This window comes from Microplitis demolitor, chromosome 1, assembly GCF_026212275.2.
Source record: "Microplitis demolitor isolate Queensland-Clemson2020A chromosome 1, iyMicDemo2.1a, whole genome shotgun sequence".
Classification (NCBI taxonomy): Eukaryota; Metazoa; Arthropoda; class Insecta; order Hymenoptera; family Braconidae; genus Microplitis; species Microplitis demolitor.
Window position 1 is genome coordinate 19,301,655 of NC_068545.1, and position 288,358 is coordinate 19,590,012.

The 288,358-nt window shown below is 28.8% G+C and overlaps 20 protein-coding genes and 1 long non-coding RNA gene across 40 annotated transcripts in view; 12 read left to right on the forward strand and 9 right to left on the reverse strand.

The window, feature by feature from the left end:
* Window positions 1–14,458: 14,458 nt before the first annotated feature.
* LOC103573395 (lachesin) lies at window positions 14,459–18,826 on the forward strand. The gene is made up of 7 exons (XM_008552471.3): window positions 14,459–14,721; window positions 14,908–14,961; window positions 15,082–15,320; window positions 15,409–15,665; window positions 17,685–18,088; window positions 18,301–18,418; window positions 18,614–18,826. Exons 2-7 carry the CDS (start codon window positions 14,919–14,921, stop codon window positions 18,633–18,635), a joined length of 1,083 nt encoding a protein of 360 aa, XP_008550693.1. The 5' UTR covers window positions 14,459–14,721; window positions 14,908–14,918; the 3' UTR covers window positions 18,636–18,826.
* A 984-nt stretch (window positions 18,827–19,810) lies between these two features.
* LOC103573394 (uncharacterized) lies at window positions 19,811–22,135 on the reverse strand. The gene is made up of 5 exons (XM_008552470.2): window positions 21,821–22,135; window positions 21,467–21,724; window positions 20,447–20,684; window positions 20,195–20,376; window positions 19,811–20,118 (listed from the first exon to the last, which is right to left on the reverse strand). The coding sequence occupies exons 1-5, from the start codon at window positions 21,962–21,964 to the stop codon at window positions 19,912–19,914; spliced, it is 1,029 nt and encodes a 342-aa protein (XP_008550692.1). The 5' UTR covers window positions 21,965–22,135; the 3' UTR covers window positions 19,811–19,911.
* Window positions 22,136–24,835: 2,700 nt separating this feature from the next.
* On the forward strand, window positions 24,836–25,862 carry LOC103573393 (SWI/SNF-related matrix-associated actin-dependent regulator of chromatin subfamily A containing DEAD/H box 1 homolog). The gene is made up of 5 exons (XM_053740822.1): window positions 24,836–25,038; window positions 25,157–25,370; window positions 25,430–25,441; window positions 25,501–25,622; window positions 25,700–25,862. The coding sequence occupies exons 1-5, from the start codon at window positions 24,836–24,838 to the stop codon at window positions 25,860–25,862; spliced, it is 714 nt and encodes a 237-aa protein (XP_053596797.1).
* A 4,825-nt stretch (window positions 25,863–30,687) lies between these two features.
* LOC106694251 (uncharacterized) lies at window positions 30,688–32,852 on the forward strand. Its single transcript, XM_014445002.2, has 2 exons — window positions 30,688–30,991; window positions 32,257–32,852. The coding sequence occupies exons 1-2, from the start codon at window positions 30,693–30,695 to the stop codon at window positions 32,780–32,782; spliced, it is 825 nt and encodes a 274-aa protein (XP_014300488.1). The 5' UTR covers window positions 30,688–30,692; the 3' UTR covers window positions 32,783–32,852.
* A 919-nt stretch (window positions 32,853–33,771) lies between these two features.
* Window positions 33,772–36,832, reverse strand: LOC103573392 (uncharacterized). The gene is made up of 7 exons (XM_008552469.2): window positions 36,625–36,832; window positions 36,380–36,520; window positions 36,190–36,307; window positions 34,693–34,854; window positions 34,401–34,634; window positions 34,011–34,315; window positions 33,772–33,933 (listed from the first exon to the last, which is right to left on the reverse strand). Coding segments are annotated over exons 1-7 (1,056 nt in total). The 5' UTR covers window positions 36,627–36,832; the 3' UTR covers window positions 33,772–33,839.
* Window positions 36,833–40,909: 4,077 nt separating this feature from the next.
* LOC103573390 (pleckstrin homology domain-containing family G member 5) lies at window positions 40,910–92,544 on the forward strand. 5 transcript variants are annotated; one of them, XM_053739112.1, is made up of 22 exons: window positions 47,767–47,963; window positions 48,895–49,358; window positions 50,199–50,557; window positions 54,054–54,132; window positions 57,390–57,483; window positions 59,574–59,700; window positions 77,270–77,530; window positions 79,745–79,848; window positions 82,773–82,912; window positions 84,670–84,746; window positions 85,761–86,058; window positions 86,416–86,564; window positions 86,656–86,967; window positions 87,480–87,629; window positions 88,008–88,268; window positions 88,423–88,674; window positions 88,811–89,025; window positions 90,075–90,248; window positions 90,312–90,517; window positions 90,631–90,868; window positions 90,967–91,172; window positions 91,905–92,544. In XM_053739112.1, the coding sequence occupies exons 2-21, from the start codon at window positions 49,187–49,189 to the stop codon at window positions 90,983–90,985; spliced, it is 3,687 nt and encodes a 1,228-aa protein (XP_053595087.1). In that variant the 5' UTR covers window positions 47,767–47,963; window positions 48,895–49,186; the 3' UTR covers window positions 90,986–91,172; window positions 91,905–92,544. The 5 variants fall into 5 exon arrangements, with proteins under 5 accessions (XP_008550689.1, XP_053595087.1, XP_008550687.1 ...); XM_008552465.3 differs by lacking the exon at window positions 47,767–47,963 and adding an exon at window positions 48,508–48,719; XM_053739114.1 differs by lacking the exon at window positions 47,767–47,963 and adding an exon at window positions 48,648–48,719 and having other exon boundaries at window positions 49,185–49,358.
* LOC103573391 (leucine-zipper-like transcriptional regulator 1) lies at window positions 90,759–97,431 on the reverse strand. Its single transcript, XM_008552468.2, has 4 exons — window positions 97,097–97,431; window positions 94,069–96,193; window positions 93,821–93,998; window positions 90,759–90,849 (listed from the first exon to the last, which is right to left on the reverse strand). The coding sequence occupies exons 1-3, from the start codon at window positions 97,201–97,203 to the stop codon at window positions 93,882–93,884; spliced, it is 2,349 nt and encodes a 782-aa protein (XP_008550690.1). The 5' UTR covers window positions 97,204–97,431; the 3' UTR covers window positions 90,759–90,849; window positions 93,821–93,881.
* Window positions 97,432–97,940: 509 nt separating this feature from the next.
* Window positions 97,941–104,425, forward strand: LOC103573389 (tyrosine-protein phosphatase corkscrew). 5 transcript variants are annotated; one of them, XM_008552461.3, is made up of 12 exons: window positions 97,941–98,020; window positions 98,173–98,209; window positions 98,927–99,049; window positions 100,273–100,630; window positions 100,694–100,806; window positions 100,872–101,143; window positions 101,213–101,292; window positions 101,831–102,013; window positions 102,099–102,275; window positions 102,917–103,133; window positions 103,213–103,364; window positions 103,738–104,425. In XM_008552461.3, exons 2-12 carry the CDS (start codon window positions 98,196–98,198, stop codon window positions 103,903–103,905), a joined length of 1,857 nt encoding a protein of 618 aa, XP_008550683.1. In that variant the 5' UTR covers window positions 97,941–98,020; window positions 98,173–98,195; the 3' UTR covers window positions 103,906–104,425. The 5 variants fall into 5 exon arrangements, with proteins under 5 accessions (XP_008550683.1, XP_008550684.1, XP_053595098.1 ...); XM_008552462.3 differs by lacking the exon at window positions 97,941–98,020 and having other exon boundaries at window positions 98,107–98,209; window positions 100,276–100,630; XM_053739123.1 differs by lacking the exon at window positions 97,941–98,020 and having other exon boundaries at window positions 98,927–99,044.
* A 2,468-nt stretch (window positions 104,426–106,893) lies between these two features.
* On the reverse strand, window positions 106,894–110,256 carry LOC103573388 (SAP domain-containing ribonucleoprotein). The gene is made up of 7 exons (XM_008552460.3): window positions 109,984–110,256; window positions 109,789–109,885; window positions 109,640–109,701; window positions 108,535–108,771; window positions 108,123–108,254; window positions 107,963–108,034; window positions 106,894–107,061 (listed from the first exon to the last, which is right to left on the reverse strand). The coding sequence occupies exons 1-7, from the start codon at window positions 110,032–110,034 to the stop codon at window positions 106,954–106,956; spliced, it is 759 nt and encodes a 252-aa protein (XP_008550682.1). The 5' UTR covers window positions 110,035–110,256; the 3' UTR covers window positions 106,894–106,953.
* Window positions 110,257–110,935: 679 nt separating this feature from the next.
* LOC103573386 (FAST kinase domain-containing protein 5, mitochondrial) lies at window positions 110,936–114,147 on the forward strand. Its single transcript, XM_008552459.3, has 6 exons — window positions 110,936–112,262; window positions 112,395–112,556; window positions 112,626–112,775; window positions 113,137–113,365; window positions 113,450–113,833; window positions 113,914–114,147. The coding sequence occupies exons 1-6, from the start codon at window positions 111,199–111,201 to the stop codon at window positions 114,019–114,021; spliced, it is 2,097 nt and encodes a 698-aa protein (XP_008550681.1). The 5' UTR covers window positions 110,936–111,198; the 3' UTR covers window positions 114,022–114,147.
* Window positions 114,148–114,295: 148 nt separating this feature from the next.
* LOC103573385 (mitochondrial ornithine transporter 1) lies at window positions 114,296–115,860 on the reverse strand. Its single transcript, XM_008552458.3, has 5 exons — window positions 115,554–115,860; window positions 115,128–115,364; window positions 114,910–115,064; window positions 114,543–114,815; window positions 114,296–114,479 (listed from the first exon to the last, which is right to left on the reverse strand). The coding sequence occupies exons 1-5, from the start codon at window positions 115,636–115,638 to the stop codon at window positions 114,303–114,305; spliced, it is 927 nt and encodes a 308-aa protein (XP_008550680.1). The 5' UTR covers window positions 115,639–115,860; the 3' UTR covers window positions 114,296–114,302.
* An 879-nt stretch (window positions 115,861–116,739) lies between these two features.
* On the forward strand, window positions 116,740–130,492 carry LOC103573383 (uncharacterized). Its single transcript, XM_053740827.1, has 14 exons — window positions 116,740–117,244; window positions 117,986–118,219; window positions 118,287–118,942; window positions 119,015–121,439; window positions 126,334–126,527; window positions 126,629–126,807; window positions 127,330–127,673; window positions 127,753–127,963; window positions 128,055–128,231; window positions 128,316–128,493; window positions 128,579–128,760; window positions 128,834–129,275; window positions 129,339–129,449; window positions 129,539–130,492. Exons 2-14 carry the CDS (start codon window positions 118,005–118,007, stop codon window positions 129,823–129,825), a joined length of 5,601 nt encoding a protein of 1,866 aa, XP_053596802.1. The 5' UTR covers window positions 116,740–117,244; window positions 117,986–118,004; the 3' UTR covers window positions 129,826–130,492.
* Window positions 130,493–132,712: 2,220 nt separating this feature from the next.
* Window positions 132,713–140,478, reverse strand: LOC103573379 (glycogen debranching enzyme). Of its 4 annotated transcripts, none has more exons than XM_008552449.3 (5): window positions 140,396–140,478; window positions 139,725–139,802; window positions 137,926–138,049; window positions 137,211–137,400; window positions 132,713–137,136 (listed from the first exon to the last, which is right to left on the reverse strand). In XM_008552449.3, the coding sequence occupies exons 3-5, from the start codon at window positions 138,032–138,034 to the stop codon at window positions 132,714–132,716; spliced, it is 4,722 nt and encodes a 1,573-aa protein (XP_008550671.1). In that variant the 5' UTR covers window positions 138,035–138,049; window positions 139,725–139,802; window positions 140,396–140,478; the 3' UTR covers window position 132,713. The 4 variants fall into 4 exon arrangements, with proteins under 4 accessions (XP_008550671.1, XP_008550670.1, XP_008550672.1 ...); XM_008552448.3 differs by lacking the exons at window positions 139,725–139,802; window positions 140,396–140,478 and adding exons at window positions 138,527–138,659; window positions 139,632–139,670; XM_008552450.3 differs by lacking the exons at window positions 139,725–139,802; window positions 140,396–140,478 and adding an exon at window positions 139,632–139,716.
* LOC103580354 (proteasome adapter and scaffold protein ECM29) lies at window positions 139,730–146,396 on the forward strand. 2 transcript variants are annotated; one of them, XM_053742656.1, is made up of 5 exons: window positions 139,730–140,246; window positions 140,358–140,489; window positions 140,729–140,976; window positions 141,061–141,179; window positions 141,267–146,396. In XM_053742656.1, the coding sequence occupies exons 2-5, from the start codon at window positions 140,465–140,467 to the stop codon at window positions 146,341–146,343; spliced, it is 5,469 nt and encodes a 1,822-aa protein (XP_053598631.1). In that variant the 5' UTR covers window positions 139,730–140,246; window positions 140,358–140,464; the 3' UTR covers window positions 146,344–146,396. The 2 variants fall into 2 exon arrangements, with proteins under 2 accessions (XP_053598631.1, XP_008560300.1); XM_008562078.3 differs by having other exon boundaries at window positions 139,730–140,489.
* Window positions 146,397–146,497: 101 nt separating this feature from the next.
* On the reverse strand, window positions 146,498–148,850 carry LOC103573401 (protein penguin). The gene is made up of 2 exons (XM_008552477.2): window positions 148,654–148,850; window positions 146,498–148,565 (listed from the first exon to the last, which is right to left on the reverse strand). The coding sequence occupies exon 2, from the start codon at window positions 148,559–148,561 to the stop codon at window positions 146,702–146,704; it is 1,860 nt and encodes a 619-aa protein (XP_008550699.2). The 5' UTR covers window positions 148,562–148,565; window positions 148,654–148,850; the 3' UTR covers window positions 146,498–146,701.
* Window positions 148,851–152,887: 4,037 nt separating this feature from the next.
* On the forward strand, window positions 152,888–165,322 carry LOC103573378 (forkhead box protein D3-B). 2 transcript variants are annotated; one of them, XM_008552445.2, is made up of 9 exons: window positions 152,888–153,096; window positions 154,233–154,693; window positions 155,602–155,722; window positions 162,251–162,892; window positions 162,967–163,174; window positions 163,869–163,917; window positions 164,003–164,078; window positions 164,151–164,315; window positions 164,697–165,322. In XM_008552445.2, exons 2-9 carry the CDS (start codon window positions 154,631–154,633, stop codon window positions 164,858–164,860), a joined length of 1,488 nt encoding a protein of 495 aa, XP_008550667.1. In that variant the 5' UTR covers window positions 152,888–153,096; window positions 154,233–154,630; the 3' UTR covers window positions 164,861–165,322. The 2 variants fall into 2 exon arrangements, with proteins under 2 accessions (XP_008550667.1, XP_008550668.1); XM_008552446.2 differs by having other exon boundaries at window positions 164,181–164,315.
* Window positions 165,323–169,659: 4,337 nt separating this feature from the next.
* On the reverse strand, window positions 169,660–176,034 carry LOC103573377 (coatomer subunit beta'). The gene is made up of 6 exons (XM_008552444.3): window positions 175,782–176,034; window positions 175,099–175,450; window positions 173,924–174,862; window positions 172,689–173,863; window positions 171,871–172,131; window positions 169,660–170,042 (listed from the first exon to the last, which is right to left on the reverse strand). The coding sequence occupies exons 1-6, from the start codon at window positions 175,782–175,784 to the stop codon at window positions 170,004–170,006; spliced, it is 2,769 nt and encodes a 922-aa protein (XP_008550666.1). The 5' UTR covers window positions 175,785–176,034; the 3' UTR covers window positions 169,660–170,003.
* A 7,180-nt stretch (window positions 176,035–183,214) lies between these two features.
* LOC103573376 (aquaporin AQPAe.a) lies at window positions 183,215–191,378 on the forward strand. 2 transcript variants are annotated; one of them, XM_008552441.3, is made up of 6 exons: window positions 183,215–183,456; window positions 184,484–184,652; window positions 188,834–189,021; window positions 189,460–189,603; window positions 189,698–190,135; window positions 190,217–191,378. In XM_008552441.3, exons 1-6 carry the CDS (start codon window positions 183,403–183,405, stop codon window positions 190,220–190,222), a joined length of 999 nt encoding a protein of 332 aa, XP_008550663.1. In that variant the 5' UTR covers window positions 183,215–183,402; the 3' UTR covers window positions 190,223–191,378. The 2 variants fall into 2 exon arrangements, with proteins under 2 accessions (XP_008550663.1, XP_008550665.1); XM_008552443.3 differs by lacking the exon at window positions 183,215–183,456 and adding an exon at window positions 183,998–184,199 and having other exon boundaries at window positions 190,217–191,377.
* Window positions 191,379–192,353: 975 nt separating this feature from the next.
* Window positions 192,354–198,294, forward strand: LOC103573374 (aquaporin AQPcic). Its single transcript, XM_008552440.2, has 5 exons — window positions 192,354–192,542; window positions 195,650–195,837; window positions 196,313–196,456; window positions 196,736–197,197; window positions 197,654–198,294. The coding sequence occupies exons 1-5, from the start codon at window positions 192,518–192,520 to the stop codon at window positions 197,660–197,662; spliced, it is 828 nt and encodes a 275-aa protein (XP_008550662.1). The 5' UTR covers window positions 192,354–192,517; the 3' UTR covers window positions 197,663–198,294.
* On the reverse strand, window positions 197,119–201,789 carry LOC103573375 (uncharacterized). The gene is made up of 3 exons (XR_549161.1): window positions 201,435–201,789; window positions 197,284–197,512; window positions 197,119–197,208 (listed from the first exon to the last, which is right to left on the reverse strand). It is a non-coding gene; the product is annotated as an uncharacterized LOC103573375 (long non-coding RNA).
* A 458-nt stretch (window positions 201,790–202,247) lies between these two features.
* Window positions 202,248–288,358, forward strand: part of LOC103573372 (alpha-mannosidase 2) — an 88,402-nt gene continuing 2,291 nt past the window's right edge. The window contains exons 1-9 of one of the 6 annotated variants that reach the window (XM_053739636.1): window positions 202,248–203,262; window positions 203,338–203,422; window positions 219,196–219,277; window positions 237,228–237,915; window positions 238,741–239,235; window positions 260,644–260,736; window positions 268,551–268,723; window positions 271,076–271,209; window positions 285,822–288,358. The exon at window positions 285,822–288,358 is cut by the window's right edge and continues 2,291 nt beyond it. In XM_053739636.1, the coding sequence (XP_053595611.1) occupies window positions 238,936–239,235; window positions 260,644–260,736; window positions 268,551–268,723; window positions 271,076–271,209; window positions 285,822–288,358 (3,237 nt within the window). In that variant the 5' untranslated portion in view covers window positions 202,248–203,262; window positions 203,338–203,422; window positions 219,196–219,277; window positions 237,228–237,915; window positions 238,741–238,935. Of the gene's footprint in view, window positions 203,423–219,195; window positions 219,282–235,641; window positions 235,857–235,915; window positions 235,942–237,227; window positions 237,916–238,740; window positions 239,236–260,643; window positions 260,737–268,550; window positions 268,724–271,075; window positions 271,210–285,821 lie in introns of those variants that run through there. The other 5 variants (XM_008552437.2, XM_053739628.1, XM_053739630.1 and 2 more) reach the window with 5 other exon arrangements.

The following is a 288,358-nucleotide window of genomic DNA, read 5'->3' on the forward strand; positions in this document are numbered from 1 at the left end:
GGAGGAAAATTTCTTAGCTCAATTTTAAAAATTTAGTGGCCGTTTGAATTTTCTCATTTAAATGATACGTGAAAACTTTTTTTTATTAAAAATGCGATAACGTTTGAACCACTCGAGATTAAAATTTTATTTTATCATATTTTTTTAGGGCATTAAATTCTCTAAGAAAAAGTTGTTTGAGTGGTATTTTTATGCCTAATAATTTTTGTTGCGGTGACTTACAGGTCATGAAAATCTGAAATTTATTTTTATACAAAAAGGTGTAATTTTATATTAAATTTACAAAATAATTAAAATTTTAACTCTTTATCAATATTTTTCGAAGACATAATTTTATTAAAAATATAATAAAATCATTTTTAAGCCATAAATTCCATAGGTTGGTTTTTTGAATCACTCTAATATACACATTCTTATCATGACTAGTATAATACACTGTAAAAAATTTTCGAAGTAAACGCGAAATTAAATCCAGAGTGAATGACTATTTTGCACATCTCAATTACGAAGCAATGAGGTATGTTCTGCTAACGCTTACTCATTTCCGGCTGATTCACTCACGTAAAAATCATATTCACTTATTCAAATATTTTCTACTAGAACAAAACTCGTATTATTTGAAAGATAATTTATTAACGAATAAAACGAACACAATTTTGAGTCATTTTTTAAAAAAATGATTGAAAAAAAGAATGTAAAAAGAACCTGTGATGTCCGTCAGTGTGTATACGGATGTCTGTAAACACAATAACTTAAAAAATACACAACCGGTTAATCTGTTTTGCTTTTTATAACACTTGAATTCTTATATAGAATTCCATTTGCGAGTGCAGATTTAAATAAACTTAAAATCACTCTGCTGAACAGACAAATTCCCCATTTACTCCGTAAGCGGAGTGACAATTTTAAAAACTCCGTATTTCTGGGTGACGAAATTAACTCAGATTGAAATAAAATCCGTATCCACTCCCGGTTTTTTTACAGTGTACTGTCTTTTTCATTTAACAGTCTTTAAATATATAAATAATTTAACGTAATAATAATAACAACTTTGGCAACACTGAGAAAGACAGATAGAGAGAGAAATAGAGAATATTATCAATAAAAATTTGATTATGTCCTTTCCCAAGCACTTGAAGCATCATTCCTTCTCTGATGCTCATTATCATTACTGTTATTATTATTATTATTATTATTATTATTATTGTTATTAATATTATTATTGGTTATATCGATATGTGCATCAAAATTATCACTGAGTTTACTAAATCTTCGTGTCCAAGGACCGTATTTAACGCCATGTCGGCCAACTGCACCGGCATCTCTCAGTACATTTAGTAAATCATCTTCATCTTCCTTACCCTTGACACCTTTTTCGTACTTAGCTTCTTGAGCTAGTAATCTTTCGCGAGACAATTGTGTCGTTACAGCACTTGGTGTCTCTGGTATAATATAGCTCATAACGCCCGTCAATGAAAATACCTTTTTCATAATTAAATTCAAGTAAATATTGTTATGTTTACTAGTATTAATAAATAATTACTAATTATTATACTTACAAAATGCTCGAAGACAACAACAAACGCAAGTCGTGCTGCAAATACATGCCAATACTGTGGACTAAGACCATATGGATCTGTTTTATGATCTGGTCCATTTCTATAACCACGGTATTGGCATTTAGGAGGCGGTGATGTTATTGAAGGATTTATCATGTCTTCGCGAAAGTCTGAGGTATTGAATTCTGATAATGAACTGTCAATGTAACCAACGAGATCATTTGTTGGTGAGTAAACAAATGCATAAACACATCTTGGAATAAAATCTGACGTGTAAGCAATAACGAAAGCATTTGAAACAACCGCCGCGTATGTTAAACCCTTGAGAATTCCATACCAAGCACCGATATCTTCGACCCTTTCAGCAAGAGGTCTTCGAGCTTCTTTGACCATTTTATAAGCATCTAGTCTTATTTCTCCGATGTTATTTAGTAAGGCGAATAATGGTGCCAATGGAAAAGCCGCAACGAATAGTGTTACAAAACCATACTGAATAACTGTTATAAATTCAAATATTTTAATATATTTCTTTGTTAAATTAAAAATTTTAAATTTTTTAAGGGGATTTTCAGACAATTCCCGCCCTATCCATTCTTAAAAAAATATTTATTGACCTTAAACTGTCATAAAGTAACTTACTCATTTCGAGATATTCGTCGAATAGTGCTAACTTTCCAGGATCCTGAAGCTGATAATCTTGTTCCCAAGATGTATATGGTCTTTCGTGATCCTTTGTTCTAGCAACGTGAGTTCGTTTACGCCACCAATTAACCAACTTAGGTGATAATATTTCCATAAAATTATTAAACAATTGTTTTCCAATCATTATTATGGCTAATTGAATACACAACTCAGAAAGACAGCCAGCTGGATCACAAACATCCGTTTTAATACGGAAAAATGCTGAAGAACGTGCATCTGCATCACCTGGGTGGACGTAAAATCTTCCCTATTGATAAATAAATATTATTTTTATCTATTTATATTGAAAATAGTTTTATAATAAAAAAAATTCAAGTTACCTTGAAGAAAGCAATGTAGATAAGTGATGAATAAAAATTAACGAATTCAAATATAAATATTTTGAAAGTAAAACTGTCCTCATACTCGGTTTGGGTTCTTGGGTTTTCCATATTAACCATCCATTTAGCTAAACGTTGATAAACTCGGGTTAAAAGCATAATCATTATCAAGTTAAGAACTGCGGCGGTTGTTGATGAAAAAATTTTAGCATGTTTACTGATAAATGAATCACCGCCGCCATAAAATACCGCAACTAATGATACTCGATAAATTATTGTACCAAGAACAGCACCGAGAACCACGCAAATCTGAAATTTATCCATTAATAATAAAGCAGTCATTATCTACTATGCTTAAGCAAAATTTGCTCTCGATATTGTTTAAATAATCGATCGTAATTATGGGACGTACTAATTATGCTCGTTTCTATTTCTAGAGTGATTTTTAATGAAGATTTTTGTGCAACTACTGCATTGTACACTATAGAAGACTTTCAAAAGTATTTTGTAATATTTTGTACCAGATAATTGTTAAAATCTTTGAATTATTATTCTTGACCAAGATTTAATTTTTTTGCTTTAAGTATTTGGTAAAATACTCTGCCTAGGTTGCATAATATCATTGCTATTACGAGAATATAGATTTAATGATAAAATAATTATTTTGATTACCATAAAAAATACAAGTGATCCAGTAACCATATTTTTCCAGACTCGAGACAGAAGAGGCATATAAGGTTCCCGTTCTCGGGTAACTGGATTTATTCTAAATGTTTTAACGGTTGTTTCAAATTCAGGCCTTGGATCTTCATCACCATCGGCATTTTGCAAATCCCATTCCCAAACAATAACTGCCTGCCGACGTTTCCAAAGCTCGAGAAAACTTGTTGCTATATAAAAAATAAATTTATAATTATATTTATATTAATTATAAATACATGTATAGACAAAAATTTAATTTATAATAAATATATGTAATAATAATAATAATAATAATAATCACCCCAAAATGACATAAATATAGCGAAGAAAACAGTAGAAGGATTATCGAATAGATATGTAAGCTTAGAGAATTTACAAGAGTCACCTAATCTCCGATAGGCACAAGCTCTATCACATAACGGGCATAATGTTATATTTCCAGCTATATTAGGATCACATATTTCGTTGCTAGGTACATTATCAGGTCCCTGCATACTTAGAAGCCCATAAATAAAACAAAGTAATCCTACAATTGCTGGTAAATATAGAGCACGTGTATAAAAACCCAGCCAGGCGAAATATAGTGCGACTTTTTCCCCAAAATATCGTCGAATAAGCCACAAAGGTTGCTTCTTATACCTGTTATATTATTATAATTATATATTATATTTACTTATTTGTTTTTGACATTTAAAATAATTTTTATTCGCATATTGAATTGTTTAGTGAGATAATTGTCTGCCTTGAACTTGTTTGATATTTATTAACGCGTCGATGGATATATTGATTGCACGTGTTAATAATTCGCAAAGCATTATTTTATATGTCAAAATATATTATAGATATGTTGTAAATAGTTTTGATATCTGCACTGAAAGTTTTAATTCCTGCTTTATTTCGCGGAAAAAAAGTTCACGGAAAAACTATTTTTTTTTTTTAAATGGTGTAGTGCGATAGTAAAGCCGACTAGGAGTTTTAAATCCTAGTCCGGCTTTACGATAATATTTCAAACAAGAATGATTTCTTATAATTTTCTTTCGTGAAAATACAAATTTTAAAAATTAACAGAGGCAAAAATTTAAACTTTCAGGCGCAGGTGTGGTGAAAAATAGTACAGACACCATGAAAGAAGATAGTATGTTTCTATTCGTGTATTTGCCACTCTAGTGTATCCTGTCGAAATAAACTAATGCGATTTAGCGGGTAAAAAATCATCAGTTTTATTCATAGCACAGAAAACATGAATAGTTTCCCATAACAGAAAACCGATCTTTTGTGTGTTCTAAGGTCAAAAATAAAAACTTTCTGCGGAAGTATTTACTGTGAAAAATCATATTTTATTCTATTGAATCAAATTGACTATCGAATAAATGCGCTATTGGTCTCAAATTAATGTTTTATTTCACGATACTGAAGTTAACCGACGTCTAATAATTTTAAAATGATAAATTCTAAAAAAAAAAATATTTTTAAAAATCGCATCTGTAGTTTTTTTAAATTTCTACATTTGTTGATAAAAATCCGAAAATTCTTAATTGTCTACTGACTGCTAAATCATTTTAATTCAACTGTTTCAGACATTTAAATTCAAATTTTCAATGCAGGTTAATTTTGATAAACCTTAAGTATGACACGGATAAATCACGAGTTCAATCTTTTTCTGATACGTCGTAGTCGGAAAGCATTTTTTTTTATCCCTTGTCATACACTATTAAACTCTTTGTTATTAATAACTTATACAATAAAATTATATATAAATTTTTACCATTGAGAGGGTCTGGCCCAAATAAGATACAGAAGATGACGATCAAGAGGTACACCGTCAGGTCCAGGACTATCGTAAGGTCCTTCGTGAAGACAAAAACAATCCAAATAAGTTCCATCGGCAATTATCCTTTTTATGCCGGCTTTTTCGTGTACGTCATCGTATCGCGTCCGAGACAATATTTGCATTACTATCAAAGATCTTTGCGCTGGTGTGTATGATGATTCTCGATCTTTCACTAGAAATCTTTTATTTTTTATAATTTATTTAAGTAAATTTAAAACTTAATTATAAATAATAAATCAATTAAAGTCAAAGTTAAAAATAAAACGTAATAATTTTGTCTTATATACGGGCTTGTTAGTCTCATATAGTTATGATTTAATAATCCGAGGTGAATTGATCGAGTAAAACATAATTATGTTAGATATATATATATATATATATATATATATTGAGAGGGCGTAAAGGTCAATGTGAAAACACTTGTGATGTACTCAGCATTTATTGAGTAAACAGAAAAAAAAATAGTGAAAATTAATGATTTATTATTTTCCATACCTTTCTTCACGTGAATCCGAGTCTTGACCAGTATAAAAACTTGGCTCTTCTGGATAAAGTTTAGTATCCCATGAGTGAATTCTTTTGAATAAATTCAAACAATTTCCCATTTTTTCCCAAAACTTTTTTTTACTTTTTTTACCATCGTCACCCTTAAAAAAAAAAATTAATTTTTTAAAATTAAGAAACAAATAATTTATTGATCTAAGAAAATTTTTTTTCTCGCACTGTAAAAAATTGCAGAGTAAACGCCGTTTAAATGCGAAGTGAATACGGAGCAAATGACTGTTTATTTATTCAATCTCCTCGGAATGAAATTTACTTCCAAGGGGATTTTATTTTAATATCAAAACTTCGAATCGGAGTGAATTCGGATTTAAATAAAATCCGTTATCTCTCCAAATTTACTCCTGATTTTTTACAGTGCAGTGCATGGTATTATAAAAAAAATTATCATCATAAATTACCCATGCCTTTACTGAAATAGTAATTAATCTTTTAGTGATAAGTTTTAAATTCATAACCTCCGCATATTGAATTTTAATTTTCCACGGAATATGAAGTTTAAGAAAAAATGTTTTTCCATCAAATGAATTTTCTTTAGGTTCTAATTCCATTTGTAAACCTTCTTTTAATAAATTTTCCTGAAAAACTCGACGTTGCTCGCGTTTCTTTGCTTCTATTTCTGTGATTACACCCTCAGTTTCTTCCTGATATACCAATACCATATCAATACGCCTTCGACCATCCCTGTGAACAGAAACGTATTTCCGTATAATTGAATAAGTTTACACAACTACGTCATTGTTTTATGTATATATGTATATCTATAATCAGATATATCCATATGTGGGTTTTAACACTGATATACACTACTTACAATGTTATGTCATACGTGTAAAGTCAATAATCATGTCGCGATTAATATTTAAAAGACTACATGCAAAATATGGCTGTTTTTTTTTTAGATTACCTTCATTATTATGCCCTTGTTTTTATTATTCGTTGAGAATGAATAACTTTACGTCTATGACTCTATATTATAACAATATCATACGTCATATATATTTTGTACATATACATTGTTTTTATTATTATGATTATATAAAGTAAGTTTGAAACAAATCGTATTTGTTTAGTAATTTTTTTTTGCCGTTATATTTAAATGTTCTTTAAAAAGATTTCATTGTCGTCTATTTAAACATGTTCTATCAATAATCATAATTATATTATAGTTGTTATAAAAATAAACATTATCAGAGTGAATGAACGTTAAATTACTCCATGACGCGGAAAAATTTTAATTATTTATTAATGTGTTACTACATTTAGAAAGAGCTCAAAATAGACTTAATTTAGCACCTCGTGGTGTCAAAATTAAATTTGGCGATGTTAAAATACCGATGGTAAATCGGAGTAAGAAAAAAATTTCACGTATAGAAATTAGAAAAAAAAATGTATTACATATCGAATTTCTAAAATTAGAAAATTGTCTAACTCCATTTCAGAAAATCCTCCATTTATGCAAAAAAAAAAGGAAGTTAAAAATTTTTTTTCATCTAAATATCAATTTCATATCTAGTATATGTATAGTATTTTCATTTCATCACTTATGAAAAATAATCAGTTAGACACTTTGCTTATTTAATGAATATTTTCTGGAGGAAATTTAAATTTTGATATGTACTTATTTAAATAATTATTTATATTATACATAATTTATTTCAAATTACACAATGTAACACCCACCATCTCAATCACCAATAATTAAATTAATTAATTTGTAAAATTTTAAGGAAACACTTGGTTTTATTTATAAAAATATTTAAAAATAAATTGTTTGTTGAATAATTTATAATCTTTATGAAAAAAAGTTGAGAAAAAATGAATAACTTACCGAAAAAAAAGAGTTTCTGGATCGGGTTCGTTATCATTGGATCCTCCAGCGGCACCGTTTTGTAAATTTGAATGTTTTGCCGCTTGTTCATCATCAAATGGACCATCTTCGAGAGTCGGTGTAACGGCTAATGAATTTACTTCTGACATTGCTGGTGTTAATTTTGGTCCTGTAATTTTATTAAGAAAAACGTCAATCAAATAATTGTGTGCAAAAAAGTTCGATAATTTTTCGCTTTTCGGGAAAAATATAAAATGAAAAAAATAGTCATTTTTTATTAATGGTTACTCTTCAACTAATTCAAATGTTTTCGCGCCATCAGAAGATTTGTTAGGATTAATATTTTATAAGCGTTTCAAATTAATCAGTTTTTCTTCAGTCCATTAAATGAATAAAGAAATTTCAATTTTTAGTTACTCTCAATGTCATTGGAATTAAATTTTGAAATGAATTTTTGGTCAGTAATAAAAGATGTTTATTAATTCGTCGCAACGGTGGTTAACAAACTAACCACCTCATGCCTTGAAGCTTTACATGATAGAATATTTTTTCTACTGCAGCCCTAACCATTTAATAAATATGTAATAGTTTTGTTTGTAGAGTTGTATATGGAAAAGTGGGTGTGAGAATTAAAACAGTATAAAAATAGAAAAAAAAATTATCTCTTCTCAGGTTGCCACGATCCTAACTTGAAGAGTTAAAATTTCAAGTTAATTTCATTCTAAAATCAATCAAATCAGTAATTTACACTTTTTATTTTGTTCTTGTTTATTTATTAAATATATTTTTTATAATTACTAAGCATATATAGGGGAGTGAAAGACAAAACGAAGTACTTTAGGAAATAGTAAGTTTTTAAGAACTCAAATATGTTGAATATTTTTAACACAATTATTGAATGTAAAGATAGAAAAAAAATTTTTAATAGTTTTTTATCATAAAACAAAAGTCATTGATATTTTTCGAGTGAGTTTCGATTTTTGTAAAAGTTTTAACAAAAAAAAAATTTGAAATAATGCTCAATTACATTTATACAAAATGGGAGTATTTAAAAAACAAACTTTTTTTATAAAATTTTGAAGGTGCCCCACTTTGTCCCTCTTTCCGTTAGACTTGTCTCAACTCATTGACATTTTACAAAAAATTACTGCTCAATTAATTTCTACTAATGTACCACAGAAAAAAATTTTTTTTAAAATTTTATTGGTTGAATTAAAAAATTTGTTTAAAAGTTCATTTAAAAAATCAATTAATTATAAAAGTATCGTATAACTAAATATTGTTTACACACATCACATACACTTTGATATAATTTTTAAAAAAATCAAATTTAATTTCTCAAATCGAAATATCAACACCAATGTAAAAAATGATTTTTAACAGTAAAATTTAAACGATATCAAGAAATTTATTTGCGGTAAAAAATTCATTATTTTTATATCGATACAATACTATGTTAGTTTCTATTTCATTGATTTATTTTTTTTTTACATTAATATTTTTATTAGCATCCCCAATCTCCATGGCTCTATTCAAGTTCGCAAGACCAACTAAACTTCTATTGAACCAAATATAATTTCTGACACACTGACATTTATAGATAGTTATTGTTATATAATAATAATATATAGAAGTGGACATATAACTCTCAAATAAGTAATATCAGCTAAAGTTGGAAGTAATCGATTGCTACAAAATCTATATTTATAAATTCTGAAAAAGATGTAATTTTAAAAGTGTCCTTTTTTTATTAATTTTTTAATCAATAAATATTTAAAAAGTGTATACTAGATGTATCTTTTAGTATTAAACCGTCGATTTAATTGAAATTGATTGATCTATTCATAAATAAAAAATAAAAGCAAGCAAGTAAGGTGGAAAAAAAAATAATTTAGGGAGGAAATAGTAGCAATAAAGTAAAAGATCGCGTGACAGTTATCCATTACTGGAATTATGTGCAAAAAATGATGTCACAATAATGATATACAGATAGAAAAGAATATTAATAATGTGTGTGTACTACACATAAATATACACAACAAGATATAACTTTTTATTGTCACTAAATAAAAATGCTGACCGCTTATATTTATAACAGCACGTGGTTTAATAAAATTTTTTTGCTTAATCACGATTAGAAAAAAAATATAGTATCTTTTTAAAATTTACAATTTTTTAAAAGTAATTTTTATGGAATATTAAAGATCTTTTGTACAATCAACGTGACAAAATATTTACATAAATAAAAATTTTAGTGAAAAATAAAAAAACTCACCAAAAGCATCACGAACAGTAAGATCAGAAGACATCGGATAGACAGCAGCTGCAGAGGCTTTTTTATTTCTCGGACTGGTAACTTTTATGTCAACATTTATTCTATGATCATCGTTTTTCCCAGGCTTGTAAGAAATATTTCTTCCTCTGAAAGAACACTTTTCTCCATCACCATCATCTGTTATAACTGTTGTGTCAGCTTCCGGCATCGTTATATTTTTCAAATGTTTAAGAATACTTTCACTTATTGACGAGTGTCGCCGAAATACTGGCGAGTTTTGCGGCGTTGAGGTAAGAGATACGTCCGGAGTACCAATCGAACGAACAAGATCACTGAGCTGTGATTTTGACGGACTCGGTTCACCAATTTGGGCTGCCAATGAGTTGTTACGACTTGGTCTGCGACTATGAGTGTCCTGGAAAAAATATAATTACATTTATAATTTTTTTTGATAGGTAAAAGACCTAGTACCCGATCAGGGAATTAGTACCCGATCACTTTATATATTTGGATATATAAATACATGAGTGATTAGGTATGAATTCCCTGATCGGGTACTGGGTCTCTTACTTTGCTTTTAGGAAAAGAAGAAAAAAGTAAATTTAAAATACCAGAGTTTCGTCTTGGAGGATGACGGTGTCAGCCATCGGATTGACAACCTCCGGAAACGTAAAAGTAGTTGACGAGTTGCATGTGAGGTAGCTCGGACTGCACCCAGCAAGATCACTGAGTGGAGGAGGAAATGGTAGGAGAGCTTTACTTGCCACGACAAGTTGCATTTGTCGGACGTTGTCCTCCCTACTCACTACATCGTTCTCGTCATCCAAGCCCTCGTCCTCGTCGCGGGTATTAATCGACATCGATCAATGATATTTAAACAGAATAAAAAAAATAATAATAAACTAATGGTAAATGTCTGTACGGCTCTGTTTCCTCGATTAGATTATTAATACTGAGATCGATATGTATGACCGCTGGGAAAATTGTTTTCCACGGCCTTGGCACCACTGACTTTAATGCTACTACCGTTATTACACTTTATTATTTTTTCAAAAATATTTATCCTCAATTTAATCATTTTTTTTTTTTATTCAATTTATAATAATAAATTTTATTAATTAATCACTGGCAGTTTCTCACGCCGGTAACATAAAAAATAAAATGAGATTTTAATCAGTTAAAAAGAACAAATAATTATTTTATTGACACTAAATTATTACCTTGAACTCAATTACAAAAATTTAAACATAATTTATTATTCGTTTTTTAGTGTTATCATAAATCACTTGAAGTCAATTTAATTTGAAGTAAAGAAGAAAAATTTTAAAAATTAAATTTTATTTTTAAACTCACGAGATATTTTCGTATTTTATTGATAGTGATTAAAAATAACAAATCGATATTGAAGATAGTGGGTGGATAGATAAATTAACGAGTAAAGACATTTTTATAGCAAGTGATATACCAATTGACGTTATGTAGAAACGGTATAAACGGCAAGTAAACCGACGACTAACTATAACGCACCGAGCAAACTATTAGCAAGAAGACATAACAGTTAACGGGGGTTGTTCCGGTTGTTCATGCGTCCACGTGCGTTCTCGTCGATATTTAACGACTAGACTACTGGTTGGACTGGCCCTTGCAAACACTACTAGTGATTCGATTCATTACTTTCACATACGTCCATATACTGCCTATAATAGAATAGACAATAACCAACATATAATACAGCTCAGTACTTGTTAGCCGGGTAGACTGGGGACACTGGGACACGCAACTGATCGTGACCCGTCCATGGAATTCTGCATTACCCTGCTTTTAATTATTAAATAATTTCATTTTATTTATCATTTTTTCTACCCACACAGAAACAAAGGATTTCTTCGCCCAAAAATCTTTTGCATTATAATTAAAAACAAAAATTTTCTTCGGGCGAGTAAAAATTTTTATTTTTATTTCATGGTGCAAAATATTTAATGCACCATTAGTAGTTCTATTAATTTGCTCTGTAGCCGTACTGCAAAATTTTAAATGCTTATATAGAAAAAAAATTCTTTACTAAAAATAAATTTTTTTGACTCAAGACAACTTTTTTTTGTGATAAGAATAAAATATATTTGATGTAATTGCTATGGTTACATTGAAGGAAACATTATAAAAATATTTTTATTAGCTATCTTATTTTTAATATCAAGATTATTTATTTATTAATAAACTAGTTAATGTAATGAGTATCAACGCGAATATGAATAATAAATAGTTTTTTTTTTTTCTATTTTCTGTTCATTAATTCGCGTGATTCCATTGCAACGACACTGACAATGATAAATTGCAGTTTTAAAGATGATTTAAGTACTAAGAGCTTGCAGTTTCATTAGACTCGATATGTCTACAATTACATTCATGAATTTAAATTTGATGACAGAGATGCTATTGATCTTAATAACTAATTAGTTATTAAGAATTGTTAAATGTAATTACGTTATTAACATTTGTTGTTCTCCGACAAAGAATAATATAATTACTTAGATTATAATTGCCAGATAGAGTAACGGTGGTATAAATAAATATATTTATGTTATGTAAACTAATGAAATAGAAAATAAAGCCATTCTATTATGTAGGTCCAACAATTTATTACTATATTTTTTTCTGTACATGTTTATTTATTGCACAATAAATTAATAACCCCTTGACATGGCCAAAAAATTATTATTTGTCTATCTGAGCCATATCGTTTTTATTCAGCAGTTTAAAAAAATGTTTAAAAACAATTAATTATACTCGTTCCAGTGATTATACTATCATTATTATTAGTAGTAATAATATTTTATAAATATTATCAGTATTAAAAATATAAAATTCACAAAAATTTGTGGCCTTAGTATAATTTATAATAATTTAATATTTAATATATAATTTTAATTTTGATAAACTATAAGTATTTCTCATCTAATACAGTTATGATTATAGTTTTATTAAATTTCTCGAAATTACTCTGAAAAATGTGTTTATGATTACCCTGATCAAGAAATCTAATTTGAAATAATTCTAGCGTTCAAATTATTTAAAGTAATTCTGAATTGTCCGAAGAACCAGAAATTGCGATATTATTTTCTAATTCAATTTAATTTTAAATGATTCGAGAGTTTAAATCATTTCAAATAATTTCAAATTATAAAATAATATTTTGTTACTTTTTAATTAAGTATGGTTTGAAATGATTCGTTCAAAAATTTATACTCGAAAGAAAAATAATTCAGACAACTTGGAATAATTCAAAATAATTAAAAGTTACGTAATCTCACATCATTCCAAATCAGATTTTTTAATCAGGGTACGCCAATTTTTTGCTATAAGATTAAAAAACTATAATTTTTTTTTATTTTCAATTTTTGCCTTGAAGTTTTCAAAACTATAACTGCATAATTTTTTTCGATACTATTCCAGTTTCTGCTTAAAGTTTAAAAAACTCAGTACTGTTCTTCTACAGAAGATTCTTAAATGACAAAATATTTGACTTTCAATACTAATATAGAGTTCTTTTGACTTTAAACCATGTATTCTGAATTTTTCAGAGAAAATAAGATTTTTAAAGTCTTATTCTTAGTTTTAAAAGAATATTCTCATTCTTATAACCCTGATTAAAAGAAACAATTCGAAACAATTTGAAATGTTAAATGCCCATAAGAAGGGTGATTCAAAGTATTCAAAAGCATTAAAAAGTATTTAAAATTTTGTTTTTCTAATCGTATTCAAGTATCTGCGTGTTTGTATTCTTCCGAGTAAATATTTGTTTAATCATAGTAAAAATATACTCCAACCAAGTAATATTTTCTTGATTTAAGAATTTTTATACTTACTTTAAGAAAATATTCTTGGCTGGAGTAAATTTTTACTAAGATTAAACAAATAATTTTCTCGGGAGGATACAAACACGTAGATACTTGAACACATGATGCTGAAATTAGCCGACGTCTATTAAATTTTAAATTTTTAAAAAATTGATAAATTAAGAAAAAACAAGAATTTTAAAAAAATGCACCTATAGTTTTTTAAATTTTCTAGATGTGCATATTTTTAGTTTTTTTTTTTTTTTTTTTTTTTTTTTTTTTTTTTTTTTTTTTCAAATTAAGTCGTTGAAAACAAAATTTGAAAGTTTTTAATTGTCGGCTACCTTCAGGATCATTTGAATACAGTACTTTTTTTTCAGTGTAAGGGCGCAGTGTCACTGTCCATAAGAAGGGCGATTCAAAAGTATTCAAAGCATTCAAAAGCTTAAAAAAGTATTTAAAATTTTTTTTCTAGTAGTTTCAAATCATATCTTTTAATAAGGTAAGATAAATATTTTCACAAGGGCGGTATATTTGTATTTTATTTAAGATTAAATTTTTTCTCCAGTTCTAATTTTGGGTATTCAAATAATTCATATTTTTCATCAGTTTTAAATACTAATAATAACAACAATAATAATAATAATAATCAACCGGTCAGCGGATGCGCCACGACAAGCAGAAAGTAAATTTTAAATCAATATATATTTAAAAGAACTTGAAAAACAATATGTAGTAATAAAAAAACAATACTTTTAGTTTTTTAGTCACTCATTTGACTTAACTGCTGCATGGTTTACAAAAGTATATAAGTATGTGAGTATGTACAATACTGAGTGTTTGTTTAGGGCTCGATAGTAGTAGTGGCAACCGGTGGCGTCATAACTACTCGATGAGTCGCCATATTTGTTGTAAGCAAGCGATTACTCTTGGCCGCATCAACATAAATTGAAACTCTCACTCATATCAACCGCTATATATATACATTTATACATATACACTAAAGAGTTGTAAGAGTGAGTAAGCGTGAGTACAACTGAGTTGTCGTCGGACACCTGTGAGTGCCTGTGAACAATTATTTAAACTATATTTTTTTAAAATAAGGTAATAATAAAATTTAACTATTTAAATCAAGCTAGCATTACAAGTTTTGTCTATATCGTGGTGATCAATACTTGAGTCTTGTTTACAAACTTAAATTTCTTAAAAAACAATTCGATTCTATAAATTATATTAAAAAATTGTTATTATGTATACATGTAATTTAAATTTACTCTGATACATTTCCAGGGCGTGTCACGATGAAGTTTATAATATTAATTGCTACTGTATTTATACAAACAAGTAAGTATTTCAATTATTATTTTATTTCATTTTATTTATTTAATATGTGAATATTTTATTTCATGACTAAGTTTAAGATGACATTCAAAGTACAAATAATTATATGTTCAAATTTTTTAGTAACTTGTCAAAGGGCTCCGACGATATCATATATATCACAGGAACAAATAAAAGATATTGGCGGTACTGCAGAATTACAATGTTCTGTTCAATATGGTCAAGATTATCCAGTTTTGTGGGTTAAAATTGATAAACAGTCGAACGACCAAACTCCACTTTCTTCTAAGACGTCACTTATCATTCGTGACAGTAGATTTGCTCTCAGATACGACACAGCAACTTCTACATATACTCTTCAAGTATGTAGTAAATTTAACAATTCTATTTAAATTTTAAATATTTAACAATTTATTTATGTATAAATAAATAAATGTATTTTTTTTTCAGGTGAAAGACATTCAAGAGACTGACGCTGGGCATTATGAGTGCCAAGTACTTATATCTCTAAATAATCGAATTCGTGCAGGTGTTGAACTTCAAGTTCGTCGTGCTCCATTTATTAGTGACAATTCAACACGTGCTGTAGTTGTCAGTGAGGGTGAACCTGTCCAACTTGAGTGCTATGCCGGTGGTTTTCCTACTCCTAGAATTTATTGGCGTAGAGAAAATAATGCCATTTTACCCACAGGCGGTTCTGTTTATCGGTATGGTTATCATATTTTTTTTCCTCTATACTTGTCAATTTTATTTAAAAATAATTTTAATTGAGTGATAACTGTATTGATAGCCAGGCTTTCTGATCAGGAAGCTAGTGTACATTAGTTACGACCAACTTGACGACAACTTTAAACTTTTGTAACTGTTGACTGCAAGTTGTCACCAACTTTCTGGGAAAATTGAAGGCAACTGTGTCAACTAATGTAATCCCAACTTTTGTCATCAACTTTCTCAGAAAGTTGACATCAACTTATGGAAAGGCCAACTTAGTGACAAGTTGCTGTAGTAGGTTGTCGCCAACTTGCTGTCAACTTGACTATCAGGGTGCAAACTATTTTTTATTCAATTTGACTCACTCATAAAAGCTGAAAATTTCGTTTTCTTTAAAAAAATTTTCCTTTTCGCCCTCGAGTAAACAAATGAAACTGTCCTTGTTGCACTTGTAAAATAAATGGAGGCTTTGTCCATTTTTTCTCGCAATCAAATGAAAACTTTCGATAAATTAGACCCAGAATCGCTTGATTATACAGTAGATATATGTCTTATAATTAGAGATTCAAGTTAAAAAAAAACGGGAAAAATTATCGGAAACTCCTCTGAAGACAGTACAATTTTATAATACTTATTTTTTAAATCTATCAAGTATATAATTAATATTAATTAAATTGTAATTTATTTTAATGCATGAAAAATTTTGGTCAATTGATTTATCAGTCAGAACAGGTAGTCTAGTCTTATATTCTGTAAATAGATGGTTGCCAGGGCAATACGACTGCCCAATTTCACAACTCAGCAAGAGCTAAATCTTTTTTTATTTAAAATTTTTAAACTCTGACGTCTTACACATCACTCGATACTTTTTGTTTTTTTATTATAATATCAAACTAACATATTTTTTAAATTAAAAACTTGTTTTTTTTTTTAACAATATTTTCATGTTTTGTATTTATGAGGAATTAAAAATAAAGAAAGAATTGACTTTTACTGGGTTTGAAAGTCAGACGAATACGTATTGATGCATCAACGTGATAATAATGTCAATACGAAAAAATCTCAATGACGAACTTGATTTTAAAAATAGTATCTTTAAATTTGGTAATTATTATTTTCGGCAGAGAAAACTTGCTGGCTTACAAACTAATAAAAACTAATAACTTTAAATGTTGAGTATTAATTGACATAATTATTAAAAAAGTTTATTTCGAATACAGAAAGATATATTTTTGTTTGTAATTTTATTTTCTTAATTTATGAAAAAATTAACAGTCAACAGTAATATAGTTTAAAAATTTATAAGTGAAACAAACTTTACTTCGAAAAATATGTACATATTTATAATATCCTAGATAGCCACGATTGCTCAGCTCAAGTTTGCTTTCATTTTACCGTCAAATATTAGTCGTAGATTTCAGGAAAAAATTAACCGAGCCGATTTCCTTTCAAATTGACATCAAATATACACCAACTGTTGCTCAGTTTTATAACTACAATATGAGCGCAACATATATTGAAAATTGACAGAAAGTTCACTGCAAATTTAGCTCTTCAATTTTACTACCAATTTGCCGTCCAGTTCCCTCCACAGATTTCAGTCAATTTGAATTTTCAAGTTGACGGCAATTTGCTGTCAAAGTGGCTATTGGGTATACAGTCACTTAATTAAAAATTTTTTTATCGCATGTGCTATTCTTCCAGCAAACAAAGGCAAAAATTTAAACTAAGGTTTAAATCTAGTGAAAAATAGTATACACCCCACAGAGGAAGGTAGGATGTCCCAATCAGCGAGTTAGAATCCCCTGCTTTCCTCCCTTGGCGTGTAATATACTATAGTTTAAATAGAATTAAAATTTTATACACTATTTGTTATAGTATTGAATTGGAACATTAAATCTTGTTTATTTTAAAAATTATAAACAGATTTGACTCAATTATAATTATTATTTTAAGTGTTAAGTATTAAACAAGACTAATAAATTAAAAATAATATTTTATTGTTTGGTGTACAGAGGAAATATATTAAAAATAGCATCAGTACGTAAAGAAGACCGTGGAACATATTATTGCGTTGCCGATAACTCAGTTGGACGAGGAGCAAGACGAAATATCAATGTCGAAGTTGAATTCGCTCCAGTAATAACAGCACCTCGACCACGTTTGGGTCAAGCATTGCAGTTCGACATAGATTTGGAGTGTCATGTTGAAGGATATCCAGTTCCTGCAATAACTTGGATATACAATGATGTAGAATTGTCAAATAATCAGCACTACACTATATCCCATTTTGCTACAGCCGATGAGTATACCGATTCTACACTTCGTATAATTACTGTTGAGAAGAGGCAGTATGGAGATTATATTTGTCGTGCTTTCAATAAACTTGGTACTGCTGAAAGTAAAATAAATCTTTATGGTAAGATTTTATAATTATTGTTGTTATTATGCTATAAAGATATTTTATATTTCAAATTATACTTGCCTGTATTCGTTTATATATTATTCACAAGTATATTTTATCGATAATTGTAGTTTATATTGGTGCTGGCTTTGTGTAAATTTTTAAATATTCTTTTATTAATTTAGTAGTAAGCATGTTATTAGATTTTTGTTAATTTATCTCCACAGAAACAATTATTCCGGTATGTCCACCTGCTTGTGGTCAAGCCAAATACGGAGCTGGTGCTATTCCAGTTTCATCTGGACCTCTCATAGCTTTTGTGTTGATAATCGCTGCCTTGTACAAGTAAGTATTATTATTTATGTCTTTTTTTTTTTTGCTACTCAGCATCTTTACTATAAAGCGAAATTATTTTGAGCTGATTAATTTCCATAAATGTCTTTTGCATACTCCCAAAATTTAATTACATATTAATTTCTAGCTTAGTAATAAAAAAAAATAACGATAATAATAAATAAATTTTATTTAATTCTGTTTCAGAAACATCAATGCCAAATATTAATTTTCCCGGGTTACTTTCGTCGACGGGACATAGAAATTTTTTATCCAAGTGGCTTCTAGCAATTTTCGGAATAACAATATTACAAAAGGTTTAAAGTTTAACGAGTTTTCTCGACGTTTTTATATAAAAAAAAAATATTTTCCCTGACGATTTAGATATTTAAATACTCGACAACATCGAAATTTTTTTTTTAAAATTATTCTAATTTAAATAGATCTGAAGATTTTCTCTCTAATAATAATTATAATGAAAAATAATTAAAATATGTAGAAAGTTGTGATCTGATCTCGTAAATTATAAAATTTTGAGAGATCTATTTTAGTGAAAACAATCATGTAACGTAAATATGTTTGCACTAGACAGTTGATATTTTATTACTATAAAACTAGTGATTTGTCATGAGGAACAAAAAAAATACTTAGCTCAATAAGTAATAGTAGTCTTAAATTACCTAAGAAATAATAATAAAAAAATAAGAAATGTTAATAATTATAAATGGCTCCGAAGACAGCGCAACAAATCTCTATAGATTTTTATATAAATTTTGTACTTTTAATACTGATGATAATATATAGTATCATTATTACCACTAATAATGATAAGAAACAATTAAAAAAATAATAATAATAATCACTGCCACAAGTATGATAAATTTTTACTAAGAACTTTTTTTAAAACTATTCAGTATTCACTTTTTTATATCTTATCGTTTTTAATAAATAAATAAAAACGATAAGATTGAGATTAATAAACAATCATTTACTTGTCGTGTCAAGGGGTCATTAATTTATCATGCAGTAGAATGAACTTATGTACTATAATTAACGGAATCGATTACAGACGTTATTAAATACTTTATTTTAAATTTATATTAATTTATTACGTCTTTTATCGTTTGCCGTGCACAGATACCTGTACCACTCACAATGTAGTAATGATTTTTAAAAATATATTATTAGATTATTATTATTATTATTTACACGTGCTAATTATATCCAAGCACGTTTGAAACATATCGGCAGCACAATTTTAATAATTAAAAAAAAATGAATATCTATAATTAGATATTTATAATTTTACTTAAATTTTTTTACAATTGTTGGGATTTTTAATATAAAAAACAGGAAGATAAAAAAAAATCACGACAATCAATTATTGACAAACTTTTATAGAAATATACTAGTAATTTTTTATTTTATTTTGTATAACATTTTTGTACCTTAATTAAAAATAAATTCTTTGATGTAATATTAATTAATACATAATTTATTTCTAATTATTGGCATTTAAATACAGCTTTACTGACTTCACCTTTACGAAGTGCGTCAAGGGCTTCTTTGTACTCGGATAATTTGTAAATCTTAATTCCTAGTTTATTGTAATCGAGATAATTACTGGCCATTGCTTGGACTAGTGCCAATCCTTTGGTAAAAGTGAATGGGTTAATCATTACTCCTTTGATAGTTAACTCATTCATATAAACCTAGAGTGTAATTTAAAATATTTGTATATGTACATATTTATTAGGCATAGATTAAGCAAACAATAGTTTTACTAACTTTAAACGGATTGATAGACATCGTCGCATCAGGATTCGCTACTCCGAAAACACAAAGACATCCACCGCGACGCAGAAGTGGTACGACAGCTTCCATAGCAGCTGCAGAGCCACTGCAGTCGATTGCCAGATCGAAATTTTCATTTTTCAAACCCTCCAAATCGTTAACATGGTAACCCAGATCTAAGTATTGACATATATGATATAATGTTAGGTAAGAATATAAATTTAAAAAATTTTTACTAATGCTTACTAAGTTTTTCGAACATTTGTTGTCTTTTTATTTGCCGCTCAGCAACGGTAACAGTCTTCCTCAGACCATTTATATGCAGAACGCAAGCCCAGAGTAATCCGATGATTCCCGCTCCAATAACAATTACTTTTTTGCCAATATTTACAGGGCTTATTAAATCCCAGCCATGAGCTATGCATGACAGTGGCTCAGTAAGAGCAGCCTGAGGCATTTCTACTCCTTCTGGCACTAAGTATACCTTCATAAATAACAATAATTAATTATCACGTTATTAATTTAATAATAGTAATTACGAGCAACCTGCAGTTATTTTGTAGCTGCCCGAGTATTACTGCCAAATTTATTAAATATGATTTGAATTTAATTGTTTATTAAAATCTCTAGTTTAAAATTAGTTCTATAATCTTTTGTTTATTTTTATTATCATTGAAATTCAGTAAGACAAATCTAATCATTAACTTATTGATTCGATGATTGTATCATGGGAATTAAAAAAAATCTACACAATAAAATTTTTTTTTATTAGTCGTCTATTGTATTTTTTTTCACTGATACCACTGATTTCTTATTTTTCCTTAATTATATATTTTTATAATAGTCACCGAAAAAATACCTACTTAAAAAACTTAAAACAAGTGACGACAAAAAGTAAATCACAAATAGTGGTAAAAAACCCATCTAAACGACTGTTTAATTGACATGAGACAGGAAAAACAACACAAATTTTTTCTGTCTCTGGAACCAACATTGGTATGTCGTATTCATATGAAAAAAGATGACTTTGAGACAAAAAAAAATTTGTCTTGTCCTTTTAAAAGACATCTTAAAGTTGATTCTGTGCTATTTGGGTGGCAATAAACTAGAATTGAAACTGAAAAGGCTCAAATTCAACCTAAGATCTTTTCAACGATATCAAATTTAATAACATCAACTAATTCTATCATAAAGATATGGCTGGAACAAAATTTTCCTTATTTTTTTTTTTTTAATAATATAGATAATGATGATTTGATAACTTACCTGATTATCTGGTACAAGTACATGAGTTGCCCATCCACCGTCTCGGAAAATTCCGATTGTGTTATTAATTCCACCATTCTCACAAAAATGGTATCGCCCAATACGACAATTATTGCACTTATTGCAGCCACTGTTGGGGTCTACTGCTACCCGCTGACCAATTTTAAATCCCGTGACTTCCTTGCCTATACTTTCAATAGTCCCGGAGAATTCATGCCCAAGAGTGAGTGGTCCATCATTTTTAGCGGGAAATGATCCCTAAATAAATTAAATTTAAGTAGATTATTAACTGGATCAATACTTAAAATTTGACAGGTATTATATTATGACTAGATTTAGTAATATGAACCTTACATCCAATATATGAAGATCAGTACCACATATTCCTGAGTAAGCGACTCTGATTAAAATTTCATTGCCCTTTGCTCTTGGAATAACACATGTTTCTAGAGTCAATTGCTTTTTTTTTGGGTCGAAACTCAAATATTCCATTTCCATAATTATTGTTTTATATTTATATGCGTTTGTACTTGGTATTATCGCGCACTCCCGACTGCGACTGATGCACAAATGTTTGCAGCGAAGTGCATTTGCACATTTATATAGATATATATAAATATATAGATATATAGAGCAGTCATAAATTACAGTAAAAATTTATCTCAATGCTGAGTGCGTACATAAGTAAATTGATGTTGATTCGCCAACTAATATAATGCTTTAGTAAATAGATAAAATCTCCATATTACATAATATAAAATAGAATAATGATAATAATAATAAACAACATAAATTTTTATTATTTTACAAATGTGTAAATATATACGTCACAGCTCTTATTAAAGTATAAAATTATTATTATTATTTTTGTTGTTGTTGTTGTTGTTGTACGATTAAAATAAAAAAATAATTTTTTTTTTGTACAGGATAAGAATAATTGTATTACATATATATATTGATCAAAAATTTTTCCGTTAATCAAATTTGATTCCTCTTATTTTCAGAAATGGATTCAATTAATAAAAAAATAATTATTTACTCATCTAACAGTAAAGCCACTCTGAAAATTTTGAAAAAGTCTACAAAATGCCACAAACGGCAACTCGGTAACTTAAAATACGGCTGAGTATTAGAGAATTGAAAAAAAAGTTCGATTCCCTATGCGTTTTAAATGGAAAAATTTAAAAATCAAAACAAAAGTAGAAGATCAAGGGCTAAAAATTTTAGGGAATTTTTTTTTTTATATATACATGAATATTTTGCCGTGAGAGTAAAAAAAATGTTCGTTTACGAATTACCCTAATATATATAGATTACCAATAATATATATACATGTATGTATTTATAAAAAATAAAGTTTTATAAATATAAGTAATGATGATTAAATATACATGCATTAATAGATTATGTATGCAAAAGTACATTTATATCTTATCATGTATGATAGCTTCACACACTGGTAAAATTAAATTTAAATATAAATAAAAAGCATTTGTATTCTTTTAAATAAACTTAGAATTCATGTGATTTGATCCATTATTTGAAAAAATGGCGAGTATTGAAAATTGTGGTCGTTTTTTAGAGCCGTATTTTAAAAATTTCAAATTGTCGGTATAACCGTATTCTTATTTATTAATTATATTTTTTCCATTACGTGTTCGAATTATAAATTGATAAAAAAATAATTGCAATATTAATTATTTCTCACAAAGTGATAGCTCATATCTGAGCACAAAATATTAATTTAATTTTTAATTAGATTTTTATCATTATAAAATACGTAATTTATTCATTTTCAAAAATCATCCTGCTTGCGTACTGATGGAAATTTTTAGAATTACATAAAACCCATTTTGTAATTAATCCAATGAACTTTAATAGATGGAGATGTATTCAGATATTATGAAATCATAGTAATAAAAATTGTTTTTTAATTTTTGTAAACACACGTAAAGAAATATCTATACTTTGAAAAGTTTTATATCGTAATGAAATAGAGCGCGCCTAAAAGTTAATACTAATTATTGACACAAATAAATTTTAGTAAAATTAGTGAATTCTAATTTTGAAATTTCGCACCAAGTTGGCGCTACTGCGCGTCGTTGTTTCAACGACCGCAATTAAGTTAGCGTGGAAATTTAATAAAATTTATCGAACCAACTATCAAAAAATTGCTCCTCAAATGCTCTATCCAGATCCGTAATTGCTCCAGTCATAAAATTAATATTTAATTAATTATCATCAATTAAAAATACAAAACTAATTTTGTATATAGCTCGATTAATAAATATTTTTTAAAATAGTTATTGCCGTCATTAAATAGCTCCCTTTTTTTCTATCGAAAACATTGATTTATTTAGCGAAATATTTAAATTTAATACTAATAAATTGAAATCTTAATTACAATGCAAATTAATTAAACTGTGACGTCACAGGTCATAGTGGGGGCAGCCCAGGAGTGGGGGAAGTTATGTACATGAGTACAAACATAAGTCGCTAGGAATTTTTACATGAGTGTCGAGCCTAAACAAATGGTCTTACAGAATACAAATATAAACAAATAAATACAAATATTTAAATAAATAAATATATGTATATGTTAATACGTATAAATTGTTATTTATTAAATAATAAAATTAGTATCGATTAATAATTTATAATTATTAAAATCAATAACAATAATACCAACAAAGTTCCATTGGTTTTCTACAATGGATAATTGAAGTATTGCTATTGAAAGAGGTTAGTTTTTAATTTTCATAATTATTTTCTAATTGAACGTATTACTATTATTTGCGGTTATTATAAAAAAAAATGGTAAACTTGAATAATGGAGTAAAATATAAAAAGGTTATTACTGAAGTTTATAAAACCATATTTGCTTATATATACTCTAGGTTACTCAGGTATGCTTAATAACCATGCAAATAATAAATACATATTTAAATCAAGGAATTATTTAAATTTGTTATACTATTCAGTTGTCTTTAATTGTGTTTTTTTTTTCGAACAGGTGAATAATCTGCAATAAAGGAAAAAAAATATATATATAGATATATATATATATATATACATGAAAGAAAAGAAAAATACAGCAAAACCCATTGTACTAGGGTATACAGTTGATGCCGTTTTTACTCTTAAACTCGAGCTCTAGGTATCCAATGTAATTGTGTATATAACGATTGATCGTATTTATATAGAGTTTGCTATTAACTTTTAAATCTACTAGGCAATTGTCTCATCGCACGACATTATAACGTGTTAGTAAAGTACAAAATTATATTAAAAGTATCTAGCACTTACAGTATATACTTATACATATATACTTATACAGTATATACTTATATATATACACATTATCTACTCATGCAAAAATGTATTTTCACGAGCGTCAGTGCATCATTATTTGTCAAGACTGCCAAGACCAAGTTTGCTGGTGCCATGTCCGATTTAAATACAAATAATAATAATAATAATAATAATCAGGACGCTATTAGTCCAACTTTATCCAACAATCTCCGAAGATGTAGCTTTCAAAAGAAATCTTTTGATAAATTAAAAATGTGTCAGTATTTTTTTTTTTTGCTTTGAGCTTCAAACAGGTTGGTTAAATTTTTTGTTTATTATTAAATGATAAAAATCAGCTGATATGAGTATTGTTAATAACTGTTATTTTGTCGTTTAAAGAGCTGATTCAGATAGCAATCAAGCGAGTCCAGACATTCAAGTTCGTCAGAAGGCGGTAAATCGCATTAAAAATAGTGACAGTGATGCCGGTCCACCTGCCAAATCTTATGATAATAAACAGTTGGATTCTGACAGTATGGATAATGATGAAACTAGTGACAAAGATGAAAAGTTAGCGTACCTAATTAACTTACATCAAGATCGTTACACTGATGTTTATATAAATTTTATTTTTTTAAATATTTTATTTATATTATTTATTTATTTAAATAGATTATTCAACAAGTATTAAGTAGCGTTAATTAAGATTTAGATAAAGCTAAAGCTAAATTAAGTGCTTACAGGAAAAAAAAAATAATTCATCAAAATCAAATAAAACTAAACGTCGAAAACGTCGTGATATGGATGAGGAAGATGGTGACGTTGATTTTGATGAAAAAACTTACAAAGGCAAAGTATTTGATAGGTAATTTATTAAATAAATATCTCTGATGTTAATATAACGAATATTTTTAGTTTTTTAATAAATAAATCAATTTTTAGTGATGATGATTCAGATGTTGAAATTTCAAACAAATTAACTGGTGACAAAAAAGCAGTATCAGATGTTATGCAGACTGCGTTGTTGTCTGAGCTACTGCTGATGCATCAGTGCTCGCAGAAAAAGGCCGAAGCGATAATAACCGCTCGGCCATTCGATGACTGAAGGGATCTGGTGGATAAGTTCCAGCACAACAGAAATCTTGACACGGAGTTACTTAATTAAGCTCATGTACTACTGGCGACTCGTAACGTAGTGAAGGCACTTATGAAAAAGTGTCTGCGACTATCGGTAAATATGGAGAAAGCTGTCGCAGCTGGTGCTTCGATGGTTAAGGAGCAAACTAAAAGTTTTAATCCAGAGTTTAAGTTGATGGCTTATCAAATGGTCAGTCTTAATTGGCTCGCTGTACTCCATTCGCATAATGTCAATGGTATTCTTGCTGATAAAATGGGCCTCGAAGGGACTAGTCACATCATCATTGTCCCAAGGTCAACAATGAGTAATTATTGAGACACTAGTACTTAATTATTGCACGAGGACTCAGTGCAATTGAATTTAGAGGGAAAACGAAATAAAAAAAAAAATTATTGCATTAAATTTTGATTAGGAACTTTTCGAAAATAATGATTAATTGAGGTCTCAGGCCAATTAAATTTAAAGAGTTAAGAGAAGAAAGAAAAAGCTTGTAATTAAGATTTTTTCCGAACTACTAATTATTTATGGTGTAGAGCCTCAGGCCAATTAAATTTGAAGTGTAAAACGAATAGATAAAAATGAATTCTAATTTAAGTGGAAATTTTTTTCCATCAATTATTAATTATTGATTGAGGCCTCAGATCAGTCGAATTTTAAATGTGAAAAGAATAAAAAAAAAAATATTGAAATTTGTATATAATTTAAATTTTTCCGGAAATATTAATTAATTATGGTGTAGAGCCTCAAACTAATTAAATTTAAAGTGTGGAACGTATGGACTAAAAATAATAGCCATCTAATTTAATTACAACTTTTTTTGTATCAATAATTAATTATTGATTGAGGCCTGAGACCAATTAAATTTAAAATGTGAAGAGGATAAAAAAAAGTGTTGTAATTTTATTGTAATTTAAATTTTTACGGAATAATTAATTAATTATTTATTAAGGCCTGAGACCAATTAAATTTAAAATGTGAAGAGGATAAAAAAAAAAGTCTTGTAATTTATTTATTTGTGATAATTAGTTTACTTTTACCAAGATCAGAAGTGCAACCATTTTTAATTAACAAATTCTGTTTTTTTATCTTTTTTTTATTTTTTTCTTTATCAGCTGCATTCTGGTGTAACTCTTGTACTTCAGGACATGCATTGAGATATTTTCCTCGTTTTGTAGCTTGATTTGAAATGACTGAAGAGCTCATTTGTCGTTTATTCGATTCTTTTTTTTCAATAACTCGAAAACTAACAAGCTTTTCATAAGGCATAATTAAATAACTGCTGTCGGAAGTTTTTGTAATCGAAAAATTTAAAGAAGTATTGTTAGTGAAATTTATTTTGTCAGGAGTAGAATGGAATAGAGGAGAACTCAAGTCATTCACATCGGAGTAAGCACAGTTTGAGTTTTTGTTTGAATTTTGGCAAGTATTACTATTTTTCGGAACAGTTTAATATAGAGTTACCGATATCGTCATTTATAATCACTTTTTGAAGTGAATTCTTGTTTTCTTCGTTATCATCAAGGTCACACTTCTTCAAATCATCCTCGGATTGTTCACATTCCATAATCTGCACTTCACTAGAATCATCAACAATCACCTGGTTCTTCCAATTTTCGAGGAAGTTTAATACACATGGATCTGTTGTTTTATTTATTTTACCCAAGTCAGTTTTTTTTCCGTTAGTTTCTCATGGTTGTAAGCACTTTTGGCTTCTATCATTCGAGTATTAATACTTTTTGTGTGTTCTGCTAAAAAACATCAGCTCGATTTGGTTGATGATCTGCTAAAACATTATTTTTTACAAAGCTAAAATAATTTTCCGATCTTGACGAAGTCGCCACGTCATGTTTGGATCCATAATATTTTAACATTCTATTTGTCCATGACGGAAATTTTTGAAATAATAATTTTAAATCTTTTTTGATCCCGGGTAAATAATAAATATTGCCATCATCAAAATGAATGGACCCATCAAGAGTACTACAGTGTACTTTTTTAAAAAGATCTTCTATATAATTTGTCAAATCTTCATTAATTGGTACTTTATTTTCAGGTTCAGGTTTCTTATCATCTTCATGGTAAGATAGATGTTTTTCACATGAGGTTTTATTTTCACAAGTCGTACTGAGTTTAACTTCACTGTAATTAATTGTTGTTTCATCAAATTTAAACGATTTAATTCTTTTTATTATCCATTCAATGTCATTCTTACAACCAGTTTCATTACTACTTATGTTTATTAGAACTTTCATCGTTTTTTCAATGTCTTCAAAAGATTCTAATGTACTCATAAAACCAATCGCTCTTAAGTAAAAATCTTTGATGTGATATTTACAGTTTGTAAAACATTTCAAACGCGATACCCAATGGATTAAGTGAGCGATATCTATACGAAGATACGGTCGGCTTACATGTTCAACTTTGCCAATTAGAACCTGATAACATTTTGATAGGTACTCTTTATAGGTTTCATTATTATATGCCATGCATATCGCATTTTGTAATGCTTTTGACATATCAGTGACAATTTCTAATGGTTCGTGAGCTTTTGATGCAATCCAGTTTTTTATCCAATACTCGATTGTTGTTGTGTCGTGTCTCTCCGACAGCATTTGACAAACCGGCACAATCAACGATCCAATATGAGTTACGACTTGGTATAAAAATATTGGACCGCAATAACTATTGTCAGTATAGGAAATTTTGCGAACTACACTTCCTGTTGCATCAATTGACACAACAGGATTCAAAGCGAGAATCTCATTAAACACACTAACTTGCTCGGGAGTCCAGTACATGACAAAAAATTTACTAAATCCAACTTGTCGAATTACAGAACTAAGTTCTGGACTGTTATGCTTCAGGTTTTGAATCGAATACCATAAATCACCTTCGATTCCAAGACGTTTTTTTTAGCTTCATGCCGAATTTGATTCAAAACACCTATTTTTGGAATTATTGGAGCAGGTTGATCGCCATATTCCTGGAATTTTTTAATTAAATTGCTTTTAAATGCTTCACTTTTTGTAGACTCCATAGCTTTGCCATACTTTTCCCGAAGATCTCCAGAAATATGCCTTTTTTTAGCGTGGGGAACGTTTTTTGTATCTTGAGTATAAATGATTATTGACACATCATGGTCATTATCAAACGTGAACTTGATTTCACCATAAAATCCCACCTTACATATTTTTTCTGTACAATAACCGTTAATTTTTATAATAAATGTATTGTTAACATCATCACTATCTAATTTATGAATATTGTGAGTTTTAAAATTGTAGGCACATGGTAATTTTTGTTGTACATAAACTAACTCCGCAATAATATGTCCCCAACCAGAACGCAAAGCGTAGTATTTTTGCTTATTTTTATCTATTTTTTCAATTGGTTTAATTTTTAACCACTGATCACTGGTGAACAAAATAGCGAAACTAATCAATTTTGTTTTAGTCGGGTGTTTTGTTTGTGGATGAACGCTGAAATCATTATCAAAATTAGTACATTCTTCTGATTCAGCAGTTGTCGTAAAAATATTTTCATCTTCATCAAAATCAATATTTTCTTTTATTCTATTTGGAAAATTTAAATTCCGTGCTGCTAGATAAGACGCCTGATGATCGTATCTATTTTGAAAGATGTCAAAATACAGTGCAATTGGAGTTTTTAAATATTTCCAAGATTTCTGTCTCCAAATTTGACAAATATATTTCCAAATAGGATCGGCTTTCGGTTTTAATTTTCTATTTTTTAAAAAAATATCAAATTGTACTTATCTATTTAAAACCTCATTAGAAGAAACGGCAGCCCAAGACGTCATTTTAACTTTCGACTGTAATAAGTCAAAATTAATTATTAATTCAATAAATTATTATATATATTTAATCATATACTTACATATTTAATCATATAATTGTACAATAATAGGTTATACAGGATTAATTTATTTTTTTGCTTAAAAAATCGGCCATAATGTATACGCTGTTAACAATTTTATTGTCTTTTGTTTTTAAGTCTACAAATCATCAGAGTAAAAAACTTACAATCCTGAAGTTGGCAGACAATTAATAAATAATAAATAAATTAATAAATCCGTAAAAATCTAAATTATAAATAAATTACAATACTTTTTTTTATCCTCTTCACGTTTTAAATTTAATTGGTCTCAGGACTTAATAAATAAATATTTAATTATTCCGTATAAATTATAAGTTATTTCCAAGTTCCTGATCAAAATCATCTGGCATCGTCTGGTGGGAAATAGCAGTTAAGTGACGTTTTTTAGCTGCAATACACTTAGAGCAATTTAATTCAAATCTCCAGGTGTATTAGGGCACCCTTCTGCATATTATTTCCCCACCAAGGTTTGTTCAAACACTCAAGTGTTTTTTTTAAATTTTTTAAATATTTTTCTATAATATTCTGCCGCCATTTTGTTTTGACGTACGATTTTTAGTTTTCTGTAATATTTAATAATATATTTTTCAAATATTTAAATTTACCGCGCAAGTAATAAGAATAATTAATAAGGGAGAAACTACTATCTGAGAATACTTTTATAATTTGCTATTGTGCTGTTTTCTTTTTAAATCACCCGCCAATTCTCATAATTACGTCACCGTGATCAAATTATCGGTCCGCAAATATGTCTGGCTCGGTAATGATGCAGCATGTGAACATAACCTCGTATTACTTCACAACACAACGTTTAAGAAAGATAAAGAAATTTTCTGTACATATATTTTTGTTTACAATTTTTTTCTTTTTCCTTAATTTAAAACTAAACCATTTAATGAAATGAGTCACATAATAGTAATAAGAGAGTATAAACCAGGGGATGAATTAAATTGTCATGATATGATGAAAAAAAATATAATGTCATCATTAAACACAGCATTTCTCGCAAATGTTTTTAAAGAATTGACATTTCAATTGATGATATTGTCTGCCGCAATAATGTTCATATTTTTTGGACTGCCATTTACATTTTGTCTTCTGGTTATTCCATTAATTATAATTATTACATATGCAACGACTTATCTTGGATTTACGATGATAACTGCTGAAATAAATCAAGAATTAACTAAAATATCAAGGTAACTATCAGCTGTTTATTAATGTACCTGTAAAAAATATCCAAAAAAAAAATATTAGAATACGCGAAATCAAATGATACTGAAGTCAATGAATAATTAATAATTTTCTGATTTTTTTTTTTTCAGTAAATTAATTAGAAAAAAATAAAAACTAATGAGTGTGAATGTAGCTGACAAATGGTAATTTTTAATTTTTTATGATGAATGAATAGAATGTAATTAGAGTAAAAATAAAAAAATGCGTGTTTAGACAAGTGAAAAATCTGTATGCGCATTTTTTTAAATTTCATTATTTTAATTAATTCATTTCTTTGTTTCAAGTTTATAAATTGTCTCATGTCTGCTACATTCATGAGCAATTTTTAAATTTTGAAATAAGTAATTTAAACTTGAATTTCATAAAATTTTTAAAAAATGCGCATTTATAGAATTTGAAAATCAGTATGTGCATTTTTTTAATTTTTATATTTTGAATTGTTTAATTCGTAATTTAAAATTTATCTCTTATCTGCTACATTCATACTCATGCTACATTCACACGCATGAAAAATAAAATATCTACAAGTAGAAAATTTTAAAAACTAGGTGTAATTTTTTTTTTTTGTTTTTTTTTTTTATAATTTATCGTTTTGAAAAAAATTCAAAAATTATTCAGTATCATAAAATTAATAGAATGGAAAAAATTTTATTTGAAATGAAGTTCAATTATTTTTTCCGAAAAATATCTAAGTACAGATAAACAGAGCAAGAAATTTACTGATATTTTTTTTTTTTAATTTATCAATAAAAAGTACATGACTCCATTTGACTTCTCACTAAAAAATTAAACACTAAAAATACTAAAATTCAAAAGTATTTAAAATTTTATGATTCTGAAATTAGCCGATGTCTAATAATTTTTGAATTTTTTTAAAAACGATAAATAAAAAAAAAAAAAATCGAAAATTGTTGATTGTCTGCTACAGGATCATAAAAATTTGAATAAAATATCTAAAAAAAAATTTTTAATTCAAGTAGAAAATACTTGGAAAAAAAAATGTCTTTCAAATATTTTACAAGTCTGTTCATCAGAAAATAATAATAATAATAATAATAATAATAATAATAATAATAATAATAATAATAATAATAATAATAATAATAATAATAATAATAATAATAATAATAATAATAATAATAATAATAATAATAATAATAATAATAATAATAATAATAATAATAATAATAAATATCATTAATTGCTTTTTTTTTTAATTTATGTGTAGACTTTACATGTCAAATGCATTCTCGTGTTTTTGGGTAGCAGAAGCATTTCAGCCTTTCACGATGACTCGTAATCCAGCTGAAATTAATTACACAGTAATGACAGAGAAACAGTTCCGTGATTCAAATATTGATGTATCATCACAATATAAAAAAATCGTAGGTACTATTGGATTATTAAAAAGTCATAGGAGCGAAAAAGGTGCATGGATAAAAAGGTTGTGCGTTGATAAAAATTATCGGCGCAAAGGAGTAGGTTCTTATTTACTCACAACGGCGGTTAAATTTGCAATTGACCAAGGATACAGCTGTGTCGATCTCGTTTTTTCTGAATACACAGACGGTTGTCGTGAATTGTGTTTCAAAAAAGGTTTTGAATTGAAACAAATGTATCATAAATCAATTATTGGACCAATTGTTAATGTTCTTCAATATGAATTGACATATCAAATTAAACCACTTGATGATTATTATAATAATCAGTATAGTAGTTATAACATTTATAACTCAAAGCAACATTTTCTATAGACTGATTATTCATTAAGATATATAAGGATTAAAATTAATAATTCATATTTTTATACTGAATTTTTTATACTCTGTGAATAATAATATTTAATTCATGTAATATTATTATTATTGATCACAATAACAAACTTGTGTTTAAATAAAAATAATTTTAAAATGTAAATGATTTTTTTATCGAGTCAGAGAGAAGTTGACCCAAAAACATTTAAAACGTGAGAAATGTATATTGATATCCACAGTCCAAGTGTCTTTTGTTAATTTTTTTTTTCTGCAAACTATCTATCAATTAACTTCATTTAATTTTTTGTTACTTACGATAATATGTTTCAAATATTTGTCTTTCAAAAAATTATCAAGTGTTTTATTTTTTTGTTCTATTAAAAGTTATCAATTTTTTTTTCTTTTGATCAAATTTTATAATTGGCACTCATTTTAAATTTTTTTATTGAAAGTTATAATTTTAATTAAATTGCTACGGCTTTTCGTGTGAAATTTATTTTCTTTAATTAAATTTGGAAATCAGTTATAGAAATATCAGGCATATCGGTTATATTATATTAAATTCACTGTTCAAGTAAAATATGGGTACAAAAATATACGGATGTAAAAAAAATTTTTGAAAAAGCGTTGACTATTCTACACTTCAAAGCATGATACAACGATGAACTTTTTTTGAACGTTTTTTTAAACTTTTAAAATTTTTAAAACAAATTAATATCCTTATGTTTAAAATATCTTAAAAAAAAAAAAAAATAGTTCAAAAATAGTTCAAAATCAGCTTTTTTTCAACGTATTTTGCACTGAAAAAATATACGAAACCTTGCACTTTTAATGAAGAGTCAAAAAAAATTTACAAAAGAGTTTAAAAACGTTAATTTATAGTATTAAGTTAAATAATTTTTTTCTTTGTATTTTATGAAGTTTAAAAAAAGTTTGATTTTGTGCCGGGTTTTGAAGTTTAAAATAGTCAACGATTTTTTTTACACGGGTATCTCAATAATATATTCTTCAACAATTTATTTAAATATACAAACTTAATAACATGATAGTTTTCTTATTAGTTATCATTTTTTTTTAATTTATCCATAGCAATCTTGTAAGCCTCTATTTCTTTGCCTTCCCAATGTGAGTCTTTGATCTTCGAAAAAAAACTAAAAATAAAATTTTTTTTTATCAATATTTAAAAGCTTTGATACAAAAAAAAAATAAGATTAGAATCATTACATACTTTGCCTGTATATTTTCTAGTAATTGTTTTTCTTTATCACTGATACCATTATTAGCGACGTCAATATTTACTTTCAAATGTTTCATGTTTTGTATCCCGATAAGATTAGTCGTAATATCATTACACTGCATCGAATACCAAATGGCTAATCGCGTAAGATCTGCATCGTTACTTTTACAATATTTAGCTGCTTCTGAGCATTGATTTTTAATTTCATCACTAGCTGGATGCCATTCTGGTGGTCCTTCATTAGTAAGAAGTCTCATGCCGACTGCCGAAGCATTAATTACTCCAATATTGTGTTCCTTTAATAAATATATTTACATAATTTAATTATATTTGCGATCGGTGGGATCAATTTGTAGGGATCACTTGTCGGGGGTCAGTTACCTTAAAAAATGGAAGATACTCCAACAAAGTTTGATCGAAAAGTGTATATCTGGAATAAGTTAATACACAAGCAATATTAATATTGCTTTTTAAAATGCATTCTTTTAAAACGGAAATAGGATATCCTGTAATTCCTATGTGTCGAGCTTTTCCTAATGACACTTGTCTTGATAATTCAGGAAGTGTTTGCGTTATTATAATATCCATTGAAGGCGCAAATTCAATATCATGAACCTATTTGTTAAATAATTAATTAATAAAGTATTATAAAATTATTTAAATGATAACGTACTTGTATTACATCGATGTAATCGACTTGGAGACGTTCAAGACTATTTCTAATACTCTCCCGAGTTTTTCCAATTGAAAAATCAAACATATTTTCATAATCCAATTCATATCTGCCTACTTTCGTAGCAATATAATAAGCTTGTCGTGGAATTCCTTGCAAGGCCTATTAATTATAAATATTAATAATATCTATTGATGTATCACATCATTTTTTTTTATCATATATTTGGAAATTTTCATAGCTGTTAGTATATGTTGTATTTTAAATTAATAAATATATAATAATTTTGAACTGAAACTATAACTTTATATAAATTTTTATCAAAATTTTAAATAAGATAAAAGATCTAGTACTTGATTATTCCATGTATTTGTATATCTATATTTAGTAATATTTAGTAAATATAGATATATAAATACGTGAGTGATCGGGTACTGGGTTTCTTACCTTAGATGACAAAGGTAAATTTATAATTTGGTATACTTAAATTTATAAGTATCTTATTTTTATTGGTGTAAATTGGTGTAAAAAAAAATTATAGGGAAGATTGAGCTACGATTGCCTGTTTCGAAATTTGGAAAGAAAAAAAATTTTAATTTGTCAAATATTCTTTTGTTAGGATTTTAAATGCGAAACTAGAGTATTCGAAGTAAATTGAGACATCGAAAAAATAAATTTTTTGGAAAATAATTCTCACACAGAATAAAAGGATTTTTTGGCGCGATAATTTTTTTGTATTATAAATTGAAAACAAAAATTTTCTTGGGAAAAAAAAAATTTTTGACTCGAAAAATTTCTTCTTACTCTGAGAAAATTTGTTCTCGTACTAAGAAATTTTTTTTTTTTTTTTCAATTACAAGTACGAAAAATTTCTTCAAGTAAAAATTTTTTGCACCTAGAAATTTTTATTTTATGTTGAAGTGGGCCGTCGTGCTCTAAAAAAAAAAAAAAGTTTATTGACATTACTATAAAATGTCCTCAAATTTATGGAAAATAGATGAAAAAAATTTGCTTCCGGTGTTTACAAGTCAAAAAGAAATAATTACTCGCTTAGGTAAATAATTGTACCCTGATCTTCTCTAAATTATTTTGCATTAATTAGTAAATAATATTTTCTTATTCATTATCAATAAAAGTAATAAAATTAATAAATTAAGAATTTGAAATTTTTACAAATTTAAGAAAAAAATCAGTATTTGGGATAATGATTTTGAATTTCACTGTTTTATTTAATTGATCTATATTTTCAATTAATGAAGTTTTGCTAATTAGTTATGAATTTATATCTAAAACGGCTTTGTTTTAAATTTATAAATATATAACAGTAATTATGGATAATATATTTCACTTTTTACTATTTTATATTTATATTAATTTTCAATATTCGGTTTTTTCCGTGACGAGGCTTAATTACAAAGTAATTATTAAATTTTTCAATAATCGGAAACAGATATTAAAATAAAGAATCTTACTAATTAGTCAAAACTTTTTTTTCACCTTTCCAATAGTTATTTCCGAGCGACCTTGACCGTACCAGTAGCTCGTATCAATATAATTAATTCCTTGACGAATCGCCTGTCTGATTGTTTCAATAGCTTCGTCTTCGTCATAAATTCTACAGTGCAATTAATAATTTTCCTAGTATTTTTCATTACAACAAATAAGTATTTAAAAAAAAAAAGTTTACCCATAATGACAACCAAGTGGGCCTCCACCAAAAGATAATTTACTAACAAGTAAACCAGTTTTCCCTAAAATTGAATATTTCATCGATTTTACTGCCTCCAAATCGTGAAAACCCTCGACATAAGTAGGCGGAAGATTTGTCCTAAAATAATAATTATTTATTTTAATCATCATTAATACTAATTTACTAAAAAATAAATACTCAAAACAATTAAAACAAACAAAATTCAAAAATCGATCTCATACATTATATTAATCACTGATAATTTATAAACGAACGGATTAAATTCCAGTTTTAATTATTAATAGACTAATAATGTTGGGTTTAATTCAAAGGCAACTGATTAATTTATCAGTGATAACGCTAGCTTTTAATATACAAAGATAATAATACAAATATATAGAAAAATATTATATTATCAATATTATCACGCAATATTCCCGTATTAATTTTCATTTCCTGCTGATGCTAGACAATAAAAGATAACGTTTATTTTTTTTTTTACCGCTTATTGATAAATTCTGTACCAGCCAATGATAACGCAAAGTACTAAACGTTCATCAAATGTCAAAATAATTTACAAAACTTAATAAATATATTTTTTAAATATTTATTATTTATATATATTTATTTTTTTTATAATGTTATGTTACAATCTAAATCTCATGAGGCTTGGGTTTATAATTTGTAACAATTGATTTTCATATTATATAGTTTATGAATACATATATAGTGTATATACACATATATATAATATATATATATAGTAGCAATTTCTACTGCCGCGTTAATTCCCAATGGATTAGATAGACGCAATGCCAACGCAAGCTGTTTCCTATCCTATGATTGAATATATGTCTGCTTGATTTATATATATCATACCTATGCCATTATTCAGCATGTACCCTTCACAAATCCTCTGCAGAGACTCGGTAAAAATTTTATAAAATAAAAAAAACATTATCCACACTAAAATTCAAGTTATTTATGATCAATGAGACATATCCATTATGAACGTACTTGAGCTTCCGTTTTTTTTTTCATATCAGGGAAAAAGTTATACAGATATTTGAGTACTTTCATGGATCAAAAATATATCTTTCGAACATTACATGCACATTTAGATAATAAAAAACAAAGTTGGTGTCGCAAGTAGTTTTATAAGATGTACATGCCTTTAAAGTTTAAACTGTTCCATCAGTTATGTTTGACTTGATCATAAATTTACATAAGTATTTTTATAGAGATAGAAATTACAGTGGCAGCGATAGGAAAGTATTTTAAAAACCAGTTACAGTTACGGTGTTTAAGAAAAGCGCATAGTTGATGATGTAATTTAATTTACTTAGAGAAAAGTCTGACTTTAGTGTGCAGTATCTACTAATAACAGGGCATATAAAATTAAAATAATTCAATTAAGTTAAATAAATCGTGACTTGAATATTGTTGCACATAATTTTAATGAATAATGTAACGATTCAAATCAATATTATATTTTTTTTTACAAGATTAATTGAAATAATTTACGTAAGTGTGCCAGGTATTTTTTAAAATGAAATTTAAAAAAAAATAAATACTTGAAAATATTTTAATAACATTTCTGTGCTTGAAAAAACCGATGGGCTAAAAATTCTTGGATTTGAATTGCAAATTTATTAACCGAGTCAAAGATTTCTTGCTTCGTTGTTACAGTAATGATGAGTTTGGTAAAAAAACAAAAACTTACCTTTGAATACTATTATTTTTACTGAGAATAATTTTTTAAAATTCGGTATTTTATCGCGCTGAGAAAAATCATTAAAATTTTTTTGAAAGTTTCTTGACGGAACTTAATAAAAATTCAGCAGCTTTTTTAAAACTAAAATAAAAAAAAACTTTTAATATTGGAATTATTTTTTAATAATCGATAGCAAAATAAACTTAAGATTGTAACTTTAATTCAAAGTAAACTTTTTTATTATTAAACGATTTAATTTTTTTTTTTATGAACCCAGTCGTTGGTAATAAAAGTGCTGTTATTTACTGGGGATTTAATGATCAAGAAAATTCAATCCTTTATTTATTTTCTTTTCCATTTGATTCATTATTTTCAACTTCATTTTATCGTGATAAAAATCATCGATTATTATTCGGGAAAAATATTTATAAATTTATTAATTATTAATTACATTTATAAAAAATTTATTTGAATTCTACCGTTATCTCGTTAATTATTAAACAACTTTAACCAAAAATTCTGCGAGTTTTAGCATTGAAGCGTTTTATTAGTATAACACATCAACTATAATGATTAACTACTCTAAGACACGCAACACTAGTTTTGCAATTGCATTTATACCAGTTAGCAATTAATCAGGGTTCTTCTGATCGTTAACCGGAACTTGAATCTACATTTACCAAGAGTTTCCGCTCTGTAATAGTCCACTAAAATAGCTTACCAATAAATTCTTAAACAATTACAAGACAAAATATATATGTAATTATATCAATCTATACACTGTAAAAAATTAGCGGTAAACGCGGGGTAAATCCAGAGTGATTGCGAACCGGATGACTGTTTAGTTATTTATTTTACTCCGAAGGGGAGTATTTTAATATTTCAACTCCGAATGCTGTTTTAAGTAAAATTCAAACCGTTTCGGAATCACTTCGCTGAAAAGACATACTTCTCGTTTACTCCGTATACGGAATGTTTTTTTTTGGAAAAACTCTGAGTGACGCAGTAGATTTGAATTTACATAAAAATCCGAATTCACTCCCGATTTTTTTTAAATTCCGAAATTCCGAGTGAATTCGGATTGAATTAAAATCTGTAATCACTCTAAATTTACTCCGAATTTTTTAGTGTATATATTGGGGCGGTGGAGGGGGGGGGACAAAACGGGGTACTTAAGGAAATACCAAGTTTTCGAACTCAAATACACTGATTTTTTTTTTTAATGTTATTCGAAGTAAATAGAAAAAATTTTCAGTTACTGTTAAAAAAAAAAATTTATCATTTTTGCGGACAAAATGGGGTACCCCCTAGAAAAGGTAAAACAAAAAAAATTCTGGATTTAAAATGAATTTGATCAAGTTAAACTTTTTTGCAAGTAATTTACATAGAGAAAAATTATATTTTGCATGATTATTGGATACAAAAGAAGAAAAAAACAAATCTTTAATAGTTTTCATCATAAAACAAAAGACATTAATATTTTTCAACTGACAATTGATTTTTGAAAAAGTTTAACAAAAAAATTCAAAATAACGCTCAATTATATTTACAAAACGAGGTTCTAATTAGCAAAGTGTCTAACTGATTATTTTTCGTAGGTGATTGTGTGCAATTTTCAGATACTAATAGTCAGAGAAAAAATCATTTGAGTAACCTTGATAAAAATACTATACATATACTAGATATAGAATTGATTTTTAGATGAAAAAAAATTTTCAAATTTTTTTTTTCGCATAAATGGAAGATTTTTAGAAATGGAGTTAGATCATTTGCTAATTATAAAGTCGAAAAGTGATTTTGGAATTTTCAAAAACTATTTAAAATATAAAATTTTTATTTTACAAAATTTTGGTGGGTACCCCGTTTTGCCTACCCTATCCCTTTTTTCCCCCTTCCCCTATTTCGTGGCATTAAAATAATACTTAATAACTAATTCTCATCATCTTCTTTAAGACTATTTTATTTAAAATTTTTTTTTTACAAACATTTATTATCACGAATGTAATACATTTTATTCTTCTCACGTATTTTACCCATTATTTTTTAGGACTTTAAGGCACTTACGGCGCATGTAGATCACAAACTCTTGCGCTTCACTCACAGTACTCGTCTCTTCTCATTACAACGTATACTATTCCAAGTTCCAGGACGAGTTGCGTTAAAAAAAAAACTAGCCAGTAAAAAGTTATACTGATTAGTTGTATGAAATGAAATTCTCACCAAGGTTGCATTTGTTAATAAAACTAGTGACCTTTTAAACTCTTTCAATCAGTCTAAATACAGTTGTTGTTGTTGTTGTTGTTGTTGTTGTTGTCGTCATTGTAATAATTGATAAAGTTATAGTTTCATAAATGTAACATACGCAGATAAAAATTCTGTCTTAAGGGTATAATGACATATTTACCGCATAGTCACATGGCTTTTACTGACAACCTTACAATTACTTTCCCTCGTGTATCATTCAATTCCAATATTACTCTAGGGACGATATATATACATAACACTTATAAGCTTATAACTTGTTATTAACTTGACGATTGATGCTTACTTAAGTATATATATATATATGTTTTTTTTTTTATTGCTCCTATAATTATTATGATCGACCGCATGTAAATAAATAAAAATAACAATAATTCAACGTGATTTATGCACTTTTTTAGGTTTACGGCCCTTGTAAAAGTACGAAAGTGCAACGTCACCGGGACATTTGAAAGTTATTTCCGGTGGGAATCAAAGTCGATGTTTGACACTCGAAGGATAGTCAAGGATAGAGCTTGCGGGGATGATTGTGAATATGTCTGTATAGAAGCAACGTCACTGGTATGACTGTATACAATACAAGTGGACGAAACTCCCGAGACCAGTAGTTGGAAATGAAAACAGACAACAGCCAAGGGTAAGTTAAATATATACATATATAGAACATACATATGTATACTTTACATAGATTGTCTATAGACACTTACAATAGAAATAGATATAGGGAGGTATAGTAAGGGAGGCTTTGGCGCGGTTGAGGGTTCAAGAGATTACTTGGTAGTGGGGGTAAAACGTTCCACCCCGTGTCAGGTACTCTGGCCACGCGGTCCTCCGCAGTAGTCAGTTCTATTGAAAACATCCGATCCCTAACGCGTACTTTCTCTGTTTACAAATTACTTTTTATAATATTATTATATTTATTTATCTATTTATTCATAAATATTTTTAAATTATTCAAGATTTATTTAAATTTGTGATTTAAAATAAATTTCGCGCCAAATAATTTATTACATGAGGTATGAAAAATTTTAATTAAATATTGTTGTTAATTAGTATAATTAGTTTTTTATTTCTGATGAAAAAAAATTCATGAGCAATGAATTTTGAATAATGAATTTATTAATTTTTAAAATAAATAAATATCCGAATTAATAATTTAATTGTTTGATAATAAATTGACGTGGTAATTAAACTAAATTTCGTATTAGTAATCAATACGCTTTATGTGATAATATTAATTAGCCGTCGAAGACTTCCGGCCAGAAGGAATTAATTGAGCCTCAAGAGTGAGATAATAGTTAGCTCGTTTAAATTTAATGAGAATTTCAATAAAATAGTATTTAATCTCTCTCACAGTTTTACTTTAATAACTCAAAAGACTGAAAGTAAAAAATAAAAGAATAAGTCATCGAACTTTTTTAAAACTTTTTATATTATTTTTTTCTTATGGGTGATTTAAGTTCATTGATTGGAAATATATAACCATTTACTGTAAGAGTTAATCATTTTCTTCGTGACCATTTTTTACTACAGTAATAAGATTACTTCTTTATATGTACCATTATCTTTTTATGTCTTATGAAAGAGGTGAGAAAAAAAGCGTGTGTATGAGATATAAAAAAAAATAACAGAAATAAAAGTCTTATAGAGAATAAAATGTGACGCGAAATAATGCGGTAGGGTGCGAAAGCTCCTACGAGTTGTTTCAGCAACGTCAAGTTCTTTAACATCATCTCATTTATTTTATTGTAATTTTTCAAGTCCTCCGAAGTATATACAGTAAAAAATATCAGTATTGGTAATAGTATTGGAAATAAGATAGCGTAAAAACTACTTCACCATTTATTTTCGTTTATTCACCCTCTCGATAAGCCATCATACTGTTTTTAAAGAAATTTGTTTGCATGCCACCATATAGTTATTTATTAACTCGGCTTTATATTTTAATATAGAAAAAGATAAAAGTAAAAAAAAAATTCATAGCTAATTTTATTTATACAAAAATTTATATTTAACAATAATAATAGTAATTACCGTTGACGAATTATCGTGACAATTTATCTAAATGTCGTGACCATCAGCTCTTGACCTTTGACCGTATCGTAAGTGCGCAAGTAGACGCAAATTTTTAAATTTGTTTTCTATTTTTAACGTTACCTCAACGCCCCTATCATAATAATTCTCCAACATATTATTATGATTAACATTATTGATGTTACTGTTTTCTTTTTTTTTAATTTTAAATATAATATCGTGGGCGTATATTGACTATTCACGATTTTTTTAGTAACTTATGTACAAATATATGTCTTTATACGTCTTGAGTAGACGTAGTTGTAAATCAAATACAAGTTATAAAATAAGGACAAACTGTAGATCTTAATTTGGCATAAGGCCAAATGTGGTCTTTAACTATATGTTTGTAGTGATATTATAATAATAATAACAATAATAATAGTTATTATTATTATTATTGTTGTTGTTGTATAGTTCATATACTATGATATAGAATTTCCTGCCGCAACTTTCGCCAAGTATACAAGTATATATATAGTAAACTTTATCAGTTTAAGCCTCATCGCTTCCGCATAATCCTATCATTCAGCTAATTCCACTCTGCATCGTAAACAATTGACGATGCTTTTTTCTTATCACGTACTACTGCTATTAGAGAAAAGTTTTATAGTATTTAAAGGTGTTTAATGTATACTATTGATTTTTATTTTAAACTGATGTATTTTTTTTAACTCCTCGCTGTGTAAATTAAAAATGTTCAAAAAAAGAGGTTATTTTTCGGTCCGATTTTCGAAAATAGATTTTTCATCAGATCTCAATGTTTTGAGACCCTAGGAAGTTATTTTAACTATTTTTGGATGGACGTGTATGTTTGTAAATTAATTTTTGTCGTAGGATGTCTTCGGAACAAATTGATCGATTTGAAATTAGTTGGCAACAAGAGAAAGAGCTCATCAAGACAAATCTGATTAGATTTTGAAGTCGATCAGTGAGTAGTTTACGAGTTATATGAAAAAAAAAAAAAAAATTAGAAAATTTGTTTTTCGAGATTTTGTTCACGTAACGTAAACTGCTTGATTTGCTTTGAAATTTAATCAAAGCTAAGTCTCAAAAAGTATTTTTGATTGCTGCAATGCACGTGAAAATCGGTCGATTTGTTACAAGGATATTGTTGGATACACTGTAAAAAATTTTCGGAGTAGATTTTTTATTTATTTAGTTCCCTCGGAGTGGATTTCACTCCGAAGGAGAGTTTCGGAAAGTATTAAATATAAAAAAAATTACTAATACATAGTGAGCTTAGGTCTTTGATATTTTGACATTTATATTGAGTACGGAAATAATTACGAGCTCCCTTTCCATACTCACGCAAAATGATTTTTAAAAATTATAACCAGCTGATAATCAAATTTTAACGAATATAATTCCACTGAGCCACAAACTGTCGTATGATTTACACCAACCATACCATGAGATAACATTTCATATTGTACCGAAATATGAAATATTTCCATAAAAACTATGTCGCTATAGCTATTCAATAATTTAATATTTTCACTATGTATCATATATATGAAATTATAATTTAGTGAGTTACTAAAACATTTTATAAATTAAAAACATAATATTTTAAGTTTAATTATTAATATCTGAATGAATTATTTATTTAAATAATTATGTTTCTAATTAACAGCTGTTTCTATTAAGTATAAATTTATTTAAGTATCAAAACTCCAGACCAGAGTGAATTCGGATTGAAATAACCTCCGTATTCACTCCCAATCTTGTACAGTATAAAAGTTATTTTTTTCAGCGAAATGGATTGTTTTCGGGTCCGAAAGATTTTTTAATAAAGAACTCAAAAATTCAAAAATACTTTGAGCTCGGAAACAGCGGGAAGATTCGAGGCTGGCTCTTAGGGTCAAAGCCGTTCTTTAGATTTTTTTTAATTAAAAAAAATTGAAAATGAAAACAAGATTGTATAGAGTCATACTGAGACATGAGACACAAACACTTTATTATTTTTTATACAATATATGATATTGTACTGATATATGACATATTGCATGGTGTCTTTGTTATATATTTTTAATCGCATGAATATTTGAAACATGTTTCAAAAAATATTTAAAATGTTAACGTACATACAAATACCGGAACAAGAATAGAACATTGAAAAATATGAAACAAATATATCATCTCCTGTAAGGCATTTGCTTTTCTCTTGAAATCTTATTCTTTTGAGTAAATATGTATATCAAATATAGTAAACTATACAAATATATATTTCAGATATTTTTATAATATAGAATATGTACATAGAAAAAAGAGGACAAGAATATTATTTACTCTAAAGTTATTCAACAAAAAAAATTAATTACAAAACCAAGTTTTTAAAAATATAAATTTATAAAAAATACTCTTTTACGAAAAAATCAATTTTTATAAAGTTCTTGACTTTACTGAAATTTTATGCCGAACATTTAAAACTTTTACCATTATACGAGATAATACTTATCGTTTACTACAACTTTTTTTTTTATTATTTTTTTTTTTTCCATCAAATTGATTTTTTTTTCCTCACAACATTAATTACTTATGTTTACTGTCACTGTCTAAGACGTATAAAAGTTATCGTCAATTTAAAAAAAAAAAGCATAAAAAAAAGTAACAAATGATTGCTTCGGTATCGCAAAAAAATTTTAAACAATTTTCGTACATTAATTAGAGTCTAATGCTTTGTGTTTCAAGACGTCTTCGCGTGACTTTAAAATCATTATAGCCGTCTGTTGCTATTTATAACTGTTTAATGACATCTTACCACGTAAAAATATAAAAAAAAAAACTGGGAAATAATAACAGTAACAATAATGATAATAATAGGTAACAGTTTTTAAGACTAAAGTACATAATAAAATATACCGAAAGGTAACATTTATCGAATTTTAAAATTTTCTCGACAGTAATTACATATTTATCCGATAGAATAATATAACAACATTGAACAATTAGCAGGATTATTAGGGAATAAAATTTTCTCTGAAACTATTGACTTGGAAATTGGCATATATATTTCTTGTTTAACGTAGACACTCTCTAAGAACTCATTTTATGAAACTCCTATTAAAAATAGACTTTTGAACATTTTACCTAACCCTTTCATTTGCTATCTACCAAACGCGATTGCTATGACCAGATGACGTAACAACCGTCGCCATAGATCGCGACCAAGATCTCCGAAACTATAGATCTCATTAACTTGAAATTTGGTATATAAATTTCTTTCGCGACGTAGGCGCGCACTCAGAACAGATTTTACGGCCACAATCTTAAGTCGGTAAGAAAGCAATACTCGCTTATACAAAAAGTTTGTTTTTCTTAAACACTCCTAAATAACTTTTGTATATATAATTAAGCATTATTTTGAATTTTTTTTTGTTAAAACTTTTTCAATAATCGAAAGTGTCAGTCGAAAAATATTAATGACTTTTGTTTTATGATAAAAGCTACTAAATTTTTTTTCTTCCTTTACATCCAATAATTATCTGGAAATTTTTTCTATTCACTTTGAATATCATTTAAAAAAAAATATATATATATTTAATTATTTCCACAAGTACTCCATTTTGCTTCTCTCTCCCCTATATATATATTTTACAAAACTCGGACTTATGATTAGAATTTCCATATTATATACACGGCTAAAATTATATAGATATATATAAAGTGATATTAAAGTTATCTAGTCTATACTGACTTGGTAGTTTCATTTAAAAGTGGATTAATTTAAAATAAGTCTAATGAATGTATATGAATATAAATATAAGAATGCATAAATGCATTAATTTTTATTCATTCCTTTTAATATCATTATCTAGCAATATATATGACTTAATTTTTTTTGGAGACATCTACCCACCTAACTGCTTCCTACATATCCCAGTACTGCCGAAGAAAAGAAACCAGAGAAAAGCATATAACAGAGAACAATAGGCGTGAGTCGGCTAAATAGAAGGGTCACGATTATTTATGAACAGCTCATGCGGAAGATCCGCCTTCGCTAATATCCTTCTTCCTGGCTTATTTATTTCTCTATTTACCTTATTTTAGTTCTCTTTAGTTTAACAAAGAAAAAAAACACTGTACATAATTTGAATATATATAAAATGTGCGTCGCTTGTGTGAGATTAAAAAAAAATTTTTTTTTTTCATTTATAAAGATAGTCCCTCACGTCGGCAATTAATTTAAATGATTACTTTTAATTATGGCGGAATATTTTATTTCCATATGGCTATAATTTAAATACAAAAAAAATTTTATCTACAAAATTAACGGCTCTTAAATGTTAGGTCGATGCACTAAATGCAATAATATAAAGTAGTTGTGTTCTACTTACTTGTGGGAATCATTGATTTTCTTACGTATAGCAATAGTTAAGTATAATTATATTTAGGGTAGTTTTACTGAGGTAATAAAAAAATAATAAATTTTTAAAATACCTTTTTACTAACAACATTTTTTTATTAACATTTCTAATTAATATTATATAGGATATATATGTACATTTAATGATATACACATCTGCCATAAGATATATTTAAATTTACTATAATAATTATATACATAGGGTTGGGGGGGGGAATGTGGTACACCCAAAATTTTATATTTTAAACGGTTTTTAAACATTCCAAAATCACTTTTGTAAATATAATTAAACGTTATTTTGAATTTTTTTTGTTAAACTTTTTAAAAAATCAATTGTCAGTTGAAAAATATTAATGACTTTTGTTTTATGATACAAACTATTAAAAATTTGTTTTTTTTTTCTTTTGTATCCAATAATCATGTAAAATATAATTTTTTTTCATATAAATTACTTGCAAAAAAGTTTAACTTAAAGTCATTTAAAATCCAAAAATTTTTTTTTACCTTTTTTAGGGGGTACCCCATTTTACCCGCAAAAATGAAAAAATTTTTTTTAACAGTAACTGAAAATTTTTGCCATTTACTTTGAATATCATTAAAAAAAAAGATTCAGTGGGAGTTCTCGAAAATTTGGTATTTCCTTAAGTACTCCCCCCCCCTCCCATATATATATTATATAGATCACTCATCAATAACGTTAAATAAATGCACGCGTGTTTCTTATCGTTATCCGATTTAATGATGTTATAAAATAAGTGAGTGAGAAAGTGTATATACATATATAGACTATAAGTTGTGTATTAGTCGAATGAGATAAAGAATAAGAAATGGTAGTTGTATTTGAAAATATATGTGTATATATATGTATACTATAGTAATATTAATAGTGTTAGTGACGTTCCCTTACTCAACTTAAATTTCGTCTCCTTCCATTGGATTATTTCATATCGCCATCAAGTGCTTATCCACGCGGTTACCTATCTTTGATTTCTTGCTTAGTCGAACTTTAATTGTGCACACAGACACTAGATTAAAATTTTAAATTTATTACCTTTTTTTTTTTTTTGTTTTTCAAAGTATTATTCCGATTTTTATTAAATAGTTACTCGTGAATATTGATTGTGAATAAAATAAAATTATTTTCAAGTGCTAAAATAATAATAGTAATAATAATAATAATTATAAAAACGATTATGTGATATTACTTAACGGATTTAAAATTTAAATCGTTAAAAAAGTTTTTTGCTAGACGATGACGATGATGACGACGACGTTGCACCTGGAGCGATAAAAAATTAACCGATAACGCGCGCTATCTTGGCATTTTAACTCGTCCCTGAATTAAAGATATAGTTTTTTGTCTGTTGTTTATTCAAGTTACGAAATATTACGTTCAGTATTTTTATTAAAACTCAAATTATTTTATTAAATATTAAAATATATGACAAGGATAGAAATTGATTTATAATTAAGTACTTTTATCGTTTACGTTAATAAATTATACAAAAGTCGTTTAATGAGTCAAAAAAAGTTAATTAATTATTTAAATAATCATGACAATACGTAATTAATTTAAAATTAAATTAACGAAACAATAATAATACAAATGATTTATTCATTACTCATAAAATATATATATATATATATATATATATATACATATATATCTATATATTATTCACAATAGGAAAGAAGTTATTGATACACCCATGCATATACATAATTAACAGTATTGCATATATTTAAAATAGATATGAAAAAAATTAGATATATTTATTTTTAAAAAATACTTTGCTGATAATATTAATTCGTCTATTTGTGATATCAGATTATTTTACAAGTAAAGTAGGTAAACTCTCATACATAATAATAAATTCCAATGTAATTACGTGACGAAAATAAAAACTCTTAACACTTGGGTAAATATTTAGATAAATGTATTGTAAAAAAAATTTTATTATTATAAATAATTCAAAGTTAAAAATTATATTATTCTTGTTGTTATTATTTGTATTTAAAATATTATTATATATTTTTAAAAATTAAATGAGTTTGATATAAATGAATGTAGTTGTTTTTGAATTGACAATCTAGATTCAATAGTGTGTCAGAGTTGAGTACGTATGACTAATTAATAACGACAACAACAAGAACCATGTATTAATCCATTTTATATGCATAGAAGTATATATATAATATATATAATCCCACTTACATTTTACAAGTATAATATATCTGCACATCGTGTAGTTGTGTGTGATTGTGATATGCGTGTATATCAAAGTTTGATAACGATATTTTTGATTGTCATGCTGTCAATTTACTAAAAGTGCAGTGAAGTGTTTTATATTTATATATATAATAGTTCGTGACAATTATTTTAGAGATGACTTTGAAAAAAGATGGGGATAAAAAAAAAACTAATAAAAAAATAAATAAATCAAATAAAAAAAGTAAAGTGTATCCGACAATCAATGAAACGACAAAAGAACAAAACAAAAATTCAACTGGTGATAAAAGTGATGATCCTAATTCTGTAAATTTTAAAAATAAATTTGGTATGTCATCAAATATTATTTATACTTATATATATATACAGACAAAAAGGATTACTTGTCACAAGAAATTTTGCATTATGAATTTAAAAAAAAAAAATTTTTTTAGAAATGGAGAAATTTTGCATCAAGAAAATATTTTCATGCTCTATAGATATGTTTGTTTTAAATTCATAATGTCAAAAATTTTTTGCACCAAGAAATCCTTTTTTTCTGAGTATAAAGTAAAACCTAGTACCCGATCAGGAAACTAATACTCAATTATTCCATGTATTTGTATATCTATATTTAGTAAATTTTACTAAATATAGATATATAAGTACATGAGTGAGCGGGTTCTCTGATTAGGTACTGGGTCTCTTACCTTAGATGAAAAATAAAAAAAAAGATTAAAGTAAGAGACCCAGTACCCGATCAGGGAACTAGTACCTGATCACTCATGTATTTGTATATCTATATTTATTAAAGTTTAGGGAATATATAGATATATAAATTCACGAGTAATCGGGTACTAGTTCCTTGATCGGATACTAGGTCTTTTATGTACCTGAAGATCGGAACGTTTTTCACGCAAAGAAAAAAAATGGAAAGTGAAAAAATCTACTGGGTCACTAGATTTCTTGAATGTTTCGTATATAGATGTTGGTATATGAGCCAAAAATCTTGAGCCAGCTCTAACCAGAACTATCCCTTAAGCAGTTAAATTTCAAAAAATTTTCATTTTCGTTGCATGAAAAACGTTTCGATCTTCAGATACATGATCTTTTATATATTTACCTTGTATATATAATACAATATCTGATGATTGATGATAATTTTGTTGTATAAAAATGTTGGTTTTAGATGAGGGTGAAAGCGCTGGTAATAGTAAGCTTGACCGTAAACCGTCTCTAAGACGTAAATTAGGAGCTTTTATTCGTGGGAGCGCTGACTTACCATCTGTGATTAACCGTAGCTTTCAGCCGATACGTAGAAGTTTTAGTTTCAACAAAGACTTACATCGTGCTTACGAAAATCAACATCATCATGAGTATGGCAGGACACGTAATGCCCAGTGGTACAACAGTTTGTGTTCTTTGGCGGAAGTTGATTCGAAGGATGAAGGAGGACAATGTATCGCTAAGAAAAATATTTATAGTAATGACTTTGCTGATTTTGAAAAATGTCAGGTTTCAAGGACTCATAGTTTTTTGGATAATTCTGTAAGAATAACAATTTTAAAAAATCATTTTTTTATTTTTTAAATTAATGCGTAAAATATACTTACACAGAAAAAAATAATTTATTTGCTGGAAAAAAAAATCTGAAAATTGTTAATTGCCTGCTAGCTTCAGGATCATAAATTTTCTTAGGACTAGAAAAAATTTCTCACCGTAAGAAATTTTTTTTCGCCCCAAAAAATTTCCTCTTGTCTTGAAAAATTTTTTTTAAGCTAAGAAATCTTTTTTTTCTGTGTAAATATACAGTTATTGTCAAATAGATGAAAGATGAAAATTTTAAGGAAGAAATATATAAATATAAAAAAGTTACAATCTCTTAGAAAATATAAACGTGCACTCATGCATAGGTGGCTGCTGAATTATAAAAGCTTTTAGAAATTCTTTGAAATTTTCGTTACTCATGTACATTTATACAAATATATATCTATGTGTGTACAGATATATCATTGTGTGAGTGTATATCGTCAGTTTTTTTTCTAGTTTTACCACAAGATTCACGGGTCTAGTGGCATTGTATGTATCCAGACCCCAAGCCCGGCTCGTTATTCACGCCGCAGTTCCTTTTTCTTTTTATTTCTCACTACAATAAATTTACAGTCTACCCTGTTTAGTAAGGTGAAATAAAATATATACATACACAACATAACCCCGGACTGTTAATTATCTAAAGAGCTGTTGAATTGTGATTGTTAAACCGCAGTAAAATATACAAATTTTTTTTTTTTCGGTATTCTGACGGATTATTGCCTATAATTAAAAATAAATATTGAAATTTTTATTCACGATCAAGTGAGCCCACGAGCCTTTAATTAGTTTAATAAGTTTACTTGCCAATGCTGGTTTACCACAAGTTTTCTACTAGCCATTTTTTTTTTTATTACGTTAAGTCGATTCGGGTTTGTAACCGAAAAAAAAATAAAATTCTATAACTTGTGAATATATATTTAACATAGGTCAACGTTATTTAGTTTTTTATACTTATATAAATAATGGAACATATTCGTAAGAATTTTATTTATTTATTTATTTAGTAGTTTTTATAGAAATCTTTAATAGTTAAAAATTTCTACATATTGACATTTGTCTTCATGACGAAATTTTTGAAAAATTTCGCTACTTCCGGACTCAGCTCGGCGAGCTGACGATTAGTTTAGAAATTTCTATAAAATTTATCTAAAAGCTATTTAAATAAGCTTCAATTTTCATGACTATAGATATGCTTAGACCTAAGAAATTATTTATATTACCACTTATTAAATGAAATTAAATTTGCTATTGCATTCGTTTTTGATGATATTTAAAAAAACTTTTTTGTGGCTTTTCCAATACCTCCAATTCATGGCTATACACCTTTTACATATATATATCATGAAATCTACTTTCATATCCGCTGCCGAATTGCCATTTTTTAAACTGTCTCAATAAACTAAATTAATCATTTATATTGATTTTATACATAAATAAACAAATAAAAAAACACCTTTATATATTTATATATATTTATATACATATATTAGTAAATATAAACCGCCATGTAGTTACGTCAATCAAATTGATATTGATATCAAAAGATCTAAAAGGATATTTCGTAAAAGTTGTAGATGATATCAATAAGATTAATGATAAAATGGTTTTGACAGTAAATGTACGTATCAAATAATAAATTAATGTACTGCCCGTGATATATATTATTGATAATAATTTATTAAATAATAATATTCTTCTTTTCCGCATAATTGATAAAATAGTCATACTCTAACTGTAGAAAAAAAAAAAAAAATAATAAAAATTTATGAAATAATGCTTTTGATAAAATCCTCTGTTTAATAATAACTATTACGATAAGAGTAAAGTTGTAGGTTGTTTTAATATATAAATTCTTAGATACTAAAAGTACTTAAGGGTTGTAAAAAGGTAGGAACGGATTTATTGGAAAACTTTGTATCGATACCCTCTGGGTTCCTGGTATGAGATGGTGGTATGGTGAGGTGCAGAATAGTTGTTTCTGTAAAAGCCGATAATAGTAACTACATGCCTCTATCATGTATTTGCAATACAGCGGCATAGTAGTTAAATTGCGGTAACCAAGTTGCAAGCAAAAGCATCCTGTCTTCTGTCATGCTATCTCTCTAGTACTTAATATTTATGACTACTGTGTTATTGTTTTCTAAGGATTTAATTGCTTTTCCAATTATTTATTACTATAATAACAACATTTCTATAAGTCGATTCATTTATTTATTATCATAGTATCTATTTTCTTTTTATTTTTGTTACTTCGAATGACTAATAGACCTCTATTTTAAAAAATTTTCCAACTGAACGTGGGTTTAATACGGAGTGAATGCAAAGTGGATGATTTGTAATTTTTTTACTTCCCTCAGAGTAGAATTCACTCCGAAGGAAAGTTTATTTTAACATTGAAACGCGAGATTAAATACATGGAAAAAAAGATTTTTGCTGGCTGCTGACAATTAATTAACCTTAGGATGAAAAACGATTTCAGATTGCGTTTGGTGTCAGCCTCCGCCTACGGCTCGTGCAGCCAACCACTCTGGACTGAAATCGTTTTGTTTCACCCCTTGTCACACAATTTACTATTACTGACCCCAAGAAAACGTTGACTTGCGCCAAGAATTTTTTTTCCGTGTATGGATTAGAATAAAATCCACATCACTCTGGTGAAAAAAAAAATTCCCTATTTACGCCGTATGCGGAGTGATTTTTTTTTTAATCTTGGGAACTTTGAGTCCCAGAGTGATTCGAATTGAAATAAAATCCATATTCACTCCCGATTTTTTACAGTGTATGCTTTATTATTCTTTATTGAATTTCCTTTTGTGATATATAACAAAAGCTTTAAATTAAAAAAAAAGAAATATATGAAACATTGATATCTACTAATAACGAAACCTTTGATGTAGTCGTCAATAAAAGTGAACTCTATACTGTATTAAATGTACATATGTAATATTTCATTGAAGTAGAACTCAATGTGACAATCTAAAAGATGGCTTTCCAAAATAAAAGTTAACTTTGTTTTTCGGTTAAATTGTACTATATGAGTATGTATGTAATTTGGACAAATAAAATTACGAGTAGGTCGAAAATAAGATAAAAAAAAAATATCTTACTAAAGTAGTTGCAACGAAAAGATCGAAAAGTTTTTGACGCTAACACACTTTATGAATCTCCAGTGGTAACTTTTTACCATATAATTTATGTCTACTTTTATATTATTATTTTTTTAACATAAAATAAAGTTTGAGTTGTAAAAATATATTATTGCATTAATAAACGAATAATGAAATTCTCCTTTTTTAAAATACTTATTAAAAAAACTTTTAAACTAGCTTTCATCTAATTATGAAAATCCATTTATACTAAAAAAAAAAAATTTTTTTTTTAAATTTTTATTAAAAGTTTTCTTGTAACTTTAAAAATAGCAATCGTAAATAAACTTTTTTTTTGTTTCCAGACTGTTACCAGAAGAAGACAAAAAACTAGCGAGCAATTTACTTACGGGCGACACAGTGATTACTATGATTCTGCTATTGGTAAATATATGTTATGATAATTTATTTAGAGTCTAATTTGTTTAATTTATGAAAATTTAAATAATAATTAGTTTATATTTAAGTAAGACCAGAATAGCTCGTTAATTGTTCCTCGACAGGGGTGGTTTTTTTCCTCTAGCGTAAAAGCTTCAATGGCACCCTTCCCTGCTCTCTTATGTCAACCGCTATATTTTTAAGTATGATATAAAAGAGAATAATTAGCTGACAAGTTGATTAATATAAATCACGACTCATAAATCGGTGGTAAAATTCAAACAAATTTTAAAGAAAGCTTCTCATTAAAATATTTAAAATAAAAAAAAAAAATCCTTTATCCCCATGAAAAAAATTTATAAAAAAAAATATAAAAATAATATTTTTAACAGCTAACTCGTGGCCGATTTTCATATATATTTTATATATATTAAGTGTAATTTAAAATACATGTATGAAAATATTTATTTTTATTATATTTAATTTTTTTATATCATACCGATATATTTTTTATACTTTTATATATAAATATTAAATATATTTTTTTCATATTTTCATACTTGTATTTTTTATATATTCTAAGATGTATTTTAAATTATATTTGGAATATATAAAATGTATACGAAAATCGGCCAAAAGTTAACTATTAAATATATATATATATATATATATATATATTTATATATTTTAACATGTTCTTTTTATAAATTTTTTTCACGGATGTTTATCATACAATTAAAAGAATTTCGTATGTCCATTTCAACCTTAAATTTTAAAAAGTATAGATTTTACAGGTATGCAAGTGACATGAGGGTCGGTATATGTAAATAGGGCAAACGAGATAGTTTTTTTTTATTCAAGCAGCTTTTATTTGGCCACCAGCAAAATAAATTCGATTATTAACCGACTTTCGAAAACCTTCAACATTCAATTCCTTGATTGACTTGATGTCGTGCTGTGAATGATGACTCATTTCAACTATATTTTTTGTGTTATAAATGAATATATATGAGGAAAAATTGCATTTTTATTTTATTTATAAACTTCGGTTAAAAATAGCCCAAATTATTTGTCTTCATACCGGCTCTATACGATAATCACAGTCATATATTTTAATAACTTTTTTTTTCATTGATGACATAAATTTTGGACGTTCATGTTTATGTAAAAATAACCATTAGAAGATTTTTGTCAATATGTAGGGTAGTTATTTTTGACAAAAAACAAAAACAATCCATATATTTTCGTAAATAATGTTTTTTTTTCGGGTTTTAATAAGAGTTTCCCCTATAATATAACCGACTCAATTATCCGCGAAGATAAACTGTAGTATTCAAAAGGTTGTCATATCATGAAAATAACAAATAACCTGCCCAAGCATCATAAATAATGAAAAATAACTTGCAAGTTTTATCACTGAAATGTGATTATAAAAGACCATGTAATCGATATTTTTAATTTAGAAAATGAATAGCTAAAAAATGATCGTAATGATAAGGAATTTATATTCAACAGAATAAGAAAAATTTAAAAGTAAATATAAATATATAAAAATAATAAATCGTCTTTTTTTTATCCAGAGATTATCCTTATTAGGGGTTGAAGCTAATCTATCATATGGGGATATAGGCGTCGTTTGACAAGATTATTGCAGACAAAAATTAATTACACATAAATATATTCTTTTGATTTTGGAATAAATAAACACTGTAAAAAATTGGGGGTGAATTTTAATTTTACTAGAATCCTAATTGACTCCGTCACTCGGAGTTCCGGAGTTTAAAAAAAAATTCAATCTGCATGCGGAGTAAAAAGGGAGTTTTTTTTCAGCTGAATAATTTACAAGTAGTTTGAATGTTATTTGAATCTGCATTTACTCCATACAGGAGTAAATTTCACTCCGAGGGGGTTAAATAAATAAACAGTTATGCTTCACTACTTTGTATTTACTCCAAGTTACTCCGCTAATTTTTTGCAGTGAGATAAGAGTCAAATGGATTTAAAAAAATTTTTTTTTCAAGTATTAGGAGACGGTAAAACATAATGGGGTCAATCGGATCATTTAAAGTTAAAAAAAAAAATCTTCAATCATATCATTAATTCTCGAAATTTAAATTTTAATAGTTTAATGGAAATCGCTGTTCAAATAATTACTCAACATTAATTCCGCCTAAATATTTTCCTCTTAATAAATTTACTTTTCAGAAAAAATAAGTAGAAAATACCAAAAAAAATTACTTTGGTCGGAATTCTTTCTTATGCGTCTTATTTTGCCTCATTTTCTCGTATTGACACAGCAATGATACTTTTTCAGTTGATTGATTACTCAAAGCACTTAACATCAAAAGATTTTTTTTTCTTATTATTTTATTCAATTCGATAAAGTAAATCAAATAATGTTAATAAATTATTTATTTCATTATTCGCTAATAATTTTAAGACCATTCTCAGACAGAGTCCCTCACTTTTTAAATATAGGCAATGACTTTCAACTGTCATAACCGTATTAAAATTTTATTAATTAATTTATAAAATATTAAAATTTTAATTGAAAAAAAGACAACGTAGTAGTAATTTCGCCAAGATATAGAATTTTAAAAAAATTACTCTCAGTTGTTATTAATTAGGCGCGAAACGAAATTTGGTAAGTGAATTTTTGCCTGAAAAATTTGAAAATTCGAATTATAAAATTGACATGAAGATTTTACTGGAATTTATTTTACAAATTTCGTTTAACTCCCAATTGATGTCAACTGAAAATTATTTTCTTTTTGAATCTGTACCTCTGTGAAATTACTACTATGTTGTCTTTTTTTTCAAACAAGGTTTAAATTGTTTTTTAATCATTTGATAAAATTTAGATACGCTTATGACAATTAAAAGTCATTGAAAATTTAAAAAAAGTGAGGGACTTTCAGAGAATGCTCTTAATTTTTTCACTTAAGAAATTTCATGTTAGTTTAGAATTTACTAAATTTCTCTTTTTATCTATTGGTTAAATGCTCTTAGTGCCATGTGCCAGTATCTGCTGTCAAACTATTAAGTTACAGAAACTACGAAATATCGATTTAAGTAATTAAATTATCGCCGCTAGGTGGTCAAGACTTAACTTCACAACTATCTGGAAATCAATATAAGAGACCATAAACACGATAAAATAAATTTTTTAAATTACTCATAAATATCTACAATAAATAGATTGTTAAAAATAAAACCAATAAAAACCAGCAATACACTTAAAAAAATAAATAATTACTTTTCAGATTTAAGTAAGCCGCCTTTTGAAGCGTGTAGTTTACCAGTTTTAACGAATTTGTTTAAAGAAAAAGATGAAGTGGAAGTGGAACCAATGCGAGTGTAAGTTTAACATTTTATATCTTATCAATAAATTACCGTTGCAAGGCCATTTAATGTAGTGTAATAAAATAAATCTTATCAATCTATATATCGGTAACTGTGCACGGAACATACACAAATAAACAGTTATACTTTTATTAAATAATCAGAAATCAATAAACTTTATCTTAATGAGCTGAAAAAAACCGATAAAAAAATTTTTTATTTCATACAATATAAATTTTAAAAAACTTTTCACCGCTAATTTAACCGCTCAGTAATAAATTTAAATAATCTGAAATACAGTTAAAAATTAATTAAATATTTTTTAATTAAAAAAAATAACTGGGCTTAATTATATCGGAAAAATAAAAGAGAAAAATGTTGATTTGTAAAAATATTATTTATCAGTTATTATTGTATTTATTTTTTATAGAGATCTGTGAATTGTTTTCGAATCAAATTGAATTGAATATTTATGTATATATTCGAAATTTGAATCGAATAATTTAAATTTTTGAATAATCCGGTAAAATCGTAATTTTCGAATTATTTGTAACTTTTAAAATAATTCAAAATTTCAAATTATTCGAAACTATTCTTAACCGCTCGAATTATTCGATTCGACTCGAGAAAACTCGGAGCAGCTATCAAATATCAAAATTTTATTTATGGAGAGCTTAGTTTTTTGGAGTTACCAAAAATAATTATTTTGTAAATTCATATCTGAGCTCTACTTATCGCTGACAAAAATTTGAATCATTGAAAAAAATATTACAATTCTAAGTTGTTCAAAAAAAAAAAGTTTGGAATTATTCGTACACTTTCAAATAATTCGAAAACTAACGAATAATGCAGAGTTTTGCAAATGTCAAAAATTTACGGATAATCCGTAATTCGTAAGTTCGAACTATTCGCATACTCTTAATTTTTTATTTACTTACTCGTATAAAAGTAAAACAAAAAAAGTTTAGTAAAATTTGATTGACTTTCTACATAACAAGTAATAAATTAAACTGATAGCCGCGAGAAATCTTTTTGTAAATGTGAAGTAAACCACAATTCACTCATCTTTCTTTTAAAGTATGATATATATATATATATAGAACAAGTAGCATGGTGACATTCTTATTATTAAGTGCTGCTCGTGACACAACCCTTAAGCTTTTTGTGCATTATAATAACTTAGTCTCGTCAAATAACTTTTTACATTCATTGTTCCGTTGTTTAACTTTTAAACTCATCTTTTCTTTAAAATTAATTTACAATACATAGACGGTGCATTGTATAATTGTCATCTCTAAAAAATAGTTTTCCTAAAGATTTCTTGATTGAGTGTCACATAATTTTTCACGAGGATAATTTTGTTGATGCTATGCATGTTTTTTTATATTTTTGATAAAAAAATTTTTTACTAAGTTTAACTTTTACTTTTTTTTGTTTATTTTTTAACAATAAAATAGTTATTGGTATTAAAATTCCAACATACTTTTCGATTACTGTAAATTTTATTAAAATAATTCATATTGTTACAAAAAATTTAAAGTGAACTTCAAAATTTGAAAGAATACTGCATTATAAGTTAAGTATTTTTGGAAATTAAAAAAACAATTCAAGAGTAAAAAACTTTTCATTGGAATACTTCTTAGGCACATTTTTTTAATTTTTCAGCAAAAATAATTAAAAAAACTATGGACAGTATTCGACTTTTATTTTAACTTTTCACGAACGAGGTCAGGTTCAAAACTTTGTATGCTTTTGAATTTTTTCAAATTTCAAAAAATGATTAAAAATTTTGAATTGTTTAAAATTCAGAAGTTCACTGACATGAACCTGTGTAAGATATTTTTTTAAACAAACTCTGCCAAGATCATATTTTAAATAAAATAAACACTAACAACTTTATCGTTTTTCTAAAAATTTAAAATACATATTTTTGGAACCTACCAAATAAATTATTATAAAATTCAGTTTAATTTTGAAGCTCTCTACAAACAAATATAATTTTTGTCAGGGTTCACTTCACCTCAGTCGGTTCTATAATTATGACACTATTGTGCATAGTTAATAGCATATATGTAATTAAATATAGATACGCACGTAATTAACAGTTGCAGGAGAGAAAGTAGTCGAGGTTGGAACGCATGGGGAATATTAAGATCGAGTGCGCGAAATTCGTTGCTGCGGCTCAACACCTCTAGCTCTACCCTCGGATTCAAGGAACCTCCAGATTACTCGGTAAGTTTATTTATTATTATTCATTTATGTTAATAATTTTCACGTTTATACAGAATGCACAATGTTTCATATTTATAACATTCTACACTCTATTCAATGAATAGAGTATCTGTTACTTTCAAAATTTATATATAAAACGAGCATTTTCTCTTCAGATTACTATCTTTGTTATAATATGTATCTGCGTACAGACCATCTATATTATTATATATATATATATATATATATATATAGTTATATGAATGATTCAGTATTTCTGTCTATGCTTTACTTCACTTTGTACATTTATACAGTAAAGCAAGTATACGCCCAAGATAAAATAAACTGAGGATATAAAATTATTAAAATGAATTCAAGTGAATACAGTAATATTATTTCCGAGATACTACGAATTATTATTTTCGAATAAACAATTTTCAAAATTTACTTTTCCATTATTATAAATTCCGTTGTTCTTTTATTAAATACTTGTCAGAGTAATAATTGCATACTCAAGGATAACTTTTTTTTTTTTTTAAGATGATTCATATCTTTATATTAAATTGTTTTATTTATTTATTTATTAACGTCAACATGATTTATTATTATTTTTTTATTTACAAATAACGTATAATTTATCAAATATCTTGTAGTTATGAAAATTATTAATAATGATGATGTGATTGAGAAAAAAAATATTTTATAAAATTTATGAAAGATTTATAACATGTAAAGTAGCGTATACGTCATTGATTTCTTCTGTGTAACCCCACGTGCTAGGTCTATTCTCTCTATACAAACATTTCAAACCAATCGATCCGTCAAGCTATCAATTATCATGTCTACGGGTATTGATCAGGAAATCCATGAAAAGACTTAAATATTAGTGTGTGCTGTTTATATAAAGATATATATAATATACCACCAAAAAATATTTATGATAAAAAAACCGATTATGTCAATTTCATTGTGTTGAACACACATACATTTTATATTTATGTCCCATGAAAATGTTAACCGGTAATTTTGGTGACAAGACTATACCAGGAATAAAATTCATATAATTTTTTATTAACATAAAAAATGTTATTTAAAAATTTATTTATTGTCTACATAAATTTTTAACTTTCATAAATTTATAGCGATTATTTTTATCGCATTAACCCGACGGATATAGGTACATATATATCTAGGGATGTTTACAGTACATCTATATATCATAAATATAATACCAAAGACGAATTATTTTAGAATCCAATTGGTAAATCTACTGAGCCGCAGCAAAGGAGCCGTTCATTCTCTAATTTCCGTTTTACCCCCGATTATTTCCTTCGTTTAATCTCCGTTGGGAAACGGTTACGATGGAAATATATATTTTTTATATTTTACCTCTCATTTTTTCTGTTGATGGAATTATAGTGATAAGCTTCTTTTTCATTTCATTTTTTAAAAAAACAATTACTAGAATGCAAAAACATTTTTTCTACACCAATTATATTTTTCTTTTTTTTTTTTTTTAACATAAATTTTATTTTTTAATTTAAATTTTATTTTTTAATAAAATGACATAAATTAATAACATATTTATTATTTTGACATTAATATATTAAAAACGGTACACAATGAAAAAAGGATTTCTCGGCGCAAGAAATTATTTGGATTACAAATTGACGTCAAAAATTTTTCTTAGCTCAAGAATTTGTTCTCACCTCAAGAAAATTTTTATTTACATTTTATATAAATAAATATAAATTTATTTAAGTATCAAAACTCCAGACCGGAGTGAATGCGGATTGAAATAAAATCCGTATTCACTCCCGATTTTTTTCAGAGTAAAAATAAAATAGGTACACTATATTTACAAATTTTTTAAAATTTTTCATAACTCATGCCCATTACTTATATTTTACATTTGAGAAATATTAATTTATCCATTCAGAAAAAAAACTAACAAACTCCATCTGTTACCGTAAAAATTAATAATTTAACATTTGGTGTATCATAAATTAACCTTACAGTAATAATATTCAAAAATATTCATATTAAGTAAATTATTAATTATACAAACATCTGACAAAATGTTTTAATAAAGTAAAAACATAATAATAACACTCATATATATTTGATCAGAGTAAAAAATTTACCAAACAATATGAAGCTCGGTATTTATTAAAAATTAAATCAGCAGCCAGCTAATACATTGACTTACTCTACTTAATTTGAAATTTAATCAACATTCTCCTCATTGTTTTGGACGTAAACGTTTATTTATTACAAACCATTAAGTAAATAATTATCATAGTACTCGTTTCGTTTTATCTTTTATTTATAAATGAGTTATGGAAATTAAATAAAAACTTAAATAAAAGTATGGCAGGGTAAAGGGGTACATGCGCGCGCTTAACCCTCACTGGTTATATCCTCTAGGGGTTGATGTCGGAATAAAATGAGACTTCGTCCAGTTCGTTGCGCGACGGTAAACTCGAAGGAACCGTATCGAAAATAAATTCAAAATAATAAAATAAAAACAAAAGTTTTTAATATAAATTCAATTTAAATAATATGACAAATTAAATTAAGTGATTGACTGCTAAATTAGGTCGCTTTATATTTTATTTTAATCGAGTGAATACAAAAATTTTAGTAACGAAATGTTACTATATACTATATAAGTTTTTCATAGGGCTTGAAAGGATAGAAAACAAATCCAATTGACTTGCCGATATTTTTTTATTGTGTCAATAAATTTTTATCTGAAAATTTTTTTCTCTATGATTTCCCGTTTTTATTTTAGTCTCTTATTCTTATTGTCAATAAAAATCATCACTTGGTAAGATATTAATTTATTCATAAATTAAATTTTTTTTTTTTTTTTTCATTTAAATAGTTTGGTCATAAATTTAATAATTTTATGTAAACACTTAAATGTATTGCAAACGGAATAAAATAAATATCGAGTCCAATTGCAATGTTGATTTAATATATTGAAAATAAATTCAAATAATTACGAATATCAATGAAATATTTTAAATTAAATAATCAATGAAAACAAAAAAATTAAATAATAGATTACAAGTTTATGAGTTAAAGTTCAAAGTACAGAATAAAAAAAGAATAGAAGTAGCTTATAAATTAGTAGATATCGTACTTGAGTATATATATTCTCATATTGGATCGAAATCGCCGCGTTTAGTTACTAAGTTATAGCTATGAATATATATCACTGTATGTGCATAGATATGACGTTTATATAATTCGCAAAGATAAACAAGATCTGCAAAAGTGTTAGAGGAGTAAATTTACAATATTGGAGCTATATTTACTCGTTATTATATCAAAGTCAGCTGATTATTAAAGTAAAAATAGGTGGCGAAGTGAAATAGTACTTTGGAGTTTTGACAGACGCGTATAACATTTATATTGATGTAGAAATTGCCACGATTGCGGATATACACAAACACAAACACGCTTGGCCGAGTTTAATATCGGTATATATATATGTAAATATATGTATATGAGGTTAAGAGGCAATGGGTATATCGTAACAATGCGCTCGAATGCACCTAATGCAAGCACGTTTTCCGGTTTGGCGGGAAGCTGACACCTAACTTCTGGCACCAACTGTTACGGACCGTTGCGTTTCCAACGTGATGCACGACATCTCGACAAGAAATTAATTCAATACATGAATTCAACTGTAATTAAATAATCCGTGAATTAACATTTTTTTTTAATTTTAAATCATACATGGTAAGAAATATTTTCCGGGCATCACTATGCTAGTATGGGCGTGAACGCTGTAGTATATGGTATCGAAGATCTTTATACATTGTAAAATTTCATGCATAGATGATTCGACCATTTCGGGATTAGTAACATTGCACTCAGAAAATTAAGTAACTGTGTTTATTACGCTAAATTTTTAATTCCAATCATCTAGAATGATTGGAATTAAAAATTTTCAATAAAAAAATAGTTATTGTTATAATTTTTTTAAATAGAATTAATAATTATTGGATGATAACTTCGATAAAATAAATTTCGTACCAGTTACTATCAGGATAATAACAATTATAATTTATGATGGCAACTGTTACCATCTGGATTATAAATATAACTATTTAGAACGATAATAATAATTAACTCTATGAAACATACAGGATTGTAAAAATTATCATAAATATGGTGAATATTACAATCTAGATGATTTATACAATCATCTACACTGAAAAAAAAATGTGATTACCGTAACCATCTGAAGTATTGCTAATAGTAGACAGTTGTCATAACAAAATGTATCTTTGATTTGGCAATACTAGTTTGCTGCATTGACTATCTTCAATTTTAAATAAAAGTATTGTCAATTTAACCATATTCTTAGGTTATGTTCCCCATACTTGGTATTGCTGTCCTAATGAATCCCATAGATTGCTATCATAGCAATCCAAATTGTTAATATAGCAATCCGGATTGTAAATATACTAATACGTATTGTTAATATAGCAATACGTATTGCCGTATTAATCATCTATATAGATAGTTGATTTAACAAAACATTGTTTGAGTACAATAGCAATATAGCCTTTACGCAAATAAAGTATTGCTACATTAACAATCCACGATTTTCCAAACTTTACATGGTTACCATAACCTAACGATATTGTTATTATTGTCATCTCACCGAGAGAATGCACCTCGGGTGTCGTCGGTTTTTACTCCCACCCTAGATGTTTTATATGCTAAATGTTCTCCTACTTTTCTGTGCGCATGCGCAGTTCATAAATGTTTGGTAGTGGGGGCAATTTCCGAGGTTTATTCTCTTACTGGGACTACAATACAGTAATATTTTTTTTTCAGTATATATAATATTTACTACTATCTGATTGATGGTAGAAATTTTTACCATAACTAGATAGTAACTCGTATTATTTAATTTCTGAGTGTGGCGATAGTTGTCGCGGACGCTGCAATGTCAGTATGGCCGTCAGGCCGTATCCACAATGCTTTTGGCCCTTCTGGCAGATAAACCTAGTCTAACTACATCTATATAGCTTTGGCGGTAATACGATAGTATACATTGATCGACACGCCAAAAATAATGGCGGGAAAAACTAGTAGCATTGTACCCTCAGCATTGTAGTATGGGTCTCAAGGCCATTCTGTTTCTGTGCCAGCTATGCATACGTGTGAGCAATGCAATATCTCCGGTACTATACAGTATAGTAAATAACGCCATACTTCTGGGACTCGTTACAATACTGTCTTGGAATATTTCACATACTATTTTAGTATGTCTCGAGACCATACCAGCATGGTGTTGAAAGCCATGCATTTCTTACCGTGTTTATTTAACCGAGCGAAACAAATTACATCTAATCAATTACACTGTTTTTTTAAAAATCGTTTCTCATCGTTAGTAGCGTAGGTGACGAAGAATTTATCTCCGGAGAAATGAGAAATGTGATGATTTCTTTTCTTTTTTTTTTGTTTATACTTTGTCGAGTGTGACACGTACATCCGTCTACAAGTCCTGTACTTGTTTTATCTTTTGCTTTTTTTTTGTTTTAAAAAAAAAGCTTGCGTCATGGGAATTATATAATTTTAAACGAAAGTCATCTGACTTTTCCATTTGCTTTATTCATCGTAGCTTGCACATATTCCACACTGTGTGTACAGACTCGAATCAGCAATATTATAAGGACAATTTTACATTTTGTGAAATAAAATTGAAATGCTTTAAAGCCATTTGAGAGAAAATGTTGTTAGTCATCGTAGTGTTCTTACTTGAATACAAATTGCATTTTAAGAAATGTTAAGAAAGTAGTAAAGAATAAGAACAACTGTAGTTCTCAGTTGCCAGTTTTAAAAAAAATTTTCTTTTATTTTTATTTAAAATTATTTACTCTTTGTAAAAGATAAAATATATATTGATATAGTTAATCAGCTAGCGAGTACCGCGTAAAATTAAATTGGATGTAAATTGGGAAATGAAATAGCGTAGAAAGAATAATCGAATGTTCAATTGTCGAGTTTTACGTGCAATGTAATCTAGAAAAGAGGAGCGAAACAATCGATACCGAGCGAGCGTCGCTACCCTTAAGTCAAGGCCAACAAAAGCTATACTTGTCGATAATAATACACTAAAAATCTCAGTACGATCTTGTGTGATGACGGCATTAGTTTATTGTTGTTTCATGTAATTCTGATTGTGTTTAATTTCACGAGGTTACTACACAGTAACATGTTTGCTGCTGTTGTTATTATTATTTTACGTCTGAGTTGTGATAGGTGGACACGGTAATTCTCTTAACTCATGTCAGATGACTATTGTCGTCGTCAGTCCACCCGAGCACATCTAACTGGAACTGCTGGGTCCTTGATTGCACTCGACTAATCCGACAACTGCATCTGTCTCTCAACTCACTAATTTAATCTCTAATTTACAACTAAATATTTTCTCATTAAAACTCAATGCAATCACAAGTTTAAATCATTTTTTATATTAATTTTATATATCTTTGTAATTTATTTTATTATAACTTGATTCTGTCTGCTTAAATTAATGACCAAATTATTTTTAATGGAAAAAAAATTTTATATTTTAAATATTTATATTGCTTTTACAAGATGAAATGAATAAACGAAAAATATAATCAAGTCTGTGGCTACCACGTCTTTCTGACTTATCCTGCATAAGCTTTAGGAAGTCAACTTCTTGGGTAGGATACCGATTAAGCAACAAGACCGATAGTGGAGGGTTCGAGGCTGATCGATCTTCCTCGACAACAGTACGGTTGGCATAACAAATTCAATGCCCTCAAAACATCGACTGTTCTGTTGATCTTAAAAGAAAAAAATAAAAGGTATTTTTACATACAAAAGTACAGAAAAAATCTGTAGACATCATAATGTCGTTGTCCTGAGTCCAATTTAATTATCTCAATTCGACTGTCTGGTCACAAAAAATGACAGTCAGTTTATTCAACTCGTTTTTTTATCGCTACACTGTAATACTTGAGTTTCGTCAACTAATGAATAATAAAAACACATCAATCGTTAAAGAATAAATGACTTAGGTCATCATCGCTAAACTTGAAAAAATAAAGATTCTAAATAAAATAAAAGTTCAATTGAAATCAAGAAAAAATCAAAGAATGTATTCAAGTGCAATAAATTACTGAATACAAAAACAGTAATTGGTTTGACAAAAATTTCAATAACCAGATACAAAGTAGACAAAAATACAGAAGCCGGATAGTGGAAACGCCAAAGAAATCGTTATGCAAAAACGGGCCCAGACCACAGCGCAGCGTATTGCGCAGTCTTATACGCAGGTTAAGTAGTGGTAGTGGGGGTAGTGGCAAAGTCAGTCGTGCTGAAGACTCCAGATCATACAGTTCCACAGTGTCCGTCTCCGGGAGTAGCGGTAGTTCAGGAGGCCGCGGTAATCATAGCCGTCGTGCCAGTAGAGACGCTAGTCCTACTAGCAATTTAGCACCGGTTATTAGCAGTGATGTTAATGCAGCTGTTGCTGTTAATACTACACTCGGACATCCTGTCACCCCTCCTTATGCCTGCCAAGATTGGCGAAGGCTAGTTGGCAGCATACGACGTAAAGTCCGACGTAAAACACCATCCAGCAGTCCAAGTATCATTGACTCTCATGCTCACCATAATGATACCAAGAATCAAGATGATTTTCTCAAAGCAACCATGAGGATTTTTTTAGTCGTATCACCGCCTATGGCACGTGTCCAGGTGAGACATTTCCGAGTATAAATAAATTCTTACTCAATAATACTTTTTAATTGTATCCTTGAAAAATTTTATAGTATGTTCGTTCTACCCATGTTTTATAGTTTTTACTTGATCTTTTGCTTATTACATTCTTGACCTACCTTTTTTATCCAATCATGCGGCTGAGGTTGCCTTACTATACGTTGCTGCATTTGCGTGACAATTGGAGTGGCTCAATTGCTGTTAGCACTTTTTTACTCGTACTCACCACCCACTTTAGTGTACAATTTCAGCTAGAGTACGTTGAATCTATGTTTTCAATTGTTACATAGTTTTTTGAAGAGAGATTTTTTTTATTTTTTATAATTCTATTTTACTGTAAAAAAATGACGTTTTCATTATAAAATGAAATAAGATTATAATTATACTTAAATAGAGTTCGGGTTATCCCTTTAAGTCTGTTGAGAATAGTATTATTTATTACTCCGAGGTTTATAATTACTTTAGATAATTTATCTTCATAGTCACTTATTTTCTTGAGTACGAATGTACATAAAGGAACACTCGGAAGACAGATGATTTTACCAAAGACGCCCATCTTGGCGCCAGGCAAACGAACGATTATCTCTTTCTCTTTTGCGTTTGAGATTTCTAGATAACTATTCTAATTAAATAACTCGTCAGTTTTCTCACGAACTTAAACAATTAAGGTAATTACGTAATCAATAATAATTATTGAAAAGAGATTTACTTTTTTCATTGGCGATAATAAAAAAAAAATTCATTGAGTATATTCATACGCGACCTAAATGAAAGGTTATTAATTGATAATTGGAACCTATGAAGTTATCGAGCGATTAATTATTTATTTCAAGTAATAAATAATGTTTTTGAATTAACCGCGATATATTGCGATGATATTTGTATGCATATTTTATCAAAATCCATGATCACAGATGTTTCATAATCAGAGGTTTAAATCAACCTGTAGTCAGACGATTTATTTATTAAAGTCAACTTTGCATTATCATAAACTCTCGTTTTTTTTTTTTTACTTTTAAAATTTTGTCATGAATTTGTTCTTTAAATTTAATAACACGTAAATAATTGACAATTTGTCAATTTTAAAAAGGCCAAAATAAATAGCAACGAGTAGTTACAAAGTTACAAAGACACTTATTGACAAGTTGATGTTTTCAACTTTACGATTTTTTTTTCTTTCCCTTCGTAATAACAGTCTTTTAGTATAAGGGAAAACTTTATGATCCACATCTTTTTTATTAGTATTTTCAATAACTATATCTTTCTATCCCTCTTTAGTTAACTTTCATTATTAAAATATAAATTCATCAAAAAAACTTTTTGCTCTGATCATATCTCCCAAAATTAATTATTTCTGACTCTAAATATACAACTATAGTGATTATTATTATTATTATTATTATTATTATTATTATTATTATTATTATCATTATTACTATTAGATGACTTAATAAAATTAAAAGCAAACATATCGTGTGTAAAACGAGCAGTTTACACTTATTTATATGTTATTTTAACATGTGGTATGTGTTGAAAAAGCTACACACGTACATTTTAAAATTAAAAAATTTTCCAAGAATTCTTTTGTGATGGTCGAGATTATTTTTAACATATTTTATATGTTGATTTTACAAAAATATATAAAAAGTGTTACTTTCGTATGAAATAATATTTTTTGTGTTAAAAGATCATTCAATTGCGACAGTTCAAATAAGATAAATACTGTGTGTTAAATCGACACACATTATGTTAAAAATTCAACACTCAAAATTTTAACACATGCTTTTTTTACACTTTGACGATTTATTTTTTTATTGTGTTGTAAAGTAGTGTAGAGCTGAGAGAAGAGCGTAGTTTTAAAAGTCACCACTAGGTCGCGCATGAGCACACAGACTATTTCTTCTCAGACACTTGTCATCCACTTTTAGCCAGCCGTTAAAAAGTACCGTGAATCCGTAATAAATCTCATGAGGTTTTCTTTTTAAATGTTTTCCTAAAATAAATAGAAATAAATCTACATGTTAATTCTTCAAGAACTTATAAAATAATGTTTGCAAAAATACAGTAAAGTAAAAGTTAATGCGAGTCAAGTATTACGGACAGTAAACGCAAAAAAATAATTATAATCAATGTAAATATACAGTTGATGACAACAAATAGATCAATAAAAATATTATGAAAGGCAAAAAACAGTGATTCCGTTGCAATTTGGTCACTCCTTTGATTGCTACTTTCGCTGTTTTGTAGAATCATGATTAACTTTTCCAACAGTCGCTTTGGGATCTCACAAATCTTCAAAGCATTGTTGACCGTGATTAAAATAGCCCTTGTCTCTGTCCCTTAAATGCCGGCCTTTGGGGCAAAACACTTAATAGGCGTAATAGTACTGACCGCAACCGGAAGTGCGGACTCATGTAGTCTTACTACATCTATGTATACTGTTGGATATGTGATTCTGTTCTCCATGGTCGAGTGATTAGTGTGCATTCCCTCGAATATGGATTGGCAGTCAAGCGTGGGTTTCGAACCCCATTGATTGTCAAAATAATTTTTCACAAGTATGAGGTCTTGTGGTTCTTTAAGGTTCAGTAACAATTAATTACTTATGTACCCACGCTCATGTATGTTCTTATGTTAAATGTTGAGATTTTTACATGTCAATAATTTCCCCTGATGATATTTTTATTTTATTCTCTCTTACCCTCTTCTTTATCACTTTTTTCTCTCGGTCCCGTAAACAATTTAACTTTTGACCTCTTTATAATCCTTTGATCGACGTAAAAAAAATTTCTTTATTCTAGACTTATTATTATTCTTCTGATGTCGTTAATCATAAGCCGTGCATCTAGTTCGTTGATTTTTGCTTCATTAATGCACAGCGGAAACCAAATATAATCTACGATAAAAAAAAAGCAGAATAAATTTCTTTCAAATATAAGATTCTTCATGAAAAAAATGCGTTTTACATTTTTTTTTAATCAAATTATAAATACATTTATCGTAGTGTTAAAAATTAAATTTGTTTTTCTCTGCAAATATATTCAAATTTATTTTATGATAAATTAAATATTTCGACTCCGAATTCAAAATGAAAATAAAAAAAAACTTTTTCCTCTACAATAAAATGTTTATAACGATAAGTTTTTTCATGTTTTTCTTTTCTCCTCATATATATATTTGTGCAGAGTTTGTCAATACTCTATATATTCTTACATATGCAGAATACGAAATTTTCTATAAATGTATAAATAAAAAAATGTCTTATCAGAGAGTAGAATTTTGAAATTGACATTAATAAATTTTTTTCTATTTAATTAAAAAATACATATGACTTTTTTTGCCGTTATCGATGATGTTAATTTGAAGATATTGAAATATTTTCAATTAATAAAAAAGAATGTATGTTCATTCGCTCAGATATACTTTAATAAAAATCTATAATTAAAAGTGTGATGAAAAAACGAAACGATTTAATATCACATTGAACTGCAGATTTTCATTTAAATTTCGCTAGAATCACAATTTTAAACCAAAGTACTATTTTATATGCAGTAAATCTTCTTAACGTCAACTTTTCTAGTATACTCTTTCTTTTAATATTAGAAGCGCGACCTCGTCAATTGACTCATCAAATTCCATCCCAGATTATATTGGATTATCAAACTATTATAGCAAAGAAAAAAAAATTATTAACGTTTTTCTTTTTTTTTCTGATTCTACCAACAGTCAGTAAAAAAATATTTTAAAAAATGATGAGCATATAAAAAATATTGAAAGTTATCATTTATCATATATCTTAAAATTAAAAAGTTCTCTTTACTATCACGTTTTCATGTCGATGAGTGTAATATCTTGTACGTTCACTGAAAGTTGTCTTATTTTTTAATCATTTTCTTCCATCCCTATTTTTTATTTTTATCTGAACATACCTTCCTCTCTAGTAGTTTCCAATAGTAGTGTGACCTGGTAAAGTGTCTTTAGAAGTTGGTTTTAAAGTGTAAAAAAATAAAAAGTCAAATAAATGTAGGATTCACTTGTCTGACAGTGACAATGTAATACGAGAAAATATTTCCTCGTAAATTCACATTGTTGTAGTTTTTTTTATTTCGTTGATGGTTATACAAGAGTGTATCGTATGGTATATATAGTTCTTTTTTTAGTTGACGAGTGATAAAGTATACAGCTTGAGATAAAAAAAAAATTAAATTGGTCATTATCTCGACCTACTTTTACTCCATTGATTATACTTGTGAATTTTCTTTGGATTTTTTTTTATCATTTTCGACATCTGTACTTGTGCCATAATATACATCTCATTTAATGCCATTATTTTTATTTATTATTTTTTTTTTTTCCATCGAGAACGTCTATCGTTCGTGATGCCACGAGAGTTTTGCAATAACTTAAACTCTATCTCAGAGATATTACTTTCATATGTCTCATATGCGGAAGTTTGTAACGAGCACTTCCACGAGCCTTATGTTCTTTTTTTTTTTATACCCATATCATGAAGTGGAAAACCTTCAAAAGATAGCTTAGAAATTGCTCATGTGGTTTGAGAGCGTGAGATTTTATGAAAAGTATAATAGGAAGAAGGAAATCTCACTAATAAATGTCCCATTAACTCAAGAAAAAACACATATTATGTACTTAATGATGATGACAATCTAACATAAAGGATCCCGGGGGAAAATAACACACCATCTTTGGGACAAAAAAAATTTTTTTTGTTTGAAAATGCTTAGCTATGATTCGTTTTTAATAAGGATGGATCACAATTAATAATAACTAGAGCAATTTAGCTACTTACAACTTTTTAGAAAAAAAAATGTTTTTTTTCTGTGGTTGTTAGCTGAATTGTTTCATTCAGAACTGGAAATAACTGAATTTAAAATAAAATGAGCTATGATTGTAAAGAAAAATTTTTGCTTGAAATTTTTAATTGGCCGCCTTGTTTAGATTAATTAACTGTCTCATATTTTTCAACAAACCGAAGCTAATGATTTTCAGGCGTACAAAAAATATTTTTACTCATGCAGGATAAGTCCTACAGAAAGCTGCTACAGAATTTTCCTGTTGCAGCAACAATTCTTTATTTTCTGTGTACATAAAATTTCTTTCCGTACATTTATTCATTTGAGTCCTTGAATATATACTTTTCTTTTTTTATTCAAGCCTTTATATTTACAACAAATTAACGTTTAATTAGTGTTTAAGAAAAATCATAATACTAAAAAATGTATTGTTTTGCGTGGGGGGATTTGCCTCTGGACTCAATATTACCTAATATTGTACCACTCACTCATCTACTCCATCGTCTTATCATCGCATTCGTAAAAAAAATAGTATCTATACTACTCATGCGGTATTGTCGATTGCCCACAAGAACAGATAAGTGCAATTCAACCGCTTTCATAGGCAATTACCAACTTACCGCAATACGTGGAGAGAAATTACGATAATAATAACAATATATTATGGAAATAATTCCCATATCGTATTGTAACATATGAATACAACAATTTGGTCATTACCATAATATGATATTAACCATGACCACAATCTTATGGTAACGTTTATCATAATATTATGGGAATATTTCAAATATATAATGGGAACGGTTACCATAATATATATAATAGGGTTTATTCTCATATGCGCTTAGAAACCGTTACAATATGGTTATAAGATTTATTCCTATTTGCTTTTCCCAAAAAGTACACTGTGAAAAATTTCCAACAAATTTTACTATGGGTGCATTGTAACACCGGACCATAAGAAAACTGGCACAAAATTAACAAGTGTCCCATATTAAACAGTATGCGCAGACGACACGATTGGGACCTATGAGCATACGTTTATTATGGGACGCTTGTAAATTTTGTACCAGTTTTCTTATGGTCCGGGGTTACAATGCACCCATAGTAAAATTTAATGGGAATTTTTCACAGTGTATGATTGAAGGATTTCTTAGTATTTAAAAAGATTTCTTAGTATTTTTTCATTAATTAAAACACAAAATTTTAAATCGTCCAAAATTGGAACAATGGTCAAAAATAGTACATCTACTTTTTCTTATGAAAATTATCAATTATGACTAATAAAAAATGAATGAAATAATTGATTCTCTGCAGAGAAAGTTATACACATTCTCGTAGTCTTTGAACTCAAAGAAATTATTTCTAAATTTAAACAAGCTCTTGAACCTCAGAAGTATTTCTTATTTTTAATTCTACTGAAAAATCAATATACGACTGTCACTTTAAGAGAAATATTTTTATCACATATTTTGCTTGAATTTATCGGATTAATAAAGTGACTAATTAAATAACACTAATGACAGTTGATTGATGTAATTGAAAACCTTATTAACCTGAAAAAAATTTTAAATAAATTGTTCAGCTAGTTTTAAAATTACTGTAGAAAATTATAAGATGTAGAGAAAAAATTATACTCTAAACTTTTATTATTTACGTAACTCACCGCCTACCAAGTTGATCGGGCTTAAAATTTAATCAAACCTAAGTCTTGATGAACCCTTTCGTGAAGTTCATCAAGATTTAGATCTTATTAAATCTTAAGGCTGATCTAACTAGTAATTGCTAAGTTTTTAAACTAATAAAGTTGTAAATAAAGATTTTTTATTAATTTTATAACTAATTAACCAATTTATCTAAAATTATAATGATCCTGAAGTTAACCGATAATTCAAAATTTTCGGATTTTTTTTTCAACAATTCAATTTGAAAAAAAAAAAAAAAACTAATCTAAAAATATACACAGGTAGAAAATCTAAAAAACTATAGGTGACATTTTTTAAAATATTTTTTTTTTTCAATTTATCGTTTTTAAAAAAATCCAAAAATTATTAAACGTCAGCTAACCAGTATCATCAAAATTTAATCATATTAGCATTAACGACATTTTTTATTCAAAGATTTTTAGTTTTTGAGCAAATGATTAAAACTATATTCTTGATAATAAAGTTATTTTTATAATAATCATTTCATAAAAAATTACGTTTAAAAATAATTTATTTTCAATGGCAATTAAAATATAATTTTTAATTAAAATTGTAAGTGCTATCAAGACTGTTAATTTCGTGTACACTGGAAAGAAATCACGTATAAAAATTGCTCATACATTTTGTTAGTGAAGTATACTATCGATAAGTGATAATTAAAATTTTAATGAATAAAAAATGGTAATTCTGATAAAGTGGAAAATTGAAAAAAATAAGCAAATAAATTTTTTTTATTTTCTATTTCAAAAATATTAATAATTATATATGTAAATTTGTAAGCTAACACATACATATTCTGAACACAATATTTGAATCTTATAACAGAGAGAGAAAGACAGAAAAGAATAGATTTTATTTATTCTTATATATATGGGGAGACTTATATGGTTCTATATATCGAAAAATATATAAAGTTGAATACATGGTACATATATCGTGCGATATAATGATGAATTATAAATGTATTCTTATTTGTTTCCATATATAAATAACATTTATGTTTGAATATATTGAAGTTATACGAAAATATATGAAATCATATAAGAGAAAATATATATAAAAATATAATAAAATCGCCCAAAATCTGTATATAGTTCTATATAAGATTTCATATATTGTCACATATATATTTATATCGGTAATATATATTTTTTAATATATGTTTACCATACATGATATTTTCATGCGGGATAAAATATTTAGTTTACAACCCACACACCAATCCATTTAATTCTTTGAGACTTTTTAAAAATTCGGAATGATTACAGATTTTATTTAAATCCAAATTTACTTCATCACTTTTGAATTCCGGAGTTTTAAAAAATCACTCTAAATACGGGGTCCATAAGGACTTGGTTTTTCCAGCGGTGATTTCGGAGTAATCTGAATTTTTCTAAAAGTGAATTTCCCTCCGACAGAGTTTCAATATTAAAACAAAATCCCCTTCGGAGTGGATTTTACTTCAGGTGGAACAAATAAATACACAGTCACGCACTCCGGATTTAATCCGCGTTCACTCCGCCAATTTTTTACAGAGTATTTAGTAACAAGGGATGAATGCAGGCCAGGGTGAAGTTTTTGTCTGAGCTCAAGGCGAGGGCTGACATCATCCGTGCCTACATGTTTTATCCTCTACCACGCATTCTTTTTCCATAACATCTGCTGCAAACTTTAAGTCCAATAATTGAGGTCAGTTTAAACAAGTTAATGTAAGCTCAATAGTAAGGGAACTATTTACGTATATTTGAATAGCGAATCACAATTAAAATTTTTTTTTACTTATAAATAACAGTTATCAATCATTTGACATTTAAAATCTAAATTATACTTAAAAAGTCTGCAATTTGTACCAAACACTTTACATGCCGATAAGATTTAAATAACTATGCGTTTAACTTCAGCATGGTGAAATGAAAATTGCTTTCATCATGAAAGCATACGTCAGTTTGTTACAGCCGGCCCAGAAAATAAAATTTTTCATGGCCACTGAAAATTCGGTTTAATTGCCTCCAATAGAAGTTAATAAAAAGAATACCCAGCGTATTTTAATCCACTAAAATCCATTATTTTCTTGGCGCTCCCGTTTCGCGCCCGTTCTTTCCCGCCCTATATATTCTGCAATCAAAATTTCTATATTATCTGCTGTTATATAATAATAAATAAACAAGTATTTATAATTTGAAGTTTATTATATAATTACACTTGCTCACATGATGCTAAACAATTTGTAATTATACTACCCACCTTGTATCGTACAACATCTATATTTACCCTGTTAGCCTCAACACGCTTCGACAAGGAGAGATGTATGATAGACATGACTGGTAGCGAGGTTGTACCCGCAATTCTACTCTATGCGTATACTAGATAAATTTTATTTTATACATAAGCATAACACACACCCTGAAACATATATTTTATATGTATACATTATACATATAAGCCAAAGTAAAAGCAGTATATGAAATCGAGTGGAGGCGCAAGGCCGTACGATAAATAAGAACCTGACCACAAAATTCAGTTTCAATTCAATACACGATCAAACATACTCGATCAAATAAAGAGATACAATCCAAAAGTTTAATTCTACTAACCCACAAATATTGACTTATTCCCTTATGGGAATAAAAAGATAAAACTTTTGTTTTTTTCTTCCACGACCCTTATTATTCCCAATCTTATTATTTCTTTTACTTTTTTTGTTTTTTTATTTAGTTAAAAACATTTTTCTTTGGAAAAAAAAAATGTATTGGATTATACTCTACTATATACTTTAGTACATTAATAACTGCTGTATGAAATTACAGTAATTTTATAAAGTAATTAATAAAGTGTGAGTAATATTTCGCACCTGCAAAAGCTAACTAGTTGAGTAATTGACAAAAATGAGTGCTGACCATGCAGTTTGAATGCTGCTGATGTACGCGTGGTTTTAGTTGACACTAATCGATCGTCCATGGATAAGGATCGTAGGAGTGTTCTGGTAACGATCGATCTTATGCCCACATGCGGCTCTCTGACCCACTTCTCTTTGGCTTACCCTTACTATTATTATTATTATTATTATATATATATGCATACTCTATATTAACATAGCAGCGTACTGATATAAGGAAGGCAATAAATTTAAGCCTTTTCGAGCTGAAAAATAGCTATTACATACACAAGATTCCAGATGATCCATAAAATAAATACACATTTAAATCTTGAAGACCATAAAGATCGATATCTGTCACATCAGCAGTAGAATTTATTATGACTTAATAAATTTTATATTTTTATAAATAGGTACGCTCAAGATCTTTGAGCCAACTTGACATGCTGGATACTGGAGAACACAGTAATATGTCAGGTGGGACGACAACGCAGCATCAGTCACATCAACTGACAACATCACATCACCATCGCTACCAAAATCCACCTGTGCCGCCGCTACTTTTTTCACCAAATCCCACTACAGACAGTAATCCACGATTTTTGGTGCCGAGTTTAACATCGACAGACACTTCCACGTCCAATCGCGCTCGTCATAAACTATCACGTTCCCAGGTACTCGAAATTTTATTTATTTATACTGTTGGAAATATTTAATTTAAATTTTTTTTAAATTTCTTCAAGTTATCGACAAGTCAAAATCAGTCTGAAATATGTCGTATAAATATGATAATAAATATACTTATTTATATGCTTCATTTTAACATTACTTTGAATTTACGCGCGTCATGAATTAAATATAATTTAAATCACTATCTGTTTTATTTTCTTTCGATTACTTTTTTTTTAATCGTCTATAAATCAATTAAGTTTCAATAATATAAATTTTATATGTAGTAGAACTTCCAAAATCATAAATATTCATAAAAAATTATTTTTCGTCGATTATTTTTTAAATACTTAAAATTTCACGTCAAAGTTTTAATAAAATAACGAGTATTAAGAACTAGTTCAAATTTTTTAAAAATATTCTTTTATTTTTTCAAATTTTCGAATTTTATTTTAACAAAATATTTTGATTATATTTTCATTCAAAGTCACAATTCAATTTTTGTAATTATATGGATAGAAAAAAAAAAAAACAAAAAACTGGAACCATTTGAAGAAATTATTTAAGAATTATGGTTTCAAATAACAGTTTGAGGATTTTATTGAATATTTAGTTGAAAGTACATCTGAAATTGTAAAACTTACCACTCGAAATCACGTTTAATAAAATTATTATTTGAAATTGTAATTTTTAAAATGTTACCAGTTTTCTATTCCGCGTCACGATGTGAAATAGTAATTTTTTTTTCCATGTACGTGAGAAATTATTGTATATAAGGTAAAAGACCCAGTACCCGATCAGGGAACTAGCACCCGATTACTCATGTATTTGAATATTTATATTTACTAAATTTTATTGAATATAAATATACAAATACATGGAGTCAACGGGTACTCGATCCTTTATCTTATATAAAATTAATAATTTTCAACAACTATCCTTGAAAAAAAAAAAAAAAAAAAAAAAAAATGAAGTCTGCAAAATTGCTTTACTTTGACATGTTGAGAGTAATGCACTTCCTCAAACACTTTGCGTTATAAGGCGAGCAATTAAGTGTACACAGAAGAAATGATTTTTCAGCACAAAAAATTTTACTCGCAGCAAGAAAATTTTTTCGCCCCAAAAAATTTTAGTTTTCCTTTCATCTGAAAAATTTTACTCGTGTTGAAAAATCCTTTTTTTCCATGTATGCTTAATGATTAATTTTTCACGTCAATAGTTAATGGGAGGTATTTACAGCTGGTTAAAAATATATTTTAGTATCTACGCTTGTGATTTATTATAGTTATTATTATTATTATTATTATTTGCATTACTCTGTTAGTCGAGTATTGGTTTTGAAATAAAAGTCACTGTAGTACGTATTACACAGAGTGAACGGAGATAAAACTATTGAGTTGTTAAATATGTCAGTGTTGAAAATAATGCATAAAGCTCAATAATAGCATTACTATTATATCTATATCTATATCTATATCCGCATAAATATCCATGTGTGTAGAATATAACAGTAGCAAGAACGCAATAAATGCAGAATGTCGTTTCGAGCTAACATGCGGAATCTACACCAACGGCAGGATATACAGCATGCAAGTTTAGCATACCAGAATACCATCAACGAGTTTCATTCTCACGAATATCGAATTTAATTTATTTTTTATTCACATTTTATACGCTATTGTAAAATTACAGAATTGAGTTACTGATGGAAATCAATTAACTGGAATTTATACAGCAGTATGCCTATTGGAAATGTATCATCAACTATCAATTTCACAATGGCTTTGATAATAAAGGATTTAAATACTTTTTATTAGTTTATCTTATCTCTTAATATTCTATTTGTTTGTATTTATAAAAGTAATGTCAATTTAAGTAATAGTTAAACTTTAAATTTTATTAGATACTTAAGTGATTTTAGTGGGAAATTTATGTCACGAATGAAAATGCAATTAAGGCCTGAAATTGGCTGTAATACTGATTTAGGTTTCGCTAAACGTAGGCTCCTTCACCGGGTAATTAATGAAAAAGTTCGGTTTAACGTCACCGCAGTTTAAATTATACGATGAAAACTTTGTTCAAAAGACCGCATACGAGACAATAATAGTTATAATGATAATAATAATAATTATAATAATAATAATCATAATGACAGTAATATCAGAAACTTTATGAAAGTATGAATTTAATTCAAACGAATGTTTAATTATTTGATCTAGGTTTCTAGCAGTGAGTACTTTAGTGTAAGCTTTGAAGTAACTGACGACACCAGTTCTCTTGAGCGTGAGGAATTTTTACCTGCTTCAAAAGGAACATATTTAGCGTAAGTAAGCTTTGTTAACTTAAGTGATAACTTGACTCCGTACGATTTTTTTTTATCAGTTTAAAAATCTCATAAAGTTTTTAACATTCAAAAGTTAAATGAGTTTATTAAAAAAATTTAATTAAAAATAAAAATTGTTTGATATTTTCACGTAGTCAATTGGTTGATTATTTTTTTCAGATTATAACACAGAGCGGGATAATTGGATTTTATGAATTTCCAGTTAACCCATAATTATTTTTAAATAATTCTAATTTTTTTAATTTCCGGATTTCGACGAGATATCCCGAAATAATTTTTGTACTGATTTTATTTTCCGTCCGTCGCGCTATGAGAAAATCCCCGCTTTTTTTTTTTTAATGATAAATTTTGAAAAATTAATCATTACTTTCCTATATCGATTGAGCAATTCGGGTATTAATGTCTTACTAATCGATATAAAAAGTTTATATAATTTTGGTTGCTTTATTTTTTTTTAAATTTACGTTAATGTGCGACTGATCTTGTAAAATTTGATTTTTTTTTGTTCAACAATTGAATTCAAAATAAAAAAACTAAAAATATGTACATGTAGAAAATCAAAAAAACTATAGGTGCAATTTTCTAAACTGTTATCTCTTTTTAAATTTAACGTTTTTAGAAAAACTCAAAAAATATTCGACGTCAGCTAATTTCAGTATCATACATAATTTCATTTTACTTATATAAGACAAATCCATAATGAATTGAAAAATTCTTAATTCAAAAATTTTTCTCAGGCAATAAACAGTACCATGATATATTTTTTTTAAATGTTAAAATTTGTATCCTCGATTCAGACCGGATGTTCTGTTTTGCTCCAAATTTCATAATAAACTTGAAATATAGACAAAATTATTGAATTTTTTTTTCTTTTCAATAAATTTTCGAGTTACTCTGTCATACATCGAGTACCCAATAGTTTCGCACTCTGTTTTTCTATATTTATTTAAATATACCACAATAAATATCATATACTAAATCATTTTGAAGTGTCTCATTTTTATTTATTCGTTTTTTTTTCACTATTGTAAATCAATTTTATAATGTATGAAAAAAATTTTATCGATTTGTGTTATCTCTCTATTTTTATTTTCACTCTCAGTAAATCTCTGTTAGAGGCTTAAATAGTAACGAATGTAACTAGACTCCATGATTGATGTTATCCTGATTCCCGTGGGAATGAACACCGTCCATTTGTGTCTGACGTAAAGAGTGATACGTTGGTTTTGAACCGTTGAATTTATCATAATTATTACACGTCAGGGTTTCAAAAATATATCGACCATTAAATATAAAATGTTGTTGTCACCATTTACCATGTAGACCATCTATTTATATCTTAATTTATTTATAAATTTATCCATTCATTTACACTTAATTTATTTAACATTACCGTAAAAGAATTATTATCTCAGTCATGACATCTCAATTATATTTTTAATATACATTCGTTATAATTTATTCATCAGTTAATATGTCATGACTTAATGTATTTGTTAATTTTACAATAGTCAACAACACGTTGGTATAAATATCTATATATAAATATTTACAGGCTGATTAGTGCATGAACAAAGGAGATGTAGTACAATAATAAATTGCAAGTCACATCATTCCGAATGAACAACGTGCGGTGGTCTCTCAACTTCCGTCATACGTTCATATCTAATTTATAATTATATATAGAGCCACTTTATTCATTATTTTTGGATATGATTTTCATTTTCATTTTATAGTATTTACTTTAACTATTTTCTATATAAATATCTTCATATTTTGCACAGCTTAAACGCAAAAGCGGGGTGAGCCTTGCGATCGAAATTATTTTTAATTTCCCGCTAAGAAAATTTGAAATTCCAAACAAAAGGAAGTTATTGATTAATAATTAATTAATAATTTAAATAATAATAGAATCAAAGTAATAATAAAAAAATAAAATATTAATAAATACCATAAACGATTGAGTTGTATATTTTTGAACTTCCAATATTTTTTTTGAATATTATCTCCATTTTCATTTCATATCAATTTTGTAGTATTTACTTTAGCTACTTTCTATACAAATATCTTTATATTTTTTTAAATTTGTTATCGTGATTTTTAGGTTCCATTGAAATTTATTTCAATAAGTTCAATGTCGCATAATGAAAAGATATCTACTATAATTTAAATGCATTCAAGTATAGGCTATAAATAAAAATAATCGATTTTTATTTTCCACAATATACTAATAATAATAAATAAAAGAATCTAATACGTAACAGCCTATGTCTCCATCATTAATTTTTTGTCTCATTTGTAACGACGGGACAAAATTTTAAAAAAATTTTTTCATTTTTCTTAACAGTCTCGCGTACAACTTTGTACAGTAAATAATTACTACGCTCATATTTTTGCTTTAATAATACTAAAATTAATTTTATAAATAAAATTTTATTAAAAAGTAAAAAATTAATAAATGTTTTTAAAAAAATTTTCATATCACTGACCGAAAAAAATTTATTGCCGTTTTATAATGCTATAAAAATAAAAAGAAAAGTTATATTCGTTTCTATTGGATTATTTTTATCTTGAACACTTTCTGCAATATGATTACTACTACGTATATACACGAATATATATGGATATTGAGGGTCGTGCTATGAGGGTGAACGTACTTTCCCACGTGTGTGTTGTCTCGTAGGATTTATTATCTTATCCCCTTAAGATTGTCCATAACTCCTCGTCTAATTGCTCTCACCGTATTCCACATAATAATATTATCTTATAAAATACAAACTATAATTAAAAATTTATTTTTCTAATGTAAAAAAAAATATTAATAATTAAAGTAAATCTTCAATATCAAAATTTACTTAAAATGTCTACATTCTATATAATTTTTTTTTCTTTTCTTATTTCAGAGAAATTCTTGGCGCAGCTTGCGATCGTCGTGGCATTGATCTGGCCCGTGTGGACGTATTTCTTGATGCTTTTTCTACACCTCTGCCAATTCACACAACCGAAACATCGTGCTTAGGTGGTAGACACTTACGAGTCACTAGTAAGTATTATTATTATTATTTTTATTAAAAAAAAAATGTATATGATATATAATATTAATAACAATAATCGTCTTGAGTAAACACAGCAGTAAAAGCTTCGCTTATGTTTTGTAATCGTGTCGCATTACATTATATACTTGTACTACTTATTTTTCTTTGCACTTAATCACCAATCAATATAAATGCAATTATATCATACATATATATAAAATTATTCTTGATTGTCTATTCTCATAAATATTTATTGTATTGTCTTTACACTTGATGTATGCAGCATGGTATTAATTAATTATATATATGTTAGGGGTATATTACATATAGATTATTATTCGCTGGCGTAGCAACATATCAGAATATTTTTAGTGAAAAATATTGAAAAACGTGACAAGTGAGAATTGTCCTGTCAGCATACAACAAAAGAGAATAAAGTAGAGGGCAACAGAGAAGGGTAAGCTCTATCTGTATCGTGAGAGGCTTGAGCAGGACTCACGTTGAATATTCTAAGAGGGTGAAAGGACTTTTGGGTATAGTGAGTGAAACATCGGTATGCTTTTGTGCTTTAGTTCTATCTTGCTCTTACTCCTCTCCTCTATTATCTATGTTTATTTCCCTTACCCTTTACTAACACTTTACTTTAGCTTTCAATGACGCACGATACCGAATATACATTGCGCAATGATTATATACATTATGTATGTATACGTATTCATCAGAATACGGGCATGATAAATGGTAATCTATTTGTATACATGGTAGTACCGTATTTATGATAAATCAAAACCTAACAACTAATAATGATGGCAATGATCCACTGTAAAAAGTTTTTTTGATTTTCAAAAATAATTATCATGAAACCATTTAAAAAAAAAAGTATGTGGTAGGCAGGATAACTCATGATTGTTTCATCTGAAATCAAAAAACCAAAAAAATTTCTTTAGTACGTAAGTTTATCTTGGATTTGAACGAAGGAATAAACAAAACATTCATTTTTGAATTTTTAGTAAAGGTGCAATCAAAATACTTTGATTTTTCCCACAAATTGCTCCTTTTGTTTAATTAAAAAATAAGTAGTTATTGAAAAAAAATCCTTCGTTCAAATCCAAGGTAAACTTATGTACTAAAGATATCTTTTTGGTTTTTTGATTTCAAATGAAGCAGTCATGAGTTATCCTGCCTGCAGCATGGAGACTTTTTTTTAGGTGACTCGGCTCTCCCCACTACCACTGGCACATTTTTCAATATTTATTTATAAAAATTTAGCAAAATATTCTTGGAAAATAGCTTAATAATGTCATAAATTTTAAAAATGTTAATGAAGAACGTACTCTGAAAAAAAAAAATCACGAAAATATCCTCTTTTTTTGTATCTCAGACCCTTTTTCCCCCTTAATCAAAATATTGAGTTGGGTTTTAATTCAAAAAAGTTAAAAAATACAGCTCTAACTTTTTTATTCAAAACCTTAATTAGTTTAACATAATTGCAAGTTTATTAAAGTCTTGCTATGAAATTTCTCGTGTTTAAGAACCAATTAAAATTATCGTTTTTCAAATAATTATCAGTTTTAAAATTGATATTATTTGAAAGTAATTGAATTATTGACAATAAAGAACAATTTTCGAAACGAAATAAAATAAAATACATCGTGATTTTAATTTGAAAATTAAAAGTTATGTAAAATTAATCATATTTATTCTATGTATATATTTTTGCCTAGTATTTTATTATATTTTTATCTAAATTGTATTTATTTTACAGCCAAAGACGAGAAAACAGCATTGCCACGTACAGGGAACCAAAAAAGTAATCAAAATGTTTCGTTACGTAAAACTGGAGTAAGTTTGTTATTAAATTCATATATATAGAAATATATTATAGTATAAACAAATAAATACGCTGAGATAGATAGTTAATTTTCATACGTTCATAAGGGTATACACTGAGGTCGAAATCAGGTGTTGAGCTTTTAAGAGACTTAGTGATGTATTGAATGGGAAATCTCATGAAAGGTTCATTTTAATGAATTAATTTACATATGAGAAGAGTTTAAACAAAGCCGTGTTGTTTAATCTGATTTAATTAAATTTATCTTAATTGTTCATAAAATATTTATACATTGTTTTATTCAACTATTTCAGCGTATTATGAATAATCTTATATATATAAATATATGTTAAGGTGATTCGTTTTGAACAAATTTTTTTTTTCACTCAATTTTAAAGTTTCACCCCGGTTTTTTTTTTTGATTCTCTAATGCTCAATCGCATTTCAAGGTATCAGATTGCCATTTGCGACATTTTGTAGGTAATTTAACATTCTTTTAAAGTTTCCATAGTAGTTTTACTGTAACTGTAATTGTTTTTTCTGTATTTAGTTGAAAAGTGACTAAACAATGAAATTTACAATAAAAATGCAAAAAACAATTTTGTAGGAAATTTTATTTTCCACAAAAAAGATCCTTTTAGTCAAGTGGCTCAAGTTCTTCGTTCGCCTGATGGAGGAATTTTATTAATTTCATAAATAAAATACTTGCCAAAAATTCTACTGAACGCCTTTTAATTTTCATTTTCATTTTGTATTTTTACTGTAAATTTCGTTGTTTATTCAATATGAACTAAAAACCCAAGTTATCATTTGAGATATGACTTTCAGAACCAATACAGAAAAAATCAAAATAAAAGAACTCAGATTTAAGATTAAGGGCCAAAAATTTTAGATAATTTTTTTCTGGACATATCAATATTTTGTTGTGGAAGTGAAAAAAAAAATATTCGTTCAAAACGAATCATCCTAATACATATATATGTATATATATAAAATGTAAAAAATTTCGACTTATTTTATTTCAGAGCTATCGTGGTCGTGGCGGTCGTTTTTTTAGTATATCAACGGAAGACTCGAGTATGGATTCAGAGATGATACCTGGAGGTATGCTGACAACTGGGAAAACTACATCTAGTAGTAGTTCTATATCTAGTGGTGCGGCGGGTCTTAAAGCCAGTAAGCAACGTTGGAGCGGTTTCTTTACAAATACAAAAGGAACGAAAATGGAATTGCTTGTGGAGCAGCTTAATAGCTATACGAAATTCGGTGTACCGCGTTTACCAGAAATTCAGCTACCTTACGATCTCATTGCAAATGAACAAGGTCTAGAAAACTAAATTTAACATATATATTTATACCCTTTTTTTTATTTTTATTCAACGCTTCATTCCACTACACAAAGTTAAGTCCAATAGGAGGACTCCTCAGTCAAAAGTGAATCGATCCGTGTCTCCCGAGTATTTCTTATATATACACCGGCGATATAACTTTTTTTTCTTCCTTTTAGTTTTATATAAAACATACTCTCCTATTTGACTCTGAATAATGCCCAAGTTCTACGACAAATTTATTTACCGTTTGATTAAAAAATTTTAATAATCCCAGCAAAAAATATAATGCTTTTATATCCTTGTTTTTTCTGTTATTGTATGTAATTTAATTTAATTATTTTACAAACAGAACTTCTTTATTCACTGGAGGAAGATTGGCGTGATATTGTCGAGAGTTGGGATTGCTTGACTGAGAAACAGCAGCAGCAACAAACGGCACTTTGGGAGTTGGCTCAAACAGAATTGGCTTATATAAAGACTCTTAAAGTCGTCACGGATGTAAGTTACATCATTTATTTATAATAAAGTATACAATATTAATACCTCATAAATATTTCCACTAGTTTTTTATGTCTTTTTATGTTCACAGCTTTTTATGGCTTGTCTTTGTAGTCTTCAAGCTTCAAATATTCTAATTGAAGTAGACCGTACGAAGCTATTTAGTAATATTCCAGATATTTATACGGCAAATCGTTACTTTTGGAGTGAACATGTATTGAGAATGATAAATGCTACACGGACGACTGGTAATCCGCTTGACCCGGGTCATCTTCTTCAAGGTTTTGAAATGTTTCAGCAAACTTTTGCGCCATATACAAGATACTGCTCAGAACAAAGTAAATGTCAGCAGTACTGTCGCGATCGGCTTAATGACAACGAATTATTCACGGCCTATTTAGTTGTAAGTATTTTTATTTTTTTCATAGTAATCTAATAATAATTTTAATTGTTGATAATAATTAGTACACTGAAAAAAATCAGAAGTGAATTCGGAGTTATTACGGATTTTATTTCAGTCCGAATTCACTCCGTCACTCGGAGTTCCAGAGTTTAAAAAAAAAACTCTGTATATGGAGTCAATAAAGAGTTCATTTTTCCAGCGGAGTGATTTTAGGGTGATCTGGATTTTATTGAAGTCCGTATTCACTCTGATTCGTAGTTTAATAAATACACAGCCATTCGCTCTGCTTTCACTCTGGATTTAATCCGCGTTCACTCCGCAAATTTTTTACAGTTTGTCATTGTTTTCAGGCATAAAAAATACTTTCTTGTATTATAGCACAAATATTATTTTTTTTTTTTGAATCAAAAAAATAGTATTTGGATTGAAAATTACTGATATTAAATAATACTAATTATCATCATTGTTACATTATTACAAATGTAAATAATAATTTTTTAAAATAATTTTAGTGGTGTGAAACTCAAAAAGACTGCAATCGTTTGAGACTCTTAGATATTTTGGTAAAACCAATGCAGCGATTAACTAAATACTCACTACTTCTTAAAGCCGTATTGAAAAATACTGAAGATGAGGAACAACGCTCTGAATTGACTTTAATGGTAAAATTTATTTAATTGTATTACTGTTTAGAATCGCGCCTTAATTTAAAATTTGAATTTTTCATCGATCAAAAAAATTTTTTTTAAATTCTATTTTCTACAGAATTTAATAAAAAAAAATTTAACAGTAGTCTAAAAAAATCGGATATATATTTTTAACCAAAACATCAAAAATTATATTTTTTAAATTAATTTTCAAAAAACGATGGGCGCGTAGTCTCGATTGCGCCGAAAAATAGAATAGATTGAAAAGAAAAATTTATGAAAACTCAAGTTTTTGGTTTTTACGTTTAAAAAAATAAATGACGCCATGGTTCTAAGCTATTACCTGTTTTATTTACAATAACAATTTACAATTAATAATATAATTATATGCAGATTAAATACGTTGATAACTTTGTTGCTTCGGTAAATGCCGCGTTGCGGAGATCCGAAGAAACAGCTCGATTAGCAAGTGCATCAACTCGTCTAGATTGTTATGACGTAGTGGAAACTCGAGACGAAGAGCTTGAAAAATTAGTTAAATTGTACAGTAATCTTGATATTACATCTGCGCTAATGCCTGGCTGTCCAAAAGATTCACTGAGGACACTATTACGCGAAGGCGACTTTAAATTACGAGACTCAGCAACGAGTAAAGTAAGACAACTTTAATTTAATTGTATATAAACCTTATTTTCAGCAATTTAATTATTTTTAATTACAAATTTAATTATTATTATTTCCATTTAAAAACTTTATCGTTTAATTAATTTACTAAATCGTTTTTTTATTTTATCTTATTTTATATTAGACAGAAATTCACGCTTTTCTTATGACTGATATGCTACTGCTGTGTAAATCTTCAACCAAAAAAACATCCAGTAGCGGTAGTTCTGGAGGTGCTGCTGGAAATTTGAAGATAATAAGACAACCTTACGTTGTTGATCGTTTACGTATTCATGAACTAAAGGAATCTTCTAGTTTTGGTCTAGTCTATTTGAATGAATACGGAGTTGCTACTGCAGCATTCATTTTATCTGCAAGTGAACCGAAACTTGCTAAGGTGAATTATTTATTTTTTCATTTAATTTCACAATGATAATCATGTATAGAAATAAAATATAATTTATTTAATTGAACGAATTATAATTAACAATACACTTAATAACGAACTGTTTACATTACATGAAATGCAATAGTCGTGGATAGAATCTCTGCGTAAATCTCAACAGCAGTTTGCAATAATGAAGATTCCACCACTCGGCGAAATTCCGCCCACGGCAACAGTGAGCAGACAAGCAAGCACGTATTTGGGAGACGGTGATTTTGAATTGGAAGACAATGATATGCTACCAAGAACACCTCGGGGTAGTAGTCGAGCTTCTCGCGTCAGCAGTTTAGCACACAGTCATAGGTAAAATAAAAAAATATATAAATCATCTTCCATTTCTATACAATATTTTTCATATATATTTTTTTCTTTTTTTTTTGTTTTTGCACATCTCAAGCGCGAACGCGCTGGTGCCTTACGATCGAAATTATTTTTTCGACTAATTCACTGACTTGAAATCATCTCTACACTTTTTTTATTAATCTAAAATGGGATAAATTGTATGATAGTACAAAGATAATTTATTGAGAAATAATTTAAACCCGATATTGAGTCGATTCATGATACTGAATTTAGCCGACGTTTAATAATTTTTGAATTTTTTCAAAACGATAAATTACAGAAAAAAATTGTGTTTTGAATCGTAGGTATATGGACTAAAGAAACCGTTTAATGTTCGATTATATCAGTGTATGACATTTCGTCTAGTTATTTAGACTATATCAACAATAATTATAATTAATGTCACAAAAATACTATACGATGCTTTGTTATCCTCTGATTCCTTAGAAACTAACCTTAGTATTTAACAGAACATGCCAACTTTTTTTTTTATTTATAAAAAAAATATTTATAATAATTGCACCTATAGTTATTTTAATTTTCTTTTTTTTTTTTTTTGAAATTAATTATATGAAAAAATAAATTCAAAAATTGTTAATTGTCTACTAACTTCTTTTTTTTTAGTAGCTTTATACCTTTTGTTGCAACATCCCTGTCGAAAACCTCTACGTTAATCCTTTTTGTTTAATTGTAATTAACAAAACAAACTTAAAACTGGTAATTCATGACAAATTTAGCTGCCATTTTTTGTTTTTATTATTATTATTTTTTCTTTTTTTTCTCCACCAAGTACTGGCAGCAGCACTAGTATGACAGTAGGATTAAAAAATAAAAAGCGACATCTAAGAAAAAAGGCGTAATAATTAAAAAAAATTTTAAATAAAAATTAAGCTGAAAGAAAAAACTAAAAATAAAATATTAATAACTATCATGAGCGATTGAGATGTGCACTCTTGTATTTTCCAAATTTTTTTTCTCATATTATTGTTAATGTTTGGTTAAATTTACAGCGGAAGTATAGAGATGGAAGGCGTCTCTCCAGGTGGAAGTAGCTTTCTACCGAGTTACAATCAAAGTAGAAATGTCAGCGTTGATACCAATGAACCACCACACGGATCGAGTATTTCATCAGAAGAAGGTACTGAACTTGGTCTTAGTCTCAATCATAGGCCTCTTCAAATCAGGTAAATATTTAAATAAAAATTTTAACAATATTTAAATATTTAAAATAAATATAATAATTGTAGACGATCATTGTTGAGCAAATCACCAACTCCTAATACCTTAAGCGTTCAAGTACCTGCATACTCATGTCTTGGTCAATCTTTACCTAATTTAACGCTTGCAACATCACCACAAACTTCAACAGTTTCACCAACACCACCTAATTCACTTTTAATAGTTCCGCAAATTACCAAGAGCAAGGACACACTACTATCTCCAGGACATAGAGGTTCAGTTTTATTATTATTATTATTTTTTATTTTTATATGATATAACAATTAACATAAAAAATTTGTTTTTCTTATAAATTTATAAATAAAAATAATTTATTTTGTGTCATAGGTATTTCTTATCCACCTCCATCACCACCACGTGGAGCACTAAGACGAGCATTTGCAATTCCTCAATCACGAAATCCTCCTTTAATAAAAACGAGGCACGTAAATGCGTCAGTAGCCTCGGCGTCTGTACAATCGACCGTAAGTTTTGATACCGAGGCGATTGAAGAAAGACGTAGAAGGCTGGAATCAACTCAACGTACACCCTCATTTACTGGTGGTTCTGTTAAAGAAGAGAAAAGGTTCATTTAATTTATTATTACAACTTAATGACAGTATACGTTTTTTTTTTCTTTTTTTATAAATATAGCTCATGTTTATTTATTTTATTTTATTGTAGAAGTGAAGAAAATCGATGAAGTGTCTTTATCCTTTGAGAGGATATTGCTATTTTATAGTCGAGCGTGTTTGAAAGGGCAAAAAGCTCATTCATCAGACGTCTTGACGGTTTTGGAATACTGCATTCTACATGTAAAAGCTATTGTTTACATTGTAACAGCAGTATTTTTTTTTCCACCCTTGATTAAATTGTTTTTGTACACACATGTAAGTATAAAACAATTACAATTATATTTTTTCATGATACCAGCATTGAAACTTAGTTTCAGTGTCTCTACAGCCAGTCGAAACCAGCAAATTCCAGTCCAATGCAGCTATAATATATATATAATATATATAATATATTGAGCACCGAGTCTGTATTGAGTCTGTATTGAGTCTGTATTTTCTATGGAAGCTTTAGTCAAGGCGTCTATAATCACGCTAGCACATGAAAATGATAGAAAATGATTATTTTTCTCAATATTGAGCACCGAGTCTGTATTGAGTCTGTATTGAGTCTGTATTTTCTATGGAAGCTTTAGTCAAGGCGTCTATAATCACGCTAGCACATAAAAATGAAAGACAATGATTATTTTTTCCAATATCGAACCCCAAGTCTGCCTAATTATAAATTACAAATCGATTAATGATTGCGCTAATAGTTGATTACACTATTGGCCTTATATTAACTTGTTTCCGACTGGTTGTTGACATTGAAACTTTAAGTTCCAATGCAGTTAATTGTTAAAAATCTAGTGTATAACTCAGGATGAAACACAATTTCAGACCGCGGGTGATGTCAGCCAACTTCACCCTGGTCTGAAATCGTTTTGTTTCATCCCTTGTCACACAATATACTATTGTAATTATGATTCCGTAATGTCATAATTTATAAATTAAAAAATAGTTATATATTAATGAAAAATGTAGGTTTAAAAATAATTTTGTTATTTTCAGATAGGGGCCACTTGAAATCAACGTAAATTATGAAGTTTATAATGATGACCATACAGATTATTATTATTATGAATTGTTAATATAAAAATATATACATTTATATATGTTAAGCATTTAAATTTACATATTCATCAAAAAAAAATTTTTTGTTTTGTTTAATGTTGCAGTGCAACTTACGCGCGTGCGCGCTTGTCTGTGAATGTAAATTGTGATTAATATCATAAATTATTAACTTTTTTTTTCTAGATATCTAAGCAAAAAAACGGGCCTACTAGATTGTAATTAATAGTTAAAAAAAAATAACTAATAAATAAATGCTTTAAGAAAGTCTGTAGACTAACTTAAATATATAATTAAATAAATATGAAAATTGTATAATTAGAAGTGATATTTTGACTTTTAGAAAAATGTAAAATACAATTGTTTCGTAAATTTTATAAAATACGAACAATGTATTGTATTAATTAGACAAAAAAATATACAAAACAAATGATTCTTAAAGCTGTACATATTTAGTAGTAATATTTTGATTATTAGTATGTACTAATTAATCTACAAAATCGGATCAAAAATACTTATTATTTGTTTATTTTCTTTGTCAAATACTTAAATTATCGACGTACATATTTAATATATTATCAATAATTATTTGTGATTAATAGACTGAAAAAAAAAAAAAAAAAAAACTATTATTTAAATTAATATGTCAATACAAATTAGGGATGACGTTGTATTTTGTAGCGTATTTTATGCTCTAATTATTATTTTTTTTTCTTTTTTCATTATTCAGATAAGATTATTTCTATTGTATTATTATTATTATTATTATTATTATTATTATTATTATTATTATTATTATTATTGTTATTATTATTATTATTATTATACATAAGAAACATTATGATTTTGATCGCTATTGTTACGTTGCTTGCATCAAGCTACAATTTATAATAATATTAAAAATAAATATCAATAAAACACAATAAGGCCTAATTATACTATTAAGAATAATTATAATTAATAAAAAAAATATTAATAAATAATTCATTATTTATAAATGATTTTTTTTTCTTTACTCGACAACCTTGCACGTGTACGTTCTCTACTCAACAAATTCATCAGTGAACTTTAAATTACTTCTATTATTATTTTAGATTTAGCGTAATCAGGAAATACCGTAATAAGATTCGCAATATTTTTTTTTAAATCGCAGAAAATCTTCAAATCGTCGGCGTACAAAATAAATTATGAGCTGAGTTTATCACCAATGTCATCTATGAAGATATTAAAGAGGATAGGGCCTAAATGGGACCTTGTGGTACACAGAGGAAACCGCTTATTCATTGCTAATTACTAGCAATAAATTATTGATGTTTATTAATTTAGTGCTGACTTGGAATTGTTGGCTTCTTTTTTTTCGATTACAGTTACGATTCATGTACAGGAAAGACTTTGTATTGATATGTAATTAGTATTTTATCATCACTAATTCCCTGAAAAATGAGCGGAGCTCTTGATATATTTTCTGTATTTATATTCAAATTATCTGTATTGTCAAATGTATTGATAGTCATAATGACTTTAATGTATTCATAACTACGTAAATTTAATTGATTTAGATAATCAATGTTGTTATTTAGTAGTTCATAAGGGAAATACAGATGCAAAGCTATCAAAAATAAAATGTTCATAGTTTGATAACAATGTTTGATTTGTTGATACTTATTTTTAGGAACTATTCTACTATTTGCTGGAATGTACTACTTTCCTTTCTAGAAGTTTTTGATAAAAATGAATAATAAAAAAAAATCCTTAAAGACGGATAGCAATAAATAAACATGTTTTACATTGTTTAAATATCTTATGTTATTAATTTATTATTAGAAAGTACAATTATCTATTATATTTATACTTACATGGAAGAAATATCGTACATTTTTCATCATTTATGCGTAACTTAATAATTATCACAGCCTGTCAACAATCACTAGTCATATCTTGACAAGAAGATTCAGTTCCTTCATCTGCTAGAGCATCGAAAATATCAAGAAGTAATTCACGGCTTATTTGTCGAACTCTCGGCAATCGTGCGACCTAAAAAAAATTATAAAACAATATTAACACGAATTATTTCTGAATTAATAGTAATAATTAATATCGTTACCTTACTAAAATTATGAACTATAATATTAAGCGCGTATTTTTTCATATCACTAGCTTGCATTCTATCTGCAGCTTCCAAAATAGGTATAACATTGTCAACAGTGACATTCATTTCTAAGTTTTGTTTGCAAAATGCTTGCAATCGATTGTTCGTAAATCCATAAAATACTGGAGCAGTAAAAAGATAGAGTGAGTCTTCTGGAGGCATTGAAACATCAGCGTAATAAATATATCTCATTAAGGATACAAAGGATTCTGTTGAAGGTATCATTTCACCGATTTGTATATTAACAGTATTATTTTTAGGCATAAAGGAACGAAACATTCCTTCAAAATAACTGCAACGTGCTGCTAAAATGGCTTTATGAGCTGGATAAGGATCTCCACGCAGCATTAAAGTGATATCACAAAATTCTTTACCACTGTCTTTCAAAAATTTTTCCATATCCTGTTCGAGTGTCGTACCAGTGCCCAGTTCATACTGTTTCGAATACACTCGTGTTGTTTGTGGTACCTGCCTGCGTCGTATAATTTCTACCATCAACGGCTGGTCTAGTGTCTCAAACTCGTGGCTCATGACAATTTGATTGTAATTACTGTCTTTGACAACAAAACTCAAACAAAATTCTTTTATAAAATATAATTTAAGATGAGCCGCATTGTGCAATGCCTCTAAAACATTTGTATGATTAATTGTCGCTTCAAGATAATGAACACACAGCTGCTCCAACCGCTTCATATTAAATTGAAATGCAAGTCGGTATACGTCCATCATAAGTAAAACAATTCTATTACTTGTTTGTTGTTGTTGCTGTTCAGACTGTTGTTGCTGATCTCTTATACTTTTTGTTGGATCAATATGATCTGTATAAATATAATTTAAAACCATTTCAAAAGCCTCGGGTACTGCGTCTTCGAGTTTAACTTCCAATAATGATACTACTGATGACGACGATGATGATGTTGATGATTCTTTTGCTGCAGTATTTTTATCATCTTTATCTTTTACTTCCGTAGTTTTTGCTGCAGCTACAGTTTTTTTTCTTGCCTCTCGAATTTTCGCGCTCAAAAATTGTGAACGTGCCGCTACCATAGCAATGTGAGCTGGTATTTTTTTTTCCATATTGTCTTTACCGACAATAAATTCAACGTCACAAAATTGTCTTAAGCTTAATAGTCTACCAAAGTCATCGTGTAAAGTACATTTTGGATAAGATGAAAATTGGAAGCGATAAGTTTCACCAGAACGTACATTATTGTCAACAGTACCACCAAATATGAACATGGCTTCACCAATAACAGCAGCAGCATGAAATAATCTGCCAGATGGTATTTCACTGTCACTTGATGGAATGACAATACTCCAAGCTTGTGTATCTAAATCATAACAATGAAGATCATTTGGAAGTGTTTGATCAGCAGCACCACCAAATACATACAAGTGACGGTCAAAACTGACCATTGTATGACCGTAGCGTCTTGCTGGTGGTGGTGGTGTACCACGTAATATATGTTCTGTAGATATACGCGTCCATTTTTTTTCTCTAAAGTGAAATTTAAATAGACTATTTGTTATTTTAGCACCACTTTGACCACTGAATACAAACATCGATTCGCGTGCAACTGCAACTGGAAAATTACAGCATGTTGGTGGACAATCACCAGACTGTACAACTTGTTCCCAAGTTCTTAATTCACCGGGTAGTAGTGATATTGTCCACATATCATTTAAACGCGCATTTCCATCGTAGCCAGCAAATATCCATAATTTGTTGTCATAAACAGCAGCACCGTGTGCGGATCTTGCTACTGGAGTTTTACCAATGAATTTCCACTCAGTCCATTGGCCGGTTTGAAATTTGTATTCAAACAAATCATTTTTATTTGTTAAGTTTGAATTTGAGTGAATGTCACCAGTGTAACCACCGAATACGAACATTGATGAGTCATGGACTACTGCCGAGTGATGATATCTGGGTGCTGGAGGATTTCCAGTTACGACAGCACGTCCCCAAGATTTTTCCTTCACATCAAAACGTAATAAATCATTTAACATTCTTTTGCCATTGTCACCACCAAATACGTAAATTGCATCTTTGTACGCAGCTACTGTATGTTTACTGCGTCTATAAAAAATAATAAATTTGTTAATTAATTAAATTATGAGTGTGAATGTAACTGACAAGTAGGAATTTTTGAAATTTTCGAATAAATAAATAAAATGTAAGTAAAATACAAATAAAAAATGCGCATTTAGATAAATGAAAAATCGGTACGCGCATTTTTTTTTAATTTCATTATTTTTATTTATTTAAAATTTATAAATTGTCTGATATCTGCTACATTTAATGATACTAAAATTAGCCGACGTTTAATAGTTTTTGAATTTTTTAAAAAATGATAAATTATAAAAAAAAAATATTCGAAAAAATTGTACTTGTAGTTTTTTTAATTTTCTGCATATTTTTAGTTTTTTTTTTTTTGTATTTTAATTGTTGAAAAAAAATCCGAAAATTGTTAATTGTCTGCTAACTTCAAGATCATTAGATTCGCACTCATTAAAATTGATGTTAATTAATAAAAAAATATAATTATTGATGGTCCTAAAGTAAACAGATGATTAACAATTGTAAGATTTTCTTTTCAACAAATCAATTACAAAAAAAAATTAAAAATATGTACTTGTAAAAAAATTTAAAAGCTATAGATGCAATTTTTAAAAATATTTTTTTAAATTTGTCTGATTCTGCTTCATATGAATGTAGCAGACGATTGTCAATTTTTTAAATTTTAAAATAAATGATTAAATTGTAAGTAGAGTAAAAATAAAAAAATGGACCTTTAGATAAATGCAAAATCTATATGCGCATTTTTTGAAATGTCATTATTTTAACTAATTAATTTATTTATTTCAAATTTACAAATTGTCTCATGTCTGCTACATTGACACTCATTGTTTATTGTTTATCGTTTTAAAAAAAATCAAAAAATTGTTAGCAGTCTGCTAACTTTAGGTGTCATAATTGTACCTTGCTCCAACAAATTCATCACATTCAGGCATACGTTGCCAACGATGAACAGTTTCAAAAGGTCCAAAATCTAGTGTCAAACATTCAGCAGTCATAGTGTTATCCATATTATTTATTATCACTTAATTAATTAACCCAACAGCTATTTATTCTAATACCCATGTATTTACAATTATTTATTTATTTATGAGTAATAATTGCTTGTAAAAATCTGCACATGTTTATAAATTCATCTGCCACTTTAATTAATAATAATAAAGTATAAAAACGAGTAATTAAAAATTTTAATAGCAGCTAAAAAATAATTTGCTCCATTATCAAACGAAAACATCAACACCCACACATCAACAATAGAATCGATAAGGTAGAAAACATATGAGTGTGAATGTAGCAGACATCAGAGAAATTTACAATTATAATATAAATAAAAAGAGTAAATAATTAATGAAATTTAAATAAAATGCGCATTTAAAAAATTTTGAAATTAATAATTGCATTTTTTAAAAATTTGATTTTTTAAATTATTCATTTTATTTATTTTTATATTTGAAATTGTGATGTCTGCTACATTCATTCTCATTTTAATTATTTTTGGAAATAGACAAGTAACGCTATCAGTTGAGATAAAATATAAATTAATAGTTATCAGAATCAAAATCCAGATTATCATTCATATCTCAATATATTTTTATAATCAATGGTTTTAGTTGACCATTTCTCTTATTCTCAATCTGTCGTTTAGTTGAGTTTGAGTGAAATTTTTTAGCAGCATTTTCATTGCCGCTTGTACATACAGAATTAAATAAATTATTTTATATTATTTTTTAATTTATAATTAAATAATTTATTATTTAAATATTTAAAAAATGTTTATTCAGCGGCGCGGATTTTATCATAAAACTAAATAATTAAATATTTTATCTTGTAATTAAATTAAATTTTAAATTTATAATAATTAATATATACATATACATATATTCATATATATATATATATATATATATATATATATATATATATATATATATATAAAGCAAAAAATCTCTGATGAGATATTACAAATTATTGATTGCCAGGTGGTCGTAATTATAATCACGACATGGCATCTCGCAGGTGAGAAAAGTTTATCTTCTTTTTTAAAAAAAAATATTGTAATACTACTAAGTCATTAGTATTAATAAATAAGTCGATTAATAAACTAATAATAATAATAATAAATAAATAAATGTATGATAATTATTATTATCATAAATAATATCATCACAGACAGCGAATAATTAGGCAAGGTGCTGATAATCATCGCTGAGATTAGTCATTAACGGTAAGTTATGCGCTCTTATGTGAACAAAATCATTTCATCGCACTCATTAATTTATCATATAATAGTTATTATATATATAAATATATTTGCATAAAAAGATCTAATTATTTTGAGAGCTTAAGTGCGACAATAACATACTTGTTAATTATAATTTTTTGATAGTTATTATTATTATTATTGTTTTATGTTGAGTATGTGAGGCTTAAAAAAAATTACATATACATATATATGAATATCTAGTCTGATTTATAGAATATCAATAGCATCGAATGAATATCACTTGTCAATATGTACAGTAAAATTCACATGTCCCACATGAGAATGAGAGTACAGGGCGCGGCAGACAGCGAGCTTTTGTCGTTTATTTTAAATGTGATAGTTATTTAATAATTACATTGCTTCGAGTTTATTAATATTATTATTATTATTTGTTTTGTTTATTTAAACTACTTTATTTATTTTTTTATTTACTGACAGGTTATTTAGATTTAATATTTTGAATTTTGCAGATGGTTTCATCCCAACATATCAGGATTAGAGGCCGAACGTTTATTGATGGAACGAGGCTATGACAGTTCATTTCTTGCACGTCCAAGTTCTTCTAATCCTGGTGATTTTACTCTTTCAGTAAGGTAGTTTACATATAAATTAGTATATATATATATATATTTGGAGTATTAGGGTATTCTGACAGTGCTCCACTTTTTAAAAATATGCAATAATTTTCAACTGTTATAATTGTATTTAAATTTTATGAGTTTAAATGCAGCAGCATACGGCAATTCTTGATTACATATAAAAAAATTAAATAATTAAAATAATAAAATTTATAAAAATACATGTACTGAAGTTTGAATTCTTTAAACATGCATTTTTTGTTTTTATTTTATAAACATTTAAATTTATTTCAAAATTTTGGAAATTGTTAGATGTCCGCTAACTTTTACTATCATTTAAAGTCCATTAATTAATTTTTAAGAAAGTGAAGCATTAATTGAAAAAAAAGATTGGTGTTAAAATGAAATAAAACCGGTGTTAAATCGGTGTAAAAACAAAATTTACGTATAGAAATTAGAAAAAAAAATATAAAAATTTAATGAAAATTATCTGCAAGAAATTTCAATTATGCTATGTACTTATTTAAATAATTATTTATGTTATACTTAATTTATTTAAAAATTACACAATTTTACGCTCACCACTTCAATCACCAATAATTTAATTAATAAAAACACTGTGTTAACTGTAGAGATCGAGTAAGTCAAAATATTCACAAAGTAAATTATTTAAACATCGAGGAATTTTTTTCACACCGCTAAAGAATATTTAAACCAGCAGTGGTGTTATTTTAACATCGTTTAAGGTGTTAAAATTTAACACCGGAAATTTTAACACCTACACCGCTTGGATTGGCCCGGTTGTTTTTTACCATGTAGTCGCAATTTCACTAAAATACAGAATTTAAAAATAATTACTTAGTTGCTATCAATTAAAAGTCAAACGAAATTTGTTGATTGAATTTAAGCCTAAAAAATTTGAAAATTCTAATTATAAAATTGACATAAAAATTTTACTGAGATTTATTTTCCAAATTTCGTTTTACTACCAATTGATGTCAACTGTAAGTATTTTTTTTAAATTCTGTATCTGAGGAAAATTCCATTTTTTAATTAATGCTTCAACTTTTTTTTTAATTAATTTATAAAATTTTGATACGTTTATGACAGTTGAAAATCATTAAAAATCTTAAAAAAGTGGGGAGCACTGTCTGCGAATGGCCTTCACTATTAATTTACTTAATTACACTTATTGTAGATAGCGATAACTTATAACAATATTATATTATTTAAAATAGAAGGAATAGCGAAGTAACTCACATTAAAATTCAAAATACTGGTGACTTTTACGATTTGTATGGTGGTGAAAAATTTGCAACCCTGTCAGAACTCGTGCAGTATTATATGGAAAATGGGGGACAGTTGCGTGAAAAAAATGGTGAAGTTATTGAATTAAAGTATCCACTGAATTGTGCTGATCCTACGACAGAGAGGTGGTTTCACGGACACTTGTCAGCTAAAGAAGCTGAGAGGTTGATGCTCGAACGGGGTAAAAATGGATCTTTTTTGGTGCGAGAGTCTCAAAGTAAACCGGGTGATTTTGTATTGTCTGTACGTACGGACGATCGCGTTACACATGTTATGATTCGTTATCAGGTAATTTTAAATATAAACAAAAATATTTATTGGTAAAATATAATGTTTTAAATTCTTTTATAGGATAATAAATATGATGTTGGTGGTGGTGAAAAATTTGATAGTTTAAGCGACCTTATTGAGCATTATAAACGCAATCCAATGGTTGAAACAAGTGGCAGTGTAGTACATTTACGGTAAGATTATAAATTATTATTAAATTTAAAATAAAGAAGATTAAATAAATTATAAATAATTTTAGACAACCATTTAATGCAACTCGTATTAATGCCAGTGGCATTGAAAGTCGAGTAAGACAATTACACAAAGAAAATGGTTCGTCAAATGGTTGGACGAGCTGGAATGGCGCACCAGGAAGTGATGAATCTGGATCGGGACGTGGTAAAGGTAAAGCTGGTTTCTGGGAAGAATTCGAATCTCTTCAGCAACTTGAATGCCGCCATTTATTCTCACGCAAGGAAGGATTGAGGCCGGAGAATCGTGCAAAAAATCGTTATAAAAATATTTTACCTTGTAAGATATTTTATTTAATTATTTAATTTTGTGTTTATATATTATAGTTACAATAAACTTTTTTTTTAGTCGATCACACGAGAGTGAAACTTAAAGATGTAGATCCCAATGTTCCTGGGGCAGATTATATTAACGCTAATTACATTAAGGTAAATAATTTATTTATTTATATTGTACGCCAATCGGCTATATACATCTGGTTACATATTGTAGTTATAAATATAAGGAAAACTATGATTTGAAAATAGAATCATAATTAAATTTAGACGTTTTTTTTTTTCTGAGGAAAGAAAAAACTTGATTAATTACTGAGAAGATTTTTAATATTTGAGTGAAAAACTGGAAGAGATCTATCAAAAAAATTCATGTTTAAATTGAACTCGTTTACTTGGTTAGCTATTTTATTAGGAACTGCAATTTTTTAAATGTTCGTTTTTTCTAAATTTATAACAGATTCTAATTGATTGGACACAAAACCTTTGGATCTCCTTTTCATGTACTTCCATTTGACTTCCTGCTGATCCTTTATTTTTACTCCTCACAATCGACTAGTTGCTCAAACTTTTTTATATCGAAGCAGTTTTCGTTAATTGTCTTTCCCCTCAGTGTCTGGGTTATTTTATGTGGCATAAATATATTTGTAATAAAAATAAATGTGATAAATTTAAGTGAATAAATTTATTGCAGAATGAAGAAAGAGAGGGTTCGGGGACCGGTACTGTGGCCAGTAATGACTCTTTAGCATTTAATAAATGTTATATTGCAACTCAAGGTTGTCTTCCTAATACAATTCAAGACTTTTGGCATATGGTTTATCAAGAGAATACTCAAGTTATTGTAATGACCACTAAAGAAATGGAACGGGGAAAGGTATCGAAACTTGTTAAATAATTTAATAAATAAAATATTTATCACATCATTATGTTTTATTTATTTGTACATTTTTTATTTATAGAACAAGTGTGCTAGATACTGGCCGGAAGAAGGTGAAGCTGCTGAATACGGTAATGAATGGAAAGTTCGTGCGCTCGCACGTACATCAACAGCTGATTATACGCTGCGTGAATTTCTTTTACAAGGAAACAAACCTAATTTCTCAGAGCCTAGGAGAATTTATCATTATCATTTTCAGGTGAAAAATAATTAAGTATTTTTCAGTAATTCAATTATAAATAATTTAAAATTAAATTATTAATATTCAGCTAGTTGAGTTAGTTCCGAAATACCATTGGTTCGAAAGTTTATACATATACGATATACCGCGCCGTTCTCCCACGATAGCGATCACAAGTTTACATCGATCTTAATGAAACTTCACATACTTATTCTTTAGTTAAAGAGCTCATTTCAGTTCGAAGATGAGCTAAATCAGACAGAAAGTTTAGAAGTTATGTTCATTTAAAGTTTCTTGATATTTCAATAAAAAAGACTTGTTGATTTATCGTCATATAGCTTCTAAAATTTCAAAGATAATCTATTTCGGGTGATTGCATTTTAAAGTACATTTAATTAGCTTTGATTAGTGCTATAGTACTTATTTTTAAATTAACTTTGATGAGTTTCAAAATTTTTTAAGAAATAGAAGATAAACTTTCGGCTTGGGCAGGCAGTTATACACGCGGGTTGAAATGCCCTACTTTCCTTCCTTGGTGTGTAATATACTATACCTTGAAATACATAAAAAATGTCGAGAAAAGAATCTTTTTAATTCAATCTTATCTTAAAACTTTAAAATCGCCTTTTTATTATTATAATTAACTATTTTATTTACAGGCATGGCCTGATCATGGTGTACCTTCGGACCCAGGTTGTGTACTAAATTTTCTTCATGATGTTAACGCACGACAAGATTCAATTGCAGCCTCGCTTAGCTCAAATGGCCAAACACCAGCACATGTTGGTCCTATTCTCGTTCATTGTAGCGCGGGAATCGGACGAACTGGTACATTTATCGTCATTGATATGATTTTAGATCAAATTAAACAACACGGTATAGTTGATAAATAGTAGTACTCATTATATTAATGCAGTAATTATATTAGTAATAATTTATTAAATTTTCTTCGTAGGCTTGGACTGTGAAATAGATATTCAGCGTACAATTCAACGAGTTAGATCTCAACGATCTGGAATGGTACAAACAGAAGCGCAGTATAAATTTGTTTATCTCGCTGTACTGCATTATATTGAGACTGCAACACAAAGGAGACAAGCAGAACAGGTTCATTATTCTTTTATATATGCATTTTTAATTTGATTCGATACAAATAATTCGTAAATTTTAACTATTTGCACACCCCTACAATTTTTTTTATTAATTTTACCTTTGAGACTAAAAAAAATTTTAAATGTAAAATATAAGTTTCGAAAAAGTAAAGAAAAAAATTTTAAATACTTAAATTTTGAAATAAAAATTTCTTGCTATTAAAAAAAATCTGCTCAGGTGATACCTCTTGATATAAATATTTAGAAAAAATTTCTCTATTTAAAGAAAATTTTAAAATTTTTTACCAATTCTCAAATGACTTCACTGCGGATCATTCTACTATAATATTATACATATTTATTAACATTTAAATATTTATTTATTTTAGAAATCTCTTCAATTTGGCCGTGAGTACACGAATATACGTTATAAGAGTGAAACAAATTCCTTAAGCACAAGTTTAAATGAAAATTCAGCGTTTGTTCAAACACCGACCTTAGCAACGACAAATAATTTCACACTTCCATCTCCTGTCACCAGTCTAAGACCTAAGTAGTTGTTAGTTAATATATTTGCAATTTATTTATATAAATATTAATACACAAAAAAACAACAACAGGCTCTGATGATTATGGTAATGGTAATAATTGTACATCCACGTTCAAATTATTTAGTTTTTTTTTCTCTATAATGCAATCTTAAGCCTAGAATTATTAGTCATTAGATAAATATAGATTGGAATTTGTTCAAAACAAAATAATAAACAAATAAAATATTTATTTTTATTTTTTTTTATAAAATATATTAATGCATCAATTTACAACAATTGATTTGCATTTAATAAAATATATTACTATATAATATTCGGGTTATTTAAAAGTTTATCATTGTTATTACAATGTTGCATAGCTTTCTACATATTGTAAAATTTATTTAAAATATTTGCAGAAGCCTGTTATCAATTAAATGCGACACAATAATTATTAATATTAATATATAATAGTATGCACCAGAGTGCAATTTTAAAAAAATTAATTTAGTGATTCGAATTTTATTAAAAAGAAAAAAAAATGCTAATTATAATTAAATTGTGATTTAAAATATAATTAAATAATATTTCGGTCCATGGATATGTGCAAATGCTGATGGGAATTGTAAAAGTGATGAGAATGTTTTAATTTTTTTCTTATTTTTATTAATATTATTTTTTTTTTGTCATAATAATTAAGATTAAAATAAAACACATGACAATTTATTAAATAACTGAAAGACTTATGTGCTATGAAAACACAAATCACGCTTCGTATATATTTATATATATTTTTAGTTATAAGATTTCGTTAAAGCGTACGCTATAGAAACAATAACAATATTAATAATTATTAAGTTAGAGTCTGATTTAATATTAAAAACGCATTGTCTTTTTCACATTTTTTTTCTAACTTATAATCAAGATTCGTTAGCTAAAAAAAGTAAATTATATTTAAACATTTTCTGTGATAATTATTAATCAATTAATAATTCCAAAAACAATTTGAAAATAAATATTATTTTATTTTTTTTTTAAACCCATTAAGCCTGGGGTTATTTTTGAAATTTATTGTCAGTATTTTACTAATTGATTTTTAAATATCTTGGAAAAAAAAGAAAAAAAAAATAACGAGTCTTAAGGGTATTCTCAGATAGTGCTCCCACTTTTTAAAAATATGACTTCCAACTGTCATAACCGTATTCAAATTTGATTAATTAAGAGCATTCTTAGACAGTGCCCCCACTTTTTTTTTTTATTTTTAATGACTCAATTGTGATTATTGTATCAAAATTTTATTGATTAATTAAAAGAAAAATTAAAGCAAAAAGGACAATTTAAAAAAAAATTACTTTCAGTTGACGTCAATTGGGAGTTAAACGAAATTTGGAAAATAAATTTCAGTTAAATCTTCACATCAATTTTATAATTCGAGTTTTCAAATTTTTTAAGCTGAAATTTATTCAACAAATTTTGTTAAACTCCTAATTGATAACAACTGTAAGTAATTTTTCAAAAATTCTATATTCCAGAGAAATTGTCCTTTTTTTAATGAATGCTTTAATTTTTTTTAATTAATTAATACAATTGTGATACGCTTCTGACAATTGAGTCATCAAAAATTTTTAAAAAGGGGAGGGGGGGACACTGTTAGAAAATGTCCTTAATTATGAAAAAATTAAAACCTTAATTGAAAAAGGACAATTTTGCTAAGATATAGAATTTTTAAAAAATTACTTACAGTTGTCATCAATTAGGAGTTAAGTAAGATTGGAAAATAAATTCCAGCTTAAAAAATTGAAAAATTTTAATTGTGAAATTGAAATGAAGATTTTACTAAAATTTATTTTCCAAATTTCGTTTCTCCCAATTGATATCGACTGTAAGTAATTTTTTTTTTTAATTAATTTCAGTGAAATTGTCCTTTTTTTCAATTGATAAAATTTTGATACACTCAGACAATTGAGTAATTGAAAATTTTCCAAAACTGGGGAGACTATCTGAGAATGCCCTTAAAAAAAAAATTCTGTTATTTGATTTAAAATAAAATGAATTTATATAAATATTTTTATTGATTGTAATACTTTAAACGTTACAGTTTAATTTAAAACAATACGACATTATTATATTTTATTTTTCAACAATAATTTCGGCACAAGTGTGAAAAAATATTTAAGATTCCCATACGACACCTAAAGTTCAAATGTATCTTTCGGTGAAAATAAATTATAAATTTTTTCAAACTGCCTCTATATTATATTAAATTTATATTAACGTGAGATAATAATTAAAAAGAAAAATGAAATGTCGAAAAAAAAGAGGGAAAAGAAAAAATTTCTGTGTTATTTTTGTTTGGTAGAAAAAAAAAATTTTTTGTATCCTATTTCAAGACAAGCGAAATTGTGATAATGTCTTGAATTAGATTTTTTATAATATAAAGCTTTAAGTTAAATAATAACAAATTATGTCAACAATTATAATTAATTAATTAATTAAAAAAAATTTGCTTTTTATTTTTGTGGCAATTTATTTTTTAAATTAGACCAATTGCTACTTGTTTTTAATAGTTATTATTAAATATATAATATTTGTCGTTTTGTATTTTTTTTTTTTAACAATTCATTTTTATTTATTTTGATTTTTAAAATACTTATTAATTTGTTTCATACATTGTAATTAGAGATCTTAAAATCAAATGAGACATTTTTATAATTGGGTAAAAAAAAATTAAAATGTCATCATTTGATTTAAGCTCTTCGATTATATGTAATCCTGATCATATCTAGATCAATAAAAAAAAACCCTGTCATTATTGTAATGAGTTATATTATTTTGAATCCTTTTATAAAAATTTTTTTAAAAAAAAGTTTGTAGTCATTTGATTTTGCAATAATAAATTCATTAGAGTTAAATTTAAAAAATGAAATAAACTCAGGCTGCTTTTCAGTTCGTTCAACTTTAATAACGAATACTATTTAATAAAAAAAAATAATAAAATAAAATTAATGAAACATCCAAGGGTAAATATGAACTTTAAATAATAGGTTTTGATAAAGGCATATACAATAAATGATATCATTTGACATATTTAACTCTATTAACAAAAGTTGGTTTCTTAATTGGTAGTGGTTGAACTTCACCGAATCTTGCTTTGCGTTTTTCTATTTTTTCCAACAATTCAACCTAAAAATAAAAGTATTATTTTTTATTCTTGTTTAATTTGTCTATCAAATTATACCGGACATCAAAAAACTTTTTTAAATAAATTATGTAACAAAAAAAAAATTCTTTCTAATTATGCATAGGATAAAATACCTAGTACCCGATCAGGGAACTAGTACTCGACCACTCCATGTATTTTTATACATATATTTAGTAAATATTGATATACAAATACATGAGTAATAAGGGATTAGTTCTGTAATCGGATACTGGATCTCTTATCTTACAGAAATTTTAAAAATACTTTCGTATACATTTTATAAATTTTTTCTCTATTAGATATTAATTTTTATTTAAGAGCATTCTCAGACAGTGCCTTCCATTTTTTAAAAATATTCAATGACAAGATGTCATAAGAGTATTAAAATTTTGTTAATTAATTTCAAAAAAATTAAAACATTAATTGAAAAAAGGAAAATGCAGTTGCAATTTCGCCGAGATAGAATTTTAAAAAAATTACTGACAGTTGTAATCAATTAGGAATTAAACGAAATTTGGTAAATAAATTTTACCCTACCAAATTTGGCATTTTAAATTATAAAGTTGACATGATTTTATTGAAATTTATTTTCCAAATTTTGTTCCTCCTAATTGATGTCAATTTCGTAACTCTTAATTGATGTCAATTGTAAATAATTTTTTTAAAAATCTGTCTTGGCAAAATTGTAACTGCGTTGCCTTTTTTTCACTTAATGCTTTAAATTTTTTTCAATTAATTATCAAAATTATAATACGGTCATTTACAATTGAAAATCATTGAATATTTTAAAAAGTGGGGACACTGTCTGAGAATGGCCTTAAAGATAAGAAAATTGTCAGTTATCTGATAAGTATGTCATTTTATCAAGAAATAATAAATTACCTTTTCCACAACGTTTGAAACGTTGGTACCAAATCTTTCAGCGCGTTTTTTCAACGTTTCAACTGACGTTTCCTATAAAATAACAATAATTTAATATAAGTAATTGCATTAATAAATTAAATTATGAAATAGAATTAATTATCATAGTATTATTACTTACAACAGGTATTTTAATAGACGCCGCAGATTTATTATTTTGATTATTAATGCTATTAAATCTAGCAGATCTAGCTTCTTTTTTTGCTGATTCTGATAGTGGGACACCAAATTTCTTAGCTCTCATTTCCAATCGCTAAAAAATAAAATAAATTTAAAAAAAAAAAAAAAATAAAAAGTATTGTACTGCCAGCTCTATTGTTTTGAAATACGTAATCATGAAATGACTAACAATTCTCTGTATTTATGAATACTGTAGATAAGCTCCAGTTACGATAATATCAATGAAAAATATTTTCCTTACACTATTACGTATTCATGCACAATTAAAATGTCATCGTTATGTTGATGTATTTAAAAAATTAGCCAATTACTTGCACGAATAGTAATTATTAAAAATATAATTATTGTTTTACCTCTTTTATTCCGACTTCCGATAATTTAATTACACGCTTCTGAGGTTCAATTGTTTCAGCAGGTTTCGGTGCTTCTTCAGTACTCGGTTTATCAACTTTTATTTCTTCAATAACTGAATTACGATTTAGAACTATTTTTTTAGCAGACACTGGATTATTATCTGTGGATAGTTTTCGTTTTTCACCAACTTCTTGAGAATCTGGTTTCTCTGGTGACAATTCTTCTATTTCTTCATCCTTTAATAAATAAATTAATTATATAAATAAATGACTATCATGGTGACCACAGATTTTTGAAACTGAAATTCCCAGACTTTTCCAGGTTTTCCAGTAAAATAATCAACAAATTCCCTGACCATATGTAGTAATATTAAATCATTGGAAATATTTATTCAATTAAAAATAAAACGGTGTAAGTCAGTTCAATAAATGATCAATCATTGTCGTTAAGTGAAATTTTATTTTGTCATTTGTCAACGATTATAGGTTTTTTTTTTATTTATTAAATGAATAATTTTTTATTTTAAATCTATGTTTTTATATAACTTACTCTTTAATAAAATATAAATAAACTTTTCATTTTCACTAGAATAAAATACATAAATAAGAACGTTTTATAGAATATTAATAAAATATTAATCAAGTACGCGAATAATAAATATAATGAAACTTATTAGTTCAATACTTATGTATACTTTTAATGTTTTTGGTTTTTTAACTTGTCAATATGCATGTTAATAGTTTGAAGATCCTGACGATTGATTTCTACTGAGACTTTTTTTCTAACAGCCTTTTTAATTCTGACTGCTTCATTTTTTCGCTTTTGGAATCAATTTCTGCTAATTTTGTTTCAAGATGTTATTCAAATCGCATTCGCGCCGCGCCACTTTTTGAACAATTTTGATAAAAAAAAAAATTTATCAGATTTTTTCAGTCAAAAAAAAAGAAAGTAAAAATTTTCCCAGCTTTGTAACGAAATTCCCTGACTTTTTCCTGATTTTTCCTGTATATTTATAATTCCCTGACATTTCCAGGTTTTCCAAGTTTTCCAGAAATGTCGCCAGCATGATTATAATATTTATTTACTTATTTTATTATTACATACCCCAAGTACAGCATCTTCATCTAAAATTTCTTCCGTCGTCTCGTCCAGTGATAGTGCACTATCTTAAATAATAAATAATTTTTTAATCAATATTTTTATCTCTCATAACAGCCACGTGTTTAAATTAGCAAAAAAAATAGTCAACATACCGCCATGAATAGCAAGTTGAAGCCTCTCAACAAGTTCATTTTTATTTCCCGTTGTAGGTAGACCTCTTTGTTTCAATTCTACTTTTAAATCTGCGACCTTAATTAACAATAATTTTTATTTTAAATAAATAAAATAATTTAACTTAATATAGACTTATATTTTATTTGCAAATATTTAAATTTTAAAATTCTTACTTTCATTTTTGAAAGTTCGCTCAGTCCTTTTTCATACGACGAATCAGCCATTATGTTTTTTTAAAATATATCTTTTATAATATTTTATGAATATTTATATAATTATAATAGTAATGTTACTAAGTTTAAATAATTAATTTCAACAATTAACTGTATTTAAATAGTCGTGTATGATAAAAATAATAATGCAATCTGCAATGCGTGGTCTAACTTTGTTTCCAATAACGACGCAAACCAAATAACAAATAACCAACCACACGATCGATTCCTTAAAACTTTGATCATAAAAATATTTTAGAGGAAATTATAAAATGATTATTATTGTTGTAATTACTACTTTTACACCCTAGCGACACGTGCACTTGGTATTTTAAATTATAATTACTTGTGAGTTCTGTCGAGAATTTATCTATCGAGTGAGTAAAAAAAAATTCATTATCCTGAAGTTAGCAGATGATTGACAATTTTTGAATTTTCTTTTCAATAATTCATTTACAAGAAAAGAAAAACAAAATATATGCACATTTAGAAAATTTAAAAAACTGTAAGTGCAATTTTTTTAATTTTTTTTTTTAATTCATCATTTTGAAAAAAATTCAAAAAGTAGCAGACAATTTTTTTTTTTCAACTGATCAATTACAAAAAAAGATAAAAACTAAAAAAATGCATGTAGAAAATTTAAAAGGCTATAGGTGTAATTTTAAAAAAATATTTTTTTCTCTTTAAATTTGTTGTTTTTAAAAAAATTCAAAAATTATTAGACGCCGACCCAAGTAGCACAGAGTCAACTTTAAGAAGTCATAAAGATGTCTTTTAAAAGGACAAGACAAATTTTTTTTCGTCTCAGACTCAGAGTCATCTTTTTATTAAATTTCAATTTGGAAATTTCGCGCCAAGTTGGCGCTACTACGTGGGGTGCATAGGCACCCACAATCGCTTTTCATTTTACGCGCGTAATTTCAAATTTTGCATAATAATTCCCTGCTTATTATCATGAAAATATTAATAATAATAATCATAAAGTTATAATATAATAATCAAATGCAACAATAAAAAATAATGACAAGTTGGTTGAATTTAAAAAAGTAAACAAAACTAAAACCGTAGCTACGTTCACTCATCACTTATGTTCAGCCATGTGATGATCGCAACAGTTTTTAATTTTACTTGTTATTAATACTTAAATAAATTTTTTCCATCTAAAGTCAATTAATCATGTTTTCAAAAAATTTTAAGACTTTAGTAAGCATACACGAACAATTATCACGTTTAAGATTTCACTCTGCGGCAATAACTCGGCAAGTTAACCTCAAAGCAGTGTCTAACAAACAATCAAAAGTAACAATAAGTTTAAATAAAAAGAATGTATTAACACCAATAGTATATCAGTCGAAAAAATATTCAAATTTATCATCACAGTGTAATGAGAGTACCAACGAGCATGACAGTGATGAAGATGAAGCTTACGGAACTGACAAAAGCGAGCGAACCCTCAGGATGACTGAAAATTTATATGCATATACAGTTTTAAAGAATTCTGGTAGAATGGATAATATAATAGTACCTTCATTAATACCAGAGGAAGATGTACCTGAGGATGTGGTAGAAAAAATAATTAAAAAGAACCACGAGGACAGTAGCCCAGCAGAAGTGCTCGAGGATTTCCGGCTCCTGAGTTACCATCGTGGTAAACTTCGAGAAGGTGTTCTGAGTCCTGAAAAACACTCGAATATTTTGAATACACTTAAAAAATATCTCGCTGATTTCAGTGACGATCAACTGTGGAATTTATTTCGCTATATTGAATTATGGTATCCAATGGAACGATCAACCAAGGAACCATTGCTGACTGAGCTGGAAAAAGCGATGGACCAGGAGTGTCTTTTGCGGTCGAATGTTTGGAGTGTTGATGATTTATTGAAAACCTGCGATCTCTGGTACCATTTACGCTGTGCTCGACAATCTCACTTTGTTAGCAAGTGTGTAAAAAGACTAGGAAAAAAACCTGGTAAACTGAAAGCTGAAAATTATTTATATTACATGTTTTTACTTAATATTGCAAGAAAACTGGAAATAAATATGTATGAATTGGAGTATCGTCTTGAAAAATTTATTGATAAATTCGAGGGTAATGAATTAGGAATTGTTGCGATGGGCTTCTTTAAAACACGCACGCCTATTAGAAATCCTAATCTACTGGATAAAATGATTGATACCAGTGTTAAAGATATTTACAAAATGGGAGAAATTTCGATTGCTGCTGTTATGAAAATCACAAGGTATTTTTTTTTTTTTTTTATTAAAGTAAACTCTGTATAGAAAAGAATTATCCTGATAGGGAGCTGGCAATCAGATATTTTACCCTACTCATTAATAAGGAATTTTAAGTATAATAATTATTTTTTTTTCAGATTGAGCATGGGCTTAAATACACTAGGACGATTTAAAAAATTGTTGCATGCTTTTCAACCAAGAATAAAAGATATTTCTGTTGGTTGTCTTGTTCATGCAGCTCATGCAGCTGCTACTGTTTTAGTTTACGAACATGAGATTATCGATGAAATTATAGACAGGTGATTAATCATATTAATTTAAATAGTTATTGATAAAAAATACTAACTAACTATATTTGTTGAAAATAGTTTCATACCACATTTATCTGCTGCAAGAATTAAAGATTTAGAGAGAATGCTATTTTCTCTATTGATTTTTAATTACCCAAAAGAATCTCCGCATTATAATTTAATTATTGAACAACTCAAGAACTTAAGACGCACAAGTGAACTTAAAAAGTATCTTATATTTTTTTATTACAAATATTATAAAGGGTAAAAGTGCCATTTGTGGCCACTGCTCCATTTTTGGACATTTAATACTTTATTTTAATAAACAACAGAGTTCAAAAAGTTTCCATTATAGTTTACTGTAAAAAATTTCCGGAGTAATGACTCCGAATTCATTCCCAACTTTTTGCAGTGTAGTGTAATGGAAGTATTTCTAAATATATTTCAAAAATTAATCATGTCATTGCGTATTCTAAAAATTTTTATATTTTAATTTTTCAAGTGTCCAGAACTGGTCCTAAGGTGGCCAAAAAACGGTACCTTACTCTAATATCGATAAATCATTAACCAAATATTTTCTGTTAAATAGATTCCCCCATAGTTTGACAGTATCGTTGATGTATTTATCACAAGCAGGTGTATATCCACTTGAATTAGTTTCAAAAGTACTGAGCCCTACATTTTTGAAAGAAGTTTATAATAATAATTCATTTAGAATCGGTCGTGAGTGTTTAATTATAAATGAAGGACTCAAAATTGAAGTGCCAGATTACAAAGGTCCATTTTTACCTGAAAAAGTTACAAAATATTTGACTTTGGTAATTATAATCTATTATAAATTTCATTGTTAAAGTTTCGCTTTTTTAAAATGTTTATAATAACAATAATAATTTTAAATCTAGAGATACAGTGCGTCGATACTAGACGTCGAAGATCCAACGGAAAAAGTTCAGTCATACCAAAAATTTATTTTTGAATTCGTGAGTCTTCTAAAGGAAGTTATTGGCTCAAAAGACTTCCTCATAGAGCAAATGTTACCCCACTTTCGAAGAGCTGATATCGTAATGTGCATCGACGAAAAAAATAATATCATATCACCAGCTTCATATTTTCCAAATTCCGGAGTAGGCACCATAAAATACGCGCCAAAAGAGCCAGTTGGTTCCACATGGTTGGTTATTGTTCTCGCCTCAAGCAATCACACTTTCCGCAACACCATTGAACCATGCGGAACAATGCAAGCCAAGTTAAGACAACTCAGAAAAATTGGCTACACTCCAATAATGGTAATTATTTAAATATTAATTGTTATTTACTTAAATAAGTCAACAGCTAAAATTTATATCCGTATTTTTATTATTTTCAGGTACCTCATAATACGTGGCACAGTAAATTGAAGTCATTAGATGCGAAGAAAAATTATATAAGAGAGTTTTTATTACAACATGGTATTAACAATATATCAACATCATAAATTAATGTCTAAATAACGCATGTATAAATGTATTATCATCTTAAAACCTTAATCTTTGACTTGATGAAATAGATAGTGATAATGTTTTTGTAATAATAATTATCTATAAATGCTAGGAAGACATTGTATTGTTAGAATCTTTGTTTTTATATATAATAGAGGTACTTGTTTTTTTTTTTTATTTCTTATTTTAAGTAGAGTTATTTGATTCCTTTTTTTTTATTTTAATAAAAATAAATAAAACAAAAAATAGCAGTAACTAGGTACATAAAGTCTTAGTGTTAATCGAGAAGTGAATGTAATGTTTTTTTTGTGTATTCGTATGTTACAAAAAGAGTTGCAGTTGCTGGTACTGTCCGTACAAGAGTTGGTTTCAGGCCGTTGTAAAGCGCTGATATTCCTTCATTCCGCGCTATTTCTTTCATTATAGCTAAAGCTGGTTCATTTAAATTTTGTACCTAAAAAAAATTAATTCAAGTATTTAATTGATTTCCATGAGTTTTATCACCAGCAAAACTTACTTGAATACGACTTTTAACAACGTCAGCAGGAAAAATGACGAGCCAAAGCACTGACCCACCAACGGCGCCTGCAACCATCGTCTTTAGAGCACCGATTTCATCGCGACTCTGTCCTGGTTTAGCTAAAAATCCTCTCGTGAGTTCATAGCTACCGAAAAAAAAAAAGTAACCGGGCATTTCTCTTGCTATTGTTGATGAAAGTCCTCGGAATAGTCCCAATATTCCATTTTCATTTAGAATTGATTTAGTTAATGTCCAAGGCCCAATGTGACGCTTAAAATAATTTTTAAAAAATAATCAATGAGACTACTGTATAAAATTTTCATTTTCTTGTTTACTTAATAGTTATAATTTAATTAAAACTTACTGTGACAATACCCTGCTGTGATTGAACTTCTCTCATAGCTTGTAGTCGACATTTAACGAGCTCAGTTGGACACAGTGTTAAAGAAGAAAAAAATGCAGCGAAAAAACCAGCACAGGCATTATCAAACGAATTCAAACTTTTGATATCTGGTTTTCCTGCAATTATAATTGAATAAAATAAAAAATGACCATTTACTCAATCAATAATCATTACTATACCAGTAAGTCGTGCTATAGCCGTCTGGCAACCGCCATAAGCAGCAAATAATACTGAATTTTCAGCAACATTTGCCACAATTGCTGGAACTGTTCCTGCATACAATCCTCTGGCAAGACCATCAGCTTTGAATGTCTTTGTGAAACAATCGACCATGCCCTTATACATATCAGGAAATGTTTGCATTTTAACTTTGACAGTATCCAGAGGCTGCCCTACATAAACCAGGGCAATTCCACCTGTAAAAAGTAATTTTTTTTTCATTATATTATTATCTAATAAGTAAAAACAATTATTAATCTTATGATAAAATGATAACATCTATTGGAAAACTGATAAAGAATTTAGCTATCACTACATATTCAAGTATCGAGATAATTTAAGACATTAAATTATAAATTTATATAAATATATAATTTAAATATTACCCAAAGACCCGGCAGTAAAATCAATGAATCCTGTTTTAAGGTGTTGAAATTTGTTTGTTTGAAATCCAAGCGGTTCTAAAGCCATTTTTTACAGTAATTACTATTTAATAATTTAATATATAAATTTATTGGCTTATATTTAAATAATTTGAACTTGGTTATAAGAAACTGAGCTCTGATTACTAAATGATCAACTATCTATTGTCCAGGCTGAATCTCCAGATTACATCAGAACACATGGACACATGGTACACATACCCCCACCATCAGTTACTTTCACATCATCGTGGATCATCGTAATACGACACAAAGTTCCTAGATTATAATTAATTATTAATACTTGTTTTTATTATTAACAGTACATTAAACAATAAAACAATTTTTTTTAATTTGCACTCAGCGCATGTGCATTAAGTAAATCGCTTATTTAAAATGAAAATATTTTTTTAACAAATTGTAAATATAAATATTTATCTCTAATTCTTATTAATTAAATTACTTCACATTCAAATAATTAAAATGTAAGAAAAAAATTATTTCAGTAATTAAAAGTAAAATATTTATTAATGTTATTAATTAATGAGTGTGAATGTAGCTGACAGTTGAAAATTTATAAATTTTTGAATAAATAAATAAAATGTAAGTAGAATAAAAATTTACAAATACGCACTTAGATAAATGAAAAATCAGTACGCGCTTTTTTTAAATTTATTAATTAAAGGTTTTTAAATATGGAAAATTAAAAATTGTGACAGTCGTGTGTTAACTTAATGGACTTGCAGTAATGAGTGTAAATGTAAATGACAGGTAGCAATTTTTTGAATTTTGAAACAAATACAAGGTAAGTATATTAAAAACTAAAAAATGCGTATTTAAATATTTAAACAAATACGCGTACTTTTTAAATTTAATTATTTATTAAAAATTTATAAATTGTCTCATGTCTGCTACATTCACTTATCTTGCAGTACTGATTTTTTTATATGAATACAAAAAAAATTGTCAAAATTTAAATTTGGCGCGAATTTATCTAAGAATCAAAAATCGTTACCAAGCAACCGTTTTACTGGCGAGACGCTCTCTGATTGTCATGGCAACGCAGTTTGTCCACCACAGAGGATTTAAAAAAAAAACTAACGGGACAAAACTTCCTATGAAACAATTTCATTGAATAACCATCATAAAATAAATCAGCGACATAATTAGTGTTGATAGATAAAATAAAAATTTTGTGTCGTAATGAATAAATAAATAAAAAAATGAAAACACAAACGTAAAATAATGTCAATACCTAAATGAATGTTAAAAAATAAAATAATAATAAAGTATAATTATAATCTTTAAAGTAAAAAAAACTCCCCAGATTGGCATGCTCGTGAGAAAAGTAGGCATGACGTACGCGATTTCGTGTAGTTCCCAACCGTTCATTATTCAACAATTAATTTTAAAATATATTTAATAATCTGACATATAATTGGATTTTAATAAATACCCATTATTGTTTTTTAAATAATAAATAAAACATTTGATTTATCATCTGTTTGTAAAAGTTGCTGATGATAAATCGAGTGAGTGAGTGTTGCGGTCAACCTGCCATGATAGATCGGAACGCGTCCTCCTAGCGCTCCAAAAAAGCTAAGATATTAAACGACGAAATGTGGGAGCTCCTCTTCGAGGAGCGGCACTTTACGGTACGTATAAGTGTCTATAAATTTCGGGGTTTATTAATTTTACCTCTTTACCAGGAGACCATTTCGAAGTGACTAAATAACGAAACATTATTGAGGTTTCAATGACCGAATCTAACAAGCTCGCCAGCAGCCATTAAGCATTTCAAGGCATGGTCGCCAGATTATTTCGTGTCAGAGATGTCAAAATTAGCAAACCCATAAAACGTTAACGCACTTGACATTTATCAGACTATTTATCATCAAATAATATTTATTTAGCTCTGATACTTATTAGCACACTAATTACGTACACTTTTGATAGAGACTTTTTTTTTAATAATTATTTTCTTTTTTCTACCATTGACATTCAGAAGTCTTTAGTTGGATTAATTTTGACGTAAAATAATCAGACACTGCTGGCAATAAAAGACTTAAAATAAATAATTACGCTGTTGTCTTAATTGAATTGATAAATAAATAATTAAATTGTTTCTTTTTTTTCTGTAGTTAAGTGAATCAGATGTTATTCAAATTTATTATGTATTGAGCACGATGGAGCATTGTTTATATCAATGCAATCGTATATTTACATTGATCAGTAATTACACAATCGGGTGTGAGTGTGAATTTAATGAATAGAAGTTCTGAAGTTTTTAAATAAAACTAATGAATGAGAATTGACGTAATTAATAATAATTAGTTAGTTGTTATGATGGTAATATGGGGCATTGTTTTAATATTTTATTGTAATTATTTTTATAGTGAGTGTAAAGGTTGCAGAATGGTGGTAGATAGTTTGTCAGTTCAGGGGTCAGCTGCAGCGCGGAAGCAGGAGAGGAGATTGGGAGGGTCGGTAGGCAACAAGATGCAACCAAACGGAGTCAGCGGTGGGACTGGTGGCATGACGCCTAAGGAACTCTGTGACAATGACGACCTTGCAACCTCTCTCGTGCTGGACCCTTACTTGGGTTTCGTTACCCATAAAATGAACATCAGGTAAAATAATTTTTAAAAAAATAATCACCCATTTACGATAATAATTATAATTATTTTTAAAATTCAGGTACAGACCATTGAAAGCTAACAAAGACGAGCTTCGGAAAGTGATAACAGATTTTATCCAGACCCAGAATTATGAAAAAACATACAAGAAATTAATGGGCAGTGATTGGGGAGCCAGATTACCGCATGCTAAATCAAAACAGCAGCAACTTAATCTCCAGAAACATGTTTACCGTTACCTGAGAATCTTTGATAAAGACTCTGGGTTCGCTATCGAGCCGTGCTACAGGTACTCACTCGAGGGCCAGAAGGGTGCCAAGATATGCGCGACACGCAAGTGGCTAAAGCATGACAAGATACCTTGTCTCGTTGGCTGCATTGCTGAGTTGAGCGAAAAAGAGGAGGCTGCACTGCTACATCCGGGAAAAAATGATTTCTCAGTAATGTTCAGTTGTCGTAAAAATTGCGCTCAGCTGTGGCTCGGACCTGCTGCTTACATAAACCACGATTGCCGTGCCAATTGTAAATTTGTAGCCACTGGAAGAGACACTGCGTGCGTAAAAGTACTGCGTGACATTGAAATCGGTGAAGAAATCACTTGCTTTTACGGCGAGGATTTTTTCGGTGACGGCAATTCTTATTGCGAGTGTGAAACTTGCGAGAGACGCGGTACTGGCGCCTTTACCCGTCAGAAACCCGGTGACGAATTATCTACAGGTAATTTTTTATTTATATTATTAATTATTAATTTACTCACTAAGTAAAAAAAAAAAAAAATTATCATTGCAGGATACCGACTCAGAGAAACAGACAATCGTATAAATCGTACGAAACATCGTCAGCAACCTATCGGATCTTCAAAACACCAAGCGGACGGTGCGCTAACGGAAAAAAATGCCGTGCTTGTTGGTAATGCAGCTGTAGCGCCACAGTCTCTTAGTATGAAAGAGTTACGTCGTAAAGGATTAACTAAATATGACGCGGAGCTGCTTATCGCCCAAGGCTGCCGTTTTTCAGATATAACACAACAACAACCGACTATCCCTGAAGACACAACTAACACCCAGTCGTCACAAGCTCAGAGACCTCATCCGTCCTCAATAATTGGTCCTGGAACGCGGACTTTGCGTAATAAACAACAGTCCATAAAAAATGAGAGCAGTAATAACAACAACAATAATAATAATAATAACAACAATGTAGCTGTTAACAATGGACAGAGTTTGCGAGCGTCGAGGCTGCAAAAGAGAACGGCGACAAAGAGAAACCGTGCAAGTGTTGATGAGCGTTCAATTCATCATACTGGTGGTAATAAAAATACTGGCGAGTATGATGGTGCGATTGATTGTTTTGCTGAAGAGTCTAAAGAAAATCCACCGGGTTCTGTTAATAATAATTTGAATAATGACAATACTAAGATACGTACTTGCTCAGTCTTAACTAAAGCTTCAAATAATGAAACCGATGAATTTAATGAAAACGCAGTACCTTCGAGTAAAATTGATAATAATTCTAGTGAGAAAACGTATAATAATGTCCAAGATCTTCCAGCTGCAATAGCAGAGTCAAATAAAACCAATTTAATTGATTCTGGTGCTGCTGAACAAGATAAAGATTCAAAATTATTACGTACTAATAATTTAGAGCAGACAACTACTGCGTCATCAACAACAGAACGTTGGCGCAACAATCATAGTTCATTTACAGGCGTAACAAGACGACGCAAGTCGCTCCTCCAGTCGTCAACAGACTCCCGTGATATTGAGCACAGAAAATCACCAGCTCACGGTGAAACTCCACGCAAAACAAATTACAGTGAGGGTGAAGGTCAAACGGAGAGATACCTTGAGATAGATGCTAAGACAGCGCCCGCGGAGAGTGAGTTTACCGATCGGCAATTCAATTCCACTATGCATGTTTCCAAGAACTCGAATTGTAGCTCTAGTTCTAGTTCTAGAGCTACGAAGGCTGCCGACGAAATGAGTCGAGCATGCGTAGAAGAGCACACGAGATTCGGGGATAATATTATAGCAGCTGATGATAAACTTTCTAAAAAAGAAGCAAAAAATGACGATGTACGTGAATTTGACTCTGGCTACAGCGAAGGAAGTCAATCAAATAAATCCGATGAAGATTTTAATAAATGGAAAGATGAATCTGAGGGTAAAAAATCTGAAGACGCCCGTAGTTTGACACTAAAGAGACCATTCGTTGAGTCTTGTTCATCTTCATCTTCATCCTCTTTTTCTTCTTCAGCTTCTTCGGCGTCTTCGGTAACTGCAGAAAAAGCTAGCCCGCGATCGCGGAGGAAAAATAAACGTGGCAGCAGATCTGGAGGTGTAAAAACACGCAAAGCTAAAGACCCAGCAAACTTGACGGACAAGGAACATATTAAAAAAATAAGGAGCGACAAAGTGACGAGGGCTAATGGCAGATTGACCAGAAGTTCACGAAGAGACTGTCTTAAAGAACAGACCTGTGAGCCCGCAGTAGTGGGTGCGGATGACGACTCGGGTATTCAAGGTGACATCTATGAATTCAATGATAACGAAAATAATATCGGTGACACTATCGATATTATTAGACGTAACAAAACGGCGGAATCTCGTGGGATTGAAAATTCAAATATTAAATTAAATGAATCAGTAAAGAGCAATGAATTTTGTGGTAAAAATGAACCACCTGTTTTAATGCGCGAAGAACCTTGGCCAGCTAAACAATCAGCTTTAACAAATGTCATCGTCAATGATAATAATATTAATAATAATAATAATAACAATAATAATACTAATAATAATAATCCAAGTGAACATCAGAATTCAGTGGAATCTCATTCAAAAGAAACGACAAATCATTCACGTAAACAATCAGTACCTGAATGTCAATGGCAAAGCGAAACACTTTATCGCGAGTGTCCAACGACACCAGAACGACCCGGTGGTAGATTAAAATTAACCTTGCGGATGAAACGGTCACCGATACTTGATGATCTAGTAGAGTCGGGTACCAGTCTCAGTGAGGACAGCTTTGAACCTGAGTACGAAGTCCTGAGAGTCGAGGGTGTCGAGGGATCAGTTAAGCGTAAAAAGAAACACAAGACCCGTGATCGCGAGAGGCGGCACAAGAGACGCGAGTTAAATCTCGACCCACCACCACCTCCGCCAATGAAGAGACTGCGACTGATTTTTGGCAATGAAACTCATACTATTGACCTGCCACACTCTTAACAATCATATTAAATTAAATCACCTCGTGATTTATTAATTCATTCATTATTATTATTAACATTATTATTATTTTTATCATTACTATTATTGATTTATTTTGAATAATGGCAAGTGATTGGCAAGAGTTTTTTCCCACAGCTCGACATTCATTTAAATGAATAAGATAAATAAATTCTACACAGAGTTTATTTAATTTAATTTAAAAAAAAAAAAAATTTACTCATATTATGTATAATATAATAATATAGTATTAATGTCAGACAATTAGTTAAAATGAATAGTTAGCACTAGTATTAATGACCCCGCATTAAATTAATTAAATAAACGATGCGAGGTAATAAATGTTATGCAATAATTGTAAATAGCACTCGTATTAATTTGAAATAATAATGAGTGTATGCAAGAAGAAAAAAAACATAACGTGCGTTGTGTTAAAAAACATAAAAAAAAAAAGTTTAAAAAATTGGTAATTTAAAAAAAGGCTAATGATCTCTTAGTCAAAAGATTAAAATTAATATACTTGGATTTGTGCACGTTTGATGTTGCTATACATCAATTTTATAATCACAGCATTTATTATTATTTTATTTAATTATAAATATAAATAGTTTGTTATTTTATAATTTAAACGTAAAAGTTATTAATTAATGATTATTTTTAATGCTTGCGTGCATAAAATCCAAATGTTAATGTGTCAATTTCACAATACAGTATAAAATATTATTATTATTTTAACTTGCTGCACTATCACGATGCAATTATTTAATTAAATTTATGAAAAAATATGTGGAAAATTAATTAAATAATTTATCGAAAAAAAAAAAAATAAATAAATAACACACAATTTATCTTCGTTTATTTACATTACGATTGTTAATAAAAATAATTAACGAATTATACTCGCGTAAGATTTTATTTTAAGATAAATTTAAATAACAAGGTAATAATAAAACTATTAAATACATTTAATAATTAATTCTTTTGCCCATGCAGTAGATTTTAATTAATTAATCATATTAACGTATAAATAATAAATAATTATATATATAAATAAATTCGGTGGCGAGCGATGTAAAAAGGTCCTTAGAATTTAAATGCTATTATTATTATTATTGTTATTATTATTATTATTATTATTATTATTATTATTATTATTATTATTATTATTATTATTATTATTATTATTATTAGAATAGTTCATTTTTTTTAGGAGTTTAAGATGAAAAATCATTGTTCGCTTTTGCTCCTTAAACAAAATTTATTATTATTATTATTATTATTATTATTATTATTATTATTATTAAAATTAAATTATAAAAAAAAATACAACGTTTTTGTGATATAAACTGTACCGCGTAATGTTATTTCAAAATTAAAATTAAATCCGAAATAATAAAATCACTTTTGAACAAAATTTATGATCAAATATTAGTTATAATAATGATCATCAATGATTGATGATTAATGACTTTTAAATAAAATTAAATAAAAATAAATAAATGAATTAAAATTAAGTGGATTAAATGACTAAAAAAAGTCTTTTTTTAATTTTTAATTAGAATTATTTTGTTATTTTTATTTTTTTTTTATCATGTCATGAACAGTTATTTATATTTTATATTTTATTTTTAACGAAAGTGATTTATATAAATGGTAAATAATAAAACATGACAAGATTGTTATTTGCGATATTTTTTTGTTGATAATTTAAAAGATATAAATTGATAATATTTTTTTTTTTGAGTATGGGCATGATCGGAAGAATTTAAAAGTTTAAATAAAATTGAATTTAAAAAATAACAGTTATTTAAATTTCATGAATTTTAAATAATAAAAAGTGCAGCACAATCGCGCTTATTATTAATTTATCAATTAACTAAGTAATTGTTTAATGAGAAAAAAAAAAATTAAAAACATAAACGGTAGATTTTTTCTGTCACTGCCATTAGTAAATTTTTTAATTGTACTCTTATAATATTCATTCACACTTAGTACATTGTAACATCGTTAATTAATTTAATAACTATAAATAATAATTGCAGTTACTATTATTATGATAATTAATAAAAATTATTAATTAATGAATTTTGAACTGTAAAAAAAATATTGCAAGCTAGTTCTTGTTATTCATCACGAAATAAATTAATTGTCGGCTATTTGCAGTCATTTTATCAATTAAAAAAAGAAAAAAAAAACTTTGTGAATAATTATAAAACTTTTCTTTTTTTAAATTATACATTATATTTTATTTTTTATTTATCGGGAATGATATATTATCGTGTGTTGTAATTACGATAATTATTATAACAATTGTATGATATCATATATATTGTGCTAAATGGCATAAATGGAGAATGATACAAGGGAAATGATTAAGTAAGAAAAAAAAAGAAAAAAAAATGAGATACAGAGAAGGAGAATACATTGTCATTATTATTTTTTATCAACTAGAATAATCACAATAAATGAAACTTAATTAACGTAATCATTCTGTAAATGTACTTAATTTATTTATTTGGACCTTTGTGATTTTATTTAAAATTTTCGGTATTTCATTAAATAGCTTTTGCGATCTGACGTTGACTAATGATAATAATTAATTAATACTAATAATAATTAATTCGTTTCGTTCCAAGCATCTAAGACTTTAGCATCAGACAAATTTACACAAATAATTAATAAAATTGAACATTTATTAAAATGCATGTATTTGTAATAGTTTGTAGTGATTTGGTAATTAGAAACATTAAAATTGCAATTAACTGAAGTTTCGAACGATCATTGAATGAAATTGTATTGATAATAAACAGGGGTTCTGATTTTTTTCGCACTCGCACCCAAGTGGACGACCGGTTTCATCTTTATTGTATTAATACAGTAGTCAAGAATTTTTGGGCGAATTTTTTTTTTAAACAAACGAATATTGTCAAAAAATTAAAGCGCAGTATGGACAGTTTAACGAGTCGACTTGTTATGATCATCCACTAAAACAACCCCTATATAAATATTGATGTTCAGCATATTTTGCTCCGTTTAAAAAATCAAAAAATGACTCGAAATTTCTTTTTTTTCATATAATTTTTCCAGCACACATTCTGATTTGCCGAAACTACCTCAGTTACTTAACCCTTTATAAACTTGATTAATAACGTAGCGTATGGTCCATTAGACTACATTCAAAAACTTTGAAAAAATATCTTCTTTCAAATATAAATTTTTCAGTCTGTTCCGATTTGGTTGATATATTTGATTGGTATAACATTCAGGAAAGAAAATGTCATTAGACAGCCGAAACGGGAGTAGATTTATCTTTTTTTTTTTTTTTTTTTTTTTTTTATTATTATTTTCTGATTTACTCTGATATAAATTTTCCAATCTTATTCAATCGGAGATGAGTGTGAAGTAGCTGACAATTTTAAATATAAAAAATTTTGAAATAATTGAATTGAATGTAGATTAAATGAAATTAAAAAACTCCGCATTTATAGAATTTGAAAACAAGTACGTGCATTCTTTTTATTTTTATATTTTTACCCAAGTAGCACAGAGTCAACTTGAAGATGTCATAAATATGTCTTTTAAAAGGATGACAAGACAAATTTCTTTTCGTCTCAGAGTCATTTTTTTGGTATGAATATGACATGCAAATGTTGGTTCCAGAGACAGAGACGAGTTGTGTTGTTTTTCCTGTCTCATGTCAATTGAAAAGTCGTTTAGATGACTTTTTTACCGCTACTTGTGATTTACTTTTTATCGTTTCTTGTTTTAAGTTTTTTAAGGAGGTATTTTTTCGGTGACATGAGTTTTTGATCGTTTTGTCAACATATTGATGCCTTATCGACAAGTCAAAAAGTAGTCTAAAAACTGATATCTTATAGATGTCACAAAGGCAAGTGTGCTACCTGGGTAATTGTTTAATTCGTTTATTAGTATTTAAAATTTTGTCTTATATCTGCTACATTCACACTCATGATGGGAGTTTTTAATCAGCATAGGGTTACCAAAAAAATAAAATAATATGTTGATGCCATCTGTAATAAAGAATTCAAACTTGACATCAAATAGACGTATGACGTCATCACATAGTTGTAAGTTGTCAATATGCCTGACACAAGTGTGAGGACTACATAAAAAAATAATTATTTACCAGTTTTTTTTATAGTTTATTTTAAAAATAAAATCCAGTCATCACTACTGTACATAATTAAAATTAAAATATTTTTAATCATAAAATAGTCATCATTTCATCGTCTCCTGTTTTCACGAGTAATAAACCTCTAGCTATACCTATTATATATTCGCTTCACGTAATTGTAATAAATAAAAACATTAAAAAAATTTAAGCACTTATTTAACACGTGTGATTATTCAAAGCACTTATTATTATCGTTTTATTTTTTGACACCCAGCATTTGGTCACTTCATTAGTGAGAAAAGTCATAATTCTTTATTATTAAAATTATATAATTATTTATTTAATAAAATATTGCACACAAGTATGAATACCAAAGTGACATATTGATTATCAAAGTGTTATTCTACAATTGAAATGGGTACATGCATTGTCACAATAATTATTTTTTATTTTATTATTTAAATAGATGATCCTGAAGTTAGAAGACAATTAACAACTTTCGGATTTTTTTTTCTACAAGTCAATTACAAAAAAAAATAAAACTAAAAATATGCATGTGTAAAAAATGAAAGAAAGTATAGATGCAATTTTTTAAAATATTTTTCTTTTTTATAATTTGACGTTTTGGAAAAACTCAAAAAATTTTAAAAGCTCGGCTAACTTCAGTATTATTTAAACAGCAATAAAATTATTGTGTAAATTTTTTTTTAAAAACTATTTATTACAGTATATATTATTTATTTCAGATATAAAATGTCTGAGAGTACATCTGAGGATGATGAAAAAATAGAAATGTACATTCCAGATTTTAATTTCTGTAGTCCAGAGCATACATTAGATTTTATTTTGTGCAAACCAAAATTATTACCATTGAAGTCTGTGACACTTGAGAAACTTGAGAAAATGCAGAAAGATGCTGATGAAAAAATTAAAAAAAGTCGTCAGCTTGATAGTGAACTAGAAAAAGAAGATAAATAAAATAACAATTTTTATTATTATCACCATAGATATATTTATTAATTATTAATTATAAATAATAATAAATCATGAGTGTTGGACCTCTGGTAACGGAGATAGTGCTGGCATTTTGCCTTGCCACGACACTTTTATACCGATATGGAAATATATTTAGAAATCATATTGTTGTTACCGTATCTGTACTTATTGCTTGGTACTTTTCATTACTAATTATATTTGTTTTACCATTAGATGTATCATCTGTAAGTATTTATTTTTATTCTTAATTATTATCACATATCTAATTATCTATATTATTAAGATAATAACGAAAATTTTGTTCCAATCACATTTTGATGATTGAATTGAATTAAATTTGTGCCTTGTCAAAATTTTAACTATTTTTTTATTGCCAAGAGTATCGAGACATTAATTTATCTATCATTCGAAATATATTTGAATTACGCGCCAAAAAAAATTTGAGTAGATTTTTTTTTTAAATCCCATGATAACAAAATTATAAAAATCAGTAAGTTCGCGAATTAATTACCAGTTTTGTCTTATTAAACTTTAAAGATAATTAAAATAAATAAAATATCTCAGAGTTAATTGCTAAGAATTTAATTAATAATTAAAATTTTAATTAATAATTTAATAAATTTGGTAGCAATACTTACTTACATAGTGACTGCAGGTTTCTCGTTTATAATTAATTAATTAATTAATTGAATTTATTTACAATAATTAACATATTTATTTTTTAAAAACGATTAATTATTTTACAGACTGTATATAGGCAGTGCATAGAACACAATAACCATTACAATTTATCAGTTACTACAGACAACAGTAGTAATAATAATGTAACAACAAAATGTGAGAAGCCATGGTCCAGTGTACCAGACAGTGTGTTTCCAAATTTATGGCGGATTGTATATTGGACGTCACAATGCTTGACGTGGTTGATATTACCATTGATGCAGTCATACATAAAAGCTGGTGATTTCACAGTAAAAGGAAAATTAAAATCTGCTTTAATAGACAATGCTATTTATTATGGAAGTTATTTGTTTATTTGTGGTATATTATTGATATATATTGCGTTGAAACCTGGTTTAGATCTTGATGGGTAATTAATTATTTATTTGTTTATTGATTTATTTATTTAATTAAAAATATTTTTTATTAATTAATTATATTTTTTTCAGTCAAAAGTTAAAAGCCATCGCGTCGTCGGCTTCCAATACTTGGGGACTTTTTTTATTAATAATGCTACTGGGTTACGCATTAGTTGAAGTACCACGTGGATTATGGAATGCTAGTAAACCTGGTTTTACTTTACAGTACAGTTACTTTAAAGCTTCGAAATTAAATTTAGAAAAATGCGAGGCTGAAGAAACTGTCGATGATATTTTAGAGGTAATTTTTTTTTATCATCTATTAGTTTTGTTTTTTTTTTTTTTTGCAGTATTTCATTATTAAAAATTTTAATTAACAACTTTAATGATAGTCGTTGCAAGCAGCGTCAATGGCAATAAGCAGCACGCATCCGTTTCATCGTAATTTAGAAACAATATTTCAAAAAGTTCCCGCTGAATTAAAAGATCGCATGAACAGAAGACAACATGCTGAAGATGCGCATACTAGTGCGCCTTCTGAAAAATCTTTGATTCGATTGCATAGACAAGTAATTTATAAAATTTATTGTAAAACTAATGATTTATTTTATTTTTAAATTTTTAACTTACTTTTTTGTTTTTTTTTTTTTTAGACAATTAAAGCTCTACAGACACTCCAAAGAACGGAAACTCAATGGGGAATTTTGGTTGAGACAATTTTCCATCTTGAAGATATTGCGAAAAATCAAACGAATCATGACAGAAGATTTAAATCATCATTTCCGGTTTCTCGCCCACTTTTCATTCGTCTTATTTATAATCCAACACTAGGTAAATATTAATTACACCTTTTTTCTAATGGATCACCAACTTGAGCGGTTCCTTCATAAATATTAAAATAAAAATTAACTTATAGAATGGTATTGGAATTGTATAATCAAAAGTCATGTACAAAAAGTACTAGCAATAGCTGCCGGTTGTTTATCAGTAGCAGTTGTTTGGTCTGAAGTAACTTTCTTCAATAAATCACCAGTGCTGTCACTATTTGCTCAATTTTTAAATTTAGCTTCTGCAAAATACGACTACTTAACAATCGAGGTAAAGAATTATTAAAATTAATAAAAATAAAAATTAATACTCTAAATAAATAAATAAATATTTAACTACTTAGATTTTATCAACGATGATTATTGCATATCTCTGTTACTGTGCATACTCTACAGTACTTAAAATACGTCTGCTTAATCTCTACTACCTGGCGCCTCATCACCAGACCAATGAGTACAGTTTAATATTCAGCGGCATGATGCTGTGTCGCTTGACACCACCAATGTGTCTAAATTTTCTGGGATTAATTCATATGGACTCGCACATAATTAAAACGCACATATTAGAGACCCATTACACCCAAGTCATGGGGCACATGGACGTCATATCAATAATATCTGACGGTTTCAATGTCTACTTTCCAATGGCTATCTTGGGATTTTGTCTAGCGACTTACTTTAGTCTTGGCAGTAGACTATTATCTGTACTTGGGTTCCAACAATTTCTTGGTGATGATGAAGTTACTACTGATCTTGTTGATGAAGGGAGAGAATTAATACAACGAGGTATTTATTAATTACTCTATTTATTGTTAATAGATTAATTAAATTATTTATTTAATTATTTAGAGAGACGCAGAAGACAACGCATTCAAGAATCAATACTTCGCCGTCGTGAATTTCAAGAACGAACAAATAATCCAACACGTAATCGTAATTCACGACAAAGTGTCGATACCGGTGAGTTTGATTTACAAGTAATATAAAAAAAAATTTAAATAGAATGGTTAGGTGACGATAAATAAATAAATGAATAAATTTACCCCTAGTACGATCTGTTAAACGTGACGAATCTACTGAATCAGTAAGAGCAGGTCTATTGCGTGATTTCGATACCTCTGATTACTATGTCGGCACGACATTTAATTCATCACCAAACACATATGGAGTGTACGAACGTAACGGTTATCAGTCCAGCGATTTTTATGATATAAATAATGATGAGAATAATGCGGGAACCTATTCGTCATCATCAGTAAACACTAATAATAATAACAATAATAATAGTAGTAATTACAGTAGAGCACCACCACGAAGAATATTTGATGATGTGTGAGTTTAGATACCAGCACCAAGCATTTTTTTTTATTTTTAAAATATAAACATAAATATAGATAGGAAATTAATACACTGTAAAAAATTAACGGAGTAAATACGGAGTAAATGCGAAGGGGCTGACTTTTTTTTAATCTCCTCGAAGTAAAATTCAGTATAAAGGAAAATTTAATTTAATCTAATATTGAAAATCCGGTTTAGAGTGAATGCAGATTGAAATAAAATCTAGATGACTCTGCTAAAAAAAAATTCCTTATTTACTCCGTATATGAAGTGATTTTTTTTTAAACTCCAGAACTTCAAGTGACTCTGAATTCAATAGAAAATTTTTACAGTGATATTGATATAAATATGTAATTAAAAAATAACTATACTAAATGATAATGAGCCTTATTCAAATACTTTAATTATTAAAGAGTAATATATAAATATTTATTGATAACATGTTTAAGTAATTAATATACAAGGTAATTTATAAAATTTAATTTTAGCTGATAATCCATTTTTTTAGTAACAAGTTAAAAGTAGTTTTTAATTACCTTGATGCTTGATTGCTTGCTTTTTTGTTATCAAGCATGTGCAATATCTGGTCAAAATTATTTTGTTATTTAATTTATTTATTAATTAATTGGAAATTAATTAATTATCTAAGGACTACTGACACTTTTCATATTGAAATAAAAAATATAAATATTTTCACAGTGATAAATAGGAATATATGGTAGTAAATAAATATATGACCATTTATTAGAGATATATTTATATTTATTTGATTACAAATGTTTTTTTTTTTTATATATTAATTATATAAATAGCATACTTTGATTGGTATTAAATAAAAATTGTGCTTTAAATTTATTAAAATTGTATATCAAAGCTGTCTAAAATAAAATTTTAAATAATTAATTTTGATTGTTTTAGTTTGTGCGTGAATGTTTGGTAATTATATATAATATGTATATTTTTAAAATTTATGAATGGCAGTTTTAGCACGAATTTAAATAAATAACTTCTGGCTTTTGAAAGTGAAATATTAAAATACTTTCTATTTTATTTTTAAAAAAATATTTTATTTCTATTTTTTAACCCGATAAATTCTATTTTTTTTTTTCCATTTTTATAAACTATTCATTTCTTCTATTATATATTTAGTATTTTAAAATTCAACTGTCGTAATATTTATAAATATTTTTCTTTATCTTTTAAAAAATATAATTTCAATAACAAATAAAACAATAATTAGTAATTTTTAAATTATAATCAATTACTACAATAAAAAGTCTTTGAATAAAATTAAATCTCTAAATTATTAATAATAAAAAAAAAAATAAATAAAAACCAATAGAATTTATGAAAAAAATTCAAAACTATTTCATATATTTGTATCCAGTATTTTTCTCAGATAAAAATTCTCTATCACGTTAGTTTTTTAAAAATTTTCTATTTCATAAAAAAACGCGAAAGTTTTCATTTATTGTTAAGCGCAAAATCGGAAGAATTGTTCGTTTACTCGAGAGCGAAAATATAAAATAATGAATCGTCTTAAGCAAAATAAACGATATAAAAAGTAACAATAGCTAATAAAAAAAATGAAAGTGTATAAGCAATAACGATCCTCACAATTTTAACGTGTTCTGAGTGGGTGATGCGATTTTTGTCAGAGCGTCTTGGTTCCGTAAAATCAGGCATAATCAGAATCGGTTCAAGCATCAATAAACTAGCTCTATGATTGTGCAATCGTGCTGCCGATAAATTAAACATATCATTAGTACTATTATTATTATTTTTCGTATTCAAAAGTCTTGCGTCTTCATTAAAGTCCATCCAGTACTGAATTTCCTCATCGCAATCCACATCTTTGGCTTCATTATCCCCATCATTAATTAATTTAAACTGATAATTTATATTCTGAAATACCTTAGGCTTGAAAATAACGTTACGTGATACTCTGCAGCAGCTGGCAATCATCTGACGATGATAGTAATCAGTATTTGTGTTTAAATAATTATCAATTTTTCCAGTGTCGAGTAGTAAAATACTCGGCCCAAGTGTTTTGTAATTGAAGATATCACGTTTGTCAACTTGGGAATAACACAATCCAGAGTGATTTGTTTTGCTGACGTTAAATATCGGCATGTAATCTTGATTATTATCATTAATTAACAAATTATCGTCATATAAAAGTAACTGGTTTGTATAAAATTGGTAATGATAATTAACGAGTTTTGCATCTAGTGATTTTTTTTTGTAAATCAACCGGTCGCTGTACACGACCGAATTATTTTTAGCATTCGCACAGTACTGACAAATTTTTTGACTAGGTAAAAATAATGTGTTTATTAGTATTTTAGCCGTTTCGACGCTGTATCTTTCATAATAATCCGTGATATTATTTTTCGACTCACTCTTTTTTTCTCCGTCTTTGTCATACATTGGAGCCACTTGACCAGCATTGTCGCCAAAGTAATCAGCTAGTGATTTTCTTTCTTCAATAATCATAGCTCTATTATCGTCATCATCATTATTATCATTATCAATATCAATAGATTTATGATTTAATGAAGGCGAAGACACGAAAGATTTTCCTCTACCCAACGTCATTTCTTCACTAGTGACTTTAAAATTAATTCCACTATTTAAATCATCTACTTTACTGTCAAAAGTATCAATATAATTATTGTTATTATTATTGCTATTAAAACTATAATTATTATTATCAAAATATGCGTGTGTCTTCCCTCCAGGTGCGACATGAACATCAACAAATGATTGAGCATCGCTATTGTCTAAACATAAACCAGCTTGTTCATGAGAACTACTATCGTGCATGTTTTCTAGCTTTAAAAACTCTAAATGTAAGTGTCGATGGTGAACACACGCAAAATTATATCAGTTTAATTTATTTAGTGGATTTGATTGGGACTGTGACTGCGATTGCGATTGCAATTGCAGTTGAGGATGACGTGATTTTAGTTTATTTATTTCATCTAAAACTTCAATAATCGCAGACGCGCTCCAAGCTTGGCTGCGACAGCTATCGCGGCAATAGGCTCCGTCTTTGTTTGTCAACTCCGGTAGGCCTCTCCAGTGATTAGAGGAAGCTTCGACTAAATGTTTCGAGATAATCGCTTCAGTTGATTGGATAGTGCGAGCCAGTTCCTCATCACCGCCGACGAGAGGGGCGAAGTGCAAACGTGCGCGCAAGAAAAAGCCAATGGGCCAGAGCCACTCGGGACCCTGGTGATAATTCCATCCGTGGGCCAGTTTAGTGTCTGTTGAATCGTTCGAGTTGTCGTAGTTGCCGTCGTAAGCCCAGTCTGCGGGGTCAAGAGTTTTCATCCCCAATGGGCCTAGAAGAATTTTTTCCGCTGACTGCAGCGCGGTCCACGCGTGCTGCGGGTTAAACATCTCGGGTGCGGCGACCATCGCGACTGGGAAATTAGGCCTCAATTGATAATTAGCCCAGGGTTGAGTTGCTCCATGGCTGTCTTTGTAAATTCCTCTTCGGTGAATCAACTCAGGGTTCATTTCACCTTCAGTTGGTACTTCGTTTACGTAAAAATACTTTTCAAAGTTATCGGTAATACGATCAGCCCACTGCTTGTAGCTCCAAGTAGTACTCGTACCATCGCGATTCCGTCTTTGAACGCTGCCATAAGGAAACAAATTTTGTTTATACAGTTCCGCGAAAAATGACAGCGCGGCTTTACTCAGTCCAACTATTTCGACAGCTGAACCATCTCGCGGTGTCGCGGGTTTTCCTTTGTTGCCTGCTTTCTCAGACGAGCCCATTTTGTCCATCCACGTGCCACAATTTGCATCATTGCCTCCAAAAATAAATCCAGTTTCTGGGTGCACGCCGATTTGGTTATTAAAACCCCTGTCTGTCATATGTTCGTCTATTTGTTTACCGGCATTTCTTTCGCGGAAACACAGTCCCTGGAAGTGAACAGTCAAGGCTTCTTGGATGATATCGTGCAGTGGCTGGTCCACTTTACCGGCAGGTAATGCCGGTGAGTCGTCAGTAGGAAACAGTCTTGAAACTTTATCCGACAAAATTTTAACACCATCTGGTACTTGTTCTACGTAACACTTGATAGTGTACAGCCACCACCATACGGCGTCGCGACAATTGAATCTTGGATTGACACCAGAGTCTAATAGATTGGGAATCAAACCGTGTCTTAGAGTACCAGCAAACCCTAAAATAATGAATCTAGCCTCTTCATGTCGTCCGGTCAGCAATAAAATACCCCGTAGCGCGATAAAAGTGTCGCGACCCCAGTTTCTCATGTAGCCAACCGCGAAATGAGGTAATCCTGCGGATATTGTAGTACACATTTGTACTTTATTGCCTTCTTTGTCAATTGATTTTGGCCGCGGTGGTGATAAGTTCGGTGACAGCTCAGGCAATTGAGCCGATTTTACAATACCGCTGACTTGTATGGAACTTAGAGACAACAATTTGACAAAAGTGCTGCCGTCTTGTACAAATGGTGGCATTAATGAGTAACAGCGATCTAGCAGCATCATATAAACATTAACGACAAGTACATCAAAGTAACTGGGGACTAGATAACGTGGGATTAATTTGAATGGTTCAGCTGCTTGCTCGAACCACTTGCTCAGCTCCAGTGTTCCTTCATAATTCTTCAAACGCTGCCATATGTAATCAATCAGCCAGTTGCCTTCGCGTAAATTTACACACAAAGGATGACCTAGATCATTGTTAGGGCGTATTTCTGCGAGAAGCGAAATAACACCTTGGAGTCCCGCGTAAACTAGTGGACCGTATGCAGGGATATTGTAGACTCCAAAGTGATCGGCGGTTTCTTCGCGTTCTTCTTGGTCGCAGCAAAACAGCGCTTTGTTCATATCCGGTAGAGTCATGCGAGCAATAATCGCCTGGAGCTCTGATTCCGGGGATTTAGCCTCCAGAGTAACTGAGTAAATTACTTGATTTAATTTAGCAAACGCTGGTTTTATGTTAGAGTGCAGCAACACGCGAATAGCGATGACGGAACCCGGTTGGAAGTTGACGAAATTCAATTGCGTTATTTTTAAATCTCCCGATTCTCCTTTTTCGACTATTTTAGAGTCGGGAATCTGTATATGCTCGCGAACATCAACTGCGTAATTCATTAGGCCGTTGATGTAATCACCATCTTTGATATGTTTATCAGGGAATTTAAATGGCGACTCATTTTTATCACTTCTGTAGACTAAGCGTGCTTCAAAAATAATTTCTTCTACGACTCCTTCAACTCTTAACGGCCTGACATGTCTTCGTAAATCAGTAGCATTTGAATCTGGATGATGAAAAGCCGTGAACGCAACCAATACAACAGTCTCATGTGTCTTTGGTGAATGCCGCGTGACTGCGACAATGTCCGGGTCCATTTGGTCAACGAATACCTGAGAAAATCCTTCATTACCTAGAGCGTAATGTAAATTATTGAAAGCTCTTTTAGCAGCAATTATACCCGTCATGCTTCCAACATATTTAGCATTACTATTAGTTGCTTCGGTTTCATTCCAAGCTGTGTACTCTCTGTTTTCATCAACAACATGAATGTGATGGGGCACTAACTCATCGTACCCGCGATTGCTACCACTAGCACAGCAAGCCATGCTGACCAAAGCCGCCGAGGGCAATAGATCAAAAACACTTCGCTTTTCAATGGGACTCGGGTTGTCATGGGTTTGGTCCATAAAAAGTGCATGCGCAATACCAGGTGCTAGTGGACGCTGCTTTGATTGAAAGAAAGCTCCCACGGGTTCGCCGCCGTACCGATAAATCAAACGTCCCTCTTCATGACTGTCCCACGCGGACATCGCCTCGCGTATCAATGAAGTGATACCCAATCTATTGACAAATATGTTGTCCTTCTGATCAGAATTAGTAAAGAGCTCCGCGACGACGTACAAGTCCGGTCGGACGCGTCGTGCTGCATCCAACATGTACTCAGCAACTGGAATAGGAGTAGAGTGACAATTATCCAGTCTTACTCCGTCAAAAATCCTGGCTGTTTGCTCAACATACTCAGTCATATGCTTCCAAAGGAATGGACTGTCTTCAGGCTTATCGCCGTAGCGTAATTTGACGCTGTCTCCCCAAGCGATTAATTCCCTACGCAAGTAAACATTTGAATCGCGGTCGGCAAAATTTTTTAATGGGTCGCTGTTCATTACCCAGCCATTGTGTGCCATCAAGTAGCAGCCATTGTCTGAGTACATTATCGTTTCACGTTCAATTAATGACTGAGGTGATCCGTAGTCTGTAAAATACCGCGCGGTCAGCGGATTTCTTGCGCTGACTTCTTTCAGTCTGGGCCCATCTTCTTGGACGCGGAAGTAACGTATTCCGGCGATGGTATTCTCTACAGCAGCATTCAAATGATTTTGTATTTCAGTAACTATCGCTTCATTTAGCGCTTGGATTGTTTTACGAAACTCTTCAGCGCAGCGTTTCAAACGCGTTTCTTCATCAAAACAATCTTGTCTGTAAATATTGTAAATACGTAACGCTAATTTCATATCAACTGAAGCTTTCAATCGACGGTACTGAGGATCTTGAATTATTTTAATCGTATTTTCTTTATTCGAAGACTGCTGATCAGGTTCCTGAGGCATTTGAGTACGCGCTAAATTTAAAAATTCGCCAACGACTTGATCAATATCCAACGTGAAAAGTTCGTGAATTTTAACCAACGGTAGAAAATGTGTATGTAGCGCATGACGGATCGAATTTAAATGATCCTCAGTCTCGACAACACTAGGAATACCTTTGAACTCCCATTCCTCAGCCGCTACCTGCACCGTCAATTCAAACAGCGCGGCGTCGAGAAGATATGCCGGACGTAAGTGCGGGCAGTTTAAACAATTGTATGTACACTCCGGATGCCCAACCAAAAAAGAACTCTCGTTAGCCGTATGGTTGAGTACAATATCGCAAATCGACAATACATTTATCTCATTCCTCAATTCGCTCATCAAATTTTCCACATCATCAAACGTCACTGGTTTATCTTTGCTGTCATTGAACCCAGGATTGAGTTTCAACTGATCACTCAAACTGTACGCCGATTTAGAACCTCCCAGCTCTTGTATCGGGGTAAAATGTATCATATTGTAGCCTGATTTGTTTGATACCAATAATTTTTCCCGCCAGCTCGAAAACACGCCCAGACATTTTGACAAAACTGTCTGACATTGTATACAATCTAAAGGCAATTTTTTATCTTTACCAATTCGTAGTTCTGGTTCTACTAAAACGTACCCTGAAGCCAATGGTTTTATTTCATTCTTCTCTCTAAAAAAAAAAAAAAAATAAATAAATAAAAAATAAAATAATCAGTAATAAATAAAAAATATATATAATCTTACTTTGCATCAGTAATATAATAATGAAATGATCCAGCGAAAGAAACCCTCACAACAGCAGCATCATTTACCCATCTTAGTTGATAGTAAGTATGTCTATCAAATTTTTTATCATCCGTTAAAGGATGGTTGGTAAATATATCAACAGATCTACCAAATAGTGATGGCCCAAGACGGAATTCTACTTGCCATCCTTTAAATAAATAATTATTATTTTTAATTATTAATTGAATATATAAACCTTCTAACGAGCAAACCTCCTGATCCAATTTTAAAAATTTTACAGAAGATCAAAACCAATAATATTTAAAAATAGTAAATCTTATAAATGAATTTAAATAATAAAAATAATTAATTTAGTTTAAAAATTTTAAATAAAGATATACTAAGCTCAGACTATATAAGGTAGAGGTACGACTTTTGGGCCAGTTTTCAACTCTTGAAAAATTAAAATAACATAATTTGCAAAAGACACAATGACATAATTAATTTTAAAAATCTGTACAGAGATACTTTTATGACTTTGTTGCACCATAAATTTTATTTTATACTTTTTCATTAACTAAAATAAAGTTTTAAATGCCCACAAATGGAACAGGGGTCGCAAATATGCTACTTCTACCCTTAACAATTAGTAACAGAAAATAATAAAAAATTATTTGTACAAAATCTAGAAGAAGTTCGCTGACGAGCAAGTCGGTATTTATTTATATTTTACCTTTTTTAACTCTAAACAAAATTCCATCCTGATGCTCTCCTTTATTTAGCGTCAAAATTCTCACATCATCTTCACACGTATCATCAATATTATTTTCAGTGTTAGCCATCGTATCAGCTGGTGCCTGTAAAAGTAAATAAATAAATTAGTGATTAGTTATTTATAATTAAAAATTTTAAACGAGTACTAAAATAACAAGAAAAAGAAGAAGAAGAAGCTTAAGAAGAAGGTGCTTACGTGAAGAAGAAATAAAATAAACTAGTTTAAATAAAGAGTAGAGAGTTAATATAAGTTAGTACAACAAAAGGATTAACATGTATCATGCATAATATATGTAATAAGATATATAAATACATAGATGTGTATATATATTTAGTATCTCTTGTTCCAGCTCGAGAGTTTTTATAAAAACGACTAGATTTACTGGATTAAATAATATGTAATAAAAAAAATATTATACTTTGCTACTGCCTTCATCTCTGTCTTTCTTGTATTTCTGTATGATATATTTTTTTGTGTATCACGTTAAATTGTACAGACAATAAGTATAAAGTTAACTTGTCATAATAAATATCATAATTACAGGGCAGTGTAGACTTACATGGGACCAGATAAATTTCAGGTAATTCCATTGACATATTTTCCGAAATAAATAAACAATCTTGTCCACAAACATCTCAAGGGGTTTCCAAATAAAGCCAAAGCCAATCACTTCGCCCATTGAACTTTAAAAGCTGGTATAAGTTATTTATTAATTATCAAGCTAATGAGTATCAGCTGGTACACTCGGTTCTTATCTTATTTCTTTAGTATAAATAATATATACTGTCGTTATTTTTGATTACCATATCAATGTTTTTATTAAGAGTTACTGTTAATGTTATTAATTATGATAATACAATAATAGAAATAATAATAATAAGTGATTAGAGTTGCTATCTTACATTGACAAACAATTAAGGGGTTATTGTGGAAATTAAACTGTGGAATATTATTTGTCATCGATATTATTTCTTGGAATTTTTATTTTAATTAGTAGGAATTTGAAATAAAAAAAATACATCAATTTGAAAAGATGCAGGGAAATAAATTTGGCCATGGAATTAGAAAGTTTGAAAGCAAATTAAATTCAAATATATTTCGTAATAATTTTTGAAGTAACAAATAAATTTAAATGGAGTAAAACTTATTTTTATTTTATTTATGATCAAAGTAAAATTAAAAATTTGTATATTTTTTTGAATTGTCCGATAAATAAAAATTTAATGGAATTTAAAACTATAAATAGTAATTTTTTTTGACCTGAAATCTAGTAAAATAAAATTTTTCAAAACAATTGTACGTAAAAAAAAAAAATTTCAAAAGATATTTCATAACTTTTTATGACTAAAAGTAAAAATAAAACATAACAAATTTATTTTAAATGATTTTAGATAAAAATTTCGTACTCCAATAAATATATAAAGCAAATTACCAATCTCTAAAACCAACATTTAAATTTAAATCAAAATTGTTATTAAATATTGCAATAGTAAAAAATAAAAAAAAACAATTTTCGTAAATGGAAATATGTTAAATAATAATAAAATATAAATGAACGTTAATAGAGTTAGTTTTAAATATAAAAATAAGTAAATACAGAACATATGTTTTTGGTACTAAGCCAAACGAAAATAAAGAAATAATTATTAAAACTAAATACATACAATAAACGTGCAGACTATAGACTACTGTCAGTACCCAACTGTATAGACTAACTAATGATAAATGAATACAATAAAATAATTATCAATAATCACCTAAATCACAAAATATTCACATGCGTCTTAAGTGGACACTCGCTGACTGATGAACTCAGTTTTTTTCTTCACAGCTCGCTGTTGTAAAATATAATTAAACATTTCTATCTCTAATGACCTCTAAATTTTTTTGGGAATCATTACAAAGGTCATACAAATAAGTAACACCTACATATACCCCACATATATATAATATATGATAACATCGATCTAGTGGGGATTTAAAATAAAAATTTCCTCCAGACAATTGGCCGAATTATTTACGCGCGAAATCATGTGTGTTTTTGAAATTAGCCAATCATCACTTATTTATTTATATATTTGCTTACACATATACATATCATACATCATATATTTTTCACGATAACATAACCTGGTCACTAAATTTCACCCAGGAATTTTAATTTTTCATTAATAATTATAAGAATAATTAATTAAAATATTAAAAGTTTTAAATTTAAAGATAGTGAACTTGTCTGCGAATAATTTTAAAAAATTTTAATTCAAATAAAAAGTTTTATGGTAAAAATAAATAAAAATTATTTTAATTATTATAAGTTATTAATTCATTAATATCTGTATATATATAAATATATGTAGGTAACTATTTATTTGTTAACATATTTTTTAAAGATAATAATTAAATAGAAAACATGAAATAAAATAGTTACTAGTCATTCAGAGTGTCTTTGTCGTGCACAGTGAACAGGATTCGACATACTCGCTTACGTAGTTTCAAAATGGCAGCAGCAACTGACGAATTAAGTAAGAAATTTTATTAAAATAATATCATTATTACCCCAATTATTATTTAGTTACATATAAATATAAATATATACCAAACAGTCCAGTTTCATCAATCGACATTAATAAATAAATACATTTAAAATAAATAAATAAAATTATTACCATTAATTGGAGCGATAATGATAGTCATAATTAATATGAATAATAATTAGAAGTAGACAAAAAAAATAATAAAATAAATATTGAATTTGTTGCAGTGCTCTTGGAGCGAGTTTTTCTGTGTTTAGGAAATGCTGATACTGATGAGCAGCTCCAGGCGTCGGTGTGCAAATTTTTGCCACCGGTTTTGCTTAAATTGTCAAGTCCGCAGGAAGGTGTTAGGAAAAAAGTAATGGGTCTTTTGATACATATCAATAGACGTGTTAAAAGTCGCCCCAAAGTTCAGCTTCCTGTGGAAGCTTTGCTGCTTCAATATCAAGATCCAGCTGCTAGTTCTTTTGTCATCGTAAGATTGCTCATTTTTTTATTTATTTATCTGAACATCTGTTGAGTAAAAGGCTAAATATTATTTTCTTTTTTTCTTTATTAGAACTTTACAATAATTTATATCAAACTTGGTTACCCAAGGATGGAAATGAAAAAACAATCAGAATTAATACCTAGTGTTTTAAATGCTATTGAAGGAAAGCCACTATCACATCAAGACAGGTATCATTATTATAATTAATTAATTATTTATATTATAATTAATTATACTTACGAAAGCATTGAATAATTATAAATAATAATTTATAGCTTATTACTGATGATAATGCCAGCATTGGGTAATCTTGAGATACCACTGAGTGCCGAGAAACGTGCAGCTCTTCTGGGTCTGCAAGACAAACCATACGTAGCAAAACAACTGATTAATTTTATGCTGGACATGTTACTTCTGCCGTACGGATCTGTGGGTCAAGCTGAGAGCCGGGATCCTGGGCAGCCGATAGACTGGTCGCAGTACCCAGTGCCCCCGGGTCTGAGCGAGTACGCATTCAAGCGCGTAATTGGAGAAAATCCGCCAGTTGCCGAAAAGCTAGAGCAAGTAAAACTGGGAATCGTTAAATTTCTCGCAGGTGGTTTCTTTCCCGAGTCAGATATTTTAATCCACTTGATTGTCGCCGCAGCAGACACACGGTTCAGCGTAGCTAATTTGGCGGACGTCGAGTTGAAAAAAATAGTTAGTACTCTAGATTGGTCATCGATGCAATTGGCACTGCCGCTGTATACTTTATTTTTGGGTACGAGCGCATTAGGAACCCAGAAGGACGTTAAGCCAGAAATGAAACGTCATGCGGCGAACACGAGGATACGTTTGAAGCTGCTGCAGTATCTGTGTCGTGTTACCAAGGCCGGGTTCATAATACCACCGAGTATACAAGTGGTGTTTGATTCCTTGTACGGTAATAATACAAACAAGAAACTCAAGACATTGGCTCTTGACTTTACGCTCAATATGGTCCAGCAGTGTAGCTTCGGGTCTCTGTCCCGCGTCGCCGGAGTTATCCTCAACGGGATGGTAAAGTTGATATCCGAGGGTGAGCCAGAGCACATCGCGATAGCTTACACAATAATCGGACAACTCGGGCAGCGAATTCCGTCGCTAGTCAACAAAGATTCGAGTCTAGTGCAGCAATTTTTCAAAGCCCTGACGTCAACAGATGCCGACATGAGGCGCACAGTCCGCGATGCCTTGATAGCAATGTCCTCGGCATTCGTTTTAAACCGTACCGACGAGTGCGGTATTTCTACAATGACCGCATTACTCTCGACGTACATCGAATCCGAAGAGCCTAGTGTCAGATCAGTTGCCGTCCACTACGTGGCGACTATTTTTCCAGCAGATCATGCGCCCTCTCGCTATCTCCTGCTAATAGCTTGCGGTGATGACAAGAATGAGGTATCAGCAGATGCCACCAAAGCGCTTTACGGTACAGCCCATCGCAATGAACGATACAAAGCCGACGCTAAGGAATACCAGCTCCCTAATTTCCCAGAGATGATTGTCTACGTCAATCAGAACACACAGACACGCATTAATTCTAACACCAAATTTTCAATCGGAAGTCATGTGTTACCTTACAATGTAACGACCTTCAATGAAATTATAAATTATTTGCGACTGTGTTTGGCTAGGAGTGCGCGTATTCCATTTCGCGAAGGATCGATTGAAAACCATCCGTGTCAACACACTCCTACAATTGCTAAGTATCTAAAGGAACTTGTTGCCGAAGATAAAAAGTATCTTGATAATTACATCGAGCTCATAACTACTCTGTGCCACGCCACTGCTGATAAAATTCCTCTTGTCGCGCTGCTGGAAATTGCCGGAACTGTTCCTCAGTCAATGACTAGTTACTTTGTCAAAGAGTTACCTTGGATTCGTTCATTACTGACGTCAACCAAAGCCGAAGTACGTGAATTGGCGGCTAAAATAAATGCTATTGTAATGGAATTCAATAGTAGTAATGATGAATTTGAATTACAAGCGACTGAATTTATTAATTCAACTAAAAATAAAACTCTGGAAACACAACACGGCTCATTGCTGGCATTGTCGCATATGATAGAGCGTAAGTTGACGGTACGGAAACTCAGTGAGCCGGTTGAAAATTTATTGAAGTGGAAAATTTACAACGATATTGTACAGACAATATGTTCCTTTTTAACTAGTACTACTGTTTTACTTGCCGATGCGGCTACTCAAGGAATCGGTATAATTGGAAAAGTATTTCCGTTACCGCTGATATCTACCAGCGATGACGAAAATGTTTTGAGTAAAAAGAAGATTGTTGATAATTTGTTTGCCATACTACTTAACGCAAAGATGAATAGTAAAATAAAAGAGAATGCAATCCAGTCACTGGGACAACTTTGCATTGGAGAAATTTTTCCTCATACTAAATTAATTATTGAAAAATTCATTGGCTACGCAAAGGAAACTAAAGACGTAGGAATACATTTCTCAATAGCCGAGGCTCTGGTGCTCTGTGTTCAGGGACCGGCCTCCAAAGAAGCCCGGGATATTTGGACAACGCCCGCTGATGAGCATAATCAAAACTATTCGCAAGAGAGCGATAATTTCTTGGTATTTTTACTGGATCAATTGTTAAAATTAGCCAGCGAGCCGCATCCTAACTCACGTCAAGCAATCTGCATATGGCTGCTGTCAATCTTACGTCACAATGACAAGCGCCAGCATGTGATCGAGCGGCTTCCTAGTATACAGAACGCGTTTTCCGACTTTCTGTCTGAAAATAATGACATCGTGCAGGATGTTGCGTCCAAGGGGATTTGTCTAGTCTACAATACGAGTGAGAAGACTGGTCGCGATGACCTGGTGTCTAATTTGATGAACCAGTTGACTGAGGGACGTCGCGCAGTCCAGCAAGTTACGCCTGACACTAAATTATTTGAGGAAGGCCAGCTGGGGAAAGCGCCAACCGGCGGAACGATAACAACTTACAAAGAAATATGTTCGTTGGCATCAGATTTAAACAAACCGGATCTCATTTATAATTTCTTGCAGTTGGCTAATCATAATGCGGTGTGGACCTCCAAGAAAGGAGCCGCCTTTGGGTTCTCCGCTATCGCATCAGTCGCTAAAGACGAACTGAATAAATATTTGCCCAGCATTATTCCTAAATTGTATCGCTATCAGTTCGACCCGACTCCTAAAATCCAGCAGAGCATGTCCAACATTTGGCATGACATTGTGCCCTCGACATCAAAAGCTCTGGAGCAGTATCATGATGAAATAATAAATGATTTGAAGTCTAATTTGACTCACAATCACTGGCGAGTAAGAATGAGCTGCTGTCTTGCACTCTCGGATCTGTTTAAATCAAACGCCCCGATAGATTACGCCAAGCATGCTCCAGAGTTGTGGAAACAATTGTTCCGCGTGATGGATGACATTCACGAGGACACGCGTAACAGTGCGACCAACACGGCCCGACTGTTGAGCAAAGTCTGCATACGTGAATGCGATCCAAATCACGGAAAGTCTGGCGAGCGAGTTCTGCAGTCAGTGCTACCAATTTTCTTGGAGACTGGAATTTTACATAACGTAAAACCAATTCGTGCGCTGTCACTGCAAACAGTTTCGCAATTAGTATCAACAGCTGGTGTTTTATTGAAACCTTCATTAGTTAATCTGATTCCTGCGCTATTGACAGCCACCGACATGGAACATGAAGGTCTTGTGTACATGAGTACCAAATACAGCGCACAGGCTGAAATCCAAGAGGCTCTAGATCGTGTGAGATCCAACGAAGCAAAGACCCATCATGCTACTGAGACTGTACGCAAGTGCACCCAGTACATAGATGCAGCTATTCTGCAAGAACTGATGCCAAAAGTTATTGAATTAATTAAATCAAGCATTGGTCTGGGCTCAAAGGTATCAATAAGTCACTTTCTGATATTACTGAGCCTACAAATGAAACAAGAATTGCAGCCGTACGCTGGAAAACTATGCAGCGCTTTGATGAATGGATTAACTGATCGTAACGCAACTGTGCGTAAAACAAATGCTGTTACTATCGGACACATTATTGGCTCCGCTAAAGATTCCAGCATTGAAAAAATATTCAATACTTTGAACACGTGGTATAACGAACGCGAAGACGATGCAATACGTCTAGCTATTGGGCAGACACTACAGTCTATAAATAATCACAACCATGAAGTGCTGAAGAAGTTTTCTGACATCGTGATACCGCTGACTTTCTTTGCGATGCACGCGATAAAAGTACCAGCTAACAAAGAAACCGTGGAGTTGTGGACTGATTTGTGGGGTGAAATTGCTCATGGGACTGAGACGACAGTAAAGCAGAATTTGAATTTAATCATCAGTACTCTAAATCGTGCACTGGAGTCAGCATCCTGGACCACCAAAGCTCAGGCAGCAAATGCCGTGTCAACAGTCGCTGTAAAAGTCGGGTCATCGATGGAAGACGAAGCGAGAAACGGCCTACTGAAAATTTTAATCACCGGATTGCAAGGACGCACATGGAATGGAAAGGAGAGACTAGTTCTTGCTCTAGCAACTCTTGCCTGCCACAGCAAAGAAGCTCTGAGCAAAGACCCTGCTCTCACAACTTCAGTGATCGATGCTCTGTACAAAGAAAGCAAGAAAGACAATATTGAGTATCGCAGACATGCGTTGAAAGCGTTCGCGGATGTCCTTCATGAGTTAGAAATAGACAGATTCACCCAGCTATACGACATCGCCCAGGAAATATTGATAAAGATGTCAACGAAAAATGCAGACGATGATGACGACGACGAAAAAATTGAAAAAACCAGCGAAGAGATGACCAAGAAGCGAGAAGACCAGATGAAATTACAGGAAACTGTTTATGAGGCACTCGGCAAAGCTTGGCCTTCATCTCGCTCCAGTAAAGATACTCAAGATAAATATTGTTTGCAAATAATAGCTCACTGTCATGACACTCTTTCCAGCAGCACTAGAGCCATTCAAGTCGCTATCATGACAACGCTCACTCACTTTGTCGAGAAACTTATATTTTTACAACTTAATTACAGCGAACTGTCAAAGAATGATGCTGCTAAACTAAATACTATCTGTGAAACCTTGTACCAGATATTGAAAATATCTATTGGCATATCAAAGTACACGAGAATAAGAAAAGAAGCGCTCAATATTATCCTGGTGCTGTCGAAAAAATTGATTGATAGCGGTAATGATAAACAACTTGAGTCGCTAAAAAAATTATTCTGTCAGTTGCTGAGCAACGAATTGGCTTCAGACAATCAGCCGGAAATACGGACACGTGTTGTTGACATAAAAGCTATTTTTAAATTATAAATTATGTCGATTGCATTTATTGACATAAAGTCATTGGGTTTTTTTTTAGAAATTAATTAATTAATTTTTTATTTGACTTTATGTCAATAATCATTATTGTACTTTGTTTACAACGATTTAAATGAATTTTATAATATCTACTTTACACTATTAATTATTTTGTTTGGATAATTATATTTATTTACAACAAACATGTACAGTTAATTATTAATTAATTAGTTAGTTTATTAATTAATTAATTAATTAATTGAGTTGACATACCGCCATAATTGTTAATTAATAATTAATTGATAATTAAGACACTTATAATTTACAATAAAAAAATGTAAACAAATAATGTTTATTTATATGTTTAAAATTATTTATTTTTCATTTTTTTAAGCAAAACATCAGCGCCTTGGTGTTTTGTATTTTTTAATGAAGGTACAAGAGATTTTAATTTTATCTTGAGCTCATTGACAGCTGACTCGCGCTCATTTTCCAGGAGAAAAACAATCAGGAAACAGGCACGATTTAAATCAATCCACTGCTTTATTATTTTGTCATCGAGTTTCTGTATCAGTAAATCACCAAAAGTTGTTTCAGACTTTTCAATCAACAGTTTGTCAGCAACAATAAGTTTTTTTAGCACCTGGTGCAAGCCCGGGTGTTCAATAGCTTTGATATCAGTGCCCTCATGCTGAAGAACCGATTCCTCGTTTATTAAAAACGCGGCAATTGCATTGAAAGCGTCGATTAATTTTTCTCCGTGTCCAGCTTTCAAGACAGCCTGAGTTACCAACATGGCTGGACCATCAGCCAACCAGCTGGTAACATCACCAGCGATTGACTCCAGCAGAGGATCAATTACAGCTTCAAGTAATTCTTTAGCTCTTATCTCGGCTGGTTTTTTGCTTGTCAAATTATTATCGCCCTCGCTCAGCAGATTTATCAAAGTCGGGTGGAAGTGATGGGTGTCTCTGCGTGCTACCAAGTACAGCACGACCTTCTTTCCATGTTCACTCGCTACTATTTCTTGCAAGTTGGTTAAAAATTCAGGAATAAATATTTTCTTGACTAATACTGTGTCATCAACAGAATCTAGCATTGAAAGTAAGAACAAGTAACCGTGCTCTGAAGTAGCAATGTCTTTTACATGATCTTTGATTGCCTTCAACATTGACTTACGTTCCTTGGCAGTTCCATGCCACATGCAGACCATAGCGACTTTGGTTCCGTCCTTAGTCGCCGTCAACCCGACAATTGAATTTTTAAGCATCGATATGAACTCGCTGCGATCTTCTGGCTCACATAGTGACAGATACTCAGCGAGTATTGATTGTATCAGCAATGAGTTGGGATTCTTGTTCAATACTTTAGTGAGATTTATTTTAACAGCTGACAGTGTCGCTGATTTCATATCGGTCGCCTTGGCGAAGACGTCCGCTAAAGACTTAATATTGGCGTCTTTTGAATTTTTGTACATGTTGCCGTAAAATTCTTGTCTGAATGTGTTTCTGATTTGCTCAGTAGCCCAGCACCTCTTGTGCTTGTCCTGTTTATTTTTTTTATACAGAATGTAGTCCATGATTGGCGATGCCACGGAGTGACTCAGCAGCTGGACAACGTGGCCCTGACAGGCAGCGAATATTTCGTTGCGTATTTTATCGGTTCCGTATTTGAAAAATTTCTTAATACAATTCCTTGCGTACTTTGACTGCAACATGTTGAGGAACGAGGGTTTCAATTCAGTGGCAATGGAGTCCAGCATCTGGGGGTCGCAGAATCTAATCAGCATTTGAATCACGCGAGAAATATCGTGGGAGAAGACCAATTTGTTGAAGTTGCCTTCAAATAATTTGAAGAGTTTCTGACACAACTGAGCGCGCTCTTCTTGAGGGCAATTTTTGCGACGCATTGTCTCGCTTATTAATTTTCCCTGCACTGACACTTCATAAATATTACTTAATTTTTTGCACTTACGTTTTGCACGCAATTCTTTGCGTTCTTTTTTTATTACTTTCCAATCGGGTTTTTCAGTGGACTCTTCGGGAACGTTCTTTTCATATTTTGATGGAGATTTTGATGGTTTGCTGAATTTTGATGACTTGTTAACTTCTGATTTTGGTTTAGGTTTTGATGAATTTTTATCAGAGTCGTCAGCTCCAGCTGGTTTTAGTTTTTTAACTTTTTCTTTAGGTACAAATGCCGAGGCGTCAAATACTTCTTTGCGTTTCATTTTTCTAAAAAAATTATTTATACTTTAATGTAATTATTTAAATTTATAATTAGTCTTCAATAAAATTGATGTTTAAATTAACCTGTACTTACCAATTTAATTTAAAAATTGAATCAAGTTTTTAAAAATCTTATTTATTTTAATATATAAATATATTATTTATTTATGGATTCGAATTAATTTATTTATTAAGTTTAAAATAATTAAATATATTTTTAATAACCTTTAATTACTGATTATCAAATGAATTAAATCAAAACACGTGGGAGCCATGTCTGTATGAGTGGTTATAAAATCAGTGCTACCACTGCTTAAAAAAAATCAAATTATATATTTCATTGTAATTAAAATAGACATTAATTTAATTAATTTCAATACTTGATTTTGATAAAAATTTAATCAAGTTAATTAATAATTAATAAATAATAAATAAAAGTTATTATTATTAAAAATAGGGAATTTTATTTTTAAATTCAAATATTTAAATTCCCTAGAAAAGGCGGGAAGATAAATTATCGACAGGAAATGATGTTACTTATTGTGGGTATAATAAATATGTGTATATATGATATATATATAGTATATATGATATTGATTTTTTAAATTAATTGATATAAACTAAGACTTAATTATTAACAAAGGTACCAATTATTGGCCTTCTCTTCGGTTAATTATTAATGAACTTTAATTCTCATACTTAAAAAATTTAAAAAATATTAATATAGACTTGAAAATATACAGAATTCGAATAATGTAATTTTATATTTTATGAATATGGAAGATTTTACAAAAAAAAATTAATATTCGTAATGAGGGCGAATGTAGCAGATATGAGACAATTTATAAATTTCAAATAAATTAATTAATTGACATAATAAAATTTAAAAAATTTCTGAATGTCAGCTATACTTACACTTGTAGTTTTGTGACATCTGAAAGCGACACAAAATTGAAAATTTCGATAGAAATAATATCGCATGTCATTGATTGGTTATATTTGAGTGATTAAATAAAATCCTTTATATTTTTATTAAACTGAAAGTAACAAATATCTAGCAAATTAATTCTCTTTACTAACAAATTAGTGTCAAAATTCAAATTAAGACAGAAATTATAATTCTTTGTGTTGTAAGTAATATTTATTTTAAAACATGATTGCAACATGTGTGAAAATGGTGAAAGGAAACATTTTTTTTTTATTTTTCAGGTCAAGTTTCACAGTAAAATATAAAACCAAAGAACTATTGTCATAAAAATATATAAAAAAATTTAAAGTAACCCTCAACTCTCGAGTTTGGGAGCTTAAATTTCGTTAAGAAAGAAATACTTGACACCAGTTACAATTTATATAATTTATGACTCTTTCAAAAATTAAAACTGCCATATATAGACGTCTGGTTACACTGTAACCGTTACGGATATTTACTCGAACTAAATATTTTAGACTGATGGCACTTGAAAAAAATAATAATAATGTATGTTGTGATACAACAGATACCAGAGAATACTTTCTTTCATTTACCAAAAGCATAAAAATTTTTAATAGCTCACTTTAAACAATTTAAGAATTATCGGTTGACTGAATTTACTGTTGGTTATTTGAAAATAAGTAATAAAAAATGATAAAGTGAGGAAAGTTGATTGAAGGATAAATGATTAATGAATTAGTCGGTAGTAATAGTAGATCTCACATCAATAATAATGGGTTTAAATGATTGTAGAAACAATTGAACAATTGAACCATCGTTTTATAAAACAGTATTATAGTATTGTACAGAAGTAACAATAGATCGTTATGTTTTTACCAACATTGCGATATTTGTTGTTAATAAAACCAACAACGTACGATCAACAATTATTAAATAGCTCTCGCTACTTATTCTTATATTGTTTTTAAATATATATACCTATACATACACATACTTTTACTGTCATTTATTTGTTTTGAGTTTAAATTGTAAACTTTCCGGTTTGTATTTTCAAAACTTCCGGATTTAAAATTAATTCTTAAATGTCTGGATATTTAATTTTTAAGGTAAAAGTCCTAATTATTAAAACTGCTAAAACTATGGCAGATATTTTAATTCATTTATTAAATTTAAATCACTAATAGATACACAAAAAAAAAAGAATTTTTGGAGCCAGAAATTTTTCGCCTTATGAATTAAAAATAAAAATTATTTAGAGCGGGAAAAAATTTATCACGCGGATTTTTTTGTTAAATGCTTCTACAAATTAAATAAATTGCTTTCACTTTTTTTTCATTGAAGTTTTAATTGTAAAACTAATAATTAAATTATTTATTTATTTAAATTAAACATTGGACTATTTCGTATAGTTTAATTTTAAATTCGAGTGATTGTGTACATAAGTAATTGTGTCTTTGAAATTATAGTTTAACAAAATTAATTAGTTGAATATTGAGTAATATTTATTAATTGAAAAGTTATAAGAATAAAGTTTGTTTTTTGTTTTTCATGACAATTAAACAAGATTAATTATTAATCAAAAGATTACTTATTTTTGAACGCCAAAAATATATTTCGGAACTTTTGATGTTACGTTTATTGTATACATAATTAAATTTATATAAAATATACATGATCAAGTTTTATAACTTGTAATTATATTATTTTTTTGTTATTATTAACAATATATATACATATATGTATGTAGTATATGTATATGTATAGAAAATATAAAGAATAAAGAGTGTCGCTTAGCTTGATGACCAAGTAGATATGCTGATCGCTTGAAATACGAAACCAATCGTCATGTAAAAAAAAAAATATCATCTCGTTCCGTTCTGAGTCATTTAGTATAAGTCATAAACCGTATCAATGACTTTTTTTGTTTCAAAGGATAAAATAAAAGAAAAAAAAAGTGATTCAAAATTTTGTAACTATGTATTGTAATTATTAAAATTTTTTATATTTTGTTTAATTGCCAACTAGATAATTAGTAATGACAAAAGAATTTGACGTTTAAATTCGTAGGTTTAGAATTCGTGTATTTAGATATTTAATTTTTGTTTACATAAATGTTGTAAAAGTGGATGGTTTGTTTACTTATTTTTTTTTTTTTTTGTAGAATAGTTATAGATAAATAATAGCAAAATAATAATTCATGTAAACGTGAGTAAAGTTGGTTGAGAAACCTTTATGAGGCCGGTATAAACATTGACGTAGCAGAACAGCACTCGGTATTAACCAATCAAATAACGCGTAATACAGCCCGACAACGCCCAATCATGGCGACCGCAATCAATTATTATTATTGTTATTATTATTTTAACTATTTATGTATATCATGTACATGCTAATTAACTAATTCATAATTACTCATTAATAAAAACTGTTATTATATTTTATCAAATTTTTTTATCGCTTTTTAATTATGCAATTATTCGGAAATTTACGCAATGATTTTTTCAGATAACAAACGGTTTTTTGGAGATTAAATAATCTTAAAAAAATTACAATTAATAAATAAAAATTAATAAGAAATTCTGTAATGAAATTACGTAAGCTGCTAATTCAGCACCATACAAAATGTCACCTTACCATGACCTCAATTTTAAATGGATTAATACAATGTTTATTATCGAATACTCATATTTACAATTGCACAATTACTTTATATATCTATACTAATATATATATATTTATATACATGTATTCTATATAGTTTTTTTTAATGCAGTATAAGCAGTCTTATAATTACGTAATTATATCATTTGTATTTGTTAATTGACCTCATTGTTTCATTACCTACATATATAAATATTACATTTTCACATTAAATATATATATATATATATATATATATATATATATATATATACATATATATATTTTTCTTAAGCTTTTGTAACAAAAAAATTATTCAATAATTATTTAAATATAATTTAAAAATTGACTGAATTAAATAAAATTAATTTGACTATTCTCCAACTCATTAACTTTTTTTTTTTATAAAACAATTTAATTAATTATGATAACTCTTAATTAATGAAAATTTCATATTTTTTAATTAAATTAATTATAATAACTTAATTATAAAATTTTTTAGTCAATACAAAATTATTAAATAAAAAAATTTCAATTTTCTTAGCGGGAAATTGTAAAAATATTTGAATATTTTTGAAAATTAATTTTAATTATTATTAATAATAATTAAATTAAAAATTTAAATAAATAAAATCTAAGAAAGGCGTCGTACAGTTTATTATTTCTTTTTCAACATAAACCCAAAGCTCCGCCTCCACTTTAGTAAACGTCGCCTCCCAACATTACGCGGTTACGGCGACGCTCTTTCATACAACAGTCCTCTTTGAAACTACAGCAGTGCTATTTCTCCGTAGCTTCACTCGAGTAATTGCCGTTCAATATCGTACGCGATCGCTCAATTCAAATTAACATTTAAAATTAAAAATTTTTAAAAACCCACCCCTTTTTAAATTACCCGCCACTCTCGACACTAAAGTGACTACGTTTAAAAAAAAAATATTAACAAGATCAAGTGATTTGTGAAAGGTGAATAATAAATATATAAATAAATATTATTAAGATTAAAAGTAATTAACGAGAAAGTTTACAAATATATCCAAGTTATCATCTATCTAGCGGCAACAAACTCAAAAATTCAAATAAAAATATTTAAATTATTTAATATCATTTATTGATAACACACTAATTGTTTTATAAACATATAAACATCCTTATCATTGTTATTATTGTCAACATAAAATGAAATAATAAATAATTCAATATTTATTTTTATTACAAACTATTATAATAAATCAATTAACACTTTTTAATTTCATCTTTATGTGTTCTTTATAATTATTTTTTTAAATTATTTCGTTACTAATAATTGCAAACATTTGTACCAGTCAGTTCAGTGTCAACGATTAATGTTTTCTTTAACAAGTTAATCCATTATTACTGTTTGTACTCAAGTTAAACTTGTATGCAATCTCGGTGATTTATAATTAGTGCCATTAATTAGTCTACTGGTTTTAAATTTCAGTTGAAAACGAAATATTCTTTTGCTTCAATCCTTTAATTCATTTTTTTTAATGCACACCTTGAACGCGAAGCGGTAGTACTTCACTGCCGCCAAATTTTTCATCTTTTAAATTCGTTTAATTCTTTGATTCAGTTTATAAATTTATTTTTAATTATAAGTCTTCTGCTTGAGTCTTTTACTTAAAAATAAAATAAAATGAATGAATTATTATTGAGCTTTAAAGATGAAAAAAAAAGTGAAGTTTATTAGGGTAAGAAGGGTGTAGGGTAGGGTATATATTTATATTTTGGATCCGGTGTTAGAATGTTTAAATATTTTAGTGCGATCGATTGCCGACGGAAACACTTATGGATCTAAAGACCGCCGGAAAAAGATGTTAAGAAGGCGCTAAATGTTCTTGATACTGCTTAATACATATAACTAAAGTGTTCAGCTGTCGCTTATTTGTCACCGCGAGCCGCTTTTTTTTTTAGATTTTTTTCTCGTTAACACATTTGTTACATTAGCCGTGAAAGAGACATATCTATATATCACTGTTTAAAAACCCTTTAATTTTATTTATAATATTTTTATTGTTTGTGATTAACGTCTTAATATTTGTACACATATTATTTAAATAAATAATATTTTTTTGTTATAGATTCAGCATTTATGTAATCGCGGAATTTTATGTCTGAAGAATATAAAAATAAGTTACGGATTTTAAAAAAATTAATCGGATCCCGGAGATCAAGGGTCACTGTAAGCAACCAAGTTCACGACCTTCAGATTGTCAGTTATAATGTATTATAATTATCAACACTTGGATTATTATTATTGTTGTTATTATTTTAATAATATTGTGACTTGTTGAACAACAATAAATGTTTATAGCAACCCTATTTATTTGAAGAATAGGGTTTTTTTTTTGTTTACAAGTGTGTCAAGTGATGAAACCCGGTTTCGAAATTCTTAAAATAATTTTAGTGACGTTAAAAATTTGTGAAGTAATTTTATATCGGAATGTGCTTTAAGATTAAGAGTTTTTAAAATTTTTTTATGAGTTATTATATTTCTAACACGGACTTTAGAATGGTATCTCATGTGCTTTCACCTTCTGGGGTAAGTTTACATACTGTAAAAAATTAAGAGTAAATTCAGAGTGATTTGAATTTTATTTAAATCTGCATTCACTCCGATTTGGAGTTTTAATATTAAATTAAAGTCCCCTTCGGAGTAAATTTCACTCCGGGTTTACTCAGCTAATTTTTTTACAGTGCAATTCAAAATTTTAATTTTTATATTTAAATTGTGACAAAAACAAAATGAGTATTGATAATAAATATAGTGTGGTATAAACAATGTTAAGGTTTTTTTTTTGCTTCATAAAAAAATTCGATTGTAAATTCTGAATGAACATATTTTAAAACCCGCGTTCAATACAATATCGATCGTCAAAAAAATTTCAATGTCATTTACAAGAATTATATTACAATATTTAATAATCAATACTTACAATTATTGATTATAAATAAATATTTAAATTTTTTGACTGTCTGATTTATGAACTTCGGTAAAAAAAAAAGCCAAGATAATCAAAGAAAAAAAAATCAAATTTTTATGAAACTTAATCTCTTTAAATAATTTTTACAACTTATTATTTATCACATATTATTATAGTATAATATATAAATCAGACAAGTTAAAACATGAATCAAGTTACAAATAAACGGTCTAGTTCCCAATAAACTACTTGAGATGATAAGTTTTGCCAAGCATAATGCGATGTCACAACAGAGGACGCGGTGTTTGTAAGCCGCGCGACAGGACTTCAAACATCCCAGGCCACCAGCCAAAAGCTTACTTATCTATTATTTGAATCCTGGATATTTAAACATCATATTTATTATTTTCCACACTTATATATAATCCATCAGCTCTTTAAATTCATTTTTCCCGGAAAAAATTAAATAACTGGCATTTAATTTTTAAATGAATAATTAAATCTATTGTCATTATTTTTTTTTAAGGACATACAGCAAGACAGTCTGGGAAGTCCTAGTTTAAGTAGCCTACAAGATTCACCGCATTCATTGAAAATAAAGCAAGAACCTTATCAGTTATCGCCATCACTTCCTGCCCTTCATCAAGGTAATTTTATAATTTAATGGTTAATTATTATTAAGATATAAATATATGAGAGCAATAAAAAAGGATTGGACATAAGTTTCCAGTTGAGTTCACTTAAAGTTCTAATAATACTTAACTTGTAGAGGAGAAATAAAAAATAAAAAAAAGATATGAATGTATAGTAAGAAGCTGAGGATGAGGGAAATGAATTAAATAGACATGATGGACCGCGGGAGCGTGCGTGCCCTGATCTCTCTTCAAGACATTTAGTCACACTCTCGTGACGTATGAGCTGTACAGTGCGTCGGAGAGTTGTTGGGACGTACATATGTATACTCATCTGTTTCTTAAAATTAATAGTTTATATTTGTAGACATCTTCATTTAAATCCTTATTTATATTACGAGCTTACAATAAATTACTTTAAATATATATATATATTTTTTTTTTTAAATTATTAATTTTTTCTTGGGAGTGCAGGGAGGTCGCAAGATAATTAGTAAAGGTTTTATTTAATCGTATTGTGTGTCGTGATGACGATGAAAATCTCGTAATAAAAAATGGTATCGTCTTACGTGTACTCTGAGTTTAAGTTTAGTTTAGTTATAGTTTAGTCAAATGAATTAAATATCGTACGCAATCGGAAGCAATTAAACGGTTAGATAAGAATGAGAGTTTGCTCGTATATACAATCTCAAGTATTATGTTACTTATATTATCATTTATATATAAATATTTTTTTTAAATCGCAAATATTCAAATGATAGAGAGAAAGTTTTTGTAATTAAATATTATTTGTTGACTTTAAGTAATTTATTTGTAATGCCGATTAGTAGTTTTTGTTTTTATTTTTTACTGATAAAAAGTTGTTTACAAATCGGGATTATATTAGATGTCAAAAATTGGATCATTTTTTTTCGGGGTAAGATGTCACGTTATTACATTTTGGTGGAAAAAAACTGGAACCGCTGGATTGGAAGAAAAAAAATTATTTAATAGATTTGATGTCTGTACTTAGGGTACTTATGGTGATATTTATAATAAATTAATATTTTTTATATAAAGTTGTGTAATAAAAAAATAAAAGATGTAAATATTAGAGTATAAAATTTTAAAAATAAAGGGTGTACTTAAAAATGAGAGCTAGAGGATAAAGACAGCTCAACTCAAAAGAGCTATGTATATTTAATTATAAAATTTATATATATATATATATACATATATATGTATAGGTATATAGAGAAAATAGAGGGCAAGAATTACGGGTCGCTAATCTTGGAGAAGCGGCTTTACGGTGACCTGATATATGGTGGCAGCAACGCCATACCACACATTCGTATTCGATGATTTTTATTCTTTACACTTATTCTTATTCTTAACAACTCGCGTTCTTGTTTCATCTTTCGGATGGAGATAACTTTTAATGTAATTGGTTGAGTGCGTGTGCGGTGATACTGTCGGCGGGTAAAAAGTTTAAGAGACTCAGCAGCTGAGTTTTACCATCTTTTTTTTTTTTTTATTAATATTATATATACATATATTATGTCGCTAGATTAACTTTTCATACAAGACTAAAATTTACAGCACGCGATGTTAAAAAAAGCCGGTCTGTACTTTTATATATATTTGTAATGAACTTTGATGACTAAAAATTTTTCCCCTAATGAGTTTATAATTTTATTTGTTTATTTTTAAATCGGGTCGTCAATGTACACACACACACATACATGTATATATAAATATATAAAATCTTCTTTTTTAAAATTGATATATGTATATTTATAGATGCGTAGTAAACAAGGGCATGCTTTGGGGCCAATCAGTTATACGCGAGATAAGAGAGATATAAGTAACATTTAATCATAATACATATATAAATATAAATAAATAATAATGCTAATGTGTATTTTTATTTTTGTACATATAATAATGCATATATTACGTACGTGTTATAATTTATAAAACATTTAAATAAAATGTATATATAATATTTATATATATATATATATATATATATAAATCATGTATGTCTTGTATCGTATGTTTGCTTGTAGTGTTTAAAGTCAATGAATTTACTGTCATAAACTGGCAATTATCCAAATAATTATTTATCTGTGTCTATATTATTTGCTACATTTTATTTGCTTAGTTTATTTACAAGTAATGTTTATAATTTATTCACTTTGTCATTTACTATAAACTTTTTTTGGGAGTTGTTATATAATTTTAATTAATAGTAAAGATTAAGTTAAGAGGAAATATAATTGTGAGGAAAATTTATGGCAACTGTCTAGTTGAGCAGTTTGCAATCGTTACGTTATATACATATATATATACATATGTATGAGGTCGAGATCCGTAACCGATTGACTGTTTGTGAAATGATAAAATGAGATGCGCTATCATTTTAATGATGACCTATTGCCCTGGCTTATTGAGTTCCAGATTCTTACACGGAAAAATTTTACATTTAATACTTATTCATGTAACAGTTTTTTTAAAATTATTTTGATGTTCTATAGATACTTAAAAATATTTTTTTAAATTTATTAAATAATTGTGAACAAGTACCAGCTTTCATTGAAAAAAAATTATCAACTATTAACCATTTTTTTTTTTACTCAAAATGAATCTCAATATACAAAAAAAAATTTTTCATAAAAAATTTGAATTTCCCGGGTTTATAAAAATAAATGTTATTGATATGATTTTCATAATAATTAATTAAATATTTAATTATTATTCGAAATAAAAAATGAGAGAGTGAACTTAGAAGTTTTCCATGACTCAAAAAATAAAAAAAATTTCTAAGTCTAAAGTAGACTGAGATTTTTATCTCTATAATTAATATTTATAAATTTACAATAAATTTGAAAAAAAAAATCGAATTTTAGTTTAAATAATTACGGAGTATTTTTATGATTTTTTTTTCGATAATTTTCAAGTCAAAGTTGAGTTGAATTTAAGTGTTAAGTTACTATATACATCCCATACCAATGTGAGTATATATTACATGTATACATATATAATTCTATGAGGTTTAAAACTCCAGAACCGTCAGAATTGCTTCGTAATTCTTAAAACTTTTGAAAATATAACTGTACCTTTTGTATAACTGCATGAAACTGTTAATGTTTTATTTAAAATATTAATTTTTTTTTAAATTTAATATTTAAAATATTATATTATTAATGTTATTAGTAGTATTGATACATTGATGGAGACGACAGAGAGATCATAGGTCAAGTTACATGAGTATCCTATCCTCGGGCACTTGTATCAGGGCTAATTGTATCTACTGAAATCATAATATCACGATAGCGACGAGCACGTGCCCGTTTACTTAGTTGGGTTATATTATATACGAGGGATAGGGAGTCAGACTGAAATTAAAGACTTTTATAAAAAAAAAAAAAAAAAAAGAAAAAAAGTTATTTAGCTAAAAGTCAATGTTGCTACTCTGCTACATGATCTATATTATCTCGCATTCTTGACGAGCAAGCGAAAAAAAAGCTCGCGTGCTTCTTTATAAACATACGTCCAGATCATAAGACAAGACACAAGTCATAATTAACACCTGACTGATATTAGAGACATTTTATTACACATACTACTCATTATTTTTATTATTTTTTGTCTTAAGTTTGATGACTAATTTCATTACGAGTGATCCCATTTTTTTTATCTTCACATAATCCAGTAATTTTTTTTTGTCTGGTCGAAGTTCCAAGTTTATAAATTCGGAGGAAAAAAAGACGATTAAGAAAAAAATTAATTGCAGATATTAATTTTGAAAGATTTTAAAAAGTTGATAAGATTTAAAAGCAAATAATTCTAGTATTTTTAAAAAAATTTTATCAATAAAATTTTCAAAAACTTTTCAACTTAATTTTTGTGTTAATTAATTTAATTTAAATATTCATTATATTTCCTACAAAAAAAAATTATGCAATTAATTATGAAATTAATTTATAATTGTTATTTAAAAAATAAAAAGATGTTTAAAAAAAACAGTGATGAAATGAAGTAAACAAAAATTTATGACTAATTGAATAATTTGTTACCAAATATTGTTATCGTTATCAATATAAATATTAATAATAACAATGAAAAAAAGTAAGGGTAGTTATTTTAATATTTCATCATCTACAATTTAAATAAAGCGCTCATTTCATTTCACAGTAACTCAGTAGAGTACAATATTAAATCCAAGTCACAATGTGTGATGTCATGGTTGGATTAAATTACGCTTATCAATGCTAAATATTTAAGTCGTAGCATTTTACGAATGCTAAACTCTCGATGATTAAATTTTTAAAAACTTCAGCCTCGTCATTATGACCTCCGAACCTAATTTTCAATTATGCTGAAAGTAGCTGATTTAAAAAATTTATTTATTTTCAATGGACAGAGCAAATACTGACAAGCGACAATTTTAAAAAATCCATATGAAGAATTTCTAATACATTACACACCTAGAGAGGAAAGAAGGGCATTTCAATCTAAGTGTGTAATTGACTACCCGAGCCGAAAAATGGCGCATGCGCTAATTTTTATCTTTTGTTGACAACTTGGAAATTAAAAACAATAAAATTGTCAGATCTCGGCTGCTATTTCAGCATCATAATTTTTAATTTACAATTTACCATTTATGTAACATTTAAATATTAAACTCACAATCAATATAAAAATATAACACACGTCATAAAAAATATATTTAATTTAAAACAGGAATTGACGGCAAGTTTATTTAAAAGTTTAAAAAAACAATGTTATGACAGTGTCTTTAATGTCTTTATTTGTTTTCAAAACATATATAAAATACTTTTTAAAAGCATGCGGATCTTTTGAGGTAGATCAGTGCAAATGTATCACAATTGTGGATATATTATATTTGTTTATTTGAATTTTTTTTTGTTACAAATATAATAATATTTTACTAGTGAGATTTAAAAACTAAACCTCTAGCTGTAAGACCCAGTGAATGAGGATAGAAATTTAAGTTTTTAAAATATAAATATATAAGTTTAAGCCTCGTTTTATTAATAACAATTGGAATAAAGTGTTGCAAGCACGTTCGAGATATTTTTTACGGTAGTTAATACACATAATAATAACACACTCAATAACCAATAAGTATAAACAAGATTTGATTTTCGTTAAATGAAACGTGACTACGTGGTCGCGTGGTAAGAAATCGAGTACTAAAATAAATTTTTGTTTATCATACCGAATAATACCACAAACCGGGTATTATATACTTATATATATACATACATATATAATTTATTGCTCCGGATCTATCTTTGAAAAATAAAAATAAAAATACTTTTATAATCTCATTGAGACGGCGATAAAATTTTTGATAATTTTATTTTTAAAGTTTTAATTGATCGTAGAAAATAATAAACTTGTTTACTACTTTTTACATATATACATATTATATCATTTATCATTATCGCGAAGGAAAAAAATATATACATAGATATATGCGTACACGAGTTGAACTTCGAGTCGATTTTATTCGTTTTGTATTATTTTATTTTATTTTTAACGACCTAATTGTTTATAGCTCGATCACTTCCACCAGAATTCTAAGAACTCTTCGGACTCATAAGTCCGGCCGCGGTTATTTAGCGATATTATAATACCTTTGCATTACTAGTCCATTGATTTTTATTGTGTTCAGTTTCTTTGAAATTGATAACAATATTGTGTGTATTACTCAAAGGGGCAATTGCTTTTCTCTGAGAAAAGTACGCCTTGGAATTTTTATTAAGAATTTATATTCGACTCCAATTTTTTTATGTAGATGATATCATATATGGAGTGAATGGGTAATGCTAGTACATTTTATTAAGTCATACAGATATTAATTTAAAGTTCATTAAAAATATGAGCTGCTAGAAAAAAAAATTTTCAACTGACTGTAAAATCATTTCCAAAAAAAAATTTTAAATTAAATTTTTTTATCATCAGTTTTTAAAAATTTGATATAAGATAAGAGACCCAGTACCCGATCAGGGAACTAGTACCCGACCACTTATGTATTTGTCTATCTATATTTACTAAATTTTACTAAGTATAGATATACAAATATAAAAAATCGAGTACCAGTTCCCAGATTGGGTACTAGGTATTTTACCTTAAATATAATTTTTTGAAAATATTTTTATTCAAGTTTATAATTTTTTTTCATAAAAAAATATCAAAGCTTACATGAAAAAAATAAAACTATATAAAATACTATTATTATAAATGGTAATTCTATAATTTATAATTAAAACGTAAATAATTATAAGATAAATATTAAAATTTATTGTTTATACAGAAAAAATTAATATTTGAACTTTAAAAATTGAAACTTAAAAAATTAATGACACGTATTATAAAATTTATGGTTTTGAAATTAAAATTCCCTGTATTGACACCCAAGTTCCGGGTTATAATTTTAAACACTGATTTTTAAAGTTTATTTTTTTCTAAGTAGCTTTGTTGACCCTTTCATAAATTTTACTATTATTATTATTATTTTTATTTATGTTTCAGTAAGTAATTATGTAACAGACATGTCTACAGGATGTATGAGTACACCAAAAGACTTAGATATGACAGTTAATAATTTTACACGAAGCCTAACGTCTCACTCGCATTCGCTGGACCATCTTCACAATCATTTAAATCACAGCAGTCCAAGATCGGCAATATCAATGCACTCAACAAGTTCTTTACATTCGTCGTCGCATCATCATCATCATCACTGCGATGACAAAACGGGTGCATCGCCGCCAGTTATTCTCCACAGCTCAACATCCACCAGTACCAAAACTTCAAGCTCTTCAACGCCGAATGCCTCATCCACAACCGCTAACAATAACAACCCTACATCAGCCAATAACAGTGAAGCCAGTACCACCGGATCTATTTCAAATAGCAATGAGGCTTCCTCGACGTTAATAAAACCTCCTTATAGTTACGTCGCTTTGATCGCAATGGCGATTAATCATACTCAGCATAAACGAGCAACGTTAAGTGAAATTTATTCATACATTACCAATAAATTTCCTTATTATGAAAAAAATAAAAAAGGCTGGCAAAATTCAATCAGGCATAATCTTTCGTTGAATGAATGTTTTGTTAAAGTACCAAGAGAAGGTGGTGGTGAACGTAAAGGAAATTTTTGGACTCTTGGTAAGACATTTCTTGTCTTTTCTTCTTTTTTTAGTCTGATTAAATAAAACTTTGATTCGGTTTTAAATAAATAGATCCACAATTTGATGACATGTTTGAAAATGGTAATTACAAAAGACGTAAACGTATGAAGAGACCATACAGAGGTACATCATATCATCATAAAACATTATTTGGTGAACCTTATCCAACGGGTCATGTTCATATTGGAGCAACTCGTAACCTGTTTGCACATTCGCCACCTTCTTATGCACCAACTGCATATACGAGATATGATACCAGGTGACAATTTGTGTTATATAAATTTTAACCGTACACTGTAAAAAAATATCAGAGTAAATGCGAATTAAATCCGGAGTAGATTTAAAGTTTGCAAGATGAATTTGTTTTATTAAAACTCTGAATCGGAGTGAATGCGAATTCAAATAAAATCCATATCACTTTGATGAAAAAAAAAAACTCTGTACGTCAAGTGATTTTTTTTCAAACTCCGAAACTCTGAGTAAATTGGGATTGAAATAAAATCGATATTCACTTTGAATTAATTCCCAATTTTTTACAATCTGTTAATAATTAATTTTTATTTTTTAAATTTTAATTTCCTTTTGGTTTTTAAATTTTTAAATACAAATTTTCACTGAGTAAAAAATCGGATTCAAAATTTGTGGGATTCGATGGAAATTGAATCAGAAAAGAAACATTTGATTTCTATATCATTGTCATTTCTAATATTACTGTCTACTCCAGACCCTGGGGTTTATTTTCTTCTTTGCATTTTTTTATTTTTTATCGCAATCTTTTAACATAAAGTTGCACGCATTAGCAATTAAAATTTTTTAAATATCTAGCACTAACACATACAGTAACAGTTATAATGAATTAGTAAAAATTTAAATGCCAAATAAAAATTTCGAAATTGGCCGTGTATATAAAAATATATTTTAATATTATTATTGTGTTTGATTGTTAAAAATAGCTCGTGGAGTCTCCCTCAACCTCAGTTGTCATACAGCCACTGTCAAGCGGTTAGTTTAATTAATCATATTTATTGGATCGTTAAATAAATTTAACTTGAAGTTTTAGTATATAAATAAAAAATAATTTTTACAGCTCCAACCCCAGCTACAGCCAATGCAGTCGATGCAAATTCCCGCGATGAATGGATACGGACAATTTAATTCTTTAAGTGAGTCTCTTCGCCTCTATTTTGACAATTATTAAAACTTATAGAAGTACCAATGTTGACGGCGGATCAAAGCGTTTCAAGGAAATTACATCGACGTTTCAGGTAGTACCACCAGTTCACCGGGTTCTATGCCCAGCGGTTCATTTGTAGGAAATAATTTCGGTAGTTGTTCAAGACGTCACGACACATCGGTCACTGCTGATACCATGTCCGGAAGATGTTCTTATTGGCCAGATAGTAAGCCACCATCTCATATTATTCATTACTAACACATATTTTTTATAATATTGAATATTAAATATTTCCAAATAAAGAAGGAGCAAATTTGGTCTTTTGTAATTTTTTATAAATAAAAACTCAAGCAGACCAAAATGGAGCAATTAAAATTTTTCTCAAAAGTTATACTAAAGATCAAAATAAATATCATGGAGTAAATTGAGCCTCTTAAAAGTTTTAATTCAAAATTTTAAAATAAAAAATTAGTGATTTTTTTTTATTTTAAAATGAGAACTTGATCAAAATTTTAAAGGGGCAGTTTCTTCCTCACTGTTCTGATTTTTTTACTTAATCATTTTGTTTATCACTCAATATTTATTGGAATTAATTGATATCATCTAGTGATCAATGTAAAAGAAGAACCCGGAAGTTCAACAGTTACGTCCGGCGGGCTTGGATCTATTGGTGTTGGCAGTACGATGGTCGGCTCCCCGATGTCAGCCAACGTCTCATCAACAGGATTCCCAAACATGGATTTCCAAAGTCGTCCCAAGTGTTACATGTGAATTATCAACGGACCCATTGTAATTTAATCATAACTCAATTTTAAAAAATCAAAGCCATTGAGAACTTTATCCGTCGGCAAATTAAATTTACCCTTATTTTTTTTTATCATTTATACGTAAGGAAATTTGTTGTTTATTTTTTTTCAACCCGAAAAAAAATCACCAACTGTTCAAGTAATTTTAATTATCAATTAAGATAGTGAGTAATTTTAATTATTATTTAAGATATTCATTTATATTGAAAACTTTAATTATTAAAGATGTAAATGTATTATAATCATTTAAATATTATTATTATTTAAAATTTAATTAAAGATAGATTTTATTTATTACTGTGACCAATAAATTAAAAAAAATCTGAGGGCAGATTCATGACAAATATGATAAAGAGACAAAATCTATTTAAATTATCTCGATAATTTAAGTTTATTACATTCATGTATGCAATTATATAAATAATGTCATTAATTAATAATTAAATTTGTCATGTATTTATTAAATAAACATTTATTTATTGCTCGTAACGCTCTTGACTTTCTTTATTTTTTATAATATGAAAAGGAAAAAAATTAAATAAAAATATTTATAATTTTTTTTAAGTAATTGATTAAAATATTCTCATCGCGCGCACACACATACATAGTTCATTAACATATTTAAATAATTATATGTTATTCATATTGTTTACTATATTATATTTAAATAATAAAACAGTTGTGGATTGTGGAATTTATGCTATCATACGTATTTATATTTAACATAAAGAGCGTGATAATTTTGCGGATTAATCACTGTTATTTTTTTTTTCAAGTAATATCTGTGTAAAAAATATAATTATTTGTTTACATAAATTGATTTTGAAATCGCGTTATTTTAATAACCGATAGTGTAATTTATTTAAATAATTGAGAGCTGAATGAGTTTGTTTTTGTTTTAAATAATTTAAGCGCGTGATTGCAATTTAATGAAAGTTATTCTTTTGTAATATTTGCGGAGATAAAAAGGGGAGTTTGCATCCACAAGCTCCTCCTACAGCTACAGAGGTTCTCATAGTTGATAGAAAACTTTTTATCGTTCCTTGAGAGTTTAATTAATAGTTATTGGGAAGTAAAGAGTTGATTATTTCAAGATCTTGTTGTTCTTTTGTTAATAGGCTGGATATTATTACGAAAATATTTAGTTGAAAAATTTAGGAGCAGTCATTTAATGAATTGAAGACTTAGAATTTTACTTATGCATTGAAATTTTTTTTTTTGAACCAAACATCCAATAGAAATTTTTAATAAAAATGATTCAGTTTGAATTGTGATTTTAGTTGAAAAATTGATTTTAAGGTAAAGAAAAGAAATTTGAATAATTGTTTGGATGTATGGTTTTATTTTTTATGGACACAAATTGGAAACTTTTGTCCGATTTCAAAAGTGAAAAAATTTTTATAAAAAATGTACAAAATTTTAACTTTTAATTGTTTATTTTTTTTCACCAACCGAGCGAAGATCAAAATAATTTTTAAAAAATTTATATTTTGATAACATCATTTTTTAATTTTTGGAGTCTTACATCCAAACAATCATAAAAATTTGACGAAAAAAAATTACATGTAATTTTTTTGCAGTAATATTTTATAGAAAAATTTTCATTAAAAAAAAAATATATATAATTTTTAAATATATATGACTGTAAAATTATTTTGAAGGTATTGCAGTAAATAAGTCTTAGATATAAAATTTTTAAATAATCCTTTGATAGCAAAGTTTTTGGTAGGAATGTCACTAGCCATTTTATTTATTTATTTATATGTATATATTTTTTTTTATTATTATTACTATTATTATTTTCTTTCATTAGTCATTATATAATTATGGGAATGATTATGTTTTTTAAATAGTCGGCTTTTAAATGGAATTCACACTTGATTTCACAAGTTACGGACCGATAGCCTACACGGTGGCCATAGAAACAAAATTAGAATCGGCTTAAGAAAGTCGTAAACCAGAGAAGAGTACGTAAAACACGGGTTGAATGATGCGCGACAGCTGAAAGTCCAAGTCGGCTACTATCGGGTTATAAATTTTTTTAATTTTAATTTTACATTATTCATTACATTACATCACATTATATTATTTTCTGCATAAATTAATTTTAAGTCCTTCCCTCTACTCTCTAATTTATCGCCACCTTTGTTTATTTTTTCCAAATGAAAATTTCACTGCCTCCTATCTACCGTCTATTTACCCGAGGACTTTTTCAAAGGATTTTTAATTTTTTTTTAGTTTATGTCATAAAAAAAAATATAAAAAAAATGTAACGCGAGTTTTAAAACAATAAATTTTTTATTTCCTAGTTAAGGTTTATATTTTTTATTTGATTTGTATTGATGGCTCAACACAAAATAAAACAGGGCGTTCACTGTTCTCGTGACGGTTTCGAGTCGCGAGTAACATAATAAAATCTGACATAAATAACTGGCTCGAGGCGTGAGTTAAATAACGTAAATGATCGCGTGGACCAGCATCACTACATAAGACTCAAATGTATATTATTATATTACATACTCTTCTCATATACATATACATATATACATATGAAGTGATTGGCTCGCTCTAGAAAGTGTGTGTTGTTTGTTTGTTTATTTGTTTGTAGGACTAAGGATGTCATAATGACTCCGGTAATATTTAACAATCGTTACTTGATACAGTATAAAATAAATTTTTAAATTCAAAAATAATATCACCAAATAAATAAAATAATTTGAAATGTTTGGTATACAATGGATAGTGTCTTTTAAAAACATACAGCCAACATCAAAGTTAGTTTATATATTTTAATGGATGATAGTAATTAAAGAGAGTAAGATAAATTATTATGAAAATTACTAAGCGGCCATTTACACGCCAACTATTTGCATGTCGTCACTCTTATACGAAACTTATTTTTTTTTTATCTTTTATCTTTTCTCTTACTTACGATCATTAGCTGTTAATAACACAAGACTGAGATTGCTCTCTTTAAACTTTTTTTTTTTATACTTTTGGGACACAAAATCAAGGAAAGGACTCGCTTGAGTATTTAGTCGTGTTCGGAGTGAGAGAAACGCAATGACGCGGGCAATTTGTAGTCAGATGTCAACGACGCTATTTCTGTTTTCTCGTATCATATACACATATATACACATATATGTATATGCATATGTAGGATCACGAAAAACGAGTACAAGAAGCGGGCGGACGTTTAACTTTAACATAATATGAGCAGACTGCTGCTCCAGACCCTCAAGACGACAATATATTATATGGCGCTTTTAAATTTTTATTTTTTGATAAAGTAATTTTCCGTTTACACGCTCATGCTTTTATTTATTTTTATTTTTCTTCCGTTCTTCTTATTACAAGGTGTCATTTTGTTTTCAAATAAATTATGTCTAGTTGTTAAATATTTAGGCGTGGGTGTTACTATTCTCTCGAGACATATAATGATGACAATATTTGTTACATATTTATCAGCATTAATTTTTAAAAAATTATAAATGTTAAAATATTTATTTGAAATAATAAATTAAGAGAGTAATAATTAAATGAGTGAGTCATTGAGACATTTGGTTGGTGAAATGTAGTTTATGCAGTAATGTAAGAAGCTGTATAGTATTGGTGCAGTCGTAGCTTTGATGATTAACAGACACGTGCCAAAGTATACAAGAACGTGAGTATATCGTTAAGTGCTGACAAAGATCGGTCTACTCGGCACATGAGCTGTTGACATCCTACACTGAAGTACACTTAGACTTTTCTCACTTTATTTTTCCCATTATTCTCAACACACTTTTTAGTGTCTAGTTTATTTGGATAATTTAATTTTTATAGAGAAGAGCGAGAGAAAAAATTCATTTCATTGAAAATTAAAATTAGTGGTCTGAGAAAAATTAATTTTTTTACTGAAGGAATTGATATTTTTAATCAACATTTAATTTTTTTTCTAAGTGACTTAAAATCATAACGTTTTCATACGTGGCAGTAAAAAATCAAGGATTTATTTTAGCAAGGACTAACATAAGCTGTCGGCAACAGTACCAGTAATAAAAAGTACTTTTAATTGTAATAAATGATTTGAAAAAGGTATATATGTAATGTTTAGATAATAATGATTAGATACAGATCATGTATCATAACTTACAATGAAGATTTGTAAATTGTCAGCCTATATATCCTGTTAACGATTGACTCATCTTGATGCATTAACGGATATTGTCCTATGTTAAGTATCATATTGCAGCGTCTGGTAGCATGTACAGTTTACATATTGTACTCATAATATAGAATCAGATCGTATCGTGTGAACATGACCAGCTGTTTAAGACAAGACACTAAAATTTGACACCTACTAGTCTATTAATTAAATCATTTCTTTATCTTCTGAAATAGGGGAATGAGGACTAAATTTAGTTATCTGTTTCGTGTACAAAAAAAGTCCAGTTGAATTTCGAAATTTGAGATAGATTTCAACTTTTTTACAACTTTCATACTGATAATTTGAAAAATCGAATATTTAATACCGATTGATATGAAATTAATATATTTTTTGAAAACGTCGGTATCAAATTTTTTATTTTATCATTTAATTCTATCCCATAATTTATTTACTTCTGTTTTGCTGTAAGTATTAAAGTTTTAAATTGTATCAAATTTTTAAATTCGGCTGATCAAACTTTTTTTTTAATACACGAACATCAAGGGGCAAAAATAGGACCATTAAAAAAACGAAAAATTCAAAATAAACTAAAAAAAAAAAAATTAAATACTGAATTGATTGAAATAAATGTTAGACATTATGCCTGTATATTTATTTATAATTTTATATTAACAATTAATTATACTTATGTACTAATGGTAATTATTACTAAATACCACATAATTGATTAATTAAAGACGATAAAAATGTGCATATGTAAAAAGAACTATTAATTTTTTTTTTTTAATATTACAATTATTATTATCCTCTTCTATTAATTTATTTTCCTTCCTCCCATATTTGTCGGTTCAATTTTAATACTTAAATGACAGATAAAATGCTGAGGAATGGCCGTCAAAAATAATATTAAGGATGTCGTTTTTATCAAAAATTATAACAATATTTTATTAATTAATTATTAATCCTCGCCGAGCAGATCCTCATCGAGATTGACATCCTGTAATTATTTATTTATAAAATAATTATAAATTTATTAATCTAAAGTAAATAAATTTTTTTTATTTATGTAATTTATTAGTCACGGAAATATTATGTGATCATTATTGTTGATGTATGTAATCGATACAAATTGAATGTGAATGAAGGGTATTTGGTGAAAATATATATGTATATATGTGTGTATGTGTGTGTGTAATGCGTTCAATGTTTTAGTATGTTAGCCGAGAGCTTTCGCAAAAAGCCCTCAGGTTGTTTATTCTATCAGCAGTCACGGTGTATTTTGTTTACAGCTTTGTTGCCATAACATACTAAACCCCACCGAGTTAATCCTACGATAGAGTCGCAGATCGTAGCTGAGCTATGCGTTTTGTCACGCTTTCATACATTAACTTATTTTTTATTTATATTTTATATTCCATCTCAACGTTTATTTATTTTATTTAACAATTTTGTTGTTAGTAAGTTACGTATATCTAATTTACGAGTTTAACAAATAAAATTCATCGTCGTATAATATTATTGCTGTGTATTATCAAACGATTAAATGTATCGATAATTTATATTGAAGATTGTTCATGAAAATAAAAATAAATTATTATTTTATGCAATTTTTAAAAATACTAACGCCTAATTTTGTTTTAATTAAGATTTATAAGTACGCGTCGATTTTAGAGTCGGTCTTTTTCTAAGATCAAAAATTAATAAAAATTTTAATACTGGGGACATGATTACTTTGATATTTTTTGTTATTCTATGACTGTATAATGTTGATAATATTAAACAGCTTGCAAATAAAATAATTTTTTTTAAGCTACGACAGAATTACTTTGAATTGCAAAATAATTTTTAGTTAAATTTTTTCTGCGAGTAGACGCGTCTTTGGAAAATCTAAGAAGTAATAATTTTCACGCAAAGAAAAAAAATAAGACATAGGTATTATAGTTTCGAATAGTAAAAAGGCGCGACAAATTGAAAAGTGGAAATAGGGTAGAGGTACCATTTTTGACCACGTTGAGGCCAGTTTTGGACACTTGAAAAACTAAAATAAAATAATTTGTAAAAGACGCAATGACATAATTAATTTTTAAAATGGGTACTAAGATACTTTTATCACACAGTTGCAATGGAATTTCATTTTATACTTTTTCATTAATTCAAATAAAGTATTAAATGTCCAAAAATGAAGCAGTGACCACAAATAGCACTTCAATCCTATCATAATTTCAAATATCAAATATTGTCGGCCGAAATTTGTTTTCTCAATTTCGTTAAACTCCTAATTGACATCTGTTACGAATTTTTTTCAAATCTATCTCACGGCCAAATTGTAAGAATGCATGTTAACGTATTTTAAATTTTTCAAAAATTTAAATTTTGCTTCATAAATATTTTCTCATTAATAAAAATCATATTAATTATTTTATTACTAAGATTGTTTCATTTTAGTTTCTATAAAATTATTTAAAAAAGCAAAATAGAATTGACTCATACGAAAAAAAACATGATTTCCACGGAAAAAACCTTTTTTTGATAAACGATCTATAATTGAATGTTCCCCTCATAAATTACTATAAAAATTACGTTTAATATTTCCTCCATTAATCGTTGATGTAAACAAAAAAAAAATAACATATGTAATATAATGAATGCTAAATGAAAATCCATTAAATATATTTATGTAAATATAATTAATTTGTAAATGTAAAATGACTAATGTTGTGTATTGCTCGAATTATTATGAGTCAACATGTCGTGTAATTGATATTTAAATTTAAAATATTAAATGAGTTTATAAGTAAATAAATTTATAAAAATAATTAACTCACAGTAGTGTCGATATTCTCATCGAGCTCAAGATCCAAGTCCAGATCCTCGTCCTCTACAGTTAGAGGTCTTGAAGTACTCGTGGGAATTGTGATTTTTTCCGGCACGAGAGGTCTCATGGACTGGGCGTCGGCATGATCTATGTCGAGACCCTGTAACCTACTGGCTAAATAATCGGATTTTTTATCATCATCCGTTTCATTATGGTGAACATTTTGTTCACTTTCTAGCATTTCTTCAGCTGCTTTTCGTTCAATATTTAACTGCAAAAAAAAAAAATTATTATCGATTATTAAAATCTGAAAATATTTATTTTATATATGAAAAAAAATGAAAGTCAACGATCTATAGATTATCTTAATAACCGTGACTTAATCGTAAACATATTACATTGTGGCTATGAATGACTATAAAATTAATAATCTAACGAGACTAAATAAAAATACAAGGGATTAGATGGTATGTTGTTGGTATTATACATTTACAAGTGTAGATTGTGGGCTGATTATACTGAGTAATGGATTAGTTCCGATAGGATTCGCACAACATAAATGTAATCAGTTTACTGTTACGCAATCATCGTAAAGTGTGTATTGCGAATTAAACTTTAAAACATTGGATTTGATGGATCAATCTGGCCTGTTTAATGTAATCGTTTTATCGCATAACGATTCATGCATAAATCAATTATACTAAAATTAATAAATACCAAATAATAAAACGTTAACTATTTTTTTTTATTCAATTGAGATTAGCTGGAGAAAATTTGAATACGTGTCAACTATCAATGATAAGGTAAATTAATGAAATTAATAATTACCGGCAATGTTGGGAATTGTGATGCTGGTATTTTTGTTTTGTACTCATTTCTCAAGTACTCTTCGACCTTTAGTGCTTCTCTGTAACCTGGGAATAGATTTTCGTATTGCTCTGGATCAGCTAAACTCTGACCGGCTTTTTCACTCACTGCAGACAATTTATCTTTCCACAGTTTAACGACATAAGATATTTTACTGGGCGCGTAAGCACGTGCGAAAAACGCAGCCTCGGGGATGCGATCAGTTTTTATCAAAATTTCTAGACAATCGTCAACTTTGCCCAGCAAGAAGTTTGACAAAAATGATATATTATTTTTTCCACTTTCATCAGCAGCTTGCCCGAGTTTTTCAATCATGCCGGCATTGCCAGTACTTGTTGCGAGTAAAAGTAACCCACCAAAATCTTGTGCATGGTGTAGACATTCTTGGGCAAGTCTTAGCTTTCCTTTCTGAGTGGCGAGTGAGGCCAATTGTTGCCACTTTTGTTGGCTGCTGGCTTCTTTGGCGAGAGTGTGCGCGGTCTCAAGATCACCAAGAGCAAGTGCGAGCTCAAATCTGTGCTCGGGGTCCGTGGAAACTTCGAGTGCTTGTCGTTTGAAGCCTTGTTTCTCTAGGAAATGAGCTACTCTAGTACGGTGTTCTTTGGGTACTGTCGGCAAAACGCGATCAGCTGTTTCAAAGTCTTTACGCATAACCGCCGTCTGGTACTCCAGGACTGAGAGTAAAAGTGAGTAAGACACTATTCCTAATTCTTTGTCACATAAGTACAGACGGTTGTCTTTGGGAACGTATCCAAGGAGGTACATGGGTCGGTCTAAATGGGAAATAGTTACTACTTCCCCGCCGACGAAGTAATTGATGCGATTTACACTGTTGGTATAGATGAAACAGTCTCCGATCCAGCAACCAGTCTTTACTACTTCACTCATTTCCGCGACCATTTCGAATGCGTCTTCAATATCTTCAGCATTCTCGTCGGCATTTGCAACTACCTCGCTGTGGTACTTGAGTATAAAGTATTGATCGGTGGTTGCAAGAGCTATCAGTGATGCATTTTCAGCCCAGTAAACGTGAGTCGGTTGAATGTCGATGCGTCTTATGAGTCTCAGGTTCTCCCAATCAAAGAATGACAGCCCAGAGACTGATGAAACTCCCAAAAGAAATCCACCAAATATTCCTGTAATTGAAATAATTAATATATTTAACTATAAATTTTCATATAATAAAAATAAATTACCATCAACACCAAAGTCTGGTTTCAATGCTTTCTTTTCCTTGAAGTTTTTGAATACTTTAACAACTGACGAGCTTTCACGTACAGCATACTGACTAGAATCAGCAGCCCAAACAAACTCCAAAGCCTGGCCAAAAGCTTTGTTTCTCAACGCCATTGAAGTATAAATAATATATTCTCCATCCCCGCAGACGACGAGGAAGCGTCCATTGGGATTGTGTTGGATTGTCTGAGGATAAATTTCACAGGCGCCCATATCTTTAACTGCCAGCGGCAAGCGCTCTCCATCTTGCACTTCTTCTCCCATAGCTTTCAAATTAACCTGCTGTATTTCGCTATGTCTTGCCCAAACAATTTTACCACCCATCGAGTCCATCGACACGGCTGGCTCTTCTCTTCCAACTTTGATCATCACGCTTCCTTCGTCGTAACCTATCGCCACATTGTTGGACCCACGCATACTGGAAATAGTCCAGACCCGCTCGAACCCATAGTTGAGTGAGGATTCTAATCTGTAAGTGCCTGCATGCCATATTCTCACTGTCCCGTCCTCGGAACCCGTTAACACAATCGGAAGCTCGGGATGAAAACAAACTGCAGATATGTTTTGTGTATGTCCTTCAAGAGTCTGCACACATGTTTTGTTTTGGTAATCCCAAATTTTGACGTATCTGTCATCTGCACCAGATATTAAATACGGTTTATCGCCTCCGTGATAATAATCAACGCAATTTACTCCTTTCTCATGACCTTCGAGAGTGAAATTGGCATTTGACGATCCAAGTTGCCAGACTTTAACTGTTCTGTCGAGTGATGCACTTGCAAATGTATTGTTGTCTTTTGGATTAAATACAACTTGCATCACATAATGAGTGTGTCCTTCAAATATCTGCTGTCCACGCCATGATTTTTCCCAATTCCACAGTTTTATTAACATGTCATCTATTAATTAAATTAGACAATAAAAAAATTTAAGCATATACTGATTTTTCAAATTATTTCATGATTTTGCACTTGTCAAAATCAATAAGCTTTCAAATGGATATTAATATTTGTCTTATTGTTCATCAACCATAAAACAAAATTCAATGATGAATTAATTTAATAGATAATTTAATTTAAGACATAGATTCCAGGATGCTCATTTTCTTATATTAATAATGTATATAAATACTAACCACTGCTTGTAAGTATAAAAGGTTGTGTTGGATGTACAGCAATACATCTGACATAATCACTGTGTGCTTCAAATGAATGTACACGTTCCAATGTATTGTAATTAAACACGCGTACTTGCATATCATCTGATCCAGTGACAACCCAATTTTTCCTGGGTACAAATTTCGATGTTCTTACCGGAAGATCACATACTTCAAAGGTTTTTACCAGTGTCTGTGTCTCGTGGTTCCAGATGTTTACATTTCCTTGGTAAAGCGAACATAACATCCAGGGTTCTGTTGGATGAAGATCGACACTCTTTACTCTGTCAGACCTTGCGGTCAATTTCCTTTTTATGTCTAGTCTCAGAGGCTGAAAAATTTTTTTTTATTATTATCGACGGATTGTTATCAATTATTATTGTACAGCAGATAATTTAAAGAGGTTATATAGTGGGATTTTAAATAACTATCGTTGTAATTAATTTTAAATTAAATAATTTAACAGTAAATGAGTACCATGTTAAATAAATTAAAATTTTGATCAAGAAGTTGAATTAGAGATGATGAAAAATCTGAGGAATAAAATGTGTGGCAGTTTTGACGTGTCTAAATAAAGAGAGGAAGTGTAATGTTTTTTTATAGGAATTATGGGGAGGAAATTGTTGAAGAAAGTGGATTTAAATAATTAAAAATGTACTTACCATTGTCGATTATTTTGTAATGGATTAAAAACAGCAATAATATTATTTATCTTGATAAAATATATATTTTTAACAGATCTAAACAAGACACCGCTGCCATGAAGTTAAGACGTGGCTAGTGGTTCTAAAAACTCTGAGTGGCGCGCGCATCGTTCGGATATTTTTTTTTAAATTTGCGGGACCAATTGAATGAAATTCGACGCGTACTCACAGTAAGAAGTGTTTGGTTATTAGTAATTGATTAACGATTACAGTAAAAAATTAAAACGTAACGTTGAATGTTTTCATCAACAAAATGTATAAAATGTTTATGTGTGTACGTCATTCCTTATTCAATATTGGTAGGAAACGTAGGGACGAGAAAGTATTCCTACCATCAGACCACCGATTTATAGAGTTGACGAAAATTCAAACAGATGGAGCTTGATGATAAAAATTTAAAAATATCGCGGGAATATCGGGTCGGAAATGTTATAAATAAGATCAATAATGATGAGTATTTTAAGATACAGCTGGTCATACATTCAAGCTGTACGTAGCCTCGATTGGAAACTCCGATTGAACCAATTGTAAGTCAAACGGAATTTTTAATCAGGAACTTACCAGCGTACAAATGCGCATTTGTATAAAAAAATTGTATCCTCAAATGTCTTCCTTAAATAAATTAATATGCTAGTAAATTTATATACAACACATTTATGTTGTAAAATAACTATATAAAAAATATGATAACTAAATAAAATTATATTGTGCATTGAACCCTTCAGAAACGAGAAAACTGTACGCTACGCTCTATTTCCCAAAAAAAACGTTCGTTAGATTTGATATTTTTAGCCTAGAGTAGTAGATCATATCATATTATATCTCTAGCTTTTCAAAAATTTTATCAATTAATGAAACCCTTCTTCCAGAACATGAAAACTTCATATTTTCAAGGTGGTCCGGAACAACTCCACCAATAATTTAAACGCTTTAATTTTATTCCCTAGCCGCTCAAAACTGCAGATTCAAGATCTCTCCAAATAAAAAATAGGTAAATTTAAAAATTAAATTATCGAAACAACCACAAAAATTCAGCATTATAAATTCCATGAAATTAACCCGAAAACGATATATAAGTATTGAAATGAATTCAAGAATTCAATGATAATACAATTTTACTATAATACTTTAGATACTAAATTTAATATCACAATACTCGATTGTATTTTATGTATTGTCGTAAATTGGTTTTGAAATAGATTAAAATTGTATTATAATAAACGATTACCAACAGAGTGCAAGAATAAGACAATAATTGAAAAATCACTGAAGATAACCCATCGCGATTGTAATTTCTCATGGTGTAGTCTACATCTGAGTTATAATGATAATAGAAAAGTACTGGGCGTACATGTATATATATATATGTATATATATACATATATACATACATATTTACAGAAGCCTTGAGTTAGTTTTTACATGTTCTCGATTCGCAATTACACTTTTGGCTCATTAGTTTTAGCATTTCTTACTTTCGCGATCCAGCAAGTAAAAGTAGGTTGCGCTCGGAAAAATATCTACTCTCATGTCCATTACAGAGAATAAAATCACAGAATAGAATTGCTTTCAGATTAAACAGTATATACTCCTATTTAATACATTCTTATTAAATAGCATACATTCAAACAATGTCACGGTTTATTTTCATAAAATCACATCTTATTCTTTCAGCAAATCATCGTATTAACAGAACTTTTGACTTTTTTTGTAATTTTTTCCCACATCCAATTCTCTTTTTAAAAAAAAGTTATTTTAAAAACGATCTTACATATTTTCAAACTTTTACAATGGAAAGTTAATTTTTTTGTTTGTTTAGTTAATAAATTTATCATCATTAAGGACCTTGTTTATTATATCAAGTTTATGACGTCTTTTGTTACAATTGTTACGTATTATCCGTGTGAATTTATGATTAATTAGAGACTCGAAAACAATGTACTTATATTCAAAACTTTTACTTGTACTCATTACTGATACGGAAGTAAAACTTTTTATTTTTTATAAATATATATAAGTAAACAAATAAAAAAAGAGCATCATAAATTTACAGATATTTTTCAATTGGCCATGAGTTTAACATACAATCCAAGTTCATATTTATACTATCAAATTGTATATAGCAGCAGTTCATCTTCTTTTTACCAACTTCCGTCTTAACCAGAAGACATGTGCATTGTTTACGTTTTAACTGAGTCAAGGCTGAAGAGGTTTGTACCAGATTTAATTGCATTTTTCTGTTTGTTTCTTTCATTCCGTACATCATTCACTATTTTATTTGTTTGCCAGTTTTGGTTCTAACTCAATTACATGTTTCATCTAATGCTTTTGTTGATAAACTTGTATTCTGATTTTTTTTTAAATTCAGTTTAGTATTTTATTAATTGCTCACAACAATTTATGTTTAATACTGTAATTATTTAATTATTTTATGACTTTCTGCTGTTATATGACCTTTGATACTTGAATCACATATATGTACTTTAATTTCAGTGGATTATTTACGGATGTATCACGATTATTTTTCAGGGTCAGTGAATGTTTTTAATTTTTCATTTAATTTTGATTATTTTTTTTTTTTTAATTAATTCTTATAAAATTTTTAAAGTGTAAAATTGTAATAATAAATTTTTTTCCATTACTATTTTTATGAATTAAAAAAAAAAAAAATCAAAATATTGATATTTTTATAAAGAAAAAATTTAATTTAATTAACGACAAGTGAGATATATGTTAATAAATCAATCTGCATAAAAATAAAGTAGTCAAATAAAATTAAATTACTTAAAATAGTTAGCTGATGCAATCTTGATTCTTTAATTTAAAAAAAAAAATCAAGGCTGTGACCTAAACGACGAATTTGCTTACAGAGTTCGTTCAACGGACTCTAAACGGGTCATATCATTTGTAAATTCGTATATAGTGAATAAATAATAATCATTTAAACAATCTCGTGATATCAGTTAGCCATATATTTATAACTATAACTCAATGTATATGTATATATGTGTATATAAAACCCTAAATGTTCTCAATTACAACGTCAATGAATTCTATATCGGGTTACAAGTTACATCGATGCGAATTATTGTAGAAAAAAATTTCTCAGTCACATTGAACACACAAATTAACAGCACAATTGTTTTACAATTCAATTGAATTCAAGTGTTTATATATTTATAGTGTAATGAATATAATCAGCATCAAATAAAGATTTTTTTTTCTGAAGCCTACTAGGGTACTTGACATTTTGGATGAGAGATCAAGTTCATTTCCTTACTTATTATTTATGAAATAATATATATGAATTCATATTTGTAAATATACACATATGTTTTATTTAATAAAGACAAATAAATTTATTATAGCTGGCATAAAAATTTATTTCAAAGATAAATAAATCATTTCTATTTTATTAATTTTATTTAAAATGTAAAAGCTCAAACAAATTAGCAAACTTTCACTCAATTATAATTATCTCGGCAGTTAAAGTTCAATTAAATATATTACACTTAATACAACAGTGTATCAAGTGATGTTTTGTGTATATATTACTGTAGTAGTTAATGCTGTATTTAGCTCTCGTCATAACAATAAAAATATAATTGTCTTTTAAAGTCAGCCAGCAGGAGGTCGACACGCGTGCCAAGTTCGCGGTCTTCTGTGTTGTTTATTTACACATACATATACATTTATATACTTATATATATTGTGATTCTTCGAGGAGGATTAAATTTTATGAATGATAATGCAAAGATCAGAGGAAAAATATAATAGAATGTGATGGAAAAATTAAATTATTGATTTTTATTTTTTGACGTCAAACATTGTGGCTCTGTAATACGAATTGTTATTTCATTTTATTGGCTTTACGTCATGACTTGTGTTATGTTTCGATGTTTGTAAATATTTTATAAAATTTATTTAAAACACAAACATATTTTCAAAGTCAGGCGACAAACTATTTTTAATTTATTTATATAATAATTATTTATTTTAAGTATTTTGTTTTCAAAGTCTGTGTGGCCACTGGATTGTCGTTATCGATGCTAAAATTGTGATCTAAAAGATATTGAATGTTATTTTATTGATAAATTAATAAATTAATTGATAAGTTTTAAGATAAACAAAAGTTTTTTACAGTCTCATAAAATCTGCAACAATTGGTGATTTAAAATTTTTTTTATTTCATTTAATTGACCGTGACCGAATTGCTATCTCAAGACAATTATTTTTTTTACTAAATGACTGCTATTTAATCTTTCTCAGATGAATTATTTTTTTATCTCCCTGAGAAAGTAAACAAGTTGAATTAAATTAATTCTTGTGGATACATCCTTGATTGTAATTTATGTGGGCACACATATATGTATATATATTGATGTCAAATATTTGACAGACTATAATTGGTGACAAATGTGTCTATAAATAGACCGGATTTAAAAAATTAGTTATGATTAATTTAAGTAAACATATTTATTTATATAAATAGCCATATGATATATTTTTGCTGTCGTGGACTTACATAAAAAATTGTCATGTTTATTTTTTTGAGGCTTATCTAGTGTAATTTTTAAAAAATTACCTATTGCCCAATAATTATGACATTTTTAAAGAAACAAGAGTGTGGACAGGGCACACATTAAGCTAACAACTGAAGTAGAAAAGAATGTAATTATTATGTAAAAATTTAACGATTAAATAATTGTACAATCTCTGTTAGCTCATAATCAAATCATTACTTTATCAACGAATAACTTTGTTACAGGAATTCATCCGTTTCTTCCGCTAAATTTATTGCATCAATTATCATATATATGTGTTTAGAGATTACTTTTTATGAGTGAACTTGATACTTTTTTAAATTGTCTACAATCATGTAATTTAAATTTTCAATAGTTGAATAAATTTATTTGCTTATTAAATTTAAACATTTTAAAGTGTGTCTGAATCACTGGTGATTAATTTTATTATATATACGTTTGGTTACACATAATAAATTATATCAATAGTAGTGGGTGCTGTAGCCAATGAACCTAGACGCTGCTTGATAAAATAAGTGTGGATATAAATAATAATAATGTATATAAGAATAATCATAGTGAATATTAAAGAGAAGTAATTTGTGTTCATATCCTGTAATTCAATGCTCAGTAAAAATGTCTTCGAGTTAACATGAACTTCAATGTGTCATGTCTTGGTCGTATCGTACTTGGCTCCATTGATTTTATTTTTATACCTTCTTTTATTCTCTTATTACATTCGGGGACACGGACATGTAATGAGTTTATCACTATTCACATCATTGTTCATCCATCACTATATATTCCATACATTAGTTGATGCCATTGTATACGGATGTTAAATTTTTTTTCTCTTCCTTAAACTCGAGGTCTTTTGGTTTAATCAAAAAATTCTCTTAGAATAATAATTATTATATTTAATTTAAATAATAAATTATCGTGTTTCGATCTTTGTTAAAAATAAACCATACGATTTAAATTTGTTTTCAAAGCGTTTACAAAAATTTTATTTCATTATTCAGTGAGAAATTTAAATTACGTCAATTATCAATTTCATTAATGCAAAATAATTTAAAATGTTTAAGTAACCAAACATATATTTATATTATTTATTATTTATATTGAGATGTGGATCTAAATACGCTTTCCCGAGTTTACATGCTCTAACGCTCATTACCCTATGTAATTTTCCTATTAAAGCGTTACTACTTTTACAAGAGTTCTAATAATACCATTTTCTTGACATGATTTATATGATATATGTGTAGGTATGTGAATAAAATAGATGGATTATTTGATAACAATTACTAAGATATTTAAATTCAATTATCTTATATTTTCCATTAGATTTTTTTATTTAAATAACAAACTGCCTTTTTTAATTGTTCAATCATTTTATTTAATATTATTATTGTTTTCAAAGACAAAGACATAATTACTGACCCCTGATCGATTAGGTTTGCTACTGACATAATACTCTATCTAAATATAATATCCACCGATCATATAAATTATTTACGCTACTGATTATTATTATTATTGGCCGTAACATGACATACTTGAAGTGGTTGGAGTAAACTTTTAGAAATGTTGCCAATAAAAACACCACTGTCATATGATTCAGCTAAATTAAAATATCAATTGATATAATTTTTAGCTGATGATTACAACATGAGATATTAGCGACAGCAATGTAATTATTCAATTATAAATTCTGATAATGATAGTGATAACATATCTTGACAAAATGTAACGATGTGTTTGAAAGAATAAATTACTGGATACTATAGATACAAATGGCTTTTGATAGAGAATTTATCTAAATATACTGTAAAAAATTTGAAGTGATTACGGATTTATTTCAATCCACATTTACTACGATTCAGAGTTTTTATATTAAAATAAATTTCCCTTCGGAGTAAATTTCACTCATTTGTCATCCAATTGCAATCACTCCGGATTTAATACACGTTTACTCCAAAAATTTTTTATTGTACGAAATTACTGATTGAAAATTAATTTATTTGAAATTTATCTTATCAGTAGAATAATTGACTACTTATATAACTGTTAATCTACTGATCCATTAATTATGAAGAAGATGACAGATTTAATGACAATGTGATAGTGTGATAATAACAAATTGAAGCACTGTAACAGTATGTTATTACGTATTATTATTTTTTAATGCTAGAGTAATTTAAAATGGAAAAAAAATTTGTATTGTTTTGAGTTTGATAGATTGAACGTTACTGATGTAAAGATTTAACGGTTTGATAAAATGAATTGAAATGTGTTATTTGTGTCATAAAATTAATTTGATGATTCGTGAAAAGTATGTTTATTTTTTTGTCATTATTGTTGCAGTCGAGTCATGCTTTGTGTTGAACTAGATTTCTCTGCGTATCGAGAAAGATTATGGAGTAACAAAATTATAATGAAAAATATAAAATTATTAAAATAATTAAATTTATAATAATTAAGACGGTAATTGTTGTTTTAATTTTAGAACGAAAGTTTAAACTTTAATTACATGGTGATTTTTGTTTTATTTTCATTACAAGATAGTTTATTATAAATTTTCCAGACGTTTAAAAAATATTTATTTTAGTTTTTGAATTTCATAAAAAATATTTAACGATTTTTTTAAAAAAGAAAATTTTCTTATATTCAAAAAACTTTTTTTTTGTGTGAATTTTTTTTTTTTTCGTGGTAAGAATATTTTCTAAATTCTAACGGATTTAAAATTATGAAAACTTAATTTACAATCAAATGAATAAGATTCACATCTGCGCGTTGACAAAAAATAATTCGTTGAATTTCGGCAACCTACGTAGTAACTCGGATTTTCCGTGGCGTATATGCCACACATTCAGAATCAAATCTTTCCAATTCTACCTCAAGCCACATGGATTCTCTGCGTCTGGCAATGACTTTTAAAACTATATATAAAAATTATTTTTTCATAACCGAAAAATCTCAAACGTAATTTTGTTGTGTTAAAAAAAAATTGTGGCAATTAAACATTTATCGTTATTTCTAAAAAAAAAAACATTATGCAAGAACTAATCAATGATGACAGTGAAACCTGCGATTCGATATTCCTCAAGGTAAACAGATAATAAAATACTTAAAAAATGATAAATTTTAATATTTTGATATCCAAATAGATAAAAAAAAATTAATTACTCCGAAACTCTTGATTTGTGTCATCAATAATAATAATAAAAAACAATAATAATGAAAATAATAATAATAATAATTTTGAATTATTAAAAATGTCAAGTATTTAGTAAGACGAATTGTGTAACGACCTAATCATAATATAATCATAACTTTTAGTGAGCATCAGTTGTTGATACATATATGTTATATGTATGTGTAACATACAGATTAACAGATATATAAATTTATATCTGTAGTAAATAAATATACGTAAAAACAAATAAATTAGTTTAGTGTCGAAAGCACGTGAGTTGTAATATCTTACTATACTATCATCACAATCACGTTTAGTTTTGCGATTCGTGCGTATATCTCGTGAGAAGACGCGTAACGGGAGGCTGAATAACGCGCAATGTCATGCCGCGGTCGTTAACAGCTGTATAGTGAGAGCCTCTTTACTACATATATAGTAGAGCGTCCGCTTACTAAGTTTCAATTCAGTCTCTTTCAACCCACGCGACAACACAAGCTCGTGATAACCCAAAGTATTAATAGTAAACGTGTACTGATAATCATTAGTTTTTTTTAATTACCGTCATTAGTATTTTAAATTTGAAAATTAAAAAAAAATTATTTAAGACGCAGTAATTTAAAAAAAAAAAATACAAGTTCAATTTCACTTGCGGGGGTGAGTGAAAAAAAATAAATTGTGATAAAAAAATTTTAATTTTATCATAAATTAGTTTATGATATTTATTTAATTAATGTATTTAGAATTTGATAAATTGTAGCAATGCAATTATTAGAAATAAAAATTGTTATCTGATAATATATAATAGTAAAGTATATAGACACACATATATTTGTTGTAAGAGGGATTATTTAAATTTACGATGATTATAATTCTCATTTTTTAATGATTGGATTTATATTTAATTGGCTTTAATGTTGATTTCTACTTAAATTGTCCAGGTAGCACCGATCGCATCGGAAGAATCAATTTTAAACGACATGGAGCCAAGTAACATATCAATTGTCACTTCAAATGGTACTGCTGATAGTACTATTGGAAAGTCTAAGACAACAATAAGTCTACCATCAGCAACCAAATTTAGCAATGCCGCCAAAATCAAAGCTCCTTGTAAGTAAAAAAAATTATTATTTATAAATTATAAATATGTACATAAAAAAAACAATAATTGTTATTATTATTGAAGCATATAACCAGTGACAGAGTAATCAGTAAATAATACGATTTAAAATAGTAATGATATTGTCATAATTTTTAATCTTGACAATTAATGGTCTTATCTTGAAATTTATTGTCTGTACATTTAAAATTACTAATTAAATAACAACATCATGAGTACCAGTTGTAAATAAACTAGTTTCAAGTTGAAAATATTTCTGCAGATTTAAATAATCTTGGCTAGTATTTAAAATCGTAATTATTATTTTTCGTTTATTAATATTTAAGTAAAAATAAATTGAACGATCGCCAAAATAAATAAGAGCAGTAACGGTAAATACATATAAAGTTTTTTTATATGTTAATAAATGAAAGTAATTGAAGGTTTTGAATTTAAATCTTTTTTAAAATACGATAAATAAATCACTCGATTTTATATACAGTTTACTCCATCACAGAATACTTAATAACAACTGTATCTTTGGCACTAATCCCAGTTCTCAGTAGAAAGCAACACAAGAATTTTATAAATAAATGATAAAAAAAATTTTTTTTACCTAATGTTCGATCAACAATTATTGTATGACAAACTCGTCGAGGAGGCACGTCTCGAGTATTTATTAACAATAAACAAGGACATAATTAAATAATTGGTTCTCAATGTCAATAACTTATCAAATAATTAATTTGATTAGTGTATCTCTAATTGTTTGTTTGTTATCAATTAAACGATTCATTTTTTTGTTTTTAATAATTTTTTATATTTATTGAATATTAGTATTTATTTTAAGTAGCACGATATGTAAAATATGAAATTTTTTTAAAGTCCATGACCGTTTCTCTAAATATATACCCTTTGCTAAATATTTCCCGTTAGTATTGATCCACTCTGGATGCTGCGTTATATTTTATACATACACATATATCTATATAGTATGTTATATATATACATAGTCTGGCGTTTTAAATTATATGCGATAAACCACTAATTAATACTGACTATATATTTATATATATGATTACATTGCGGAAGCAAAAATTTATAGTTAAGTTATTATTTAACGAATTTTTTTCTTTATATTAATTTCTGACTCAATTCAATTTTTTTCTCACGGTATTTTTCTATCGCAGTTTCAAAAATTTTAAATAACGCGCTAAAAATGATATGTTACATATATTGACATGACACAATTATTACAAAACAATGAAGTATAAACAAAATAGGTAAAACCTACTTTTACATATATATATATATATACATATACTTTTATATATATATTATATACTTTATATATATATTATATACTATACTATTTTATATACTTTTATATATATATATATTGTTTATAGTTAATTGTTTTGTAATAATTGTGTCATGTCGATATATGTAACGTATCATCAGTTATGGCGCGTTATTTAAAATTTTTGAAACTGCGATAGTAAAATATCGTGAGAAAAAAAAATATGAATTGAGACAGAAATTAATATAAGGAAAAAAATTTGCTAAATAATTTTATAATGTATGTTTGCTTCCGCAATGTAGATCATTGTCTTTCCTCATTCATTTGTTTGTAAAAAATAAAAACTTGATTTTCTAAAGATATTTAGTTTTATTGTTCTTACAATAATAGGTGTTTTGCTAACGCCACTGTTATTATTATTATTACTTTTTTTTATACATCACTTCACAATGAAAATGAAAGTTTTTTAATACGCGATTGTTTATTTGCTTTAATAAAATTTCTAACTAGACTATTAGAACAAAAAGTAAATATTAATAATAAATTTCCAGATATTTCATATTTTTAAGTATGGAAAAATTTAATTATATAGAAATTTTTGTAGCAAAAGATTGTAACTTATTTCTTGGAAATTAATTTATCGAATGGTATTTGATTTTACGTGAACAGTAGTAATGAATAATAAAAAATAAATAATTTTTTTTATCAAAGAATTCTTTGAACATTTGTGAGATAGAATATATTTATTTAGTTATCATAATACTACACGTGTGAGTCTGCTAAACAATAACCTTTAAAAATAAATTATGCAATAAATGTCATTTCAATTATCTAACATAAATAATACTGTATCATACTTTTAATATTAAATTTCATTTTTTTATCTGTAAAATTCTTTGCCTGTAAAATATTCATCAAATTCAAAACTTTTTAAATATTTTACAAACATTTAGAAATAAATATTTGAGTTATATTTTTTATTTATTTTGAAAGTTTGAAAAAAATATGCGTCTGGAATGAGTGAAAATTATCAAGGCATGTAATTTGAGATTTACGAGAGTGTTGAAGAATGAGAACAAGTTATTTGTGCAAATTTTACAAACAGGTAGTTCACTTATGATGGAGGAGCCATAAGTCATTCACCTGTGGCCTGTTAAACTTGACCTACTGTAACACTTGCTATATAATATCCTATATATATATATATATATATATATATATATATATATATATATATATATATATATATATTAATATACTAAATCATCATACGAGTACCTATTAAATTTACTTGATAAAGATATAAATGTATTATTGAATTGATTAATTCAATTAATCATAAAAATGTTTATAAAATTTATCGGGAAAAAATATTAATATGATAATAAATTAATTACTTATAATAACTAATTAATCAATTAAAATTATTTTCAAAGAAAATACATAATAAATTTTTTTCAATCGTTAAAATTTAATTTAAAAATTTTCTACAATAAAAATTTATATTTATTTTTTTAGATGTTGAAATTAAAAAAAAAAATAATACGGTACGGATGTAAATGAAAGGAAACTTTCGATAAGATTGTTTGATAATATTGATAAATCTGCTTGCGACAATAAAAAAAATTCCACCCATTAATATTTTATCATCGATGATTTGTTAATAAAAAATGTAATTGCAATTTATTTGAGGTTTGCAATAAATTTAACGGAAATAAAATTACAAAATTGAATTTACAATGAACCCGGAAATTTGAAACTATTAATCAAAAGTTAAATAATTGTGATTATGATTAATAGTTATGAAAGAATTGTGCGATAATATTAAGCGATTGAATAGTTACATTATGCTATTGTTTTAAACTGCGGTAATATTAACAATTACGCAATAAAAAATATGCGGAAATTAGTATCCAGTAATTTAATATTTATTTTATTTTATTTTGTAATCTAATGATAATTTATGAATATTTAAATTTAAATGACAAGAGAAATCCTCTTTAGTAACTGATGAAAACAAATCGATATCTGCTGCGCGTGCATTTACCGATAAGCGATTAAAAATACAAAATAATTTTTTTGCTTTATAAAATTTAATAATTAAATGAAAATAAATTACTTGAATTAAAATGAATTTACAATGAAAAATAACAATGATTTCACATCATAATGTATAATTTTATAATTTTAATAACTCTCTTTGCTTTCATGATTCTTTTAATGAGTCTAGGATCATAATTTTCTATGTACTATCTACTAATTAAAATAATTAAATAATAAATAAATATACAATGAGACTGTACCAAAAATAAGTGAAAGTAACTTTCATTCGCGTGCAAAATAATAAATTACTAGACAAATTATTTTTAAATATTATTGTTAGTGCTGTTTGTTGTCTGTTTTTAATGCTTATTAAAACTCAAACTACGTAAATTTTGTTGTTATTCACATTGTCTGGTGCAATTGTATGACATTTGAATAATTAAAACAGACAATGAATATATTTTTTTTTATTTACTAATTAAAAAATCGCTTTAATTTTTTTTTTTTTTTTCATTAAAATTATAAAATCATAGCTGGCAATTTGAAAGTTGTAAAAAATAAAAATGTCAAGTTTGTTGGTAATATTGTACTTGTTAAATTAAAAAAATTAAATTACATAAGATAATTATGTGCGGCTATTGCAATTTAGTCTGCGGGTACCGCCTCTTAGTGATAATTTGCATAAAACCACTTGCATATTTTCATTTTCACATGTTAATTTTATGTTGACCTCTAAATAATGGTTATATACATTAATATAGTAATAATGATAATAACAATTAAATATCATGGCCATTAAATAATTTAATGTTTAGTAAATATGTGGTAATAATTATAAATTTGTTAAAGGGCTTAAAAGCTTGTTCGAAGATGAGTGCTCTGCATGGGAAACAACTAAAAGCGGCTTAGCTGAATTAATTGGAACAGCAATGCTAGTATTTCTGGGATGTATGGGATGTGTTGGAAGTTTAGGCGTTCAACCTTCCTTACTTCAAATATCTTTTGCTTTTGGACTTGTTGTCATGCTCGTTATTCAAGTAAGTCACTTTTAAACACTTTGTACAGCGTAAAAAATGGGAAGTGCATACGAATTTTATTTCAATTAGAATTTTGATGCTAAATAAACTCCCTGGAGTGAACTTAACTCCGAAGGAATTAAATAATTAAAAAATCATCTACTTTGAATTCGCTCTGGATTTAATCCGCGTTCACTCTGAAAATTTTTGACAGCGTAATGAAATTTTCACTCAAATACATGGATAAAATTTTTACTATTTTTAATTGTATGGTTTCATGTCAACCGGCTACCAAACGCAAATTAAAACAAAAATGATAAAAATTAATATTTACATTGGGTTAGATTATGCCGACATAGTTAATCGTTAACGTAGAATTATTTGCATTTGATATGATAAAAATTTTTCCATTTAGTTAAAAAAATCTAAAATAAAATCTTTGCTTTATAATTTTTACAGAGCATCGGACATATAAGCGGCGCTCATATTAATCCTGCTATAACAGTTGGTGCAGTAGTCATGGGAAAAATGTCATTGACCAAAGCATCTGTTTACTTTGTCGCGCAATGTCTTGGTGCTATACTTGGTTTTGGTCTTCTTAAGGTAATTAAATTAATTAATTAATTAACAGTAATAATATATATTCAGTTATCATTGTTTGTTTATGTGATAATAAACATTTAAAATAATTCAAAAGGTCGTAACACCGTCAGATGTTCTTGTGGGTTCATTAACTTCATCAACGGAAACATTCTGTATAACAGAATTGCACAACAAGATACCAGTAATTCAAGGATTGTTGGGTGAAATAATTGCGACGGCAGTTCTTATGTTTATGACCTGCGCAATTTGGGATAACCGCAATGAAAAAAATACAGACTCAACGGCCATTAAATTTGGATTGACGATATCTGCATTGTGTATGGTACTTGGTCCGTACACTGGATGCAGTTTGAACCCGGCAAGATCACTGGGGCCCGCAATATGGAACAACTACTGGAACCACCACTGGATCTTCTGGTTCGGACCTATTGGTGGCTCTTTGCTTGCTTCCGTTTTATATAGATCAGTATTCTCACCCCGTCAGTGTAATTTGCCTGAATGTGCTTCTATTAATACTTCTCAAAAGGCTGAGGTAATTAATTATTTTATAATAATTATTATCATATTTTATTTACATTAAAATTTTTTTAATTTTTATTTGGTTTTTTTGCAGATCTGAATCCAAAGTGGAATTTAATAAACTTGTGATTATTCAACTCAACAGAGTTTTGTTCTTTATATTGAAATTGTAAAAGAGATTTATGAAATATCGATTGACGGTATTAAAAATGTATGAGTGAGATTTTTTAAACAGATTAATGTTAAATGATAATTTATACAAAAAAGCAATGGATAAAAGAAAAAATGATACAAGCAGTGAAATGCTTTGATCAAATTAAATTTTTTTTTTTTTTTGTTTTTTTTTTTTTATACGAAATAAATATATTTATGGTACTATCATTATGAATAATTTTAAAATCATGTAAAATAATTGATCAGTATACTTGCCGGTGTATTAGATATTGAAAAAAGACTTAGACTTAATGTCTTGTAATTAAGAAATTTATTGATTTTATGTTTTAGTACTAATGTTTGATTATATATTTATAATTATTAATTTAAGTCTTGTAAGTTTATATATTAATTGAATTTAGAATTGTAACTGATAGACGTTAAATTATTTTATCAAGTGATTGACGAAAAGTATTTTTCATGAAACGAAAAGAAAGTACTTATAGGTTGTTACTTAATAGTAATAATTTTTTTAACTGTTTCCATCACATTGTGGTTTTTTATGATAATTGATAAATAAACTTTTTTTTATTAAAAGATCTCAACACTATCCCTTGACATATCAGTTGTTGATTGAAGGAAATTATTTTTTTTTATTTTTGAAATATTTTGACTTATGCACAAGAGATTCTTGAAATTAATAAAAAATTTTGCATGAACTTTTGTTAAAAAAAAATAAAATATTTAATTTGTTATTTAATTACAATGCAATTAAATAAAATTTTGTATATCAATCGCATGCCAAAAATTAATTGTAGTGATTGAAAATTTTAAGTTTTATTTAAAAACTTTTTATTAGAATAGGGAAGTAAATTTCGATAGTTATAAAATGTAAAATAACATACTTCGAAAACCTGTTTTAATTAATAGATAAGATAAGATTAGACAAATATAAAAAAATAGAATTGTAGAAATATTAAATCCCTAATGCTCATATCAATAGAGTTTTCAACAGTTTCCTTTTTCGTCTCTTGTGCAAGAATTATCAATTAATAAAAAACTTTAAATTCTTAGAAAAAATTTACACGAAAAAAAAAAAAAAAAAAAACTAATAATATAATAGTACCTGTAAGTATATATTAATTAAATACTAAAAATATACAATTTCAATGAAAAAAATAATAGTATAAGCTCTATATATTAATAAAATAAACATATCTATGTAAAGATTTGTTCATTACGACTGCTAAGCAAATAAAATGAACTATCAGATTTTATAAAAGAGATATAATTAATAATAAAACATACATATTTAATATATATATTTTTATAGACTGTTTTGGATTAATTAAATATTCCCTTATTTAAATATTATTTTTCTCGAATTTATCTTGAAATAAATTAGGAGTGCAAAAAAAACATTGATTAAAATAACACGCAAGCATGTGAGAATGAAAATGTTTTATAATTTTATCACCGCGTCTAAAAAAATATAAATAATATAAAATTAGCATTTAAATTGTTAAAACAAATGGACAATTAGATAATTAACGAGTCATAATAGATGCGTGGTTTTAACAGTCTTTCGTTATGTTTAAAGTCAATTAGTGACTGTTTTGCATTCGTAATCCATTCATTTGTCATTTGTCATCTACTATTCTACATTACACACAAAACCATCTCTAATTCGTATCGTAATTTCATTTCATTATCACATTTACCTCTAGAAATTTATAAAATATTAATATTATTGTTGTCACTTGATGATTTTATTAATTACCTTATTAATTCTTATAAAAATCTAATGAGTTATGACTGTATTGAGTAATTGATTTACTAATTCGCTGAAGCATTACATAAATACTTAATTCAATAAGTATTATGCTAATTATTTATTTATTATCATTATTTTTTTTTTTTTATTTTCGTCACTGGTAGTGTTGATAGTGTGTGTTTATAATTTCACTAGCCGACATGTTACGATTAAACGTATGTGAATATGGTGGGGCGCGTTAAATCGGTTAACCGTGGGTGGTGTTCTTTTATGATAAAACTGACAACGCGAGCTGGTACTCATGTGGTATCACGAGAGTGCGACAAACGACTTACACACGACATACGAGTAAGCCGCGCGAGACTTGGGAGAATTCATCTGCTACCTTTGGGATTAGCTCCATAACTCGGGAGCACATAAATTTATTTGTTTTAATTTTCAAATCAATAGTGTGTCAATTTCTTGACAATGTCTAATCGTGACAGTAAATCCAGTAAGTTTTTTTATTTTACTTTAATCATTTTTATTGTTGATTAAATAGAAAAGAAAAACACTAAATGAAATAATAATAATAATAATAATAATAATAATTTAATTAATTAGTTTTTATTGTACGAAGAGAACTCATTTAAATGAGACTATTGAATGCATTGAGTCTGGAAAATTGAGCAGTGATTTAATTGGGCAATGAATTGTACTTTAAATTCAAAAGAAATCTCGCTCGTAAAAATGAATAGTTATCATTAATAAATAATAATAATAATAATAATAATAATAATAATAATAATAATAATAATAATAATAATGAAGATAAAAATAAAACTTAAGATGATTAAAATAATTTGAATAAAAATAGTAAAATATTTTAAAGACTTTCCATTAATTATATTTATTTTTATAATTTAAATCGGGTTATTAACTTTAAAATACTAAATCGGTCGAGTTGGATAGATTTTTGTGAGGAAATAATACTCGTATGTGCGAAAAAAATATAAAATTAACACTCTTAAATATAGACGTGAAATAAAACCGTCTGGATTATTTTTTTTTTCGTGCAAAATTTTATTTATAAATTAAAAAAAAAGAAGTAAAAAAATATATTTGTATTTGTTGAGTAACAGGGAAAAAAGTATATATATAAAAGCGAATAATTAACACTAGAATAAAGTGGATGAATATACACATCAACACACATTACATGTAATACATGCCAGTGGTAAAGGCATATTGAGTTTGACTCAAAAGTTATAATGGTAATGTGTGTGAAGCTTTGGTTGTGACCTCCTCGATTATGCATGCATTCGACGGCTTTCAACTTCCCCTTTGCATCGATTCTCTCTCGTTTCAATGCTCGGTATAGTCCGACCCCACCGACCTTCCATAAGCATATTCCAATATACCAAAACCCAAAACCCATCAAGCCAAAGCCCAAGTCAAGCGAATCGGTAGCTAGTTTACGAAAATGCATCAATATGAGTAGCCGCATGAATTATTAATATCAATGCAATTCAATACCTATTTTAATGAGTAATTAGTACAAATTTATTTAAAATCTACTGAAAATTCCATCACGGATTCAGACTACTGCCAATTAGATAAGATCATGTCCTATTAAATTTATCGGATTAAAAGATAATAACTAACAATTTTATATTTAAGTAATTTAAAACAATTGGTTATAGTGATTAGTTAATTTGTTTTTGTTACCGATTCCTATTCAAGGTTCATTGTTCTATTCTATTTAATAGAGAGATTGCACTGACATCCTATGTCTCAGTTGGATTGCATGCTAGCTAATCAACGCCTAATCTCCGAACACAACCGTCGCGAAATTAGCTAGTACGTCAATTTACATCAAGTATCGTCAAAGTTTTAATTTTCAAACTTGTTATTTGCTATCTCATTTAACATACATGTTGAGCAAACTCTAAAATTAATTATTTTATTTAATTGTTCTCATTGATTAAATTTGTTTTTAATGTCAACAGATAATAAATATATACATAGATAGATATATATGTAGTGTGTGTTATTTTAAATTTTTGCTTAAAGTTTATCATTGTATAAGATATGTCGTGAATCGAAGATATAATGTAATCTGCAATAGTAGTGTAGGTCAAAGATTTATTTTAGCGTCAGGATAAAAATAAATTTTTCGTATTTATGCTACAGCACAATACAAATATATGAATGTTGTATTGACAGAAGGTAGAAAATTATACTATCCAATGTCAAATCAAGTAAACATGTGCTCTTGAATTCTGTTAAAAAAAATGAAAATATAAAAGTACGCGAAACTATTTTTAGTTTTAACGTATTATTTTTCAAGGCTTTAGTAATGATCGCATTTAGAAAATAAGTTTTATAAAAATTGTTGCAATTTGTTATTAAATGTTTTTATCCGCTAATTTAATTGAGTATCGATTATTATCGTTTGATATTAAGTCAGTATTTAATATATACTATAAAGGTATATTTTATATGTATGATATGTATAAATAATTGATTATGATTTTGTTGTAGTATGTTTTATGGGCAATAAATAGTAGTGCGTAATTATAGAAATGATTCTTGAGTTAATTGAAAAATTAAAAAACGGATATGCATCATAAAAAGGTTGCTAGGCTGTATGCTTGAGTGCCCATGTCGAGCAACACGTGTATTTGATATTAATTAAAATATATGTACAGTAATTATAGCGTTTATGTTAAATGCACGTTATGTTTAATTTAAAATGTGTGAACGCGGTGATTGATTTATAAGTTTGTTTATATTTGATTTTGGTTTTTTTTAGAATTTATAAAACAAATTTAATTTCAAACAATTTGATGTCTTAATAATTTTTTTTTTTAATGACACTAATGGAGATAAGAATAACTTTGTTGACTGATAAAAATTAATGTGTATACTTAATATAATCAATGATCTTTTGAAGTCATATATATATATATATATATATATATATATATATATATATATATATATATATATATAAAATTTATTGTTTAATCTGTGGATGCAATTACTCGGTTTTAAATCACACCCATTTCAAGTACAACAGGAATTATTTATGAGTTGTTGTTATACATAAAATATATATATGTATCTATATCTATATATTATATGTACATATATATGCATTCATATTGTATTCTCCTAGTTTCTGACTCGAGAAACACGCTCGGGATTCAGGACACAATAAATTACCGGTCAAATACTGGGTGAATGTTGAAAGTATCCAACTAACATTGAGAATATCATTACAATTGTTTAGATAATTAATAATTAATAAACTTTTCATTAATTGAAAAAAATAAATTGATATATAAAAATAACTTTTAATTTACTTTACGATTACAAAGTTAAATAAAAGTTATTAAATAAATTATAAGGAAATAATAATGAATAATTTTAGTTTTGTTGATAAATAGATAAGATGGGTTGCGTTAACTAATATATTAAATAGTTTTTTTAATTTTATCTGATAGATAAAAATTTTTAAAATTATGCAATGAAGACGTTTTTATAAGTATGATGTACTATGAGAAGTATATAATAAATTTTGAAGAATGATAACTTTGATGATCTATTTTATTTTAGGATTATATAAAATGATATATGGACATGGGGATATGTGGGAAACATTTCTTAGTGGTATGGCTGAGTTAGTTGGTACAGCAATGCTAGTATTCCTTGGATGCGGTGGATGTATTGGGAGTTTGGGAGTTGTCCCGTCGCATTTGCAAATAACTTTGACTTTTGGTTTTGCCGTTATGATTGTTATTCAGGTTTGTATGTTTACTTTGAAGTTATTTTTAGTTTTTTTATTTTACTTTTGTATTTTTAAAAAATATTAACACTTACTGTTAGTACGCAAGGCCACAAATAAATAACTTTTAAAAAACATTATTATAATAAAGTATATAAGTTTATCGATTATCTAGATTTTTTTAAAAATAATATCAAATGATTGACATATTTTGATAATCTATTTAAATATGCTTTTCAGTATTATTTATTAATCAATTTAATCAGTTTTAAAAACTGATAAAAAGAATAGTGAACTCGCGATAACTGGTAGGTTAATAAAAATAATTTTTATTATCTGGTTCATGTCAACTTTGGATTGCAAAATTTTCTTGCAATTGTAAATAAGAGATAAATATCTGCTACTGTCAATATACGTAAACATAACTTGGAATTTTTCAATTAAATTTTTCCTTTTTTTTTTAATTAAAAAAATTTTGTTTTATTTTTAATCAGTGTTTCGGTCATATAAGTCATGCCCACGTGAATCCCGCAATGACGGTTGGATCTGTGGTACTGGGAATGAAATCAATATCCGAAGCTACTGTGTACATTGTGGCACAAAATCTCGGTGGTATTTTGGGTTACGGACTACTCAAGGTTATAATTTAATCATATTTTGTCTATATATTTATTTATGCCATAGCAAAAAAAGAATAACTGAATTTATAATAATACTGATCTCAAGATAAGACAGTATAAATTATTGATTCAAATATAATCGATTTATCTGAGCACAGAGTTTCAAATATCATTTGCTATTGCAGCTTTTAATTAAAAATTTAAATACTTTAATTGTATTTGGTGAATTTTCACGTCAAATCGTATTCAATAGTCGATTAATTAAATTACTTAAGATAAATTTTTAATTACTCACAGCTCAGCACACCAACTGGTTTATTGTCGAACGGTGATCCAGAAGCTGCTTCGACGTTTTGCGTAACGATGGTAAACCCAAAAGTTTCAGGTGCACAAGGTTTTATGGTGGAAATGATGGCAACGATGACATTAATGTTGATAGCATGTGCAGTTTGGGACAGACGTAATGCATCCAATACAGACTCAACTGCAATAAGATTTGGTCTAGGTGTAACTTGTCTCGCTACTGTTTTCGGACCATACACTGGCTGCAGTATGAATCCAGCACGATCTTTTGCTCCAGCCATTTGGAATAATTCATGGTCGGGACATTGGATTTATTGGTTTGGTCCCATTTCCGGTGCTGCGATAGCTTCTTCTCTTTATCGTCTGGTTTTCGGTATCAAAGCTGATAGCCAAGACATACTAACATCCATTCCCGAGAGTATTCATCTGAATTCTACTGATACAGACAAATTTGAGGTAAATTACACCTGTAATTTTAAAAAATTTTAATTTAATCCCTCGTTGCAGTGAAACTATGAGTATTTTTCACTACAACTACTTACTTCAGCAAAACTAATAACAATAAGGGTCCCCTCGGAAAAATAGTATTAAATCCTCGTGATAAATCCTCTCATATACCCACATCGCTACCAGAATTATATTAGGTATATAGAGACAATTTAGCAGATAAATTTAATGTTCCGGGACTATTGTTCGATATAAATCTTAAAACACGACTTTTCCTTAATCTTATCTCTCTGTGCTTTCTCAAAGATGAATTTATCCCCCATTCTATAAACAGAAAGATGTATATCTATTAATTATCTTATCTTAAATACCATTTAATTTATTGTTACTCATATCCACAACTCATCATTTAATGATATAATTAATGGACGTATTTAATTATTATGTATTTTTGTTTTTATGCAGAGGGCTTGATGCAATTTTGAGAATTTGAAACTAAGGTTTTAAAGTTCTCTGTAGTTTCGTGCAAGCATCTCAAGCACGTAAAACAGAGTAAACATGATCAAAGAAGTAAAGCGAAAGTACACAACAATATCTCGAAAGTTTAGTCTTCCACGCATCTTCTCTCTCATCTGAGTATAAGACATTATGCAAAGGAGATTATAAACGGTTGAATCAATAAATACTCTGATAATTTTGGTGAACTATATTATATTAATAATAATAATAATAATAATAATAATAATAATAATAATAATAATAATAATAATAATAATAATAATAATAATAATAAATTTAACAATATTAACTTATCATTATATGTGTCATTTGTCTCTTACTGTAATAAATTTGCTGAATGAATGCAAATTAAATCCGGAGTGAATTCGGAGCCGATGACTGTTTATTTATTTAATCCCCTGGGAGTGAATGCAGATTGAAATAAAATCCAGACCACTCCGAATTCACTCCCGATTTTTTACAGTGTATTTAAGTTTTACTACAACATATTTAATTTATAAATAAATCCTTATATATTTTATGTAAGTTAATAAACCTCCTTGTAAATTTTTTTTATGTATACTCAAATAAATATATTTTTTAACATACTGCATGCATTTATATATAAAGTAAATATTGTCAACTATTTATGGATTGTTAATGTAAATTTATTTTGAAGCATTTTTAAAATAAATTTTTTATATATTTATAAATAATAAAAGCAATGTAAATAAATTTTATTTAATAGAGTTAATTAAAAAAAAATTTTTAAAGTGAATATGAGTGGATGAAAGGGGATGGCGTTAACAAATGAACGTTTTTATATTTCAAGTGTCTCATGTTTCCTCAATTTGCACGTGCAAGTCCGTGACATAAGCTTGAGGGAAAAGCGTGATGGTTTTCCCCAGTGTCTCTTTTCAACCCTCATGACATTCCACGACTCCCGAATGGTTACGGTGCATTAACTACTATATGTGTACATAAAGTACGTATATATAATATATACGAACATCAGAACACAAGCATTTCCGATCAGATTGTGTGCGCTACTATGTCTTCTCTGTGATGCCAACATCGAACATTACATTAGCGTCATCCTGACGTGATTCAATACGACAGTGTACTTTGCTTCACGGCCTAATGGTCTATCAAAATATATTAATGTCATTTGAATACCATTAAAAATTATACAACCCTCTAATGACTGATTTTTTAACTTCCCTCTGAGAAAATTTTAAATTTTCAAAAAAAAGGGAAATTATTGGTTTCTTCTTCTTCTAGGAAGATATTCTGACTATTTTCAAGATGATGTCCGAGGGTATGAATGAGTGTACATACGTATGTACGTAGGGCTACCCTCGATGACAATAGTCACACGGTGTCCATGATCCAAAACGTTCCGTATCTCCGAGATTCGGACCTAGAGAAAATAATTTTTGTTCTCGACATATTGAAAATAACTTTGAGCTTGAAAACAGTGGGAAGTTTTGGGGCTGGCCCGCAGGGTCAACCGAATTCCAGATTTTTTTACAAGTATTCATTTACACATGAGAATAATTTTTTAGTAAAGTTTACCTAAAAAGTTTGATACCGTGAGCACATTTAACCGGCATTAAAACTTTTAGCAGCATGCACACTATCTAGAGCTATATTTTATAATGTAGTATATAGTAAAAATTCAAATACTTTCTGAATGTCCTCAACTTTTTAGATAATTTTTTACAAAAAGGAAAATGATCCCACATACATCTTGAATTATTTTCATTGTCTACTGAGTCTCCTAAGCTACTGGAAACATTCACGTCATGATTTATTGTTATAAGTCTCCATTTACATTTCTAGAAAGAATAGCATAAAGAATTGAATTGAATTCATGCTAAATCTGGAGCTTCAGAAAATTTTCTCAATTATAAAAAAAAGTTTTTTTAGTAATTATTCAAATCCAATGGATTTAAAAATATTTATCATAATAATAAACTTTTTAAACAAATTCCTTTATTATTAGGGTATATATTTGATAAAAAATGTTTTTTCATTACTCAGCATAAAAGATAATTTTATGCGAAAACTTTACGAGATGATATATACCTGCGCATGTTATCTTCTGTTCGGTACTCAAGATCTACAGTAATAACATTCGTGGTGGCACGTATTCGTGGTTCTGTTCGTACAACAGCATCTGTCACTACTGGTTTTCGAGATATTGGAATAAGTGAACAGACGGCGTTCACGAGTATGGTACATTTTCATTTAGTATATCCGCGGGCTGTGTGTCCAAAAGTTGTACCGTATGCCAGGTGAAAAATGCAAAATATTTATTAAGCTTTCTCTCTACACCATATCCTCATATATAAATATATATATATATATACATCGTATAAAATATATCGAGTACCTTTTAATGCTTCAAAAAATAAAACTCGAGTGTATATCTATTCATTCAATCGATCTCTCATCACATTCCAACTCAACGATTTTATATTTAATTTCTTTTTTTCTCTTTTGTATTCAAAGTACACTTAAAAATTTTTTCAATCATCTGTTGAAAATCCATGCGTTTATTTGATTAACCAGAGAACCTCAAATCATCGATTTCAATGCGCATTACTCTGCGGTATTTCAAACTGAATATTTCTGATGAATCATTTAGATTCCTATCAATTTAGATATTTTATAATTTAATTAAAATTTTACGTTAAATTAAAAAATATTCCAATAATTAATCTCTAGACTATTAAAACTCAATAGTTTGTGCATCAAATTCAACCTTGGGTTGTTTTTTATTTGTGATAGAAATTCCAGAAAAGAAGCTTACAACCCCAATAGACAAATCGCACATTGACGATATTGACAATACAACACCGTATTGCAACTTTTACTTGCATAAAAGCTTTTGCAGCACAGGCGCGGAATTCACCGACCACTCATGGTGATTATTTTTTGATTCTACGGACAAAAGATAAATATTCGGCATGAAATGGTTCGTTACAGATCCAGCAAGTGCGTTTAGTTGATCGGTGATAAAAAAAGGAGGTTTGAGCCCGTGGAAAAAGGAAGGATGTAAAAATAAAAAAAATTATTAAAGTGTCACCAGTTGGTATCAGACGAGCTTTGAATTGTTAAAATGACAGGACTTTAATAAAAATGCTAGAGGAAATGAAAGGGAGATGTGAGGTTGGAAAAATGACAAAACGAAGCGAAAAAAAGGCAATGATAAAAATGAGGTGCTCTTGAGACGGCAGTAAGAAAACGGAAGGGAAAACTAAGGACAGTTGAATTGGCAAAGTATATACATACAGAAAAAAAAAAAAAAGTAAGAGACGACGGATGGTCATGTTTCCGTTTCTAAAGAAAAGTAATATTTCCGTATGATTTATATGCCGGACGTCGTCGTTCTCGTTAATAATTCAATTTTCAATCTGGTCTTAATGCTCAACTTGACTACTTTTTCCAACTTAAACTTTTTTTTTTTTTTTTTTTTTTTTTTTTTATTACTTTCTTATTCTTATTCAAGTGACTTTTCCTACAGATTCATTTTGTAAAATGTCACATCGGACTAAGATTGAGTATAACTTTATCCTATTTTTTTATTCCACGTAAACAAAAGCATTTATTATTAAAACCTTTGGATTTTTCATTCCAATAAGTCAGCAAATATTACTAATAGCAATAACAGTTATTCATTTTTGCTATATATAAATATATATATACATACATAGATGTAAATAAATTAATATTCAGTACTTACGTGGAATGCATCAAGTAAGCTGATTATTGTATTCGGAAAAGCAATTTCACATTGACGTCGTAGACGTCAGTTTCTCAGCCAATTGCCGTAAGACTAATTGAAACTAGAGTACCTTGTCACCGAGGTCGAGAATTAATTTTACTAATTAGTAATACGAACTTTAACGCTGTCATATACCTCTTAATAAATAATTTAATTAATGTCCCAGTTTCCAATATATATACATACTAATAATTGATATCAACGCCTTCAGGTTAATGTTTATAATTGTTTTAACTTTAGATAATAATATTTAATAATTAACTTTATAAAACTTTCTGTCATTAATTAGCCAACAATTTACTCCAATAACGGCCTTGTTCTTTTCATATCTACAGTAAATTTAAGTTTACTCGGTTGCTAAAGAAGGAAAAAGAAGCTTTGACGCGATTGCGGGCAGTAGCGCCGCGGATTTTTTTTGAACTACATTTAAATAAATAACATTCCCGCGGTTTTTATACACACTCTCAATCAGGTGATTTTTAAATGTGTGATCATTAATTATTCAAGTAATTAATTACATTTTCAAAAAAATCTTTATTTTTATTCAAATATTTAAATTTAACCAAAAATATTTTAAATTTATTTTAGTCCATTATTTAAAATTTATACTGATCCTGTTTTCATGCAGATACTTTTTTCCCCCACTTTTATGACCCTAGACCATTACCACCACCACCACCACCACCGGTAATTTATACCCAGAACTTACTCTCCACTCACTTCACTCCATTTAGGATTTAAACTCGTCGGTTGTCGGTTGTTGGTCGTCAGTGGGGTCCATAAGAGAACGTACTCACGGATGAGCCAGTTCCTTCTTATATTTATATCTATATAAAAATATATAAATATATATATATATATATATCTCAGATTAAATTCCATTGTACTTAAATTTATATAATACCTGTTTTATTTCATATAATATAAATATCTATTGTCCGTAAGTTTTGTCACAGCTAAAGTTGAATGATTTTAAAGCCTCTGTTCTCAGAACTCAATACTTGGTACAGTAATATAACTTTTGCAACTTGTATTTTAGATTTTATATTAGCAGTATAGTCTCTTCTTAACTTAGTAACTTAACCATACCCTACAACTTTTAAATACTCACCCCAAGTCTTTAAAAGTTTCGAGTTTAAATTAAAGCTACCGGTTGTAAACAATCTTTTAAATTATTTGGGTTTCCAACAGAGTAAATACAGAGTAGAGAGTTTTAAAAAGTATATACATTTAATAGGAGATATATATTAAGTAAAAGTAAAATAGTGATCAGTGTAACGTGTGTTAATAGTATTGAGATTTAATATTGAGTGTGATACAAATATACAATTAAAAGGTGTAGAGGTAGGAGTAAAAAGTCTCGTGGGTGTGGATGCGCATTGGATGCGGGATTTGAGTTGTGTATAAGCCAGCAAGTAACTTCCAACGGAACGGCGCCACTCGTTTCTGTTATTGACAGCGGGCGCGCCGTCTCATGCTGTTGCTGTTGTGTGTTAGAGCAGGAGTAGACCGCGAGGACTGAAGAGTAGAGTAGAATACAGTGGAGTTGAGTTGAGTTGAATTTAACGGAACTAAACTGAACAGAGTTGAGCCGGTCGAGGCCAACGAGCTACGAGGATTTCCCTGCAGACGAGCTACGAACTAAACACTAAACCGTAGACTGCAGACAGTAGAGTTGCTTTTGCATACTCGCGTGCAAGGTTAGGTCCTGGAACCTCAAATGGTATTCATGAGGCTGCATAAATAATTATTAATACGTGACGTTCGTGTTTATTACTGGTGGTGTGTATGTTATATTTTTTTAAATTATATATGTGTATATTTATACATTTGGTTATTAATTTAGTGTTTGTATTCGAAGGTATTTTTGGATGACTTGTTAATGGCGGGAAGTTTTTATTTTTTTGTGGACATGTGGCTGCTGTTCGACTACTGTCAAGTTCAGGGTAAGTTTATTTTTTTAATTATTTTTTGTTTTTTGAAATTATTAGTAAAGATGAAGGCGGTTTTTTTGTAATTTTAAAATGGCGGAATTTAAAAAACAAATTTCGCGCCACAAGCCGGTAATTTTTATTAAATAAATTAAAGTATGGAAATGATCGATAATTCTCAAAGAGAATGCTTGGAGCTTTTAACTTTCTCAATTTATGTCCGTAAACAACTTTAAGTTTATTTTTGATGGAAAAAATGTTTTTTTTCTTCGAAGTTTATTTTATTCATTATGTATATTGAAAGCTGGTACTTTTTTTATTTTTTAAAAATTCTATACTAACTTGGGCCATCAAAGTCATAAAATGTTCCACTCCCAGCATTGGTTTGCTGAAAATTTACGAAACCGACTTTCGCGGTCGAAGAAATACGTGCAATGGCTTTGGGTCATGCTGGAATAGCAGCACATACTCCAATGCAGTCAGCACGAGTCTACTTTTTTTATTTTTTTTTTTTTTATTCCTTGTAACAATTTTTTACTTGACTTTTTTTTCTTTCCTTTCTTTTAATCTTTGCCCTCGTGTACAACTAATAAACGAGCTTTAATGTTACGTGTCGGGCAAGAGAAACGAGAAAATGGGAAATGATAATTGCCATAAATTTACGAGTTGCCTTTTACTTTAACTCACATCTCGTTGAATTATTGCTCTGGCATCATGTGCATTTTAATAGATATATAGATAGATAACTACTCAGATCCCTAGTACATAAAATAAATAAAAAGATTTTTCCGGTTAGAATTTTAGTCTATTTCTGAAACATAACTCCCTAATTATTCTTCAATGTACTTCAATTATTATACACTGTAAAAAAAAACTCCGAATTGGAGTGAATGTGGATTGAAATAATATCCAGACGTTGTGATATCGGTTTCGACTAAAATCCGTAATCACTTTCGATTTTTTACAGTGCGAGAAATTTAATAATTTGAAAAATTCAACCCACAGTAATCAGAAAATTTTTTATAATTGAGAATGCAACGTCTTGACCTTTACCGCAAAACTTCCGTGGTTCGTATTTTGTCCTATATATATATTTATGTATATATATGTAAAACGCGATGTGAGTTTTAAAAGTCCTGATAAAATACCCAAGTATTCATATACTGAGAAGGAAAAACATTTTAGTTTCAAAGTGAACGCGGTGGAATAATGTTTGTAATTGAAATAAAGTTGATATGACTCGCGAAACAGATTTATGTCAGTTATAATATGTAAGACATGCATATAAATTATATTACATTATTTACAGTATTATGGAAACTATGAATGCAATTTATTCAACTTTGTTGCTACACATTATGTTTATTAGTTTATTTTCATTTATTATATACTTTAACTTCATTTCTTCATGAATGTTTTATATTTTTTTTCGAGTCATACTTTCTGCTATTATGCATACACGTAGCGAATTTTATAAACTCCACTAAAATGATCCAATTGTGGGTCCATTTTCTCACATTTAAAGTTTGTAATATTTCCATACTTTGGTTTTATTATCTGGCCATAGTCGTAGTCACAGTCTCGATTGCATTGCAAAAGTGGGTTTTCGTTGATGAGTCTTATGACTCAACATCAAATCGAGACGTGCAACCGCTTGGATGAATATTCAAAAGGCAATTCAAATTTCTTCCTTAATTACCTTCAGATCTATTTAAACTTCCCCTTGCTTTGTTCTTCTGAAGAGCATATACATCTGTGTATGAATATATATATATATACATATTTTGCTTTAATAATACTGCTGTACTAATTTTCCAGTTTCATTTGAGATACTTCGCCTGTCTCATTACGTTATCCCATATCATCAGACTTTTGTTCCTTGATTAATGTATGCAACAATTTTGAAATTGTAATAATGTTCAAGAGTCTTGTCGCGGTATGTGAGCTTCCTATAAAATATATACAGCTAAAAGATTATGGGAGATAATAAAGATGATAAAGCTTAGTTATAATTACTTCAGGAATATGATTAAATTTTAAGGTATTTACTTTGAAATCTCTACTTTGTTCCTATTTATCTTTTGTATCTCCTAAGTATGTCTATAAAATAGAAACTGCTGAAAACAAAATGATAAAATTCCTCTATTCTTCAAAGACTTGTTTATAATCTGCTACTTTAGATAAAAATTTTATATTGACAATTACTTGGGCAGAAAATGATAAAAAACTATCAAAAATTTTTATTTTACTCGGAAATAATTTTGTTAGAATGCGATCAATTTAAATATAATGATTGATAATATTTTAAAAAAAGATTAGAAGATATTTTGTACTAAAATATCATTTCCAAAAATTTAATTCAATTTATATCTTTGGTAAATCAAGTTATTGGATAACTGGTCCGTTAAATAATAAATTCAGTCTAAAAGTCGTTCTCACTAGAATATTTAAATAATTAAAAACATTTGAATATTCAAAATCTGTACTAAATTTAAAATAGTAAATAGTTGAATTTAAAGGAAAATGTTTAGATTTCCTTCGAAGATGTTTACTCTTTCATCGTGTACTCAAGTAAAATAACTTTTTTACTGTTTCTCATAAAAAAAAAAGTTTCTTATCATCATTTTACGTAGATATACATTTTTTAAAGATTTTAATGTATATATGTTCTTCATTTTTCTTCCATGAAAACTGTTAGCAATTTTTGTAAATAACTTATTTAAATTTTATAAACTATTTCAAAGTTTATGAATAAAAATTGGAATATTTTACATTTGAATTGACCATAAATATTCACATTGGGTCAAAATAAATCGAGTTCAAATCTTCTGCCAATTATCAGTTATATTTTTGTAAATTTAATATTAGTCGGTTTAAAAATTAATAATCTTGAAACTTGTCTATTAATTTTAGTTTCAAATTTGTTTTAAATATTCAAGTATGTACATAAGATAACTTTCTATAACGTTAAATATTTAACAAACAACCAAGTTATTTATTTAACGAGTTGGAACGTGGCTTTGTCTCGTTTTTCTTCGGTTATCCCAAAAGTTTTATTTAAAATTTCAATGCTCCGCTATTAATATTTGATATTTTAATGCTGATAAACTAAAACACCTTGAACTTTGTATATATACATATATATATATATCATGTCTGAGGTTCACTTGCTGCGGTGGTATATTATAAACGTTGTTATTATTGTAACGAAATTTGAATTACTAAATTTAACCGACGACATTTAATAATAACTCCATCTTGTTTACCCTTAAGCCATATTCCGTCGATTTAGTTTTTCCTGTTGGTAGATAAGAAACGAAAAAGATTAATGGGAAAAGACAGAGAGGAAAACTAAAAAAATAATAGACGAAAAAAAAAAAAAAAGATTTATAAAGGACTTGAAACGAGGACTTTGGCCTACGAAATTCCACGCGAATTTTCTCGACAAAGGAAGTGTATACGTGTCTGCAACAGTGTAGCAACGTTTGAGGATAAAAAAAACTATGCCAGATAGGTGAAAAAAAGTACTTTTTATTTTTTCTCTCTACACTACTGTGGAATTTTACTACTTTTATTTGTCAGATTGTCAAGGGTCTTTTGGGCGTTACACAAGGTCTTATACCTGCCATGTAGATTTCTGACAAAAAACTGCTTTGTCTAGCTTTACTTACACACCTGACACTCTATACCTTTGTATAACACTTTATTTTAAATTTTGAATAGCTTTAATTTACACTAAAAACATAGCGAACGTTGCTCAATTTCCCATTAAAATTATTTTGAGCTCGATAATTATAATCAATATATTTATTGTTTGCATCATAAATAATCTTTTGTCATTTGTGATGTAAATTGGCTGGTTAAAGAAGTCAAATAATAATAAACAATAAATTATAAATTAAATTAGTGTTGGATAGTAGAGAAGGGAAGAGAAAATATGTTAAATAATGAGGGCAATTGAAAGGACGAGTATGAGTATTTAGTAAATGAGACGTAAGTTAACAGGTTATAAACTAGTCATCCAATTATTTCAATTAGACCACTTATGCATACTTGATGGTAACAAATGTATTGAGTTTATAAAATTTGTGTTAAGTTACAAACTTCTTAAGTAATGGAAACTTTATCAACGCATATATATATGTATAGATAAAACTTTCATTACAAACTGTCTCTGAAGTTTTATTGAACATTTAAAAATAACCGCGAGTTAATTTCCACGAGAGAAATGAAGATAAAGAAAAAAAGAGCCGGTTTTTTTCTTTTTGATGTTTGTCATAATATTTAGGTCTATATAAATTGAGTCACGTAAAAATATTTCAGATGAGGATATAATTGGCTATTTGAGAGGCATTTTTCTTGATTTATTTTTCGTTTACAAAGGAGCACAAAAAAATAAAAAATAAATAAATATATTAATAAAAAGGGAAAAAGGAGTTGGAAAAATAAAAAAAGAGTGTGTGAAACAAAGATAAAGAGTGAAAAAGGGAGAAATAGCGTGCGTGTGTATATATGTGTAGGTTTTATACAGAGAAACGGGTGGTTGGCAGTAATAACGAGGGAGTTGCCAGCAGTTGCCAAGTTACACATCGCAGACTGGCGTGGAATAAAATTGTCTGGACTGTTGGTAGTTGGTACTGCATCGGTGTACTGATGCTGGTGATGCCGGTGCCGTGGGTAGCTGAAGCCGGTTTTTATTTTCACAAGCTGCTAAGTTTCAGAAGTAAAGGTGGGCAAAGGGAATGGTGAACGAATTAAACAAAGAGACGGCATCCTGCACACCTACCATCATGTGCATCTCGACGTCCATTGACCGAAAGTTATTGTGACTTTTAAAAACACCACGAGAGTTGGTTTTGCCGAAAAAGTCCTGCCCGATCACGGTGATTAGAGAACATGGATACACACTCATTAGACATTCCAGTATGCTGGTGTTTATAGAGGGATAACACATGGAATTTACACACGTATATCTATATGTATTTATATGTTGAGATGTGGATTGTTGTGAGCATCTGCTTGCAAAAAAGTTGTTTCTCTCTGGTCCATTGGCGTAAACGAGCCACTATACTCATTGCTCAGACAGGCCAAGAGTTGCCGGCCCACCGAGAAGGAAAACAATTTCTCTTTCTCGCAAAACCATTTGAACGGTAAATTACCTGGATCGCAAATTTACTGAAAAAAATAAACCAACTTGTTTTTATTGTTGATCAAAATTTTTTCCGGTAATTCTAGAGATAAAGAGAATAGATATCGCTGCATTTAAATGAAATAATTATTAACAATCTTTTGGTATCGTTTTATTCGGTGAAAAAGTTTTCGCAATGAAAATTATTGTATGAGGATTAAATAGTAATAAAAGTTGGCGCGATAATTTACGATGAAATAATTGAGTTTTGGTGCGGTGGATGGGGGAGAGATAATTTTATTTCTTTTGGCTGATTTTGAACTTTCTTTGGTCGTCGTTGTGGGTTTTCGAGCGAAGCCAAGTGACAGATGGTGAAGCCGATAGCAGTAGTGAGTTCTGGTTGGGTTTGGGTACGGTAAGAAAATAAGACTTCTTGCTTCCTCTGTACATTTAATACTATATACACACCACACGCCAGTGAATCGGTTTAGTTGGCTCACCAGACAGCTAAAAGTATACGCGGCAATTAGTATGTGTGGCGAAAGCCACATTAAAGCGCACACCATATCCGTGTGCGGTCTCAATGGATTCCCTTTTATTCCTTTTTCAAAGATATGCTCAAACTTTACCTTTTACTTTTTTTACTTCTTTTTTTTTATCTTCTTTCCTATAGACATTCTTATTATCTCTCATCGCACGTTTTACAGAATGGAAGAAATACCTATTACATTAGTGAGATCGTCACACTCTCAAATATTTTTTTTTTTTTTCCCGTACTAAAATTCAAACAAAGAACTTTTGTCGCGCCTTGGTTTTATGTCATTTCATTCTATTTTGTTTGTTTTTTAATAAATTTAAAGAGTGAAAACAAATTTTTTTATCTTATCTCTCAAAAAAAAAAAATTGAACTTGTGGAATTTTATTGCCGGGTCACATTGAAAAACTTTGAGATCGGTTTTCCGAGCTCCTGTCTACGCCTTTACTTGTAGATGTGAATGTGCTAGAAGTAAGAAGATATAGGGATGCTTTTGCTTCTACTCTTCTTTACTCTACTGTACACTATACATAACACTGTACTACTACTTTACTACGCGACTCTGTTGGATTTCTCTCGTATTTCCGGATTTCGAATTAACTTTAGTAAACTCAAGCTGAAGTTGAATTTTTATCTTCTCATCTTTTGCTTATTTTTTCATTAAGTTAAAATAAAAATATTACATTAAAAAAAAAGTAAACGAGTATCTCGTAATTACATAGTGAGACTTTTGAGTAGTCAACGGAATACGAACAAGTACGTACTACAAAGTAAAGAGCCGAATGTTTTTCGTGTATTACAACATAAATCTCACGATTTAACACTCAGCTCCACTCAAATACTTTTTATCCAACTATACTACTTAAATTCCAAACAGCGTAAACATTTCCATTGTTACTTATTTGTTATTTTATTATATATATATATATATATATATATATATATAAATATATATATATATATATATATATATATATACATGTATGTCTATAGGTATACATATAATACCGGATTTATGTACATTTTATTCATTTGATTTAAAAAAAAAATGAATAAACTTGAGTTTTACCGTTATCTCGAATGAAATATCATCAGCTAATATATGAATACAATTTCGATATTGCTTGTAAAAAAGTAGAGCGCATTTGCGCTTGAATAAACAGAACGAATCCGCTTACTGTTTGAATGTTTGATGCCAAATCCTCTTTGTGTTCATTCTTGTAGTATTTCTCTAATATCTACCTGCACATATATATACATATAAATATCAGTGAATTTCGCTGAAATAATAAATATATTTTCCGTATTTAAATTTCCCCTCATAAAATTTGTTGGAAGTAAACAATATTAATGAAATTGTTACTAATATTTAATCACTGAAATTTTTTTTTTTTTTTTTCATATTTATAACAAATTTCGAACTGTAATTTATGTGTACTAAATTACATGTATATTCGTGGATATATATAATAATAAAAAGTAATGGAGGAAAGAAGAGAAAGGTTTAGTAAGGGATATCTGTAGATATTGCTTAGCAACGAAAGCTGATAGCTAACAGTAGATCGACATATATGTATATATGTGTATCAGTTGCACTTTCTCATGTAACGTGATATATACATACATATCAATGCATGTTCTATCCCTATATTTAGCTCGTTTCAAATCCATACATATATATACATTATATATGTATACACTTGATAGAACTTTGTATGAGCGTAAACTCTGTATGCACGTGAACCGCATGGGGGTCTAGTCTGGTGGTGCTACTGCTGCATATATTCGCATATGTGTTTTCATTAATTCACGTGCATATATTGTTCGCCGTTTTACTGGATGAATAAATGAATATATTTAAATGTGATAAAGACAGCTGTTTGTTTGTTTCGCACCTGGGTTAGGTCCATAATTATAGCCGTCCCAAATTTTGTTAATACTTGATTTATTATTTTACATTTATAATAATTAATTAATAAATAACTAATTACCGTTAAATATTCATGCATTTATAAATGAATTATAAAAATTAGGTCAGGATTATAAACTTTGTAATGTGTCGAATTAATTTTATGCAGGCTCGTTTAAAAGTGGACTTTGTTAGCTAAATAAAATATAAATGTCAGGTAGGCTTTTTTTTTAACTGTTTCAACGTCAATCCGATAAAATGTTCAGAAAGTATGAATTTAAAAATTATTTTATTATAAATCTCTTAAAGAATAAAGCGCCAAGAGATTTTTTTTTATTACAGTAGTTGGGGAAATATTTTCAAGAAACGGATTATTATTTTTATTTTTATCTCATTAATGTCGCGAACTAATTGGTAGTAAATTTATAAATATCGAAAAGAAAGGAGATTTTATTTTGATATAATAGCTCATTAAAAATAATACAATGGCCTTAAATTTATATCGAATTTATTTCGTGGATTATTTTTTATAACTTTTCAATAAGCTTTCACTGGAAAAAATAAATGCTCAATAATTATTTAAAAATTGTTTTATTATTAAATTTGTTTTTTATTTCCGGTGAGACCGGTTACTGCATGGTTCTTTGAACTCTCGTCCGCTAGATTGTCTCTGTTTGTGTTTTCGTTCGTTGTATACACGGGTTATAGTTACAGTTGGGCGGATAGTGTATGGTTGCATAGGAAGACTTGGTCTCATCTTGTCTGTCTGCAGTCTTTAGAACGACTGACGGAGACGATGACCCAGCGATCTGGCTGGTCCGTTTATGACTCTCTTTTCTTGGGTCTCATGTCTGCACTATATTACATGTACGTGTCTTTGGTTTACCACTAGCCTAACAGAACATGTTTGTAATACAGTCGGTTGCTTTTTCATTATTACCCTTTTCCTCGCATGATGCGTATATAATGTGCACAAAAGTGCATTGTTTAGTAGCGTAAAGTCAATGAGATGTCGAGCAGAATAAAAATAGTACTGTGATACTGTAATTTGATGCGCTTGTGACTTTTATTTCCGCGTAGAACTTTTGTCATAGATATATATTCTAGTTTTTTTTATTTCCTACATATCAATTTTTTTTTTTTTTTTTTTTTTTCATTATACTGACGGTTAATTGCTCCATATACTTTTTTTTTACTCATATTGTGTTGCCCAATTGAAAATATTATTTTATTTGCGGTACGCGATATGGAATGATTGCTATTTAATAGCAGTATGACAGTTTTAATTTCCATTTTCACAGTGTGGTTTTTTACTCTCTGTACTCTGTTTACTTTATTACTTTGACAACGTAAATCAATTTTATATTACAATCAAAGATAAAACCTCATATTTTCATACAATATTTTACTTTTACTACATTTCCGTTTTAAATTTGTAATAATATATATAAATCAATCAGAATTATTGATTTTTAAATTTAAATGCTAATTAATTTTTTTTTTTTTTTTTTTTTTACAAAATCAAACACGAATATTTATTAATTAATTTATGTGTTTATGTAAAAAGAGTATTTATAAAACATAAAATTTTATTTACAAAGGCTGTTTTTTATTCATTTAAAAGAAATTTAAAAATTTAATCAAGTAAATTTAAATCAATTGAAAATTTAAATGAATACAAGCGCCGACAAGCGTTCGATTTATAACATACCCTGGGTAATTAATAAAATATAATACATTATTCTTCATTGGGTCTGTCATTCTCACTTATACGTTAATGTTAAACTAACACATTATGGAGAATAATAGACGCCGGCAAGCGCGCGAGTATATGCGGAAATACAGGAGCTGCGGGGTGTAAAGGGACCCAAGTGGGATGTAAAGGGTTTGGTTGGTTGGTGTGTGCAAACAAAAAGCTTTTCATGGATTTACCCCAGAGGCCATGTATACTTACCCTCGTTCGTTGTTGACATACGAGTGGCATTCGTTCGCTGTATATGCAGCTTCGTTTTCTGTTTTTTTAAATTTACTCCTTTCCTTATCACTCTCTCACTCTCTTTAACTCGCTCTTAACCCATGCCCTTAACATTCATTCACTCAGTGATTGAATTTCATTCTACAACTTGTCCGTGGGACATATTTATATATACATATATACTTCAATACTAAGTATACTGCAAATATGTAACCCTTTTAATAAAATAATAGTTTGTCGTATTAATAACTCATATATTTTTGAATGTATATGTAAGTGTTTTTGGGTTATGTCCGATTTCCAAGTCATAAAAAAATTTTTAAAGGCCATATTTTATTTTAGTTTGACTCTCGAAACCTCCAAATTTGGAGAAATATGAAAATTAATATCGACCACCGCGTGTTTGAATAAAAAATATATGACAGCTTTAAAAAGACTATAAATTTATGGGTACTCCGATTGTTAATACTCGTATAATTGAATTTTTTTTGTTTCCATACTTTTTTGTTGGCTTTTTCCCTGTTCGGGTGATGTTTTATCACACTTTTAGCAGTATGAATTGCTGTAATTTTGCGGAATTTGTAGGGAGATAAAGCGGACTGGGGGTTGGAACGAAAATTATAGGAGAGTATAAAAGATAGAACACCATACCATGAGTTTAATACTGCTCAAGGCAAACCACTCTCGAATTCGTCTCGACAAGGCCGATAGTACCACACGAGACTCTTTTGAGTTCATTGCCATTTTATTTTATTTATTTTTTAACTTTTTTTAACTTTTATCTCTTCGTTATTTCGCGTTGTTCGTTTTATATTCAATGACACTGATCGTTCGATTGTCCCTCGCAAAATAAATCATTTTAATTTTTTTCGTCGTGTCCATAATAGAACAAAATCGCTCGGATGTTCGATTCTCAATTTCACTCATTTCTAAAAATATATTAAGAAATTAAATGCATATAATTCACATAAATTTAAAAATTAGTACGGACACATTTAAATTGCGAATATCGACTCAAATTTATAGTTCATTTTTTTTTATCATATTTATATCGATACTCGATAATAAATAAAGTTATGAATATCCCCTGATAGCACGAGTTGATCGTGAAAAAGTTGGTCATTCATTAGTTTCCGACCAACTTGACGACAAGTTGTCAACAACTTTAGATTTTGCAACTTTTGGCTACAAGTTACCGCCAACTTTCTCAGAAAGTTGGCGCCAGTATGGAGCCGCAACTGGAATGCAAGTTTTTGAGGAAATTGAAAGTAAACTTACCGTCAACTTATGATCACCAACTTTTGCAAGCAACTTTTGCCACCAACTTTCTCAGAAAGTGTTCGTCAACTTATTGAATTTCCAACTTTTGCCACCAACTTTCTCAGAAAATGTCTATCAACTATTGGAGGTACCAACTGTTAGTGGTCAACTTAGTGTCCACTTGCGGCTGCAAGTTTCTCGTCAGTTTCTCGCCAACTTGGCTATCAGGGTCTATATAAAACTTTATTATGATTTGACGTTAAATTTACCGACGTTAAATTTTGACAGTTTACCCAATTGCCGATAGACGTAAATAAAATCGGAGAACAAAAAGTTCAAAATATCACTACATCAAAATTAAAAATCGATTAACAATAGTTTAAATAATGTTCAGTTTACATTATAAATTCAAACTTAATTGATAAGCTGATAAAAAATTTACACAGTAACATAATTTTATAAAGATGATATTCCATAAAGTTTGTTGCGGACTTTATATATATTGTCACATAATATAATGGATGATATATATTGAATTATTGGTAACAAATATCAAAACCAGGTCAAGCAATGATCAAACCATTTTGTCGTCAACTCAATAGTGAGTGCATATTTCTTGCGAAGACGTAGTGTTGAATATGATACAATTTCTAGAGGACTTGAGAGGAAGTAAGTATAGTTGTGTGGGTGTAGATATCACGATGAAATAATATTACATTCGTATTTGTATAAGTATCCTTGGATAAAACGAAGGATAGGAGCAGAGAAGTATAACTCGTTTCAAGTGCCTCAAGGCATTTGGGAACACGTATTCCTGTAGTACAGAGAGTTGGACTAGTTATATGCATATCACGAGCTACGTCAATTTCAAATCTGATATATTCAAGTTCGACTTCACACGCTTCTCGCAATTCACCGTTTCTATTTTTCTTTTTACACATATACATACACATATATATTTATAGTAGATCATGTATGATCTTTTATATAAATTATCGGTTGTAATGCAACTACATCGCCTTTAAACACGATAATTCCAGCACACGAGCGAAAATTTATTATATAATGACTCAATAGATTACGAGTTATGTTAAGTTCCTTTTATTTTTATTGTGTATCGGACTTTAAAATAATATATTTTAGTCTATAAATTTATAGAGATATAATAAGTGTACTTTGAAATGATAAAGTAGTGAAATATGATTAATGATCAATAATATAAATTATATATGATCGTTATTGCGACTTAAATGTCGTAAAAAATGAATTTCGTGTTGACTGAGTTTTGATATGTATTTTTACATTGCGATATTATTATTCTGATGCCGAGTGTATTAAAATGCAGGAGCATGATTTTAATAGAAGATATTACGGATCATAAGACTCCCATCGTTAATATAATGCTGTAAATATTTGAAGAACGAAAAAATGAAAAGTAAATGTCTTATTTATTTTAGCTTTATATTAAATTTTTTATTTGGTTTTATTATGGAGTTTATATTTTACAACTCATCAAATATCCTTTCAATTTTTTCAAAGTTTTATGGAACATTAATATTTGCAATATTTAAATTGTCTGTTGAAAAAATGAAATTTATCAGATATTCTTGGTAATTGAAACATTTAATTTTAATTACCTAGTAAAAGCTTTCAAATTAATTTTTTAAAATTTAATATATGACAATATAAATTTTATAATGAACTTTTTTCATGTTGATTAAAAAAAAAATTGATCAATATTTTTAATCAATTATTCATCCAATCGCAATACCAACCGATTTAAAGTAAACATTTATTTCAGAATATAAAATAGTTTCAGTTATTGGACAGGAGGGTAAATAAATTTTATTTTTTCAAATGACCGCATTCAAAAAAAGTAGTTGAAGTTTCATAAAGTTATACAAGAATTTAAGGTATTCCACCACATAGTAAAAAATATTTTTAACACTGGGCGAAATTTTTTTATCATTTTGTAGCTATTAATTTTTTATTCTCACATTACTTCTGTCTTGATATCTTTCATACCTGCTATCATTTGAATTTTATAATGCTCCTATACTATTACGGTTTCCACGGTGCTTTATATTTCCCAACTTTATGAGCTGTCTTGCGGTCACAAGTTAAATAGTCAAAGTATTCTTATGCAAACGCGTATTGTACAGGAAAATTCGACCCTTTTTTATCTCATCATCATTATAATACAGCTACTTTGATATACGTTTATGTATGTATGGTGTTATAATGTAAAGCAATAATTACAATTTTTACATTCTTCATTTTTTTGAACTATCGCTAAGAAAAAAAAAAGAAACAAAGCAGTCGAATAACCATTATTGAGAATTGTTGAAGCGTTAAAACGTCGCTAAGTGTAAAATTCTAGTGTAAAAAAAAAGTAGAGCATAGAGCGCAAGCACAAGCGTACTCTGTACTCTGTACGCTCTTGTATGCCTGAATTGTCGGGAAAAATAGTAATCGACAGCAAGGGTGAGAGTAAAGAGAGATAAAGACAGGAATCCGCTTGGCAATTTTATCCCCTGGGGAACCCTTTCCGTTCTCGTTATCTCGATTCCGGGTATCCGCGTTCGATTCGAGCCCAGTTACGCGGAAATTTCCTGAAAACGACGACCAGAAAACTCCTCAGGGTGGATGTACCCGCCAGTTTCTTGTCTTGGCCTTATATAACGTCTAACAATTTATCTGTCTATATATATATTTTTTTTCCTTCATCCATTTTATTCTTTCATTTTAATCCGGGGTGCGTTATCTCGCAGGGATGATCCCCATGACGCTTAGGGACAAGTATCGCTATGGTCTTTATCGGTTTGATTGCTCGTTCTACTTAGTTCAGTTAATTAATCCTTGATATCTTATAATTTTCTGAAAAAAAAGTATTTTTATTTCAGCTGATATCTTTATCTCGCTGCTAACCCACCTAGGTTTACTTTATTAATTATTCAAATAACAGATGGACAAAATGAATTAAATCCTTGATTTCTAATTCTGCTAATATCCCAAGTGTTTATGTTCATACACTGTTAAAAATCGGAATGGTTACAGATTTTATTTCTATGCGAATTGACTCCGTCATTTAAAGTTCCGGAGTTTAAAAAAAAATATTTCCGCATATGAAGCTTATTTTTTTTTTTAGCGGAGTGATCTAGATTTTATTTTAATCCGCATTCACTTCAAACCGGAGTTTCGAAATTAAAATAAACTCCTTTTCGAAGTGAATTCGACTCTGAAGAGATTAAATAAATAAACAGTCATCTTCTCGGCGTTCCCTCCGGATTTAATTTACGTTCATTCCGCAAATTTTTCACAGTGTAAGAAGTGCGCATTTCATATTCTCAAAAAAAAATTTTTTTATTAACATGTTGCAAGTTTCAAATTAAAAATTTCGGTGGGTTTCTTATTGGGATAATTGATAATGCAATTAAATATATCGTAGAACCTAAAAAACGAATTTTTAAATAATTTATCCTGAATACTTTTGTTATTTATAACGAGATCTGAAGGTTTGTTTCATCCGTTTTCTGTAAATGTGATAACCGATGACAGAAAAAAAGTAATTATAAATATTGTATACTTTTAATTTCTTTAATGAATTTTTTTAAAAACTCGACACAAGAAGTAGTAATTTCTCTAATTTAATTAGTCTGTCCATTTTTAATTACACTTTTTTTGCATTGTCTCGCGTTCATTCGACAGTACGAGAAGAGAAGTTTACCTTTGTAAAACCGCCGCGCGCTTCCTTTAATCCTCTTTTCTCATTTCATTTCTCTGTAGCCTTTCACATCCATTTTTTTTTCTGTCGCGAAACTTTTTACAGAGAAATTAAATAATGAAAAAAAATGTATATCTATATATACGTTTTTGAATTTAGTGAAAGACCCGGAAAACATTTTCAATAGATAGACAATAAAAATCCAAATCTTTTGCAACAATTTTGTGATTATTTCCATGTTTGATAAAATATTTTATAATAATATAAAATCGTGAGAACAATTTCCCGGTTTATTATTTGCTTGTAATTACTTTATTTTTACATTTTTCAATAGCCATTACGTGATTTATTATTCCCGCATTGTTTTCATGTTTATATAATTATTTGAATAAATAAGTTACATAAACAAAGCAAATAATTGTTTTTAAATTGTATGTAATTACTAAATTACCTGGAATTTTTTTTTAAATTTATCATTTTAAATTATAAGAAAAAATATATACAAATGATATTTTTCCCCGCTTATTATCCTTGTGAATTACACTAATATAAGTACACCACATTGCCATAATAAATGAAGTAACTACATCTTTAAAAGATTTAAATTTAAAAAATTTCGATTCGCAATTTTAACGATAAAATTCTTATTTTTTTAAAATGTTTATTTATTTTAAAATTTTGTTTTCGTCTTATTCTACCCTTGTCTATTTCTTGTTCGTGTTCTTGATCACTGGAGAGGCTTTTCCAAGCAGACTGACGTATTTGCAGGAAAAGAAAAACAGCATCAAATAATAGTAAGCTTTAAATTGCCAGAACAAGTATCTCTACACACTACACTCGAACCGATTCGAATCTTCTTCTTCTTCTCCTACTTCTTCTGATTTTTGTTTTTCTTGTTATTCTCGAATTCGACTATTTTCTTTTTAGTCCACTTACTTTATCTTTTTTCTATTTTCACTCCTTACGTTTTATTTTATTTTTTTTTTATTCTTATCTTCCACCACTCGCCTCAATGAGAACGTGATTCAGCGTCAGCGTAAATTGATTGTATTTGTTCTCATTTCATTTCCCCAGACTCTGTTTGTATACACCGATGCTCCTTGGCACTTTCCTTTTGTTTTCTTTCATTTTTTTTTTATGTATTAAATAAACAAAAATAAATAAAACAATAAAATCAATTACTTCATTATTCAACAGCTCGAATAATAAAAATAAAATTTATTTAATTAAAAAAAAAAAATGTTTAATTTGTTACAGAAATAAAGAAAAATTAATCAAGACAGCAGAAGCAGAAGCAACATAGGCAGCAGCAGTAGCTAGAGACTTCATTTACTTTTAGGTAAGTAAGTACATATCTAAATCCTTTAGTTGGTGATGCTGAACAGTTGCACTCCTGCGTCGGCACCAGCTCAGCCTGCTATGGTTAACTTAATTTACAACCTCGTTTTCGTTTCCTCGTTCATTAAATCTCACGACCGTCTCTCGTTAGACTCGGAGGAGTATTCGTGTCAAGGATTAAGGTGACATGTAATTTTCACGACAAACGATGTGCCTTTTCAACGGATTATACCTGAAAAATATATTCAACACAACAAAAATAAATTAATTTAAAAATTTACAGGCATTCACTCACTTAAGTTGCACGAAATAATAAATATTCAAAAATCTGTTGACATGTTCCTTACGGCATAATTTCGTTCAAGTATCAGAGCTTATATTTCCGTGACTTTGAATATTTTTCACAAGATTCTATTTACTTTTTTTTTATTTTATGGCATTTTAGAATAAATTTCCCATGGCTCAATTTCCTTATTCATTAAATCAACCGGTGTACACTACGTTAGTCGTCTCGAGTTCTATCATCCAGTCTATATAACACTTGGGACATTAAAGGGACTAAGGAAGTTTGCCTGTGGTTACGGATTAGGGAAAAGTGCATTTCACTTACTATATATATACATATATATGATGTCGTGGTCACTTGATTCTTACTCTCTCACACTTACTTTCTCGGTTCATACTCTACACCTGGTTTACTCTCAGAGATCGTGCTTCTGGAGTTAATTCACTTATAAACTTTCGCAATCAGACTAGTGTCCATGGCAATAGAGTGTCACTTTTAATATAATTTTACGGTAGACTAGATAAAATCTGAGTTTTAGAATCTTAACGTGGGTAAATATTTAATAAGTTAACAATTTAATAATATTTCCCAATACAATTTGATGAAAGAAAAAAAAAACAAAGTAATAGATGTATAACAGTGACTATAAACAACAGTTATCAAAATTTTAGCATCTTTAATTCAACCATTGCCCCGGGAATTCATTTATGGTTTCGTTACATCCGTTTTCGATTCCCTCTTGCATCCATTATGCAGTATATTTATCAGACAAATGCTGATATACCTCTGATACATTTAACCCAAAGCCACATGTCTTGTGCACAAGATTGCACTAGAGTTTGATTTAATCTCGGGCTATTAATATTTCGAGTTTAATTTGCACCAACTTCTCTCTCCCTCTTTTTGATGATAATCCGAGGGCTGCGAAAATGCGGTCTTGTACATTCTCTAGCACGAGATTGCAATGAAAAATTGCTTCTGACTTAGATCTATTGCAATGTTTTCTAATAAAAAGAATTCAAATTATTTTTATGTTATAATTTTTACATATTTTATATTTATCATAAATGTTTTTTGCTCACTTTTAATTTCTAAATTACTTTATTGCAAAAAGTTTTTTTATGAAAGAAAAAAAATCCGACAAACTTTTAGAATTTAAATCGCACGGAAATTTTTTTATTAAAAAACTTGAATATTTTTTTGAAACTCGGTAATTATTTGAATCCGTATTGTCGTATATTAATTCAGTATCATAAACTCTCAGGATTTTCAATCTAATTGTGACTGTAGTCATTATTTAATTTAAATGTGAGCCATATGCTTATGAGCTTACAATATTTTCGTAAAGTTAGTATTCACTAATACCGAAATTAGGTCATCTCGTTAAATTAGTTTCCACATAAAATAGATAATTTAACGTAAATTATTTTTTCGTACGTATTTTCAAAGTACTTAGATTAATTAACAGTCGACATAAATTTAATTAGAACTGAACAAAAAATTCTATAGTCTATTAATTAGCATTTTGTTCTCAAATTAAATTCTATACTTACCCACATTCAATACATAATTTATATACTGATTATAAAGTTGCTGTTATTTCGTCTCAGTATATAAAAATATAATGAGAAATTAAAAAAAAAACACTAATGTAAAAGGATCTTTACTTTATCTTCATATAAAAATATATGAAGATTTTGTCTAAACGTCTACATGACGTCGGCTCTACTGCAATATTGTATAAAATAATAATAGTCTTTAGTCTATAGTCTGTTCTATATACGGTTGTGATATACGTGCAGCAAAATTTATCGATTGTGTCTATAACTTTAGTATTATATTACTTATTCTACTTAGGTTATAACTGAAACTTTTATTTCTATGCTCTTGATTAATAGAACATGGACAAGTTTATTGGTGAAAGAACGGCTCTTTTCATGTCTAATTTTTTTATTAAAAAATTTTGTTACGGCATTTTTAATATTATCTTTAAAGTAATATAAAGAGAGTATATATTATATATTACAGTTGAAACTACACTCACGATAAGTAATAAAAGATAAAGAGATATCATTATAGGACAGAATACTAGTAAAGTTATAGTTTTAGTCTCGCCCTGGTTATTTTCATAGTTTAGCGTTTACGTGATAGATAGAAACGAGAAACATGATAGTGGGCATTGCTTAAACACTGATTTTCTAGGACCCTCGGGTCGTCGAGCTGGTTATAATCCGAAGGGAAATAGAATTCGCCTGATGAGCACAGTTGAGGGAAATTAATTCACAAATTGCCGACCCCGTAAAGTTTCTGTTGTGTTTGTTATGTTGTCTGCCTAGATGAAGTTGAATGTAGGATAGTGTACACTGTGTACCAGAGAAGTGCTTATGTACCTTCATATTGTAAATTGTGATGTACTTAGTCTACCTTTCGTTGTTGTTATGTTTCTCATTTATCTTTTTTATTATTCTTTTGCTTAAGTCTTTTGTTATTATTGTATATCGTTTCTTTCTCATGCCACGCTTTCTGACCTGTGCTGAGATTCAATCACTAAATCATTCTCTAATCATTATTATGGTTATTATCGTATTCTTATAACGGATTACTAATTGCCGTGACCAATTGTTCATTTCCTACTGCGTGTTTTGTTCTGGTTATAACGTGTCTCTAATTTTTTTTTTTCTACTCTACTAATTACCATTATTAACTCATTTAACTGATGTAATTCCATAAAATATAGTATAATACTAGCATGCGAAACAGATTATTAAATTTAAACTGATAACTATATAGAGAAGTGACTTTTTTTTATTCCTGCTAGAAATTAAATCTTGGGAACGTAATCGATTATTTTGTAAAATGAACTTTTTTATTTTTGGATAAAATATTTTTAATATTGAACAATTTTGTGTGCATTTGGATTCTCACATGCTCAATGTGATCTCGAATACCATAGCACTCTGGTTAATTTGTCACGAATCATTAATTCGATATTGAATCCCGCGTGTAATTTCATTCCCAGAGATCCGTTTTAATGCATTGTAGAAATTTCTCACGACCAATCGAATTTATTTGCGTTTATTAGAGTTCGTTTTTTGTACAGATAATTTGCCATTGATCCAGACAGTTTTTAATTCAACAAATAAACACAAAAAAAAAAAAAAATAAAACTAATTAACACAAAGATAAATTAACAATTTAACATCAATGCCAAAATTATTAGCACATTTATTCTATAAAAAATTTTGCTTCTTTTCTTCTATTTTTTAAAAATAATCCAATGACGAGTAACTAAAAATGAGAGCAGTTTGTCTATAAAATATTGCCGGCAGTAATTTAGAAATTATATTAAAAAAATAATTATTTTTTTAAATTAACATTTTACATCTCTGATGTTTTTTAGTCCCTTTAACTTGTCTTCTCCTAGATTCATTATACTATCAGTACGTCAGTTTCTTTGTGAAGCTGGTGCTGCTCGAGCCTTTTTACACTTTTCGTTTCTCAAAATTTTCCATTTAAAATCTCTGAGGCGTTACAAATTATTCAACAGTAATTTAACCCGCAAAACTTTGGCTTTGTTAGTTTGACAAACTTTTTTTTTATGGTTAGCAAAGATAAAAGAACTCCGTGAGTTTACTTTCAAATAATAGATATAATACTTTTTATAACATTTAAACAATCATTAATTCTATAACTATTCAAGTTATTCTAGTTCCTTACCATTTATTTTATTATTATAATATTCTTATTACACTATTTTTATTTGAATTTACATAAAACGACTTATATGCGTAAGATAAAAAATATTTTATACTTTTAGTAAAGTTGTAAACCTTACGCAAAAGTGACGTTTACCAAACATAGTACTGTTGGAGAAACTTTGTTTTATTTCTGTTCTGCAGTTTTTACAACGTTCTTAAAATAACCTGTATATATATCGAAGCCTTTGTAAGAACATTTACCTGTTATGGCAGTGAAATTTTTTTTATACATTTTAGAACAAAACAATAAACTATTCAAATTGAATTCAAACACTTTTCAACATATATATATATATATATAACTGAAAAATACTCGTAGAAGTACACAAAAAAAATATTCTCGTTTGAAATTCTATGGTGTCATAGTAAAACCGGATCATATTGGCCACCTGACAGAAATCGAAATAAGTATATTGCAAAAATTACGATGATCATTAGAATCTTTTACATTATATTTATTTAAATTTCTGTAAGTGGCCAACATGGACCAGGTTTACGATGACACCATATCACTTCAAAAGAGAATAATTTCTTCGCGTATGAAATGTCTCAAGATCATTAAAAAGAAAAAATTCTCATTTCCATTAAAATTTTTTAGTACTCATTCTACTGGTCTCTCTCTCATATTTATATATATTATGTATTATTCAATTTGCGACGTAAGTGGTGTTGCCTTATAATAACTTGTCGAAATGGTGTTCCTACTCATATTTTTTTTTATAAACAGTTATTACAAAGTATTGTTTCGGTTATGTTTTGTATTCTTCAGCTATAATCATCTGACCCTTTTCAAAATTTTTTAAAAATATGTCATGTAAATTTCAAAATTCATCTACAAGTACAGTAGAGTCTCTATAACTTTTTCGTTCTGTAACTTTAAAATCCCTTCATTTCTCCTCTGACAGCAGGGGAAGTGTTCTCCCACTTTATCACTCAACTGTATATGCGCAAAGGCAAAGCGCGGTTCTGCGTATAGGCGTTGCGCGTAAACTTAGTATTCTAACCCCAAATTCGTGTACGTAAATAAATATTTAAATTAAATAAGCTTTAATATTGCGAAAATCATTTAAAAAAAAAAAAAATTTATTACTTGATGAAAAATGAGTTTCACTGGAAAAATTGATTTTCTATTTAAGAAGTTTAACAATAATAAAATTGACATATTAATTTTGGAAAAACCTAACCTTTAAAATGTTAAAACCCGTGGGTCGTTTCGACTGACTCACACTTTTTTTAAGCCACGCTTTCTAGTAAAAAGAAGGGGTACTTCTACAATTTTGATTCCTGGAATTTTGGATTCGTCTCAGTCAAAGTTAGAGAGACTCCACTGTATTCAGAAAATTTTTATGAAAGATTTTCTTAGATAACGTCTGATATTTTTTCCCTTCTCATAATACATAATTTTCAAAAGTCTAATTTTTCAGTGTGTTTACGAATTTTAACACTGATATCTTGAATTAACAAAATTTTAAAAAAGGAACTTGGATCGGAAATACCATACAAGCAACTTATATATATTACTTTTATTAAAATTCATCATTGAAACAAAATTTAACAAACGACAAATTATCTATTCCTTTTAGTTTTTAAAACTAGACTTTTTATGTAATTCAGTTAAATAACTTTCTTGATGTTTTGGCAGTTTTGTAATGAAGTTTAGTGTAGAGTTTGATCGCCTGACATTTTGTGATAACTTTTAAATCAAGTTATTCGATTATATTTTCCTAAAACTCCCATAATAAAAAAAGTTTATAAGTAAATTATAACTCTCATAATATTCAAAATTATTTTTTTGATCCATGAGTTTTCTAACATCTTATATATAATTTCAACTAATCATCAGTGTTAAAAATAAATTTCTTCGTAAAACACATAATTAGTAAACTCAGAAATTGTGACGATAATGTATAATTATCTTCAATATATTACGAGGATCTGTGTGAGCTTAAATCAGAGCTATTTATCAGCCCATAAATAACAGTAATTTAGTGATAAATTCATAAATTAAGTTTAATCAACGACGGTTTCGTTTAATAACATAGGTTAACTTATCTGTAACTTTATCTATTAATTTACGATCGCCGTTTAAGGTCAATAAATAGATCTGTTTATAATAATTAATACCATAATTCCATTATAGATTTCTGTGAAAATAGCTTGAGATTTTATTTTGCAATTTATTAGAGTGCATTGTTTTGTAAAAAATAATTTAATTATAATTGTAAACAAATTTATTTATTTAAACGGTAGTGTAATCTATATGGTAATCTCGATTGACTCATACGCGTACATGCACGCACATCCATACACAAAATTGTCACGTTTGTCGTAACTGGTGTTGGCATTACGACGTAACGAGGATTAGGTATCGGACAACCGCGGATACTGATTTACGACTGTTGGTCACGCTATAGGAAACGGTAGGCCGCGTATGGACGCCAGGGGATGTGTGATGGCATTTCTCGGTGGTGCATTTACTGGGTGGCACGAGGTATCACTAAAGTATACGCAAATTTACCGGATTAGCAGGCATGTTACAACAAAAACTATTATACTATGCCTTATACATTATCGCTGTTTTTATACGCAAAAAAAATATTTCTTGCACAAGAAATTTTTGTATTATGAATCACTACCAAAAATTTCCTCGTCCCAAAAAATTTTTGTTTTCAATTCATAACACATAGAAATTCTTGGAGCAAATAAAAATTTTCTTGAGGTGAGTGAAATTTTTTGCGTTAAGAAATCCTTTTTTTCGGTGTATTACTACTTTTATCATTTTTAAAAATCGTTTAATGTATTGCACAATTTTTCGGCAAAATTATTTAACAACATATTCGCACACATGTATATATTTGCACACCCGAACACACACACACTTTAGCGGTTTAATATAACTTGAGATAAATTTATTTAAATATTTAAACTCCGGGCCGGAGTGAATTGGGAGTGAAATAAAATCTGCGTCACTCCACAATCACTCCGTCAAAAAAAAACTCCCCATTCACTCCGCATGCGGAGTGATTTTTTTTTAAACTGCGGAACTCCGAGTGGCGGAGTGAATGCGGAGTGGATTCGGATTTAATTTCACTCCGATTTTTTACAGTGTTTTTTACAGGACCGATTAAGGGCAGTTACTTTGAGATCTCATATAATCGTTTTCAGTTTTCCCTCACTAAAAAAAATGACTAAATCGTTCTTTGTTTTTTTTTTTGTGGTCTGCTTGTAAAATCTATTTCAATTTTGATGACGATCTCGTACTTATTCTATATTCATGATGCCTTGACATAAATTGTAAATCTTAAAACAATTTTCAAAGGGCAACTATAAAAGTCGTAATAAATATTCAAATTGAATAAAAACATATGATAAACTTCTACAAAAATATTTACGAAGAGTGTTACAGAGAGTCATTAAGTAAGATTCTATGGAAATAGTTGTGACAATGTTTAGGGCGTCAGGGTTTATGCTAATGGAAGTGGTGTAGAGTTCTGTACACATACAGTTCTACAACTGCTGGTATAATCGGAATAGGAAGATCAAGTAACAAGAGCCTTTGTGGCAGTATGGTACAGTAAAACTAGTGCGCTTGGACTGCACCAAAGTGAAATTCTCTCCAAAGGACTTACCCCTTTAAAGTTAACGAACATACCTTGAGGTTGCTGGTGCCATTTTAACATCACGTATAATACCAACCAGCATTCACTGACTGCATCAAAACTTCATCATACTCCTTACTTTCATACATATATATATATATATATATATATATATATATCCATTTTAAAGTTTGTGTAACAGACGTTCTCTGCTTAAGCCTCAGAAGTATCTATATATTTATATATACTTCTAGTTCTTTACAAGAGTATTGAATTATAAATTAAAATAGAATAGAATAGTGTTATCTAATCAAAAAATTTAATTTTTGAAACTTAACAGTAACAATTAAATTCCATTATCTCAATTGATTTTATTCTGAATTAAATTTTTGATCGTTATGATTCATTACTTAATATGTTATTTATATGACATATATTGTTGATTACATTTAAATTTCATCTAAAAAATTTTCGTAATTTTTCAAAATGAATGGTAACATAAAAATAATAATTTTAATAATCCTGAGAAAAATTACTTTATACTAATTTTATTCGAGCATTTATATTCCGTTTGATAAATTTTTCGTAACTCGTTTTCCTTTTTTTTTCTTCTCAAGAGATATTGCCTTGTTGAAATTACTCTTGAATATCCGCAGGGATATTCAAACATCTAATTTCATATCCTTTTTTGTTTTTTTCTATTTTTCATCTTTAGTTTTTTGAGAGTTTCTCATCTTAAGAGTCAAATAAAATATTTTTTGAAATTTATAACAAACAAAAGCCATTTGTTCTTAAAGAGTGAGTCAGTTCACGATTTTCTGCGGCATTGTACTCAACAGAATTTAGTTAACCAGTTAATTAGTACTTTTAAAACCGTCAATAAATTATTCAAAACAATATAGGCTATTTTAGATACAGCTATCGCTCGATTTTATGAAATAATAATAAATAAGTTCATTATTACGTAAATGGTACTTAAATTATTTATTACATGAACTTCATCTCAAGTAACTGGGTCAATTTTACTTTCCTATAACGTCGTGGTAACAGAAGTGTAAAAAAAAAAATAAGACAAGTATTATATAAAGGAAATGAGCTGAAATGAGTTATCGACAAGAAAAAATAAATAATAAAAGAAAAACTTGTAAATTAAATTTTTTTTTTTTATTTGATTTAGTATCGGCTTCAAATAGGTCAGCTTTACACTGTAGCTTTATTACTAATTACAAATATATACATAGATACAGAGAATATATTAATAAATACATGTAAATATACAAATATTTTAAATTATCAACAATTAATATATCAATGTCATATATTTATTTAACTTCAGTAATTTATTTCATAAAGTAACATTTCAATTTTATTTAAATTTACATTTTACATATTTACCCTACGAAATTAACCAACAAAGTAATTAATTTATACAAACATTTAAATACCCTCGTACTGCAATTTGTGCAAATGAAATATCAAGTGAAATTCAAAACTAGTAAATTAAAGTTTTAATTTTGTTTGTATATTTACAACAAAACGAATACTTTTGTAATTTGTATGATTGATTTTCAGGCGTATTTTAAACGAAAACTTTAAAAATTAAAATAACCATTTTCTTATATTTTTCTTTTGCCAAATATGTAGATATAGTCAAGTTTGAATTGAATTTTAAAGAGCAGATAAATTTTTAAAAATATTTTCTTATTTTATGCTTCCAATAATGTAACCAACAGTATTTTCTATTAATTAATGATTATATTAAATATAAATATTTACATGTGATACATTTTTAATGGAATTTGTAATTTCCGTGTTATTTTCATAAATGCCACGAAATTAAATTTTTTTTGTCGAATCTCATAAATTATTAGCTGGAAATGAATTTCTTATAGTTCTACATATTATAAAGATTATATTTAAATATTTATAACTTTTAAAGATTTTAAAGAAAATCAAGTAAACAATTGAATAAAGTGTCACTCATTCCAGCTTTATCTCATAGATTTCCTACTTTCAAAAACTTTAAATAATAAAAAAAATTTAATTATTGATGAATTTAAAGTAATGAGAACCATAAATAATTTTTTTTGCGCCATTTTTTTTGGTACCAAAAATTTCAATAATTAATTTTTCCATCTCTTTTAATGTCGAACAATCTTTAGCACTCAGTGCAATTATAAATTCATATTTAACTCAAAATCTATTTTTTAATTTATTTAATCAATTTTCCAATAATTAATTAATTTTTTACCGTGCATTTCTGTTTTATTTTTAAGAACATGACCCGTTAAAAAAATATATAACACAAAGAGTATTTTTTTTTTTTTTTGAAGAATAAGAAAAATAAAAAAAAGTAAAAATTGACCGAACAAAAACCAAGATTACTTTGAAGGTACTTTAGAACGATTAACTAACTTTTGAGAAAGTCTAGCGAGCCAGGCCAAATTACATAAATAAATCAGGTGTTAACTACCCTAGTAGGAGTACACTAGCTAATATAACTAGGAATTTGACTATATAGCATAAACATGAAGCTAGTATCACCAACACATGAACCTTAGCCGTTATTAGAGGCAAGGTCGGTGACCAATTCAAAAGCTCCCAACGTAATAACAATAACAACATCACGTACAAGCTCGGTGGATCTTTACACACTGGGCTGTTACTGTGTTACTCCTGATGCCTAACCACAAGGTTATACTCTTGGGGTATAGTTGTAAGTACGCTGGCGTTCGTAACCCACTACTTATTCGCGTATATACACGTGCAGCAAACGTTTCTCCACATAACAACCTTACGACACATGTCGTGTGGCTGCACTTGCAAGATCCTCTTGTTTCCTAACTATGTACCAACCCCTCCACCGAATTTCGTATATAAATGATGTAGCATTTATTTTTTTGTTCATTTGTAAACTTAAAATTACTGCTTGTAGACTCAGCTTAATAAGAAAACTTGTTTTAATTAACAAATTTTGAAACTCAGATATTATTTATCGCATTTTTTAGTTCAAATGTTGAGATAATATTTGTTCAGTGGATTGAATAAATGTTGTTTTTTCTTATGAGGGTAAATGATTTATACTTAGTGATGTGCGTTGAAAGTAAGAAGTGTTTGCCGAAAAAGAGGGTGTGATTTCAGCAGGGATTTAAGTTGCGTTAAATCTAAGCGTAGAAAGGGAAAAAAGGGAGTTATATAAAAAGGTTTCTCAAGGACAATTGAGTTAGATTTGATCTTTTCTATGGCTACATATAGTTTTTTCATAAAATTATACAGACTTGTACGTGATTCTTAACGAAAAAATTTTGATAACAATAATAATTTACATTATTAAGAAAATAAGAAAAAATTTTTGACAGCCGTATTAAAGAATCTGAAATTTATAACCCGACGGTTCATCACTTTACTACTTAGCATTTACAGACATCAAATTTATTCAAGATGACGTACAAAATATTATTTATCATAAAAGAATGTCACTAATTTATTTTCAGTGGATTTCGGGGAGGTAAAAAAAAATTCAATTTTCCCTTTTACACTCAGATAAAAAAAAAATGTAACATGACTTTTTTTATTTGAATTCACGTCAACTAAGTCAAAACCAAATCAAATTTGACTTTTCTTTACTTAAATGAATACAAAGTAGGTTCTTTTTTCCGGAGATAAAGTAACCAAAAGCAAGTCAAAAATAGATGAAGAAATAGTTTGATTTTGACTTTCTTTTGGTTAACTTGACTTACGTAGCATCCATTTAAGTCAAAAAAGTCAAATTTTACTAGGATTCGGGTTTGCTGACTTTAATTTTACGTCAAAAAAACCAAATTTATTTTTTTTTGACCCGGGAAATTTTTGTCTTATTACCTGGCTACGTTTTGCAAAAGAATCTCAAAAATAAAAAAGCATTTGCATCATAAATCTCAAAAATAAAATTTTCAAAAGATGAAGTTAAAGTAATAGTTTGAAAAAATTAAATAAATCCAATTTTTGTACTCGGGCAGTCACGTGTTAACCGGAGATTACTCTTACTAATAATAATTTATACGAGAAAATAGACTAAAAATAATAACGCTCGTATGAAGATAAACCAGACAACAAATTAAGGTAATTATAAACGCAATAAATGATGATAAGTTAAAATTAGACTGAGAACGTGCCTCGGGGCTTGAGTGTTAATCAGCACCAAGAAGTACGTAGACAAGTGTACACGGTATAATATAAGGAAGTAGAACGTGATGACTTTTTGGCTGAATACTGTCGGCGTATCGTGATGCAAACACACGCATATTGTTAACATGTGTAAATTACATATGAGGAATAAAGATGGGGAGATAAAGAGAAAGAGATGTAACAAGATAGAATGATAGTTTCGCGTTAGATGTCGAGTAGACTGCATGAATGACCGTCTGCCATGTTTCTCGCACTCCTCCTTCTGGCTCGCTGCTGCGGAATAAACGTCGTGCGTCATCCCTATGAACTCAGTAAAGTAGTTCAGCCAAGTTGTATCTCGGTTTATGAGACCGTCGCCCAAATGAGTGAGCCGAGACTACCGAATTGAAGACGAAGATGAAGTAGATAGTAAAGTATATGCCACATCACTGTCTGACCAATGCCCTTATGACCTCTCGTCTGGGTTATATGTCGACCTAATTAAATTCTTCTTCCTCTTCGTCTTGTTCCTCTTCTTCTTTATCGTTTTGATTCTCTTTTTACCCTTCTTACTATTTTACCTCTCGAGCTTTTCAATCTTAAAATTGAGTTTCAACCACTTAAACCTAAGAATTGAAAGGAAAACTTGCAGTCTATTTGCCCTGTAGTCTGAGTACATTTTATATATTTTTAAAAAACTTTTTTTATTTCACAATAATTCATTTTCTATAGACATACAACTTTTTTTCTTTACTAAAAACAAAATAAATTGATAAATTAAATTAACTTGTTAACAAATTTATTTATTGCCTTAAAAAATAGTATTTTTTGTGATAAATATTAGCAATAAATTCAAATAAAAATGAGACATATATGGAAGTGTGAACTCCCTGCGGTATAATACCTATAAGTTATAATAATGGATAGTCAACAAAATAAAAATTCAGCGTTTTAACTTTAACAGCCGATCAGGGAGGCTATTTGTCGTGTGTCACATGTTTATTTTACATTTTAAAAATAGCTTGTCTAACTAATAAAACATGATATACTAAATTATATCTTACATTTAAACGCTTTTTCAATATTAATAACTTTAATAATTATATTGAAAAGAAAAAAAAATATTAAAATATAAATTGATTTACCTGATGTTCAAAAGAACTTGCCGTAGTTTGTAATTTAGCAAGAGTACTTTTACAAAGTATTATATACAGAGAAGCCATGTTACATTTTTTCATCATCAAAATAATAACAACAGCAACAACAAAGAGTAGTAGTTCTCGTGTTGCTTACGTTCATAGGTTTTCCCGGGTGCGCAGTAAAACTCCATCTTCGAGTAGACATACGAGGGACTCTGGTCTTAAATTCAAGCTCACTACTAAAATATATACTTACTACTGCGAGAAACACTACTGATGCTAGTATACTCATGTTAGGACTTAAATCACCTGGTCACTTAGGTCGATAAGTCAAATTTATTTCTTTATTATTTTTTATCACTACTTTTTTTTTATGTCAATACATAAATTATATATTTGTTGCAAATTAATTTATTTTTTTTTATACAAAATTTTTCTATAATTATTAATTGCTCTATCAAAGTTAATAAACTGTCGAGTGATGTACATGAAGTTAAATATTAAAAATTACAATCAATAATGTATAACTCAGTTTGCGACCTTAATTGACTTACGCTTTTTTTTTTATATTAAATTATTGTAAAGTATTGATATAAATTTTATGTCAAATTACTGACGATTGAAAAATTTAATTACATGAGTAAAAAAAAATTAACAGTTTGCATAATAAAAACTGTAATTTATTTAATGAATTAGAAATCCAATTAAAAGGTTGTGCATTTTTTATTTTTTTTAATTTTGTAAACTGTTAATTATTCAAAATGCGCGGGTGATGTAATTATAAAGCTAACAGGTAAAAGTTTAAGGATAAAAAACGAGCTATCATCCACTAAATAATCCTTAAGAATATTAAAAAAGTTTAAAGTAAATAACAGGAGAGATCCGTCATCTTAGTTATCTGATAGTTGATGTACCTTAGGTTGCTCGTTGTTTTTCCTCACACCGTGATAAAGAGACAAGGATAAAAAGAATAAAGGAGTTAAAAAAGATAACTAAGTACAGAGGAACTGGCGCAGGTGTGTCGGACGTGGATAATTGGCACGTTAATGGACGTCGACATGCGGATCAAAAGGGGGTATGAGTACTGTTAAAAGCGAGTACGGAATAGAATAGAATGGACTAGTGAGAACCGTAAAACCGTTGAAAAGGCTCATCGTTTATATATGTATCTATATATATTATTCTGCTGGACAATGCATGATAATTATAATAAGTATAATGGTAATGAGAAATTTATGAATTTAGTTCATTTATTTTATTTGTCATTTAAATTTAATTTTTATTATTTTTTTAAATTTTTATTTATTATCTTAATTATCAAAATTTATTACATTCAAATTTAATCGAATTTTTGGTTTTTTACACACTGTAAAAAACCGGAATGTCCAGGCGGTGTAGGTGTTAATTTTCGGTATTAAATTTCAACATCAAAAAACATTTTTTTATTCTAATTTCTATACGTGGAATTTTTTTTACACCAATTTAATATGATCCTAAAGTTAGCAGACAATTCGTAATTTTTTTAATTTTTTTTCAACAAATAAATTACAAAAAAACAAAAACTAAAAATATGCACTTGAAGAAAATACAAAAAACTTCAGATACAAATTTTTTAAATATTTTTTTAAAAATAATTTATTGCTTAAAAAAAAAAAAATCAAAAAATTATTAGACGTCGGCTAACCAGTATCACAAATTAACACCGCCTACTTCAGAGTTATTTCATTTAAATACCGCACGGTGTTGAATCGAGTCCATTTTTAACACCGCTCTTTTTACAGTGTAATTTAAAAGGTTTATAATTGTAATAGACAATTAGAAAAAATAATGGCAAATAGGACTGTAAAATAAACTTAAATTATTAGAAAGTGGATGAAAAAAAAAAACGAAATTATACAATAAAAGAAAATGATTAAGTGACGGGTGTAAATCAAGTGATAGTTAAGAGCGAGGCGGGAGAGAAAGGAAGATAAAAAGGTTGAGGCAGTAACAATCACTGTAACAAAGACAATGAGGACTTCCTGCATACTTACAGTGTACACGAGTACAACGTGGTGCTCTTGACTTCAGTAACCCCTCAGTTATAATTTAACTGAGCGAAACAAAAGACCGCGGGTACGGGAAGAATACACCGCTTCCCGACCTATTTAAATTAATCTTTAACAATCATTCACTTTATATTCATTTTTCGTAATACGTCTTCTGGTTGTTAACATTCTGATAGATTTATTTCAGATATATTATATTATACAATTATAGCAGCGTTATAAAATATTTAAATTTAATTACTGGCGTAGAAAATTTTATTAAAAGTAAAAAAATCAATTAAATGATGAAGAATTAACTAAATAGTTTGGATGAAAAAAGTTTTAGCTGATAGACTGAACAGACAAGTGTACCTTTAGGCGTTTTTCAACAAACTCATTTGCCGTTCGCTTTTTACGCAAAATCGAGTTATTCCATTCTGTTTCGTCGTTGAATTTACTAGGCAATCAAATTACTATAGGGGAGAGATATTGTATCAACTTATACATGTATACATACACAACATATCTCTATATCTATATTTATATTATACAGAAGAGAGGTAAAATACGAAATTTCACATGATCAATCAATTTCTAGGTATGAATGCAGTTTGATTAATGTTGAGATTAATTAAATATTGTGATTATATTGTTCCACTGTTATTTGATAGGCATCCACTTATCGACAATCAATTTTTTATTTAAAATTTTTTTTTTAAACAAATAAATTTTTTAAAAATTTAATTACTAAATAATTAAATACGTAATTTTACTAATATTTAAAAAAGTAAAAATATTCATTATGAATAAATCAATAATAAACCATGTTCTATAAAAGATACTTTTGTTTGATCGACATCTGCCACCGAAAATCAAAAATTCAATGGCATACATCATATCAATATTTTTTTTTTACCATATATGTCTATTTTTTTTTCTTATATTTTCTTTAACCTTTATCTTTTTCTGCACCATCACTATGACGGTATAGAAAATATCCTATCACATATTAATGCTGTCTCTCTCACGTGTGCTCACTCGTACTCACTTTCACACATGTCTGACTCATACTTTCTTCACTTGGTATCATCGTGTCATCGTCTACTTCTACTACTCCCCCATATATACATATATACATTTATTATATTATATATATAGATATATGTATACATATTTTCGTTTTTTTTTGTTTTTTTTCTCATTTTTTGCTACTATACTACTATACTACCCCTACTCAACAAAATTTCAACCCCCAGTGTCTCTGTGTCTATATGTCTTTCTCTTTTTATCTCCCTCGGTCGCACTTGTCTGCGCCACGAGATTATCGGCACATGCGCTTTGTAGATATCATTGCGAACGGCGTGTCAAAACCATTGCATTCTACTCACCAGTAGTACGTTGTGGCTTGCCCGAACGTAACCGTCTTATCTACTAATATATAATAATTACCATAAATATAAATTTGTATACGCGTCCAAAAGTTTACTCAGTTTACTCAGTTTACTTGTGTTTGTTGTCCTTGGTTGCATACATTTATCTCACATTATTAATGGTGTGTTCTATTTGGTTGACATGACAAAGTGCATGATTGATGTGGGATTTTGTTGACTAGTCGACGTGATAAGGTAACGACAAAGTATGTAGCTAGTGAATAGAGGTGATGTTATTACTTGTATTGATAAAAATAGGAGAGTGACTGAAGGACAGAAGGTGAGACACGAATGGGTATGTCATTCTCTGGGGAAATTTTTCCAAGAGTTGACTCTCTCTCAACTTTTTGGAGTTTATTTTGTAGCTAGTGTTGTATAAGAGAACACGAGCTGTTACTCTATTGGGACTTTTCTGCATGACTTTGGGGATGTCTCAGTTACTCTAGGGAGAATCCGAACTAGAACATACAACTTTTTTTTTTTTTTATATTATTTTCAGTGTAATTTATTTCATTTATTTATTACTGTTTTAAAAAAGTTTATTCGTGTATATTTTATGTTAAAATTACTTTTTAAATTAATTTCAACTCATGGACTAATTTTATAAAGTTCTTTGGATTATTTTTTTTTAAATATTTATTTTAATTAATTAAAATCATGTGAATTAAAAAGAAAAAAAGGAATTTTAAAATTAAAAATTTTATTTTTAGAGTACTTAGCATTTACTCATATCTGATTTTAAAGTCAAGAAAGTCACGGGCGTGTACCTTGACTCAGAAAAATTTCTTACTATCACGTGTATACAAATAAATATTTTATCCTTAACTAAAATGAACAATAAAAGCAATTTTGATTGAATTTTTATTAATTATATTAAAAATGTTTCTTCGATAACCATTTTTTTTACACTGAAAAATTTAAAAAAACGTCCACAAATATTTACAGTAATACTTGAAAAAATAAAAAAATTATTATTTGTAACATTTAAAATCTTTTTGGCAAACATTTAAAATTAACGTGATAAAAAATAAACAACCTGTATTTCGTTTAAATTTTTCATATTTTTTAACTCACTGCATTTTATTTAATTTATAAAAAATAAAACACTTGTTGTGAGTGTTTGGTAAATGTAAATAATGAAGTACATCGATGAAAGATACAGAAAAAAAATAAAAAATACAAAGCACGACTTACCGTGCGATAGTTGATGTTTACAAACGTGGAGTGCATACAAACTAAAAAATTTTTTTTTCACCGGGAAACAAGCGTAAAACCGTTTGAAAAATTTTCTCGAGTTAAAAGCCCTGTTTTTTCAAAGCACGTGCAACTTTCTTTGGGAATTTCCACTCTTTACGCTAGACTATTCTTTTTCTACAGACCAACACACACTCTTTTACCTTACGTTACTATTCTCTGTTACTATTTATGCTCTGATAGTTTTACAATAGACTTTTTACCGACTTTTCATTATAAAAACCATCATAAATTTTCTATCAATATAATTACCATTTACTGAGATAATTAATAAACTTATATATAACAATGTATTATATTTTTTTGTTACAGACACTCAGTTTTTCCGTGAAATTTAATAACACTATTGATACAATTAACCGGCAAGTGGGTGTGCAAAAAGTATAAGAAGAAAATCTTGATAAAACGAGCGATTCTTTTCTCGTAAATCCAGTGGCGTAAAAAGTTGTTTAAATAAAAATAATAATGATAATACTGGAGCAATTTAAGTGAAAAGAAAAAGGAAGAAAGTGGTGAAGAAAATAAAATTAAAAAAAATAAAATCTCATTACACTGTCGGCATCTTTTCAGTGGAACTTTTCCAGGAAAGACGAATGCATCGTTTTTCTTACTCCAGTACTCGGATTTTTTTAGTTGCCATCCAAGGACTCAGTAGGCAGAGACGTCGCCGTAGAGTGAATCGCGATAAGTATCCACGACACGTCGCGGTCGCTTCTGACGTCCGTGCAAGACGAAATTGGTCGTCTACGTAAAACCATCGGACAGTCTCGAATTTTTCATTTTTCACTGCTCTACAATTTTCCTCCTATTCTTTTCTGTATGTACATATATATATAAAGTTATATAGCTACGTACTTTACTACAGAACGAGATTTTCTCAGCAATCTTTTCACAATATCCTCTTGTTGGGAAGATCTACAGTCTCTTGAGCACTAGAAATCTTGGCGAACTGACCAAGTAATCTGGCGCAGATAACAACATGTGAATTGTGTATTTCGAGGTAAGATTACATTGAAATATATTTTTATATTACACATGTCTCCTGTACTCTCAATAATGTCTGCTGAAAATATCTCTCATATTTTTACATTAAATAAACAATTTTAAAAACGTCTAAAACGAAATAACAAAAAATAAAATAATGAAAATATATGGATTTGAATAGACGAAATTATTTTTATTTTTTAACTTTTATTTGAATAAAATAACAGACTTCAAATTCACGTAAAAAAAAAATTTTCGAGAGCAAATAATTTTTTATTCTAAAAACACAAAATTTATATATTTTTTACATTTTTCTCCATTAATATAATGGATTTAACTAATTAAAAAAAAGGATGTTCATATATTTTATTTGAATTTATAGGCAACCAATTTTATTCAGCCTTAATTTATAAATATTTATTAAAATTAAAAATAACAACAATATGTATCAAACAAAATGAATAAAATCAAGTAAAACCGAACAGTACGAATATATTTTCTCGTATATGATTTCCTGTCTCTCGCGTGTAATTGCGGGCAGCGGATATCGATCAGTAATAATTTTTCGTTGGGCATTTAATCAACTAGTGAACACGCTCTCGTACCCATGTAATTTAGAGTGTCAGAAAAAGATAAAGAAATATGATATAGAGGGGGCTGTAATCAGAATGAGTAGACAGTATTTTGTTGGGTAATTTACGAGAGCCGCGGGGACAAATAATTTAACTTAAACTTAGCCTTTGTTGACCCACATCCATACTTCAATAACCATTTAACTAAAGTTAAAAATCAAATCTCATAAATTTAAATTCAAAATAATTTTTTATTTTTTTAATTGCAGATACTATCAACATGAAGTCCTGAAACAAGTTGTTGAAATTCTGAATGGTTAAATTCAAATACGACTTTAAAAATGCCTTGATTCGGAATAAAATAAAAATCAAAAACATTTAAAATAAAAAAACGGAAGTTTAAAAAGTGAAAACAATAATATTTGTTCTTGTGTTGCTTTGAAAGAAAGTACAATAATTCAAATATGTACAAACTTTTTCGGCGTGGCTCCGGCCGCATGTTGATATTGTGCGTGGTCATACTGTCACTGCTGGTGTGTTTGTACTACGTAAGTCAGATACAGGCGCCGTCAACGGGTCAAGCGCCAGCGCTTCTTGCAGCACCTGTGGGTGTTAGATACGAGCAACGGTCACCCCTCACTACCCTTGTACCTGACTACAGTGAACAGCCTGACGCGAGAGTTTCAACGTCCAATTGTCCGCTGACACAGCCTCGAAATGCTGACATTGACACCCTCACTGAATTTGCTAAATTTGATTTCCAGGTGAGTCTTTGCAATTTTTTAATGCTTTAATAAAAAAATAATTTACAACGACGGCATTAGGTACCGGCAAATAAATATAAAATTTTCTGGGCTTTATTTTCGTCACCTTTTCAATATTTTATATTTCATTATACGGTTTTTTATTTCTTTGGTAAAATTTTTTTTCCAATGAATTCCACTCGAATACATGCGGAGCGAATAAAATAATTACGAGTACGAGCTGTGGAAAAGTGCGGAGACAGCGGTACACCGAGCTGCAACTCGATTAAACGTCGCCTCGGGCAGCGCCGCGATTCGTTTTAATTACGCGCGGCCGGTTCTGTGGGACGACGTGACACATTGGCGTACGTCGGGAAACTAAACGAAAGGACGAGTCGACTAGGTTGCTCCTACCATTGTCACTGTTGCTACTACTGGTCTGGTACAGCAACAGCAGCAGCTTCTCGTTTAGGTTGTACCCCTTGTTCTGATGCCGCTACCGGCGTTTACGTTCTGCGGAAACGTTTTGTCTCGTCCTGCTATTTTATTAGTACACGTACAAAATACCTATCGTATATTGTATCAAAGAGACATCAAAAGAAAATTTTTCCTCATTATCAAACAAACTTTCATCAAAGTATTTTCAATTTATTTTAATTAAAGAAAATTTACCTTAAAAGTAATGCCTTAGTTTTTTTTAAAAAAGTTTACTGGGAGAAAACAAAAAAGGCTATTTTCTATTTGTAATGTCTTAGTTAAAAACGCAAAGAAAACTGAGCGGAAGTAAGTGCTCTTGAAGACCGTAGTGCCGGCTGTCTTTGTCTTAAGGCCTCGGTAAAATTATTCCAGTTGAGAAGAGCGATTACAGAAAGAACCAGAGAGAAAGAGTATTATATATACATATATCTATACAAGTGTACATAAAGAAGAGTTGAGAGTGAAGGGAGAGAGGTGAATCACCGTGAAAAACGTTGTCGCACGAAAGACGAGCTTTTTACCTTGCAGTCTTACACTCCTTACACCCCTACATCTTTATCATACTCATAGAAATCATATTTTTTTTATTTATTTCTCTCTTGTATTATTATTTTCTTTACCGTGTACTTTTATATACTCTTGCTCTCTTGTCATCTCTCTAGAGCCAAAGCCAGAGCTTGAGTTTTAGTTTGAGTTTGAGCTCGAGCTTGGCATCGTCACTGCGACTGAGAAATGCCGCCTACCCGCCGTGAGCGAAGAAGTGGTACGAATGCAAATTGGCCATACAATTTTCCCAAGCACGGTTCTTTTTCTTGCCCTTATTCTGTCGTACAAGGTACGAGTAAAAATGACGCAACTAAATATTAAACAAGATGACGTACAAACTCGGAAAAATTTATTCACTTTAATTTCCTATTCATAAATAGATAAATATATATATTATATATTTATTTTATTATTACAAGCAAAGATTGGTTTGCATGTACGTCTATTGTAAACTGATGCGCAATTGGTTTAAACAAAATCAATATTATTGCAGTGTTTTATATACATATATATTAACTGAGCTATCGGTTGTAGAGGTTACTGGTTAGTGGACTAAAAGCGATGGTCTACTATGCAAACCACTCCACTCTCGACCCTCTGTGCTCGTGTGCTCTCTTCTCATCTCCACTCTTTGTTAATCGTTTCCCGCACAGACGAGACTGTAATGGGTTGATATGATGTGTCGCTTTATTTGCGTTCGTGTGTGAAAACCCGGCGATCACTAGAAATAGTCCATTTGCTCGATCAATGTTGGACATAATACAACACGTTCACTCGATTAACGAGTTACCCTTTTATATATGTATATATGTATCTAATTGTTTCATATTTACTCGATTACTTTTTTTTTAAACCATATCTTGTATCATGTATGATACAATCTTCTGTATATTCCATTTATTACTCAGCTATTTATCTAAATAACTTTTATCGTTGCAGAAAATTGTATTGATTAGCTTTACTTATGAAATGATAAAACTATAACTGTTTTTAAAACATGATAATAAGTTCGGTAATAGCCAAGTAATTGTTTGTATGTTTGTATATCATAAATATATATATTTTAAAATAGTAACATCGCGTGACAGTTATTCATTTACTGAAAATTCGTAAGGGATTTAAATGTTGAGGACCTCGGGAATAGTTGACCTCGATTCGTACGTCATTTTACAGCACAGGTTGAGTTTTATACCGGAAATTGTTAGTCTCGTGAGGTTAATTCATTTAAATAAAATAAAATTTGAATTTAAAAAAAATAATAATCAGTACTTTTAATGCGATGAAGCAAATATATTTTAATTTCAACGGAATAAATTTTTTGATCATTAAAACTTGAATGAAAAAGAAAATAAAGTAAATGAAGGAAAAATAAGTTTTCAATTTGAGTTTTAAAAGTAGATAATGAAAAAAGTTTATCTTATTGTTTATTGCAAAACTAATTTACAATTGTATATTGGAGATAGTGATAGAGATAGATCAAAGACAGATCTTGAGGTAGAGAATACTGTAGAGTAGAGGAGTGTTGACTATAAACTATACAGACAACACGAGGCAATTTCGATGAATTTCACACGGACCATTCAATCAATTGTATGTTTTAGCACATCTCTTTGCAAAGCAATATAACCGTAAACGTTTGTAATTTTCGTCTATGTAGATTAAGGTTTCACTTCAAAGACTGTTCGAACTAATTGGAAGATGAAGGAAATTTAATACTATTTGATGTTATTACTATTCAATAATTACTAATAGATACATATATATGTGTGTGTGTGTGTGTGTGTGTGTGTGTAAGCTACTTTTTCCTCAATATCTGGTCTTTTGCTCGTTAAGCATTTTGAGGCCCATAGCCTCTGATGTCAAGAGCTACCCCTAGCCTGTGACAAAATTCAACCCCACTAGAGAAGGATCAAAAAAGGCATTAAGACGAATGTAGAAGAGATATTCCGATGGGACTGTCCGACAGGACCCAACGTGACGTCAATTAGCAATCTCACCCTTCCCCTTCGTCTTATTATATTGACCGTCTGTCAAACGCGATTAAATAACCAAGAGGAAATTAACTCGGTTCAGTTTTTAAAGTACATCAATAAAAACTCCGTGAAACGTTAGTTGTTGGTCAGAATCTAAGTGCTTTGTATTAATTGTGAAATTTATTTCGTTTTAAACTATTTATTTTTTTGTTCTTTGTCAAAATTAGTTTTTTTTTTTTTTCGTTTGATAACGACATACTTGGCAGTAGGCTTGTTTTAACTGTTTAAATAGTCATTGAAGTTCGTAATTACACTGCAGGTGATTTAAAAAATAACAGAAATTTTTTTCTTTCCGAAATAAATTCCATTACAAATTAAAAAAAAAAAAAAATAGAATTCACGCTAGATTTGAAAAAAATTTATTTTATCTCTATACCTATCATGATAATCGGTTAAGTATTTTCAAAGGTACTTAACTTTTATTGAAAATGAGAAACGGAGAGAACGATTTCATAAGTGTTCCATTACGGACACTAAAAATATTATTACCTAATAAATGGTAGAGTAAATCACTAATCTCATTGTTATGAATAATTTTTTTCTTTTTAATTTTCCACTAAATTTATTAAATACCGAGAAATCAAAGTGAATTACAACTTTAATATAAAATAAATATTTAATTAAGTTGAAGAACAAAAAAAATTGTATTTCTTATGCTGTTTAATCAAACTTTTGAACCAAGACAATTTGAATCGATTTAACGTTATAGCCATACAATCTTGGCTGTGGTTTTAAAATGAGAATTTAACAGCTTTCCTCTCTCCAACCTTTTGAGCGTATCCGACATGTGGTTTTCTGGAAATAAACTTTAGTGGTGTCCTTGTAGACTGTACAGTAGAGTGCCGCACAACTCCTTAGTGCTTTAAACATTGTAATTTCTCTCTCGAGACTTGGAAACCTCAACGTCTCTCAAATTGCTGCTAACTAAAATATAACCATATATAATGTACATATTTACATATACATATATAAATAATTTCATTTATCGTATATTAGCTGTCAAACGCGGTCAACGTTTGTATAATTCATCTCATATTATATATAACTTACAATATTCCATGTTTGATTATTTACCATAGTAAATTCTGATACCCTGTTATTTGGATAATTTATTTCGGAATTACTATTTGAAACTACTGAAGCCGTATTAAACTGATCTGTCATATTATGTATACATATTTTATGTCAATTGTAACATCAAGTGCTTTGATGTACAATATTTAATTGAGGATATTAGATACTGTCATATATTTATTGACAAATTTAATGAATAATTATAATTATGCATCAAATATTTGATTATTATACCCTTTATTTCAAATAAGTATTTAATGTCAGCACCCAGAGGAAAAATAATTAATTTAAAAAATATTCAAATAAAACGATTATCGGCTGGCGAGTGTCATAAATTTTGATCTCAAAGCATTTGGAAAAAAAACATAGTTTTTTATTTTTTATTTTTTTTTTTTACTAAAATTGATGAGTGCCCAGTTTTATCTGACCATTTTCTAAATATCGTTTTTTAAATTATTAATAATGATGATGAATAAAAATATTTAGTTTATTTTTATCTCCATTTTTGTTCCGGATCCATATTTATGAATATTAAACACTCGATTTTTATTTAGTATACAAAGAACTGTATAAATATCGAGATTGCTTGAAAAAAATTGAATCACTGAATATTAAAATATTTTTTTTTTAATATTGATATTATTATTTATTTTTTTATTTTTTTTTTCAAATCGTTGACAATCGTATTCAACAAATGCCCAATTAATTTCACATGAATTATTTATTTATTCCAGTGGCATAAAAAAATTAACCTTTACTAAAATTTTATTACAGTCAGTTCTTGCTGTACTTTTTATATAATCACGGGATTAACATCAAAATTATAATTAATTAAAAAAAAAGTTATGACTTAAATCCAATAAATTATTCAACAAGCAGGGAATCTTGTTGAATAATGAAATCATTAATAATTTACTGAGATATCAAATCCTGATCAGTGCTAGAAACAAAAAAAAAAATTAAAGCAGAATAGTATTTGAGTACATTGTCATTGAAATAGTAGATATTATCACAAACGGATATTGTGTGAATTGTTATTGCTGTTGTATCGTTCAAGTTATAAAAGCGTAATGTATAAGGATTCAAGCTCTCGTTCTCCTCGACACTTTTGCTTACCCAGCACTCATGGGATTTCCTTTTATTAGCTCGAGAGCCGGAGAAATTGAAGGAGGTAAAAATCGAGTATTAAAAAAATGAAAATGAAAACGATAGTGAGAAGCATCTATTGTTCGATTATGATGAACAAAGCCATTTGAATTATTCCATCAAGACGAACAATAGAATAACTTGAGTCCGTTTCATAGAATTTTTAACGATGCCTTTACCTCAATCACCACTTTTCTTAGATTTACGATCCCACTTTTTTCCATTGACGATAAAATAAAATAACGTGGAAAAACCAGTCCCAACTTATTCTTCAGTCAAGATATAAATTCTTCCTTCACTATATTCTTCCACCTGCTATGGTATTTTATATTATATATCTATGTATGTATGCATGTATATATCTGTAGATAATGATATACTTTTATATAGCTGAGAATAAGATCGTCGACTTGTTCGGAAACGTCTGATCTCTCCTTAGCTCCTTGTTCTTCGTATTGAAGATATCTTTGACGATTTATCACTGTGTATGATACTAAAGCCAGAATATTTCTTACATTTTAAACTTTTTTCCCTGACAATTTTCTACAGACATGTATAGATATCTACATATGTATTGGAGTCTTTTCCATCTCATAAAATCTACAGTAATGTCTTCATTTTTAAACTTTTTTTACTTCTCCATCTCCGCATCTACGCTCGTTGTCTTCCAAGTTATCTTCCTTTTCTTTCATCAGTTTTTCGCTCGACTTCTCGACGGTTTCCTTCATGGCAACGACGAAAAACACAGAATAATAAAACGATTAAGCGAACCGAGACGACATTCGTGTTCATAATTTTCGCCTGACTTGCTTTTTCCTTGTCGTTATACTTAGCAAACCATTTCTTTAATAAACTCAAATATAACAAAAACAATATTTATATATACATTACGTAAAGCCATTCTGCTAAATGTATCATTTGCTTTTTTTTTTTTTTTCAATGTGATTTATTTTAACCGCTGTTTTATCCTACTAAACCGCAGAGGAAAAATAGTCTTGTAAACAACGCTTACATGACTGAAAGTATATCAAGTTATAAACATATTTTTTGTTAAATTTATTACAAAAAAAAATTTTTCTGAAAATTACTATGACTGAACAAAATATGTAGAAAGGGTTGAAGATTATAGTGATTCCTCCTTTCTCAAGAGTGAAATATTACATATGCGATAATAAAAATTACTTTGTCACAGGCAATATTTTACTAACATTTGTCCTATTAAATCAGAAGGGACAAAGTCATTTTTATAACGTCAACTTCATTTCACTACATTAATTTTAATATTTATTTGAATTCTTATCATTATTTTAATTAAAATCATAATTTATTTAATTTTTTAATCATTATTTTAATATTTTAATTCGAACAAGTAGTTGTTGTTAGTTTGCATTTTAATTTTTAGAAATTAGTAAAAAAATTTTATTTACTATGGATAATAATTTTTTTATTAAAAAAAGTATTTTTTACTATCCACCGCAAGTGCTATAAATTTTAGTATTATTTTCCCTCGTGCGAAAGAAAATTTAAAGCATTTTCATTTTATCGTCAGACTTGATTATTTAAATTAATCAATTTTCTAAAAGCATCTCGATCCGATCTGTCGAGGTAGTACACCGACACTTGACACAAAATAAATTTCACCAGTCGCCCTTGACTTCAATTAGAATTTTTTTTTATTTTTTCCATCTATCAGTCATCCTCCCTTTACTTCACTGCTATACGGGCTCTTATTGGCTCACTAATACTCTCCCGAATCACCCTTCTCTACTATTAATACACCGCATTATATACATTATATATGATGTACACTTCTTACGGTTACTCGACGTAGACGTCTTTACTCTCATGATTCACGAAAGCTTGCACTCTGTCGAAGTGAAGCTAAAGAGCCCTATAAAGAGCCCAGAACTGTTTGCTGGATAATGCAGTTCTGAGACTCTTAGAAACGCCTCAAAGAAGAGCACTTGCTTTTGTTCTACTCTTAATCTACTGTTTCATCAATAAACTCAAAAAAAGCTTTCCTTTAATCTTGAATTTTTTAAAAATATGGAATCCATTAAATATTCTGACATAAAAGCCATTAACTACTTTCACATATTCCATTTAAAAATATATAAAAATAATAATAATAAATGGCGGGAAATAATTTTATTAAAAATAAAAACACGTCATTGTTGAAGAGTATTTGATTTTCCAAGGGGCATTTACTACTTCACTCGATCCAATCATTCTTCTTTCAATGAGCCTCTCAAATATCTTTTTATATCGCTTGAAAGACGACGATCTATTTTCCACATTATTTTTTTTTCACTTTTATTTCGTGAAAACGTTCTTGGTCCGACTTTCTTTCACCAGCATCTGCCTTACTTTTACTTATGTTAGAGTATCTTTTCGCCACACCCCTTTATCTCACACAACAATAAATACGTATCCACACACACCCACGTATACATATGTACACATACATAAATATACATATACATATATACGTCAATAGTGTCGATACAAAACCAATATCTAGAATCTAGATGCATCTCAACATTGACGTCGTTGAAAGAATATACCAAGTGCATCGAGCTTTTAAAGAAATTGAAAATACTATGACAGTACTTACTCGATATATTTTTCTTCAGCACTCGAATTTAATACTCACGGATAAACATTATCCTCAATACTATTTCAAATTTAATTTTAAACTGTTTTTAAAATATATACGTATTTTATCAATCAATAAAATATTATTTTTTCAACTTAAATTAATAAATATGTATAATATATAAGTGAGAGCTGCCCCTACTTAAAATTGTGATATTTTTTCTAACAATTCAAATTTTGGTTTCTTCAAAAAACTAAGCTCTCCTTTAAATAAAAATTGAATATTTTAAAGCTACACATAAAAAAAATAGTAGTTGCTACAACAGCAGCTGTAGTTGAGGTTACTTTGAGTTGAAGTAAAGAAATGCCAACTTGGAATAACCCCAACTACATTTGTAATAAAATCAGTACTATTTATGTAGTATCCTTTACCACATATTAGAGTCCTCGCAATTACAAATGTTTTATATTGTGGTTAGGAGAGCTACAATTTTTCTTCCGTGTATGATCAGAATTTTTTAAATTCGAGCACAATTCACACACCCCTAATATACGTAATATATTTATATTCCCACGATTAAATGTAAAAAAAAATTAAAGTTTTAAATTAAAAGAGTGAGGCAATAATATCGTTTGATTTTTTCTCGCGTGTACAAACGACCGGTTCTACGCGCCATCGAGCATGTCACGAGGGTTACTCAAGAGACTATTCAATCCCGAGATTCAAGAGAAGAGAGTTCACTATTTAAAATAGTAGTAAGATTGTATGCTCACTCCATATACATATATATAAATATATATGCACATATAAACGCGTACATGGACACATGAGAATAGCCAAGTGGAATTCGGGCTGAACTTTAGCTCTAGTGGTTCTCCCCTATACCGTGTGGTCAAAACTTGTGCCCATGATCAAATGAAACACAAAAGTTCATGACAGTTGGAGTTGATCCCTTTTGTGATAGCGTTAGCTCAAATGATCTACATATCAAACAGTTACTTGTTAAAAATCAAGGGTTCATATATCAAATTTTAAATTATATATTTATTTGCATAATCAGATTTACATTGAGCTCCAATCAAATTTATTTTTTAGTCAAAATATTATTATTTATTTTTCATAGTTTTTGATAATAACTTTATAAGATAATTTAATATCTTAATATATAGATAAATATATATATTATTATATTGCGGTTAAAAATATATCACATACATATGTGTGCTAATACTTTGGGAATTTTTCCAATAAAGCCTGGTTGTCCGGACATTTCTTTCATAACCGATGGAATTTATTACCGCATACTTCCTCGACCTTTGGAATCTTCGATAAATTTTTTTCATCAAAAGCTACTTTTTATCTAACACTTCTGATATAACTAATAAAAATTTTTTATTCTTTACAATTTCTTATAAACTTTCGAATTCGTTCACGATATTTTTATTTATTTGCTAGCGCCAGTAACTCAATATTATGAAGTTTATTTCCATTACTCAAATTTATCAAATAAAATTTTTGAAAAAAAATATTAAATTTCTTCAAGACAAGATTTCATTTCATATTTTTTTATATCAAACTTATATTCAAATAATTAAACTGATTCGTTCTTTGAAAATATACCATACAAAATGAAACAAAAATAATAATAAAAACTCGGGTATATTTTTATTTAATTCTTCTTTCCGGAAATACTTTTAATTAAAAAGTTATAAGAGTTTAATTATATATTTTATTTAACTTCAAATGAATTTAACGAGTTCACTATTTCCTACTATAGAAATTTTAAAAAACAAAGTAACAATTTTTCAACTTGAAATTTTTTTACAAAAAAAAAAAAAAAATTAACCGACAGATCGATACATCGGCAAAAAAAATTGTTTACATTACAAAAATAATGTTTGTGGATCCTAAAAAATTCTGTGTCATCACAAACTTTTAGCGCTGGAACACACACACACACACACACGTGTCACTCAATTTTTCCCGCATATTTTTAACATGGCTTAACATGAAGCTTTACATCCATCATGTAAATAAATAATAATTCTTTTGATGTTTTCTCCCAAGTGCTGTGGAGACGAGCCCGAGAGAATTGAACGCCGTTGAGTCGGGAAATTACTCGGGGGGGCAAACACGGAGGGATGAAAAAGGGCTCGAGGGTTCCGTGGGTTGGTTAAGGTTGTGGGGGGCTTGCAGCGTCCACTCGAGTGAATACCCCCAGCAACCCAGAGATCACCGGCGTCCCTGCGGAGAGAAGAAAATAAAGACTGGGGTGTGTATAGAATATGTCGGTTGAGGGACTAGAGATTTTATATAAGAGCCAAGGGGGATAAAGTTCCCTCTACTCGCGCTCGCGTCCGGAACGCGTCTTATCGGTCTCGTTGTGAGAGGCTAGAGTAAAGAGAGGGCTAAAGTAGTACTGTACGCAGTGGAGGGTAGTGAGGGTTTTTATGAAAGCTCGCTGAGAGCCTGAGACAGCAGAGAAGTGAGGGTTACTCACAACCTACTACAAGATATATAGAATGCCTTAAAAAGAGGGATGATACGTTTCCATGTATTTTTATATTTTTTTCATCCTTCATTTTGTCCATTTTATTATTATTGTTATTATTTTTTATATTTTTTTATTCTCTCCTCTACCTGTGCTTATTATATCCCCTTGTATTGTCTGGGTTTTATTCCTTTTTCTCAGTTTCATCCCCTTTGCCAGCCGGCTCGATATGAGAAAGCTCGTGTTGTTCAACGATGCGACGATTAACGAGCTTAGAGAGGCGACAGCCATTGTATACATATACAATATAATATATAGATATAGATATATATGTGAACATATATAGCCGGCGAGGATATTTATATCTATTCAGCGGCTTTAATTGACTTATGTGTCTTCGTATCCTTGTGCGAGACTGCTTCGATTCTAAGAAAACTAATTAAACTCTGCAATATTTTTTTTTTATTATGTGTAAATAATCAGCTTTATTTTTACTATTTTTCTTGTCATTATAATAATTGTTTGATAAGTGGTATAATTAGTGAGTCGTTATTTATGGGCAGCGATGCATGAGGTTGGTGTCATCACTCGTCATTGCTGAGATAACATAAACCCGTCAGCCAAGATTCTGACGTACGACTAAAGTCATTTCGTATCACATATGAGCTAGAATTATTCAAAAATAAATTTCATGATTATCATCATTTTTTTTCCAAAATAATTTATTCGGGATTTAAATTTATTTACAAAAAATAATTTTATTAAATCGTTGTTTTGAATAAAATTCAAATTTCCGATAGTAAAAAGGTGAAGAAAAAATAAAATAATAATTTTTAGCATCTGCGCGCATCTCATTCGTCTTCGATTTAGCAGGCTTTCAATTTTCTGTAGGCTAGAGGGCGTGGTCCTTACCACCCCGGAACTCGCGTGATATCGTGAGTCTTGATAAGCTATGCACTCCGTCGTGCTTTGCATTATTACATTTTTAAAACCCGTAAGAAGGAGCGAGGGAGTGAGGGGTAGGAGAGTTAACAAGAGATAGGCTTTCAGCAAAAAAATAAAAATATAAAGCAAGAGATTAATAATAACTAAGGGGAGGAAAAAAAATTAGTCGGAAGTATATTAAAAGAGAATGATTAAAGGTATTATACCCTCGGCTGTTTCGTAAATCACCCAGCTTCCTGTTAATATTTTAATTTCTTTATTACACTGAAATAATACGTGAAAACGGCAATTAATCAAATTTATATTTATAATACCGTTGAATATTGCATAGCACGCAGCTTAAAAAATTTATTTGTTTGTATTATGTTATTTGATGCAAAATTGCTATATCAATATAAATATATATGTACATAGAATTAAAAAAAAATTTATTAAAAAAATTTTATTTGCTAATAAATATTGACATGAGTTTTAAAACCAAATATTCGAGAGATCAAAATATTTAGTGAGTTTTAATTAATAACTATCGATTTAAATTTTCTATGTAGTCAATAAATACCTGAAAATTCAATTTCAACATGTCTCATAGACTCTGAAATTAGCGATCGACAATGTATGATCAGATTCAATTACTTTGGACTAACGTAACTTAGTTTTCAGCATACTGTGCACTCTATATAATAGTTATGGCTCAACATATAACCTCTGGAATCCCTATATCCTCTTTCATCTTTGTGCTATTGGATATCACTTTAATTTTACAATCAGTAGCAGCAGCGGCGGCAGATAAAACCATTTGAAAAATTTTTTTTATTACTTTCCGATAACCCGTAAACTTTGATTCACAATTTAATTTAAATTGATAACAAAAAGATAAAAAAACTTGGTGGCTTACGGCGACTGTGGAAACAATATTTTTCATTTATAATTAAAATATTATAGATAATGTTGGGAGTTTTAACTTTACGCGGGAATTTAAGTCCCGAGAAATTGGATGGGATTTAATGGATAGTGAAATTTTTTTAAAAATTATTATCGTTCTTTGGTGAATGCTCGTTCACACAGCAATTTATACGGAGATGGTGAATTAAGATGATCTAGTCTCCTGGTGTAATAATTTCTAGTGTCGACTTTTAAAATGTGAGGAATGGCCGCCACTGCCACGTTCGTTGAATTATCCGTCACCATTTTCCTAGTGTATTCACTTGACTACTAGATATTATTGAAAAATTGTCGGCAGTCACGCGAATTTTTATAAATCTTCTTTTTTATTTTCGCTGGATTTTGAGTTTGTTGCTGTAAATAAATAAATAAAAATTTATTTTTAAATTATGTAAATTGTTACAATGGTAGTTTGAACAATTTATCCCGAAAAATAATTATGTGTACTCAAAAATCTAATAAATATGTAAAACATATTTAGTGATTTAATTTAAAAGTTGTAAACTAAAATCACAATATAAGTTGATTTTACAAAATACTCTAAATACAGTGACTTTATTAAAGTAACTTTGTGTAAAATGTGTTGAAGTGATTATTCAAATGATTGAAGGTCGTGAGAGATTGGCTTTTATCTTTTCATTTCACTTTTTCTTAGCGTCATGTCTTTAACATAAAATGCTGAATTTGCTTCACTCATTCAGTGGAAAAAAATGAAATAAAGCATTATAAAAAGAATGAAAAGAAAGAAAAAAAAGTCAAAGTAAACCACTCTCCTGCGTTAAAAGGCGAACCGCGTGAGCCCTTCTCTCATTTCCACTTCCCGGTCTCATTCTTCTTGCGGTAAAAAAAGTACACTTTTTTTTCGCTACTACTGCGTTCACTTGCGCTCCATTCTCGCATCTCTGGAAGTAATGCTTTGAACAAGTGCGAATGGATAAAAAGCTAAAAGTGTCAAGTCAATGGAAATTTTAAGCGAAAAATTCATACGTTTAAATTCAGTTACTAAATACTGACTAAATTTTTAAAAAAAGTTTGATAAAAAATTTTTATCAAATTTTATTTTTCGTCGATTTATTTTGCTGACTAGTCAAGTTCACGTGAAAAACGTGTCAGCTAAATCAACGGAAAAAAAATTTAGCGATACTAAATAAAACAAGTGATAAAAAAAAAAAAAAAAATTTATATTTTATATTGAGACGGCTGATGGAAGAGAGATCATTAACAATAAAGATCGGAATCACAATCGGTTGAATTGAACGGAAATTGAAAATGCATGAGTCCACCGAATAAATATAATATAAGGTCAACTCTGGTGGTAACATCAGTGTGAGTTAATCGATTTCTTGTATAGCACACGGGATTTTATTCTTCTTCATTCTTTTTTTTATTTTTATTCATTCTCTATTCTTCTATTCACGCTCATCATTCTAAATTTCATTTATTTTTTTTCCTTTAAATTTTTTCAGCCATTTCTACTGCATTCTCGTCAGTCTTCAATCCATATTCACACCCCATATCTCATTCGGTCATTCGTCACCATTTTCACACTCTCAGGTCATTCCACATCTAAAATTCATCGTAAAATTATATAATTCATAAAATTCTATTCAAATGACCTAAAAAACCAATAAATTTTAAGTCCTTTTTTTTTTACATCCAAACCATATTTTCCGTAATTAAAAAATTATAAAAAAACTTAATTAAAAATAAAAATTTCTCTAATTTTTTAAAACCCCAACGCACAAATTAAAAAAATCATGTGATTAAAAAAACATCGCAGGTATAGAAATTTTTTTTCTTGGCTCAGCACTTTTTCCAATAATAAATAAAAAAAAAAAAAAATGGACATTACTGCCGACAAACATAAGAGCCACTTTGAATAATTTCCTGATATCTTGTTTAAGTGATGTAAAGCGATGTCAGCCTCGATAACGATAACATCGATAATCCCAGGCTTTAAACCTCATACGCGTTTACTGTTCATTATCCTTACACATTGCAACATATATATAGATATCGGTTAAACGTTCCGTAAGTCTAAATACATTAAATTACCATGGAGAAAACACAGGAAATCCTCGCGACGTGCTTATGTTACGGCTCCAACGTGTCCTTCACCCCGCGAGCTCTTCAGTTCTGGAGCCCTTCAAGACTTAAAAGTAATAGAAAAGGGTTAAATCATAAAAGGGTCTATCTGTGTCACGTTAGCAGTACTAACACTTAATTACAACTAGACTATTATATACACAATAGTATAGAGAAAGTACTCGGTACAGTAGTTGAGAAATAAAGGACGCATGTAGAACCCTCTTACCCTTAGACGCGCACCCACATACACACCACCATCCAGTATGGTTAATGTTATGCAAATTCATCTCACTTAACCTCATTTAATTCAATTTAAACTTTCCGTCTCGCACTTGCCTGAATACTAAGTACACCGTTATTTAAAAATTTTATTCACTGTCTACTTGTCTCATTTCTTCTTTTAATTATACTCTCTATGTTACAATTTCGTTATTTGTTTTCGTATTTTCTCAAGTATTTTAAAACAATTCTGTTCACTCGAAAACAAAAACGACCTTATTTCTTATATATATATTTTAAATTTTAAATTAAAAACTTTATTTTATTTAATCTTGTCAGATAAAATATTAACTTTTATTTATTTTATCGTCAGTATTTCATTTTATCCGGCATTATTGGCTATAAAAGTGTCAATAAGCGAATAAAAAAAAACCAAGTGTACATCATGATTGGACTGCTCGTCAGAAAATTGTGAAAAGTTTCGCCAAGAAGGTTAACGATTGGATCGTTCATTCGTTGGCTCGTTGTAACATGAGAAGAAATAAAAGTAATCTAATTATCGAAAAGCTATCGCGTGTGATACGTGAGTGGAAAAAAAAACTCTACAATACCTGCTCTATATTTTATATATCAACCTTTGTTCTAACACTATACAATTTTTCATTAATTAATAAAGTTTTTAATGGAAATATTTTAAAAAATATACCTGATAAACTCTGGTATAAATGTTTGGAAATTTTAATTTATTAAACGTACTGTTGGCTTTGAAAATTAATATTTTCTTTTTTTGATAAAAATTAATAAGCATTATTTAATAAATTCATAAAATGCTTTTGAAATTCCACTATTTTATTGATATTTCAAATAATTTATTAAAATTCCGAACAATTTTTAAAATAATTTATAAAAGCATGTATCCGAACATTCTTGGTTTTAATATTTTAATTAAAAATTTTCAGTTTTGCATTCCAATAATAAATTGTATATTGAATTTCATGATCCTTTTTGATAAAAAAAATTTGAAAAACGGTTGACCTTTCGGCTTAGCCCTAAAACTTTCCACTGTTTTATCGTAAATACATTTTCCAACTCTTAAAACTCTAAAATAGCCTTTTAAACATCGACTGTTTTGAGATCTTAAACCTCGAAAAAAGGAATGGCTTGCCCTGAAATATGAAACAATTACAATTTTGTTTTTTCCATACTTCTTATTTACGTTAGAGCCTATTTGATTGAATACTTACAGACACTCGGAATTTACTCTGAAATCAGTCAGAATAGCCTTCTAGGACTTAAAAATATCGTCATCTGATGAAAACTCGATTTTCGAAAACTGGACTGAAAACAATAACTCGAAAATTTTCAAAATCGTCGGTTTTCGTAACCAGAAGTTGAAAATTCACAGAAATTTCTCTGAAAATTAATATAAATAAATTTCTACCAGTAAATTTAACAGTATACTTAATATCAAATTAAAAAAAAAAAATTACCTTAATTATCTGTTTATAAAAATAAAAGTAGTTGATTTAGTTATCGAAGACCTTTATGGCCATTATAGTATTACTTACGCTACAAAGCTCACCGTAATGTGAAAAAGTTTACCTTCAGTGTTTTTTTTTTTTTTTTTTTTTTTTTTTTTTTTTTTTTTTATTATCGGTCTTTATAATGATTCAAGTTCACGCTCTACTCAGAGAGGCCAAAAAAGTAAATAAGCAAAAAAAGTAAAAAGCCCCGAGTTAATAGAACCCGCGTGGTAAGCAATGGCACTTCATTGGCAGACACTGAAGCCAGGTTTCCCTTTGGTGACATTAACAATCCAGACGAGACGTTTTGAGAGTGGTCACTTGTCGGGTTACGAATAACGAGGTAACTAGGACTATAGGGACCAGAAGGTCTATGACCTACCGTCAGACGATGCCGAGTACCTAAAGAAATGAGTAAAACGAGCCAGTACACGGTGAATAAGCTTATTGCACAAATCCCCCAGCAGACTTGCCGGCTTAACACGAGCAGATAAAGAAGAAGAAAAATAGTATAAAGTAAACAAAAAATAGCAAAGTAAAGTGAATAAATAAATAAGCTGTTCTATTTGTCATGTCACTATTCGAATTGAATTTTTCGAGTTTACTTTATATTTTTTTTTATTCGATTTGTGACCTTTTTCCTCAAGTACTTGAGAAACTTTTTTAAAAGTTTTAATACTAGGAATCTCTTGTACCAATTCTCAAACATAGTAGGATGCAGATACTTTTTTTTCGCACACAAGGTATCGAATTTTCACTTAGCGATCGTCTTGGTGTTGTTGTTAAACTTGTGCATATATGGATTCGATAAAAGCTTCTTCGGGAATTCGGTCGAAACAAAAAAGATCCGAGTTTAAAAGTTGTCAGAAAGATACTGGAATGAGAAAAGAGGGGACTTAGTATTATTGGTTGTCATTTTTAGCACTAGGGTCGATTGAATTGGAAAAAACTTTGCAGCGATAAATGAATTTTTATGATAATCAATAAATAAATTACAATAATTTAATTTGAATTCATGTTGGGTTTTAATTATTTGTTTGACAGGGCAATAAATATTATATTAATATGATTTATAACCGGAATATTTTGATTATCGAGTAATTATGATAATTAGTAAAATGATGACTGGCGAAACAACCAGCCCCATAACAACCTACAAACACCCTTCTCGAGTATTATGAGGTGACCGTTTATTTCCTCCCTCGAAAATGCGATAACTAAACTTTAACTTCCCATGGGGTAGATTATAAATGCCGTTATGGTATTGCTAGGCTTTTCATTAAGATTCTGATTGCAAGGTTATTTATTCACCTCATATACATATCAATATATTCTCATTAAATTTTTATTTTTTCACGCTCTATTTTTTTTTTTTTTTTTTTGAATATTTTAATTATGTAAAAACGCGATAAACCAATCGGGCAGTAAATCAAATTCAAAATTTTTATGGTAAATATTGTTGAACACAATAATTGCGTTAGTGAAAAAAAAAAAATGAATACATTGATTTGATAAAATTTAACTTTCTGTTAAAGGCCAGTTTTACAAGCAGAAAAAAAAAATTAACTGTCATAATATTTTTTAAGCAATCATTAATAAGCAACAGGTAATTTTTCAAAATTTCAGTTTTGCATATTTTTTACTTCAAACAATTGAAAAGTCAGTAGTTGATATCGAAAATTTTTTTTTCAAATTAGTCTTTAGTGAATTTGAATTATTATTACTAATTATTAATTTACGCCAGACTATTAATTACTTTTTCATATTATGAAAGAGTTAAAAATCATAAAAAATATAAACTATAAATAATAAAAAACAAGTTTAATTATGAATATTAATTTTCATTGTTTATTGGCTCAATAAAACCCATTGACACAGAGGTTAAAAGACATAAAAAGCCAGCAGCATAAATAATAAAATTGTAAGCAGTAAAAAATGAAACTTAGTAAGCTTAAAGCTTACTTTAAACACCACTAAAATATTTTTAAAAACAACCAACTCGGATTATTTTATACACCGCCTCAATAGCTCTACACACATAACACCAGCTCCAGTATCTTTAATGTCAGGTTTTTACCCATTAAGTGCCTCATCTCACGGCACCATCCCAAAAAGAACTAAAAGTAAAAGTAAAAAAAAATAAAATAAAAAACCTCGAGTGTGATAAAAGATAGTTGAAAAAACTTTGGTTACTGCCGAGTCGAAGCTTACTAAGGCTACAAAAATAAAAACCTAAATAGTTGAAAAAAAACTCACTGCGTGTTTCTAATGACTCTTAGATTGTTCAGCTGTCCTCATTTATAATTTATGAGATACAAAAACAAATTTACTTTTTTTTTACCTTACATACATTATTCTCCTCATTATACATAAATTAAATATCTGAATCCATTAATTCATTAACGGTTTAATTAAACGATCTCATTTTACATTAAAGCAAAACTTATTTCCAGTGATCGATTTCTTAAGATGATCAGCAAATAAAATCTTCTGAAACAAATCTTGAGGTTTTATTTGAGCAACAGAAAGTAGGCCATTCAATGAATAAAAATCTTTAGCCACAAGGATTCTAAAAAAAATCCTTCTAAATAAATCCTTCTCAAAGTTTTAGTAAAGAGTATCTGTAACAGTAATAATAATATATAAAGCATTTGGTGGTTTTTAACACTATATAGCTATTATTCAAGAGTAGTTTGATCCCGTGATGGTTCACCTCTAGCATAGATAGTCAGCCGGGTGTGCAGTTGAATGAATTTCCATACATTTCCCAAGTACAGCGTCCTTGTCGACATTGCACTGGTGATAAATCATAGTTACCCTATCTCCATCTCAACTCACGGTCGTTTTATCGTTTTTGCAAGCACGAGAGTACCTTCTCGTACATGTCAGATGTGCCTCTGAGTTAGCACACCACATATCACACTCTACACTCTTATATGTGCATTAGCGAAATAGGATTGAAGTGATGATGGCAGTAGTAAATGTATATGTAGTTATATTATATTGAGTCGGATGGAAACCGGGGTAGGACGTATGGAACTGGGACCGCGATCGAAATTGAGATCTGGATCGGAATCGGGACCGGGATTGGGGCTGGGCTCGGAATAGATGTGGAGTGTGGGAGTTAAACCCAAGTATAGTTTAACGTAAGAGAACTAGCTGAGAGCTAATGGCGATCGAATTACATCTCCTGCTGACACACCAAGAGTCTCGAAGCTGTTTAACACATGAATGCGTCTTTGATGACAAGTAACGAGCTCATCTCTCTACTCGGATATATTTAATTGCCACGACGGGTTATACTGTATAACAGTATACACTGGGTTGCTATTGGAATAGTGATAAAGCTTCATTTAATTAATATTTTGTAATTATATTTAGTTCCTTATTTAATTAAACTTTAAAGTTAATTTATATAGTTAAGTTTCCAAGAAGAATAATTGAGAGATAATTTCTTGGAAGCATAATTGAAACGAAAGATAAATATAATAGTTATTCATTAAGATGGGGGTGAAAATATTTTCTAGGATATTTTTGTTCATCTTTCTTAGGCTTCAGACAAAGATATTTCCGTTTTTAAATTTATAATCGCCTGCTTGGCGGAGTATTCAGTCACTCATTAAAAAAAAATTAGGTCGTTCTTTTTATTGTGGTATATTTATATCAACAAATCGATCTTCACTTTCATATTTTTATTTTTGCAAATTTTTTTTTTTTTCATTTCATGCACGCTTCAACAAAGCCGAGATAATATAGATATACTTTTTTTTACTGCTCATTGCTTTTATCTAGGAAGTAAAATAACTACAACGGCGTATTTTACTTGTATGTCTCATTGAAAATTTTTGCCACGTACACGACAATAACTGTAACTGTGAATACAACTTGTGGCATTTTTCCGTCCACGTAAATCCGTTGTAAAAGCTCATAATTAAAAAAAAAAACATCCTTGAATTTAAAATTTTTTATATTACTGCCTCATATTAAATTTTTCATACTCTGTTTACGGCTTTACACCCGAGATTGTTTAATTAAGCAGAATTTTTTTTTTAATACAAAAATTTCGTGGTACAAAAAAGTCATACGAAAACGCCTTTATTTTTATCATTTTTTTTTTTTTTTTTTTAATAAAAAATTTTTTGTAAATCCATGATTGTCATGGCGATTATTAAGAGCTTAAAAAAGTCGATCGGTTGACAAACGGAAGCCTCAATAATCCGTACAGATGTGTTCCCGGTGGGACGGAGAGCTATGGATTACGTGGATGACCTCAGGCAAGCGTGATTTTTATGCTCAAAAAGCCGTTCTTCTATCGACGAGCAAAAGGTCGGTTATACATCTATGTGTATACCTATATATCCCTCTTACTCTCTCCTATCGACTCAACAGGAGAGCCAAAAGTTTCCCGAGAGGCTCGTTAAACCGTATTGGATCGTTGAGAAGAGAGATAGCGAAGCGTAAGCTAGTTGGCCAGGATCTCAAGCCATTTGGGTACTTCTCATGAGGGTAGTTTGAGCCTTGATCTTATTCTACACACCCATTGTATATATATATACGTATATATTACTATAGGTATTGGTTCAAGACCAAGACTAAAACGAAGACCAAGACACCAACAAGAGGAAGAACATTTCGATAGCAGTAGAATACTACGATATACACTTCTGGTCGGTAGGAATTTCCGGATGATGCTCTATTGTCCGGTCTTCCGTGTCTCGTCCATTATCAAATTTCTCGGACGAATCTCAGTCGCGGCGCTTAAATCGTCTGGAAAGCTTTTAAAACTCGGTTTTGAATGGATTATTCGCATTCTCTCTTTGGAGCCACTGTAGACCCACTACCAAACCTAGTCTACTGCACCAAGCTTTCTGCTCCAATGTAACGTAATATAACTTCCAGGTCTTTACTTTTTTAAAATACCATCGAGAGTGTATCTATAACCCAGATCATACTCTCCAGAGAAAAGACCAATCCTCTTTTTTTTATACTCAGTTTTAACATGGAAATGTTTATGGAACTAAAAGAGTCTTGGGGATTCTTCTATATTTTTCTGCCATGCACACATTTGTTATGGCTATAGATCTAAAGATCACATTATCTAGTCAGTAAGATAACAGTACAATAGAGTTACTGATCTATATATTTTTAAATTTTAAAATTAATTTTGTTTATGGAAATTTGGTGTTGTAAAAAAAATAATTGAATAGTATGATGATAAATTTAGTTATTAATTCACAAAAACTTGACTTTAAAGGTAATATAATATCATATATTTAGTGAATAATTAATTAGTTAGTTATAATAAATAAATGTTTTAAAGTAAATGGATTATTATTTTGTATGTTTAAGCCCTCGTGGATGAGAAGTCGAGAATACTGGGATGACAGTTTTGAAGCACGGTATGCAGAACTTCGTAAAGACCCGACAAGGCCACCGCTCAAGGTAATTATTAGTAATACAAACTTATTTAAAACTAAAAGTTAAATAAAAAGGATAAACACGAGCAGTAGCAGACAGAACATTGTCGTCAACCAACTCAATGATAAATATTTTCTTAAGCTTTGCTGAACTTTTTCTTTGTCTGTCTCAAGTTTCAACGAACTCTTCTGCGCCCTTCCTTTTTCATCGTCTTACTATTTTTTTTTTAAATATATATATAACTACACCTTGTCTAGTTAACACCCTTAAACATCCATAAACATTTTTTTTTATTCCCGCTGTAGAGTATAAATCATTTGTTTTTTGTCCTCAACAATATCTCTGGAAAAATAACTAACTTTAGCTTCCAGTATTATATTCAACTCGTGCGTCACATTGCGTGCTGAAGAATCATTAAACGTTTTTTTTAAATATCTATATCTTTGTTACAAGGATAAATTTTTTGAATTCATTTCTCGCAATACCATTAACTTCTTTGAGGTTACTGTTCTCTAGAAATAAATGTTATTATTTTATTTTTAATTAACATAGATAATGTTAATTAATTTATGGGCAAATATCTACATAGGAAAAAAAAGAATTTCTTGGCATGATACATTCTTACTTACTCCTAAAAAAATTTTACTCGTCTTAAGAAATTTTTGCATTACAAATTGAAAAAGATTTTCTTGGGGCATGAAAAAATTAACAAGCAATACAAAGCCACGAGTAGTTTAATTATAAATTATAAATCTTTATAACTTTGATTCGGGATTTGAAATGATAACTTTTAGCAGACAGATCTGAAAAAATTGTTAGCAAGTTAGTTATTCAGCAAATGCAGATTTAAAATTCAAATTTAAATTTTTTAAAATTCTATATCGTTTTCCCGCGATTGGACTATTATTATTCAATAGTAACTTGAAGCGAAAATTAATAGGCTTGAACTTGAGACTCCAGTTTCTGTAACGATCGTGCTGATGCTGAAGTGATTTAATATTCTGTCATTGATAAATTTTGGAATTAAATTTACAAATTACCCTTGAGGTCTAGTCGACTCAAATTATAAAAATAAAATTCTGATTTTTTTTCAAACTTAAAATTTAATTCCCATAAATATTAAATTGGACAATTTAAATGATGCCTCAGAATGTCAATTAGAAAAAAAAAAATACTTTTGAAATAAAAGTGCAAGACCAATCCGTCTATCGATGGCAGGTACTCGGTTTTAAGGATCAATGAAGAAATTTCATTGTTGCAAAGGCTCCTCCTGCTGAACTGAGCTATTTAAGTATCTCCTAGAGCGTAATCCTATCAATAAAAAAAAAATTTTTTTTTAAAAAAAGTGCAAGACTAAACCGTTCAAGGATCAATAAAAAATTTTCTACCGTTCCAATGGTTTTTGCAAAAAAAAATAGTCGATACCGACAACCGAGTTATGTTTAGTATCCGCTATCGATGTAATCTGTAGTCATAATCGATTTTTCATTACTAGAAGTATTCTAATTGAAGTTTAATCTCGTCAATTCATCTATTGGCGTATTTTTTAATGATAACATCAGTCATCATCATTATAATAATTATTATAAAACAGTTGATATTAATTTTTGTTCAGTTAAACGTAAATAAAAGCTTAGATTTATTTACTTAGCAATAAATATATCTAGTAAATAATGAAATTGAACGTTATTATTAAATTATTAATAGTTAAATAAATTAAATTACTGAATCAGATTAACATTTAACAGTCGATACAATAATGGTATATATAAATTAACATTTTCTCATTGAATGGAAGTTAACCTCGTAATTCTCATGAGTGCCGAACTCCCACATCACCAAAAGAGTGAAAGAGAGAGACAGAGAAATGAACCCTGTGCAACACTAGAGAGTCATGGAATAAAATTTACGAGCATTCACATTGGAGAGGTAGTTCGAAAAAAAATGACCATGAGTTAGTAGCGAACGCGTGGGTGAACCTCTGTAAGTTAAAAAGATAGTGATAGAGAATCGGACACGTGTCAAATTGTTTGTGGTGATTCTACTCAACGTATCACCCTCCAGAGAATTTTCATTTTACATTTATTTTTCTACTTGTTTTATTTTATTAGATTTTTTTTTATTTTTAGCAATTAACTTACGCGAAATTTACAGGGGAAATATAATTTAAAGTTTTCTATCGCTAAAATATAAATGACAGGATAGAGTTATTGCATGTGTGATATCAGAGATAACAAATGTCAGTGAAGAAGTAGAGGTAGAAGTTTTAATCAATAAAAAAATTAATATTTATAACTGGGAAGTTGCACTCATGGTGTTCTGTTTGTAAAATGAGAGAAAATCTTTTGATCTCACGATCCGAAAACAATGAGTCTGGTTTATAAAGTAAAGACATGCTTGAGAGCACACAAGAAAAAGAGTTTATTCGCAATGATAAATTCAGCTTTATGCTGTAATAAAATTTATTCTATTCTAAATAAATACACCGAAAAAAAATTGGATTATATTTTATTCTACTAGGATACTACTATCGCAATGCTTTTAAATTTAAGTACTTAAGTCAAATTTTTATAAAAAACAAAAAAAATTGCTTGATCTCATTGGCTTTTGATAAATTCAAAAAAACAAATAAATTTTATCTAGAGCAATTTAATAAAAGTTTCAACGCAGCACTAAAGAAAAGTAAAATATAAATTTAATAAGAGTAATTTATTTTATCGGAACAATGTCGTCGTTAAAAGTTTAACTGCAGCTCGAACTGCTAATTCCGATAAAAATAGATTAAGTAAAGGATATAAAAGCTAAAACTATAAAAGACCATCTCGAGTCTCTTAGCGCGATGCGTCAGATGATTCGCTGATCTGTCAGATATTTATCAACGTCCGAAAAATATTCATGACTCTTGAGGATACAAGGAGTATTAGCATTCGTAGTAGTAGACGACGTTGTTGTTGTTGATGTTGTAGTAGTCATATTCAAAAGTCCTCGTATGTAATGTCGAAGACCCTGAGAGTCTTGTTTCACCGTTTGCTTGATGCTCGGATTTGTTTCCTCTATTATTTTTATTTTCCGTTTGTCCTACTCTAATATTTTTTTCTCCTCTCCCAAGAGACAAGAAAACTCCCTCGCCTCCTGTTGTACAGATAAGCTTTCGAAAGAGCTCATGAGCTTATCTAATCTTTGTTCCCGTCTCTTGATTCCAACCGGATGAGCCAGATCTTTAGATTTTCTTTTTATTCCGCAATCATTCACTCCTTGCTTTAAATATTAATAGTAAATCTTTATACTTCAACCTCTTTTCTGTTGCAAACTTTTTTATTTAAAAAAAAGTCCTTGTTAAACCTTTTTTTCTCAAACATAATGATCTATCAGAAATATATATATATATATATATATTTTTTTTTTATTTAACGAATAATAGTTTATTACACACCAAGGGAGGAAAGTAGGACATGGTCGCATACAACTCTTCACCAAACCTGTACCTGAAGGTTTAAATTTTTGTCCCTGTTTGTGGGAAAAATGGCACATGCGCTAATTTTAATCATTTTTTTCTCACAAACGGAAAGAAGAACTTTCTTCCTTCTAAGAAGGGCCGGAATGTAAACTTTCGGCGCAGGTATGGTGAAAAATTTATTTACTTTCGCTATTAAAATAAAAAATAAAAACTAAAATCACAATCAAATGACTTTTATTTATTATTTAATTTAATATATATCTTTGATCAATATTGAAGCATTGAGAACGTTCCTGAAATTATTGATGAGATAGTGAATTCCAGACTAGAGAATGGTCGCTCATCATGGCATTGTCGTGGAAATACAATAGTGGGCGTTACGCTGGTCCAAAACACGGAATGACAATTGAGTTCGCGATCGCGAATTTAGAGCGATTCGTGTAGAGTATGTCGTCTGTCGTTACCATCACCTGTATTCTCTCCACACATGCATATCTATACATATCTATATATGTTATATAATATAATATAATATATAGAAGTACATATGTAATAGTAAATTCTCATTCTTTATGCCACTGCAGTAGTAGCAGCCTTACTAGTCGGACCACAAAGACTCGTGCTTCGCATAAATCGATTTACACGCCTCAATTATACTAATTGCACGTGCTTACATACTTTATGTAACTTGAAAAAAATGGAAAAAAAGTAGTAAAGCCCCTCGTAAAGTGTACTTACTGAAAATAAATATTGGCTGTTTGTTAAGCGACAAATTCGTTTGATTTTCAATTTATTTGCACGTTTATTTATGCAAACATATAAATTAGTATACATTGATTACTTTGTATCACGAAAAAAAATTTTTTTAGGGGACATGAATTAAAAAAAAAAATCTAATTTATATCGATGAATAAATTGTTTAAGTTTTGTTACTGCTATTTGTATCGTGGCTTTGAAAACTTGGATTGGAAACGTTCATTACGCATCACGGTTCCCTTTGAATATGACGGTGATCATTGAAGCATATTTCTCTTTATGTGTGCTCATTCAATGGTAAATTACTCGTTGATAATTAATTTAAAAATGAAATTTTAATTTATGTCAAAAATTATAATATTTATTATTATAATATAAATAAACAATTTAAAGTTTTATATTTTCACCTATTGTCGTTTGAATATTTCGCCTCATTATAGTCTACTAAAAAGTTTTTGTTCGTATTGCTGTGAGAGAATTCTTTTAAAAGCTTGTGGAAAAGAAAGGAACATTTTTTTATAATAATAATGTATATTTTATTTCCAAGGCGGATATATGCTGGTGTAAAAAACTGCGGTAGTTTCATCTTGTTAAGAAAAGATTGCAGAAATAGTAGCGTATTTATGTGCCAGGGACCGCGTCGCACTATGATAAAAAGTTAAGAGAAAATGAGAGTGTAGACAGTAAGCTCGCTTTATAATCGAGTTTCCTAACAGTAAATGTCGAAATAAATTAATAAAATTCGATCATTTACATCGAAAAATTATAGAAAATAATTTATTACTTTTTTTGTATTTTTTACTCTAAAAAAAAGTCATTTTCTTATTTATTTTAAAAGATTATTATGAAAAATAAAATTACGATGCAAAAAAAAAAATGGGAATTTTAATAAATGGATGATAAATTGCGAGCTCAATATTTTTTCATGTTTAGTTGGGCGTTTAAAATTTAACTCTCAAATGGACCTCAGTGTACTAAAAATGTCAAAGTATGTCAAGGATTACTTTACGACTAATAGAAATGAAAAATCTATAAAATCCTTGAGGTCTTTGAAATTTATTTAAATTTCATTTTATGGCAATGATATTTTATCAAAGGGCTTTGGAAGTTTGTTTTTAATTTTTTTTTCTCCAAACATAACCATTTTATGTAGACGAGAGAGGTGGGGGTGGGTAAAATGGTGACGTTACGGAAAAAAATTCAGCAAAATTTTTGTGTCCCATTTTACCCAGTCTTCCATATTAAATTATAAATTATAAAAAAAATTTCTTTGACATTCGTTTATAAAATAAAGTAAAGTAAAGAAATTAGCAAACGCATATTGACAATATTTTTTTTGTTGATAAGTAAAAATAATAAAATTTTAATTATACTTAAAAACTTTATTTACTTAACTGCTTATGAAATTATGCAAAGTACTGTAAGTAAATAAAAAAAAAGTATGGTAGATAATGAGGATTTTAAAAAAGTATACGAAATGAGATGAAATTTTTCTTGTGTAATTTTCTTCTCTCATCGCTGTCTGATCCTGTCTACTAGTCTAAGTCGTTGGTGGCGCCAGAACGCCGAGGTTTGCCTTATTCTTGAGAGATCGATCGGCTCTCACCGACTCTATTTGTAGAACCTCAACAAGAATCTTGTCTTGGTCTGAAAACAACCAGAAATCTTATTTTATCCCGTTAAAAGTACCATCGTTTAATATCCAATCACCAGAACTTAATCATGCTTTTAAAATTACAATGCAGGTTTAAAAAATCTAAACAAATTTACAAACTCATCCCTCACATTTAATTGACATTCTAAAACCTCTACATAATTTTATTATTTTACCATAATGAGACGCGTAAAAACAGTAGAATTATTCAAAACGAAATTTAAAAAATTATCACAAAATAATATTACAATAAAATGAAAACAAATTTATATAAATACAAATCATGAATAAATAATTTATCTAGAAACATTCACGGACGTTATTTAATATAAAGTACTCACAGTTAATTTCAAGAGTTATTCTAGCATCACTCGCGTTCCTTTAATCAACATAGAACTCATCTCAATTCTAGCGTAATGACTTTAATGAGATCGACTTGAGCTATATATTTATTATGAAACAAACTTGCGTATATACATTGATAAGAAAAGTTTCTCGATGGATTATTATATTGATGCTTCTCTTTCCATCCACAAATATATAATAAATAATAAATACCAACGATAACAACGCAAATAAATAAAAAGACAAAGCTTCAAAGAATGTTGCAGAAGTTCTCATTAAAAAAATGTATAAATAAAAGTGATAAATTTTTCCATTTCGTCTTTAAGTATTTTTCCAACCGATAAATAAACTCATATAATATATATATATATATGTATACAATACACTGAATAATGTATTGAGAAATAAAATGTACAGACAGAGAGATGAAAGAGATTGAGAAATTTTCTCGCTCTCATACTCACGTATGAACGTAAAAGTACCGCGAATTTTGAAACAAACACAAATGTATGTGTATAGAGGAAGGGTGCGCGATGGTAAGCTCATTTCTAGCAAACAATTCCACGTCGGTGTCGTTTGGCTTGAAAATGCAGATATATACGGTCGACGTGAACACGATGAAAACGAATGAAGAGGGTTAGAATCCTTGCCTCGTTCTCGTTTCTACTCGGTAGAGCTGCTCAATAATCTCAAACATAAACGCTTTATATACCAAAAGATTCATTCAAATGCTCAAGCATATCATTAACGAAGCAAACATTGCGAAAAGCCTTTTCCTCAATAACATTTTATCAAATAAAATTAAATTATAAATATTATTTCCCGAGGAGCCATTTAGCCTCACGTTCGTCGATATATATATTAGCCCAAACTATCAAGTTTACCACTGAAACATTACCAGTGACCTTAATGACCTTAATTCAAGTTTAGTTAGCCAAGTAACGAGCTAAAGTCGTCCCTCTAAACGAGAGTTCTCCATCTGCTGGTGCAGTTTATAGAACAACGTGGATTCTATTACTATAACCAGAAACTCGGCATCTGAATAACAAAACTTATGTCCTGCAGGTCTCGTCAAGGACTAGAAGGTGTTGGTGAAGAAAAAAAAATAATTTAAATACATTAGAAGGGTCCAGAGACCGAGGGCGTGAGTGCAGAGACATGACACTGACAGCGACATGTTTAAATGTCAGCTTATGCATACCAATAAGCGCGTCCTTGGTAGACATAAGTCTGTTCATCTTGTTAATGTACCAGCAACTTTGTTCACTTTGTTCCGGCTGACTCAGTTTGTTCACTCTATTCTAGCTTATTAGAGGATACCCAAGGTTTTAAGTCTATAATAGTAATTAACTGGGCTCTATCCCCATTACTCCTTTCGGCTCACAAAGGCGTTTAGTTTCTAGGGTTTTGTTTACACCTGCAAATGAGCCAAGAATATCCGGTCACACTTGTGCCCTTTATCCTTCTTCCCTGTACTCATGCTCCTCTTATTTCTAGTAACAAACAACCGGAGCTCTCGACTAATAAACGACAAATTCTCGCTTCATATTTATACGTATTAGTTTACAATTTATAATTATTGTTATTACTACTATTATTATTATTATTATTATTACTTTGTTCCAGGTGATACTGATGCCACACAGCCACACTGATCCCGGGTGGCTCAAAACTTTTGAACAATATTTTCACAGCTCAACACGTGGTATTCTCAATAACATGGTTACGAAATTGCAGCAGTGGCCCAACATGACATTTATCTGGAGTGAAGTTTCGTTTTTATCATTATGGTGGGAAAGGTAAAAATGATATTTTATATTTTATGAATAATATATTAAGTATCGTTGTTGTATAACTTGAAATATTTATTCAAAACTACTTATCAATAATTATAAAACTTTTAATAACCAAGTAGTAAATCAGCTCTTTTGATTCACAGCTAAAATAATTTGAATTTGAAATAAAGTTTTAATTGCTGATGGTACATTTGAAGATTTAAAACATAATTTAAATGTCAAAAGGTATTTCTGCAGATTTAAAATTAAACTTTGATGGTAAATAGAATAATTTTGAATTTAAAATAGCTCATTCATCACTGCTCTATTAAAAATAATAATTGGCCATTTATAATTCTGTCAGTAGAATTTAAAATTATTTTAATTGGAGCCACTCAAAATGAGACAATTTAAAACCAATGGCGTGTGTACTAATTCGAGTGTCAACTTGGTTAATTAGAATGACATGTGATTATTGAGAGGTTTGCAAATATGAAATGAAATACTGACAGAAGTGAAATAAAGTCAGAAACTAATTTTTCACCAAACCTGCGCGGAAAATTCGGATTTCTGCCTGTTTCGAGAGAAGAAACAGTTTCTCTGATGGGACAGAAAATAAAATAAAGATGCAGATGTCTTATTGATGCATCTGAAGATCGGAACGTTTTTCGCAGAACAAAAATGAAAAGTAAAAATCTACTGGATCTAGATTTCTAAAATGTTTCGTACAGGTGCTAGTATGTCAGCCGAAAATTTCAGCCACTTCCGATTTACTCCTCAGTCAACTTTGAGCAGTCAAATTACATAAATTTTTTCATTACCGCGAAAAACCTGCCGGTCTTTAGGTACATGTCTCATTGTAACCTCAAATAAAGGCAAAAATTAAAATATTCCGTTAGAAATCTAATAAAAAATAGTATGCATGCCAAAAGACTGATAAGATGACTAAATTCGCGTGCTTGCCACTTTTGTTTACGATTCGGGTCAGTAATTAAGTACATACGTGAACCAATGTCCTACTTTTCACCCTCGGTAGACAATATCCTATTTTAGTTGTCAAGAACAAAACGCTAAATCACACTGGTCTGAAATTGCTTTGTTTTGACTCACTAAACAGACAGTAAAACTTGTATATTACTTTCAATGCAGACAATACAAAAAAAAATTTAATAAAAGAAGTGATGAAGCGAAAACTTGTTTTTTTTTTTTTATTTACGAAAACGGATCTTTAGTTGACAAAATAAAAAAGATAAAGGCTTAACATTTCACGGTTAAGTTGAGTTTATCGTTTAGTTACATCCCTGTAGTCTTGGTGGCTTCATAAAGCAGCTAAGCGTCTTATCCGTTGGTAAAATTGCAGTTCAGAACGTAACGATAGACGTATCGTAATAGGGATTGTCGTGAAATGAACTATTAAAAGAGTTTGAAGCGTGAAATATGAGTCAAGATACTGGCAAGCTTTGTGAGAGTATTGATAACTATAAAATATTTTTCAGTATTATAGAGTACGGAACAAAGATGTATGATCTGTCGAAATTTTTTTACGACTATTGGCACGTCAATATTATTGTTATTATTGTTATCTTACAATCATACTACTATAATACGATATCCACTTGAAAAATATCAAAGACAATTTTCAATGAATTGTTTCGGTCTCATTGCCAATAAGTGAGAACAAAAGAGTGAAAAAGTAAAAATGACTTCTGTCGGCTGTAAATACAAATTTTTTTATTTTCTGCTTACTTTTTCTCATCTTTTGTTATAAAAATAAGATCAAGTAAAATACAAAATAACTCAAGCAAAAAATCTCTTTGACCCTTTGAAATCTTTTGTAATTTAGCAAAGATTAAAGATAGAAAATTATTTTTTTTCTTCACTCTTTTGTTGTATTTACTTTCATGTAATTACGTCAATTGAAGCAATGCTAATTAAATTATCAGCTTGTTTTAGTTAATAAACTTTTCTTTTTTTTTTAATTAATATTATTATTATTATTATTATTATTTACAAATACGGGCAACTAACTGATTTCAATTAAACCTCAATAGCATTAATTAAATTTATAATAAAGCAATTTCCGATAGAAATTATTTTTTATAAAAAAAATTTCTTTCTTCAATTAAATTACTTTTAAATATTTTATTGAGTTGATTAAATGACATTAAGGTCTAAGTTTATTAAAAATATTACGAGCTATAAAAAATAATTTAAAGATTCATCAGCAATAATAGCTTACAATCTAGTAGGTCTTGAGTTTTATAGTCAGTAAGCCGTAAAAAAATAAATATTGACATTAATTTTCACCTTTCACCCGACATTACTGTTAAATTTTATCGATAAATGTTTAAGCTTAGTGTTTTTATGTTATTTCAGTGCTCATCCGACTAAAAAAGCGGTGGTAAAACGTCTCGTGAAGGAGGGTCGCCTCGAAATGACCACCGGAGGCTGGGTGATGACGGATGAGGCCACGTCCCATATCTACGCGATGCTCGACCAGCTTATAGAAGGTAACAATAAAATAAAAATAACCGACCGCCCCCATCAATCTGTGATTTAAGAGCCCGATGAACATGACCGGGCTATAAATATAACGCGCAACACATGTATCACTATACGCGAATTGATTGTCAGCTAAAAATATGATGGAGTGCAAGAAAAGAGTAACAACTCGATGCTAAAACTTTTTTCTTTCTCTATTTCGTTTTATTTTTTTTTTTATTATTTTTGTTCACAAGAGTTTTCTATACAACAGTCTACTAGTATTGACAAGCCCATAGGGAGAATTGATCGCTTTTGGCATCGCGGAAAATTTCTGAGGGTACAAAACGCCGGGATGATCGAACGGTGTTTACCCTGTCACTTGTCAGTGGATAAGCGTAAGCTACAAAAGGAAACTAAAGGCAAAGAAGAGAAATAAAAGTTGGAGAAAAAATATACCAAAACGAGAAAATGTAACATGGAGAAAAATAAAAAAAAGAAGAATAATAGGTAAACGAGTAGTATAACTTGGAAGACCCATGTCATATGTATTTTATCACTGTGGGTTTCTATCACTAAAAATAAACCTTATTTTCCAGTGAGTCGACGAAAGATACGAATACATTTTTTATTGTGTTCTCTATAAAGATAAATCGAGGTTGAATGAGCACTGCAGTTCTATTGATTCGGTCTATTGATCTTTTCAATGGAGTCAATAATATTTTGATTACTATTCATACTTTATAACAAATAAAATTTTTTTTCGAATTATTTCCCAGCGGATTTATCAGTTTGACTGTATAATTTTGAATAAAATTTAATTGAGGGAAAAAAAATAAAAGAGCGATTGGTTCATTAGTAACTTGGGTTTATTGAATAAAATTAAGCCTTGAAAAAAAGAATAATGGATCGATACTAGTGTAACAAAGTTGATTAATTTGAAGGCTCATCCGAGGCGGCAATATTGCGCGTCCCGCTGGTGCATTATCAATATTCTATAGAATTTGTTAGTAGGCATAGTAGCTCAAATCAAACCAGAGAAAACGTGGCCCGGAGGGTGAGAAAACAACCCAGCAGGCTTATATAACGTCCGTATCGTCTGGGTTTCGCATACATCTGCAATTATAATGTAATCAACCAGACTTTGGATTATTCTGTTGCCTGGTCCATGGACGGTGATGGCAATTCTCGTTGCGCTATTTGCGTTCGCCAGCCGCCCAATGAGCTAGACACGCTCCACCTGGTACCTTTTTGTGCTCCAGCACTTTTTCGTGTTTTCACACAAGAATATATTTATCTCACCGGTATTTTATTTTCTTTTTTTGCCTGAAAAAATTTAAAACATTGAACGCGAGCTGTAATAAGATTGAGATAATCTTCCATCTCATGTCGAGATTTTCTCATCAAATTTAATCTAGAATTTTGAACGGATTAAATGAGAAGCCTGAATACTCACGAGGGTGGATATTGCGGGCCAGAGATTCAAATAAAATGTGGCAACGTAAAAATAAAGTAAAATAAAATTGAGGAGATGGTGATAGAGCTTGAGGTAGAGGAAGAGCTAGAGACGAAAGGCGAAGACGGAAAAAAGGAGAAAGCAAATAAAATGGAGAAGAAAAAAACGAATGACGTAAAAGAGTAAATAAGACATATTCATAGAATAAAAAAATAAGTTTTAAAGGAAGAGGAAAAGATAGAAGTAGACGTGGAGATAGAGGTAGAGGCAGAGGTAGAAGAAGAAATTCTGTCTAAATGACAAAATATATCCAGACCCTTCAGAGACTCTACTCATATCGAATGCAATTCAAGACTAATGGTAGTGAATCCAAGACCCCAGACACTCTCATCCAATTCTCCCTCATACGCGGTGTGTGCTTTCGTTGTACCTCACGTCACCCATTCACCTCATTTGCATTGGAATGGATCTACATTATCCATGTATAGTATTTCTGTGAATTTCCTCAGCCTATTTTATAAAGTCAAACACACGTCACGTATAATACCTACTGTCTGATGGATTTTACATATAATATATCATCATTACATGTGTCTTCGTTTTCAAAATGAGGGAAGAAAGAAAATAAGTAAAAAAAAAAAAAAACTGGCTACATTTACATGGAAATTTAAACGTATTACTAATACTCGACTGGAATATCGAAATAGGCATCAGCTCACCAGCGGTTTCACTGAAAATTTTTTTTTTACTTAATTCTTTATCTGGGCTGAAAAAAATTTTGAGTCCACGGTGTGCTATAAATGATTTAGTACTCAGATTATCAACACTGCCGGTGATTAATTTTCATCCGTGTAAATTAGAACGATTACACTACCAGTGGTGTAAATGTATGAGTTATTTATTGAAAACTCACGATTACTACACATGGATATTTAATTTTAATTTTAAACTAATCAACATTGATAATAATAATAACTCAATTCACACCAAAAATTTGACAGTGCACGGAAAAAAATCGGGGGTAAATTTGAATTATGGATTTCATTTTAATTTGAATTAACTCCGTCACTCAAAATTCCGAAGCTTAAAAAAACACTCCGGATATGGAGTAAATAAACAGTCGCCTGCTTCGTATTCACTTTTAAAATGTTTACGGGATTTAAATAACACCTAACTATGAACAATATCTTTAAGTACTTACAATAAAAATAATAAGTAGCTTACAAGTATTAATATAGAAAATTCTATCTTCAGTATTACCGACAAATTATAATATTAAAGTTAACTCGTAAATGTTTAATCTAGTTTTCAAGTACCAATAATACATCCGCCAGATGCGATGTTGATACCAGATTACAATATAAACCGAAGTTTCAAAGATTCACAATCTTCTAATACCTTTCGACCTTTTTAATGTCCATAAAAAACACCCGAAAATTTACTCAGATTTCGCTCATTTCTAAAAAATATTGAGTTATTTTTTTTAAATTCTTCCCCGGTAATTATAAAATTTAGTATAAAAATAAAACGATTTTTTTTGAGCTTGAAGGAAATCCCAATTTTTATTGAAAATATTTTTCCTGATTTACATTGAGATCTGGAAATATATTAAATATGTTGAATATTTTAATGCTAAAAATTTTCCTCCATGGCACTCGTACTTTACGGCCGACTTTAAAATTCAAAATTTTATTTAAACTTGAGTAGTAATTTTTTTTTTGCTTCTTGTGTACTCAAAGAAGAAAAGGATAATAATATGCATTTTTAAATAGACAATTTTCAAGCAATTGTAGTGGGAGAAAGCTTTTAGCTTACACAAAAATTTTTTCCGCTCTCTTGGGAACATTAAAGATAAAGTAAAAAGAGGCTAAATAAGATTAGCAAAATAAAAGGAAGATAAATAAACTAATAAAAAAAAAATAGCGAAAGAATGAATGAAAGTATTATTTAATTATTAAAATTCTCTCGGGATTTAATTAACTACTTTTTTTAAGTAAGAATTAAAATTTAATATAATTTTGAATTCAAAAGTTGAGTTTTCTTTTACGACCACCGAGAAATGAAAATAATTTACTAATTAAAAAAATAAAAAAGTGGCTCGCACCTTTTTTAAAATCACATTAAACTTATATATTCAGCTGAACACTCGCATTAGTTTATTTTCCACGTACTTTCGACAAATTAAACACAATTATTAATTCTCATGTTCTTTGGACAAATTAAACACGATTAATTATCCGTAAGTAAGTCGAGAAATAAAAAAAAAATATATAAAATATAAGGGATGAAATAAAAAGCTTTTTCCAATTCTTCCTTACCCAGAGCCAAGTTAATTAAGTACAAGTACATTTTTCATTTGTCTTCCGAGAACATTCTTTCTCGCCTTCTCTATTTTTATTTTTTTTTCATCCTATTTTATTTCTTTCTTTACTTCCCTGTCTTGTTTTCAAAAAAATAAAAAAAAATGAAATATAAATCCCAACGACAAAGCACAAGCGAGTGTCATTACGTTCGGCTCGCTTGTCTGACGATAAAATTTATCACTACTGAATCTACTGCTATTTATTTTTTTATATTTTTAACTTTTAATTAATTTTATATAAAAGAAATAATTAAAGAAAATAATAAACTGTCCCATGTACGTCCAATTTATTTTATTTTACAATAAATAAATTATTAAGATTTTTTTTGCATAGCTTTATTGCGAAGCAATGAGATGTATTCTGCTAACGCTTACTCGGTCCCAGTTGATTCACTCACATAAAAACCATGCTTTCACTTATTCAAATATTCTCAACTAGAGCGAATTTCGTACCATTTGAAAAATAATTCATAAATAAACTCAACACAATTTCAAGTCGCTTTTTTTAAAAGTAATGATTGAAAAAAAATGTTCATAATACCTATGATGTGAGTCAGTATCTACGGATGTTGGTAAACACAAAACTCAAAAAAAGCACAACAGATTGATCTATTTTATTTTTTACTAGACTTGAACTCTCAAACAGAAGGACACTTTTGAAAATCACTATTCAAATTTTTTTACTTTAATTATAATTTATAAATCAAAACTTAAAACTGGAAATTCGTGAAAAAATTTAGCCGCCATTTTTTTTAATACTTTCTTGTATACGTGAGCGCCATCTATTGGCCGCTTTTTGAATGACAGAGTTGTGCACTTTTAGATTTTCCAACTTTTTTTGTAATATAATTCATTTTTTGAGCTAGAGATGATTTTTTTTCTCTACTCTATATTAACTTTTGAATATTTCATAAGATCTAAGGCCAGATTTTAAACTAATTGGATTTCCGTCGTGTACTAGAGCTCAGAGTACTAATTTCGAGACTTGCTATCAGAAGAGGTCATAAATATACTTAATCAAGTTTTCGTTATGTTTGTATGTATAGACATTTTTTTAGGTGTGTTTGTAAATATTTTTACGGTAAAAAAACATGCAAAAAAAAATAGTATTAGTACTTTTATCAATAAAAGTAAAAAAGTTAAACGAGCGGTTTAAAAACAAAAATAAAAAAACCATGGAAAAAAGTAAATAACATTTAGAGTATTGGAGATTGTAGTTTCTCAACTGACCTAGTGGAAATGTGTTATGTTACTCTCTAGAGTACTTACATACCCTGAAGACATAAAAAAGCTAAAATAAAAATACTTAAAGTTTTTTTCGAGATTTCGAATGTGTATTTAATCAATTTTAAATTCAAACTTTATTTTATTTCTTTAAAACATTTTCTCATTAAATAAATGGATTAAAAGTTGTTTTCATCTATTAAATAAATATTAAAAATTTTAGAAAACAAAAAAAAAAGGTGTTTAAAAATTTAGAAAGAACTTGTCAAATTAATATGCTTTTGCTTTATAGTTTTCTATGAATAAATTATAACTCTTTAAAAAGTGAAAAGAACGAGATGAGCGAACAGCGAATAGAGATGCTAAAGATAAAATTTATAAAAAAGTTTGAATATTAAATCCCAGATTTATCATTTTATCCTTCAATGTTATTTAAAAATATCATACTTTTTATTTTATTAATTTGAACTTTGTCAAGATTAAGATCAATTTAACTCTACCTTGTCATTATATATTTTTCAATTTATTCTTATAAAAATTCATGATAACTGTTTTAATATTTTAAAATTAAAATAAACATAGTACAGAATAATGAACTTTTGATTGAAAATATAAATCCGTTATCTAATAATAGATGTCTTGGACAATGGAATGACAATAGAGTACTGTAATATAGTAGTATAGACTTGGAATAACCGCAGTAGGCAGTGCTATTAGGCTGAAACACCCTTGGTTGTGACCACGGTATTCACCAGTAGAGCTTGGACTTGTACTAGGATTAGCATAATTTAGCCAGCTGCGTAACTATGGAATGTAATGTACGGCATTCTGACATTGCCTACTATACTCCATAGTCTATATACGTTGATTACACTCCCTCTATTAACAAATCTGCTGGTTACCCCAAATTAATTTATCCCATCTATTTAATTAATTTCATTAAATTGCTATACTTATACATAGTAATATAATTAATATTGCATTAATCATCAGTATGAATAATTATAGATGAAATTTTATTAATCAATATTTAAACGGAAGCAACATTATTAAATTACTAATTCTAAATTTGAATTTATGATGAGCATTAAATTTAAACACTCGCATTATTCTACTAGATCTATTACCTTCTTTTTGGCTACTAGTTAAGTGCTTTATTATTAATTAATCCCAGTATGCATTATATCTTGTTGCTATAAATTAATAATCAAAAATTTGAATAAGTAACTACTGTATGAAATATACTCGGTATCACTTTAATGAATTTTTATTACTTTTTAAATACTTTATGAGAACTGTATCATAAATATAAATACTTTCATGCGCGATTTAGTAATAAATTAATTAGTAATCTTGAAATTTCTGCTAATAATTTGATCAAAAATATTATTTCCGACATTATTTTACGGAATTATTATTTTTTATTTTACAAAAATGGTTTTTTTTGTAATAACTGATTAATTTAAAATTTCAACTGATAACTTTATTGAAAATATAATTGCCAGAATTTTTTGTATCTAAATTATGCCCTGGTTATTTTTGAAGTAATTAAAAATTTTTTTGCAAGATTTTCAAATCAGTATTACGTCCTGCAGCAAGAATTTAATTACCAATGCAAACCTTTAGCTAATAGCCACCATAAAGTATGACAAGCAACATTAACTAAATTAACCTTCCCAAATAATATCAAATTAAACGATCTAAATCAAATATTCCATGTACGGTAAATAGTTAAATCTATTGATTATACAGGATTTTGAGCAAGTTTACTGCTTACGGATAAAACGCATACGGATGAATCGTTTCCGTTGAATCGATAGTGATCATTTGTTCCGGGTAATTTTGTGCGCACGTCGGCATCGATAGCCAGAGTTCGCAAGTTCACCCATAATAGTTGTTGTATACAGGAATATGTACGTGTATCAGTGAAAGCCAAGGATCGAAAACGCTTAGAATAAAGTGCCTTAGACGAAACTATCGATCAAGAATAGGTTTCGTGCAGCAGACCGCGAAATAGAAACTCAAGATTCAGTAATAAAGGAATGCCGTGCTCGAGACAAGAGCACTCGATAACGGGAGATATACACGAGATAATAGATCGTATCGAGCCACAAATCAACAACTTTTGCTTACTTTTACATACGTAAATACTCGGGTTCGAGAAATATCGATAACAACTTTGATAATGTCAAACGTCATTCAATTACCTATCATCTATTCAAACATTTCAAATTTTTTATTTCAATAAATACATATATAAATATGAAAAGCTAGAGGAGACCAGGTCAGAACGGATCCCTGTAAAAATTTGCCAAAAAATTTTTTTTTCATCCCGGGGCACCATGGAACCTCTCAAAAAATTTGATAAAAGAAAAATTATTTTGCAATTGATAATGCAGCATCTTTGCCATCACGTAAATCCCACGGATCCGATTTCGTTATATTTTTGAGACATGACTCATCAATTATTGTTCAACAAACTTAACTTATAGAAAATATTATAATTTGAGAAATTTAACTTTCAAAAGTAAAAAATTAATTTAACAGATTGTTAATAAATGATATTCTAGAGAAAGTCCACGCAGTTAAAAAAAAAAAAATTATTACTTTTTTTTCTGTTAATTTTTGGAAAGAGGAGGGGGGTCATGCCTCGGTCTACTCTATATAAATATATATATATATATATATATATATAATAAATTATTCACAATAATTTTTGTGTAGCTTTCAAACTCAAACTTTTCTTCACGATAAAAAAATTTAAAAAATGATTGTAATTTATAATTTTTTTTCCACTTAGGGTAAGTAAAAGCAAGTAGATAATTAGAATTTTTGAAGGACTCTCATGCCAAGCGAATTTATATAATAACTTGCTGCAATATTCAGTAGGAAATTATTATAATTATTATTATGAAATGATTACGATTGAGATGCATACAAATAACTTAATAATACCTCGAACCTCAAATGCTTGAACAATTTGACGTTATTGAGCTTTCAACTCATCTCTCGCTTTAATATCCGAGCCAGTAATAATTATGTTAGTGCTCATATGTCAAATGTAATGAGATATAATTAACCACATGTACCACTAAATGTATTTTAATGGTTTGTACAGACGCATTACTACAGAGTTTCCAAAGCATTAGACTGTTTAACTAGCCCTATCCTAAATAATCATTTTCCCATTCTCATTACTCATTATCACTATCTGCTACCTATTACATTTGTATAAATTAATATTTATGTCCTTATATGGAATTCACGATAACAAAAGTCCACATAGATAATTTTAAATAGACTTTTATAAAGTATATTTATTAATTAATGCAGTACAATAATACGGTACAAAAATTTATCATGAGACCTCTGTTGCTTAATAAATAACTACATTCTGTTGACTATCGACCATACACAGTTCAAACTAAACTGAAAGCCAGCAAGTCGTTTGGTTAATAATTTATTGACGGCAATCTGTGGGTATGTGTGTGTGTGTGTGTGTTTGTGTGTTTGTGTGTGGGGTAAGGGAAAACAGAGTAAACCAAGAGCCAGAATCTACAAAAATAAAAAGGACAGGAAATAAAAATAAAAAAACTAATACTCTAGTCACTGCGGAAACTCGACGATTATTGATTGACGATTCAAGTGCTGTATTGAACAGAGGTACAGAACTACGACAAAGTGATTTGTTCTCTCCTCACTTGACTATTCCCAATATTTTTATTTTTTTTTATCTCGTTATCTCATTTATTTTATTCTCTATGTCGATATGTATATATTTACTTTTCATATATATACTTTTCATATATTTTTATACAAGTGAGGGTTGAGGGAGTGTGTGTGTGCGTGGGGGGGGGGCCCTTAAAATAGGAACTCATTTTATTTCTCGATTCCTACTTTTCTGTAGCCAAATAGTTCACATTCATAATCACCTAGATCTTTAAAAAAAATATGTGGGGCAAAATGGGCTGCTTAAAAAAAAGTAAAAAATTCAAATTTAAATAGTTGATTTCTACTAAAAATTAAATTTATTATTTTAGCAAAAATTTCAAGTCATTAATTGCAAGAAAAATTTTGAGTTTACCTGAGTCATAATCATTTAGGAATTTCCATTATGTAAGAAAGGTGGAGAGGGGGTAGTGGGGAAAAAAGGGCTTCTAAAAATAATAACTAATTTTAGTCCTCTATTTTTATTTCTCTGTGACTAAATAATTAATTAACATCCATTATCAACTGGATGTTTAAAAAAATATATGAGGGGCAAAATAGGTCGCTTAAAAAAAAGTAAAAAATTCAAATTTAAATAGTTTATTTCTACTAAAAATTAAATTTATTATTTTAGCAAAAATTTCAAGTCATTAATTGCAAGAAAAATTTTGAGTTTAGCTGAGTCATAATTAATTAGGAATTTCTATTATATAAGAGAGGTAGAGAGGGGGTAGTGGGAAAACGGACTCCTAAAAGTAATAAATAATTTTAGTCCTCTATTTTTATTTCTAATTTTATTGCCAAATAATTGTTTGACATCCATAATCTTCTAGATGCTAAAAGAATGTGGGGCAAAATAGCTCGGTTAAAAAAAATTAAAAATTTGAATTTCAATAATTTATTATACCTGATTCAAAAATAATTATAAATTTTTATTATAAATGTAAAAAAAAAGTTCATTCACGTGCCAACTAAACGAAAGTAAATATAAAATATTTCATCAACAAAAATTTAAAATTAGTAATCAAAATTGATTGCTCTCTTTAATGCATTTAAATCAATATAAATAATTATCTAATATATTAATCCAATCATCGCCATGCGGGTTATCATTATTCCAAAGCTGTGTAATAACATCATGTTTCTCTGGTATATTGATTGGATTTACTTTATTTTTATACATTTCATAACTTGATTAAATTTACACTCCTACTTAATAAATTTAATTACAGAATCACCACTTTTATTTTAAATTTTTCGCCCATTTTATTCCGCAATTGTTTTTATATTTCAAGTATCGAACGATTATTATTATTATTATTATTATTAATTATTCGACAATCATGACATCTTATAATTATAGAAATCCTTCAAAATAATTTAAATATGATTTCATTTACCTCCGCCCTTTTATTGACTTATTAACAAAATCCTATCAAATTACTAAATGAATTAATCCGGTAGTATTAATGCCGACAATTTTAATTAAATAATGAGAATTATTTATGAAAATGAATAGCATCAATATCATATTTTAAAAAGGTATACGTCACGTCAGTCACAGTGGAATTAAAATTAATAAAATGAATTGAAGAGAATGAAAAAAAGTGCGGTTGTGTACTGATTACATAGCTGACATTTTATAGAACAAATAATAATTCTTGAGGTCATCCAGTTTTTTAAATCCATTAGATTACATTTAGCGATTTATATCTTCATACATTTATTATTCATTTATATTTACTGTGGTATAAATTTATCATAGTGGTATGCTCTTGAATATTTCGATAATTTAACGTTCACCTCAACCTCAATTTATTTTTTTATTTTAATTTATTTTACCCTCCGTCTCTTCCTCTTCATGCTCATCCTTATCCTCCTTTAGTAATGCGACCTCCACATTTTCGCATTCTACTGCGGTACATTGTCCAGCGATAGTAATTCAACGAGACGTTCTAATTAGATTTCACTGCTTTGGTCGAGAGAACTCTCCTCCACTCACTGATGCACTTCACTTACAGTAGAATAGCCTCTGCCCCTTTATTTCAACAAATTTTATATTCATATCAAAATATAATTTATTATAAAAATATAAATATAACAACAACCAACATAAACTAATAACCAACCAACAATAATAATAATAATTATTATTATTATTTTATTTATTAAATATTCTGTTATAAACAAAAACCTGTAACTATAAAAGTGAATGTCGCGGCTAACATGAACTGAAATAAATTTCCACATATTTTAATATTAAAGAAAGATTTTTTTTCATAACATTACAGTTTTTATCTCTTCCGTTAATTATTGTAATGATAGTCTTTTGTACTATTTGTTTTAACTTCGTGTTTTTTAACCAAACAATGGACCGCAGATCAGTTTTCCGTGAGCATTACTCGACAAAATTACTCGTAAATGTAACATAAAATTTTAACAAACACACATAGTTTATGTTCGACCTGGAAAAAATTTTAAAATAAAAAAAAAATCCTAGATAAAAAATAAAATGGAAGTAAAAAAGCACGTGCCGATTTTAAATTTATTGTCTCAGCGGACTGGCCATCGGGAGAAAAATAGTGAGACCACAGTTTACCTACTTTTTTACCCATCTACATTCTCATTTTATTTTACTTTTTTTTACACAAGTTAAATTTTTATTTTTCTCATACCTGAAATTCATGATTTTTTTTTTTTTAGAAAAATTTTATCCTTACTCTATGAAAAACGATATTTAGTTGATAGAGATGTTTAGATATTGTCGGTATTAGATATATTGTAACAATAACAACTCAAGTGGTTTGTAAAACTATTTCGTAACGAGAAATCGGTGTAGACACTTGAGTGATTGATTTGAGATTAGAAGCGTTCTATTGAAATTCCAAAGAAGAGGTTTTAGTAACGATGGAATATCTGCGTGTACTTGTAAGTGTGTTGGCAAGCAAACTAGTAATAGCAATAGCCGTACCACCAGCATTAGCTAGCTCGCATACCCGCATCTTCCTGAAACCTAGTTCGGAATAGCTTTAGCTCTACCTGCGCTGAGTTGAGTTGAGTTGAGTTGAGTCGAGTGTTTGTAACTTGCATTATATACCGTGAACAGGAGTTCTGAATTAACTTGGTGAATTCCTTGAGAGTACCACTGATAAATAGCGACCGATTACGCGCTGTCGACCCCTATCCACGTACCGAAACATATAGATTCCAGTAAGCTCGAGATATCAATACGTTTCCTCATCATTTAACTACAATGACCGATACCAAAATTACCTGGATATAAATCTATATTTTTTACTAAAATATTTAAGCATTACAGTTCACGAAAAAAAAATTTCTTGGCGCAAGTAACGATTTTCTTGGGCAAGTGAAAATTTTTTACGCCAAGGAATCCCTTTTTTTCTGTGAAGTGTTTAAATATTGGAGATGAAAATTTATCACTGAGTCAAACGTAAAAAAAAGTTTTGCAAAAATAACTTTATGGCTGAGCGAACTGAAAAGAGTGGAAAAATCTAGCGATTCTTCTTTTCTTGAAAGAAAAAAATTACCCGTAAGATAGTGGAAGTTATTGTCATATCATAAGTAATATCTAACTAAAAGTCACCCTACTGTAAGGGATAAATCATATTTATAGCATCAATATATTTTATAATTACTTTTACTTGGTCTTTTAATTAAATAATGACTTCACTGTACGTCACTTGAATAAAACAGTCATAGAAAATTCTTTATATATATTGAAGCAATACTTACAATTGTGATGACTTTTAATTGTAATTTTTAATAATTAGAAATTGTAATCATAAATAGAAAAAAACTTTATATATTTAATTTTAAATGTAAATGAAAATTTTTAAATAGAAATAGTAATTATTAATTAATTATTACAGATTGTAATTTGTTATTGAAAAAATTTTTTTATCTGGAATTTCATACTCTATTGAAAATTTTTCAGCTTCAATTTATTTCGTATACTTGAATTTTATTAACTGATCTCTTTGTACCTACGAAATCTATGAACTAAATTAATTTTTTTTCTCATAACTGCCGGAAATTACTCAACAAAGGACCCTTACGGAAAATATATATGTGACATACATCCATGAATTGGCTATATGGGACATATATGTCACATAAATTTTTTCATACGATGAACCCTATTGTAAATTATTCCCGTAATATTAATTTGATTATAAATAAATTAATCAATAGTTTGTCAGTTCCAGTCAATTAATAACTTTGTCTTTATATACATCAACTGTCAACGTCACTTGCCAGTCAGAGCAGTTAAATTTTTCTTGCAAACATCAACAAGTTAGCGATCTACGAACCAGAGATCATAATAATAAAATGATCGACTAAACAAATTCACAAAATTATTCAAACTGTTCTCTAGATAACATAATTTTGATACTAAATATGAAGATGTGTAATCAAGTATATATTAAACGACAAAATTATTTTAAAAGATGAATTATACGTATATCATTTTGCGGGTAATCCTGTAAGGAATTTCTATTCAGCTTAATCTTCGTCACGATCGCGTGCAATCCCGCTGACACGCGATACCACTATGAGATCGCGGGATGCTGTCGACTTTGCTTGCCAGAGACTCGGGCTCTGGAGGATAGAATGGATTAAACTACGTATATATAGTCTCAGACACAACTCACCAGTAACCGCGAAAACTTTGAAGCTGATGAGCTGTAGAGTATTGCGAGTGGATTAAGAGGTTTCTGATGTGTCTTATCCAACTTTGTATCAAGATTGCTCGACATCCCGTACATATTAAGTATTTTCTTCATAAAATAATCTTTTTAAATTTTAAAAACTCCATAAAAGATTAATAATAATAATAATAATAATAATAATAATAATAATAATAATATATTAATTCTACATGATTTCCGGGCAATTTCCTAAAAAAAACTTGTGATTTTTCCGATAAGCCACGACGGTCGGATGGGTTGATGTTCATTGATGAGAAACAGAGAGTGATATAGCAAGTATATATGTATATATATATATATATATATATATACATATAGAGAGAGAGAATGAGTAGAGCGAAACTCAGCAGAGTAGAGGCTGTTCGTTGAGCGCCGGATAATGGAACACGTCTCTCGATCCGTGATAATTGGTTATCGATTGACAGCCAGCGCAAACCGTTTTCGATAATCCCCGAGACGCAGGCGGATGTATCAAACGGATCGGTGAAAAAAATTTCACAAGTGCGTATACACATACCCATACAGAGACACACATATGGGATTTTCGGTCATGAATATCCCCAATGTATATAAATACAAATGCGGAAGAACAATTGCCGGTGTAAAATATTTTTTGTTGATTTATGTAAAAAAATAAAATAAAAATGAATTTACCATTTAATACTTTAAAGTTAGTAGCATTTGAGCCAGATGAATGTTTGATCCAATGATTTGTGGACGAGATTTACGTAGTATCAGTAACACGTTATCTATTTTATCTACCGGAATAGAAATATTCAATTTTAAAAATATTTTCATTGTCGATGGACAAAAAAAAATCAAATAATACACATGAGCAAATGTTAATTAACGTAAATAATTATTATCAAATAACATATTTAATATTCTCGTTATTGATGATATAATTAATTTTATAAATATCTGCTCGTTAATTATTGGCCAGTACACACAAATTAATATTTCATTTCACAATAAATAATTATTCACGTCATGCAATATGATATTATTTATATTAGTAGTGACCAGGAAACATTAAATCAAATTACTGGCCAGTTTTCTCTTGATCAATATTTCAAATTAATGAAGTAATCGAATGATAATTTAAAACGAAACGTTACTGGAAAATCCAGTTATTAATGAGCATGTTATTTATGATTACAGGTCATCAATGGTTGAAATCTAATCTCGGAGTATCGCCGCAGTCGGGCTGGTCAGTGGATCCATTTGGACATGGCGGTGCTTTGCCGTACTTACTGAAAGCCTCGGGTGTATCTGGTACAATAATCCAGCGGATTCACTACGCGTGGAAGCAGTGGTTTGCCAAGAAACAGTACGGTGACTTTATCTGGTTACAACCCTGGGATCAGATAGGAGCCTACGACATGTTAACTCACAATCAGCCCTTCGATATTTACAACATCAAGCACTCATGTGGTCCCCATCCTCACGTATGCTTGAACTTTGACTTTAGGAAGATCCGTGGTGAGTATACCGAGTACTCAGTACGTGCTGTTGACATAACCCCCAATAATGTCAAGCAGATGGCTGAATTACTGCTCGAACAGTACTCGAGAACTGGTTCACTGTTTTCACATAACGTCGTTCTAATGCCACTTGGAGATGACTTCCGGTACGATCATCCTATCGAGTGGGATCAGCAGTACACCAATTACAAAATTCTCGTTGATTACATAAACAGCCGAAAAGATGAATACAATGCAGAAATTATTTTCGGTACACCGAAAGACTATTTCAGAGAAATTGAAAAACGGATGCAAAAATTTCCCACACTCAAGGGAGATTTTTTCGTCTACTCAGACATTTTCAGTGAGGGTCGACCCGCTTACTGGAGCGGCTACTTTACGACAAGACCTTATATGAAGATCCTAGACCGCGAACTTGAGGCAAATTTACGGTCTGCTGAAATATTGTACACGGTCGCGCTTAATGTGGCACGACAAAGTGGCAACGATATTAAATTATACGAGACATATTTTGAGAAACTCGTAAAAGCTCGACGTAATCTCGGGTTATTTCAACATCATGACGCAATAACCGGTACATCTAAATCATTTGTTATGAAGGACTATGCATTAAAATTATTTGAGTCTATATCAGACATGACAAATGTACAGAGTTTTGCGATACAATCCTTGACTGCAACCACATCCAAAAGTAATATTATTTACGTCTTGCCAGAAAGTGATCGCGATAGCTTTGAAAAACTTCCGAAAAAGATACCGATAATAATCAACGGCCGTGAATCAAAGAAAGTCATCTTGTTTAATCCGTTAGCTCAGCCACGGCAAGAAGTTGTCAGCATTAAAGTTAACTCTCATAAAGTTCGCGTACTAGATCCGTCGAAAAATCCCGTTCCGTACCAGATAGCGCCGGTTATGAACGCAACAAGTATAACCCACGACGTATATGTTTTACTATTTGTAGTGGACCTAAAACCTCTGGCAATAGCGACTTATCATGTTGAGCCAATAGATAAAGTGCCCACTGAATCGCTGTCAACTGTCTACTGCAATAGATGCGGCAAAGACAATATATTTCCTATAAAATCAATGCCCTCAAGTGACATACAGTTAGAAAATCATCGTATGAAATTGTTAATTGACGGGCAAACTGGTTTGTTAAAACGTGTTACTAAAAAATCAACCGGTAAAGTAACACAATGTACAATACAATTTGCAGCATATGCATCCGCTCAATTTCACAGTGGAGCATATTTATTCATGCCGGATCCAAATTTACGTGATACTGACAAAGATATTTTGGAAGCATACACGCCGCATCAAAAAATTTACATCATATCGAGTAGTTTGAGTTCACGGCTAACTGTCGAGTACGGAAAATTATTGACGCATCATATAACAATATTTCATCACGATGGCCCGCTGGCAGAGGCCATACACATCAGAAATGTTGTTGATTTTGAAACTCCACCTAAAAATCGTGAAACCGAAATGTTTATGCGAATACAGACGGATTTGGTGAATGGTGATCCTCCGGAGTTTTACACGGATGTAAATGGCCATCAGATGTTGAAGAGAACCAAAATAGAACGAATTGGAATCGAGGGTAATTATTATCCGATAACGACAATGGCTTATATTGAAGACAGTACTCAGAGATTGACTTTGTTAGTAAACCACGCGCAAGGTGCAGCCAGTTATCAGCCAGGATGGCTTGAAGTTATGCTGGAACGCAGAACTTTGTATGATGATTCACGGGGAATGGGGGAAGGTTTGCTAGATAACCGTAAAACGGTATTGAAATACTGGTTACTACTTGAAGATATAACTGGTGATAAAGACGAATACTCAAAGCCTTCGTTGTTTGCGAATCATATAAGTAACTTTCTTAATTATCCTATAAATATATTTATTGTTGATAAAACTGAAAGTGATGTGATTATTAAGTCTGAAGTTCAGTTAATAAGTAAAAGTTTACCGTGTGATTTACACCTGCTTAATTTAAGAACTAATCATGATCAAAAGCTCCCACATTTTCCGGTGAGCAGTGCACTGATGGTGTTACACAGACAGGGTTACAGTTGTTCTGTTGGTGCAGACATTACTTTAAAACATTGTCCGCTGAGTGATAAACCTCATCCAGCAACTAATTTTTATAAATTAAACCGCGCTAACATAACGCGCATGTCATTGACGGGTACTTTTGTGAAAAAGTAT

Coding starts and splice junctions, on each gene's coding strand:
- LOC103573395 (XM_008552471.3), top strand. CDS start 14,919: ATGAAGTTTATAATATTAATTGCTACTGTATTTATACAAACAA. Junction 15,321..15,408: donor CTTCTACATATACTCTTCAA/GTATGTAGTAAA, acceptor TTTTTTTTTCAG/GTGAAAGACATTCAAGAGAC. Junction 15,666..17,684: donor ACAGGCGGTTCTGTTTATCG/GTATGGTTATCA, acceptor TTTGGTGTACAG/AGGAAATATATTAAAAATAG.
- LOC103573394 (XM_008552470.2), bottom strand. CDS start 21,964: ATGGAAATGGAATATTTGAGTTTCGACCCAAAAAAAAAGCAATTGACT. Junction 21,725..21,820: donor CTGATCTTCATATATTGGAT/GTAAGGTTCATA, acceptor TAATTTATTTAG/GGATCATTTCCCGCTAAAAA. Junction 20,377..20,446: donor ACAAATGTTCGAAAAACTTA/GTAAGCATTAGT, acceptor GTCAATACTTAG/ATCTGGGTTACCATGTTAAC.
- LOC103573393 (XM_053740822.1), top strand. CDS start 24,836: ATGCAAAAATGTATTTTCACGAGCGTCAGTGCATCATTATTTGTCAAG. Junction 25,039..25,156: donor GATAAATTAAAAATGTGTCA/GTATTTTTTTTT, acceptor TGTCGTTTAAAG/AGCTGATTCAGATAGCAATC. Junction 25,623..25,699: donor AAAGGCAAAGTATTTGATAG/GTAATTTATTAA, acceptor ATCAATTTTTAG/TGATGATGATTCAGATGTTG.
- LOC106694251 (XM_014445002.2), top strand. CDS start 30,693: ATGAGTCACATAATAGTAATAAGAGAGTATAAACCAGGGGATGAATTA. Junction 30,992..32,256: donor GAATTAACTAAAATATCAAG/GTAACTATCAGC, acceptor ATTTATGTGTAG/ACTTTACATGTCAAATGCAT.
- LOC103573392 (XM_008552469.2), bottom strand. Junction 34,855..36,189: donor CGGAAATAACTATTGGAAAG/GTGAAAAAAAAG, acceptor TATAATTAATAG/GCCTTGCAAGGAATTCCACG. Junction 34,635..34,692: donor ATTACATCGATGTAATACAA/GTACGTTATCAT, acceptor TTTAACAAATAG/GTTCATGATATTGAATTTGC.
- LOC103573390 (XM_053739112.1), top strand. CDS start 49,187: ATGACTTTGAAAAAAGATGGGGATAAAAAAAAAACTAATAAAAAAATA. Junction 82,913..84,669: donor TAGACACTTACGAGTCACTA/GTAAGTATTATT, acceptor TTTATTTTACAG/CCAAAGACGAGAAAACAGCA. Junction 90,249..90,311: donor CATAGGCCTCTTCAAATCAG/GTAAATATTTAA, acceptor TAATAATTGTAG/ACGATCATTGTTGAGCAAAT.
- LOC103573391 (XM_008552468.2), bottom strand. CDS start 97,203: ATGGATAACACTATGACTGCTGAATGTTTGACACTAGATTTTGGACCT. Junction 96,194..97,096: donor GATGAATTTGTTGGAGCAAG/GTACAATTATGA, acceptor TATTTTTTATAG/ACGCAGTAAACATACAGTAG. Junction 93,999..94,068: donor TAGTTCATAATTTTAGTAAG/GTAACGATATTA, acceptor AATTTTTTTTAG/GTCGCACGATTGCCGAGAGT.
- LOC103573389 (XM_008552461.3), top strand. Junction 99,050..100,272: donor GATTTTACTCTTTCAGTAAG/GTAGTTTACATA, acceptor TATTTAAAATAG/AAGGAATAGCGAAGTAACTC. Junction 100,807..100,871: donor GGCAGTGTAGTACATTTACG/GTAAGATTATAA, acceptor AAATAATTTTAG/ACAACCATTTAATGCAACTC.
- LOC103573388 (XM_008552460.3), bottom strand. CDS start 110,034: ATGGCTGATTCGTCGTATGAAAAAGGACTGAGCGAACTTTCAAAAATG. Junction 109,886..109,983: donor GCGAACTTTCAAAAATGAAA/GTAAGAATTTTA, acceptor TTGTTAATTAAG/GTCGCAGATTTAAAAGTAGA. Junction 108,035..108,122: donor CGTCTATTAAAATACCTGTT/GTAAGTAATAAT, acceptor GTTATTTTATAG/GAAACGTCAGTTGAAACGTT.
- LOC103573386 (XM_008552459.3), top strand. CDS start 111,199: ATGTTTTCAAAAAATTTTAAGACTTTAGTAAGCATACACGAACAATTA. Junction 112,263..112,394: donor GCTGTTATGAAAATCACAAG/GTATTTTTTTTT, acceptor TTTTTTTTTCAG/ATTGAGCATGGGCTTAAATA. Junction 112,557..112,625: donor ATCGATGAAATTATAGACAG/GTGATTAATCAT, acceptor TGTTGAAAATAG/TTTCATACCACATTTATCTG.
- LOC103573385 (XM_008552458.3), bottom strand. CDS start 115,638: ATGGCTTTAGAACCGCTTGGATTTCAAACAAACAAATTTCAACACCTT. Junction 114,816..114,909: donor CACAGCAGGGTATTGTCACA/GTAAGTTTTAAT, acceptor AATTATTTTAAG/CGTCACATTGGGCCTTGGAC. Junction 114,480..114,542: donor TTGTTAAAAGTCGTATTCAA/GTAAGTTTTGCT, acceptor AATTTTTTTTAG/GTACAAAATTTAAATGAACC.
- LOC103573383 (XM_053740827.1), top strand. CDS start 118,005: ATGGTGGTAGATAGTTTGTCAGTTCAGGGGTCAGCTGCAGCGCGGAAG. Junction 121,440..126,333: donor GAAACTCATACTATTGACCT/GCCACACTCTTA, acceptor TATTTATTTCAG/ATATAAAATGTCTGAGAGTA. Junction 126,808..127,329: donor TACCATTAGATGTATCATCT/GTAAGTATTTAT, acceptor ATTATTTTACAG/ACTGTATATAGGCAGTGCAT.
- LOC103573379 (XM_008552448.3), bottom strand. CDS start 138,646: ATGGGCGAAGTGATTGGCTTTGGCTTTATTTGGAAACCCCTTGAGATG. Junction 138,050..138,526: donor TGAAATTTATCTGGTCCCAT/GTAAGTCTACAC, acceptor TTACTTTTACAG/GCACCAGCTGATACGATGGC. Junction 137,401..137,925: donor TTTGTTTAGAGTTAAAAAAG/GTAAAATATAAA, acceptor ATTTATTTAAAG/GATGGCAAGTAGAATTCCGT.
- LOC103580354 (XM_008562078.3), top strand. CDS start 140,465: ATGGCAGCAGCAACTGACGAATTAA. Junction 140,490..140,728: donor AGCAGCAACTGACGAATTAA/GTAAGAAATTTT, acceptor AATTTGTTGCAG/TGCTCTTGGAGCGAGTTTTT. Junction 140,977..141,060: donor CTGCTAGTTCTTTTGTCATC/GTAAGATTGCTC, acceptor TTTCTTTATTAG/AACTTTACAATAATTTATAT.
- LOC103573401 (XM_008552477.2), bottom strand. CDS start 148,561: ATGAAACGCAAAGAAGTATTTGACGCCTCGGCATTTGTACCTAAAGAA.
- LOC103573378 (XM_008552445.2), top strand. CDS start 154,631: ATGAGTTATTATATTTCTAACACGGACTTTAGAATGGTATCTCATGTG. Junction 155,723..162,250: donor ACTTCCTGCCCTTCATCAAG/GTAATTTTATAA, acceptor TTTATGTTTCAG/TAAGTAATTATGTAACAGAC. Junction 163,918..164,002: donor CATACAGCCACTGTCAAGCG/GTTAGTTTAATT, acceptor TAATTTTTACAG/CTCCAACCCCAGCTACAGCC.
- LOC103573377 (XM_008552444.3), bottom strand. Junction 174,863..175,098: donor TTTTATACTTACAAGCAGTG/GTTAGTATTTAT, acceptor TTTAATTAATAG/ATGACATGTTAATAAAACTG. Junction 172,132..172,688: donor CACAATTCCCAACATTGCCG/GTAATTATTAAT, acceptor TTTTTTTTGCAG/TTAAATATTGAACGAAAAGC.
- LOC103573376 (XM_008552441.3), top strand. CDS start 183,403: ATGCAAGAACTAATCAATGATGACAGTGAAACCTGCGATTCGATATTC. Junction 184,653..188,833: donor CGCCAAAATCAAAGCTCCTT/GTAAGTAAAAAA, acceptor AATTTGTTAAAG/GGCTTAAAAGCTTGTTCGAA. Junction 189,604..189,697: donor TTGGTTTTGGTCTTCTTAAG/GTAATTAAATTA, acceptor ATAATTCAAAAG/GTCGTAACACCGTCAGATGT.
- LOC103573374 (XM_008552440.2), top strand. CDS start 192,518: ATGTCTAATCGTGACAGTAAATCCA. Junction 195,838..196,312: donor CCGTTATGATTGTTATTCAG/GTTTGTATGTTT, acceptor ATTTTTAATCAG/TGTTTCGGTCATATAAGTCA. Junction 196,457..196,735: donor TGGGTTACGGACTACTCAAG/GTTATAATTTAA, acceptor AATTACTCACAG/CTCAGCACACCAACTGGTTT.